Source organism: Argiope bruennichi, chromosome 9 (genome assembly GCF_947563725.1).
Source record: "Argiope bruennichi chromosome 9, qqArgBrue1.1, whole genome shotgun sequence".
Taxonomy (NCBI): Eukaryota; Metazoa; Arthropoda; class Arachnida; order Araneae; family Araneidae; genus Argiope; species Argiope bruennichi.
The window spans coordinates 27,647,433-27,935,790 of record NC_079159.1 but is presented as its reverse complement, the minus strand read 5'-3'; the positions used below and the strand labels follow the sequence as shown (position 1 = coordinate 27,935,790).

The following is a 288,358-nucleotide window of genomic DNA, read 5'->3' as shown; positions in this document are numbered from 1 at the left end:
AATAATAATAAATACATTTGATTTAAATATTTTAAACAAATTCAAATTGCTAATTCAAATAAAAAGTAAATCAATGAAATGTTTGAAGATTAAATCAAATGATTTCTTTAAAATAATAAATAACCCTACCACTTAACTATAACTCACAATTTTGATAAAAGATTAATTTCATTTCTAATAGAAGGCTGCTAAGAGCAATTATTTGTACCATATCATATTTAACTCAAATATGTCACAGTAACATATGGTTGTAACCGTTTTCAAAATAGCTTTCTGACAAGAAATAAATAAAAAGAACTCAACTTCTTAAAAAGTAGCTAAATGAAAAAAAGAAATCCAATTATATTTGTAACAGAATATAGATAATTATCTCATTTTCAATTAAAAAATAAATTAGTAAATATATCCTTTGATTCATCATTGATCAATCACTGTGAACTCTATACAAAAAACTAAATCAATCCAACTTATAAAAATATATAATAACAAATAATAATAATGTAGTAAATAATGTATAAATAATAATGTAGAATATTAAAAAAAAAGAAACTAATACACAAATTTAACCTTAAAAAAAGAGGAGAGAAAACAAATTAAAAGATAACTATAATTTCTTATGCAATGGAGACTTCATATGCAGTCTGCATGTTGATTAATCAGTGATCCAATTAATGGATTTATTTTATTGAAATTAGATAAGAGAATTTTCAGAAAAAGCACTCAATTTATTTGGCATCTTTACTTTCTTGCTATACAAGTAAAAGATAAAATACATAAAACAATTAACATTAATGTTGATTTTAAGAACTTCTGTATGTATCTGAAATTACTTTAACATTCGTTTAAATATACTTCTGTGATATATTTATAAATCTTTAATACAACCTTGTTAAATTAGATTTTAATTTTATTAAAATATTACAATAAAAAAAGAAAATTTATAGCTACATGCTATTAAATTGAATTATTTATTTTTCAGATGGTTGCTTTCAAATTTATATAAAAAGCAAAATAATAAGGAATTTTTGAATTATTAATTTTTTTATTATACGTTTATAATAATCTATGCATAGGTGTGTGTATTTTTCAAATTATAAATATATATATAAATTCCTAAACATAGTTATGGAAGGTGAAAAAATCACAAATTTAAATCCCTTTGAACATGTGCACTAATTCAAAAACTATCAAATTAATATGATATACAAAGTATTGAAAATGCTTATTTAGATAATAGCATTTAATGAATCATTCATACATCTTACAAAATAAAACTGAAAATATTTCAGAATAATTAGAGCTTACTTAAAATCCTTCATTAAACTTCTAATTGTTATTCTTTAAGCTTTTATTCAATGCATCATCTTTGATGCTCTTTGGTTTCTGAAGGCACATTATAACTTTTTCATCTTTTTGAGAATTTAAAGGATCATAATCACATATATTAACAAAATATTTGCAACAACACATCACATCACATGCTCACAAAACATTTGCAAAACAAGAATATATTAAAAAATTATCACAGTGCAACAAATGATATACTTTTATAAATAATGTATGCAGATTTCATCTGCTATAAACATAAATACATAGAATGAACTTCCTCATAATCTGGATGTGTTAGCAAGACAATGATATATTTCATGTAAAAATTCAAAATACTTAGCTCAAGTGTGCTTTTATTCCCTCTCAATTTCTCTGTTTTTCGACTAGAAATATTTACTTATTTCAATAAAAAAATAAGGAATTCTTTAAAATAAATGTCATGATAATGTTAAATACAGAATAAATAAATAGATAAATAACTGAGCCTCAGTCTTGCCACAGCCCAAAACAAAAAGAAAAGCTTACCTCACAATATGCTAAGAATTAAAGCTTAATTCTTCTGTGAGGCTTGCAAGATTGATTTACTCATAATTATGCATATTTTAATGGCACAAAACTAAGAATATGCAAAATTACATTAAATAAAATTAATTTTTTTTTAAATAACTGTAAACAGAAAAACTGGAAAATATTTGATGAAGAAATCAAATAAAGAAATTCAATGTTTGAGAAATGACTAGAGATTTGTTACTAATAATAGAAGAAAAGAATTTTCATCCATTCTTAACATTTAGACAACTGAAATTAAGTTTTTAAAGTTATTAAATTGTCTAAAATTACATTACCTATTTTCATCTTTTCCAAACTAGTATTTTCAATAGCAATTTTCTCTTCTTCTTTAGACTCAAAGTAACCATTCAGAAAACTGCGATGAAAACAAAAAACTTATTCATTCTCTCACAACAATTAGGTTTGAATAAAATGGCAACATTTTAAATACCATAAAAACTGATAATAAAGTTAAAATGCTAAGTAGTTTGCAGAATGAAAATATAAAACTTTTAAAACTCAGCAAATTAATAAAAACAGAATTGATCATTGCTATTTTTTAATATTTAATAATTAGAAACTGTTGAAAATTAGAAAAATATTTTGATAGCTTTTTTTAATATAATGACAAGCTTTAAAATACAGTAAAAACTTGTAAATTTAGTGGTCATATATTTCATCATATTATTATTTGCAATGCAGCTATTTAAAGTTCTAAAATACAAAATTCAACAATAGAATATATGCCATTTTAAAAAGCTTTTCTTTTTGATTGTGATGCAATATAGACAGTAGAAATCAGATGCTCCACTGAAATAATATCAAGACATTACAAAATTTAATCACATTCTACAATTAAATAGAAATATTATATTTAACAAGATAATCAAGTCTCATTTCTGCAGTTGAATTATTTTCTAAATATACAGAAATATTTGCAAAGTTTTTTTTATAGTCAGTAGTAAGTTAAGTGATAAAAAAAAAAAATACAAATCTTTCTCATTTTCTATATATGCGGTAAAAGTATATAGAAAATTTTGTTTTAATTTCAAAAGAACCTTAGGAAATTAAAATTTCATTAAAAGAATTTAGATTACTGGCATTTAAACTTATACTGAACAAATATTTCAAACACATCATGATTAAAACCACAACTAAATGAGTACTATGTTACATCGGTTAACTTTCCATGCATTGCCAGTTTGAGTTGTTAATACAGTTCTTTATTTCACTTCTTAACAGAACTAAAAAAGATTTATATAATGATTTCATATTAATAGGTTCTAACAAGTTAAAAGAAAAAGGAATTCATAGATCGAACAATTTTAGTGGTTATTATTTGCAAAATCAGTTGGGATTTTTAAAACAAATTTATTCCAAACACATCACATCATGGAAATTTTAAATAAATTAAAATTTCTTGGAAATTGCAAGAAAGACCATTTGTTTGTAACTCGTACTGTTTATTAATCTAAGGCAGATCTAAAGCCATCTTTCCAAGATTGTTATGCAAAATTGCAAAACAGTTTTTTCAGAAGCCTTTAATTTATTGCTTCTTGGTGGGGGGGGGTCCTTTTGTTTGAATTTCCTTTAACAAAAAAGAAATTCAAACAAAATAAACAAAAAGATAAAGAGTTTTCTTAAAAATGAAAACATTAGTTCTTTAGTAGATATGAGCTCACAAACTGCAAAAAAAGTTCAAAAATTACAAAAACACTTTCTCTTCTTCTTCAATTAGAATTTTGAAAGAAACATTTTAAAAAGAAAACCAGAAGCAAATATCTCCCAACTTTTAGAAGCAATTGATTTTTTTCATTAAAAAATTTGCAAATTTTTTATTAAAAAAAACTTTTGGCAAAAAGCATCAATTCTCAATCATACTTAATGACAGCAGCTCATCATTCTCAGTTGCTTCTTAGGAAAGTTCATGATGAGTTAAAGTTATGATTTCAGTTCAAGAAATTAAATAATTGATTTAAAAAATGATTTTTTTATAACATGAACTGGTCATAACATTTGAAATATTCAAAAAATAAAAACCTTATGCATCATTACATTCAAATATCAATACATATATTCAATAAATTAGTTTCAAGCTAAATAAAACAATTGAATCCTTATTTCCAATTCTTTCAAACATAAATTTATCCATTATCTTGCATAAAAAAATACAATATACATGAAACTGCCTGGTAAAAATAACTTTAGAAATTGTGGAACAATAACAAAATTAAATTTGCATATCATTCTGGGACTCATTTCAAGGTTAAAAATGCCATTTTCACAACTAATTATTTTAATTAAATAATAAAAATAAAGTAAATAAATAAAAGTCAATTTTCATCATTTCTGCTGTTTTTTTACTGACATCTTTTGAAATAACAACAAATTAGTAACAATTCATATACCATTTTAAAGAGTAAACAATTATTTTTCTAACAATATTGGTTTAATTCCTATACAAGCTTTCAATTAATTTTCACAAATTATTAAATGATCTGAATTAGCATATAAGATCAGTTAAGTTACTAGGTCCTATTACAACTGAAGGGGGAAATGAAAAAAAAAAAAAAAAAAAAAATGGTATCCAATATTTTATTTGAATAAGCACACAAATAAATATCAAGAGATAGAGAGAGACTGATGAAGCTGAGAGACATGAAAGTAAAACTCTCATTTAAAGAAACTTTAGTTGTTGTCACAACAATAATGATGAGGGGCTGAAGAGTATTCCTACTTATTGTTGCTTGATTGGTAACAGGTGGTTCAATGTACAGAGGGAAAAAAAGAGAGGGAGAAGTGCTTGACTGACAACTAAGGAAAGGCCAAATGAAAGAAAGATGTTACAGACATCTTATTTATTAATTTAAACTGTTAAAAGTACTTAGATTGGAGAATATTTTTATACGAACACTAGATATATCGGCTAGCGAGTAGAAAAAATAAAATATAAGTACTGTTTTAATACTGTTATGTATTATGTAATTACAAAAGCATAACTGTAAAACTGTACCTTTTTGAAGAAATCAGTCAAAAAAAAAAAAATTGTGCGGCAGGTGCGGATAATCAGGAGTCTACTGTATATATATATAAGAAAATTATCTAGCTGTAAGAAGTAATAAACAATATAGTTAAAATTACTATCAAGAAGTTAAGAAGCTTAATTTTAAAATAGAAGAATAATATAACTAAAGTTTATATAAAACAAATATATATATATATATATATATAAATTCAACAGAAAAAATTGTTGCACTTACATTATTTTCTGTGTTAACTTTGTACATTAAATTGAGAGATTTCTGTGAGATGCAGTGCTTCTTTTCATATCGACATCGACTGCTCAGCACATATATGATATCACTTGAACTACACCAGAGTCAAATAAAATATGATTATCTTTAAGCTAAAATTTAAAAAATAATAACAATTGAAATTAGATAATTACTACTAATTTCAATGTTTTCTTTCATTAAATAATTTAATACTAAAATTTAAGACGTAATCTCAAAAATTCAAGTTTTACATTAATGCAAAAAACATGAAATAGTTGATATAGTCAAATAACATTGGTTTGTGAGAAAAAATAAAAACAAAATTTTCAAAACAATAATAAAATTTCTTAAAAACATGCTGTAGTAAGATATGTATTTTATTGTTGAAATAAATAAATTGCTCAACAAACTTCAACAACTTACAACTGAAGTAAAAAAAAAAAAAAAACTGAAATAGTTTTAGCAAAAACATCACACTTAAAATTATGCTCTTTTTATTAGAATTTATTGAATAATTATTTGAAACAAAGAGTCTACTTACTATATTATTAAAAAATATATTTGAATCAGAATTTATCAGCATAAAGTTTTGAAATAATATTATTATATACCTGATTATATAAAACACACACATTGTGATAAACTTAAAATGATACAATTATTTAAATATGAAATTTTTCTAACAAACTGCAAATAGACTTTATGCAGTAAATTACTATTTCAGTATACTTAAGTTAAAAATTATTAACAAAATAATAATTTATTTTGAAATTTTTGAAAATTCTTTTTAGTCTATCATCAATATAGCTGCTCTATCTAAACTATATAAGAAGCCTATAGGTAAGAAAGGAGGAAATAAAAATAATTAAGTATTAATGACAAACCAGATGAAATTTGATTCAATCAAATTATTTCAAAAATTTCAATAAAATGCTCTAAATCAAAATGTTTTATTGAAATATTTCTTTATTCTACAAAAGAAATTGATAAAAACAATCAACAGATTCTGTATATGAAACCTCAAAATTAATACAAATAAAAACCCTGTCTTAACAAGCAATTTTTTTAATAAACAAATGATGTTATCAAATTCAGTTAATTTCTCCTAATGCTCAATTGTACCACAAGGTAATAATCTTACAGGATGGACCACATGATTTTGAACTATTTTGATGAAGACGGCATCCAAGCCAGGAGTCCTCATCTTCAAACTTCAGTAATTAACAAGTTATTTGATCCTAGTAAGCTAGATATTTGATTTTAAATCTCATATTTAAAAAAGATTAAAAAACCATACATAAAAAACACAATGGATCTTTAATTGAATCAGGTTTTAAACTTGGAACTTTTTGACTCAAAAGTTAATAATTTATATTCAATCCACTATTGATCATAGCACTAGAAACTAGGAGATTAGTTGAAAGCCTCTAAATCAAAGCAATTTCACTTAATGAAGAGAGAAATAAAGCTTTAATTATTTCAGCAGATCCAATTTTACATGATAGTTATTAGAATGTTTTAAAAAATTATTCAAAATTCATTATTAAAACTATTCATGACAAGTTATTAACAAGCAGCAAAGATGAATTTTGGCCATTATTTGTAAATATCTTTAAATCTTAAATGCTTATTTTGAATTGTTTGGCATAATTTCCTTTACAACTAAAAATATAATATATTAAAAATAATGAAATAATTTTATTACATAAACAAAATAAATTCATTAAACACACATTTGTTCTGATTACAAAAAAACCAATTAGCTATGAATGCAGATAAATCTACCAGAAGACTAAATGGCTTTAATTTTTTTTAAATACCAAATGTAAATTTATCAGAACCAATCTTCATTCATTTAGAAAGACTACTTATATAGCATGAGGTCTTGTAATTTAATTTCCACCAGGATTCATACTGCTAATGAATCTATTAAAAATACAGAATCATAAAATTGTATCTCTGATTACAATATAAATATTAATAATTTTCTAATTCCAGTCAGAATCATACATATGTAAGAATTAAAGAGAAATATAAAAGAAATGTTCCATATTAAATTTCATAAAAATATTTAAAAATTTGAAAACATATTAATGAATGAATAACTTTAAAAATATTATAATAAAATATAATTCAGTTAACAGATATATCATAACACACATTTGCTGTATCATTATAAATATATTGATTACCTTTTTGTCTTACCAAAGGTGCACATGCTTTATCAAGACTTTTTCTTTCTGCTTATAGGTCTCATACAATAACAGTGTCATTAACGGACAACTTTAAGATTATTTTCCTTCTCAAAGTTGTATCAATAATAAAAAAAATTCCAATAAAAATTCCTTTATATCAGAACATTAATTAGCCATAACAAATCAGGACTATCATATTTAGCAAGAAAGTCATGCGAAAAAAAAAATCTTTGGCAACTGTGTCATAATCTAAAATTTAACCTGTACTTAAAATTTCATTCTTAATATATAATTAATCTCTTTCTAATCACCTAGCAAATAGCTGAAATTATTCAAGAGATTTATGATGCGTAAAGTAAGTAGAAAAATACATGCTTCATACATAAGGTTAGATAACTGAAAATTATAAAATGACTGTACCTTCTAAACTCTATATTGTTTCCTTTATATTATTATTTCAAATTTAATACATACTTTCATACTCAAAAAGTAATTCTACATTCTTATAATATATATTATGTAACTTTTTATTATTATAGGTTAAATGGAATCTCAAACTTCTTCTTAAAATAGAGATTTTTTCCAAAAGATAGAAGATGCATGCTTTCCACTCTTTTCAAACCATCTTAAGATATAAGAGCCCCCCCCCCTTCTCAAACTTTGATATGTTACTATGTTACATATAAATAAGTCCATTACACACAGGCTGAAACAAAAACAAGATAAAGTTACTTTTCTTCTGAAAACTTCACTATTTCAAATAAAAAAAAAAATGATCTAACACAAGCCATCCAAAGATATTTTAATGAATTTAGGAACTTATTTTAGAAACTGCTAGTGAACAAATGACTTAAAAACTAAGAAAAATATTGTATTGCTATAGCAAACATCAGAGGCCAGATCTATTTCAAATAGCCTTTTTTAATAGGGAAAATTTAGCAACTCCACAGGTTAACAATTACATCAATGATAAATTCCAAAATTCAGTACACAAAACAACAATACAGGTAATATGCAATGTAATATTTATTTGAAAAGTGTCATCAATCTCTCGGAACTAGAAATATCCAAATTAATACATACCATGAAATCTGGTAAAATTTGGCAAGATTCCTTGTAATAATTGAGCAATCAATAACAAATTTGTTGATAATATAGCACAATACAGATTTCTTATAAAGATCAAGTTAAATTTTTAAGAACATAAAAGTTATAAGAAGCTAAGAAAAATTCAAAATGTTCATCAATTCACAGGTTAAAAAGTATAAAATTCTGGTTGATCACAAATTAGAAGTACAATATTTCAAATTTAATAAACAACAGTTTGTGCTATTTATAAAGTAAAAGAAAATAATGAAGAAAAATAAATGCTTGTCTATTTTTGAAAATCAAATAATCTTTTCATTGTGAAATGGGAATTTTACCTGTTTCTCATAATTTTTAATCTTTCTTAAGATTCGAAAAATCTCTCTGTGTCAAAGAAATTTTCATATTCCATTCAAGATAATAAATTATTTAAAACTTTCATTCTCCGCAACTTTTATTTTCGTTTTCAAGCAGCAAGATGGAGTCAAAGACAATTTCAGATAAAGTAGCGAAAAAATTAAGCCTTCAAACAACCTAGCCCTCATCTTAAAATTTAAACTATTCTTTAAATTGTTCTGCAATGAAATTCAGTTGTTAAGACATGAAATAAAATTATACCAAGTACTTTAGAAGAATGACAAAATACACAGAAACAAATATGAGTGAAAACAAAATTCGCGGGGAAATTTTCACTGCAACCGCAGGTTAAAAATCAAAACTGTGCATTACTGCAGAAAAGTGGTTGGAGCCCCATTTTGCTGTGAAACTGAAACCACATTCCTATTAAATCCCATAAAGAAATACTTTCCTTCAAATTAAATAGATAATGATCCAAATAAAAATAACTAACATTATCACAAAATATTCCACAATAAATATTAGTATACTTAGGACCTGTTGAATTATAAATTACGAGCGTTTTCAGCCACCAAAAGTGGCCACAATTTGTCTTGTTAATTTTCACATGAGAAAATTTCAATGTTTCCCTTTAAAGAGAGAGAGATATATTCTTAAAGAGAGAGATATTCTTAATCTAACTTCTAAGATTTTAATGAAATATATTTTTTTATACAGTAAGCGAGATCTTATTAATAATCTTACGCTTATTTTCGATTTTTTTTTTTTTATTTCTCAACAAACAATTGGATAAAATGTAATTAATTTTATTTTAACTGATCGTATTCGGTAACTTAAACTGAGTAACTTTGCTGAGATTTGATCGGTCAAAATCTCAGCAAAATAAAGCCAGAACCACTGCATTGATTTCGCCATGTTTTATTTTATTATAAAAATTAATGCCAACTAAATTTTTTATCAATGGTTCTCAGCTCACAACTGCAACTTATTTTGAGTAAAATCTCAAAACTTTTATTTTACTGTACATTATCTATGAAGGGAAACCTAGTCGTTTTCCAGTTATAACCACTAAATAAAATATCTAATTTACCATTAACGTAATGCTTCTAATGTATACATTTCGGTGCTTTTTATTTCATATGAAGACTCACGACTCCTAGATATGTCATGTTTAAATTTTAATTTTGAATTCTTTATAGGTGAAATACCAAGCCAACTCTCGAGAAAATGTTCCGAAATTAAATGTTTCATTTTTTTTCTGTTTGTCAAAATTTACAATTTAAAAGAGTTTATATGATGATTAAACATATCTTATGCTTTTGGAAGTTTTTAAGGGAAAGAAGAGAAAGGATATTAGCATTAGGTTCGATAGAGGACTTATCCGACTCGTTGAATGATCGCTAGTTCAAGTGTGTATCACTTTTTTTATTTTCATAAATCAAATAGTTAATTTAACAAACTTAGCTATTTTAGCAATAATTTTTTGTTTTTTATATATTACAAAATTAGCGTATTATTATACAAGAAGTTGTACGACATGTCCCGAAGATATGCTTTATGAAAGATTAAACAAAATGACTAAAAGAATGAGACATGGTACATATATCTTCATAGAAATAATTAAGTGTTTAAAGTCCTTTAGAAGCAAACGTATTACGTTTTTCATATTGAGCAGTCAAAAGAAATCTAACCTAATAGAATGTAAGCACACAAATTTAACTTTCGTGTAACTCCTTAACCTAATATAAGAATATTTTAGGATAAATTTGCTCTAAGTTTCTTAAATCAGTTAGTTTTAAGGGTAGAAATGAGTACCTTTTTTTTTTATTTAGATGCTAGTGCATAAAAAATACTTTACTAATTATGATTAATAGAACAAAAAAAACCTGCACGAAAAATTAACTTTATTATTTAAGAATTGCATTCATTGATTCAAACAGCATAAAACAGATTTCTAACTTTATTTAAAGTATTTTTTCCAACTATAAAGTATAGGCCTATCTATAATGGCTCAGAAATTAGCTAATGGTGCATGATTAGAGTGAACATATTGAATACTAAATAAGCATATTTTATGAAAATGTATAGTGAGTTTCGATGTATAAACCACTTTCTTCTAGAAAATCAAAAATAAGTAAATAAATAATTCCAGTATCTCCAGTTCATTCTGAAATTTGCTTTCAGAAATTGATTATTGAAATGGTCCTTGAATTAGGCTCTTGAAGATGCAGAATCAAAAATTCAAACTATAAATGTTATTGAAAAATATTTTTTATATATTTCGAAACCGCTAATTAAATAAAATCAGTGACTCAGGTGATCAACTGCTTGTCCGAGATCATTGATATGTTTGATTTCAGCTCAATAATTTAAATATTACTTCATGTCTATGATTCAGTCAAATTGTCAGATATTAAAGACCTGCTATTTTAATTGACATATATATTCTGCTCATTGTGAGCATACACTTTTCTCTTTCTTTGAATGATGTAAAACTCATTTTTCTGCAATAATATTTTCGGAAGTTATTACAGAGAAGTGCCGAAATTTTGTTTAATTTTTATGTGATTGAAATTCTAATTAAACTTTTAGAAAATCGATCCTATATACACACTTCAGTCTTCCAAAGTATGTATGTGCCAAGTTTGATAGCTCTAAGTCAAAGAATATCACCTGCACAGGGGATTATCAAAATGTGGAAATATCCCAAAACGATAACAAGAATCTTTATTAATAAGACGCAGGACCACCTTTGGTTTATAATACAGTTTGGATTCACCTAGGAATCGAATGTTTTCCAAGTGTTGAATAGTATTTGGAGGAGTATTGTGCCCTTCTTCATGGAGTTTTTTTCAAATTTCGGGGAGAGATGGAGGTAGAGAATATCGACTCCAGATTGAACGTTCTAAAATAGACCATAACAGTTCACTTATATTGAGGTCGGGAGGCTGTTCGGCCAAGGTAGATGTGTCATTCCATCCCCGTGTTCATCAAACCATGACTGAGAAAGACCAGCTGCATAAATAAGGAGAATTATCATCCTCGAAAATTCCATCTCCTCCATGAAACAAAGTTTGCATCATAGTCAGCTAAAATTTCTCTATACTTCTTCATAGTGATCTTTTCTTTTGGATTTATGATTAGTCAATGCACATACCATATACATATGGATGCGCATGCCATAACAAATCCACCTCCATGCGTGACAGCTAGAAGGAGACTATTACGATCATACACTAGTGCGGGTATGCTCCTGTACCCGTTCTGTTTTGGGGAGATGTGTGAACTATTTTCGATTTATTGATCAAGTTTTATGCTTATCGCTCCTCTGTCAATGACGTTTGACATTAATATCTATGAAAAAGTGGCTTGAGAATAACTGTTCTGCCGTAAATGTTCTGTGTTCATGAAGATGCCTTCTAATTGTAAGACTGACACTAGAGAATCCAGATGCTGATTGAGCCGTGAGGTCACTTTGGCTGCCACTTTTTCTTTTTAGACATTACAATCCGCTTCAACATCAGTCTGTCTCTTTCACTCAGGTTTTCTTCTCGTCCATTACTCTGATAAGACGAGCAAAACAGTGGATCCTGGATGTCATGCTGTGTGTACGCTGTCATGTCTAAATACCCTACCTCTAGAAACGCCTAAAAGCAGGAATGTTTCAGTCACAGCACCTCCATCTAATGAGGATCCTACAATTTGGCCCATTTGGAAATGTATGAGGCCTCATATTTTACTCTTTTGACAAAAATCCAAGATTTATGCCACTTTACTAAAGATCCTCCATATTGTCATGATACAGGGTATCCCACAAGTTATGAAGCGTCTAATATATATATATATATATATATATATATATATATATATATATATATATATATATATATATATATATATATATATTCATTCGGGTAGAATACGTCAAGACGAGTATTTTTATGTATAACGTATGAGGTTCCTGAATATAGCGTCATTAATAATTAAGGTGTGAAGCTTGTGATAAGAAAAGAAAAGAAAAAAAAGTGAAAATCAGTGTTTATTGATAATTTTCAATACAACAGATTTTCGAAATATCGGCTGTTCGAACAAATGACATGGTGAAGTCTGGAATCAAAGTTCGCATCTGTTTTCTGCAAAATATCTGTTCTAATTTACTTGACCTCGATTTCAGTTACTGCTCTCAAGTAGTTCAATGTCTGGGGCTGTGTGAGATACACTACGTGTTTCAAACGTCCCCATAAAAAAGTAGCACGGGTTAAGATCTTGGGAGTAAGGTGGCCACTCTATACCGTTGCATGTCTTCGTAATGTAATCATCGATCAGTCTACCGTGAAAATGCTCCGCTAAGAAATTGAAGTTTCGTTGTGTGTGGTGAGGTGCATAAATCAATAATCGCTTATCTTGTCTAGGCCATGCAAGAATTGGATGGCACCGTTATTCAACATGTCAAAATAACCTTCATTAGTAACATTTTCGATAAAGAAAATTGTCCCAATAATGCTTTCGGCAGATACCACACCGAACTGTGAGCGTAGGTGGGTACATGATGAAGATTTTCAATGGCCTAGAACCTCTAGTTCTGTTAATTAACATATTCTTGGAGGTGGAAGTGCGGCTAGTTATTGAACCAGATCCTATTAAAATAAATTTTGAAGCATTTAATCTTATTAATTATCGTGTTTGCTTTTAAAACCATCCAAATCGGGCAATGGTTGATTGATTTAAGTTTTGTAAGGGAACAGAGCCGCTCCCTCCTCATTATCCGATATACCAAGCTTTTGGACATGTCGAGTTGTCGTCCCACCTGTCGTAGCGAAGTTGATAGACATGCATACTTCTTTCACTTTTTGAACATTTGATTCCGTCTTTACACACATTACTTTTTTCCTCATTGTCCAACACAATGCCGGTCTCTATAAATCTTCCGTAAGTTTTTTTGATCGGAGTGTCATTTACGTTGTAATGATTGCCGAATTTTGTCTTGAATTTTTTTCACCACAGTCGCTGGTGATTGCAAGTCATGATAAGTCAGCACCATGAAAACAAGATGCTCAATCAAATATTTGCTCATTTTAGAACAACATTGATCATGTACAGCACACAGTAATTTTTTAGCGAGTGACAAGCAACTCATTCGCATCAAACCTGTCTTCTAGTTTTATATGTAGCAGCAGGAAATTGGTTACCACAAGTTTGCACAGTCACGTAGTAAAGTTTCTATGTTGAGCAATCGTCGTATGTATCGTAATTTGGAATGCAGACTATCGGATTTGTAATTAACGTTCTTCGTGTAATGAGACTATGATGCTATATTCGAATGAATACACAATATTTATTTTAAAAGATATTTATTTTCTTATATAAGAACCCTTTTGCTTTTTTATCTTCTTCCATCTCTCAGGAAGCCTTATTATGCCTTCTTCCCATAATTGTTGCGTTTTGGACAAGAAATAATGCTCGAGGTGTGCTTTTATTTCGCTGATGGATTTAAAGTGCGTATCGCGATGAGAATTTTTAAAGGACAAAAAGAAGTAATAATCAGATGGAGCGAGACTTGAAGAGTATGCAGGATACGGTAAAACATCCCAATCAAACTAAGAGCTTCTCTATTTCAACTAATGCAGTATGTGGTCTCGCGTTATCATGATGAAAAACAATGCCTCATCGGTTTATTAATTCTAGCCGGGTTTTTTTCTTTGCTATGGCAGCTTTCAATTGATCCAGTTGATGACAGTATTTCGTAGTATTTATTGATTTATTGTCTCATCTTGAGGAAGGATCTCGTAGAAAATTACGTCTTTCCAATCCACCCAATAGAGAAAAGAACTTTTTTGGGGTGCAGACAGTTGAAGGTCTATTGTCCTTACAAAAAATAACATTGACGGCTAATAGATAAGTCTGCATGGTTACACGTTTAAGGATAAGGTCATTCATATCGCGATGAGAAAGAAACTTTCGGGACATCCTAATATTTGCATAGCAAACAGAGAGCATTCTGATTTGATAGCCATGCATTTGAAGTGGTAAAATTAATTGATGAATAAAATTGGCACAATCGATCCATTGTTTAAATTGGGGGATGAAGCAAGGTTTATTTTGCGATATCTCTCGAAAATGAAAGATGGAGGTGACAAGCGATCGACCACTGATGACATATTTTGATATCATCATCTTACAAATGAAATAAAAAGTGGTGAAATAGTTACAAAACTGATAATCCTGTTTCTTTTTTGTTTTTTACTATAGAGAATATATAGGAGAGTAGCGATTTAAAAATTCCTCTTAAAAATGGAGATTGGAAAACAGGCGACTATTTACAACATTTAAGGGGTCTTGAATTAAGGGGTCTCCACAGGAAATAAAATTCGGCGTTTGAAAAAGCAGATGGTTGAAGTTGGAAAACTAGTTCTTCAGTTCCCTTAAAAAATTTAAATATGTTGCAATCTGTATGCCTTTACCTAGCTTCAAGTAATGTGTTGATGTTTTGTCTGCAACTGTATGTTTAATGACGTTGATTTTTTATTCAATTATTTTTTGTATTCTGTGGACGTGCTTGTTGTGTCAATAAATGTTCTCCATATTCCTGAAAGTTCCATCATATTTAATGTGAACATCTACTATACACAAATGCTACAAAATGCAATTCTGAAAGATGTTTGAAGACAAAACAATAAAGATAATGATTATAACAGTCATCTGCACTTTATTTTATTATCAATAGATGATACAAATTACATCACATAAATTATCACGATAATGATAATTTAACTACGGAAGTAATTCGGGGAACAGACGTTCCATTTTTTTTTATCAGCAGACACATACATACACACACAAAAAATAGTTCTCTGTACAATTCATACTGAAGTGTCTTTTCATAGAAAAGAGATACCTTAAGTCAACAAATTGTCTTTCATGTTTCTTTCCAACAACAAGTAAAATATTAAGCTCAATAAAGATTAATACATATTAAAAAATATTGATGTAGTCCTTTATATAATACTTCTTATGGGCCATAACTTGTCCTTTTCCAGTCACAAAAACAACAATATCGATTACGTTTTTAAGTTCACTATCTTTAATTGACAATTCAACAACATGAAGCTTTGCAGCAGGAAATGAGTCTTCTTTTGAATATGAAGTATTTTGCATTTCATCTAACTGCCGCTTCTTCATAAGGAGGAGGTGGCTCGGTGCCCTGGAAAATGCACATAAAAGGTGAAATATCTACATTCCATTTAACAATATGCTATTTCATTTAGAAATTATACAAGGGACTGTTTTATAAAGCACCTATGGGCCATTAAAAAGTCAAGAGTAGAGAAAAAATGAGTTTATTACCAAAAGCTATATATAAACATAAAACTCTGTTATGCTTATAGGCATTTGTCATATCAGCAAGATTCAGGCATTTGTCGTATCGGGGAAGCAAGTTTTTAAAGAACATTATCGTCAGTGATATGAAATGAATTTTAATAATCCCTTGAAAATACTAATTGGTCTTAAAGTTTTTGAATTTTTTTTAAAGAAAGAATGTGGAGCAGGAATGACAACACATTAATCCCTCTAAATTTCAATTTTGGCATGTCGGCCAGCCATTTTGTTGTCTAGGATTCCAGCATTTGCAATTTCTTTCAACTAGCTTGATTAGTTCATTGAACAAGATTTTCTATTGCAAAAGTCTTGCATTCATGTTCCCTTTCATAAAGTATGCGGTTTAGAGTCGTATGATTTTCTTCTTTTTATATTTGAAAGCTGGCTAAAGGGCTTAAGGAGCTCCAAAGGAACATTGAAGTCCATCTTACATCTCTGCTGCAATGTTCTATGAAAAGGAAACCTTGTCCACTGGTATGAAAAACACTTGAATTTTCACTGTGTTAAGTCTAAAAGTTATCCTGTTTGTATTTAACTTTTAGTAGTAAAATCATTTTGTTCTAGATTGTCTTTTATTATGGTCTATCGGAGCATGAAAAGAAATAAATGAAACGGTCCTCATGCAATTTATACAAATAGAAATTTTTATTACCATTTAATATAATGATAATATAAATTAAATGTTGTAAATAATGATAATTTAATTTCTAATCAGCATTTATTATTGTAATCATTATTTATAACGTAATAAATAATGATAATAGTAATTCCAATCAACATGTATTATCGCAATAATATAATAAATAATGATAACATAAACTCTAATCATCATGTATTATCACAATGTAATCAATAATGATAATGTAATTATAAGCTGGGTGCTATCTGTAAATAGCGATATCCGCATTTCTTTTAGCGTAATATTACATACTTAAATGAAATTATAAAAAATTCACTCACTCTAAAACAAAAATTAAAAATATTTTTCCAAATTTAATCTTTTTTAAAAATTGATCATTGTTCTACTTAAGTTATGGTAATATTCCACCGCTCATTCTACAAGTCTTTTTTTACTTTATCGTATGCGAAGTATAGAGAAACAATTGTAAACGGCAAAAAAATTCGAACTCGAAATTTTAACGAATCTCCACATTTCAGGCCTCCCTGAGTTAGCAAAATACGTTTTCTCACATTATGTCTGTCTATCTGTCAGTCCGTGAAGACGATAGCTCAAAAACTCTTTGAGCTAGTTGAATGAAATTTGATATCTATGAACTAAGGACCCGTTTGTAGATTTCTGTCCAATTTTGAACGAAATCCTTTCCCAGAAAGTCTGTCTGGTTGTTCGATTACAAGTGAACTCGATAGCTTCTAAAGCAAAGAGCTCGAGGTAGATAAAATTTGGTTCATGAGTGTAGCATCTAAAATATAGAACCTTATTAAATTTTGGACCATATCCGTCAAATAGTTGACCGTCTATTAATCTGAACTTCTGCATACACGTAAACGTAATAATTCATAAATGAAATAATTTAAATCCATGAAAATCAGTATGTTATCTTGAAACTATAACTGTATTTACATGTCAAATTTTGGTTCATTCGATTGGCAAAGAGGTGTTCAAAATAGATATTCTTATCTTAGATCCATAAATTCACCCATCTAGAAGTATGAGTTAGTATGACCTTGTAGCGAATAGCGATGAGCGAGGATAGAACCTGGGGTATTGTGGTTCGCAGCCAAGTAACATGACCACAATACAAAAGCAATTGCTCGGGTAGCGAAGCTGTTAACTGGCTTATAAGCTATTCACCACAGACTGTCCCTCCAGTGAGTCAGAGATGAGACGAACGATATGGCTGTTGAGTGGTGATGTATTAGCTGTTGATTCTAATGCGCCAGTACCCATTTCAGCATTTGAGTTGCGGCGAGCGTGTGTAGGTGAGTGGTTGCTGATGCTGCGTCAAGTGAGTCTGACGATTTTGGTTTGCTGTGGGTAGATGGAGCCACAACAGCTATATGGAGGTTGAAGGATCCTCGTCCGAGGTCACCAATGTGTGGAATTGATATGGGCGAGGATAGAACCTGGGACCTTGTGGTTCGCAGCCGAGTAATATGACCACAATACAAAAGCAATTGCTTGTGTAGTGTAGCAGTTAACTAGCTTATAAGCTATTCACCACAAATTTAACTGGAGAATATACGAGAAAGATTCCGGGAGATTACTCCAGCTGGCTAATATCTACAATCTCTGCACACACTTTTCTTCTCAGATTAATAATATTTTATTTAAAAGCAAAAACTTGATATCATTATTTTCTCACTCCTTCCCCCACAAGCAATATCCGGGAACAGCTATAGTGGTCAGTTTTCGACGGCCAACTTAACTATTTAAAAAATTATAGTTATGTATTTTTCCATATCAAATACATTTCCAATATGACTGAATTATGTTATCATAATGACCTAATCATTTCAAAAATTTTACAACACGAATGCATGATTATCTGTTTCAAAACGTCACTAAAAATCACTAAATGACTACCCTATTAACACAAGATATAGCCTGATATCTCTAAACTGTTATATTGATATTTTAAACTGTTATATTAATATCTCTAAAATGTAATCTTGATATCTCTAAACTGTTATATTGATATCTCTAAAATGTAATATTGATATCTCTAAACTGTTATATTGATATCTCTAAAATGTTATATATATTGTTAAAATGGCATTCTATGCTTATAAGGTACACTTAATCTATAGCATCTAGCAGATATTACGTACATCCAAGACGACAACTTCATGTTGCGGAGGCTCCTCTACCCTCACTTCTATTGTGACTGGAGAAACAGGAACTGGCTGAGGTTGCGGACATTGGACGCAACGAGTTGCTTTAACCATTCTGCGACTTCTCTCATCCACGAACATCTCGCGACGAGAAATGCGAGGGTTCCGTCCGCGGGAACCCAGGAGAGCTCTTTGAGGACCGTCCTCCAGAGGTCCTAGAGACTGCCGCTGCCATTCGTGTTGGAAAGCTGAGCTCCCGATTCTAGAGCAACGGCGATCTTCTAGCAGTAAACGCCATCTGTAACAAGAACGAGTGTGTCAAGTGACTTATTCTTTACATGCCTAATTAAAAGAATAAAAATATATATTAATTTGTTACAGAACTGTCTACTTTCAGATTTAAAAAAAAAAACTTCATAAATTTAGATTTATTTGTCAAATTTAATGCATTTGACAGTTTGAAAACTGAAATGGCTTGGAAGTATTTCAGAAAAAATTGCATAATGGCAATTATGGGTTTTGCCTAATATTGCAAAATACAGAAGCGTTAGAGCATTTGAATGTGCAAAGGATAGAAGGTTAATGCAGATTTTTCTCCTGAGTCCAAATTTATCGGGAAACCATCAAATGTAGCCAAAAGAAAGTCTACTAGAATTTTCTTTGACTCTGAGAATTTTGACTTTGACTTTGAATTGAATTGACTTTGAGAATTTTGACTTTGAATTGAATTGACTTTAAGAATTTTGACTTTGAGAATTTTGAATATTATGTTTAATTCTTAATTCCAAAAACTATTAATTTAATATATTATATTGAAAAGATATTTTGTTTAATTAACATTTATTTTAAAATAAAATAATTACTATTAAGTCTATTTTTAACAGTTTGTTGATAATGATTTATTTTGGAGAGAGCGGATAAGTATTAATTTCATTATATATTTTCTGATTTATAACTAATCGAATTGGATTTTGAAATCTAATTAAACCTAGTTTCAGGATTAATAATTAATTTTTTAGATGAATAAATAAATCATGTAAAAATTTGAACCAAATGAAATTACACAGTTACGAAACAATATCAAAATATGCATTTTGGAGGTGTAGCTGCTTTTATAAAACAATTCAGCAAATATTCTATCATATTTATTTTATGTATTTTTTATGTTTATGCAAGTAAAGTTTTCTAAATTTTATCATTAGAACGAAGTAATTAAGCTGTGGACTGGTAGGAAGTCCTTCAGTTTTGCTTGATATGCTAGATGCACTTCGATTAACATTTGTGATTTGGAAATGCATAATATGAAAGCTGGATCGCCGTTTTATAACTATGTCCAATTAATCCAAATTTAGTTTGATAATTATTCTTAATTTTTATAATATAAAGAAATAGAAGGATAACAAAGTATTAATTTCAGTTCTGAATTTTATTTATCAAATCAAGAAAAAATAAATGTAAATTTTAAGAAATATTAATTGAACTATTTGCCTTCTCAAATTGGCAACTGTTCTAACCAGTATTCTTATCTCTGTAAGCGATTTAAAACAAACACAAAGCTTCTTTTGTATCCCAACTGGCAAATGTAGTAATATCTTGGGAAAGAGAATAAATACCATACTCTAATGCAATTTTTGTTGTAGCTGACTAAAGCAAACATAGTTTCAATTCATTTCTGCACTGCTCACATTTCATCTTCACCATCTTGTTCATTTTCATTTGTTTCATTTGTTGCAAAAACCAATGTGATCTCAATGCAAATATCATATCTCTATCCACAGTGGTGGATTCAGGTATATTATATTATGAGGCTCCTTCTTTCAATAACCTGGTCAATTACTTTCAAATTTTATTATATATTTAACTCAGCTGGCAAGTCACTGATTTATTTTAGATTAATTTATTACTTAAGCTAATTATTTATTATTTAGCTAATGATTTATTTTATATTAATTAATTGTTTTTTGTGAAAATGTAAATGTTATTTATTTATTTATTATTAATTAATTATTTTATATTAAGTTATTAATTTTTGTGAAAAAGTAAATGCTATTTATTTCTTTATTTATATGATTCACTTTTGTTTGGCTTCCACATCTGTACACAAATACATTTAAATAGACTTCCGGTTTTTAAAATATTCTAATAACAAGGTAAATGTAATGAAACAAATAGAAACATGACAAAGTGTCAATTTTCTCTTAATATTGTACACTTCACATCTTTGTTTTTTCATAAAATGATTTATTTGTCACCAAAGTTAATATTTTTTAATCGGCCTGCATGCTGCTAAAGTCAGGCCAGCAATCGTAAAGTGTTGCTTAGTCAAAAATCTGCTATTGTCTATCTTCTATATTCTCGGAATTCTCAAATTCAATATTGTTACGAATCTGTGATGCGGCTTCCCAGCATAGTTGGTTCCATAAAAGGTCCCAGAGCTTGGCGACAAACTTGGCGACCATTTGGCGACGACTTTGGTGCCAAAATAGATTATACCCGAAACATCGAGAATTTTCCCGATCCGTCCATTAGGAACCGAGATATGCCTCGAACGTTCCTGATTGGTTGAGAGGCTTCTAGCCCCGCCTCCTGAGACCTATAAAAAGAAGCAGTCCTGCCGCTGCCGGAGTAGTCGTGAACCGGAGAGTAGTCGGAATCGACGATGAAGAACTGGTCTTCCAGGGACAAGCGGAGCAGCGACGGAGTCAAGCTAGTGCTGAACTAAGCTGTGCGCTACTGTCTGCAGTAGAGTCTAGTTGTATGCTGCTGTGTATGCTGCACGTCTCGGCTGAAGATAATCGTCTTCTGTATTGTATATAGCTGTCGTCTTTGTGCTGTCCTGTGTGTCTTCGTGTAAATAAACGTCGTTGTTTCATTTTCTACTGCCGCCTGCTGATTGAGTGTTCTCCACACCATATAACTCCCACTATCCAAACGAACCCGGGGAAATTCCGTAACAATATCTAAGACTTGCAGATTTTTCAAAGACCTATCGTTTCATTATCAACCTAACTACATTAGTTTAATTGTATTAACGCCCCGTTTGGAAGCCACACTAGGAGTATTTTAGGACATGACCTCGAAATTGCGAATCCTCGCTAAATGACCAGAACTATACGATGGCATTTGATAAGGGTCTGATTCGAAGGTGACACTTGAATGAATTTACTAGATGAAACTCGTTATGTTCATCTTTTTGCATGCTTAAAAAATTATGCTTCACTCAGATTATATTAATATTTTGGAGTACTTTTTTACAACTTCTCTGTTACCACAATATTATTGCACTTTGACATTGATCTGATTTTTAACCCTTTGCTTGGTATAGCATATTCAATTTCATGGCTTTTGAGCCATATAAAAAACAAAAACCAATAGGAACCAAGAATTCTCTATTTCAATTGATTTTGATCCATCAGTTAAGCTATCATTAAAATATCGTTAAAATGCTATGCATAAGCAGAATATTATTTCATTCTAGCCGAAGCTACAGGGATGTTAATGCTGAATGCCACGGGGCAACTCCACCCTATAAAACGATACAACACCACCCCAAAGGTAATAAAAAAATACCAACTGGATATCATGAGTCAACGCCTTCACTTTAAAACCCACCTGTTTCACAGAACGGATCCCATTAGAAAAACTACTTGTACTCATCCATTCATTTAAAGTTCTCAGCTCCACTGACAACTTTAAAAGTGGAAAGTTTACTATACATGGTAGGCAAATATTCATGTTTTTTCCCGGATTGTTTTGATCGAGTTACAAGGAAATAATTTCAAAAATCATTTCTTTGACCAGAGAGAGCAGGGTTTTCAAATTAATTCTATTTTTTCAGTTGCCGAAGTTCACATTCTGTAATGAAACGACCAATCATTCCCATTGCCTTATCATTTTGATATCTGTCATTTTTACAAAGTCTTGCTGGATAAATTTAGAAGTTCAAGAAATCCCGTACTCTGTAAAGCCACCTTTATTATTAAAGTCAACAAAAAGTTAATTATGATATGGAAAACATGAAGAAAAACTTCATATTTTTTTAAATTAAAAATGGCATCATCTCTGAATTGTTGAAAAATTCATCTTGTTTTAGGAGAAATATTTTTCGGCCAGTTATTGCATCTAAAACACATTTTAGCACAGTAAAAAAAAAAAGGGAATTTCTTACAGCCAGTAGAGAGCGAAGACTACAGCTGCCAAAACTGCAAAGCTGACAACCACGATGATTATGATGACCGTCTCGATAGCCACGGCTGGCATCACAGAAATTTCGGACCATCCTACGAGTCTGACGGACTGCTGTGAATGAAAAGAGAGCACGGTTTGATAAGATTTCAGTTCTTTTATCATCACTTCAAAAGCTTAATATTCATTTAAAGAAAACCGAAATCGGTTTTCATCTATTTTACATGAATTTAAAATTTTATACAGATTTACTATATAAAATGTAACATTCATGTTAACATCGAATATTATACTTTATATTTTTAATAAATTTTTCAATAACACATCAATAAAATAATTATATATAAAAATAAAACGGTTTTATTTTTATTTTGAACTCAAAGAAATAAAACTAATATTGATAAAATGAACTTACTTATATACTTACGTAAATATTTATAAAAAAAATCGCAATTCGGCAAATAATAATAAAATTATTCAGAGTATGTTAAAATTATTAGGCTATTTTTATCAAATTGAATGTTTGAAATACTAATTTATAGTATTATATTATTTATTAATGGTACAAACAGAGCTTTAAATACTTTGTTAACATTTTTGACACAATGTAATAAATTTAATAAAATAGCAACATAAAAATGGCTAATTTAAAAGAAAAGAATTTATGATTTGAAGTATAAATTACAATAATTTAAATTCAGAGAAAATGAAAACATTTTAAGTAGATGCAACCCCCTGAAATGAATGTTTGAAATCAAATTTTGGAATAAAGTTTATTTTCAGATCTAAAATTTTAGCTTTAAATCTTTTGAGATAATTTTTGAAATTTAAGATGTTTTTTTTTTTTTTTTTTTTTTTTTTTTTTGTAAGTAAACAGAGTGTCCCTAAAGTCTTGATTTTCTCCTTTTCTACACTTCAGAGTGGCGACAGCTATAGTGAAAAAAGTGCTATCTAGCTGTAGTAATGTAGTAATATGTTATACAACTAGGCCACTAACAGTGCCACATTAAAAAAAAAAAATTAGGATTTCGCATTCCGGTCTCGGAAATTGTAAGAAAAGCGTTAAAAATATTATGTTAAGAAGCTGAAAAAAGTCACCGATTTAGTACGAAACAATATTTTGCGCACATTAACAACAATAATAGAATCTATGAAACATGCATTTTTTTTTTGCTTGCTATTACCAAAATTATAACGTCGAGAGTAAACTGTATGCCTGCCAAAAATATATTACTTGAGTTATTTATATTTAAGTTAAGTGCCTTAAATTAAGTCCAACACTGACATCCACTGATACTGAATTAATACTGGTAACACTGAATATTGACACTGAAGTATAACATTCATTGATTTCGACACAATTAAACGATCATTCATATGAGCCAACACTCTTGTAGACATTAAAAGCAGGGGAAGTTTAAAAAAAAATCGCATATACTACAGATTTATCAGGAACATTTAGTTGTCCCATCAAAATTCTTTGTCTTGAACGGATTAACCATGTTTCTCTTAAAATGATATGTCAGCAAATAAAAAGAACATCCACTACTAGGTTTGGAAAATCATATCTTTAATTATCACAGGACATTTAACAATGAATTACTACCAGAATGTCACCTTCCATATCGTATAGTGTTATGAAAAAGTCGTTCGGCGAGTTCAAGTTCAGTCAGTTAGATAACGAATAAAGATATTTTATTCCACGAGAAAGCACAGTTGGGGTGTATACAAAGAACAGCATTTGTAGAAATTGGCAACACACACGCAAACAGCAAACCGTTGACAAAACAGCAATAAGAACATAATGAACAACGCATAGCATTGTCAGCTCATAGAACTCCAACAGTAGAATTGACTTTAATTTAGTCAGTCGGTTTATATAAGTTTTCTGAAGAGCTAAAGTTATATGTAATTTTCTAGAAGGATCGATTCCTAACAGATATCTTCAAAATTTTTGCATTCTCCAGAACATTTTCGTCGCCAAAAATTAGGTGTCATTGATCTATCATCCATTAAACATTCAGTAAATCTATCTTTTTTATTATGTAACTAACTAGGCAGGGAAGAAGTCTTACAGATTTATAACAATACCAATATTTCTTTTAGATTTGTATTGGGCATACTTCTAAAAGGATAAATGTGCCTAATTATAAACAAGTATCCCATTCTTCAACATCTTGTGACATAACAATTTTGGAAATCATGACCAATCAAATGAGTATTTAAGTATTACAGCCATAGCCTTAAAGTACCTGACGTCTTTTTGTGGTAAATTCGCCCCCAAGCAGCAAAGAGAAGTCGCTAAACGATTGGCCAAGCATCGCATCCATCTGATATACGCCGCCCATATTTTGCCAATGTCACCTTTGCATTGGCGCGACATCGGATTCTGACCATATTTTTTTCTGTCGCCTCTGAAGATCGCTTTTTCATCGGGGCGAACTCCTACGGCGACTTAGTGAAAAAGACCGGCTCAAAGCAATCGGCCCATGGTCGCCTCGATGTCGGGAAAGTTGCTTTTCCTAGGCGGCGCTATGCGAACATATTTTAGAAATTTCCCATGAATCACCTGGCGTGTATTGGATTTTGAAATTCAACCAGCAACGCATACTGTCATTTCAAGAAACTTGGTAAGTGTAAAGTTTTTATTATTATATATTTGTAAATAATATATTATTTATTCTAAATAGTGAATAAAAAAGGTTATTTTTGTTGAAGCCGTTCGAACTCGTTGCTTACCTGAAACATGGAGTTGCACGTGATATTATTAGCGTTAGGCGTAAGCGACCATTATCATTTCTTTTCTTGTTTGTATTCTTTTCAATTGATTTTATTTCTTATCTTTTTTTGTGTGTGTGTTCTTAAATTATTGCAGATATTTTTCCATTTCATTTACAATGCCTTTCCTTTTGTTAACAACAATTTCTAATGAAAAATGTTTTTAAAAAATATTAAATTGCGTTCTTATGTTTTGGTTTTGCAATAACATTTGTGTTATTATTTTTATTTCGACATAAGGCTAAAAAAATAGATTAGCAGAATATATTTATTGTAAATTTCAAAAAAAAAAAAAAATCTTTAAAACTTGCAATTATGTAGTTATATTTGAATACTCTTATGTGAATAGTTTATAATTATTTCACCTTTCATAAAATAGTAACATAAATTTTACACCCATTAGTTTATATTATTTTTCTCTATTGTCCTAAACATTATTATAATATTTGCCTATATAGTTCATTATCAGATTGAAAACATTATTAAGCTTATGAAGTTCTATAAGACTTTTACTCCTTAATTACATATCTCCAATTGTCAACAAATATTTTATTTGTACTTTTAAAAGAAATGAAAGCTCAATCATTATTCTAATTAAGGAATATGTTTTTTAGGTTCATCAAATCTGCAAAAAGAAGAGTGAACTTGAAGAAAAAGTATATGTATAATTCTTTATATGTATTACCAGCAAAATATGAAATCCAGTATTCTATAGAATGCCCAAGCATTGTATATAATGCCTAAAACAAGCCAGTAATGTATGAAACAATTTGTATTTCATACATTTTCTAAGCATTCTATAGAATGCCAAATGACAACCTGGCAAAGTATGAAATACATCTCTCATTTAATAAAATAAAAATTTTGTGCAACCTTTGTTTCAAAACTGAAAATGCAATTAAAGATAAAATACATTTTAAAATTGATCTATAAATATAAACAAAAAAATTTCTCACTATTTGTTTGGAAACTACTGTGCAAGTTTCTATTCCTGACTTCAAAAAAGAGCAAAATATTGGAAGTTACAATTAATGTGACGGAATATGATTTCTACCAACTTGGAACATCAGAAGGAAATTTAAAACAATTATATGTGAGACAATTATATGTCCCAATTCACTTTATATCCTAAGAACTTGTTTAGAATTGAAGTTATTCCGAATCACAAAATTTCTCTCTGGTCAGTTGCAATTACTCAGATCAGTGGAAGCAATCAAGGATTTATCAGATGTATGTGTTAAAGTGCCAAAATATGTAATGTCTTTTCGTGAAAAATGTAGTAAAACTTCAAAATGTTGTAATGTGATAGGCTTGAATGACAAGTAGGTAGATTTTAATTTCTGATTTTTTTATCTGAAAACTTATTTGCCTTAATTAGAAAGGCATAAATTTTGTTTTGTACAAATTTTATTTTTCTATATAATTTGAATAAATTTTTTTTAATGGCAACCTCATTATTTTTGCAGACTGACAATTCAAGTGATTTTAATTCTATTTAGCTTAGTTAATTTTCCTTTTCATTTACAATTTTTCTATGAAAGAAGTTTAATAAAATATTAAATAACATTTTTATATTTTGGTATTGAAATAACATTTGTGTAATTATTTTTATTTTGACATGAGGCTAAAAAAAGTTTAGCAGAATGTATTTATTTTAAACTTTCTTTAAAATTTGAGATTATGCAGGCACTTTTGAGTACTCTTATATGAATAATTTCAAATTATTTCACATTTCATAAAACAGTAACATAAATTTTACTCCCATTAGTCTGAGTTTTTTTTTTCTTTATTATCCTAAACATTATTATAAAGTTTGCTTACACAGTCCAGTATCAGAACAAAAATATTATGCTTATGAAGTTCTATAATACTTTCGCTTGTTAATTACTCATCTCCAATTGTCAACAAATGTTTTATTTGTACTTTTAAATGAAGCGGAATCTCAATTACTATTATAATTGTTTTCTAGGTTCATCAAATGTAATCAAAAAGGAAAAATGAAATGTATAAATAAATGTATAATTCTCTTTATATGTAGCTGAAGATTCAGTTATACATATATAGAATATTTATATAAATGTGTGTGGATTTTTAGAAATTTCAAACTCTTCAAGTATTACATAATAAATAAAATTTAAATAAATTTTTTATAAATGACTTTGTGTCAATATTATTTATTCTTGTAAATTATAAATCATAGTTTCAGGATTTTGCTTGGGTGTATAAGTCATTACAGAAAATTCAGTAAAAAATTTCAAGTAAATTATTATTTTACTTTGTATTTCTAAAATATTATTTAATGAAGGTCTTTGTAAATAAATTGTTTTGCATAGTTGTTTTTCTTTTCTCCTAAAAATAAAGAGGGGAAAATAATAATTAAAAAAATATTTATCTAAAGAAATTTTGTATAATTGAAAGTAGTGTTTACATTTTTAGGTATGGAGTTTTTGTGAAATATTCAGAGTTAATCATAGATCAAATTTGGTTCTTGTGCCATGAAACAAAACCAAACTAATAGATTTAAAAAAATTAGAAATTTGAAGTAAATTATTATTTTGTGCTTGTAAAATGTTATCTATTGGACATTAGCTAATACTAAAATTTATAATGAGGTATAAAATTTCTTCATGAAGTAATTTTGTAAAGTCAATAGTAAATAGAATCAGTAAAATTGAAAGAAGCATTACATTTTTGTATATGGAATTTTTATGAAACATATTTGTGAAATATTCGGGGTTTAACATAGATCAAATTTGGTTATTTTGCTAAGAATCTAAACCTCACTAAACATAAATTATGAAAATATTAGAAATTTGAAGTAACTTAATAATTTGTGCTTGTAAAATATTTTCTATTGAAGAAACATATAATAGGAATTATATAATTTAGTGTTTTAAACTATTTTTAATCAATGCATTAAATTTTGGGGTGTTAAAATAGGAATTTGTGTTTTATTCATTATTCTTTATGAATTATTTGTTGATTACTCACATTAAGCAATATAAAAGTGTGTATAGTAAAAAAAAATATTTTTTTAATAAGAATTATATATTTTTCTATTTCGAATTTAAAATAGCTTTTAAAAACAGATGATATAGGCAATATATGTAATACACCTACTTTTAAATTTCTAATATCAGTTAAAATCATTCTGATTAATTATGTAATTGAAACTATGATTATGTTAACATTTCTTCCCATGCATTAAACAATGAAAATAAACAGGAATTATCAATGAAGGAAATAAATCTTATATGTAGATAGATGTTCAGGGGATCAAATTTAAAATTATTTCAGATAATTTTAACATTTGTTTATTTTTTTAAAGAGCAGTAAAAAAATGTCATTTAAACATTTTATAGGGTAAGGTTGTGGTAAAATCTATGCTATAATAATAGTTAAAAAAAGTTGGAAGAATTATTAGAATGACATTTTCCATGAATTTTTATCAAAAGCAAGTATTTTATGGAATTTTAAATTTATCAAAATAAATAACAAACACTATTATTAATAGGTAAAAAAGAAAAGTCAACTATACAAAATTTTGAAAGTATGATAGTTTTAAATATTATGACACTAGTTTCTAGAGTTTGAGAAAATTGAATAACCATTAAACTAATATTTCAATTTGACACCAGCAAGTGTTCAGAAATAAATTGCCTATTGATTGGCATTTGGTTGCCCATTGCTAAAATACATGGGGAAATGATTGGTATTGGGTCGCCGATTGTTAAAACACATGGGGAAATGATTGGTATTGGGTCGCCGATTGTTAAAACACATGGGGAAATGATTGGTATTGGGTCGCCGATTGTTAAAACACATCGGGAAATGATTGGTATTGGGTCGCCCATTGATAAAACAGGTCGCGAAATGCTTGGTATAACGTCGCCCGTGATAATAACAAGTCGCCAAAGGATCGGCAAATTCGTCGAAAATAAGTCGGGGCGGCCATCGCGCGGCGAACCGCCGGGGGACATGACCAATGTCGGGGCGAGATCGCCTCCGATCTCGCCCCAATCTCGCTCGTTCCGTGGGGCGATGCTTGGCCAATGGTTGGCCAACGATCTTTTGCTGCTTGGGCCATGTTCTATGAACACACACACTTCTATAGCAAGAAAGACAATGGGAGAACAGTCTCTTTAGATAATCATTTAACCAAATTCTCATTAAAAATAATGTACTTCAAACAAATGTACAATTCAGTAAAAAATTGAAATAATGTACTTGTATTCGTTAGAATAAATTTAATATTTTATGAATGCAAATAATTTTGAAAGACATTTTTTTAATTATTCGTATTGATACCATTTGGAGTAAATTAAGCAATAAAATAGTGAAGCAAAATCACAAATGCAACTTTTAATTGATATTGCCTAAAAATCAGTTTCAATTTCTTGTTGAAATGGGCAAAGACATGACTTTTATTCAGCTGCTACAAGTTTATATCAATATATCATTTTGAAAATGTACTAAATCTCTCTGGATATCACGACTTGCTTACAAAGATTTAACTTCCATTTAAAATATTTATAAGTCATAAATTCAGCATCAATCATATCGTATAAAGAATTTCAGCTTGGTGGAGAAACAATGTATTACCTCTATTAAGTCAGTCATTTAATGCTGCTACGTGTTGTCTTTGTTTGAATGATTTAACACTCTACTCATTTTTTTTATGTTTCTTTATGCTTTTTGCTGTTAAATGAAAATGAAATATTCTTAATACATATTGAAATGAGTTTGTGGTACATATACAACTACATATTAAAGTGTAACACTTTTTTAGTTTCTCGTATGTAATAAAACTAGCACTAAGATAAAGTCTATTTTCAATCACAGCAAAGGAAATCAAGAATAATCCATTTTCTGTACAATAAAATACATAAATACATAATATAAAATAAGTATTCATTTGACATTATGCTTTTGTCAAGCATACATCCCTATTTGAAACAGTATGTTAAAAATCGTATATTATAGTTTAATTTCATAAACGCCATGTTTTAATGCTTCCCATGGCTATTTTTAAATGGAACTCATAATTTCAAATCGCTATTAAATGGCGATTACAATACTAGCCTCGTCATGCACTGTCTTATCTTCACACCACATTAAAAGTAATAATGCATGACACGGATGAATTTGACATGTAGTACGACACTGCATATACTTCAAAATTCATGAATAATTTGGACTCAAACCCTCCAGACTCCAACTCCGATATTTATACTCTGCCAGCGTAGCTTTACTATCTTGCAACAACTCGTACCAAACCAGTCTATTTTTTACAAATCTAAAATATTATTTTCTTGCAATTCTTGTTTATTGAAAATAGTGATTTATAAATATTCTTAATGGATATTGAAAGGATGCCTGACATTAACGATTTCTGATTTTGGCGACAACTCTAGTGGCTATTAGACGATTGGCGACAAAACCTTAACTTTTTGGAAAATACGATATCTCTATTAGGAAATGATATACTGATCAATATCGGGAGCCGATTTCATATAGTTTCCCGGTCGGGAAACTATAAAAAGTGAGCGTGCACGTGAGCAGTTAAGAAGATTTTCTCTTTAGAGTGCTGATCGCGAAGTGAACCCTCTATCTGCACTCTAAGTGTCATAGTGGTTTTCTGTTTGCATTCTAGTAAGTATCGTTCCTTAAATATATTTCGGTATTATTTTTCCGTGTTTCGAGTTTTTTAGGGGAATAGTTTTTAGTTATCCAGCGAAGTCGGACTTCTTTCAATACCGACCGGAAAATTTTCCGTAATACGATTACGTCTGTCGGTCTGTACTTTCAGAAACAAGTAATTGCAATAACTCAAAAACACCAGTGACTAAAATGTATCAAATTTGGTGTTACAAGTGCAGTTTTGTGTCAAATTTTTGTTCCAATCGGTAGAGAAAAACGTGTCTAAAACACAAATTCGATTTTTGGATACTGTTAATGCATGCCAGGGATTAATCGCCAAATACCTCGCCAAGGATGACATGATAGATTCAGTAAAAATGCTAAATCCATGTCAAAGTTTGGTATTTTGTAACTATTGAACACCAGTGCCTTTCAAGGCGTTTTCTGGGATAACCTTTCTGGAATATTTTTATTAGAGAGTATGCGAGAAAGTGTTAAGAAGACACTCCATTCAGACTTCCGTTTCAACACAATTTTCACACTTTAAGTAGCATGCAATGTTAACGCCTTCCAAATTAAAAAGTTAGCATACAGCAAGAAAAATAAATAAAGAGTAAATAAAAGAAGAATAAATAGAAGAACAAATAATACGATTCCATTCCTTTTTCCAATAATCTATTTTTGAAGTTTTAATTCTACTAGTGTTTAAAATTTTAACTTTAATCGTTTGCTTCCCAGCTTCTTTGAACCAGTTGTAATTCGAGAATGAAAAAGCCTTTATATTAGCATACAACGTAATTTAAATTACTAGTTAGTGCTTATTAATGTTTCAATTTATAACGAAACTTTTAACAATGTATAAAAAAAGTAAGCTAAAAGAGAAAAAAAAATGAAGCTAGTGCATTCATTAGAGAGGAAAAGAATTGTTTTGGCAAAAAGTGGAAATCTATTGTAAACAGTTGTTTTTCAGTTGAAGTGGTGAAAACCTGAGAAGGAAGCATGGAAGTGAAAAATATTAAAACTGTTTGAGAATTCAATTGCTTAATAATGACTGTTAGATCATATCAGGAAATGTAGCAGGAAAAAGAACGGATCACTGACTCATTTAGTGACAGGTATCCACAAAATTTCAAAGGCAGTGACATTGAAGTTCAAACTATTTCCTAGTGCGATAGAAAAGAAAATTTAAACAAAGAGTGTCAACAAATGAACTACTAGACCGAAAATTCCATAAAAATAGTTTTATAAACTATGCGAAAGACACATTTGTAGCTGCTGATCCACTCATTAAAGATTTTGAAAGGTAAAAAGTTGGAATAAATCTGAATTTTGCTTCATTAATAGACCACTATTAGCATTTTTAAAAAAGTTACCAAAACGTCTTCCTGCTCTTAGCCAAACTCTGAAATGTCTGACATGCCATGAAAACTCTGAAATGCCATTGTTTACGGAATAGCCATTATAATTGTAAATAATGATTAAATCGTTTTGTTTGTTATTAAATGACCTACAAGAATCGATTCCCTTATATTTTTGTTAAATCATATAGTTTTTTTTTTATAAATTTAATAATGATTGGTTTAAGTTATTCTTTTTGTTTGTTATTAAATGGCCTACAAGAATAGTTCTTTCATATTTGTGTTAAATCAAATTGCTTTTTTTTATAAATTTAATAATGAGTGGATCAAATTATTCTTTTTGTTCGTTATTAAATGGCCTACAAGAATAGTTTCCTTCATATTTGTATTAAATCATATAGTTTTTTTAATAAATTTAATAATGAGTGGATCAAGTTATTCTTTTTGTTCGTTATTAAATGGCCTACAAGAATAGTTTCCTTCATATTTGTGTTAAATCAAATTGCTTTTTTTTTTATAAATTTAAAAATGAGTATATCAAGTAATTCTTTTTATTCGTTATTAAATGGCCTACAAGAATAGTTCCCTTCATAATTGTGTTAAATGAAATAGTTTTTTAAAAATATAAATTTAAGAATAAATGTATCAAGTTATTCTTTTTGTTCGTTTTTTTAGTTATTAAATGGCCTACAAGAATAATTCTTTTCATATTTGTGTTAAATCAAATAGTTATTTTAATAAATTTAATAATGAGTGGATCAAATTCTTTTTGTTTGTTATTAAATGGCCTACAAGAATAGTTCCCTTTATATTTATGTTAAATCAAATAGCTTTTTTTATAAATTTAAAAATGCTTAAATTATGTTTTTTTGTATGATGTATAATCTAAAAATTATTTATTTAAAAATTGTAGCTTATATTTTTTTTACTCCATTGACGTATATTTTTATTTCTGCGTGTGGGATTCTTACTGGGGGGGGGGGGAGAGAAAGCAATGAACTTCGATACGCGACGCATCTGCCCAGTCATCGCGAGCAATGGGATTTACTATACTATAAAAACTTGAATAATTTATTGCATAATTTGTGAATGAAGTTTCCCACTTTATCTGTATACGCTACTTGAAATGGTGCATCGCGCAAAAGATCCTTGTATTTTCACCTTTAATAAATAAAAATGATAATTAGTTGATAAAGAAAAGTATAAGCTGTTATAGACTTTTTATAAGTATAAACTTTGATATGAATAATATTTGCATAAAACGACATAAAAATATAACTGAAAAATCAAATATCTAAAAGAAAAAAAATCTATTTTTTTTCATATATTTGTAAATTTATATAAAAAAATATTTGGTTTAATATAAGTATAAAGAAAGCTATTCTTGTAAAATATTTAATTTTTTATTTAGTATGTTTGCGGAGAAGCAACGTGTTTTCATTGGCTCATATGAAAGTTGTATTATGCCAAATGCTTTACGTGGATATTGAAAAACATGCCTTCGTACACAGATGTCTATGTAGATAAAATAAATAAATTAACATATATTTCTAAGATTTAATTAAAAATTTCAAAGATACTTAAATATATTATACGTATTCTGTCTACTTAAAAAATGCACTTAATTTTTTTTTCCATATATTTTCACCATTTGCCAATTAAAGACTTAATAGCAAACAAACGAAAAAAATCTGATTACTTACAGAGATAATGGCTATTCTGTAAATAATTGCATTTGAACTCTTTAATGGTGGGTGAGCTCCAAGGGAATTTTTGTAAAAAGATCCCTCTAGTAGTTGCTAGTTAATGGAAAAAAATTTAATTTTACGTTAATTATTACCAAAGTCTGATATTTTGACGTCTTTATTGACAAAAAAAGTAATACAGCTTTAAATTATTTTTTTATTCAGAGTATCAGTAAAAGTTTGTTTATTATTTTTTTTTGTGGTGAAATTATTTTATCTAAATGAAAAGACAATTTTATTATTTTATGGGCTCTTTTAAATAAATAAGGAGTTACTAACTAAAATAAACTGGAACAAAAGATTGAAAATAAAATTCTCACTGAACTTTAAGCAATATTTCAAACATTTTTTTATAAAGTTATTTTCAACACGCAACTTATTTTGTACCCACAACGTGAATGCTGATCATCGCACAGACATTAGATACATTATTTCTTATTGCTAACGCCTGATTTCAACATTTTTAATATAGTTATTTTATTTAAAAAATTGAAAACAGCGTATTTATCATGATTATTTGTAGTATAATTTTCTTAAAAAAATCATCGAGCTTTATTCTTTCTAAAACTTTCTTGCATTTTTTCTAATAAAAGTATTTTTTCCTGTTATCTCTTAACTATTTTTAATTACTAACTATTATTAACTATTTTGTCACGAACTATTTTTTGATTCATCAATTGCGATATCATTAAGTTATCTTTAAAAATGGTACGCATAAGCAGAATATTATTCCGTCCTAACCGAAATCATAGGATGTCAAAATCTTTACTAAATGAGGATGAGATGCTTCCGGCATGGTGGTTGGATCTCGCCAACCTGGAGGGTACACTAATAGGTGGGGTATCTGGCTCCTCCCATCGATGACGGGACGTACTTCCTTCGGGAAGGGTTGTACCGTGGCCGATGACGGCCCTTAGGACTCAACCACAGTTTCCGCCAATGTTGCTGTTGCGGCGGTCCGGTCATTCAGTTTTATGGTTTAAATCCGTGTGCCTTCGGGTGGGTCGGAGAGTTAGATGGTTGACTTACTAAATTTAGGGGAACAAATTGCATAGAAACAAAACTGGCATCGCTGAAAAGCTTATATAAGTGGTGTAAAGATAATTTTGTACAATAATATGCTGTGAAATTATTGAAGAAAGGTTTATTAATTTGTAACAATAATACTATTGAAATTATTTCTTAGTAACTATCTGTCTAAATAAAGAAACACCAATTTTGATAACTCGGGTTTCAGTGGTGTACCTTGTAGAATGTTTTGAAAGATTTTTTTTTTTTTCCTCACGCATAAAATAATAGCAAATTTTTTATTCATACTTTTAAACCTCTTATTGCTTGGTTGAAATTTTACAATTAATTATAAGATCGTTTATGACTTTTTAAATTTTTATTCTTCAGATTTTGTCTGATACATCCTGTTCCTATCTTTATTTGGCGCTCCGATTTGAACCTTCGGGTTTTAGAGAATCCAGGAACGAAGTTCATAAATTTTGCTCACTTTATTTACAGTCATTTGCGGTTTGAGAGAGATAATGTTAGCCTTAGGCAGAAAACCCACCCAAACAGAAGACCAGAACTACTTTGAAACATCCGGGAATAAGGGAGAAATAATGAAAAATTTCTACCCTGTAGAGATTCTGAGAAAAACTGAAAGACAAATTGAAAAAAAGGGAAAGCCAGACATTGGGTTCATTGCACACAAAAATGATGGCTCCAGATTTTCAAGGCGTTGCTACATGGTAAAGAACTGGTACCAAATATGACAGAGTTTTCGGTTTAAAAGACATACTAACATTTTATGAACTTCGCGAAACACAAGCAGTTGGTTGACGTATATCCACGCTTCAGTTCCCCAGAGCTCTAAAAACTCATTTTTGGAATAATGCCTGTCTGTCTCTCTGTCTGCCTGTATACACAATAGCTCAAAAGCACTAGAAGGATAAATTTTGGCATATAATCTTTACATTAAATGTGTTAAGTTGATCCAATTTTTAACAAAATCCATTCTTAGGAAATCTGTCTGGCCGTTTACCTCGTACTTTAAATTTTGTAAAAAGCAATATGTGCGTGTGTCATCTAAATGATGGATAATGTCTATCAGTCTATGGGAGGGGAATGGATATGGATAATGTCTATATGAGGGGAATTCAATCATCTGTAGGGCTGAATCGTTGTATCATTATAAATACAATAACTCAAAAATGCAACGATTTAAACAAATAAAATTTGATATGTGATCTTATTTCTAAAATTGTATTTTTCAGTCAAATTTTGCCACCAGTCAGTTGACAAAAAGACGTTCGAAATGTATACTCGCTTTTCTTCACTATACTTCGAAATACAAAACTCTCATGCACGATACTTTAAAAATAAAAATCTGAGCACTGTTGGGTTTATGGCTTTCGCCAAGTTCCACAATTTTATATGGGAGGGGATAACACCTTTCTTGAAAAGTATGTGAGAACTTTTCAGAGAAACCATTCCAGATTTTTTTTATTAGATTAAATTTAAATTTCTGCAGCATGGTTAAGGTTTAATCGTTACACAAAACATACGAAAGTATTTAATATGTAGCTACTGTTAGAAGTAAGAGGAAATAATTAAATGAAAAATTCATGTTATTTGGATAAATCTATGTAATTTTTTTTTGTTTCTTTATGTCATACGAGAGTATTTTTTTTCAATGTTCAATACAAATTATAGTTATTTTTTTAATTTGCTAATTTTTAGTTATTTATTTTGTTTGCTGTTTATTAATTCAAATTAAAAACCTTTAACAATATATCTCTATTTTTATGCTCTCGTGTTCGTAAAACACCGAGAAATTACTCTTTAAAAAATTCGGTTATGATGATTCTCTTCGTTTTTGATCTATTTGAGAGAGAAAAACGCATTCTGGCATGTTTGGCAGTCACTATGACATGCAGTCTTGTGACAGAAATTTTAAATTTCCGTCTGTGAACGCAAAGGCAGGAACAAGGAGAATCATCAAAGTCAAACTTTTTAAAGAGCAATATTTTTTGGGTTCTTTGAGCACGAGAGTGTAAAAAAAGAGAAATATACATTAGAAAAGGTTTTTAATTTGAATTAATAAATAACAAGCAAAACCGTACAATCTTAGAGTAGTGAAATTTGGTATGTGGTTCTAGCACTACATATGAATATTTTAGTCCCATTTTGGGGGAAATCCGTCAGAAGAAGACATCAGTCCAAGTGTATGCGAACAGAATAACTGAAAGAAACAAAAAGCTAGATAGGTGAAATAGATTTATGCTTAGAATTGCAAGTTCGCACTAAATTTTGGATTGTAATGTCAAAAGTATGACTATCTATCGATCTGTATGTTAGCGTGTAAACATAAGAAATGCAATAACTTGGATAAATGAAATCTGGCATGCGGTTTTGTGACAAATTTTTAAATGCATCGAATTTCGAATCACTTTGGTCTAAAATAATACGTCTAAAAATATCCAGTTTTTTTTGCTAAACTGTAATAAATAAAATTCACCATTTTGTGCTGTACCCATGCAATTAGGAAAGGGTGGGGGAGATTCCAATATGCGGATTTTGTCGCGACCTTCGAGGGTTTGCTCCTTATCTCCCCATCACCTCTGACATGTTCAGGAGGTGCAGGATAAAAATGGTTGTATTTTATAAGCATACAGGAGAATCAAGAGGAAGGCACTCCCTTTTGTTTTATTTGACCCTCCCCCCCCCCTTCCTTCAATAAGCAATGGTACATAAAAGTCTTCTCAGAAGCAGGTAGCTCTCATCCTTACCTTTCTAAGTAGAGTGATTCAAGTAACGCATGCCCAGTTGGGACGATAGTTTTAAAAGAACCGCCGAACATTTGTTATCTACGAATCCAAAAACAAACCACCACCGGAAAACAAAATGGATCGAAGGCCACATTCTGATGGCATCTAATTTCTCAAGACGCTCACAAGGAAGCCAAGGGTCATAAAAGTGAGCTCGGTGAATATTAAAGTCCGTTACCGGATATGAACCCCTCTTTCACTTCAAATAGATAACAGCGCGGGGCATTGTATCGGAAAGAATCGGAATTAGTGCTTACGAAACGCTGCCCACTTTTACTGAATGCGTAGGCCTTAATAGTATTCCATGTCGGGATGTACGTGTTTCAGGAGGAGGCTAAACTGGTCACAACGGGGAGACACCGACGGGGAAACAAAATACTCTAAACGCAGACAGTCACCCAAGGTTACTTCACGTGACCTATACCTGATGGAGTTATTTAGCACCAGACAGGCTTAGCTTTTTTCTTTTTTGTTTAATAGATGTCACTTTTTTTGTGAAGATCAACAATCGTGCTATTGCTGGATATTACAGACACAGTTTCAATTTTCTCTGGAAAAGAATGGGAAGAGGTGTGGTTAAAAAATCTATTCATTTCAGAGACCATAGAAAACCATTAAAAGTTTCAATTGCCAGCATCATAGTGGTTATAAGCTGGCTGTTTTTTATGAATTGCGGTATTCTAGATAAAAAAAAATTTGGTTAGAAACTTTTTACATGGTTTATAATTAAACCTAAAGCTGTCAAATTTGGCAGTCTTCTTCTCATCTAGTAGGTACTCAGTAATAGAGATTTTTAAAAATTTTAGTTAGATTCGTAATTAAAAATTTATTAAATTAATCTCTTTAAAATTCGAAAAAACTTTTCGATTATATCAATTTTATTTTCCCTCAATCTTTTTTCTAATTTTAATAAATTTAAGCACTTTTTTGTATTCGAAATATACAAAGAGAAATTATTCGTCAAAATAATTGAATTAGAAATTTTGATGAATTTCCACATTTCTAAGTGAAAAATAAAATTAAAAAAAGCTAAATATTAGGATCCAATTTTTTTTTTAAAGTGCATTCATTGATGCATTTTAAATTATTATCCTGAAAAATGTATACATTGATATAAATAAAACAAGAGAAATTTTGATTTGATTATTTAATGTTTAAAGTAAAGGGAAATTAACAAAATTTATCAGATGTTATAAAAATTGATTTGGAATTATTGGTCACTTAAGCTGAGAAATTTAGAATCGTTATTTTGTGATAAAATTGGGCCCCTTCACTGCTGAAGTCTTTACCAAAGTGTGTGTAGTATAATGAGCAAAATTGAACTAATTGTAATCTGTTCCATGATATACTGATGATTGTGGAATAAAAATTTTACGTTTAGAATTTTTTTTCCATTTTCTTTTCAATATATTTAAAGAGAAATTACTGTAATAGTTTAAAAATTTGAATTCTACATTTGTTGTTGTTACTTATGCATTTGTAAACAAGTCCTTTTACGAAGTCAGCGATTTAAGCCGAGTTTGTGCAGTAGCTTCTGAGGGTAAAGGCCCGCTAATCACTCGAATGCAAAAGTCTGACTTCTAACTAATATGAAGATGACACTCACAAAATCGCTTGCACCCCTTTTCACAAGGGGGTTCTTCCACTCACTTCACAGCTAGAATACAGGGAGAACAGCAATGTCAGAACCAGAATCGTACCTGGGACGCAAAAATAACTGGGAAACTGCGCTACCCCCCGGTAACTCACCTTTTCGATCAACACTTTTAAAAGCTCGTTGATTTTAATAAATACATATAATTTTTCTTTATTTCGCTTCGTTTTTAATTATTTAATTAAAGTTTCGAAAAGTCACTCCGACAAGTACATTTCCACTTTCTAAAGTATATATGCATGAAATTTGGTAACTGTAAGTCAAAAATGTCTGTTTTTAGATAGCTAATACACACATATTCTTCTTTATAAATAGAGATAGCGATTAGTAGAGGTTATACTGGACAGGAGAAGGCTGTACAATTTAATATAATTATATTATTTTATTTTTAGACTATATTATAGATATAGTCTATATTATAGACTATATTTATCAGAATTAATTTTTTAATTATACAAAACAGAAGACTGTATAATTATTTTTTCATATCTATGCTCATTGACTTTTAAAATATAATTATTACCGTTATCTAAAGCATTTTTCCAATTGGAAATGTATGTGTATTTCGATAGGACTTAGACTTAATTATTGTGCCATGATGAACATGGCACAATAATTAAGTTGTCTTTATGTATATAGTTGTACTTTATGTTGTCTTCTTTAGACCTTGAATTGTTCAAACGTGATTGACATCATCAATAATTACCACATTTAACTGTTTCTATGAAAGAACAACTTACTTAAAGTAACAATATTTAAGCTTTTTAATTAAGTAAAGAAATCTCACATAAAAAATGATCACCACGCTTTTTTTTTTTATCATTGTTTAAAAGAGTTCTTGCTAACTTTAAAAACTGAAGGATAAAAGCGCTACGACACTAACGTGATGGAACAATAAGAGGAAAAACCAATTTTATTGTGTCTGCACAAGTGATCTATCTGTCTGAAAATGCTACTCTAACTCACCGCCGCAGTTAATAACTACCCGCCTCTGACGAACGGCCAGCTCGTCGGGAAAAGCGTTTATGTTTAATTTCTACCAATAATAAAAAAGAATGTATGTGTCTGAGTGTATGCTAATGTTTTATAAAACAAAAAAATTGACCTAAGTTAACAAACGTGGCACAGATTCGTAATGAACATTTCGGAATTATATTTTTAAATAAATAAATTAATCAAAAATTATGCGAGTTTCTGTATTTTTTTCATGACAACTCTGCAAAATATTATTGTACGAAACTAACCTTTATGCCATCTTAAAGTTTTAAAAGCTTTGTTTCAATGATACAAATTCATTTGTCATGCAATGTTTTCCTACATTGGGATGTTTTTTTTTTGGATATAATTTTTAATGATTTTCAACAATAGCACTCACTGATGCGATTCTAATCGTTTCTATCAAATATTTAATCACATGATATTATGCCATTGTCGAAAATTATAAAAAAAAAAAGTCTGATAATTAGCTGCACACGCTGTTTAAATGAAAAATCAGAAATTGAAATTACTAATAAGGAAGTCGACACGTATTTTCAAATACCTAAACATATAAGTTTAAAGCACCCAGACATATAAGTTTAAAGTACCCAGACATATAAACAATACATAATTTCAATTACCTAGACATATAAATTTTTAAAGTCATTGTAATATCTTAGGAATCGATTCCATTAAGAAGGTTCATGTATACAGTAAATAGAACAAATGCAAAGCTACCGAGGAAACGTTTCTGTCTCTATTTGAAGTTAAAAAAAATACTTTGTTGGGAGAATCATAAATGCCAAATTAAGCATTAAAAATTTAATTAATATCAAACATAAGCAGTATTACTAGCGAACCAGCCGGTCGCCAAAGAGGGCTAATTTCGAATAAATATCTAATAATAAGCACGATTTTTGAGGATTTTCACGTTCTCTCAGGAAAGTATATGATAGGTATTTAATCAGAATTATTCAAGTCAAAAGAGATGAAATTCGTTACTAACCAAATGACCCCAATACAGTTTACAAAGAGACCCTATATCAAAACCGGGAACACATGAAAATTGAATTTTGTCTCATCCTCTTCCTCTTCAAAGCTATTTATTTGAGTTTTCATCCTATATATTATTTAAGTTTTACTGTTTCTTTTTACTGTCTTGTATATGAAATATAGAGAAAGCGTTGTAATCGTCAAAAAATTCGAACTCGGGATTTTAACAAATAAATACGTTTCAAACCTACTTGAATCCTAAAAGCAAATCTTTGAATTTACTTTAGTTATATAAACGTCACGTTTAAAGCAACACTGGGGCTATTTTGGAACGGACCTCGTAATTTTGAACCGCGGTCAGATGACGAGGACTACACCTGAGCTGGAGCCCCCTCTCCCGATCACATCACATCAACAGGAGGACGTTTGGCCATGATGGATTTATCTCACAACAGACCCCCTTACACGGCGGTCCTTCGGTGGAATGGGGTCTCGAACCTGAAGCCCTACGGCTCACAAGCCGAGACCTTATCACCAGGCCACCACGGCCCACACATTTTTGGGATTATGCCTGTCTGTTTGTCTGTGAAACGACAGTTCAGAAACGGCTTGAGCTAGACAGATGTAATTTGGTATAAGGACTTAAGACCAAATTTGTAGATTTTTACCAATTTTTGAACGAAATCCATTCAGAATAAATGTGTTTGGCTTTTCGAGTACAAGAGAACACTATAACTATAAAACGCAAACAACTAGGTAGAAAAAAATTGGTACATCTGGTCACTACTCCAAATTCGTGGATTTCTATCAAATGAATTTTCTTCCAAGAAAGTCTTCCTGTCTGGTTTTCTAAATATAAGTTAAGGTGATAACTAGAAAACAAAGAGAGCAAGATAAATGGAATTTGGTACACAGATTTAGTATTTAAATTGTAAATTCTGAATTAATTTTGAATCAAATCTATCAAAGCGTTGACCATCTGTCGACTTGTACTTCCGCATGCGTATAAACAACAATAGCTCATAAGCGCAATGATTTAAATAAATGAAATCTGGTACGTAATCTTGTGACTACAACTATAAGACTGTGTCAAATTTTGATTCAATCGATCAGAAAAAAGGAATCCAAAAAGAATATATGCACATGATAAGTTCAGTAAATTCACTAGATTCACTTCAAATATTTATATTTCAAAACTTATGATCGCCAATGCTATGCAACGTATTTGCGGTCTTACCCAAGGTCTACAATTTTATACGAGGAAAGGGTTTAAGACCTTTATTGAAGAACATGCGGGGAAGTTTCGAGAGGTCCACTCCTATTCGTTTTGAAGTAATAAGAAGCATACAGCGAAATATAGGAGGATAGGAATTATTAAAGACTTAAAATATCACATAAATAGCCGACATTGAATCACGTTGTTCATTTAAAACAAGAGTTAAAAAGAAAATTTAAGATAATACCAATCACTATCAACTTAATTATGCCAATGATTTTATTTACACATCTCTATTTATATTAGGTCTAAAAACTGAAGAGTGAACTAAAATCAACGAAAATTGCGTAAAATATTACAGAAGGTAGCTGCTAGGAATGCTTAGAACTGAGATACCGTACAGCTCTGGGCATCCTTGTTCTCTTGTTCTAAAATTATGTTCTCTTGAATTCTTAAATAATTTAAAATCCTTCAGGCTTGCCATTGCATCAGGCTTGCAATTCATTTTGAAGAAAAATGTCATTTTATTAATTGATATTGAGCGACGCTTAAACAATTATGAAAGATTAACTGTCACGCACCTGCATGAAAACACTGTTATGGCTGAATTAACTGACGTTGGAAAAAATGTTGTCATACCAAGGACCTTTATCTCTTCTGACTCATCTGCGGTTTTCCAAATGACCGAAAGACAATTCCCACTAGAAGTTATTTTTGCAGTGACTATCAATGTATCCGAAGGATAGACACATCAAAAAGCTACATTGTACAGGTTGGTTATATTTAAAGTGACCCTATTCAGACCCTTCTAGAGTCTATTGTACCATTCGGGTTTTGAAGAAACTTGGTATATGCATTTTATGGCTAATGGGAAAAATATTTCTGCAATAAAAAGTAGTTCACATTTTGACTATTTATTTAAAAAAATTCCTTATACAAATTAATTAAATCTGTAAAGAGACTTGCAACCAGAGCCCGAAAATCATTGTCATCATTAATCCTGTTCTTACAGAAGAAAGATCGAGCTTTACAGATATAAACTGTTTTATCAAAACGGCAGCAATAGTTTAGCAGCATTGCGTGAATATCGTCCTTTAAAGGAATTGTGAAAAGGACCCATGGTTTCAAGAAAATGATTATGAAATTTGAAGTGACTGGCGATTAGGGAGTGTTCTAATTGTGGGGATTCCTTGAAGACAGTGCTTCTGGAGAAAGAATTAGAACTTTACATAAGTTGAAAGCCAGCATTACCCGCCATGTTGCCGAAGTTCCTCGAGAGTTTCTGCGCATTACCATTAAACACACTATAATATCACGCTATTCTTTAGGCGTCATAATTACTCCTGGTGGTTAAAATTTGAACTATTTCTTATTGAAGAAATTTTTTCCGCATGGTTTATATAATGTATATACCAAGTTTAATTAAAATCTGATAACAAAACGGGTAATAGAGGGGGTTGAAGATTTCACTTTAACTATAACTCACCTATATTTGTAAAATGTTGAACTTCCTATATAGTCTTGCCAAAAGTCACTAAAACCAAAAATATTTCAATATGAATTGCAAAAAACAAAAACAAAAAAAAAAACATCTTGATTGTTGAAGAAGAATATTATAAACAAAATGGGGCTACAAATTTTACATGATGCTTTATTGTAGAATTAGTCAAATAAAGTCATTGTGGGTTTTTTTCATGTGTATACATTGAATATTTACTTTAAAGGACCCCAAAAAAGCGACTAAAATATTTTTTTTTGGAGAGGGAAGGTTGAATTTTGGAAAAATTTGCATACATTTAATGATGCGCTGCCTTTGATTATAGAAGAAACCAAGGAAATGTCTAATACTAAGGAAATTTCTAAACTTTTTAATTCTTGAAAGACACAAACAGCACACATGGACAAGACTTGCAGAAGCATAGAACAACCATTTATATATTAATTCATAAATTAATTCAAGCAGAATACTTATAGATAATTTGCACTATAATCGAATTATGACCATCATAAACGGCACCAACACACAAACTCTTGTTTCGCCGTGTCCAATTCACTCGATCACAGCACTCTAGTCTTTCGCTTTTTCGCCAGATGGCGCAGTCGTTGCACTAGTTTGGTTAGTTAGTTATAGTGTTAAAAAAAATCGATTATCATTTTTGAAGATATTGGTTTCTGAATTTTAGGCATCAAAATAAGCGTAATTATCACATTCTAGATCTCCTTTTTTGCATTCAATGCATTTGGAGTATTTATATTACATTTTACTGTTAAATAAGGATTCTAAATTAACCTATGGAAGCATTAAAATGATATTTTGTACCAAACTGCTAATGTTAAGCATTACAGAAATATTTCCAGAAAAAAGGACGGAATTTTAATTTTTTTTTTAAATATTATGATTTAAAAATAAACATAAATTTTATTTCCAAAATAAAAATTTTATGATTGTATTAAGAAATTCCGGAAGAAAGAATAAACAAAAATACTTATAATGAAATACTTTAAAATACTTACTAAGACAAATTTTGCTTGAAAAATACACAAAGCACGGTATAAAGCATAATAGTTACTTCCCATTTCAAGGTTACTTTCATCATGTTAATGACATCATGTAATCTAGACTTCGTGTTAGCGATTATCAAGGAAGATTTTACATTCTCAAGGTTTGAGGAAATAAAACCAGAATCAAAGGGAAGATACCAATACCTTTATTGGAAAATATTTGAGGAAATTTCTGAGAGACCACTTCCGCTGGTGAATCATATATGCCAGAATTTACAGATAATTTGCGAGATTTTTAGCATTGTCATGTCTAAAACTGATAATCATAAGAATAAAAAGTTTCGATATGTTTTTTTTTTGGAATATAAAGAAAGAAAAAAATTCCTCTCGGTAAGCTGGAAGGCAAAGGTGGATTCCTTTACATCTAAGCTACTAAGTGATAACATAAACTGTTGATGTCAGAAACACTCACAATTAAGGCTTGAAAATCATTTTTCAACCCCTAACGCCTAAGATATATTACAGTTATCGAAACACTTTCAATACAAAAGTTGTTCGTCTTAATGAGGTGCTAATTTGGCTAATTGGCTTTATTTTCCTATCTTCAGTATGAAGAAAGTAATAGCGAAATGAAAATTTCACATCCCCAACCATTTCAGCCCCCTTTGAACTAGATGAGCCATTTAAGAACTTGTCAGAGACTTTTACATTTCTAAAAACATATTCCAAGCCAGTTAAAATCCATATCTCTAGTTATCCTGTTAATTAAGATCCATTAATAAGATAACAACTTGTTATCTTATTAATGAACACACACACACACACGCGCGCGCGCACGAACTTTTGAATTAAGGGTAGTTTTAGGCTCTGGGACCATGATCGGTAAAGAATTGAAGTATTGTCGTGAAAACTATTGCAATAGGTAGTCTTCCTATAGGAATCTACCTAAAAATATGAGGGTGTGAATAATAGGTAACGATAAACAAAAAATGTTGAGTAAACATAATACATTCATCGTTGTAATAAGAGCTGTGCGCGATATAAGCTTGAAATTGATACTGTAATGAAATTATGACTATCCTCTGAGAAGGATATTATGAGCATACAGGAGCTCAGGATGATTTTACGATTTATTGCAACCCCCCCCCCCTCCAGATGCAGAAAAGAAGACATATTGAATTTGAGATTCATTCTTTTCGTAGGAATAGCTTTAAAAACATTTCTATTGGTTGAACAATATATTGTGTAAATAAAATGTAAATAGCCTGAATTAAATTATTTTAAAATACGAAAATGTGTATCCTTTGGTCCAGTACATAAGAAAAGTGAAGTATAGAGTTCTAAAATAAAGAAACGTAAAATTCACTAATTTTTCGTTTTTTTTATGCACATTCGTTGCTTTCTGTCCTTAAAAATGCCCCACCAAGATTTAGCTTTCTTAAGACAACAGGTAGTTTCTCTACAACGCTTTGAACAGATATGCTTTAGTTAATATCGTTTGCATTTCCTTTAAGCATAAAAAAATACAAAAAAAAAATATGTGTTCGTTAATTTTGAGTATCGAATAAAATATAAGCAATGTTTTTGTTTATATCAGTTTTCATTGATTATATTGAACCTATTAAATTCATTTTGATGTAATTAAGAAAGTAAAGAAATTTAAAAATAGTAGCAGTTGGGGATTTTGGAGATCAGTTTTACATTTTTTTAAAATTAAAGATTTATCTTAAATAATAAACGCTTATTATTTTAAACCCAGAAAGTTTATCAATAATAACTATAAATAAATATGTTTTAGTTAAAAATATTCAATGCTTCCTCTAAGAAAAATATAATGTCTTCATGAATTTTGAGAAATGAGAAAGAAACTATATGTTTTGTTTGAAATCATTTTCATTCTAATTAATAACTTTATTTTAATATCCTTTTTATTGTTTGTTCACATTAAATTTATTTTGATGCAATTAATAAGGCAGAAAAAGTAGATATGGTAGCATTTTGGAAACTGAAAAAAGTTCCGCGTTTTTTCAAACTAAAAATTTGCCTTAGTTAACAAATGTTGAATTATTGAGAATTCACATTTTAACCCATGCTGATTATCAGCAGAAGCAAATTTACATGGACAATAACAACAACTTAACAAGAACTATATTTTAGTTTCATTATTTTACGTAAGGTTGAAACAGGAAAATTTCCATGAGACGAAAGTAAAATAAATTATCATCTGCTGAGAAGTTCACTTAACACATTTTGATGCAAAGATTTATTACATATGGAGAATTTGGCGAGCATTTAGGTTGCTGCCGAATTGCAGTTATGATGCATTTTAGTATACAAAATTTACAAACATTTTAAGTAATATTTTCAATAAATGCTATCACTTTGATAAGTTGAAGAAGCCAAGTTTATTTTTAATCCTTTTTTACTTCGCTTAAATGTTTTTAGATACTATAGAAAAATCAGTGGGAGTTACCTTCCCAAAGCCTTCTCGCGTGCTGTCTATTAAATATTCTAGAGAATGCTTCGCATGGCAGTGGCGTACAATAATTAGGAAATATTAACCTCTGCCGCGAATTTTAAATTTTTTTTTTCTGAATTTATTGTATGCTCCATGGCGAGTTTTTTGGCTATTAATCTCTGGCATATGGTTAATATTATCCGTAAATCGAATTTATGTTTTACAGACTTTTATTCCAACGGATCAAACAAAATTGTGTCATAGAACTACAATTTAAATCACAAAAATATCGTACCAAATTTGATATGTTTAAGTTATTTTGTTATCGTGTTTAAATGTTTCTAAAAATACAGATAGACAGACGGCGAACTCCTAGTTGGATTAGACTCAAAGAAAGATATCTACACTATAGATGTTAAATATGTGTACCAAATTTTATCCATTTAGATCCCTTCGTTTTGTAGTTATCTTTTAATTGTATATTCGAACAGCGGGACAGGCAGACTTCTTCCAAACAGATTTTGCTCAAAATTTGACAGAAATCTATAAATTTAGTATAAAGACCAGAGAGCAAATTGCATCCATTCTATCTCGGAGTCTTTTTGAGTTATTTTTTGTCACAGAAAAACGGATAATTTAAAAAAAATATATATATATATATTTCGAACTTAGGGAGGTCTAAAACGTGGGGATTCGTCAAAATCTCATACTCAAATTTTTGGAACGATTACAATACTTCCTCTATACTTCGTGTACGAGAATTAAAAAAACATCAAATGCGGGATGTTTATAAAATTATTTAACAGAAAATAAATGATGTTTAGAGAGCGAGAGAAACCAAACAGAGGAAAACACGAATAAACTGTCTTTCTAATAAGAACATAAAATGAAAACGTGCAGCTGGATATTTAAGAATTCTTAATAGAAGATAAAACAGGGAAGTCTCATTAAGTCATAAAATATACATACGTATGCATTCAGAATCAGATTCCATCGGTCACGAATTCTGTGTCGCCGTGCATATTCTGCGAGGAAAATAAAGCCCCAAATTTTGTTCTTTCCCAACTTTTATTGTGTTTTGCTTCTGTTTATGCCAAGCTGTAAAGGCAAAGGCAGAAGAAAAAAAAACTTCCTATGTTTTCACAATATTCTGTTGCTTTGGCCATTACAATATAAATGCGTAGGGTACTTTTCATTGGCGATTATGAATACAATATGGAAAAGTTCCACTGGACAACAAAAGATCTAATGGGAGCCGAAGTAATAATCCAGTGAGAGTTCTGAAGGAATAATTGGACACTGAATTTCATTGCTTTAACTATAATGGCAACAGCAAGAATCAGAAGTAATGATCGTTTGGTGCGATATGCAGTTAGGAAGTCCTTGAAGCAAGGTCATAAACAAGAAGCAAGTTTTGTTCCTACTTTTTTTTTGTTAAAAGTTATATGTTATATCATTGTGCGTTGCTTCGGTAGACTGATGCAATAAACACAATTGAAAAAAAGGAATTTAAACGAATAAGTTCAAGTTCGATTTCTGACATTGTAACGGTTCTGAAGGGGTTAAAAGAAAAACTGCTTTCATGTAATGATAAGGAAAAGAAACACATGGAACAAACGAAGGAATGCCGAATTTTTTTTTCTAATGGCATACATTTCAGAATTTACACCAGAAACAATATAACTATTTTCTTTTAGAATACAAAAACTGTTACGGTCAATTAATGATGTGATAGAATTTATTGTTTACATCAAGGTATCAAATTACTACAAAGTATGCAAAAAAAAAAAAAAAGCTAGTTCTTTTTTATCAATATTACAAAGACCATTAATCATATAAATTTAACACACTGAACATGGAGAGCAAGCCTATCTTGTTTTTTAAAAAAAATACTATAAACTTACCAGACAACATTTAGGAATAATAAAACTAGCAGGTCACAAATGCTATTCAGTAGTTAAAACAGTTTTACTATTCTTATTCTTTTTATTCCAATTATCATTCCAAGACAAACCGTTACAAAAATGATTCTGTGTCAAATGACTGATTTGTTACTTAATCATTCATACCTCTCTAACACAAATTTCTACATTCAGCATTGTGTTTAAGTTTTAGCATTCATTATAATGAGTGTTTAAAAGAATACTTGTTCTTTTAGAAAGAGCCAAACGATATTGCGAAGTTTCGTTTAGAAATTCTATTATCTCATTTCTACTTATTTGTTTAAATAAAAAGTAAGATAGGAGAACCATATACTTTCAATATTCAGTGATGAAAACTAGATTGTAAATATTTATTTTATTTTAGCAACACTTAAAATATACATTCTTTTCATACTGCATTAATTTATACTTTTCATCACGACTCTATCTTCGCTTTTATTTTATAGGTCCAATTTAATTATATTATTTATAACGAATTTAGATTCCACTTTAGCTCAAAAAATTTTAATTGAAAGTTTTTTTTTTTTTTTTTTTTGTTTTTTTTTGTAATCTTTAAGAAAAATTCCTCTGAATTTCTGAGAAAGATGGGTTTTTAAAATCAGTTATCTAAACGTAAATAAAAATAATAATAAATTATAAATTATAAAAATAAAAGTTGGAAGTTGTAACTTCCAAGTTTTAGAAAATTATATTTCTAGGTTTACGTTTATTTATCTTATTTATTTTTTTAACTATAAAATAATATTTATATAAAAGCAAACTTTACTAAAATCTAGTAAGATTTGTATAAACAAATAATACTACGAAATAGAAGAAACTTGCTTTAAAAACGGGACGTTAATATAACTAATCTAATCTAATGAAAATTCTATGAATCAGAAAGCATTCTTATTGAAATTAATTTGAAATAAATCTGAATTTTATATAAAATCATTATTTAAAAAAATTAAAATATTTGCTGATCATTTTCCTTTTATTTTATTTTATTTATTTAATTTAATAAGTGCATCTGAAGTAAAAAAACATATTTCCAGGAGTCTACTTTATTTCTGCCAGTTAAAAAGTTTCTAATTCTGTAAAATAAAGAGAATATTTTTTGTCAATGTGATTTTAATATTCGAAACGTGCTGCAGTGAAAATAGATAAAATTTAATCATACATGCAAATTATGCTATGAAAAGTTAAAAATAGAATCACATTTCTACACATTGCAGAAAGTTTCTTTCCTGAAACTTTTATAAAATTTTAAATTAAGTTATTTAAATTCTGCAACTTTCATCATTTCCTTACATTTTTATAGTAGCACATAAAAAATAAATAACCATAATTTTTCTTGAAACTAGAACTGAAAGAGAATTGCAAAAGAAAAAAAAAAGAACAAAGGCCTGAAGAAATTTTATGACAAGCATGAATTCGTCCAAGGTTCGAGAAAACACGAATTCTAATTAGAAGAAGCATTCTAAAGATTGATATAATATCTTTGTATTGTGCTCAAAGCTCGTTGGTTCGCAACAAGAAGTTTATAGGTGCCCTGCTCCAAATAAGTTCACTATATTTTCTCAAAACATCTTTGATTAAGAAATAATGTAAATAAATTTCAGACTAGGCAGCTGTCTAAAGTCGCTTGATTGAAAGGGGGAGGGGCTTGTGCAGGTTGATAATAAGTGTTATTAGCCTGGTTTCCAAAGAAATAAATTTATAAGAAATACATATTTTTCAATTATAAAATAACAGACTACTTATTTGTGCGTACATTAAATTATTAAGAGCATTAATTAAAGTATAAATACCATTTTATTACAATTATAGAATATTAATTATTTATTGACTGATTAGTGATCATATTTCACCTCACAAGCTCTGTAAAACAATACTATTTAGAGTTATAATTGCTGGAAATTTATTATGTCTTACAATCTTCCATAACAGTTAGATGCTTGTATTTGTAAATAAGAAAATCCTTAACTAATAATTATGATTTCTTTATCAAGAATTTTATTAATTTATTTTTGAACCATTAATTTTAAAATAAATAAATAAAAGTATATATATTTTAAAAATTACTACGACAAAGAATAACAAAAAACAATAATTTACATGCTGATTAAATGAAGTAATTTTTTGAAACATCAAACTTGACCAGTTATTAAAAGATGGGTCTCATTATGTGCCTTGCCTAAGGCCACATTGCCTATATCAATAATTGTTTTCAACTATCATTTTTTTATCGGAAAAAAATTTTAAAAGAGAATTTTTTTAAATTCTTTTTTGTCAGTCAAGTATTTGAAATTCACTATTTAGATAAGTATCAGATAGTGAAATTTCTTTTTTTTTTTGTTAATTATTTGAAACTCTTATTTCCCAGCATGTAAAATATTGAAAATATTGCGAAACAATAATTTAAGACTCGAAAATACTACTTGCTAGATAAATGAAATTTGTATGCGTTGTTTGCAGGAAGTTATAGATTTGTATCAAAATTTGAGCGAATTCTTTCTTTGCATCTGTCAATTTGTATGCACACGGAGATGATAATTCAACGATCGGGGGTGGTATTTCGAAATTTTCGTACATATTCCATAATTCTGTCAAACTGTCACATTAAAGTAATGCTATTTTAATTGTCTTGTATGTGATCCATTCATTGAGTGAATGAAATTTTCTAATGGAGACGCCTCAAATCAAACCCTATTGAAAATATAAATGTGTCCTTCATGCATCTTTTTTTTTTTTTTTGTCTTGTAAACTTGACAGAAATTAAATGAAAGCCTTTTTTTTTTTAGCTTTCAACAATGGAACAAAATCACTAATTAAATAATTGATAAAACAATGAAAATGATTACAATTTCATGGCAATAACGTAATCTATCGTTAGAAATTAGGCAAATAAATACATAAACAAGATAAAATTAAAAAAAATAATAAAATTCGGGGGAAATTTGTTCAGCTATTAAACTGGCATTGTTAAAAAAGGAATGTTTTAAACTTTGAAATGGCGTTAAATTTATTTTTCTGGGATAATATTTTCGAAAGTTAATGAGGAAAATGTTAAGATTCAATTTAACAGTTAATCAGTTCAAGTTCTAATTAAACTTTCAAAAATAAATCGATCCGAGGGGGCACACACCAATATATATATGTACCAAATGTGGGAATTATAGGTCAAACAATCTCACCTGTAGAGCGCCAAAAGCCAGAGAGAAACACAGACACACACATACATTCATCTTTATTATTAGCAGAAAAGACAGATTCAAACCTACTTTGATCCTCGGATCGCTAAAACAGCGATAACAATATACTAACCAGAAACATGCTAGAAAATTATTTTAAAATTTGTGAGAAAAATTTAAAAGATTAATTTCTGCAATATTAAATCGAAATTACTTTATAAGAAAGATTTTGGAACGTGCTGCTGTAGAACATCTGTAGCTATTTATACATAATGGTATAAAGAAATCCTCGTGTTATATAGAAAGTGTAAATGTTTATTGCAATTTCTGTGTCGTATTATCAGATAGCTGAATTATAAGAAAACTTATTGTAATTAGAACAAAATTAAAAACATCATTTTAAGCTTTTTTAAGTTAAAGAAATCGAAAAAGGTTTTTAATAGCTCATTAAAATTCTCAAATGAATGATTGAAAATTTAATTTTCCTTGATCAGATGTTATAGCGTATGTTACTTAATATGAATGTTTATTAAGATAGAAAAAGTCTATTTCTATGAAACTGAGCTAACGCAAGCTTTATCATCAGTGAAAAAAAAGGATACATAATTCTTAATTTATTTCTAGACACGTACAAAGTTTCAAGTATTTTTATTTGCCTTTCATTATAAACATGAGTATCCATAACAAAAATATAATCGAAAATATCTCAAATGTGACATTGCATTTATTTTTAAAATAAAATTTTAAGCTTCACTTTACTTTTAATATTACTTCATATCAAACATACTTTTAAAATGAAATAATTTAAAGTTTCGGCAGATGAAAAAATGGTTTAAAACTAGACTGAAAATAGTATTTGGTTTCAATGCATTTTGAACCAAATAATTTTTTGTATCTACTTAATTGCATTTAATATCAACATTTTTAATTTATTTTGCAATCCTGAAATATTCTTAATTAAAAATATTCACAATCTTTCAATGAATTATTGCAAATATAAAATGACCAAGAAAACTTTAAAAAAAATAAATAAATGATTATTTGAAGTACCATAGATCTGATATGTTCGAAGTGCAAAATTGTATTACTATAACTATATTTTTAGCTTTGTTATTAAAAATCTTACAAACCTGTCTGTTTCGAATGAAAGAAAAAAAAAAGGGGAAAAATTCATTTGATCGTTTTGAAATTTAACCCAGTGATAATACAAACAATGAAATCTTGAATTATGAAAGAATAATATAGCGTTATGAAAAGAATAAAAATTCGAATTTGCTTTTTTATATGCCTTCTGTATACGGTAAAATATGTTTTTAATTTGCTTCTTAATTAACTTCTTCTTTACTTTTCATTTAATAGAAATTTCCTTTTTAAATTAACATATTATGCATTTCCTCAATAATTTTCAATCCAGCCAACTGTGCGAATGTAAATTCGTCATCTAACATTTAAAAAAAAAAAAAAAAAAAAAAAAAAAAAAAAAAAAAAAAACGAAAAATGAAAAATTTCAAATATTGTTTTCAGTTACTTCTGCAATTTTATTGTTTAAAACAGTTTGATTTTCGGATTTATCGAAAGAAAGCTTCTAACGAATGTTTCAAAATGATGAAAATTTAAAAAAATAGGGGAAAAAAAAGAGAGAGAGAGAGAGAGAGAAATCTTTGAAGGTTCTTATGAAGATGCTATTCCTCGCAATTTAATCGAAGAATTAAAATGAATGAAATTCAGAGTTGAGAAAAGTATTTAAATTCTACTAAAAACTAGAAACTATACAGATTCTTTTCTTTTATTAAAAATGTTTTATCCAAAAGACTGTAGAAGGAAAAGCTACTTTCGTCTACGACTTTCTACGTCTTTTCTAGACGGATATAATTTTTATAAAATATATAATACTTCTCTTATACTTTAGTTATGTAGTTAAGAATATAATTTCTGAAATGTAAATAATATTCTATCTTAATTCATATGTGTAAAGAAAAAAAAAATGTCTATTTTTGTCTGTCACTCCTAACTATATTAGAGTTACACGGTTCGCTCGAAGATACAGGATGAACTAAATGACCGGTGTTGCGATGGCAATAAGCAAGAACTATGATTCAGTCTTAATAAAAACCATTACTGACGGCTCTCTCTCTCCCGTAGGAAGTTTATCTCGACATCGGTAATTGATAATTCTATCACACGGTTACTAGGTCAACCGTTCAGAGATAGCCTGGTTGGTAGGGCGTTGGATTCGCAGCCCTTGGATTGTGAGTTCGAACCCAGCCGGCCGAAGACTCCCCGTGCATGTGGTGGCTGGTGCATGTATAAATCTATCGTGGCCACGAAGTCCTACATGTCGAGACAATACAACTGGGGGTACTGTTGAGAAGTGATCGTTCTAAGAAATACAAAAAGACGATTTTAAGCCGAGAGAGCATCTCCTAAAACAAGAGATGCTTTCTCGGCTTAAAATCGTTGACTTCGTTAGAAGGCTTGAATCAACAATTATGGACATACGAAACAACAACTATGCCACTTAGGGGAGCGAGAATCAACTACCATACAGGAAGTTTCTCTCTATGTCTGATTCTCATCTCTATGTCTGAAGTACTTACCCAGTGGGGTTTTGATTGTTATAAGAGCTATTCCTAAATAGCGAGTGTTCGGGACAGGAAATTTATGCGTGCCATCATAGAATTCATTTTTAAAGCATTCAATTAGACGGAAAAAACTAAGCTAAATTTCGGTCAACGAAACTTTTGGAACATTTTCAACGAAAAAGTCATGAAATAACGACAAAAATCATTTACACATCACTATTACGTACACTAAAAACAACAAAACAACAAAACAAAAAAAAACCGTCTTCTATAAATGTTTAAATGATTCTAATCATTAAAAGTGATAAGTTCATTAAAAATTATACTTTTTACTGTCAACTGAAAGGTGAGGATTAGAAAAAAAAGAAGGAACAACATGAGGTATTTTTCGGGATTGGGCACAGAAATACAAAAAGACGATAATTCCTTTTCTGATCAGAGCAATGAAAAGCATTATATGAAAAATGTTTTGTAGTCATCATAGCAACGATGATTCAGACGAATTGAACTAAAATACGAATTGTAGTAGAAGATCAGAAGATGAAAAGAAGAGAGAGAGGTTTAGCTGCTGGATAAAGAATCATACAACACGAGAGAGATGAACAAAAATCAACAGAAGACGGCCAGTTAAACAGTTTAATGCGTTTAAAAAGAAGACCTCGTCAGCTAGATTTTTAAAACTTATTTATATTTTATAGGAAAATATTTTTTAAATATTAAATGTGAAAGCTTTTTCACCTCAATCACTACTAGACGTATCAATTAATTTTTGTACAAAATAAAGTTGCGATAATGAAAATTTTTATTTCTCGTGATTGTTTTGTAGGTAGAACCCATTCACACCCTCATTCAGTTTTTTTCTCGACCAATGTATATTAAAATCTTTGTGGCGATATATACATTACATATATGTAAACATATTTTAGCACCTTAGTGGCGATATATACATTACATGTAAACATATTTTAGCACCTTAGTGGCGATATATACATTACATGTAAACATATTTTAGCACCTTTGTGGCGATATATACATTACATGTAAACATATTTTAGCACCTTTGTGGCGTTATATACATTACATATATGTAAACATATTTTAGCACCTTAGTGGCGATATATATATTACATATATGTAAACATATTTTAGCACCTTTGTGGCGATATATACATTACATATATGTAAACATATTTTAGCACCTTTGTGGTGATATATACATTACATATATGTAAACATATTTTAACAGTGGCAGGGCCAAATAGAAGAAACTTTTAAAATTTTAAAACTTCGATTTTTTTTTCAATAAGAGAGAACTTTTATGTACAAGAAGCGATGATAAAACTTAGATCCGCTTACATCACGACGCAAGTGCAAAAGAGACCAAAATTTTCCCTTCAGTGGTTTTGCTATGAAATTTTGATAGGGATTTCTTTGACACATGGTGATTTAGACGAAGGAATTTTAGGTATCTTTAAAAGAATGTTCTAAGAATTAAAGATTTTTATCCCTTCGCTCAGAGTGTGAGAACCTGCGGAATTCAGCAGTTTTAACAGAGCGCGTGTAGAATTAATTAAATAAAAAAAGTGGGATTTGGATCAGGAAATAAGAGAACATTTTAGAATTAAATTAATATGGGTTAAATTAAGATAAAAATTTGGAAATTAATTATAATTTAAATTAAATTAAGAGACATCATTACACACACATATCTCCAGTTAAATACTTGAATTTGCACACGTATTATTTAAAACAAGAAAAAGAATGTCGTCAAAGTTCAAATATCAATCAAATATTCAATTAATTAGAAATTAACCAAAATTTCCACAGTAATTTCAGAAGAAATTATTCTAAAGAAATATCTTTAAATTATATTAAAATTCAAAATTGTACTGTTACCAACATCAATTTCATTCATGCACAATTTTTCTTTAAATTGCCATGAATTAAAATAAATGTGTATTGAAATTAATGTTAGTTTGAATTACTCTACCTTTATTTTTTAATAATATAATTTAACCGAATTTTTCTTTCAAAGTAGTGATTTAAGAGTGCCTAAAAACAGCCATAAGAGAAAATCCTAAACTGGGTCGTGACAAGCAGTTCTATAAATCAGGAATTAAAATAATGTTTATATTTTGTCATCTGCAAGACAGTATAATAGGATTTCAACCGGATTTCATAAATGATATTTTTATTAATAAAATATTTTCTTCAAAATTGAATTAAAAAATTAATATGTTCGTATTCTGTCAATTTTGGCTTAGACATTAATATAACTAATTGCATTTTTAAGAAGTTATTTGCAGTATTAACTTTACTACAAAAAACATGACAGGATCTTCTACATTTACTGAATTTATTACAGAAAATAGAACTTCATGGATCGAGATTCACAGAACGTCATTTTATAACAATGCGAATGAATGACATCATAGTTTGACCTCTCAAGACCTTGAAAATCACGATGTCCCTGACTGTCACAAAGTTTGTTTTTTGATTCATCAAATAATTTGAACCGAACCGTTGCTGAGGCCGTGAGAGTACAAACAGCTGAACTGATATTTGTTGGTACAGGGCAACGAACGACCGAAACGTGTTTTGATTCACTTTGCCATTAGTGAGTTCCGTGAAAGAGTTGATAACTATTATTATTGGTTAACAGAAGCTAGCGTTATTAGCAGCAAGATGTTTGAAATTCTCAAACTCATTACAGTTAGTTTCCAAAAATAAAACGAGCTCATCGATTTGTTCAGTTCAGATATTATAATTATAGCATCTATCGGGAATTGAAATATTATGTGATTGGCATTCAAATGATTTAATTATAGTTGATGATCGTTTTTATGCTCCTATTTAAATAAACTTATATAATATATAATTTGAACAACTTTATATAATACTAGAATTTGACATTTGAAAATTTACTTTAATTTTCTGCTGACTTTGAATTAGAACTGAACATAGACAATAAGTTGCAAAAAAAAATATATAATTATTAAATATGAAATATTATGAATGATTAATGACTGACCGCCTCTTGCTTTATGTTTAAGAAATTAATTGCATACGTTATAAAGTAAATTTTATTATAGATTAGAATAGAATTACTTGTATAAGGTTAAAAACATAAATGATAGTCATAGAACAAATATATTTAATAACAAATTAGATAAAATTTCAGCTCTAATAAAAAAAATAAAGAAAATTAAATTATATTTCTAATGTATAAAAAATACATTACATAATTAATTTGAATAGAAGAATTGTTCTTAAACTTTGTGAGCAATAGTTGCACAGTGTGCAAAAAATTGCAGTTATAATTTTTATGGAATTTATCATAATATGTGTATGAAATTCATGCATCTTAACTTTTAAGGAAACAACTTTTAACAACGTTTTAGTTAAAAATAAAAATAAAAATTAAGGAAAATACATCGTCTTATTATAAAAAATGGATTGGGAAGATTTCAAATAATTAAAGAATGTAAATATTGTCAAATAATTAAAATTAATCCTTTAACTGCAACGATCCTGCATTTGGCGATTTTGGGAATTTTACATGCACCACTCGGCGCCAAAAATATATTTGATATGCCTCACAGTTTAGTTTCATTCTGTATATAACAGCCAATATTGTGCGTAGCAGAAAGTGTGTATTCCGTGCTTCGCTTCTTTACAATAAGCGAACAAATTTGAAATTCGTCTGTAAATTGAACGGAACAGAATTGTCATATTTGAAGCACAATATTTTTGGTTTGGTTTTTATATTATAATAAAATACCGCACATAAATATGTAATTTAGAGGTTATAGTAACGATGGTACTTGATCAGACTTTTTTTTAATATAATTTTATAACGATACCCTTTTTGCAAAATTATCAAATATTTCAAAATATAATATATATATAAATACTTAACATAACTTTTTTTTGTGTATATATATATATATATATATATATAATTTACCCGGCCAAAAATTATGTATATTAATGCATTTTTCTATTAATAATCTGAAAAGTCGTCTGTCTAGCTTCTTCAGCTCACGTGTCTTTTCAACGAAAAATGATACAGGTTTAAGTAAAACGCACTTTCCTATTCTGCTTAAGTAAACAAGGACGCTTTGGTGGTCAGTCAAAGTCAATATTTTTCTGTAGGGATACATGTTTGATTATACGAGTAAGAAAACTGAATGCGCAGTTTTATATACATTTTTTTGTTTCATAAGCTTACATCTGCGACGTTTTAATAAGCAAACGGAAAAGAAGTTTAAAGATTTTAATAAATATAAACTACTTTTAAATTTAATGCAAATACTGATAATTCGATATGCATATAATATTACATAAAGCACGACATAGATCAGAAAATGTTTTTATTCCCTTATTTAAATATTTTTTTATCAGTAAATAAGCGAAAACTTTATCATTGTATAAGAATCTGAAAAAAATTATATAACTTAAAAATAAAATTGATCTTCCCGCTTATAATCGTTAACTCCATATAGTGATGAATTTTGTTATTTTGAGTTTCTAGGCAGTGCACATCCTAAGGCACTATCTATTAATAAGATGATCACTTTAATTTCACATTTCAGCACATTTTCTACATATTAATGATTTATTTTAGGATATTTATTTATTTTATTAACTTCGTAAATATGTTCTTGTTTTCATTTATCTATTATGGCCTAAATATTACTGTTATAGATAATGTAACATATAGGAACCTGACCAATTATACTTAAGAAATTGTTAATATTATGCGATAGTCTTACCATTCTTAGAATTTGCATTATTCACAAACAAATTTATTTAACAAGAAAGTTAAAAAGCTTTTTAATCAACTTGCTTGTGATCTCTATTCAGCCGTCTAGATAGAAATCTGCCCGACTGCATTTTTCAGATATATGAGATAATGGGCTTACGAAATCATTGGAAGACAGTGAAAGAAGTTTTATGTTACTTGAATAAATATCATTTTCCTATAGAAAAATATCAAATGATATAAAGTATCTAAGAGTGTAAGTAAACAAATGAAAGATAAATAACTAAATATAAGGCAGTTATTAAATCAGATAGATGATCAAATTAATTCCATGTATTTCCTAAAAACAAATTAATTTACATTTTTATTTATAAATGCAGTTCGTATTCTTATTTTAAGACACATTTCATTCAACTTTATTAAAATAATATCATTATTATTGATATATATGAATAATAATTCAACAATGAATATAAAAATATTAATTTTTCTTATATTTATGATTTAAACTGTTAAAATAAATAAAATGATGATTTAACATTCCTTTCTGAAAGATTTAATTTTTGATATACAGAGTAAAATCAACCATAAAAGGATTATTTAAACGCCATGAATTAATGTCGTGTTTTGAAGGCACACGACGCTAATAGGGACAAATTTTGAAAATTTTGATTCGTGATTAAAACCGAAAAGAATGTCAATTTAGTTAATATCTCAGTGCAAGGTTCCCTCAAATACTGATCAATAATAAAATTCTTAAATAGAATCCGATATTCTTAATAGAATTCAAGAATCTACAATAGAATTCAAAAATCTTAATTTAATCAAAAAATAATAAGCCAGTATGCACAATGAATATGAAACGAAATAAAAAGAAAAAAAATATTTGAACCTGAAATTCTCAAGTGCAACAAATTTACTTGCGTCAAGCTATTCCACTCGTAATAATTTATAATTCTGACACTCAGCAGCGAGCTTGAATTTTAAATATATCGTAATATTGAAAACTGGAAACCGTTTTTGACAGGTATGATAATAATGGAATTACAATCTGACATTGTTCTTAAAATAAAAGTTGTAAATTGTACTAATGCTAAACTTTGAAAAAAAAGTAGTGGAAGTGACCAATTCTTCTTTAAAATACTAAAAAGTTTTTCACAAACTCCCAAATAAAGTCATTATTCTTATTCCCAAAGCAAAAAAAAAAAAAAAAAAAAAAAAAATCGAGCAAAATTGCAAACACAAGTTGCACAACACAATCTTTATTTTCACAGTCGAAGGCATAAGTAATTTACGTCTGATATAGTAATAATAATAATAAACAGAATATGTATTTTGGACATCTTTTCTTCAACCGTTCGGAACCAAAACTTTATACAGAATTGCAATTTTAGTAGAAAGATCACATACAAAATTTCTTTTAGCTAAGTCACTTCGTTTTTTAATTATCACATTTACAATGTCAAATGAGCAATGTTTGATGATGTGATAAAAGTGAAAACTGTCCGGTAAGTCTCTAATTAGTTTAGAAGAAAGTATAAAGAAGTAATTAATTAGATGTTCTTACGGCTGATCAAACAGGATTTTTTTTCGATATTCCAAGGTGTTCAATTTTCAGTGATGAAAAGAAATATTTCTTCCACATTTAATGACATTTAAAGTTTTATTTCAATTATTCGATTTTCTGAAACGATTAAATTTTACCATCATTATTTCATTCTAAATCAAATAAGAACAATATCTTTACTTATGGCTAGAATTAGTAATTCTTTTAACCAAATGTTACGATGTGAACTAGGATTCATTTTATCTTCCTTAAGTTTAAATATAGATGCATATCAAAGAAATAATAAAACAAAGGCGAGCATTAAAAAAAACTTTTGATATGCTCTTTAACTGTTCTAAAAGAATAGTAATTTTTAGTATTTAGTATTTTAGAAAGAAATTCCAACTAAGATTTTAGGAAATAATAAAATGAATCTATTTTTATTTTATTAGAAAGAAAAAGATTAACTAGAAAATTATACTTAAACATTAGAAGCAATAAATATGCCCGATAATTTTATTTGTCATTAATAAAAATACCATTAATTGTTTTTAAATAGAGCAAACGGCAAATAAAACGAATTGAAAGCTTTATAAATTCTGGTGTTAACGTAAATTAGCAATATTTCTAATAACATAGTTCTAGTATAAACTAGAATGCAAACAGAAAATTAGGTTTTATAGATACTCTTCACACATTTTAATAAGAAACGATCATTTGTAAATTTTGCATATTTAAAGGTAATCACTGAGCAACTTAAATACGAAGAAAGAAAAGCAAACTGCAGGTTAAAGCAAAAAATGAAATTGATCGGTTTAGACAGTTGTTTTATTATTGAATATCGTATAATATTTTCAATATCCGAATATATTAATTAGAGTTGCGTATAGTACGGATTTAATTGATTCGGTGTTTCTCGTTTAGATTGAGAAACCAATTTATAATTAAATTAGATATTGAGATTTTATTATAAAACGAAAACATTATGCTTGAAGAAAATTAATTAGTTTATATTTTAATACAATTTTTTAATTCGAAAATTACAATGTATTTTTGAAGGGAGTTTCGAGTCAAAAAAAAGAAAACAGTTAAACTTAGAAGAAAGCTGACTAAAAAAATTCGAAACTTAAAATTCCCAAAAGATTAAAAATGATAATATCAAAATTGAGAAAAATAAATGTAAGAAAATAAGATTGTTCTTTTTGTTTCGGCATCCGAATCATAAATTTTTGCAAATTCTTGAATAGTTTTTTTTTGTAAGCATAACAGAACGACAATTCTAGATGATTATATATAATCCTAACCATAATTTTTGATATCATGGCAACAAAAAAAAGTAAACATTTTTCATCCTATGAATAAATAGTTTTTGCAGAGAAAAGCTAAAATTAATTGGGTTCTATAATTCATATGAGAATGAAAACGATTTTTATCACTTTTGAAGCAAAGACCTTTATTCGGATTAATTAAAAATTTTTTTTGACGATATGATTATTCAATATATTCAGCAAAAAACTAAACACAAAAGATATCAGAAAATTACCGGTTGTGAGATAATTATTAACTTTCTATTCTTGAATAATAAAAATTATAATAATAAATTCTACAAGTTTTGTTCGTATTAAAAATGAGTTAAAAGAAAAAGAATAAGTTTTGAAATTCATCTGAAACGGAAGAATTAAATACATTTAAAACTTACCCCTCAGAACTGCAGCAATGGGGACGCTTCCTTAGAAATGCTCAACAAATTAATAAACACATACTTCGAGCTCCGTTGTCTCTTGGTGAAAAACCTGAAACCACAGCTGCGCCTTCAATGCTAATATGCTCCAGGCAAAAACGGAGAACCGAACAAAAAAATGTTAAGCTCGAACTAATGACTCATGCGCACTGACTTACCTACCAAAGTAAGTTTTTATGCCGCGAAACTTCAGAGCATCTCACATAGCAGAAGTACCATCAAAATCACAGTACTGAATGAACGGACAGGCAAGGTTGTTGAATCGTGTTTTCTCAGTAATTAGGGAGTTACAAACTATGATGGCAGATAACGCGATTCTCTGATAGCACGAAAGAAAAACGTGATGCATTTGACTTGGAAAATTAAATTCGAAGCGCTTGAGTACACTGAAATGGAAAATTTCCACCAGGTGGCGCAATGTCCATGAACTTTCTCTGCAACAGGTAATTTCAACGGCGGCAGAGAAGCGTCTGTTGTCTTTTTTTTCACCTGCTTTCGTGTTTTCTATAGAAAGAGGAAGAAACAAAACACGTTCCTATAAATCGCTGTTTTTATAGACAAGACTATTCAACTGCAAAAAGCCTCTTGCTATTCCCATCTCATTTCTATAATTCATGATTTTAATGATGTTACACCATTCGTAAAGATTTCAAAGTCAAATCGTTTGTTATAATCAGACGATTTAACTTCTTAGAACATTTCGCTTTCATTTAGATTATTTAAACGAATGCTGTTTATATATTTAGTTAAGGAAAATGATTCTGTTTCAGTAATTTTTTAAACAGATTTTTATAGCATATGTAATTTTTTTTTTTTTTTTTTTTTTTTTGCTTTAGTATAAGAAAAATAATTTCCATTGCAAATTCGATAAAATTATTATTTCACTTTCAATGAATTTTAGTCGGAAGTATAAAATTTCCGTCATTTCTGGTCACTTAGATATATTTTTAATGCTACCAAATATAACTTTAAGTGAATTTTTTTTCAAAGAATATTTCAAAGAATTTTTCTATTTAAAATATCAAATATTTAAATGTCAAAATATTTCATTCCCATGTCAGAAATACAGAAGCTATTCTGTATTTAATTTTCCATTTCTTCTACTTTTATCCAATTGATTTTTTAGTTAATAAAGAATCTTAATTTTAGCAATTAGTAAACATTTTATATAACCGAAAAATATTCATAATAATTTTATAGAAAATTTTTCAGTTCCAAAATAAATATACTTTGCGATGCTTATGTATATATATGCAAAATGACTTTTGCTTAATAAATATCTAATTAAATTAGTAATTTTTATATTTGCCAATATACAACTTTGCAAAATCTTTAAATATTATACAACATGATTCATTCACCTTCGAAAACATTTACTGAATTGAAATGAAAGCACTCATTGAAAGTACAATCTAATAATATAATCTAACTCATTAGAATTATATTACGATACCATTTAATCATTAGAGAGAAAAAAAGAAAATTTGTGGGTTTTATGCATTCCAAATCATGTGGTCGAACTTTACAAACTGTATGCAAAAAATCTTTCTCATTTTAGTAATTCCTTTTATATTTGCTGAGGTCATTTTAAGTTTCCAATTTGTTACTTGTTTAAAAATAAGAAATCATTTCTGTTTCAAACTGATTTAAAAATAAGGTGCACATTTCTGTGGATAATTCTCCATTCTCTCAGCGGGAATATAATATGCTGCATTATAAAGGATGTCAGTAATGTTTAACAGCGTTTGCATGGCGCAACGTGAAGTGAGGAAGTCTATTCATGTAAAGTCGTTACAGTAGAACAGTGGTTACACCCATCGCTTGTTTGATTCATCATTATTGTTATGAAGATTAAAAAAAAAAAATGTTTCGCCTTGCTGTATTTCTGTTCATTGATGCATCTACGCTCGAAGACCAATGAGAAATTTTGTAAGAAGAGGTACCAGCGCCTGACTGATGATTTTAAAGGAATTGAAAGTCTGTGAGATTTTCATTAAGGCGTCTGGATTTTCAATGATTGTGAGAATAAAAAAATATGGAATGTTTCTTTCCTTGATTTTTTCACATAAGAGGAATATCTCTTAGTTACGAAAAATAAAGCCTTATTGGTGTTGGAAAAGAAACTTTTCTAAATAACTGAATTGATATTAATATGATAATATTTACAGACCAGATGTTATCATTAAATCAGGTGATACGATTGTACGATGGAAAAAAGGGGAGGACAGCAGGAGTGGTTTCCCCACAACTTTCTCGCATACTCTCTATTAAAATCGTCATGTTAGAGAACTCCTTGGAAATGGTGTACAATAGTTACAAAATATTATTTTTGGCGTAAATTTAGCATTTCTACTGAATCTATCGCGTCATCCTTGGCGAGTTAATTGGCGATTAATCCCTAGCATGCAACGATAGTATTCAAAAATAGAATTTGGATTTTTTTTGGCGTAAATTTAGCATTTCTACTGAATCTATCGCGTCATCCTTGGCGAGTTAATTGGCGATTAATCCTAGCATGCAACAATAGTATCCAAAAATCGAATTTGGATTTTTTTTTGGCGTAAATTTAGCATTTCTACTGAATCTATCGCGTCATCCTTGGCGAGTTAATTGGCGATTAATCCCTAGCATGCAACGATAGTATCCAAAAATCGAATTTGGATTTTTTTGTCTTGAATTTAGCATTTTTACTGAATCTATCGTGGTATCATTGGCGAGTTTCTTAGCGATTAATCTCTGGAATGAGTTAACATTAGCCAAAAACTGAATTTCTGTTTTAGGCACGTTTTTCTCAACCGACAGAAGCGAAAATTTGACATGAAACTGCATTTGTAGTCACAAAATACATACCAAATTTGATATATTTTAACCATTGTATTTTAGAATTACTGAGTTTACATGTTTCTGAAAGCACAGACAGACAGATAGTCAATCCGTAATTGGATTTGGCTCAAAGTTTGATAGGTACTTACACTATAGACGATAAATCCGTGTACTTAGTCGTACTCTAGCTCTCTTCGTTTTGTAATTATCATGTTAATCTATATTCGTTGAAAATAGAAACTTCTTCTGAATAGATTTCGCTCAAAATGTGATAGAAATCTGCAAATTTGGTGTAAAGACCATATACCAAATTTCAACCGTCAAGCTCAAAGCGTTTTTGAATTATCTTTGTCACAGACAGACATTTTCTAAAAATGTATTTTTCCAACGCAGGGAGGTCTAAAACGTGGAGATTCGTCTAAATCTCGAGTTCGAATTTTTTGACTATTACTATACTTTTTCTATACTACGTATACGAGAAAGTAAAAAAAAAAAAAAATTTTTTTTTAATGTTTGAAATTATTTATAGGAACATACCAATGGGCGTAGAATTACCAAATTTGACACGTAACATTTTTCTCGATAGTAGGATAATTTCTAGTTTTTTCCTCGATAAAATATTTTATAGTAATTCCATAAGGTTTCCAAAATTTTTATCTGAACTTTGATTAAGAATTAATCGAAAATTTAAAGTTTTCCCTTATAACTTCGAAGCATATTATTGCATAAAATCTCTTATAGAATATTTAAAATTGAAAATATTTGTTTCTCAGTCATCCATTTTTTTTTCTGTACAATTTTTTCTCTAATTTTAATAAATTTCTAAAAAATATTTTTTTTCCGGGTTTACACCCGGTTACACGGCCAATAGACAGCGCATGCATTGAAAGGCTGAAAAAGGCTGATCGGTCCATGGCAAGTAATTGCCCCGATGGACTGTATTGCATTTTTTTTTTCTTACTGCGCATGTTTTTATAGAATTTGGAGGGTTTTTTGGCATGAAAAAATTGATCACTTATCATAGATTAATTCCCATGTTCATTCTGATGTGAGATTGTATTTCTTTTTTCATTCTATTTGCCATTTTTTTATATAATTTTCCTAATTTAGGTATGTTGGCCTTTTTTTATTTTACTATGTTTATCTGAGTAAATATCCATCAGAATAACTTTCTAAGTTTCATGTTTATAATTTCAATGATTTATGTTGCACGCACTGCTCTCCCAATCAGGTCAAAGTTTATATGTAAAGGGAGATTTCATTGAAGAAAAAATCATTTTTAAATTATAGTACCTAATTCTAAAGAATAAAAGTTTTAAAAAACATTTTATTTCATCAAAAATTTTAAGTACTAGAACTATCATTTATTTTTCTTGGTATAGAAATAAAAATTTAGCAAGATTGGTCCGACAAATAGTAATTTTCAAATGGCTGGGGTCATTTAAAAATACAGTACACTCACGATTATCCGCGGAAATGGGTGGCGCGGCCACCGCGGATAACAAAAATCGCGGATAATCCGAAAAAAGCTAAAAACGGGTATAGCAAAAGAGAAAACAGTCATTCCAACTTTGAAAAATCGTTTTATGTACAATAAATCGTAAAATAAACAGCAGGAAATGTTTAACTAACGATTAATATTTTAGTATATCACTGAAAACTAACCTAAAATGCATTTTGTTAATGAAAACAGAAAAGTGCTTTGTACTTACGAGAGGCGTCAAGGATACACAGAAAAATGAATACATATGTACTGTTTTAATACTGTAATGTATTATGTAATTACAAAAGCATAACTGTAAAACTGCACCTTTTTGAAGAAATCAGTCATTTGTGTTTGCTTCTTGCTATGGAAGCATTTTCTCTTTGCTTGGAAACAAGAAAAGAAAAAAAAAAAAAAAAAAGAAACTTAGTGCGGCAGGCGCGTATAATCCGCTCCGCGTATAACTCGCTCGCGGTTAATCGGGAGTCTACTGTACATCTTAAAAGAAATTATAATCATTGACTGCATTTTGTTTTCCATTGATTGGACTAAATTATGAATTCTTTAACAACACATACAAGATTAAACATACACTTACAAGGCAAAACTTAAATAAATTTTTCAACATCTCAAACATTAAAATTTTTTGAACGAGTATGGCACAGTACATATTTCATGCTGACCCTTTCGGATAACTATTCCAATATTTCAATAAACGGCAATGTACAATTTTATAGAAGGAGCAGAAAAAAAAAAAAAAAAAGCCTCACGAGCATATTTTTAAATATGTGTTTGCACTCCTGGATCTATTTCACTCTGAATTAATTGCCCAAATTCTTCTCTTTTCTTGGTTTTCTTTCTTGATACACCTGATAAACAAACCTTTACGTCTATGCTTTCAAATTATGGTATTCAACGTATTAGTAAACAAAACGAATAAAATGTTGCCTTTGCACATCTCGAGAAAATTAAGCATTTTTTAAGGACCTTTTTTCAAAATTCAGCACTTTTAAGGTGCTTAAAAATGGTTTTCAGTTTTAAGATACACTCCCAGAATGCGTAGTGAGAAACTGCTGCAAAAATTATGTACTTTTAAGCACTTTTTTGTATAAGTATGGATACGTAAACTATGTATTTTCTAACATAGTATTATTTTTCCGTTTTACAATAATGCATATTTTTTATTGAAAAAAGAATTCTTAAAAATTTATTTTAAATGCTTATTTTTTAAATGTTAATATTTATTTCTGTATTTGCACATCTTTTATTGTAAAATTATACGTTTTTGGATTTAACAAAAACATAGAAATGATCATAAAAATGAAAAAAAAAGCTACTAAATTTAAAAAAAATTGAATCAACTTTAATAAGATTAACGATAAAGATCTGTGAGCGTTTTCAACATTTCTTAAAAATTAAAATAAAATATCAGATAGATACAACATTTCTGAAAATGTCGATAGTGATGTTGAAACTCAACATGACAACAAAACAATTTTGTATTTGATTTTTATATAATCAACAACAATTAAAATCCAACATGGCTGGGATGGAGAGAGTAAATTTCTTCCTACACTGATTCATTCTATTAAATAATTTTATTTCAATCTTATAAAGCTAAGAACTAAAGCATTCCTATAGCTATCATCATTCGACCGGCAATACTGCTATGAAATTAATGATAGTACAATCCCATGTTCTAAATAAGTTTTTAAAATCATTTTTAATAGAAAATAATATCAACGTTCACAAATGATCAGACTAAAAAGAAATTGTCTTATCGCCTCTTATTTCTAAAAGCTTAGTAAAAGTCTTTTTTGAGCGTTTAACTTTCTTAAAATTTAATGAAAACCTGCTTTTTAACCTATCATCAAAAATTCTTACAAAAAATAATACAGAAGAAACTTTATACATATTTTGCAAAGAAATGAAAATGTTTTAACAAGTCTTATAACGGAAACAAATTCATAAAGTTAAAAAAAATCAGTTTAGTAGTTAGAAGCAAAACGGAAATAAATCAGCCAGAGTGTCTCCCAAAATTTTCTCGCATATAGCCAGGAAATGCTTTATGTGGCATTGGAGTACGATTAGAGATTGCAATACCGGACCAAAATTACAATACCGGTATTCGGTATTTTTTGGATCTTAATACCGGGATACCGGTTTTAATACCGGTATTAGAAATTTTAGGAAAAAAAAAGAAAACACAGGTGTTTTTTTGTTTTATTTGCCAGTTTTATTAGAGTATAAATATCACAAAAAATGTATAACTTATAAATTATACCAGTATATAAAGAATCGCAAAAAAAGTAATTAAGTCTTATTTATTTAAATCGCAAAAAAAGTGTAAATATCACTATTCAGTCTGCGGTACTATTACAAATTTTTGAAATGTGATCTTAAAAAACATAATGCATCAATTGTACTGTGATTAAGCATGAAAAGTAATCTTGTGCAAAAATGACCAGCTGTCGAAAACGCTCTTTCGGCATCTACGCTAGTCGGTGGTACTGTTAGCAATGTGCGATATATTATTTTCCAAGTATTTACCTCTAAATCCTCATCTCCAAACAAATCGATTTCTTGTCGGGTGGTTTTTGGATATAGCTGATTGTATTATGGTTTATTGAAATTTTTTTATTTATCGCTAATTCTTATTTTTGTTCAAGAGACAATTCCTTTTCACTATCGACATTAGTGTCATCATAATCTTAGATAACTGAACCGAATTCTTCCGAATATAGATAGGTTTGTGGGTAAAAAATTTTAAGAAAATTTACAGTACATTTAGTCAGATTTGAATTGGCTATTTTCTTTTCCGCTTTTTCATTTTCATTTTTAAAATCATTATAATTATCTAAATACCATAAGACATTTTCTATTTCGGTATGCCTTTCTTCTGTGCGATTTTTCAATGTAATATATGATTCTTCAGATAGTAATGTGTGTTGTTCTTTCAGTGACTGCAACATGAAATTGATTATTGCATTAGCTGTTAATAAATTAGAATCTCTCCGACATAATGCCTCAATAGTAAGTTTTATTGGGAGTAGAGTTGATGCAGTTCTGATTAAGTCGAATTCACTATCTGAAAAATTAATTTACAGGTTTAAATCGATTAATGGTTGGATTGGATTTCTGTTTCAAAAATCGTTCCATCATTAGGAATAAACTGTTCCAACGTGTTTTAGAATCTAATATTAACATATATTCTGTTTTATTTTCAGTTAGTATATGTTTTAGTAATATGTCATTTTTTTATAGGGGAACGTTTAAATATATTAACAATTTTTCGAACTTTATAAATTATAGGAAGCAATTTTTGATGGGTTAATATTTCATCCTCATTGCCAATGTCTTCTTCGTCAATTACATTGTCATGATCTTCATTGTCAATATCCCTCACACTCTTACTCTCTTCAAAGTTGGAATCTGAAGTTTCTGTATCCACAATATTTGGATTCTTCTGTTCTTTATTTTTTTGGTATAATAAATCTATTACTCTTAATTGAATTCCATGAGCATAGCACAATTGCTGATTTGCACCAATCAACTTTCCAACTTTTTTCATAACTGTTGCTCCATCAGTCATTATGGATACGTCTTCTTTCAGGGATAATCCATGTTTCGCTAAATTAGACTTAAGCAATTAATTAAGCCATTCATTAGCTAATTAATTTCGCAAGTTAGGGAGACATAAAAACAAAAACGTATACTATTTTGCTATGTTGGCGATCCCTGAACATATAGAGGAGGCAATTTTAAAAATTTCTAGTAAATACCGAAAAACCGGTATTTAAACTTGTGAATACCGGTATTACAAAATTGTACAAATGGCTCAAAATACCGGTATTCGGTATTGCAATCCCTAGTAGTAATATTTTCAATCGGATTATATAATTTTGTTAGAATTTCTATTTCTATTCAATTTTTCCAGAATTTCTTCTTCTTCTTCTTTTTTGACTAGTTGTTTTATTATCAAAACAAATAACGCTTGATATGGTTCAAAATGTTTCAAGGGACATTGTCACACAAAATATATTTCTGCCAGCTTCTTTATCCTATAACTTTTTTGTTCATTCTCCATATGATTTATAAACACCAGCTAACAATAATAATCCAATATATGCTTGAAAAGTTTCTTTCAATACTTTTTTCCATAAACCCTTTCTCCTTCATTCTTAGTTATATTTATGATTTCGTTTTCAATTGTAGAACTGAATACTAACTCAAATGTACTTTTTACGTCTGATATCCTTACCGTTGCATATCTTGTGACCATTGGAGTAGTTTTTATAATATTAGCAGCGGTTGATTGAGAAGAATGTGGCAGCGGATCCAACTTTCACGATTGTTGGACTGAATACTTTCTTTGTAGTTCATTTGTTGAATATCGGTATCAAAATCGTTGCCAGAACTTTCACTCTCAATTTCATCACTTGTATGATTTTCATACTCCGATACTTCTTCGCTGTCAGAAGCTTCTATTAGTTTAGCTATATCAGTGTGACTCAAATTTCTGCGATTCGCCATTTTCTCTCTCACATTCGCAGGCACAACTCTTTTACAGTGTATCAGAAAGTGAAATACAGCAGAAAAGAGAAACATTGCAATAAGAGCAAAGAGATTGGCCCCCTGCCAATCGTATCAACCTTCTGACCTTGTACGCGCTTTCGTCATATGACCAAACACATAAGTCAATGACAAAGATTTCGAAAACGAATAAATTACAGAAATTAATGTTATTCTTTTCTTTTGAATTACTCCAAGCAAAACTGAACATGTATGAGTAAAAATAAATGATTTTTTTGCATTGGGTCATATTGACCTAAGCGATACATTAGGTATAAGTTGAAAAATATTCCTATGAAATAAAAATAAACCTAAATTCCTCTAGGAGTACATATTTATATTATTTACCAAAGATGTCAAGAAGTTTCATTAAAATATCTCTGTATTTAGATTTTTAAGAAGGTATAAATTTTATTTCAGGTCATATAGACCCGAACAGAACAGCAGGGTTAAAATCACAAAATCAAATAGGATTTCTTGAACAATTTTCTAATATTTTAAATCACTTGGATAATTTTTGAGAATTGAAGGAAGAAAATAGCAGTAGCATTTCTTTCCTCACTTTAAAAGCATAAAACCACAGTGTCTGGGATATTCATATACCTATTGCTAGGTCACTGCCAATAATTAATATTTCTAACATTTTGCTTCAATCATGAACTTATTTTTATGCATGGACGATTTTTAGTAGAATAGGAATTTGAACCTGCAATAGAATAATATAGATTTATTCCATCATTAGAATAATATAGATTGCAGCAGAAGAAGAATTGGCATTCTCGATTTGAAATTATGATATCACATTTTTTTACAAAAATAATGCTAATGCTTTTTATCATTAATAAAGAAAATGAGACAGCAAACCACTTATGACAATAACACAAACAAGAAATAAGTAAAAAAGTATAAAAATTTTTATTGTCCATGAGAATTTATTTACAGCAATAAAATTGGAACAAACCACATATACAGATTACACCTTTCCATCTAAAACCACAAGTGATATTCCTATATTAAATGTACACATAAATAATGTGCAAATAACAATTCATTCTTTCCAGATTTTTTAATTGAAAGAAATAAACATGATTTGTTCAATGTAGGGCAATAAAATAACCTCAATTTCCTTTAATATAGAAAATTTAATTAAAAAAAATTATTACTATATAGAGGTATTAGATTTAAAAATATCTGCTATTCAGAAAAAAAAAATCAATTCATAAAAAAGGTATATTTTCTAAAAATGCTAATATAAAATAAACAGTTTAGTAATGAATATAATTTGACATGTATTTGAAAATGGTTTACATACATACTAAAAGTATTTATAGTATATTTAAGTAAGTATTTTGAAAAAGTATTTATCTTGATTAAATAAAAGATTTATATATCGTTAAAAAATAAAATACAAATTCAGCATTTTATTTGTCGAACACTTTAAGATCGGATTTGATAAATAGTTGCAAAAACAAGAGCAATCTTCAAATTTAGTGCAATAAATAAAACTTCAGATACAGATAACAATAAAAATATAAGAACATTTATACTTTGAACAAAACAAATAAAATAATTATCAAATCTTGAATTTTTCAAGATATCTAAATATTTTTTTAATATTTAATAGATAATTTTTCTCTCATATTTGAATTAAATTATTGCTAACTTTCTTTTTATTACAATACTATAATTTTACAAAGCTACATTGATGCAAATAAGGAAAATATATGCCATCTACCGAGCACAATACACAACAGAATAATGCACTATTTCAAATAGTCTTCAATGAAAAAGCACATGACGATTCATTTTCTGGTAAAATTTACTTATAAAATTGCCTCCTCAATATTACTGATCTTATTTATACCCAATATTAATGATTTCAATGATGAAGATGAAAAATATAGACGTGTTTACTTGAATGTTACACTTCTTCTTGTTTTATTTCTTTATCCTGATCTTTTTCACCATCAAAAAATTCATTTGGAGGCTCCACTCTACAAAAAGAAATGAAATAAATCTATCATAAATTTTATGATAACTTATAACAGAGAAGAAATATGCTTACTATTTTTTTAAGACAAGTGCAACCATATCAAACATTGTATTCATTGGAATATAATCGACACAAAGTACTAAATGTAAAATTTTAAATAAACAAATTTTTATTTTATATTGGAGGATAAACAAATTTCCTTTGTCAAGTAACTATATTTTAAATTGTTTAACTCCTTAGGGGCTCAATTTCTGTAAATGAATAATCCTGTGGCATTGATCTTGTATCTCTCTTCTGACTTACCTTCCTTCGTCTCCTCTAACACTTTCAACGCAGCCGACTCCACTAAAAGACAAATAACAATTCTTCTGGGTGTTGACATTTTTTATACAAAAATAAATGAATAAAAAATAAAGGTATTATTCAGATATGTATATCTAAACTGGCATAAGAGACAAATTTTAGCCCATAGAAACCTGCAATTGGAATATCTGAAAAACGAGATATCTCATCGGGAGCATTGAAAGTGTTAATGGCAAGCAAAAAGAAGTTCTAGTAGCTCTATTTACTTTCTACATATCAATGACAGTTAAACTAAAGAGCCACAAGAGGCAATCTTTCGAAAGATGGTATATATGGTGATCTCAAAATGTTACTTTGACAGTTAACCATCCAAGTATTTATTCTGTCACGGATCATGGTAGGGTAATATTTTCTTTGTTTAGCATTAAGGGTGATCCATGTCACCCTGCTTGATGTCAAATTTATAACTTTCACAAGCAATTAAATGAGTGAAGAAACTGGAAAGGCCCAAAGTAAGTGTCTGCATTCCCAAGTTATTTTCTTGTATATGAAGTATACAAGGAGAAAACATTAGAATCATCAAAAATTCTAATTTGAGATTTTAATAAATCTTCATATTTCAGATCTCCTAGAGTTAAAAAAATACATTTTTGGATGGTTTGCGAACATGATAACACAAAAATTCTGCGACACAGATAGATGAAATTTGGTATATTGTCCTAATGACAAATTTGCATTTTCACATCAAATTCTGAGTGAAATCCATTCACAGGAAATCTGTCTGCTTGAATGTGGGTGAATACGACAAAAACAAAGAGCTAGCGAGATAAAATTTAGTACACAGATTTAAAATATAAACTGCAGCTTTGTAATAGATTTTGAATTAAATTGGTTAATAGATGTAAGGGTTGTTGGTCCATACTTAAAAAGCATGTGATGACAGTAAGTCAAAAATGTAAGTAATTAGATGCAAGGAAATAAATATATTATTTTAACATCTAAAGTATATTAGCATATTGTAAACTTAATCTGCTAAAAAGTTGATTACCTGTTGGTTTGTTACTTTTACAAGCTTACAAATGTGATATTCAAAACAACTAAAATAAAATTAATTTAGTATGTGATCTTGTCACTAAAATAATAGTTTTGTATCAAATCTGGGTTTTAACTGCATCCTCCTCTTCGCTACAAAAAAAAAAAAAAAAAAAAAAAAATCTAAAATGCATATTTGGGTTTTTATACTATGAAACAAAAAACTCATGAGCACTGTAAATAAAAATACGAGTATTTGTAGCATTCACGCTCTCATCCAAGGTCCAGATTTAATGCAGGTGATGTGAGAGAGAAGAACATCTTTATTAGGGAAATGCACAAGAGATCTGAGGAGCCCACTCATCAGATTTGATCATGGGGTCATAAAAGGCTAAATCACTTAAAAAAAAAAAAAAAAAAGCTTTTCCCATACACCATCAATTGTGATAACCATTATTCATATTACTTCTATAGCTCACATAAAGAGATAAAAACACACACACACGCACGCACGCACACACACACATGCACGCACACACTTGAAATTTTCAACAGCAGACAAGTGAGTTTTTAAAATTTTGACATATAATTAGAATTTAGAAATTTTCAGAATTTCTTTCTAAAGAAATGGGAGTTAGATGAACTTTGGAATCAAAGATGAAGAATTTAAAAAGTTGTTTAGATCACTTGAAAGATTAATTTGGAGGAAGGGAAATGAAATGTATATTGACATATTTCAAAAAAGTTTTAAAACTGCAAAAGAAAAACGTGAAATGTAATACAAGAGTGGTTGTATTTTAATATAACCTCTCTTACCATTTAATTCAGTTTAATTAAACCCATCAAATATCAATTGTTAATTATTATTTATCAATACCAATTTTCTACAGTTTTACTAAACAAGAAATTACTTTGCATCGATTTCTTGTTGTGACATTTTGACATCAGGATCTGTTTCATTCTCTTCTTCCATTTTAGCACGAAGCAGATCTTCTGGGACATCTTGCATTTGTACACTTGGAGCATGAACGAGGCATTTGAGATTCTCTGTCACGTGCTTTACAATAGTCTCTAAATACTATTCAAGAGCGTAAGGGAAGTGGAGGGGGAAAAAATCAAATTAGTTATAGAATACATTGATATATAATTTGATACTGAAAGCTTTTCTGTAGAGATAAAAATATTCTTAGCAGTTTTCACTCCTCTTATAAAAAAGTATGAAAGAAAAGACATAAATATTCTTAATAACATTTGAAATAATTTTTATTTAAAATAAATAAATAAGTGATTTTAAATAAGCTGAAATCTTTACTTATAATAAATATAATATGTATATGTATGCTGACACTATATAGGCCACACTGTTTGATCTAGACCTAACAGTAGACGTATATATACTTGGGTAAGAAGGGGAGGGGGGATGGATGTGCACCTCAGTTTTTTTTCCGTAAAAAAGTTCTGAAAATATTACAGTGCAAAAATGATTTTTAGATTTCTTTCAAAATTTGAAAAATTATTTTTTTAATGATAACAATGTTTTTACAATATAAATATTTTCCCAATATTTAATTAAGTTTTGAAAAAAAAGTATATTTTCCAATAAGAATCATAAAAATTTTGAATGGCTATTAAATATAGAAATAATAAATAATAATACAAAAAAAAAAAAAATCTGCAAGCGTCAAAAATCTGATAGAAACAAAAGTACTGATAAAAGTCACTATTAATGTTGCAGATTCTTTTGGTTTGTTTTACAATCAGAATTATTACCATTATTAATACAAAAATATTGGAATGTGCAAAATAGTAAAATTAAATTTCTGGCCTTAACACAAATCATTATGGAACAGGCAGATTTCAGGGAAGCAAGTAACACATTTACTTAATTTTGAAAAGAACCAGTAAAAGATTTAAAATTTATATTTAAATTATACTATTAAAAAAGAGAAAAATGCAAAATTTACAATATTTTAGGTTAGAAATGGGGTTACTTTCTTAAAAGGTTAGAAATAGAGTATCTATTTTTTAAAACAATTTTTAGGGGGTATGAAAGAAAATTAAGGCTTAACAAAATGAACAGAATAGTGTAAGGCTTCTGAAATAGGATGAATAATGTCTATCAAAATTTGAAGTTTAAAAATATTTTGCAGAAGTTATTAAGAGCAAATTACATAAAATATCCAATTGAAAATCGAGAGAAAAATTCCATCTAAAGATGAGTTAAAATTGAAGGAAATGTTAAGAAAATTTTTTAGACAGATATCAGTATTATTTTTTCAAATATTCATTTGAATTAAAAAAAAAAAAAGAGTTGCAGAAAAATGACTATTAAGTACTTTACAATCTGTCCGAATTCACAGACAAAAAACTAACAAACTTATTTAAGAAATGCTGTTTCACAATTTCAAGTATAATAACTGTCAGAAAAAAGTGATAAAAATAAATTTAATGAAAAAAAAAATCTTTGAGGCAACTGGTATCAAAAAACTAAAATGAACAGACATAGTACTGTTCTCAAGCATAACGATTATTAGAGTAGGTATTCATACTTAGTAACTGAGACAAAATGTTAATAATTTAACTTTCAGCTTTTTAAAAAATAATATTGTATTGACATTTGAAATCACAGAGCAACATATTTAGGAAAAGATTATTTTTTTTTCAGTCTAGGAATTTAAAAAAAATTGATTGCAAATTTTGCTTATTTTTCAAGGACATAATAAAATTTAAGGAGTTTTCAAGGACTGCAGAAATTCCGCATATAACGTAGTAAAATTAATAAAAGCTTATTACCTGTTTGGAATTGGCATTATCCTGTTTGGTATTGATATTTGGGTGAAGAGTGAAATCAGGAGCAAAGTATTCAAAATATTCTGCAAGCGGCAAAAAAAGATTCATCAAAATTTATACAAAACCTTCATAAACCAAAATACATTTCATATATCACATTTTCACAGGAAAATTTGAGTTATCATCAAAGTGCATTAATCATAAAATGAAATTATATTTGATAGATGAAAGAACACACACACATTCATATATATATACATTCATACTGAATATTAGAATCTCCAAAAAAAATATAATTCAATGTAAATTAGTTTTATGCAAAGTGAGAAGTTATTTTAGGAAAAATATGCAAAATTATGTTTAAGTTGTTTACTTACATTTTTAAAAAATATAACAAAATATATATGGATTTAACATTTGTTAATTCTAAATAAGAATTTTATTAATAATTTCTATTTATTAAATTTAGCCATAAAATAGCTGGAAAATTTAAAGAATTTGCATGTGAAATATAATGCAATAGAAAAATTGACAGAATAAGTTATATATGTATTAAACATTTTTTTTTGACTGATAAGGAAAATAACTTAACTCTATTCACCATAAAAGTAAAATGTTTTAGTAACTTTTATGGTTAAATGTAAGAAATTCTAATAAAAAATAAATTCATAAGCAAGAAAGAAATTTCAGACTATACATTTTAATAATGTCCAGATTTAACATGGTATAAACAAATAATAATAAAAATAAACATTAGTAAGCATTCTGCAATATACAGCAGTATACTTTCAGAATTCAAGAATATTAATTGTTTAAAAATAAAATTTTAAAGAAGTTACTTCTGAAATCAAAATTAACGAATGCAACAAATTACTCATAAAATGTTCATTTAGCCAAGTAAAATGACTTGGAACAACTTGTGATATTAAGAGATAATTTTTCAATTTGCAGAAAAAATGAAACTTTATAAAACACAATTGCACTGAAAATCTTCAAAATTTTAACTTCATATATTTTTACAGACAAAAGAAAATATCTTTTTTTATTATAAAGATTTGCAAATATAACATAAAATTAAACCACAAGAAATATCTTACCATTATAAGGAATTTCACTACTAATATTTTCATCTACTAAAAGTGATGTTTCATAGGTCCAACATCTAGAAACATTTCTTACAGTATAACCTCCTCCTCCCAGAACAAGCAATGGAACATTGAGTTCTTTCACAAATTTTACACATTCACTGTAACAAAAAGATAATGTAAGTTAGTTAATATATATATATATATATATATATATATATACACACACACACACAATACATATATAGACAAACTGTTTCTTACCACATTAATTTTAAAACACTTAATTTCTTAATTGTGAGAATTTAAGACACCTATCGGGATGTAATAATGATAGGTTTAACTGCCTTAAAACGCAGCCTTAACAATTCTTTAATGTTGATTTCATTGTCACTGCCAAAAACAGTAAATCTCCTTCTTGAGCAGTAAAAACAGCAAACACTCAGGATCTTCAGTTTGCTTCATAATCTTAGTGGCAAACTTATGCCTCTCATCTTTTCAATGGTTATGGTTCAGATTGCCAAAAAAATTTTGAAAATAACCTTCAAATTTCCTTTTAATCAAACAAGTTACCCATAATTGGAGTTATGACTATTTTCAAACAAATGCAAATTTTTCAAAGAATCTATTATGCAAACTCTTACCATACTTTCAAATTAGCTAAGCACTAAAAATAATATCCTAATAGCTTGGACTTCCTCTTCATTGCAATTAATTTCGTAGTAGCATGAACTTTTAATTTTCCCAAGGAATCAAAATGCTGTGATCTGTAAATCTTTTCTAAAATTTTACAAGATCAAAACTCTTTCTTGCGCTTGCTTTTCTATCCTTTCTGCTTACCTACTTGGCAACCACACATTCTAATTTATACAAACAGTTTTGAAATTCAGATAATATAAAACTGTCAAAGAATATAATAAATTTGATTAAGGCACATAAATGAAAGGGCAAAACTCATTTCAGAAGAATTAGAGAAATCTTATAGAATTAAAGAGCAATGCCAAACTAAATTACAAATTTCTTATACTGGTAAATGAAAGGTTATTTTACATAAAACATCATTGAAAGTTACTTTACAAAATAATTAGCCTAATTTCTTTCTTTCTTTCTTTTTTTTTTTTTTTTTTCAAATTTACAAAACATAAAAATTATAAATGAATTTCAGAAATATTTAAAATTACATTTCTAAAAATTTAAACAATCATTAATTTAAGGATTACTAAAAAAATGCAAGATATGATAATTAAAAAAGAATTATCACTTACCCATGTCCTTTTGTACTCAAGGCGAAACATCCTAGTCTATCACCAGCTAAAGAATCAGCACCACACTAATTAATGAAAAAAAAAAGTTATTTATATATTTTTCCAATTTTATAAAATAAAGTAATTTTTAGAAGAGGGCTTTCAATTATGAGAAGGAGAGAAAAAATACAATAGATTTTAACAACTTTCCTGCAACAACCTCCGAAAAATAACTGAAAAATTTAGGAAATTAACAGAAGAGAAACAAGCACGAGAGATGAAGCATTTAAATGTTGTACATTTTGCAAATACTTCGAACTGCCCTCAGAATAATTTTATATTTAAAAGGCTGTGCCATGAATGTGATAAATATAGGAAGCTATGAATTACTTCTCTATGCAAAGAAAATTTTCAAAATTAATTAAACCAAGAAAATAGTTCAGCTAACAAGGAATATTTTAAAATCAACAACATATTTATGACAACATATTTTACTCACTTTCTCACATAAACAAACAAAGTTGAAATCTGCATAATCTTTATATATTTTGAAATTCTACATAGATGAAACTGCATTTTGACTATGCAAATCCAATCAGAATCAAACATATATAAAACATTAGAAAATTCGTTTATCAGCATATGTTGAAACCAGTTTGGATTATTAAAAGAATTTAGGTTTATAGTAGATATACTAAGAAAAAAAATTCCTAAATTTCTACAAAAAAATTCAATTTTTGAAGATTTTAATTTTGATTCTTCAATGTATGAATAATAACATAAGTGAAATTAAGATATAAATATGAAGAATCTTGTCATAACAGGAAATTTCATTACTTAACAACACAACAATAATTCTTCACAAATAATGGCTTATTCAAGTTTTCATAAGGGTTGTTCCAACTCAACACCATCTCAGATTTTCATAAAATTTGGCACATATTTAAATAAACTTGGAAAAATATCAAATTCCCCCCCAGATATATCAACTTGTTTCTCAATTATAGCTATATAAAATTTCAGAAATTTGCCCCAATACAATGGATGGAATTTTATGAGCTCTGCTAATTGAACTACAGAATAGGGAGAGATGTCTTTTACAGCATTTTTCATATGACAGACAATATAATAAACAAAAAATTCCATCAAAATCTAAATAAAATTTTTTATTAATTTTTCTCCTTTCAAAATAAAACCATTTTAAAATTTTCATGCTTATTTCACAAATAGTTATTATTGTTGCAAATCTCTTGTTAAACTTAAATTTTGAGATGATGGGTTATTTGTAAATAAAATAATTAATTAAAACTGATGAGGCCTTTTTATTGATGCCTTGTAATTAGCTGAATAAGACAAGTATAATTTTTACATCTCTATGAAAATAAATACTGATTACAGTAAACTAAAGACTGATTACAGTAATGAACCTAATTTTTTTATTTATTTATTTAATAGTAAGATATGTTTACCATCTAATGTTTGAAAAGGTCATGTTTACTTGGCATATATCATAATATGTATAACGCACATATAAGTGTAAGTTAACTTCTTCTGTTAGTAGTAACAGGATTCATTTTTGTCAGGGTGTCTATTACTGACACTAATAAACCCCTAATTCATTTCTTGGATTATTAGAATTATATACATGGCCCAGATCAGTGAAGATAAATAATTTTTGGTTCATCAAATTCTTCATTAGTCTATGAAACATATTCTGAACTAACAGTTTCCTTCCTAGATAGTTTGGCATAATCTGATATGCTTTATATTTTATATATGTTTTATATGTTATTTTAATGTTTAATGTTTTTTATTCCCAACACTAAAAAATATTCATCAATAATTTTGATAAAGTTTCAGGAAAAACAATGTATGGTTGTATCAATGCTTGTCATAATGCTTGACCATAATGCCTTTTCAAGAACAATTCTGATTCAGCATATTATTCTTGAACTGAGTAAGTGAAGTCTATTTCAATCATATTTTCAATTGCTCTTTTAAAAAGTTGTTTTAGGGTTTGAATTTGATTTTCATATGGTCCCCTATCCGGCTGAACAGCCGTTATTCATATGCATGATCAAAAAATATCACTCTCCTTTCATTTTAAAATCCTTTTCAAGAAAGTAGAGAATTTTATTTTTATTTTTTATTAGTGCAGCCGATTCATAAAAAGATTCCATTTGGAAATTTTTTATATTTGGATGTAGAAAATATTGTTTTACCAGTACCATATATACACTTTTCATATACCACTTTATTTTGTGATAACATTTTTAAATGTTAAGTTTAAGCAATATTACTTTATTAAAAGTTAAAAAGTCTTTTAACTTAACTCTTAAGTTAAAAGTTTTTAAACTATAAGCCAATATGTATTATCAGCAGATTACAAGGCTACATGGTATATTATGTTACTCAATACTGTATTCTTTCCTCAGATTGACATTCATATTCATTATTATTATTAGTTTTTTTTAATTTCATTTATTTGAAAGTGAATTAATATAAAATAAGTCCCAGTTTTAAAATACTTTAACAATTAATTCATTGTTACCATCCAAAATTTATATTTTGCCAGATGATTTAAAACATTATAAACTACTTTGTAATAAATTTTAAACTATGTCCTTATATTTAACTCATCCTATTGATATGATTTCTTTTTTTTATAAATATATTCCTCATAGGTGAAACAAAATGATAGAATATGACATTGTTATTGATTTAATCTTCAACTTTTTAACTGAACACCAAACACTTATATTTTAATTATAAAGATATAAAATAATTTTAAAAAATGCATGAACACTTTAAATTGAATTTGCTATATTACAAGGAATACAATCAAACTTAAAATGTAACAATAAAAATCTTTGAAAATATTAAAAGATAAAACTCCATAAATAGCCTCTTAATAAATAATACTGTCAAAAAATCTATTTAAGCTACACTAAAAAAAACAATAGTGAAATATAAAATTTCATGATTTTTTTTTGCTAAAAATTATTGAATATAATAGATCCCTGATTTAAAATAAATTTAAATTATTTTTAGTAATTTTATTTACATTTTCAAGTCAAATAGTAAATTTCAATTAAAATAGCACGAAGATAACACAACAAAAAATCTTAACACTAAGAATTTTAAATACAGAGAACATTAATTACTTTTTTATTACTTCCGCAAATTAAATTGAATATAATACAGTTTATCTATTTCTTCTATAAGGAACCATCATTTTTGACAAACTTAGTTTCTTGGGAATACTGGTACAGTTATGTAATGAACTTAACAATTAGTCTATTGATTTAAAATACTAAAGTTTATATAACCAAAATTTAAAAATATGCAATTACTTGTAAAACAATACAGGTTGGTTGATAAAATTCCATCACTGATTGAATAACTGGTTTGAAGGTTTGGAAATAACCTATATAAAAAAACAGCCAAATGTTAATTTTCCTATGATAAAATCACTATACTGGATAAAAATAAAAATATAAAAAGTATATAGTTTTTTTTAAAATCAACAAGGGATTTCAGATTCAGTTTGAATTGAAAACAAATTTAAAAAAAATCATACACACAAATGAATTTTTACTTACATAATATTGTCTCCAATTTTTAAAGCAATAACTAATATAGTTTTAAATCTCCGATTCCACAGATTCTTCATGTAATACTGGAACAGTCAAGTTGTTTTTTCAAAGATAAGAAGTCGTGAACCCTCTTCAAAAATTGCAACAATAGCTTGTATTCTTAGAAAATAAGCACACATCCGATTTGCAATGGATGAGTCATTAGTGGAAAAATGTCCGAGAAGTTATTTGCAATTTAAAGAACATTGGCAGACATATAGCTCCAGTATTACAGAAATGTACGATTTCTAATGCTGAACAAGACTGTCACAAATCATTAGTGAAACTCTTGTTCAGCATTTAACACAAATTGTAAGCCAAAAATATGAATATACCCTCTAGCTACTGTCAATGTTTTTACAGTCATTACATCTAGTGCTTTTTTGGATTTTAGGTCAATAATTTATCTGATACAAATTATATGCATGTATCAGTTTAATGGGATATGCAAAAGATGAATCTGCTTAGATGAAGATTATATGGCAGATTCATTACAAGAAAATGGGTTTCATTTCAATATTTAACAAATATACTTTGAATCTCCTTATAAAATACAAGAAAACTTTTCTTGTTTTCCAAAGCCAGTTGGAAAAGTCACTTGAACAAACAAGGCATGCATTTCAACTATTCAGTCAATCATAATTTTAATAAAAAGATCAGAAAATTACACCAGAGTACTTGGGCACTTACCATTCTTGACCTGAACAAGCATCTGGAGCTTTACAGTATTAAAAGATTTAAAGTAAACTACAAAAGCTATCAATTTTAATTCAGATAATTTTCCATTACTGAAAGATAACAATATTAAAGTGTTTTATGCAAATAATAGAGCTTGATTATTTTCATTAATCTAATTTCTTAATCATTTATTAGCTGTTCAATTTATAAAACAAACATATGCAAATATATACTGTAAATACTAAACAATAATGGCATTTTAAATAAGTTTAAGGAACTTGCTGAATATAATATTGAACTAGATAAAAAAAAAATAATAAATGAAGTAAGATTAAATTTAAAAATATATACATTTATTATCTTGTTACCTTAATTTTTATTATTAATGACATCACTTCACTTTAACATTCCTTTAAGAGACATTAAAAAAATATATATATATGGCCTCAATAGATAACTTATTCATTCATATATTTTTTAAATAATTAATAAGACAGAATTTAAATGGATCTTAATGGAAGAAAAATATATTCATATTGAAACTTTCAATGACAGCTTTAGAAAAGTAACAACAGAGAATTACCTTGAAATTATTAACAGAGTTTCAAACAATTAATATTCACAAAAAATCTTGAATAGCATAAATTAACAAAATCACTTATTTATGATTTCAACTGATGATTTATTACTAACCTCATGTAATAAATATAAATGTTTTACATAGTTCTGAAGATTTGTAAAAACCACTGTTTGAACTCATTTTATTCTTGATGATTATTTACAAGAAAATTTAAGAAATGTTTGTTATATTCCTCATAACCTAAAAGATAAATATTTAGTTATGCCAGTGGGAAGGGGATGGGGAAGACCACACCTTAGAATATTATCATATAGCACCAATTATAACTTAAGATGACTTTATAGCTAGGGAATTATTTTGAATATACTTAAAAACTTAACTAGAAGACCTTCCACAATAAGAATAATAATATCCCCTGAAGAAAGAACCCATAATAAAAGCTTCTTATAAAAGTTATAGTACCTAACCTTCTTTTGGCTGAGTTTTTTCAACTCAATTTATTTGTGAAAGAAATTGAACAGTTATTCAGAATCAGTGTTTAAAGATATCAAATGAATTTTCTATTTTAGTGCCTTTTAATAAGTAAGGGAAAGGAGAAAAGACTTACTATTGTCATCAATACCCTCTTTCAAAGGAACATTCACGGAATAATATCTTCCACTTTCTGCGCCGATTTCATACATATCACCTAAAAAAATCCATAAAAGATTAATTGCTGAATCAAAAAAAAAAAAAAAAAAAAAAAAAAAAAAAATCAATATAATAAAGAATTCAATGGATATCATAATTTCCTTATATAAATTTTAAATAATAAAACAAATTAAGCGAAGAACAAGTCAATAATAGAAAGAACAAAACAAACAAATTTTATTTAAAAGCATATAATAACAGACATATTTTTTTTTTCATTTAAAATATTTTATAGCTGGAATTTTTCAAAAGTATAAAAGATATAATATTGATAATTTTCTTGCATCAAGGAATGACGTAAATGCTTTTGAACACTATAAAATTTTGATGGTTGCAATGTAAATTATTGCTTATTTAAATTATTTATATTGCATTATAATAAAGATGAAAAATATAAAATTATTCACTTCACTGTAGATGTATTTGGGTATATTTGAAGATAAAAAAAATATAAAAACAATCAGATATTTTATGATAATCAATAAAATATTAAGAAAGAGGCGTTCGGAATTAATATGCCAAAGAGAATGTTTAGAATAATTATCAATCTTATTTATTGTAAACATTTTTTTTTTCTGCAGCATAGAAATCATAACATATTTTAGCAAATATATCAAATAATTGTTTAACAAATACTAAGAACATCTATGACATTGCTGACAATTTTAGACTGAAGGAAAATATCAAAGATAATAATGTATGTCACAATTATGAGATGAAAAACAAACCTGTGCCAGGAAAGAAGTAATTGCCATATTTGTGGAATGAAACTGTCATGACACGATCAGTAAGATAAAATGCTTCTTGAACTCCATCACCATGATGAATGTCAATATCTATATACAACACACGTGGGTGAAATCTGGGAAAAAATAATGAAAAGATTAAAACACTTATTTAAAGAAGTTGCTAAATATGAAAAGTTAACTATATGTAATATAAACTAATAACTTGTAATATAACACTCTACAAGTGTCAATTATTGCAAATTTAAAAAGCAATAAATATTCAGAATTTATTTCTAAATGTTATTATACTCTGATAAATCATTTAGTCTTCCTGAAATTTGTCTTACCACAATTTACTCACCATTATCATATAATATTTTTCTAAAAAAGAAACAAGCATACTAAGTGAACTCAATAAAATCATTATCACTATCACTCATAAGCTCATTTTTCAAGCTCATTCATTCTTGCAAAATTTTGTAAATGTTTCATTATGTATATTACATCAATGAACACAGCAATGCTTTTATTGATTTATTTTCATATTTAATTTAAATAATAAATAAAAAAAATAATAGCAAATTTTGAATTAATATCTCTAGAAACTTAAATTTTTTACATCAAAAATAATTAAATTATAAAATACTGGTATAAAAGACTTAATTATGCTTTTCATAAAACAGTTTTATTTATGATCATTTCTTTCTTCGGAAGAAACCTTACAATTTATATTAATCCCATCTCTTAAAATTAAGAATACTAAATTGTCTGTCTCAGCAGAGCCGATTGAAAATAAATTGTAATTAGAGCAGTTAAAATGCTTAAGTAAAATTCTTCATCAGAATCATGATCAATCACAGTTGTAATCTGAATAGGTAGCAGGAAGGGGGAAACTATGTGAAAGTCTTTTGAATTAGTAGAATTTTAAAAAGAAATTTGCCGAAACAGTGTTTTGCATTCAGCATGCATTAGAGTCATTTTGGGAAAATAAGAGTCTGCAAATTTAAAAATCAAAGTGAAGTCTCAGTTTGAATGATTAGGAGGAAAAAAAAATCAATTTTAGAATGCTGATATTATTAAATTCATGTTATATATATATATATATATATATATATATATATATTTTAAAAAAGAAAAACAGTGAGGATTGACATATGGAAAGATTAAAGGAATGTTTAGTTTATGTCAATATTTTATGTTCTCAGTACAATCCAGGCCACTTCAAGAGGTGAGAAAACATAGATGATAATTAAATAATTTGGCATCTAGCTAACACTGTGTTTAAATAAAAGTGTTTGAAATTATAAGAATAAAATTGAGTTTACATGAAATATTTAAAAGGTGAATTTAACAAAAGAATTAATCACAAGTATAAATTTCAAGCATTCTTAACTGCTATTTAATTTTGATGATAATTTTATTCTGCAAGTAAGAATTAAACAATCTGTTATTCAAGATATTATCAATTATTCTTGAATATACTATTATGTGTTATATTATTCTGCATATAATGTTGTTTTTAAAAAGCAAATAAACATCTTAATTTTATTACAAAATTGCAATGTTTCACAAATACTCTATGAGTAAATGATCATTTCCATTAAAAATATTTTTTGCTATATTTAATGGTGTATTTTTTTCACTTTCCAAAAGGCTTGTACAATGTTAAAATACAACAAATAATTTTTAAAAAATTAAAGAGAAATCCTTATTCTAGATTCAGTGTCATTAAATATCACAACTGCCCAGTTACGACTTTTTCTATACCACAAAATTTAACTTCAGCCTATGAAATAAGCATTTGATCTAAAGAAGATATCAAAGTATTTAATGCATATTTTCTATAAATGAACACACCTTCATAAAAATAACACTACAAAAATTAATGAAAATACAATTAATGGTCCCATCCTAAACTTGAATTTAAAAACAAAAAAACATTGATACTATTTGAAATAATAGTAAAATGTCATTACAATTAAAATGAGTAAAATATTTTGTAAAATAAATAATAAACTTTTGTATTATAAACTACACATTAAAAGTGCAATTTGATCGAGTTTAATTATTTAATTGATCTACGAAAAAATAGAAGAATAAAGTAGTCAAATTACTTTAAAAGCTCCAGTATAGCAATAACAATGTCATTCACATAACAGAAGCCAGATGCCTGCAAAAAATTTAAATATCAGTTACATATTCAATTAAAAAAATAGATCTTAAACTCTTCTTATAAAATTAAAAAGGAATTTTGAATATAAAAATGCTCAGTATTTAATATTAATTTAAAACAAATCAGATGGTTCAGTAAACAAAGCATCATTTTTAAACCAATACTATAGAATACTAGACTTATTGATTAGCAGATATATCGATCACACCACTTGAGATTAAAATATTTTTATATTTACCTTATTTTTAATATTACTCTCTCTTTTTACTAGTTTGAGATTCACTTTACAGGATAAAAATTATTTCATCATACAGGATAAAAATTAAAAATTAGAAAAGGCTTGACTAATATTGTCAATTTTTTTTTTTTTAAATTATGCCACATGTTTTAATAACATTAGGGACATTCAAGAATACAATTAAGAGATTTATTGTTAGGTTACTATCATAACATGCCTTAAATTCCTATCTTAATTTGAAATTTAAAAATAAAATATTAAAGAAATCACAAATAATGCATAAGAGATTCAACTAAATACTATTACTTAATGAAACAGATGCAGCTATATTAATATTTATTTTCACATAACAAATGTGAATTTTTAAAGGATCAAATATGTGAGCTTCTAATCACAGAGATAAAATTCTACTACTCTTCATGGTTGGCTTTAAAATATTAAACAATGCAGATATTTTTAAACAAGAATTTTTAAAACTTTTAAGTTATAATATATTTGTATAATAAATAAAATCTTACTTCAAACTTTTTAGCATGATGCAGACCACCAGACCAATTAATAGCAATATCACAACACTGAAATTATAAAATATATAAATTCATTCATAAAAAATGTTAACAATCTTTTAAATCAAAAACAATGATACTGTTTTATAAATTAAACAGAAATATTTAGGTTATTTGTAAAAAATATTACTTGGTTATTTAAGCGGGTAGCTCCTTCTAATGATGCACCAGTATACATAGAACAAAAATCAAACAATCCATCAAATACTGGGCTGAAAAGTAAAGAAAATCTAAAGTAAAAAATAACTTTAACAAACGTAAACAATTTTGAGATGTTACGAGCAATTTAAAAAAAGAAAAATTAGTATAATCACTTTAAGTTAAAAAATTGCTATTCCAATATATATATATATATATATAAAAACTCAATTTATAAGAAATATTTATTATAATTTTTGCATAAATGTAAGAGAATTTATTAGAAAAGCCTTAATGAGTACTTAATTCAGAAAAGAAATATCTTACACTTTTGAAAATAATAATAATAATAAAAATTTACATACCAATCATCTCCTACATTGAAGTGGCTTAAACTTTTATTAAAGGATTGAATATTATGTGGTGTAACTCGTTGTAAGAAATCTATGTACTCATCAGAATGGAAACGACTCATATCATGAGCACATGCACGATACGGACGATAGACCTGTAAATTAATAATCATATTAATATACAGATATAAAATTAAATACAAATAGACAGCAACAAATAGAAATCCTAAGTAACAAATAATCTAAATCAAATATGCTTTATGAATAATCAAAATTCATTCATTCTATTCAGAAAATTAATATATATACAATACTACATATTATTAAGTTTTCACAACAGATTAGGATTTTTAAAAAACTCACATAAATTTATATTTGTACTTACTAATTTTTTAATATTTTAAAATTATAATAAATTTTAATGATTTATAAGTTTTATAATAAATCAATAATGTTAAATAATTAATCTTCAATAAAAATACTTTCAATCCTTTAAATATATCATCTGTTAAAAAAACAAATAGCTAAATTTATGTAATATCTCTAAATCACTAATTAATTGCTCCTTTAAAAGTATAAAGCAAGACCATTTTAAAATAAATTACTTTATTTGGTAAAATTTGATTTTAACAGTGACCAAAAAAGGCAAGAAGAAATGTTGCCAAATTATAAAAATATATTCAAATGCGTAAATATAAACATCAAATCAGTCTGATGATTAAACTTGTCAAATTTGTGATTTTTTTTCTTCACACTTTTTATTGCCTTTATAAGAAATAAGTACCTTTTATTTTATAATTTCTAAATTTTGCTAAGAAATTTTTAAATTAGATAATAAACAAACTGGTGGACAAAAATAAAATAGGTATTTGCATATTAATCCCATGTCATTTGCAAACTTTTGGCATAATTGTATGCCTATGAAAAACATTATGCTTCATTCTAGGTCATTGGCATCTACTTAATACCCAAGTACTCTAATACCTCTAATTCATGACATACTACTATTGAGTAAATTGCACGTTGATTTTCCAAAAAATTAAGTGAAAATAAAGGTGACAAATTTTAGAAATCTTTTAACAGCTTACATTTTGAAATTTTATGTTAAAATTAATACCAAAAATATATATATTTAATTTAACATGCTGATTATACCAAGCCTATTTTGAAGAAATTATTATAAATTACCTAGCAGTTTTAAATGAATCTACTAAAGGAAATTCTTTTTTATAAGAAATATATTTCCAAAATTTTGACAGGTTTAAAGGAGGGAGATAAGAAGAGACTTTAATAATGTAATATAAAATTACTAAGAATATGACCCAATATAACATGAACATAAGAGCAGGGAAATTTTCAACTTAACGACATAAAAGGAATATATAAAACTTCAACAATCATTTGAAACTTTTCATTCAAATTTGCAAATTGTATCAAATTTGATTACAGGATTTAGAAGCCAGTCTTGCAAAGTTACCAGATTGCTTTGCAGAAAAATTTACAAGATTACATAGTATATAAAGTCAGGCAGAAATCTAAAAAACACCCTTGAAAGACTCAAATAATGAGAGAGAGAAAAGAGACAACACTGGTTAACAATGATTAGTTGCATAACAAAGAAAATATTCAAAATATCATTGCCATTCAAATAAAAGTTACTGTTCAAATATTCTGATTTTTGAGATTCTCAGCACCATCTCTAATTAAAGCTTTACAGACCAATAAAATTTGTTAACTTCACTGAATTTTCTTTACTTAATAACAGAGATGTTTGAATTTCACTATGTCCAACAAATAGTTAAATTTTAAAATAAAATCCTTTTTTGTGGATTTACTATCAATGCGGGTGAGTCACTTTAAGCAAGAGTTAATCATTATCTTCAACTGCCAAAGATATACACAATTATTCTTCAATTAAAAAAAAAGAAAAGAAAAGAAAACACACCATCAATTAGTACGCTATATGTGCAAAACATAAAAAGCCAAAGAAGATAATAAATATTTATTCAGAATATAAGCATTATAAAAAACCCCAATTAGAATAAGACATTTGACAAACAAAAGAGCAACTGATGATAAAGGATTTATAGTGTTTCATTTGAATCCCAGAATGTTTTTTAGTATTCATCTACTAATGTATCAAAAATGTATTAATACAGGAAGTTATCCCACTATAATTTAAAAACATACAAAACAACTGTCTCCAAATAATGCACACAGTAATATACTGTATGAATAATTGTTAAGGTTGGTAATTTAGAATTCAGGACATATATGTACATTTTCTTTCCAATTACACAATTCTGATTAATATTAAAGAGTTGTCACTTTTCTTGGATACATGTGATGGCTAGAATAACCAAAATACAGCAGTTTTATTGAAGTTATTTGGTTCAAACGCTTCATGAAACCACTGAGAAACATTTTTGGAATGTGAGAATTCAACAATGGAGTCTGTTACTATGCACAGTATTTCTGAGTTAGAATATATATATATATATATTGCAGTCTATACTATGCTTGATAGAATAGGGCAAATATCTTCAAAGTAGTTTGCTCAATGAGGAAGGAAAATAATTATTTTTCATCTTTTCTACAGAAATTTTAATTCAATGATTCCCTTTATCTCTCAGATACTTATGTAGAAAAAGGGGGGGGAAAAAACTTAACACTATGCCATCTGCATGTCTAATCAAGAATACTACAGAAAAAAAATTATGATACAAATCAACAATTTAATCATAAATAAAACAGTAGGAGTTTAAAAGTTAGTAAAATAATTTTTATAATTATTCAAAAATTTATATTGACTATAACTTAAAATTATAATTTTGGTTAATGATGTAGGTGTATGTCAGGGAATAAAGTATATTAATTATACTACATCCAACAAAAAGTATAGCTAGAACAATGTAAATATTATAAAATAATTAAAATATTTTACATCCGAGATACAGACGTTGTCAATATTCTGATGGAAACTGAATATCATATTAGAAAAGGACAGAGAAAAGGACTAAATGAAGAGAATGTTTAAGAAAGATTTCTGAAAAAGTTCTACTCTTGTTCACTATATCACTCTTTTGAAGAATAAAATTATCAGGCCTAACAGTTGGCTCCAATAGCATTGCCTTTAATAATCTCCAAAATACTTCCTTATATTTCTGTCATAAAATCAATATAAACCCTGCTGAGTACTAGAATGTAACTGGATAATAGTTTGTTAATTAATGGCTTTTATTTTGTTATTGGCAAATAGTAGCACATGTTTACATATCAATGGTAGCAATTTTATCAAAAAAAAAAAAAAAAATCTAAAATTTGAAAGAATTCAAAAATATATTCATTATTAATTCATAGCTAATGTTAGTTAAGGTCTTAAATATGCTATGCATTACAAACTAAAAATAATAAAAACTTATAAAAGCATTTAAAAAAAGAATGTTATGAATCTATTTATTATCAATTTGAAATTTTAAAAGCATAGCTCTTCAAAAATATTTATTGCTTTCTTCAGTTTTAATTTTTTGGCATCCATTTTTGCCATTTTATATCTCTTAATAGATACTTCAATGAAAAATACAAAATATTTGTGAATACATATACTTTAAAAATCAACAATAATGTACAGTCTTGATTATATTATGATAATTAATAGAAGAAATAGGAGGAGTATACTTACTTGCATTTTCTTATATAATTCATAATGAAGCACTAAACTATGAGTTACTGATAATCGATGAGGTTTCATTGGATGCCCAACACCTACAGGAGGAAATAATAATTGATAAAATATACCCAAAAAATTAATCAAAATATTTCAATAAGGTTAAAAAGTAATAACCTTCTTAATAAAAAATTCTTTAGTTTGAATGAAATTAAATGGATTCTGAATTATTCACACATTTCCTCAATTAAAGTCAAAGTCTATTTATATGTAATGCTTATTCGGTATAAAAACAGATGATATGAAGATAATGATTAAAAAAAAAAAAAAAACTGAATCATTGTCATATGACCTAAATGAGAAATAATAGCAAATAAATGAGTTAAAGTGAAGGAAACATTACAACCAGATAATTACACTTTTGCACAATACACAATGTAATGGGGAAAAACTGGCATAATTATTTTATCATTATTCAATTCAACAGAACATTTATTATGATTTAGGATATACAAAATGAAAGTGGTACTAAATTTAATTCTAATACACACAAAATAAATAAAATTAATAAGTATAAACAATCCAGTTAAACCTATAAGCTAAAAAATGTATCAAAGGCCCAGTTATCCAGATCACTTTGAGAGCAGAGAGGAAGAGGAAAAATGAGCAACAACATCAGAACAGCTAATTTGAATTGATGTATTTAAAAGTAGCAACATTATATATATATATATATATATATATATATATAATATATATATATATATATATATATATATATATATATATATATATATATATATATATATATATATATATATATATATATTATTTCTGAAGTCATCAAATTAATACATTACAAGCAAAATTTACTCAACCTCTGCCAAGAAATATATATATTTTAAATCAATTATCCAGATTCAGCCTGATACCAATCAATCCAAACAGCTGGAGTTTTATTAGATATTTTAAGTAAATTTGAAATTACAAAAGGAATTATTTCATTTTTCATTAGAGAAGGGCGAAAGAATAACACAGGATAAATCAACAAAATTAAAAATAACTGATAATTAAACATATTTTAACATGTTCGATATAGTAACTCATGCCTATCATTTGGATTATCTATCTCATTAGATGACTCTTTTTTTTTGCTATTTCTTAACCGTGATAGAGAAGGGGTGGTCTATTAAAAAGTACAAATAAATTACAAGTACATACAACATCCAACACGATGAAAAAGTTTATGAGTGTATATTATGGCATGGAGTAGGAGTTCTAGATGGCTTTAAAATAACTTTATTGCAGAATTGAAGCAGTTTACAACTTCAAAACTGATAAATTTGTATAATAGGAATTCTAAAACCACCCCAAAATAATGGCTAACCTAAGAAGCATGAAATGCTCCCAATCTCCATTTATCCCCAAATATTGAGATGAGGAGATTCTGAAGAAAATATTAAATTGAAATCACTATTTAATAATGCAATATTGATATTTTTAGTTTTAAAATTCAGAGCGATTTGAGATGCTGATGGATCAAGTAACTGAATTTTACTAGCCTTAAAAGAAAAAAAAAGGGGGGGGGGAGAGGGAATAGTTTTAAGTTAATATTGAAAATTATGATTATTATTTTTTTTTTTTTTCACATCTATGTTTAAATGGTAGACAGCTGGGAGATACAACTTAATTCAAACAGTTTTATTTTACTAGGCCAATAAAAAAAATAATAATAAGTTAGCATTTTACAATGTGCTTGATATTTTTAGACATTATAAACAGCTCACACAAATATAGGCAAGTTACAAATTGTACAATTATTTCTTCAAACAGCCAAACTTCACACAAGACTATTACATTGAGCTGTGTTTCATGCTTGTTTATTCACAGGTTTGCACAATATAAGAGCATTGTTTTAGCACTTTAGTTAATTTTTTTGTTAGTTACCAGTAAAGGAAAATCTAACAGACTTTCTATATAACAATTATAAAATGATAATTATAATTGAGATTATAGAAAATGTCATTCCACTGATAATCATATATCAATTTTTGATGGTTAGATAAGCTAATAATAATAAAAAAATCTCATTGAATAGTCAACTAGAAGAAACTATTTTATACATTAATTATTCCACATAAAAAGCAATTACAATGAAAACTAATATAAAAAGGAGCTAAACAACTACATATTTTCAAATTAACTTAAAAATATATAGTTCATTACTATAAACTTAAAAACATCATGCTAATTAGTAAGGAAAAAATTATTTTCCAGTAAGTATGGTATATTGCAAAATGACATCATTCTTTTCAATGAAATGTGATTTTCTAAGAAAATGATACATGTATTTTAATCGTTCAATCTTGGAACATTACATGCATTGATCTATGATTGAATCATTACATGTATTCAATCCTTCATATGAAACTTGTCTAATTAATATTAGGATTTCATAAATTCAAGAATACAAAAAAAAAAAAAAAAAGCAAAGGATTATGCATAATTTTTTCATCCATGAGATTTTGTAATGCAATAATATATTTTTCTGTTTGTTATTATCTAATGATTCACTGCTGTGTCTATTCATTATATTTCTACATGAGAAGCACAAATGCATTATGACAACTGCACCATGATTCACCAATTAATATAATATCTATCATATAAAAAAATTAATGCAATATCGCAATTTTTACGTGTTTAACAATAAAATCCAAACAATAAGCTCATTCAAACTGTACAAAATATATTTATTACAATTAGTTTTTAAACAAATCTTTTAATAAAATATTTTTATTTAGTCAATTTTACATCAGGTAGGCGAAATTTATTAAATTACTTGCATAACAAAACATTTTACAAAAGAGAAAATTTAACGTCAGAAATAAAAACAATCATGAGTGAAAATCTATTTGTTCCGAAGAAGATATTTTAAAAATGTCATTATATTTCTAAATAATTTAAAATCTGAGCTATGTTGTTTAAAGATACGAATTAATTCTTTTAAAAATGTCATTGAAAATTAGACTTACCATAATGAAAATTACCAACATCTGGATCCCAAAAGTACACAACTCTTTTCTTCGAAGCCATTATATTCGAATGGATGAATACACACAAATTCTCTCAAAAAATTCAATAAATAGTTCTATTCTTAGTTATTTTCATTTTTATACAGAAATAAATTAAGAGACGTATTTGCAACGAATTATTCTTTATAATCACTACTTTCACAACATCTAAAAGTATTAAGTGAAAAAAAATTATTATCAAAAAATTAGTTCAACCAAAATAAATATTTTAAATATATGTATATAATCTGAGAACTTGAACTTTTACGTCAATTTCATTGTCGCTTCGTTATTTTGTTCCTAATGGAAGCAGAATCATTGAAAAGAAATTTTGTTTTCAATTATCAACTCTTCACTTCAGTTACATCCAATGAAATAGCAACTTGCAAAAGTTTTGAAAATATTCCTCCCCCCCCCCCCCCTGCTGATTACGTAAGAAGCAAAGAAGCTTGCCTTTATCTATAATTTATTTTATTAAAGTTGTTCGGAAACTCAGTAAGTAAGTTAAAATTCTTATTCACATCAGTTTCAGATTTGAGAATTTTGTAGTTTAAATCAAATTAATTTCGCAAGAAACGACAAAATTTATACAAATATAAGCATAGAGATGCATAATGCACGGTTTTTTGAATAACAAATAATTTTGCTAGTGTTATTTTTAAATATTTGTTCCAAATGTCTGTTATTTTAATCATATTATTAATTAAAATTTATTAATTAGTAACAAATATAAAATTTATTATTTGTAATTAATACTTAATTTATTAATTCAAGTAACGTGTGATTGAATTAATTTAGCTATTTCAGCTTACTTTTTAAATTTAATTTTTTTCATAACTATTTATTTATTGGAGTAAACCATTCTCTGAAAAAGTTGAATTAAAAATATATGTCATTTATTTAAAATGTTTACTTTAATTCTATATTCTACCAATAGATGGCACCTGCAGTGAACAGAATATATGCAATCAGAAAGTTAAGTCACAAGCAATTTAAAATGATCTTCATGAGATAGTGCATTGTCAAATGGGAATATTGGAAGTCAAGATCGCATCTTTAAGCGGAATGGTGACTTCACACTTTCTAGTGAAATCACTGCTCCTATAAATTTCAGTGATATACAATTCAATGATACGATAATTCCAAAAATAACCGGTCCATTAACATTTCAACCCATTCACAAATTTCTCCTTTTCCCTTTATTCGTGTTAAGGGGATGGGATCCTTAGAACACAAGAGAAGAATGTTTTGTGTTTCTGGGATTTCCGTTCCTCTCCCTCGAGGGTCGGGGATCAGCCGATACCTCTTCTTTTCTTTCAGAAATGTTGGCTCAGGCCGCCGGATGTTTTGATAGCGTAATGTCAATGCGGGAGATGTTCATTTGCGGTTTTAGATTGAAGGGAATGAGCGACTCTTTTTATTCCTTTTCCACTTACAACATATTTGCCTATTGCCAACTTTAAAATTCTACATTAATATTGTACATAAAATTGAAATCGACTGACTCCTTCGATGTCTTTTTGGTACATTCACCTAAGAATGATCTATCGTGTATAAATTTTTAAGCATTAGGAATAAAATATTTTTTTTCAATACATGTTTCAGTATTTCAAGGTAAAAATATCAATACTGAGGAAATTTGAAATTGAATTTTTAGCCGCAGTTTTTGATAATTTTATCTCATTTCTGCTGTTTTGGATAACGAAGCATTGTTAGTGTTTATCATGAGATTTCATGGTACTTTAACCTGAGAATGATTAATTTTACATTAAGAAAGTAAAAAGAAAATTTCTGTTTTTTTTTAAAAATTGATTATTTTCCACGTATTAAACAACAAATAGGTCTTATATTCTTTTTTTGTCAAATATATTTTGAAAAAAATGTTATCGTGTAAATATTTCTCATACAAAATACATACTTTTAGGAATGCGATTATCACAGATCTTTGTAAACGAAACCATTCAATTTCTTCTATACATTGAGAAAGAATCATTAGATGAATGGATTATTCTAAACATAACTAATTTTATATTCCATTTATAGGATTTTATTAATCTTTAAAAAGTATTTTGAAAAAATGTAAATTTCCAAGACCTGTAATAGAAATATCACCAGTAAGATCGTATCAAGGATTTGAATCACACCCCTCTTTGAAAAGTATTGATCACAGGTATTTGTGACTTTATGATATTGGTTACTTAATAACCTCTCGTAAAATATTCGTCATCGCTATATAAGCATACCAAATTTGCTTTTGGATCTACATGTGTCTAAACATTGAATTAAAAGGTTTAATACTATATTATTTAGGAAAGTTCATGGAACTTGAAATACTTTTGTCCCGATTATCAAAACTTGAGGATGATTTGAAAATCTATCCAATAAGTTTTTGATACTGTAGTTTCAATACTTTGAATATTTTCACGATACATTGCTAGATTTCTTTGATACAATAATAAATTCTTCTGTTCCGAATGCCAGATTCAAAAGTACCACTGATAAAACATACGTAAGAAGGCCTTAGGGTTCAATCTGTTAGAGTAATCTTACATCCCGACAGTTTTAGAAAACGTGAGATATTTTACAATGTTATTACGACATTCTTGTGATATTGTTCAAGGCTTCCAATATTAAACAATAAAATATTCTACAATATCTTTGTGATGCTTGGTTTATTGTGGTATGCAAATCTGGAAAGCGATCGGCGATAGGATATTCTAATATAAATGCACAAAGATGCGAATATTTTTTATTAATATCTCACTAACATTGCTCAATATTTGAGCATAGTTGAGAGCTTTAAAACCACAAGCTAATCTAAATATACTATAAAAAATTATATATATAAAAAAAACTTCTGCATTTTAAATAAGTGCCTAACAAATTTGTACTTGCATTTACGGAATACTAATTGTGCATTTCTTTAACCATTTCAAACAATGTATGGCTAAATTAAGAATTCTACCTTCTATTTTTATATGCCTTTATAAAATACTTCAGTTTAATTTATTTTATTTCTCTATTAGCACAAAATGCCCAACAATATCCTTATTGTATCTGCACGATATTATGCGACATTCAAAACATCGAAAAACATATTAGAAATACTGAGCAATATTTTATGTTAATAGAATATTTGTAAATAATTTTTAAAACGATGGAGTTTTATGAACGATTTTTTTACTCGTTTCCTGATGTGCTTGAATTTTCAGATTTTCTACACTTATTTATTTAAGTTGACAACACACTATTTTAATAATTTGAGGACTTTATTATCCTCATTTTCAGTAAACTGATTAATTCACTTAAATTTTGATTTTACATTTGAGATAGGACTTGATAGTGAATTTCAAAAAATTGAATAGAAAGGACCATAATATTTACAAAAATGAGTTGTAAAATAAAAACTAAAATTTATAAATATGTGCTCTTGAAAACTGTTTTTTGATGATATCAATTAATTGATGTCTTTGCAAATACAATAATTGCAGATTTTACATTTCAATTTATTTTTTAAAAAGAAATGTTTAAAAGATACAAATATTTTATGCGGCTTTATGATGGAAACATCACATGATGAATTATGTTTAATTCAAGTATGATTTTAACTTAAGGAAAATACCATTTATTTACAAAATAAATTTTCGTTTTTATGAATGTCTCTTCTCAATTAACAACTTTGCCTTCTTTTTATTAATTCACTCTTTTTTTTTTATTAAAGGAATTTCAAAATTCATAACTTCAGTTTTTTGAATATCATTTCCATTTGATAAAATTATTTCCATGATTGTATGATTTACTGGTTAAAATTTTTTATTAGCAAAATAAATACTTTATTTAAAATGTTATTTAATTAAGGGTAATTAAATGTTTTAATTAGATAGGGATTTGTTAAGATTTCTCTTATATAGGAATTTAGTTCCTGGGAATACAAACTATATGTCTTAATATTATTTATATATTCATCACATTTTATAATGTGCAGTAGAATATAGCGATTTACTTCAATTTACTTTTAAAAAGTAGGGTGGGACTGACCTATATGAAATTTTCCCGCATACACCGTTATAGAAGTATTATTCCTCTCATCTCACATAAAAACTGTGGACCTTGGGAGAGGCAGATCATGCTAAGGGTACTCAGATTTTTATTTTCAGAGTCCCACAAATGGGAGTTTTGTGCTTCACTAAAATTGTGAAGAAAATTAAATATGCATTTTTGGAAGTCCTTTTTGCCAAACGATTAAAACCAAAATTTGACTCTGAAGTAAAAATTTTAGCAACAAGATCATATGCCAAATTTTTATTTCTTTTGGTTGTTGCATTTCCGAATTATAGTGTTTACATACATGCGAATGTAAATGTGATAGATTGGTATATATAATCAACTCTTAGACGGATTTATTTCAAAATTTGTTCTTGATCTATATTTTAGGCGTTGAAAATTTGTACCAAATTTTATCCATCTGGAAATAATTAAAAATTAAAATAAAAATTGAAATCAAAAACATTTTTAAAAATTATAATTAAAAATTTGCAGTTATCATGCTTATTTGCGTTTGGACAATCAGTCAGATAAATTTCCAAAAAAAAAAAAAAAAAAATGGATTTTATTCAAAATTTGAAACAATATTCCAAATTTAATGTTAAAGCTGAATACCAAATTTCATATTCCAATCATAAAGCGTTTTTGTGTTCACAGACGCGCAGACATAATCCAAAAAATGTGTTTTTCGAACTCAAGGATGCTTGAAATGTGAAAATTCGCCAAAATCTCGAAGTCGAATTTTTTGACAATTATAGTATTTTTACTTTTTATATTTTTATAAAAAAGGGAATAAAACACAATATTAGAGAAAACAAAACACTTTATAAAGGGAAAAATAAGCCTTTTATATTTTGCATAAGATAAAATAAAACTCAATATTAAATATAATAATTAATGATGCATTTCACTTATTGTACTTCTTAAAGTAAAAAATTTAAAATCGATTACAAGTATATTTTCTCCAATTAATAAACTTTATCAATTCTGGTATTGAAAATTCGACACGCAGATAATTAAAAAAAAAAAAAGATTTTTGTTACTTGTTACCGAATTTTATTAAAATTGGAAATGTTTTAGAGAATTTTTTTTTTTCAAAATAAATCGAGAATTTTTGGAATTCCTAAAGATAACTATTGAAATAAACACAGTAGATTGATTTGACAAACAGACGCTTCTGTCCAAAATCGGAGAAAATTTCTTTCATAATTTTTTTTTAGTGGCTGTCAAAGTAAAAAAAATATATATACAATTTCAATTTCTTTTGTATTTATCTAAAAATAAAATAAGTGAATAGACATGTGAGACTTGCTGTTATGTAATTCATTATACGAGAGTTTATAGGCGGAATGGATTGGTTATGTTTTAAAAACATAAATTCATTAGTTCTTCATATGCATCTAAATAGTATTATTTATGTCGAACAATTATGCACAAGAATTAATTAAAAAAAATCTAATGATAATTTTTAATGTGACAGCATTGTAACAGCAATAAATTCCTTTTCTATGATTTGAAAGCTTTAATTCATTAAGACCTTTTTCCAGAACAAATTATAGATTTTTTTATGTGTAATATAATAAGAGGTTCCATTACATTTTTATTTGAACATATTAATGCTATATAAGAAGAAGATTGAGTTTGGTTACATTAAAGTCCTGTTTTAAAGCAATACAAAAGTTATTTTGGCGAGGAACTTATAATTTTAGCGTAGCTGATGATGATGATGACGCCTGACCGGGTACCCTGTTCTTCCAGCTTCCTCATAAGCGCAAGGGCATATGATTTCGACGGATTTAGAGGAAATCAAATCCATTTACACAAGTATTTGCCGATAATCGGATTTTGAAACAAGGAAACCTTCATCCATGAAGCCGAGGTCTTATCACCAGGCCATGGCAATCTAGAAATGGAAGACTAAATTTTTATATTATTCTGACTATTCATTCATTTTATTTACATTCTAGATTTCTTAATTATCTCATTTACCCGAATGAAGAGTTTTTGAATTTTGGTATTAAAATATATAAACGCATATGGCCATGAAAATTTAAATAGGCAACACACAGAAACTTTAAAATGACCACACCACCATTAATTAACATCATATATGATTTTAAGCATTTTCATACTTAGGAAAGATTTCCATATAATTTTACAATTTTATTTTAAATCGAATTTGACGTGCGTTCCACGTCCATTAAGTTTTAATTCATACATATTATGTTGGTTTCTATTATGATACGATATGCATTATGTTTCAATCCCTGCATATCACTAGTTTAAACTAAATTAGAATTGTTATCGGCTGTCAATTAGACACAACATCTGTGGTCTTAATTTTGAGTATATTAATTTTATGCCGTCTGCATGTCTAATTGGGAATCTTTTGTTTGTCATCGGTTGGACTGGTTCAGATCATTTTAGTTGTCGTTGGATCGGATATTTTTAGCTGGACACGGTATCGTCGGACAATAGAGTATTAACATCTTTAATGGCTAAGCACTCTATCTTTAACCCCTTGCCTGCTTCGGGCGTATATATACGTCTCCTTAAGCCAATGTGTTAACTGCCCTTGGTGTATATATACGTCTCTCAACTATATACGTGGCACTGTGAACCGAATCTCTCAAGTTATCTTAGGCAGGTAAGGGGTTAATGTAAATCCCAAAGAAAAAAAATCTAGTGGAGCAATATCAGTGAGCATGAACGTCATTGAGTATGGCGTATATTGATAACAATCTAATTGAAAATCACTGTTTTTACATCAGTTGCTCCATTGGATGATCTAAAAAAATAAAAATATGATTACTCCGTAATAAAAATTTTACTGTATGATATAGACTAGTTGTTTAGTAATATTTTTTTTGTAATCTCGGAAAGACTTTGTGACACCTGTATAATTAATATAACAAAATACATACAGTAGCTTACTGTTTACATTGACCCACGGCCAAGGATGTCTGCTTGCAATGAATGACTTGATTTCTCTTTAAACCACTTGTGCTGGAAAGACGTGTCAAATATGTCGAAACGCTTTTGCTATAAAATCGCCAACTCTGTGTTATACATGTTGGTAGCAGTTATCACAGCAGTAACGAGCGGGAGGTGATCTGCCCAAAAGTTCTTTGCGTACTCTTGCCAGAGTATACTTGTGTATACTTGCTTGTCATGTCAGAAAACACCCTTCATGGCACTGACGCCTAATAGTTGCGAAATATTAGTTTTTGGTGTGAATTTAGCATTCTTAATGAATCTATCATATTATTCTTGGCGAGTTATTTGGCTATTAATTCTTGGTATTCGGTTTATGGTATACGAAAATCGAATTTGTATTTTAGACAAGTTTTTCTCAACTGATTGAAATAAAAATTTGACACGGAATTGCGCTTGTAGTCACAAAATCACATAACAAATTTGATATATTTAAGTCTTTGCGTTTTTGAATTATCACGTTTATTAGTTTCTCAAAGTACAGACCGACAGACCGTCAACCTATGATAAGATTTGGTCCAAAATTTGAGCGGTGTCTACACTACAGATGTTAAATCAGTATAATAAATTTTATCTATATTGCTCTCGATATTTTTAATTATCATGTTAACTTATATTCGAACATTCGAACACATTGACTTCCTCTGAACAGATTTCATCTATCTAGCTCTTTATGTTTTGTAATTATGGTGTTAACTTATATTCGAACATTAGAACAGATGGACTTCCTCTGACCAGATTTTATTTAAAATTTGATAGAAATCTTCAAATTTAGTGTAAAGACCGTATATTAAATTTCAGCCATCAAGCTCAAAGCGTTTTTAAGTTAACTTTACCGTAGACGGATGTCATTTTCTAAAAATGTATTTCTCAAACTCATGAAAGTCTAAAACTCGGAGATTCTTTAAATCCTTGAGTTTGAATTTTTTTTGACAAGTTCAAATTTCTCTATACCACTGATGATACTGATGTCTTGTTCGCGTTACCATGGAAAGTGGGTGCAGTAGCTTCTGAGGGTAAAGACCCCTGAGCATCCTAGGGCAGTTGTCTGACTTCTAGCTCATGAAACTCTCACACATTCACCTGCACAACCCCTTTTTATTGGGGGGCACATTCACACACCTCACAGATAGAACACAGATGAAGAACAACCATGGCCGAACCGGGATTAGAACAAATGACGCCCAGATCACGAGGAAGACGCGCTATCCCTATGCCAGGACGCCGGCTCTCTATATTACTTATAATAGAAAGTAAAAATGACGTTCACGAGTTGCCGACTGAGATTGTTTGGCAGAACACAGCTTACAAGAGCGCAGAATTAGATCGAAAATTAATTCACTGAGAAGATATAAATCTTTTTTGTGATTTATATAAGGTATCAGATACTTTGTATGGCCTGCTAGTTAACAGTGGACTGTTCTGGTACTGGTATCTGAGAATCATTTGCCAGTGGAAGTGGTTAATACTAACCTTTCGCCATGTAGGAAAGCTGGATTTCTGGATTGTCCAAGTGCCGGATTATAGAAAAATAGCTGTATTTCGCAAATCATGAAAGAATGAATGACGCCCCATCTTTAACAAAAGTATTTTATTCAAAAAAGACTAAAATGTACAACCCACGCAACTTTCGAAGGCATGCGAAGAAACATCCTCCTCCAGCTGCATCTTTATGTGAACAAATTAGCAAATATAGTAATCAAGAGTCAACATTGAAATATAACTTCGTAATAATCACGGTAAATGAACAAACAGATCTAAAAACTATAGTTGTATATCTACTCTCTCATGAAAGGCTTTGAAGCTGTGTGACGCTCAGGTGCTTAACGGAATCTTTTACTGGAGTGAATTTGTATGTACAAAGTATTATTACTCTCAAAAATTTATTCGTTTCTTCTTTTTTTTTTTTACCACGTGCACAATTTGAGAACTACATCACATTTCTAGGCAAAGCCCTCGCATCGTAAAAGTAATTTCAAAAACAATGGCACCGTTCTTAAAATAGTATTTACATGATATCACCTCCATCTGTACAAAATAGGTTTTTGATAACTCTAAGCTGCACAGAAAATGGAACGACAAATCGATTCTGTGTTTTGGGTCTTCTAATATAGCAGTGCCACAGAGACGATGAAAATGAAAATTTTAATTCATTTAGAAAAATAAAATAATTAGAAGAAGTCAGATGCCCTTTAAATGCTTTAGGTGAAGTGACCAAATTAGCCTTAACAAGCCCCGATTCCGCTTCTTTCCTGAATTCGTATTAACCCTTTCTAGGGCCGTGGGAAATATGCTTCCCACCAAATTTATCAATCTTTGTATGAATTTATGTAGGTTGGCATCAGTTCCGACAATTTTTTTAGAAAGACAGAAACTTAGAGGCTTCAGTTCTTTATCTTACACAAAATGATGTGTCTTGATTTGTTACTTAATTATTAATGAACCTAATTAATTAATGAATCAAATTAAATTTATCTAATAAGCTAAATGAATCCCTTTTCTTATTCTAATTTCAAGCCTAAAAATATTTTAACATAATATGACTAGAAAAAAAGGCCCTTTAAAGGGTTAAATACCACGGATTTTTCATATATATATATAATTTTTCTTTCTTGAATTCTCAGTGATATCGCATCAAAAGGCCGCCAGGGGCATGTTGCTATTTTCTCGCTCTTTTATCGTGTTTTATTCTAAAAAGAGGAAAGAAAGCACTAACATTTTGCCATTATAACACCCTTTGTTACTTGCGCCTGGAGCATCTATACCTCACTTTTCCCTCTCACGCTACTAATCTGAAATTTTTTTCTTTGGGAACTTAACTAAGAATCCAGTTACTCCAATATGCTAATAGGGATGATATGACTTTAAAGTAGATGACTAAGTTGAAAAGATGTTTTTTTTCCCTTCACACTTTTAATTTCTGAATGTTTTTTTTAATTTATTTTTTTACGTAATCATTTGAAATTTGTTTGCATGATAATTCTAACGGATATTTATATTTTAATATACGGAATTTCTCCGGAATTTAATATTTTAATCCTACATTTAAGTTTTTAAATGTTATTTTCTGAAATTCTCAAGTTTTGTGAAATTTTCTTACGAGAAACCTCATAAATCAAAAACTGAATTGCATTTATTGTTCAAATTAAGTATAGTAATTTCACAATTTGGTCTGTAGTTCTTGAAATATATAATAAGAAATCTGTTCGTTAAAAAAAGTTTTTACAGCTGCTTTAATCATATTATAAAAAGAAAAAGAAATTAGTTATTTAATTCCGCTATTCGGAGACCGAATAAAAATACAGTTACAGTTAATTTTCTTAATTCAGGAAAGAGGTAATATAATTTTTTATCTACAAGATTTTATTAAAATTATTTGATAAACTTCTAAGTTAGAAGGTTTTTGTTTTATTCTTTTTAAAGAATGTACAATTCACTTTTGATTTTTAACTGATGCAGATATATAATTATTCCATTAGTATTTATTTAATGAGTGAAAAAAAATTTGAAAATACAGGTATAAAAAGTTAATATAAAAAAGAAAAAAAAATGCAAAAATATATGTATTCTATAACATTCTACGAATGAACCGCCGCCCCCCCTTCTGAATATTAATATAACTTTAATAAAAAATAATATTATTTTTATTTCTATATATTCCCCTTCTTTTCTTTATATAAATTAAATAACTATTTATAGTTTTTGCTGAATTTCAACTTTATTTATTTGTTATTATTATTTTGAAATTTCAATCATTCTATTTCACGCTTCTGTTTCCTGGAATGTTCAGGACAGAGCATTCCAGAAAACACCCTGGTCACTTCACTTTAAAGAAAGACAAAAATGAAATAAAACAAAAATATCTTATCGTCGAAACGCCCTTCATTATTGGCACCTGGGCTATCAATAATTCCTCTTTTAACTACGGCACTGACATGTGATGTTCACAAAATATACAAAACAGGACAGTTACAATACAGTTTTCGAAGTACAAAGCAGAATATGAAAAAAAAAAAGGTTCAATAATCATTTGCATATTTAATTATAAAATTATCCAAAAGAGGTATTAATTCACATATGGGATTCTTATATGAATTCTTATAAAATCAAACATGCAATAAACATTATTATTATTAATTAACAAGTTTTGTGTAATGCAGTAACGTACAGCATAAACAATTATAGTTATATATTTAGCAAAATCTGTTTTGCACTCATTGTATGATATTACATAAATATTTTAGTCATTTTTAAGAGGTGAAATGTTGTCTCAGTGACATGCAATTCTACAAAAGGAAAACAAGTAATATGTATATAAAGTTTATTATAACACTATATAAGATAAAAAAGAGCACCATAAACAAAAACATCTAAGAAGTATTAAAAAGATACAACTCAGTTACCGGAACATAGTATCCCCAACCATAATTCAGCTAATTTCAGAAATATGTGCTTTAATTTCCTTCGATAATTGTGGACTGTCAGCATTTTAGAGTATTTGTTAATGATAGATACAGGCACCTTTAAAATAAAAATACATATGAAATGAAATTAAAATTATATATATATTTTTATTATTGTGAGCAATTTATGATTTTCCTGTAAACTACAACTATACTGAAGAGAAGAGAAGATGAAAATAGACTAAGGTTGGAATCTACTTTAAAGTACCATTTGAGTTTGTCGCCAATATGAGGACCCAAACTAATATGTCCAGTTTGTTCACTTTGCTTTTCTCCTTGATTTTTTGAATTTGGCGACTTGGCATTGTTGGTAATGTGAAAGGGTACTTTAAAGTAGACTTCAGTTTAGATTAGCTTACAGTAGTTTTTAAAAATTTCTGATTGCAAACTAAGTTATATTGAAGGACATTGATATTAAGTGTAATCTTATTCAGAGTAGTTCATATTCTAGAAATTGAAACATTGGTAATCATTCTATTGGTTATTAGCAATCAACAGAAACTCGCACATGCGCAATGCTAGCTGGTTTTCTGAGTGTAGGCCATTAAATTTTTGATGTGCGTTCTGGAAAAAGCTCTTAAATTAACTGACATTAGCGCAGTAAGAATTCACCTGAATAAGTTCTACTTTCAGTGGTGGTTTGATTACACGGTACAGTAATATTGTATGTGAGGTATTAAATGAATCTTCGCATAGATTTCAATGAATCTTTAAAGTTTTTAAATATAGAATTGTTCTATATTTCTTTCCTGTTGTAGATGATGTTGCAAAATATCTATACAATGATATGCGCTAATAGCAATTTTGCTGATTGATTAGAAATTATCAAAAAAATGCACAACGATATAGTCAAAAAATAATTTTAGTTGATTGGTAAAAATAATTAAAAAAAATGTAACAATTTGTATTTTTACAAAATTCATACAACGATATGGTTAAAAAGTAATTTTAGTTGACTAATGAAAAATAATTTTTAAAAATGCAAAATTTTGTATTTTTAAATTAATTTATTCTTGCACATGAATATTTGAAAGAATTTTCAAAATGATTGTAAAGAATATACAATTCTTTACAATAACAATGTATAAATGCCTAATTTACATCTTTTTTACCGTAAGGCATTTGAATACTTGCTACATCCCTTTGCTTGAAGCCTGTTGAGAGTTAAAAATAAATAAATAAATGAAGAATAAAATTCCTAATTGGAACACGTTGTTAGATAATTTAAACTTTATTAGAGATAAATGTGGAACTAGACCTCACTTTTAATATGCATATACGACCAGTCAGTCAAATTGCAGTTATATGCTCCATTCTGGCCGACGATCACCAGGAGGATCAAGAACTGTTGCCAAAGCAAAATTGAAAATAGTATTTTGAGCACGATATCCAACTTTTAATGGGGTAAGTTTTCAAATTCTCCAAAAGTAACATTAGAAAGTTTTTTTTTCTTGAAACGTATTTATAGTATGATTTTTAGTAAGCGAATGTGTTTAAAAATATCCTGTGCAAGTATAAATTATGGCCACATGTGGCCATATTTGGCACTTTGCAAAATCTCCCTATCAATTAGAACTTTTTTGGATATATTGCTTGTTATATATTTTAATTACCGAAATGAGCATGTATGAATCTTCATAAGTTTTAAAATGGTTCATTTATGTTCTATGAAGCTGGCATAAGCTTTAAAGCATCAACCATATGTTTATAAGTAAATTTTTTGCAGCAATAGCTTTAGCTTCATATACGCTAATGCATTTTCAGATAGCATTAAGATTCTCCAGGGCTCAAGATTACCCTTAAGGAGTTAAGAAAATTTTCTATTTGAGGTGAGAGTTGGACCAAAATTTGCGCATTAGTTACTACAATTGAATTCGTTCAACAAATGTACATCTCATTGCCCACTAAAATGAGTTTATGTTTCAAACCATTATATATAGATATATATAATACTGCGTGCTAATCAAGATGCAAATACTACATTGCAGCTGAACACAATTCATTTTCCGTGAGTTGTGCGAAGAAAATAGAAATGCACCATTGCACGTATTTACAATTTCTATGCACAAAAGAAACAATAGCAGGCACTCTTACGCCGCAGCATCAATGCCTTTAATAGTACGGCCACAAAATCAGCAATCTTCGCAGAAGCGGGCATTGTACAACTATTCAAATGGACATTCAAAGCAAATATGTCAGCAATCAGAAAATGTTTGAGAAAGAAATTGAGCCTGGAATCATGTTCTCATTCGTCTTTTACGAGACGTTATTTGGAGAAACATTTTTCTCAGTGCTGCAACAGCAAGAATCTTGCTATTAGCAATCCATGCGGTAAATCAGAACTGCAATCTTTAGAGTCAATTCAGTACTAAGGAGTCAGTTTATGACCACATGACATACTTCCGATTTGATACTAGATTTTAGAAATTCTGGCATCTTTCAAGAGAAGAAAAATATATGCTGTCACTGCACGGTACAATTATCACAATGTTCAGTTTGTCATGTGGCAATCATGTTTCGTGAGTTGTCTCCACTGCCATAGCATTGTTGCACTAGATAGCAAACGATAACTCTGATTAACTTTCGTGAATATTAGGTTTCTCACGTTATTGTGATATGCCCATCTTATGGATAGCTTCAAATGAGATTCTGAAAGTGTGGCCATACTATACGTGTAATATAAGGCAGAAATCAAACAATGAAATAAAGAAAATAGGAGTTATGTGTAAATGTATTGCTTTGGCAATATCAACTGCCTTTCATCTTCGTAAATAATCGTTGATATCATGTTGAAAAACAATATTAGACATATTTACAAGTCTATTTCTTATTTACCTATTATGTACGAGCTGTCACTGTAGACTAACCATTAGGCGTAACACAGAGTATTTGTATAACATACGAACATGCTTATATATAGTATTTATTAACATTTGCAAAACATTTTAATATAGGCATTATAGTAAATTATCATTCTTAATCGACTTCCCTGTATACCAACTCAACAAGTCTCGATATGTGAAGCAAGTTTATACACTTGGTCAGTGATAATCAACAGAAGTGAGAAATTGAAATTTCTCATCTATATGGGACGAATGCTATCGTGAGTGTACACGTTTTTTCTCCTGCTATGCTAAAACAATCGATTATTTTGTACACAATGGAAACGGGAATCAAGTTTTATATCTCCCAATTTTGGGAGATTGCTATTTGAATTTTTATCGCATGGCAAAAACAAAGTCTAAGATTTTGATATACATTTGATTCTAAAAGGTATTTATATTGATGGTAGATTTTCCTTAGAATGGTGGTTGGTTTTCCATTTCACGGAGATAGAAGGAAAGGCAGCAGAAATCTGCCTTATAGATCTGTTTTTCCCTAAAGAAAGATATATACTTTGAGATTTTGGTATGACTGTTTAATTTGATTCAAAAATAGAGTCAATTCATATTTCCGTGATGCCGAGTTATATTTTGGAATCTACAAGACATTTTGTAGAAGGAAAAATAAATAATTTTTTTTTAGAATAGAGTAAGACAGCATGGAATTAAATTTTATACATAGTTATGATGATCATATGATGGTAATATCACATGAAATGGCTACATTCTAGGTAAGCCTTCAGAAGACCTTGTAATAGAAGATAAATCTGGGAAATTGAAATAATAAAATCTGAATTGATTATGCATTAATATTTGGCGAGAATAAGCATTCTATTCTGAATTAAAGCTATTTTATCATTTGATAACAGCCAATACATATTGCTGGGTCATAAAATCTATTTTTTTAAATCACATATTTTGATGTTTTAAACTTTAAGTGACAGTAATAAACCAAATTATAATTTAAAGTTTTGCGCTGATTACTAAGAAGCATAGCTCACTACTAGCTCTATTTCTTGATTGAAATCTATTTTAATGTGCCTTCTGCATTAAGCATCAATATGGTAATTCAAACAAACAGGCGGAGCAGTTCTTCTAGCAACTCTGTCAATGATTTGTTTTCTAACATTTTGCCTTGTTGATTTATACACTTGCAATTCTGGTGAATTGGCACTATTGGCATCCTTGGCGATATGAATGGGTCCATCAAGTGGAGTTCAGCCCATTTATATCACGCTTTTCTTCAGGAAATATTGCTCTTGCAAATGCAAGAGATTTGCATACGTTACCCTGTTTGGATCAAACGTAAAAGAGAACATTATTTATGACTTGAGTACTGAGTTAGTTTTTGATAAGGAGGAAAAATAATTTATACCAGACCAGATTGGAAAAACTACCAATAAGACCAACCATAATTTACATTAGAATTTGGAATGATTTACAAAATCTAATACTTTTTTCTGCCATGTCTATAAATATGTTGAAAAGCTGTAATGATGCCTTTTAATTGTTCTGTTTATGCAATTTAGGTAGTTATAAATCTTTTAATAAGATAATTATAATGCGTATAGACCCAACCAGATGATTTTAAAAATTTGAATAAAGAAGAAGATGATGCAGAGATCTGAATAAAGCAAGTTCATATTGAATCAAATCTACTTATATAATTACATATCACTCCGAAATTATTTAAAAATTTATAAAAATGTAAATTTTTATTGCTGTACGATTTTATGGTAAAGTACAGGGTATCCTAGAAATGTATACACAACTGATAATAAATTACGCAATAAATGGTCAACATATATCAAAGTTTCATCATTATACTATTGAATACTACTGTAGAATTTCGGAAGAGCTCGAAGTGTTATCTAGCCGTTGATGATAACATAAACGGATAAAATTACATACATTTCTAAATATAACAATTGGTATGTTAGTATATTCTTCTGCAATGTATCATTAAATTTTCTTTGTTGCTAAAATTGAATTTTAAGCTGTGGTTTTGATGTATACTTAAATACAAAATACATTGGAGTAAGACTTCGATAATATAGAGGAAAATCTTTATTCAATCTTCGCCCTAATACAGTAGAAATTTAAATAGGCAATCGATTAATTCATGATATTAATTATTTATCAATGTGTTAAATAATTTAAGATGTAAATTAGTTAATACAATAGTTTGGAGAACAATTAATGTTTTAATTAGTTTGAGTTATGAAGCTTTGATATACAATTTTTCAAATTTTGTATACATTTTATTAGGAACACCCCATAATTAGGTGCAATTACTTCAGCAAGAAGGAAAGAGTGAAATGATTTTGTAAAGGCATAAACATTAATTAAACATTCACGTATTCTTGGAAAGTTCAGGAAAAATTTACTTGTACCATTTGTTTTATTTATGAATTTGTTCGTGCTTCTTACGTGAGTAAAGAATGAGATCTCCCGTATGTACGTAAACTGTTCCACGCTTCCTAGTAAATGGCTAAGCTCCTACACCATTAGCAGAATGCAGTAAAAATTCGCTTTTACTACTTCAGAAAGGGTGATGAATATATGAATTCAGAAATTGAAAATAAAATTCTATGATCTAAAATGAATGCTTTCAAACTCTGAATCGGAAATATTTATATAAAATCACATTTTGTTGTGAAAAACTATCAGCCATTTTGTTCTTTTGGCGTTCGATTACTTTAAATCCTTCCTCTTAATGTCAGCCTTTGCATCGACAAGGCTTCACTTTTTTTTAAATACAAAACAGTTACTTAAGTTCCAGAGTAATTTCGAGGCCTTCGTCATAAAAAGAAGAATCTGCATGTTGGTAAAACAATTCTAAGCCGCCATTGGTCTTAGTTATAGATGTTAAACCGCAAAAGCAAAAATCCTCCAGAGCCCAACTATCTTTACGTCTTTCTTGGAAAACATCCAAATGCGATGCAAAATAATAATTACTACATCGATATTTCAAAATATCAATCAATCTTCAACGGAAAAATCATCTTCCAAGCAAATATACCAAACTCTTACTTTCATAACAGCAGTTATAGCATACGGTTACAATATTCAAAATATCTTTCGACATGTGGTTGTTAAACAGAAAATGTCTACCTGCAAAGGCAATGGTTACTATCTTTGGAAATAAAATATTTCGAATACCATGCTACTAGCAGAAAAAATATATAATTCCATGCATCTAATATCAAATTATAATAATGTAATGATAATGAGTAATCTCCTTATGTTTGATCTTTTCTTTTGACTTTATAGTCATGTACAACTAAATATATCTTATATTAACAGACACACAGTGGAAAATACAAATCATAATTATTAGACTTCCACATTATCTTAAATATTTTAAAGTTTATCTGAATTTAAAAAAAATGACAGACCAAACTATTTTCAAAACTAATCTTTGAGAAATATGTGAAAGGAATGGTATGAAATTATTTAATCGAGAATTGATACAATGGTAAAACAGCCAAAAATCTTAATGGAATTATGTATAAAACCTGTATGATTTGATTTTTTAAATGTAACTCAGAATTGATGTAGAGTTTGGTTTGGGAAATAGAATATATAATGTTAAAAATAAGAATTGATTTTTTAAATTGATGTTTAGTTAACTGACATTCCGAAGGATAAGGGGATATTCTTCAAGTTTTTTCAAAAAATAATTCGATCTGCCATTTTTTTTTTGTCATCGAAGGATAAATCCCACCCGTTCATTCACATGAGCGAGCATTTGCCCTTCAATTTTTCCTTCCTTAGTTGGGACCTCTTTTTGCTCGTGTCCATGTTGAGGCTGACATTCCGTCTCTTCTCCATGTTGAGCAGTTCCTGAAAGAGCTCTTTCACATTTAAGTTGGTCTTCGCCGATGTCTCCATGAATCCGCAGTTCCACTTCTTCGCCTGGTCTTGGCCGATGGAGGTTTGCAACTCCCTCGCTTCCGTCTCGTCGCACTTGTTGCCGACGAGCATGATGGGGATGCCTTCCATGTCGCCTCCCTTCACCTCTTTGATGACCTCGAAAATAGGACGAAGTTCTTCCAAGGATTGGGACGAGGTGACAGAGTAGACGAGGATGAAGGCGTGGCCTTTGGAGATATTCAGCCGCTGCATTGCAGGGAACTGATGACTACCCGTTGTGTCGGTGATCTGCAAGGTGCAGATGTTCTTGTTGCAGCTGATCACCTGGAGAGAGTAAAAAAAAAAAAAAGAATTTTAAGGAATAGAAATTTATCTATGCACAATAAACAAAATATAAAAAAACATCATCTATTAAACATCATATTTTGTTAAATAACGACAGTGGTTTTCCCCAAACCTTCTCACATATTTTGTAATAAATATGTTATCTCCCACTCCCCACCTTGAATTTTAAGTATGGCAGAGAACAGCTAACATGACATTGTCGTACAATTTACGAATACCAACCTTCGACTTGAATTCAGAAGCTTTACATTTTTGCTGCATCTATTGTGTCATCCTTGACATTAATCTTTGGCATGCAATTAATGCCCTTAATAATAATTACCTTCTCATATACTTTGTAATAAATATGTTATCTCCCACTCCCCACCGTGAATTCTAAGTATGGCAGAGAACGGCTAACATGACATTGTCATACGATTTACGAATATCAACCTTCGACTTGAATTCAGAAGCTTTACATTTTTTCTGCATCTATTGTGCCATCCTTGGCGTCTTATTTGGCGATTAATGTTTGGCATGCACTTAATAATATCCGAAAATCGCACTTGTGCTTTTGACGCGTTTTACTTAACTGATTGAAACAAATCTGAATCGAAACAACAAATCAAAAAATCACACAACAGAGTCAGTGCAATCCCAAAATTACACACCAAATTTAATTTCATTACGCTTTTGGTTAATGCGTTCACCTGCTTCTAAAGTTACAGACCAACATATGTTCAATCCTTTGTTGGATTTGGTTCAAAACTCTATCTGTGTCCTATGTTAAATCTGTGTACTCAATTTTATTCATCTAACTCTTTTTTTTTTGTTAACTTATATTCTTCTTCTGGCGAATTTCTATGCGTCTTGATTTTGTCGTGCTTGACAAGAAACCAAACCTTGTTCTTACCTCATGTTTACTATTTCAAGGTAATAAACTGCCAACAGTTTACACTGAAAAAAACACTGGAGTAAATTCTCTTCAAATTTTTTTGATGAAATTACAGCATATAATTTCCATTTCTAACCAGAACAAATTTTTTTTATTTATTATTTACTAGTCATCTTTGGCGACCAGCTGATTCGCCGGGATTAATGTTCGTTAAAATTTTCAATTAAACATTTTATGTAATTTGGTTTCTTAATAGCTTCTCCAGCGAAATATTTTTTAGCTTCGAATTTTGATATATAATTGATTATAACTTATTCTATTACAGAAACCTTACACCTTCTGTTTAATGTATAATGTATCTCTCTAATTTTCAGTTCTGCTTCTATAAAGTTTAATCTTTCAAATGAAACAAAATCTTTCTTTGCTAAAACCAAATATGTTTTTTTTTTAAATATTAGAACAGAAAATTGAATCGTTCAGTATTGAAGTCTTGTGTGCACTGCAGAATATTTTCTTTATAATTTATGAAATATTTTAAAGCATTATTCAATAAAAATTTCTGTTTCATCACAAAATTCTGTTTATAGTTTTACTTTCAAAAAAGATTTGAGTGACGTAAATAATATTTTATTTTGATTCAATCAATAAATGTACTTCTAAAAATATTATGGTCTGAGTTTTATGTAGTCCTTTGGTCCTATGGAGCTATATTCAATGAATATTCTTGACATTCAAACTTTTAAATATTGTTATAATCTAAGACCAAATATGGGTAAGCTATGAAATTTTGAATATCACTATTTTAGGACAATCAATAATTTCATAATTTTAGGCCAATTTGACCTTGGGAAATCTCTGGGCGTTGACTGGCGTATCTTTTTTGAGCCGGTTAATGAAATGGTCTAAAAATGCAAGTTTCTATACGATAGTAATATTCCTGTTTTCATTAACTCACACATTTTTAATAGCATTATACTGAACTTTTCGTTTATTTCAAATGTTAGTGTCACAAAAACTTTTTCCCAGCTACAACTCATAGGGCCGAGGGTCTGTATAAAAATATAAAATTCATAATTTATCAGAGCATTGACTCATATTGCATGAAATAGTATTACCCCTAGGCGTCCTGGCCTACGAGTAGCGCGTCTTCGTGATCTGGGCGTCCCGGATTCGAGTCCTGATTCGGGCATGGTTGTTCTTTACCTTGTGTTTTATCTATGAGGTTGTGAAAGAGTCCCCCCCCCCTCTCCCCTTAAAAAGGAGTTGTGTAAACGAGTGTGTGAGTGTCATTTTCATATGAACTAGAAGTCAGACTTCTGACCTCGGGTGCTCAGGGGCCTTTAACCTCAGAGCTACTGCACAAACTCGGCTTAAATCGCTGACGTAGTCAGTGGGCTTGTCTCTGGTAACTTCCATAAGTAACAAAAACTTCAATTAGACCACTTTCCATTTTAGATGTATATGCCTATTATTGTTTCATATTTATTTCCTTTCATGCAGATACATCTTGAAAATTATTCTTTACTGGGTTTAACTTGTAGTAGAAGTCAGTTTAATAATGCAATTTGAGTTTTGTCAACATGATGGCAATGAGCTAATAAATAATTTTCCCATGAATACGTACGTGCTCGTGGAAGTTAAAATTTGATTTTTATTTTGAACTGAAATAGTAACTAAAAATATTGTTTAAAATTCATTAAAAATAAAAGCTTAATCTAAAAGTTAAAACATTAGTATTATTAAAAAGATAACTTTTTAACTTTAAGATGATGTAAAAATCATTTTTATGCTGAATTTTTTTGGAAATTTTCTTGGAATAATGCCACAATTTCATTTGTTTAAAATTAATTTTTAAAACAATCTCACCGAAGTGCACCTTTTCACTCTCCGAAGTATGTATGTGCCAAGTGTGGCAGCTCTAGATCAAATAGTCCAAGCTAGTGTACAGTGAAAATGCACGCACACACACACACTTTCAATACAATTCATTCGGGTCTCTGTAATTATCATAAGAGCGAAAAGACTGATAAAGAACTTATTTTGTGAGCTTGTCAAAAATCATTTAACAAAATTATCTTTGTTGTATCCAAAGTAGACTCGAATACTGTATTATCGCTCTCGAACTCTTTTATCGTGCAGAAAGAAATTCTTAAAAATGTCAAAAATTTTACGGCTTTTACTAATATGCCGTATACAAGAAACTGAAATATCGTATAGGATTTTATCACGAAGACACACACACACACATAGTAACTGAAATAATTTAAATATTACAAATAACTTAACGATGCTCATCATATATGGAGAATCATTGAATATCAAATTTATCATAAGAATATTTCAAAAGATGTTTGGAAAATATATTTTGTAAAATCAGTTCGAAAGTTTTGTACTCAACTTACATAAAAATTTTTCTCCATTCTAATTTTAATATTTCAAATATTTCAAAAAAATTCTGATGGTGTGGAACTTTTAATATATTAGAAAAGTGCAAATCAAAAATTATTTATATTTATATTATGCTTAAAAAAGGAGTACTTTTCCTTAATCCATCGAAAAGTTACCTATACATATAAATAATAATGAAAAGTTATATTACTTTTTTCCCCTTAAGATTCATATGGAAAAATGAATATTGAAATAAATTCTTTCTTAATACGTATAAAATCATTCAAAAATCTTGGCAATTGTTATATATATAATAATAAGTAGAATCACTTCATACATTTTGTTAAATTTATTTATCAATATTTATAATTACTAATGCTTAATAATGTATCTAGCACCTTGTGTGCATAGCTTGAAACAAAACAAAAAAATCCAAAAACATAAACACTTAAAGATTTGATTCAAAGATCAATTAAAATTAACTCATTTTTTTTAATCTGTCAATGACATCTAAAATCGCATTTTGTTATAATTTTAGTAAACATTATTTACGCGACAGTATTAAAAAAAGATACATTACTTCCGATACATTACTTATTCGAAAGTTTTAAGTGTCGTAAATAATTTAAATTCATCTTTGCTTTTGACGCGAAAGTATTTATGATTTCATTGAAGTCAGTATACTCAATAGAACTAGATCATATTCTGTAAATAACCATAAAATTAATTAGATTTAAGTATAAAAAATAAAACAAAACTATGCAGAAATTACATTTTGGAATACAAGGAGCTTTGATATATAGAAACATAGGAGAAAGAATATCGGAAATTTATCATCTGCAGCTAAAACTGATCCAAATTATAATGCCCATTGTATTTTGAAGGGATTTAAGTAGAAAAGTTACATACAGACATTAGAAGATACTCTCAATGGAGATTTCTATACAGGAGAGTTAATTCTCTGAATGATATTGTCAAAATGTGAAGAGGACCAAGAATTTCAAACAAAATTAATTTGAATTAAAGAGGCTATTATTATTATAATTAAACCACCTGAAGGTAGCTATGTGATCAAATTGGACTTAATAATTACAGTTAAGTAACGTCTTTTCGGCTTAAAAGAAAATTGATAAAGGGTGGAAAAGAGAAAAGGAAGTTAACACGTTACATATATTGACAAAGTCCGTATTAAATGGCTTAGTGACCAGGAAAGCATTTAAAATCCTTCTTAATAAATGACGGTATTATGTTTTCTCTTTTGGATAATATTCATAATACTCGCCATGGATTTGAATTTGGCATTAGGCTGGTAAGTTTCTTACGGATTATTCAAAAACAACTAATTATGGTGAAAAATATAATTCTTTTACAACGGAGCAGATAGTAACGTATTAGTATGGATCCTCATTATCATTAGGATAAAGAGAATATAAATTGAATTTTTGTAGAGGAACCACAAAGGAACCTAAACCAGTAATGAAATTATTAAATTTTTAGTTGAAAGAAGCTCAATTAATATTGCCATAGGGGGTATAAATAGATAAGTAAGTTCGATCGATACCCTTCGCACAATGGTGGAAGTTGACAGCAAAGGTTATCTTTTTTGTGGGGTTTTCTTATGAATAAAGTTATGATATAAATTCTGCAACTGTGGATGGTTTGAAATTAGCCATCGAAAGGGAATTCGCTAATAATCCCGAATAAAATGTTTTTAAATGTGAATGATTCTATAGCCTGACTATGTCAGAGGTATATGGTTCCGTGAAAAATCGAAATTATGGAATATTTAATATCTCCTACGGATGTCAACACATACCAAAAAGATCGGTGAATTACTAATTATTTGACTATATTCATAAGTAACCGAACTATTGTTAATATTGCCGCATTGATTGGAGCTGCCGACTCTCCATGGCCGAATGGTCATAACACTGATCTCATAATCAAGAGATTGTAAGTTCGAATCCCACTAGAGACAATGCGATTCACAGTCTGTGTAAATATTTAATTCCTTGATTTTATGTTTTCCTTTATTTTATGTTCCAGAAGATACTGGACCTTTCTTTCGTTTACCAGACAAGTGTTCTGGACTTTTCTTACTGTCTCCAGAAAAGTATTCTGGAACTTTCCCTGCTAATATAAAAGCAGAAGATTTTTCAGTCACTGTGTTCTCAGTTCTGAGTTGAGTTAATAAATTGGCTTAGCTCTACTTCTTGTGTGTGTCATTGCGTTCCACACTAAAGTATCTACGTGACAATATATCCATAGTTACCTCTTTCTTTGGTACATTTGCTCCGAAGTAACATGTTTTCATTGGTTAGTCTGGGAGATATCTCTCAAAATGATTTACATGGATATTGTAAGAATGCCTTCATTCACTGATTTTTGGTTAAATTAATTAAAACATTTGTCTAAAAATTAATTAGGGAAATTAATAAATATTATAAATAACTAAAAACTCTTTACTACAACTTTTCACCATTTGCAATTTAGAGAGTAAAGACAAATTTTGGAGCAAAAAAAGATGCATCCAGAGAAGTGAACATTCCAGTTTAAGTTGTAATAAATAATAAATAAAACTGAATAATACTAATCACATAATTTTTTTCATAATTAATTATTGCTATTATTTTCTTTTCTCATTTAAAATACACAGTTAATAGTATTTTTATTTTCTCATATACGTAGTATAGGGAAAATATAGCAATTGTCAAAATTTCGAACTCGAGATTTTGAAGTTTTAGGCCTGAAGTTGGGAAAAAAACATTTTTGGAAATCGTCAGCCTGTTTATCTATGACGTCTGCCTATCTTAAAAACGCTATAATCTGGATGGATGAAATTTGGTATACAGTTTTTATATCCAATTTGTAGATTTCTATCAAGTTTTGAACAAAATACGTACAGAGGAATTCTGTCTGTCAGACTGTTTGAATATATGTTAACACAATAACTCTAAAACAAAGTGAGTTATACAGATAAAATTTGGTACATAGATTTATCATCTATCACATTTTGAGCCAAATTCAACAATGGGTTGATCGTCTGTCGATCTTTACTTTCAGAAATATATAAATTCAATAATTCAAAGACACAATGACTTAAATATATAAAATTTGATATGTGTTTTTGTGGCCACAAGTGTAACACTGTGTAAAATTTTTGTTTCAACCGGTAAGAAAATTTTTGACTAAAGCAAAAAATTGATTTTCGAATAATATTAACTGTATGCCAGGGATTAATTGAAGAAAAATTCTTCAAGGATCACACGATAGATTCAGTGAAGATGCTGAAGTTCGCCAAAAATTAGTATTTCATAATTATTGCATGTCAATGCCATGCAGAGCGTGCATGCTCTGGGATAACACCTTTCTTAGAGAGTATGCGAGAAAGTTTTAAGGAAACTACTCCAACTGTTTTTTTTTAATTCGTTACATGTCTTATTACTTAAGCCGTTTCCGATTTTATGACAATGTTTTAATGGTAAAATATGATTTTAAAAATTGTATTCAGTCTTAATATAAAAAAAAACACATTTTTACTCTACGTTCAATATTAATGTATGTTGAATATTGACATTTGTCGGAATTATTAAGGAATATTGATAATTATCAAATATTTCTGTCACTACCCAGGCGATTATGAGAATGCTGATATTCAATAGAAAATATCGATATTTACAGCTATCGATGTTTCGCGATTAAATATTGATCGAAATATCGAAATATGATCAAACTGAAAATATGAATTAAGTACGAAAAAAAAAAAGAAACATGAATGTAGTTTGTTATGTGATTGAACTAAAGCAAATAGTTTGGTATTTAATAAACACCTCATAAAAAATAAAACATTTTTTTTGCCGCATTAGTAAAACTATTTTAAGAATCTCAAAAAATCGTTTTACTTTAAAAATGTTTTGAAAAAATTCGCCAAAGACTAAGCATAAATATACAGCTTAAAGTAAAGACTGAAATTCAAAGTTTAAAAGGAGAGAGCTTGTGTTTAAATATTTAATTTATTCAATGCAAAGTGGAAGATGAAAGAAAAGAAAAAAAATAATATAGTTCTAAAAACGTCTTACCCTCTTTTTTTAAAAACAAAGAAATACACCGTTCCCAGCAAAACCTCTGCTGTTATTTATTCATGAAATTTTTAACAAGCGTGCTTTCAGATTTTTTTCTTGCATAATTTATGAAGTTTGGATTAAAGAAGAAAACCGACTTCAAGTAAATATATCTATTCGCATAAATTGGAATTCCAATGGAAAAAAGAACTATAATCTTGATTTTGCTAACTTTCTGTAATTTGACGATTCTTGCTAAACTTTAAATTCTATTGCAATCTTTAAGCATTTGCGGAAAAAATATCCCCAATTCATGTATATGCTATATATTTTCCAACCTCGAATTTATTTAAAGGCATTAAATTGAAGGATGTTGATAAAGTATTCATATCTTATATGCATAACAAAGTTTAGTTAGTTGAATCTATTTGGAAGTTACAGTAAAATCTTTTAAGAATATCTTAATTGTTTTTTCTGTTTAATTTTTTTACTGAAGAATCTGGTAGAATATTTCTTATAAATGTTTTCAAGAATCTAAATGTATCTATATGATTCCACTTGGTTGTCGTATGCAAGAATTTTAGTTTGGAACCTACAATTTAAGCAAGTAAAAGCCTCCTTTGGCAAACAACTATTTGGCCATTACAATAGTCAGGTCAATGAAATTTGATGAATGATATCTTATTACAGCAAAAACACTATTTAAAATTGTGCTTGCCCCAAATGCATAAAGTATACTGATTGGTTGATTATGCTCACAAAGTGATGAAGTTAATTGGCTAATAAAATATGCGAAATCGGCCCTGTTATTCAGACTGGGGAATCTACCAAAGCTTTATCTCTTGAAGTGGAAGACGTTGGAAAGGGATTGGCAACCATCTATGATATATTTAAGAGTCATAAACTTTTATATGAAATAAAAATTGATGAAATCATTATAGTGGTTAAACTAAGAAAAAGATGTAATCTTCCCCCCTCCCTTCAAAGATAAAGTAAACTGAAGTAATCGTTTTGAGACTTCTTTTAGAAATTGGAACTGATAGGGTGGGGGGTGGGGCAGATCATTGACTATGTATGATTACGAATTTGCTCTTGAAATAGCAATCACTGAAATTTGATAGTGGTTGGGGCTGGGAGCTTTTTCTTATTATTTTATATGGATAGATGATTTATTATAATTTCATTTAAATTTTTCAATGTTTTCTGTAGTCGGACAGACTGCAGAACTTTTCTTCATTTTTTTTCCAAAATAAATACAAATGTGGATTAGTTTCGCTTGAAAATCGTCCAGGAAGTAATGTATGTCCATATGTTGGAAGTATGTCAGATTTGTTTCTTAAATGGCGTCTAATTTCTCTAAAATCTCCTTTTCTAATAAAAAATGTGAAATTTTTCTTTGCCACGTCTCAACTGGATATGTTAGACCAGGGTTTTCCAAACTTTTAAACATTATGATCCACTTTCTAGAAACCTCATTGAATTTATTTTTCATAGAAAAATAGTGTACATTCTTTTCGAATGAAATTTTATTGGTCAGAAAAGAAATTTTTGTAAGGGAAAAAAAGGATTGTTCCCTCATCAAATAGAGTAAAAGTTTATACTAATGAAAACGATCGCGCATCGAAATTAATACACCGCAATAGCCTGGTTGGAACATCTCTGCTTCAGAAACGGAGGGATGTATGTTTGGGATCTGATTCCACCGAAGAACCGCAGTGTAAGAGAGTCTGGTGTACTTTAAAGTTGTCCGAACTAAATATCCTCTCTCTGGTGGGGTCCACCACTGGGTTGAGACCACGGTTTGAAAAATCCTCTACTACAGAAAGTAACATTAGAGTTACAACATTACAGTTTTTAAGGTACCCCACACTGAAAATCTAATCCTTTATTCTCGCATACAGATTTAAAGTTCAAAGTAAAAAAAAAAAAAAAAAAAATCGTTTGAGCTCCAAAACTTTTTTTTGCCAGTTGTTAAAAAAATTGAAAATTTTGAGACCCTGCTCTTTATTGGCCAGACTGGAGAATCGGGTACATAGTGGGCATTCGCGCCAAGTTGTAACTTTTTGGTGTCGATAAGTTGCTCAAATGACAACCTTCTTTGTCATTTTCTAACCTTAAAAGCGCAAAAATTGATGCCTCAAAAGCAATAAATTGCCAATTTTCTGCCCATGCATTTTGTGGCTTCAAAACCCTCAAACCAAAACAACATCATGTTCTTACATGATAATAAATAACCCTCGACTTGCAACATAACTTCTTTTTGTTCTAGAAGAATCTTCTGAATTACTTTTATTAATGAATGTGAATGAAAGTTTTCAAGATTCAGTCATGTATTCTAAAGCTCTTCCACCAAAGTATTCATTCTTGGCTTGGATGAAGTTTATTAAGCATACAATCTCATTAGCTTCAAACAAGTAATTGATTAATTAAATTTAACATAATTTTTTTTTTATTTCGTGAAGTTGACGTCAATTAATTTGACAAAGTTTCTTGCAACTTTTCGCCATGGAAACGCTTAAGTGAGCACTGAAAAATTTTGCCGATGGTGACAAGAAAAATGAAAGAAAGAAGAAAGTTGTTGAGAAGATTTCTTACAAAGCGTACTTTCTTATCAAAGATTATCTAATTAAGCTAACGCAAAAGATTTACGGAACTCTTAATGAATTTTATTATCATTATCGTTAATATTAATCATGCATTTAAATCGACAGCTGCTGGCTACTCTGTTTAATTTAAACACACAAGAATTTGTTCTTGTTACGTCTAGGTGGACTTTTTATTATATCAGAAACGTTTAAAAAATAAGTAAATATTTCATAAAAAATTAAGATAAAAAATCCCCTAGTTTTTTGCCTTTGGTTTGAGGAATTTAAAAGTTGTCAGAAACAATTCTGTTTCTTTTTACAGCTTTCCAGATGAAAATATCGTCTGAAACAATCGTTTTTCTTTTATAATCTTTCAAGATAAAAATGTTAGCAGAAATATACATCTTTTTTTTATTTATTTATTTCAAGAGCGATTTATTATCTGAAACAATTAAATATTCTTTCGTCAGATTCAAATATTATTTGAAACAATTTTGGGTTTATTTTAATTGTTATCTTATAGTTGAAAGTAAAATAAAGAAATGGTTTAGAATTCTAAATATAAAGTATGTATAATTGCCGAGCGCCATCTGGAATAATGTGCAGATTTAAAAAAAAATGTTCCCTTCGATTTGAAACCCCACGTTTTGTTTTGATGTCTGCATTTCAGACGTTTTTTAATTATATATGTAAATGAAGCTTCGCATGATTGAAAATTAGTAATGGGGTCCTAAATTTCACATTTTGTTTACATTTTTTTTATACCGGATTGCAGCAAAGAGCAATCAGATGAAGTCTGTAATTCTTATTATGCTGATTTAATATATTCTTTCTTTACCTTACAGTTAGAAGTTATTTCTGTTGTTTCTTTTCAGAAACTTTTTTTTATTTGTATTTGGCAATGCATTTTTTTTAGATTGATAGAACTCCTGGCTTATATTGTTTACTTTTAATCTTAATATGTATTTTCAACCAAAATGCGGTATAAATTATAATTTCTTTTATTTCTTAAGCACTTTGTCAATGTGCATGAGATTTTCTACCACAATTTTCTTTAGATAATCTGCGACAATTCGCTCTTAGATATAGTTAACAGGATACAGCTTGTTATGATGGAGCATATAGATGGTGCATCTTAAATTGTATTATAATAATAATTAATATCAAGCACGAATTTTTTTTAAAAAAATGATTACTACTGATTTTGATACTTACTATAAACAGTCAATGAAAAAAATGTTCTTCTTGCGTTTAGTTAGACTTTTTATTGAAAATAAAATGTCTCAAAAATCAAAAATATTTCTTACAATTGAGATATTGATATCTTTTCCAACTATTCTGATAGAATGGAATTTTGTCCGTTATGCTTTTTAAACTTTGATATTCAAAAGTTGTCTAATGCTTGATACTTCATCTTTCAAGACTAAGATATTACATGAAGCAATCATGTTTCTTCTAGCAACTTTCAAGACTGAGATATAATATGAAACATTAATCTTTTTTCGCCTTCTTTTTGTTAACTTTCAATACTGATATATTGTCTAAAACAGTTAATTACCATTTGTCAATTTACAAAATTCAAATGCTGTTTGAATCTATTCTGCAGGGGGGGGGGGTACTTATAATTAACTAACTTTTAACAAAAAGAAATAGCAGTTAAATAAGGGATTATCGAAGGTTAAATGATCGTTATTAATAAATAGAAGCTCAAGAAAACAGAAGACTTGGAAAAATAATAGATTTTTATTTTCGCTTTCAATAGCAGTTTCGTTTAATGTATAATGTTTTTATTAGTACCATCTATAAGATTTATTTTACTGTTCATTATTATAGTAATAAAAGAATTCAAATTCTAAATATTTTGCGCAGAAGAATTAATAAAAAACAACAACATGCATTTGCAAAGTAGGAGAAATTCTGTATGCTTATTTTTCTGTATTTTGAAAATCAGTAGGACTTTATTCTCTTATCTAAAGATTGTTCAGTTTTAACTAAGAATTTTCACACCAATTTTTACATGTTTATAAAGTTATATAGAACGCTTATTTTTACCAGTGAGTTCATAATGCATATTCCTTCATGTACTATCAAAATGCTCAAATTTTAATTCCTCAACGCTTTTAATTATTTCATCAAAATTCCTTTGATTCCATTATCTACATTATTTAGAAAAATTCCATGTGTTTATCTTTCTACATTTGAAAAATCAATACTATTTTATTCTCTTATCTTAACATTATTAAGTTTTAACTGAGAATTTTTACACCGACATTTACACGTTTATAAAGTTATATTTAACGTTTATTTCTACCAGTGTGCTCATAATTCAACTTCCTTCATGTACTATCAGAATACTCAAATTTTAATTCCCATCGCTTTTATTTAATTCGTCGAAATTACTTTGATTCCATTATCTACATTATTCAGAAATGTTTATCTTTCTGCATTTTAAAAATAAGCAGGATTTTATTCTCTTATCTAAACATTATTCAATTTTAAATGCAACTTTTTCCTCTGATTTTTAAAGCTATGCTTTTATCTTGTGACTATTTTTTAAAACTTTAATTTGGAGTATTATAGTTAGCACTACAGCTCTTAAGCCGAAAAAAAAAAGAATGAGTCGATTAGAATGAATTCAAGAGGTAAGACTATCAATCTTTTCCTGGAGCTGCTTTCGCTGTTTCTAAGTATTCACTCCCTACAGTATTTTAATTTTCTCCCTTAAACTATGTAGATAAGAATTTGACAAATGGAGGATTACGTTATCAAATGGAGGAATTAAATAAAACTGCACCATTTCCAAATGGGAAATCCCGTCCCAATTACACTGTTGCCTTGAATGACTCTCTGTGAAATCTGTTGCAGTCAATCATGGGTAAAGGTCAGAGTTTAGAAACCAAATCCCTTCAATCATTGTGTCACCAACGATTGCCCTATTCACTGTGGTGTTTCGAATTTATTACGGAAAACAGTTTCTGGCGATGGCATGTATAAATCATTGTTGCTCTTGGCAAACTCTTCGCATTTGTCTCTTAAGAGGTTATCTGCATATTGTTCGGCAGTGGGTGCACAGTGAGCGATAATTAAGGTTTAGTGGGATAAATTCAGGTCAAATAGGGGATTTAGATATTGAGGCAAGTGAAAATAGTTAAATAAATATTCCATGCGTATTGTTGCTGTCAGAAATATTTGGGTGAGATTATGCAGCATATTAATTAAAACGGATTACGATTTTTGAGCTTATACTTTTGATTTCCAATGAAAGCATATTAAACAATGGAAACGAATCATTTAAGAGTAGCTACGCTCAGGGAACAGTAGAATATTATTCTATTTAGATAAAATGTAAATTTTAAATCAGCGGGGGTTGTCCCACAAAACTTTCTGGCACATTTACTTATAAAGTATTATCTCTACCCTCTGCAGCATTAAGTTTTTGTGAACATTGAACAAGACCATGAAAATGAAGAATGCTCAGATTTTTATGTTCAATCCAAAGCATGAGCATTTAATGTTTCAAAGAGAGGAAAATCTAGTAAATATTTTGGACGGGTTTTTTTTTGTCAGCCGTTTGAAACTAAAATTTGATACAGACTAGGGATTGCAATATCGGACCAAAAGTTCAATACCGGTATTCGGTATTTTTTAGATCTTAATACCGGGATACCGGTTTTAATACCGGTATTAGAAATTTTAGGAAAAGAAAGAAAACACGGGTGTTTCTTTGTTTTATTTACCAGTTTTATTAGAGAATGTAAATATCACAAAATAATTTTTAACATATAAATTATAACAGTTTATAAAGAATCATCCATGAAACCAAAAATCTCTAAAAAGTCCAAAAACAATAGCGAATCCCTTAAAATCTCAAAAATCGTAAAATTTAAACATTTAAGAATATGATTGGGGGTGGCTTGATCTGCCTTGCACCAAGGACATTCAGCAAAGATCTTCCGTCCGTGTTGGAAGGTGAGGGATTTGGTGTGTCCACTTAAAAAATGAGAGAGAGCCGTTTGCTGTTTTCTAAAGATATTCAGAAGGTGACACCAATCGGGACTCTTACCAAAGTACCAAGGGTGAGCAGGTGGGACTCTCCAAAGTGCACTCGACTCCATCTTTTTGATAGAGGAGATTTCAGAATAAGTTAGTGTTGCATCACCATGAAATATGTCAGCTGAGGCAGTCTTAGCTATATTATCAGCTATCTCATTACAATTTAAACCAACATGTGAGGGGACCCACTGAAAGTGTATAGAGTATTCAGCGGAGAGCCTTTCAATAATAATGTTTAGATAAACAAAAAAGTGTTAACATCATTTTTCAGTCTGTGGTACTATTACAAATTTTTGAAATGTGATCTTAAAAACATAATGCATCAATTGTACTGTTATTAAGCCTGAAAAGTAATTTTGGGCAAAAATTATCCGCTGTCGAAAACGCTCTTTCGGCATCTACGATAGTTGGTGGTACTGTTAGCGGTGCGCGATATACTTTTTTCAAATATTTACTTCTAAATACATCATCTTCAAATAAATCGATTACTCGTTGGATGGTTTTGGATATAGCTGATTTCTGTATTGTATTTTGGTTTGTTGAATTTTTTTATCGCTAATTTTAATTTTTGTTCAAGGGCCAATTCCTTTCACATTAGTGCCATCATAATCCCCGATAACTGTACCGAATTCTTCTGAATGTGGATAGGTTTTGTGGGTTAAAAATTTTTAAGAAAATTTACTTTAAACTTGATCAGATTTGAATTGGTTAGTCTCTTTTCTTTTCTTTTTTAAAATCATTATAATTATATAAATACAGTAAGACATTTTCTATTTCGGTATGCCTTTTTTCTGTGCAATTTTTCAATGTAATATATAATTCTTCAGATAGTGATGTGTGCTGTTCTTTCAGTGACTGCAACTTGAAATTTATTGTTGCATTAGCTGTTAATAAATTAGAATCTCTCCGACATAATGCCTCAACAGCCAGTTTTAATATTAAGTTATAACAACATGTTCTGGATATTAAGTCGAATTCGCTATCTGAAAAATTAATTTCTGGTTTATGTCGATTATTGCTTTTTGGATTGGATGTCTCAGTTTCAAAAATCGTTCCATCATTAGGAGTAAACTGCTCCAAAGTGTTTTGAATCTCCTCCTAAACATCTTTCCTCTCACTCCTATTTTGTCAAAGTAAACCCATACTAACGCATGCGCAAAAGGTGGGGGATTCTACAATCCATTGTCATACAATATTTTATCACTTCTCTTGATTGTACGATGCAACTTTGTATCCCAGTCTAATTAATTTTTCGCCCGTTAGGGAGACATAAAAACAAAAACGTATACTATTTTGCTATGTTGGCAATCCCTGAACAATTTTAAAAAATTACAATTTAAAAAATTCCTAGTAAATACCGAAAACTCGGTATTTAAACTTGTGAGTACCGGTATTACGAAATTGTAGAAATGGCTCAAAATACCGGTATCCCGGTATTGCAATCCCTAGTCACAGAGCTAATATTTTAATAAGGACAGATATACCAAATTTCCGTTATTTAGTTCGTTGTGTTTTTGACTTATCGCGTTCGAATCAATTGATGGATATCTGAGAATGAACTTTAGATGTTAGCTGTATGCCAACTTTTATTTATCTGCTCTTTAATGCTTTATAGTTATCCCGTACATTTGCACTTTGACAGCCAAACAGATAGACAGATGAACAGACTTACTCTAAAGGGATTTCTTTCAAAACTTGATTGAAATCAACAAATCTGGCTTAATGACATATTTAGTTTAATCTCTTTATAGCATTTGAAACAGAGATAATACTAAAAATGAGTTTTCTGAATCAGTGAAGTGTGAAACGTAAAGATTCTTTAAAATCTAAAATTTAATTTTTTTTTTGGCAATTACAATACTTTTTCTTTGAATACTTTGCACACCAAAGAGTAAAAAAAAGAAGTAGATTAAAACTTTTGTTCGAAAAAGTGTAGCTTAAAGTTTTAAATTTGTTTCGTCTGTCGTGTCATCTGGCTTGATTGTACCAGTCATTGCATTCAATGCGTGACTATTTTTACATTACGGAATTTATAAGAAGAATGTCAACTTAAATGCGTTACCTTGTTAATAAGACTATTCATTTTATTCTCTACGTTTGTTTAATACTATTTTCGCCTACTATATTAAATTTTTATTAAATCCTAAAATTATATCAATATAATATAAAATACTAGATACATCAATTTAATTTGAACTAGAGATATGAAAGCAGGTCTCGGAAATAAATATATTTAAAATCTAAATTTGCTTAATTTTTGAATTAAAGGTTTCAGGTAATTGACAATATAGCAAATTACTTAGTATTTCAACGGTGAACGAATGACCAAAATATATTCATCAGCCATTGTATGATTAACTTTGAAAAATGTATTGAAATTGCATATAAAGAAAATTGGATATAAAATAATTTAAGGTTTTGTAAAAAGGGTTTTTTTGAGATAATATGTTGCAAAGTTATAGTTTGAAATTCACTTAAATTTTATTTACATAAAAAAAAGGAAACAAATTTCGTTTAACTAGCCTATAGTGAACTACGCTTACTACTCAGGGAATGACTATGCGTTTGGCAAATTTGACTTTTCTAAGCCCGAATGTCTGTCTCTAGAGTTCTTGAATGATTTTTGCATCACACGTTATGCAATTAATAGAACAAAATACTGTCCTAAAAATTTCATGTTACAATGATTGTATGGGCATAATATTAACTTCTTATGCACAGCATAAGAAGCACAGAATAGAAATGTGTCAGCGCTGCTGCAAATGGATACTGGATATTGATGGGTTAATGAGTGTACAATTAAAAAAGGAAAAATAATTCATAGTGTCATCTATTATCTTTATTAATAAAATGTATTTTTTTCTAATAAATCATCAAAGATTATTGCCTGGCCAAAGAAAACTTCATAACCTTATGAATATTGAAAGGCTGCACTCCTCTATTTGATGAAACCACGGCAAGTGCTTGGGACGCCTGGATATCATGAAGAAATTTCCCACCTCCTTTCGTTAAATGTTGAGTGATTAAATATCCATGAAGCATGGTTTATTAGTTAGAAATGCTCCTCCAGGTAAATTTGGAGAAAGGGGAAATTTTTTATGAATAACTCCAGCAAACCAACGGGCGCCTAAAGCGACTAGTACATTACTAAGCTAGATTTTTTAAACACTGTAAATTGAGACAATACTGATTATTTGACGAAAGTTTTCGCTTCTTTCTACTGAGGTTTTGAAGAATTATATTCATTCTTTGTCCTTTACTATCTTCTTTATAATTTTATATTTTCATACCTTTATGATGTTAATCAATAGAAGGAATTAAAAAAAAAGAAATATCAAGTCATAATTTTCGAACTCTTTGCGATTCAAAATAACTCCTATTGAATTTCTTTGACATCCTCAATAACAATCGAAAACAAGCTCACTTTTCATATAGACCTCATTAAAAAAATTTCTTTTTTGTAAAAGAATACTTAATAGCAAATGTTTTTTCTCAGCAAAAGTAACTTTTTGCCCTAGAAAATAACTTTAGAATGAACTTTAATTTCCGTCTTTAACCTTTTAAAGGGCCATTTTTTTTCTAGTCATATTATGTTAAAATATTTTTTGGCTTGAAATTAGAATAATAAAAGGGATTCATTTAGCTTATTAGATAAATTTAATTTGATTCATTAATTAATTTGGTTAATTAATAATTAAGTAACAAACCAAGACACATCATTTTGTATGAGAGAAAGAACTGAAGCCTCTTAGTTTCTATTTTGCTAAAAAAATTTGTCAGAACTTATGCCAAACTACATAGTTTCATACAAAGATTGATAAATTTGGTGGGAAGCATACTTCCCACGGCCCTAGAAAGGGTTAAAACGTAGTGAGTCGAGGAGGAAGTAGATCGCTGCAGATCACATTTCTAAACAGTGAGTCTTTAAAGAGTGGATGGTTAAAACTTTTGGAGACGTGTGATTATAGAGATAGTGTATTGTCATCAATAATACATAAATATAGAAAATTCTAACATCAACAAATAGATGAAAAATCGATAAGAACATTCTGTCTTTGCAAACATGAAATAAGTGAAATAAAATAAAAGATCATCACCCAAAGCATGTAAAATAAGTACATAGGTATTAAAATAAATAAAGAAATTTAGAGATTATTATATACTTTAAATATTTTGTTTGGAATCAAGTGATTGTATACAAATGCGCTTTTAATACAAAAATTAGAATTCAGTTTTAAAATGTAACAAAGACAGGGGATGAATCTATACTTTAAAAAATTAGTTACTTTTTCATGAAAAATTTTAAAAACAGAAATTAAAATCTCTGCAACTGAAATTCCAATTATAACGTTCAAATCGCAATTTTAATACTTTTTCAATTATTTTAGGTGATTATTTAAACATTTTTCTTCAATTTATAGTGAGATCCATCAAAATAGCTTTATTGAATGATTTTTAATTACTTATTTTTCAGATAAATTCAAAGATTTCTTTTCTCTGATCCATTCAGTGAAGATTTAAATCTTTTCCCCGATAAAGCTTTGTTTCTTCATTGAATTGGCATGTTGACAAATTAAGAAATTATGAAAATTTATACAGAAAAAAAAAGCTTATGTGAACGCAAAATCTTACTGAATTTATTAATCGCGATTTTGCGATAGCTCCTAATTTTGAATTGTATATACGTTTGAATTCTCGAAAAATCTGGATAGAGGATTTTTTTTACTTGGAAAATTTAAGAACAATGAATTTAATTAATACAGTTTCACTTATAAATTAAATTTAAAATTAGAATGTATTAATATGTTATTTGTTAAATTTAATTCCAACTAAAGGTCTGTGCAAAGGGGGTTATTTAAATGTAACAAAATTACAACGTAATATTACAAAATAAAAAACAAACATTGGTTTTACAAATGGCGAGATATTTAACGCGAGATATAACAGGCATATCTTTCATGAAAAAGACGTTAGAAATTAATAACGTATCTAGTGGTTATAAGTAATATGAAACAATGAATCTCTGAATCAGTAAAAAATCTGTTGGAAATTCAGATGACATTTTTTTTTCATTTAGAAAATGTAGAGTTTTAAATTTCTCTGGAAAATGGAGAGTGGCAGATGACAGCTAGTGATATCTCTGGAAATCATGGGCTTTCAAATTAGATAAAATTTTTTAAAAGTGATTTAGTGGTTGGGATTGGCGAATTCTGTCTTGAATTTCATTAAAAATATATATAAAAATCCTTTTTCATTTTTTTTTGATAGCTTTATTTTAAAATCTACTGGTTTTTGATTTTGATAACATTTATCATGTGCGGATATTGTTAATTTTAAATAAAACAATTTAATAATAGTACAGTTTTGCTGTTAATAATTAACAGTATAATTAATAAAGAAAAAATAATTATAATCATTTGTAATCTTTTCTCAAAAGATACTCCGATATTCATCTAACATGAAAACATTAAATTAATTTATTCGCTATCCAAAAATTATTGAAGAATCATTCAAATTCTTAATCAAAAGAAAAGCATATTAGATCATGCTTATTATATAATGACCTAAGAAAATTTGTTAAAAAACAATATGCCGGGACATTTCGCATTTTAAAAATATTAAAATATATTTCAAATTTCCAGCCAAAAGTCAAAATTACTGGTTGAATGATACGATATGCCCATTTCATACTTTTTTGTGATAATTTTAGAATTTGCAAACGAAATGCTAATTCCAAATAAATGTAATTTATATTTTGTTCTTAATTCTATTTCAAACTATTTTAAATTCTGTTTTAAGCTTTTTTACTTAAGTTATTGTAAACATAATAATAAATTGCTATTTTGTATTAAAATCATTAGTTTTCAATTAATATTATATATATTCTAAATCTTGTTCAAAGTTATTTCAAATCTTGTCTTGTTCTGAATTCTAGTCTTTATAATGATTAAGCTAAAAAATAACATATAGTGGCTCAAAAAATTCAGAGTACACCTTACTTTTACTTGATAAATCCGACTTTCAATATAAATAACACATTACCGGTAAGTGCAAACATGTTTTTATTTTTACACATAACAAATGGTTTAATTTAGAGTAAAAATAAAGAAAACTGAACGAAAAACTTCTAAACTGAAAAGTTTCAGAAGCATTTTAAATAAACATACGCAGAATTTTGCCTCAAAAAATTGAGAATGCACCAATGAAATTTTTGCAACATCACGCATAGAAACAAAGTGTCACTATTAATTTCCATGTCTTTTGGCTCTTATAATGGCCTCTAAACGACATGGTACCGATTCGGTTACCAATTTTTGGAGGCATATGAAGATATTTTACCCCATTCTTCTTCCAACATATGTTTTAAATGGGTTTTATTTCTAATTTTACGTTTTTCGAACCACTTTTTCGAGTATGTCCCACTAATATTCAATGGCAGTGATGTCGGGGTACAGTGGGGGTGGGTGTAACTGCTGTTTACAATGAAAATACATCATATTTTGACGTTACGTGCATTCTGTTTGGGGTAGTTGTCCTACTGAAAAACGAAATTTCCATCTAAATCCAAATTTTTAGCACTTTCCTTTAGACTGCTCCAAGTAAACCAAATCGTTTATAATGTCATCTATAAAAATTAAATTTCCTACCCCGGATGAAGCCATGCAACCTCAAATCATGACGGAGGTAATGTTTTAATTACAGGAGGTAAATTTTTTGGATCCAAAGCAGTATTAGGCTTTCTGCGTCTGGTGCGACAGCTGTCACTGCCAAAAATGTTGAGTTTTCTTTCATTACTAAATATAGCTTTCTTCCAAAGGTTATTGGTCTTCAATTGATGAGTTTTTGTAAACTGCAAATGCTTTTTCTGAATTTGCAAGCTGATGAACGGTTTCTCTTTAATATTGCGACTTTTATATTCAGCTTGTCTAATGGCATTTCGCACAATTTTCAGCAATTACACTTCTGTCTATGATTTGAGAAATTTCTGAAACAAGTTGGATGAACCATATGGTCGCAACAATCTAAAGGAAAGTGCTAAAAATTTGTGTTTAGATGGAAATTTCATTTTCCAGCAGGACAACGTCCCCAAACAGAATGCACGTAACGTCAAAATATGGTGTCTTTTTCATTGTAAACAGCAGCTACCCCTCCCCCCACTTTACCCCGACATCAATACCATTGAATATTAGTGAGACATACTCGAAAAAGTGGTTCAAAAACGTAAAATTAGAAATAAAACCCATTTAAAACAAGTGGTGCAAGAAGAATGGAGTAAAATATCTTCGTATATCTACAAAAATTTGTCTAATCGGTACCATGACGTTTAGAGGCCATTATAAGAGACAAAAGACATGCAAATTAATAGTGATGCTTTGTTTTTATGAGTTATATTGCAAAAATTTCATTGGTGTATTCTCAATTTTTTTAGGCAAAATTCTCCGTATGTTTATTTAAAATGCTTCTGAAACTTTTTAGTTCAGAAGTTTTTCGTTGATTTTTCTTTATTTTTACTCTAAATTAAACCATTTGTTATGTGTAAAAATAAAAACATGTTTGCACTTCCCGGTAATGTGTTATTTATATTGAAAGTTGGATTTATTAAGTAAAAGTAAGGTGTACTCTCAATTTTTTGAACCACTGTATATTTTTTATCTCCTACTAATTCAATTTGGTCGAACTACTCGAAATTGTTCATGCTTATTATTTGAGGTAGTAGAATAAATGCTGTCACTGTTTAAAAATTCATTAATTTCATTAAATTTTTAAGTTCATTAAATATTTCATAAATTCGTAATTAATTTAAATATTGCCATTTTTACGCAATATCTTTAGAGCATTTTTTCCACAAAAAAACTTTTATATTTCCTCAAAAATATAATTTTTATCTTTTGAATAAAATTAATTACATTTCTCTACATTTTTCCCTTAAGCGTTTTATTCATTTATCATAATTTAATAACTGAATTGATGCAGACGATTTTGAAATGAAGAAATTTACAAAAACTCCGTTGCTAAGCAATGGTGAATGCTTTGAAATATTTGGCTTTTATTTATTATATTTCGGTTTTATTTCTTTTTATAAAAGTCTTTCCCGACTTTTTCTGGTAAATTTTTGGCAATGTATTTTTGGTTTTAAAAGAATTCTAATGTATATTTAATTAAATTAAATATATAGTTTCATAAAAAATACCTCCTGTCATATTTACTAGCTTCTTTTACGATTTATTAAATAAATATATAATATTATAATTAATACGAATATAGAACTTTGAGTGACGCAAAATTTAGAATAGCTAATTAATGATTCTTAAAAGAAAACATAAGTCTATAATAAAAGAATTCTGGAAGAACACTAAATGGAAAATTTAAAAGCAGACGATTAACAACTTCAGTCAAATTTGAGTGGCGATTCAAATGTGAATGGAATGATTAAGATGAATATCTATTCATTTGGTTTGTTTAATGTTTTAACTACCTATTTAACTGCCTCAACGTGTTCATTAAACTTTTTTAAAATTTTAGCATTTGTTAATGAATTGATGAAATATAAAAGTGTAACGAATATATATAACGATGATTAATAACTTACATAGAAAATGAGCTCTCTGAAATTTTTAAAAATCAACTGTCTCAATCTGTATTTTAATTTTAATTAAAACCATTTTAGATTATAAAATAATTTTATCTATTCTAATATTTTATATAAAAGTAGCTTTTATATTAAAAATATTAAAGTGCTTTATTAGTTTTTAAAAAGTTCTAAAGTTTATTTAATTAGATTAAAAATATAGTTCCATAAAAAAAACCTCTTTTCATCTTTACTTGCTTTTAAATTAAAACGATGTAATAAATAATTTTGTAATTGATGAGAATATAGAACTTTAAGTGATCTAAAATTTGGAATAGTTATTTAATGATTTTTAAAAGAAAAGATAAGAATAAAACAGCAGAACTCTGAAAGAATATTAAATGGAAAATTTAAAAGCACACCTAATCAATAGTTTCAAAGCATTCATTAAAACCAATGAAAATTAATAAATTATGGCGAAAATTAGCTCACGGCAATCTTTAAAAATCAACCGGTAGAATCGATAGCTTCATTTTGATTAAAAAACTTTTTAAATTATAAAATAATTTTGTGTATTATAATATTTTATATAAAAGTAGTTATGGCATTAAAAATATTAAAGTACTTTAACCTGATAATCTTTATAGCTGACCAGCAATGGGTATACCAACTAGTATTGATAATTAAAAAACAAATTTGCTTACCTGCCGATATGTGTCTTCAATGGTGGGAATGTACGATTCCCTAAAGGTCCCCTTGACGAATCGTAAGACGAGAGAACTTTTTCCAACTCCGCCGGCCCCGAACACCACTACGCGGTAGTCGTTGCTTTGCTCGGGCATTGAGACGCGGCCTGGAAGGGCAAAATATATTTGCATTTCATGAAGACAAGTCTTCCAAAAAAGCGCAAAAGAAATACACAGTTGAAAATACAATAAAAAATGCTGCTGGAGTATTAATCAAAAGTGACTGCCGTTGAAAAACACAAAAACTGTTGAATAAAATATTTAAAACAAAACATTGAAGCAGCGGAAAAATTATCGTTTGCTTTTATGTGAAGCTTTGAAGCAGCTGCGAAACAATTAAGCAGACGAAAAAAAATGAGGAAGTTCAAAGCTGTTGTTAAAGTATTTAATAAAAAGTAATAATTAAAAAATATTTTTTTGAAATTCATATAAATTTAAAGATGATGTAAGAATTCAAATTTTATAAAATATTTGATAACTTCATTAGAATTTGTTAGAAAGAGAAACCCAGATTTTATTGCCAGATCTCTTTATTAAAAATTGGCCAAAATAAATTGGTCTACCAATCTTATTCTGTCTGCTTCTATAAAGACTTTTTAAAGAAGGTGCTAAATTAAAATTGAATTCTTATAAAATCTGAAAATCGCAGAAATTTGTTTACATGTTTAGAAGCATTTAGTGATTAGAAACTTTTAAAGAAAATATACAAGATGTTAAAAATTTTCTGATGAATTATATATTTTTTTTATTTATACAAAATATTAGAATTCTTGAAAGTATTTTTCTGTAGATATTTCAGAAATGCTCATCTGTACAATAGATTTTTCTAATGAAGTTACAACACTTGTTTTTTTTGTTTGTTCTTAATGGTATTTTGAATTGTAAATATTTATTGAACTCTGAGTTGAACTTTATTTTATAAATAGATCTTTTCTGTATATAAATAAATAGATTTGTCAGTACATTTATTATTTACGAAACTTGTAATTCCAGTCTAAATTTTTGTTTGCTTTTTTCATTAATTTAATTTTGTTCGCTGGTATTCATTTTAAACAAAATTACTCTATTTCTGATAAATTTTGGCAATTTTTGGCTACAACTAATTTTGGCAATCGGAAGTTCTAAGCAATTTTTATCGTATTTTACCAATCTCATTGGGCATCATTATATAAGTGCTGCACATAATTTTTTTTGTATCTTATATATTTGCTTATTATAATATAGCATTCATGCCTTTAAACTCTATTTGTTGAGCAATTTCTACTTCTTATCAATTTAAATAGCTGCTTTTTTTCGAATGCTGATATATTTTCTTAATGTGGGTAATGCAGATATAAATTAGACACAATTATTTCATATAAATAATAATAAATATTATGTGATATAAATAATTTAAAGTTTAATAATCTTCAAAAATATATACATGTCATTATTTCTTAAATAAGCAAATTCCAATTTCTAAGATTTTGCATAGTGAAGAAATATTGAAAAAGATTGATAAGTTGATATGCACGCAAGCAGAAAGATGAACGTTTGATTCATTTCACTAAGAGAAGAAATCAATCATTTCTAGAGCCCAAAATATCTTTTTTATGGTTTTAGAAATACTTGGTAATAAAGATTCGTAGTAGGAAATCGTATCTAACTTTCTTTTTTCAATGAGTTTTAAATAATGTGGTCTGAGAAAGTATTAAATTGTCATTTTCATTGTTTGATTAATTTATTTGTAATAAAGTTTTTTTTCTCTTACCCCTTAAATCTCATATATCATTTAATCGTGAATTTGATTTTGTGTTCTTCAGATTTCTGTATTCTTTAAAAAATGGTAAAAAAAAGAAAAAGATTTTTTTTTTATCTCATAAAAAATAAAGATGCAATTTGCTGCAAAAGAGGAATAACCTTATAAATGGTTTATACCATTCTGAATTATAAAATATAATGAAACCCCCATATATCAAGCTTCTACAGATCGAAAATAACTATATATCGAACATTTTTTAGGATAAAAATAGATATTTAGATATAAAAATAGTTCTTTGTATGGAATAAAACTTCTGTGCATCGAACAAAAGTTTTCGCACAACAATTATGTATTGCAATTAAAAAAGCGTCCATAAATTTCAATATGCTTTCATTTTTAATTAAATAAGAAAAATATTTCAAGAATTTTTGCTTAAAATAATTCTCAGAAGACTGGATATTGTTTATGAAAAATAAAAAACGCTTGTCGATGAGTTATATGTTAATTTTAGCGTCTGTTCTATGAATATGTTTCCTAACCTAGGGCAAGATTTGTATACTCGTTTTAGTTTGAAAGTATTTATAGCAAATATTGTTATTCTTATCGGAAATCTTTAAGGGTAGAAAAGAAATTAATTTAAAAAAGACGTAGAAGATAAGATGCCATTGAATAATAATATAATGATATAATTTTGAAAAATTATTGTTATTTGAGCATTTTTTAAAATAAATTACTTTTACTCTTTAGATCTTTTAAATAGCCTTTTATCCTAAAATGTTACTATGCGAATTGTTTTAATAAGAAAATAATGGAATTAATAATCTGGTGAAATCTAAAAGTCTTTCATTACATTGCCAAGAAAACTTTTTAATATTTAGCATTTAATTTGAAATCATTTCTTAAATTGATCTTGTGTGTAATATTTCTGAAAAAAAAAGTTTAAAAGTTTTTTTTTTATATTTGAATTTTAAAATTTAGAGATGCAATTTCATCTTTTTTATATTATATTTAAAAAAAATTTTTGGAGATGAAAATTTATAAATAGATACTTAAAATTATCTATTATTGACTGTTTTAATTTTATAATAAAAACATCTATTATATATATAAAAAAATAGGTTCAAGCTGCATAAGTATAATGACAATTTTATGACATTTGCTTACCTTCATAAATAAATGACACTGTTACACAAAAGCACATAAAAATAAGCAATAACAAATGATAAAATTCACACAAAACATCTTTATGGACGATTTTATATTTGAACATTTATAGGAATTAAAGCACAAAGTTATATCACGAAGATGCATTAACACACAGTATCTGTAAGAGAATTTGAGGAAAAGAAAGCACGCCTTCATTCAACACACATTCATGCACTCTCAAAAGCATTCCCAATTTTTGCAAAAGCATTAGTAGTGCCACTCACGAAACAAAACCAGGATGTGCTGTGATATAAATATATATATACATGCAGACATTTATTTCTTAAGATTTTAGGATATAAGGGTTGAGAGATAGGAGGACAGAAAGAGAGACAGTGCCCAAGCAGGAAGAGACGATTTCAGAAGGAAGCAGGTGCTGTATGGGAGTAAAATGGTTACCAGCTAGTGTCGTTGTGAGTACGCTCATCCTTTTTCCTGCGTATAGCTGTTTAGAAAACACATTTATTAATGTTTTTTACAGTGTGTTTGGATGTGTTTTACATATGGGATCCCAGGAGTCCAGGATTGGCCACTGCGCATCCAAGGTGTCTTCTAACCTGAAGGAGAAATACATCGGTAGAACTAATACTTGAACACTCACCATTGGTAATAAAACTTTCCCTTTTTTATGAGATCTGCAATATTATTGCACATTATGAGGTTTTTTTTTGGTTTCAAAAATTCTCTATTACTATTTTTCTTATTTTCAATACAAACATAGTTAGATTCTGTAGATTTGAAAAGTTAGATTCTTTTTTAAATATATAATTTGCATTCTTTATAAATGATAATTAAAAATCTCTATTATTTCCTGTTATTATCAAAACTATTATTTTCAAAACTCTATACTATCCATAGTATTATTTAAGAACCTATAATTACTCTATTATTCTTTAAGATTTTTTAATCTCATGATTTCCAAAGCAAATATTGTTAGAATCTGTAGGCTTGTAACATAGAAATTCTTTCATAAACTTACAAATAGATCCTTTATATTCGTAGAAGAACATCTATTTTTCCAATTATTATGAAAGCTCCATAAATGTTATCAGTTATCTTGTCATTATGCATATTTCCGTAATAATTTTTAAATTTTGTATGTTTTTAAAAATAGAAAATTTTTAAAATATATAAATGGTAATTTATAATTTATATTTTTTTATAATTTTTATATATTTATATTTTTAAAATATATAAATGGTAATTTTTATTTAAGTTTCTAAAGGGAAAGAACTCTATTATTTTTATTATAATTAAAAATCGTTATTTTGATATCTCTATATTACTTGATATTATCTTTCGTATTATCTTCGATAATATATATCTTTCGTAGAAGAACATCTATTATTTCAAATTATTATAAAAGCTCTATAAATGTTATCAGTTATATTGGAATTATGTATATTTACGTAATAATTTAAAAATTTTGCATGTTTTTAAAAATAGAAAATTTTTAAAATGCATAAATGGAAATTTTATTTAAGTTTCTAAACGTAATAACTCTATTATTTTCTATTAGAATTAAAAATCCGTTATTTTTATATCTCTATATTACTTGATATTATCCTCTATTTTGTAAAAATAATGACCTGATAATAATAATTATTAAAATTCCTTTTTTTAAAAATAATTGAGCAAATTCTATAATTTTCTTATTTTTAACATGAATAATGCTGGATCCTGCAGATTTATAAATTAAACATTCTTTTTTAAATATATAGGAAATTCTTTAATTAAATTCCTATTGGGAAAAAAATTCCATAATTTCTTATTATTTTTAAAGTTTTAAATCACTCTTGTTATAATCTATAATCATGTGAAAATAACTATCTTGCAATACCAATAATTATTAATATTATTAATCTAAATAGCTGATAATCTCAATTAAAATAGAGATTATATTTCCAACACAAATATTGTTGGATTTTGTAAGTTTGTAAAATTGAAATCCTCTGATTAAATTTATAAATTGTGTTCTTAATATAAATCTTTAGATAAGCAAGGAGATATACAGTTCAAAATTGATATGATTCTTAGAATTGCTTTCCCAAATTTACCAGAAAACAATTTTGAATCCTGAATTCTAATTTATCAATAAAATAGATTTCTTTATTTAAATTTTTGAGGAATCTAGGAGTTATGCGATTTTCAAAACTTTATTTTAAAAATGCTTTTCAGAATAAATTATTTTTAATTTTAAATAATAAATTTAGTTCAATACTTTTTATTAGTTTATTTGCAAGTACTAAATTTTAAAAGAGTATTCAGTTAATACATAACGAATACAGCATATAAAAAATATAGAGTACGGAAAAACAGCATGTATCTTTGGTTTGACACACACAAAAAAATCAAATAAGTTTGTTGGTTTTGGTTTTTTCAATATGATCAAATAAGCAAACGATTATTACTTCGCTTTCTTCTTTTGACTATTTAATATTGTCATGCGCGCAGTATGTAAAAGTATTAATAATACTTTTTAAAAACACTTTTCATAAAGATAAAGAAAGCCACATCAAATAAATTTTCAGTAATATTTCAATATAATATTGCGCCGTAGACGAAAATAGTAAATTTATTAAATAATTCGAATAGCTTAAAATGCATCGATCATAACAGTATCAATTTTATAGTTTGAACTAAATCATTTGTTATCAGAAAATATTCTATATTTTAGATATTAATATAAATAAGTATCAGAACAGCGAGGATTTACAAAACCAATTAAAATTTATGGTCTTGGAAAAACCAAAAAATTGAAGTAGTTTAATACTGACTTTTTGTTTTTAATTAATTGTTAATTAAAAACAAAAAAGTGAAAAAATATTATCTTATCGAAGTAAGATTTCCCCTGAGCTTTTTATGATTAAAAATCGGTCCCAGATAATGCGAAAACAAGATAACGAAACAAAATGGCTACGGACGAACTCTTTTTCTTCATATCCTATTCGATCTGTGAGGATATATTAACCTTATTTATAAATTTAATTAAATTTAATTTCAGTAAATTAGCAATATATATGTAAACATATGTATATAATTTCATATGTTTACATGTGAAATATATGCATATGTTATATATTATATTTTCATATAATTAACAACGTATATGTTATACAACATGTATAAAATTACTCTTACGTTACATAACTAAATGCAAATGGTGAAAATAGAATGTTTATATATATTTGGCATTGAGATTTGAAAAGGTATTCATAAAAAAATTTTATACTTTTCACAACAGCTTATTAATAGTTTTTAGTATTAAATTAGTAATTATAATTACAAATAATTCATTTAATTGAAATAGAAAATATTAAAAGTAAATAATCAAAATGCAGACAAGACTCCTTCATTTTATAGAAATATTTTTAAATGTACTTAAGCAATTAAAGGGCAAGCTAATTAATCCCACAGTCAAAATATTACAACATTAAAAATATTTATAGTTAAAATGTGTTCTGCTTCAATAACAAATAATAACAAACCGAAATAATGCTTTCTCTAAACTTGCTAACTGCTTTCGTTTTCACTATCCCCAAATGGTGGCCACCCCAAAACTTTCTCACATATTCTTTAATAAAGGTGTATCTCAGAAAACACCTTGCTGCAATAGTTACAAAATATTAACATTTGCCGTGAATTTAAAATTTTTACTGAATTAATCATGTCATCCTTGGCGAGAATTTTGGTGATTAATCCCTGCCATGCGTCCAACAGATCTGAAAATTTTGTTTCAGACACATTCTTTGCAAGACGTTTACCGGTCGTGGTGGCTTGGCGGTAAGGTCTCAGCTTCGGAACCAGAGGGTCTCAGGGTCGAGATCCGATTCCACGGAAGAACTATCGCTGGTGCACGTTAAACCATCTGGTGCACGTTAAACCATCCGGGTCAAATGTCCTCCCGCTGGTGTGGTGTGGAGAGGGGAGTGCCAGCTCAAGTGTCGTCCTGACCAAGGTTCAAAATTACGTGATCAGTCCCAAAATAACCCTAGTGTTGCTTTAAAAACGTGATGTTAATATAACTAAGTTAAACTAAACTTCCCAGTCGATTGGAACAAAAATTGATTTAAAACTATATTTGTAGTTATAAAATCCCATGTTAAATGTGGTTTAAGTCGTTACGTTTTTGAATTATCGTATTTATATGTTTCTGAAAATACAGGCCAATAGACGGTCAACCCCTCATTAGATTTGGCTCGAAATTTTATAGGGCTGACGTTATAGATATTAAATATATGTACCGAATTTTGTCTATCTAGCGTTTCCCATTTTGTAGTTATTGTATTAATTTATTCGAACAGCCGAATAGACAGACTTTCTCAGAACGAATCATTCTCAAAATTTGATAGAAATCTACAAATTTGATATAAAGACCGTATACCAAATTTCCGTCTGTCTCAGATCATTTTTGATTTAATCATCAGTTTCCTAAAATGTGTGCTGCGAACTTAGGAAGATATAAAACATGGAGAATCGTCAAAATATCGAATTCGAAGATAAGTTTTTGACGATTACAATTTCTCTGTACTGTACATACGAGAAATGTAAATGTAAATGAGCTCTAATGCAAATAATTCCTGCAACCAGTTATAACATTGCCTTCTTCTAATTATGATTAGTTATCTGAGTTATAATAATTATAATATATTAGCTTAAGTTTATAATAATATATTAGCTTAAGTTTTTTAAACCAGAGGATGAGTTTCTGAACGCTTTATGCTAAATTTAAATAAAGTTGATCATTTAATTTCAAAAAAGTTGGAAAAATCAGACATCAATAATTTAATTTTAACATAATATATTATTTTCTGAATAAAAAAGAAGATATAAACAAAATATAGTTTTAAAGTGCCTATACATCATTAATACTTCTATCTAAAACTGAAATAAACCAGCATTCCTTGTGACCGGACCCATTTGGCATGGCTTCCCAAACAATTTCTTTCACAAGATTTCCATTGAATATTTCGTTGAATATCATTTCGAAATTATAATAGATTGTACACATCTCATGAATATCATAAGACTGCGTTGAAACACCGGATTTCAATATGCAGAGAATAATAATAACAAAGCCGAAAAGACTCGAGATATTCCAGCGCGAATGCAAATTATGCGAAATGACTTTTCTGGTAAATATCACAAAAGCTTCTTTTATGACTTAGGCTTCCGCTGGCTTTTGAAAGCGACGTAGTCTTGTTGCCAAACTGTTAATAGAAATATTTGATGCATTTAAATTAAGAAGTTTGGCCCTTTTCCTTTATAAGAAGGAAGTGGCGAAAGTATGGCTTAGGACGCCTTCGGAATTATACCAGTAATTATGTGTTTGAGCGCGAAATGGTAAAGCATGTATCTAATATGATGAAATAATTTACGCTTGTATCCATCGAACCGGAAGTCTGATGTGGTCTCATGAGACTAATGCAAATAAGCTCGCGTGCACGAATTAAATTTTGTTTTATTGTTATATCTTATATTAAAAAGAAGATGGAGTGGGTTAATGATGTGACCGGAAGATATTGATTTCCTTCAAGTATTTTGATATCCATTAACTGATTTTCTCTCCTGTGGGATAACAGCATTTGTAGCTATATCCCTCACTGTTTATATTCAAGTTCAAGATATTGATCTGTAAAATGGTTTAATGTAAATATTCTTTTAATGAACAACTATGCGCTATAATAAATAATTAAAATTAATTAACAAAAACTGAAAAGAGCATTGAACCTCTAACTCGAAGTATTGTTATTATCATGTGAAAACATGATGTTGTTTTGGTTTGAGGTTTTTGAAGCCTCAAAAGGCGCAGGCAACAAATTGGCGATTTATCGCTTTTGAGGCATACATTTTTTCGCTTTTAGGGTTATTTGAAACTATCGCTTTTAGGATCACATTTAGCGATTTATAGCCAACTAAAGTTACAACTTGATTTCCAAATTATTCATTCTCTGAATTCTTACGAATTGTCTTAATTCATTTAAGTCATTAACCAGTTTCAACCGGTTTGAAATAATCACATTTAGAAATACGATGTTTTTTTTTTCATCTCAAAATCGGTCGAGTTCCAAAACTTTTTTTTGCCAGCTAGTGAAATTGGAAAGATTAAAAATGAAAGTTTTAAAAATTATATATAGATACATACATACATACATACATATATATATATATATATATATATATATATATATATATATATATATATATATATATATATATATATATATATATATATATATATATATATATATATATATATATATATATATATATATATATATATAAGAGAGAGAGAGAGAGAAGTCTCGTGATTGTTTCAAACCGGTTTAAACTAGTTAATGAATTAAATTAATTAAGACAAATAATGGCTTAAAAATAATATTGTTCTCACATGGTAACTTGAAATTTGCGTTTTTTTCTTAATTTCGAAATAGATTTCATTTTATTTTAGGGTTGTTTCACCTGTCGTAGTTTTATTTTTAAAGCTTACTCTAAATTATGTCGTAATAATAACATATACACAAAATATGCTTTTAAATTAATCGCAAATGTGCTTGCGTATAAATACTATTACCAAAAGAATGATTAGTAATGTTGTGATATATATTTAAATTATTTTGGAAAATTTATTAAATAAAAAAAATTGTGCGGAAATGAAATTGATATCATTGAGAAATTTATTCCTTAAAATTTTAAAGAGGTATAAAACTTGTGCAAATGTCGCCAATTGTGAAAGCGAATTTGGCGGGATTCTACATTATTTGGTGATTTTCCGCTTGCACCCGGGGAACGGAAAAGAATCTTGTGAAACAACATACTCTGAATTATATCGTGGGAAAATGTTAAGATTTTTAATACTTTTAATTAAAGATTTAATCAAAATTTAGGAAAATGGCGAGGACCTATTTCTCATAAAGTAATTTTATGGCAAATTTGGTAGCTTTAAATGTACGGTTGGTCTTAGAGAGAATTTTGAACGAAACATTTTACCATTCCTATTTAAGGAATTGTTAATTGTGTGGATAATTTTTTTTTACTTTCTCGTATGGTAATCGACAAAAAATTCGATCTCGAGATTGTAAGAAATCTCCACTTTTTAGACCTCTAGGAGTTCGAAAAACCCATTTTTAGAAAATGTCTGTTCGTCTGTATGTATGACAAAGATAACTAAAACGTCAAACTTTTAGTTAGCCTTTTGAAATTTGGTATATGAGTTTTACACCAAATTTGCAGATTTCTATCAAATTTTGAGTAAAATCTTTTCAGAAGAAGTTCATCCGTTGGATGTTCTAATATATGTCAACACGATAATTAAAAAAACGAAGTTACTTAGATAAAACCCAGTACATAGATTTAACATATATAATGTGGACACTTGTCAAACCTTGCTCAAAGTCCAATTGCGTATTGATTTTCTGGCTGTTTGTATTTTCAGAAACATTTAAACACGATAATTCAAAAACGCAATGACTTAAATATATCAAATTTGGTACGAGATTTTGTGACTACAAGCGCAGTTTTGTGTCAAATTTTGGTTTTCCATTCGGATTCAGAAAAACGTGTCTAAAACACAAATGTGATTTTTGGGCACTATTAACGCATGCCAGGGATTAGTCGCCAAATAACTAGCCAAAAATGTCACGATAGATTCAGTAGAAATGCTAAATTCCCGCCTGAAGTTAATAATTCCTAACTATTGTGCTCCAATTCCATGTAAGGCTTTTTCTGCTATGACAAGTTTATTAAAGTGTATGCTAGAAAGTTTAGCGGTGACCTTTCTAGCTGGTTTAAATTTTGTATTTTCGTATGGCTACGAGACAATACATAAATTTAGATGTTTTGAGAGCTATTTCAGTTAAACAGCCAATAAATTATTTAGATTTTTATTCTTATACTCTGGCTTTCCCTATATTGAATTGAAAAATCTTGAAAAATTGTTTAATATAATCTTTATAATGTAATTGGTTTTTAAAGACTGACAAATAAATAAAAATTTCAAAGAAAATCCTACTTTTTTCCGCATTAAAAAAAGGCTACTTTTTATTATTTTTTTAAAAAACTTTTATTAAATATATACACACATAGTGTTTACACATGTGATGATAACAAATAGACAGACAGACATCCCTTTAAAAGGTTTAGTCTAAAATCAGATATCTGTCACTATAGTTATAAAAGTGTACACAAAGCTTCATTCATGTTGCCGGTTGCAATTTTTAGTCATCATGTGTGCATACATATGGATAGAGGAAAAGACAGTATTATAGTCGAAAAATTTTGTTCAAAATTTGGGAGAAAGCTTAAATTTTTGTCCGAAGATGACCAAATTTCATTTGTCTAATTTGCTGTTTGTGAATTGTCATATTCATAGACGAGTTGGCAGACAAATAGACAATTTCCAAAAGACTTTTGTTATTCGGAACTCTAAAACTTGAAAATTTCTTAAACATTTAAAGTCGAATCTTCATGGTTGTAATAATTTCTCAGTAAATTTCTCGTGTAAAAGAATGTTAGTTTATTATATTTTGCAGTATAGTTTATTATATTTTGCTGTTTTCATCATTTTATAATGCATTCCTTTCACGAACGCATCAATCAAACAATATATAAAAGGCCAAAAAGAATTTATAATTCATAAACAACTAAACAAAGCGTTTAAATATTTCCAACCATAAAAACGTTTAAAAGAAAACGACATTAAAGAATATGCTGGAGCTGCAAAGTCGTAAATTCGTTGAAAGAACATTTCCCAGACAATGAGAGTTCCTATAAAAACACAGCCCCCCTCAAGAAAAATTCCAGGAAAGAATTCGACATGAAGGAAGTAAAACACTTTCTGAAAAAAAGATTTAACCATTTGCTTTTTAGGTTAACGGAAATGGATAAAGAATCGATGAAGAAAAGATCATTCCCCCCAGGAAGGGTGGACACCACATTTTGCCCAATCACAGACAGTCGTTGTCACTTCCTGAAGAAAGCAGACTGCATGAAATATTAAGTTTGGTTAAAAGTTTCATTTGTTGAAATTCAACTAAAAATAATTGGCCATGTCATTAAAAAATATGCCATTGGTTTGTTTTTATCACCTGAAGTTGAAATTGTTTTGGTATTCTTTTCATTTTTTATTTAGAAATAGAACATTTCAATAGAACATAATTTTTAGGCCGTTTCTTTCTTTTGCAGAATATTTAAAGTAACAACTCCATAGAGAAACCAGTGGAATTGTCTCCCCAAAACTTTCCCGCATACTCTTTAATAAACTTGTCATGCCAGAGATAGCCTTGCATGGTATTGGCGTACAATAATTACGAAATGTTAACTTTTGGCGCGAATTTATCATTTTTACTGAATCTATCGTGACATTCTTGGCGACTTTTTGGGCAGTTAATCTCTGGCATGCCGTTAATAGTACCCGAAAATCGAATTTGTCTTTTAGACACTTTTTTCTCAACCGATTGGAACAAAGATTTGACATAAAACTGCATTGTTGTCTCAAAATCTCATATCAAATTTCACATATTGCGTTTTACATATTTAATATATTTAAGTCATTGCTTTTTTGAATTATCGTGTTTAAATGTTTCTGAAAGTACAGACGGATAGACAATCACCACATTGTTGATTTTGGCTCAAACTTTGACAGGTATATGCACTATAGATGTTAAATCCTTGTATCGAATTTTATCTATCTAGCTCTCTTCATTTTGTAATTATCGTGTTAACCCTTTCTGGGGCCTTGGGAAGTATGCTTCCCACCAAATTTATCAATCTTTGTATGAAATTATGTAGGTTGGCATAAGTTCTGACCAATTTTTACAGTAAGTCAGAAGCTTAGATGCTTCGGTTCTTTATCTCAGACAAAATGATGCCTCTTGATTTGTTACTTAATTATTAATTAACTAAATTAATTAATTTATCAAATTAAATTTATCTAATAAGCTAAATGAATCCCTTTTCTCTTATTCTAATTTCAAGCCTAAAAATATTTTAACTTAATATGTCTAAAAAAATGGCCCTTTAAAGGGTTAACTTAAAATTCGAACAGCCAGATAGATGGATTTTTTCTGTACAGAGTTTACTAAAAATTAGATAGATATTTGCATATTTGGTGTGAAGACTTTTATATCAAATTTCAAATGTCTAATTTAAGATGTCTTTGAGCTATTTTTGTCACAGACAGACAGTTATTTTCCAGAAATGTGTTTAAGTTTAAAAAAAAGGGAGGACACGTGGGAATCAGTTCGAAATTTTTGATGATTACTATACTTTACACTATGTATACAAGGAAGTAAAAAGATTAGTTATGAATTAAAAATAAAAACTGCCATTAAAAAGTTACATAAATTTGACTTACATTGCACTAATAAAAGTGGATGAGTAATGCTTTTATTAAAGTTATTTTTATATAAAAATTTTAACATTAAAAGGAAAATACATCTTTAAATACAACTTTAGACCTAGAATTTTAGCAATAAAGATTTTAAAAAAATTAATTATCTCTTCATTTTATAATTATCGTGTTAACTTACATTGAAACAGTCGGACAGACCGACTTTTTCTGTACAGATTTTACTCTAAATTTGATAGAAATCTGCAAATTTGGTGTAAAGACCGTATACCAAATTTCAAGTCTAGCTCAAAGGGTTGTTGACTTATCTTTGTCTCAAGACGGAAAGACAGACGGACATGTAAAAAAAATTTGTTTTTCGAACCCAGGGAGGTCTAAAACGTCGAGATTCCTCAAATTATGGAATTGGAATTTTTTTGACGGTTACTATACCTTTCTATATTACGTGTAAGAGAAAATAAAAGCAATCGATACATGAAAGACAAAACCTACAGAATCGATGCCTTATGCAAGAAAAGAATGGAGGAAATATAAAAATTTCCTAGCCATGAAAACCCATAAAGAAAACGATAATAAACAATATTCTGGGGTTACGAATCATAAACTGGTTGAGCGAAAGTTTCCCCGATGAATAATTCGGAAGATCCTATAAAAACAAAGAATCCAAGAAAAACTCTCGGAGAGAAGAATTCTTGGGAAGAAGAAAGTAAAGTTCTCCCCCAAGAGAGACCCAACTGTTTTGCTTCCTAGATGACGGAAGTGGCAGAGGAATCGATGAAGAAATGATCATCCCCCAGGAAAGGGTAGACTACAGATTTTGTCCGGGCACAGGCAATGGTTGTCTCTCTTCTAGAAGTGTTGACTTTCGTGCACAGAATATTAAGTTTCGTTTGAACTTTTTCATCGAAATCAGCAGAGAGTTAACTGAAAACAATTCAGAGCAAATAAAGGTTTTGTGTGGTTTTTGGTTTTGGAAAATTAAATGTGGCCCGCGGTTTGATCTTTTCTGGAAAAAGGAATAGTTCGGGTCTTATTTTCTTTATTTATTTGGAGCTGGAAGTTTTGAATATAATTTATTATTTCGTTTGGTTGGCATTTTTTGTGAAAAGTTTCATCAGAAGGTAAATTAAAGATTTTGTGTGCTTTTGGTTTCTATTAAATTAAAGGTGTCTGGAGGTATATTGTTTCCTGAAGATAAGAGTTTCTTAAAGGGTTTTCCAATTATATGCAACGAAATGGAATTTATGGTATGGAATATTAAATTTAGAACTTTTTATAGAAATATATCAGTTTTCAAATGAAAAGAGAGCAAACAAAGGCTTTAACGGTAATTTTTTTTAGTAAATTAAGTATATTCTGGGATTTATTATCTTATTGAGGCAGTTTATTAAACAACGTAAAATTTACACGAGAAGAGATAGCGTCTTTACATAAATATCTCTTTAAAGTATTTTCTTAATAAGAAATTTCCATCCATATTTTCACATGCTATGATAAGAAGTTAAAAATTTTACGTGTTTTTCAGTTTTTGATTGAATTAAATATATTAATGTAATTGATTTCTTTTAAAATAAAACGAATCTGGAAGTCATAGTATTTTATTGGTACAATAGAAACGTAGAATAGGATTTATTACATTTATTATTATCCTTTTTATGAATTTCTTTGAAATCTTTCTTATTTTAAACCTTTTTTTTGTCGGGGAAACGTAAAGTCGAGCAAAGTAATTCTACATGAATTTTTGGATTTTATTATAATCAATTAATATAATATATGCAAAATTATTGTCAACTGCGATAACTTTGCATACACATATAAAAACTGAAATTATTTTAATCTTTTCGCAATCATTGTTTCTAAAAACTGTTCTAAGTGATCTGAAATCGAAGGCTTGGTTTGCATTAGTATAATAATGATTATATCAAGTGGCCACCTTAGATGTCTTTTCTTTTCTCAGGGTGAAAAAGTTTACCCTCTTTGCCCGAAATGCTGCCAACATCAGGCCTCTGCTGAACATATTCTAGACTGTTTAGGACTTCATTGTGGAGAAATTTATTCTTTTCCGTTTCTCGTTTTTGACTTTCTTCTTGTCAACGGATTGCCAAAAATAATTTTGGGTTTCGTAATAATCAATTAATATAATATTTGCAAAGTTATTGTATACTTCAATAACTTTGCATATATATATATATATATATATATATATATAAACCTAAATCGTCTTAAAATTATTCGATTTTTTTCGCAGGTATTGAATCTAAAAACTAATTAAACGTGACCCAAATTCAAAGGCTCGGTTTGCATTAGAGGATATCTGATAAATAATAATTTCTATGAATATATAATAAAATCAATCAAGAAAAATAAATTGTCAGAGATGAAACGACAAAAATGAATGAAAATCAGAAAAATAACTATAAGTAAGAAATTTTTTTGAATATATAGCAAAATTTGTAAATTTTGAAATATAAATCAGTTTTCCTTATTTATTATATTCTAGATTTATTAAGTTGAAATGAATAAAGTTCCAATTTTCATTAAGCATTGGAGATATAAAAGATTTAGATACTGTTTTTTTCCGAATATGCATTTATTTATTTCCATTATTAATAAAAAGATATATACATATGTGTATCTGTCTTTCTGTTGAAGTTTTACAAGGCAGACTAAAGCTATTAAGTTTGGGATAACAGTCTCTTCGATTTGGGAATATGCATCTTAGAAATGTTTAAATGTTAATAACTAAAAATCAATCAAAATTTTTTCTTTTTTAAAATGCAAAATTACGCAAACACGTATCATGCAAAAATTAAAAATTTATCCTTTTAGCGATATAGTTTTGATATTATTTAATTTTTAACCTAAGTTTGAAGATTTCAATGAAAGAAAGAACTTGCAAACAATATTTATGTTATTGTGACAAAATTAACAAGAGTTTAATAATAATGAAGGAATTTTTAATGGTTTTATTTTTAACAAATGTTTTACAATGTAATCTGATTCAAAAATATTTTTCTTAGTTGAGAATAATGGAATTTATGAAAATTAATATTGAGCGCAAGTTTAAAATTAGAATGACAAAATTGCATAATAAAAAAGTGCTTGGCATTCTTCTTGGAATAAGTAATTTTTCTTCATAAAATTTTTATAAAAAACTATCGGATAAGAGCCAAAGCTATTTGACTAGGAGTGTCCGAAATAATATACATGACCTTTTAAGGAATTATAAAAAGGCCCTAAAATTATTTTCTATGATAAATGAATTCATATGTATTCTAATATACACACGCAAAAAAAAATGGCTTGAATCCAATTAAATAAACTGAGATTCTGAATCAAAGGATTAATGCACACGTGGCTTGTTTTTTGGACAATATTTTCTTATGAGACAACTTTTAGAAATCTTTTGTTGTTACATTGAAAAGAAAAAGTAATGAAAGAAAATACAGAAGATCCTAAAGCCTGGCTAGATTATAATAACTAGCAAGACAATAAATATGATCTGTTTATAGATGAATAACTATTAGACAAACGAAATACAACAACTAAAAATTCAAAGGGAAAAAAAGAAAGAAAAATTGAATCTCTAGTTCCAAACATCGACTTTTTTGATTGCATCAATTGTAAAATTTCATATTAAAATTACTTTGATATTAAATTTTATAAATTAGCTCAGAAAGTTTAACAGTTTGATGTTAACTATTCCGTGTATTAACTTAACTGTCTTATACTTTCTTTTTATTTGATTTTATCTTGAAATAAATTCCTCAAGGAACTTATAACAGCAAAAGAGTGATTGATATTAAAATTATTTTAATAAATTTCTAGAGATACATGTGAATTAGTTTTGAATGGACATTGTAATTTTGAACCATGTTTACAAATGACAAAATTGATAAGTATTGATACAATGTTTAATTGCTATATAAAGCGTGCAAAATTTGGACAGATAAGGACTTATTTTATTCTGATAAAAAAATCTTTACATTTTAATATATTTTAATTTAATATTAATAAAATTAAATAATTGTAAAGTTTTATATTAAAATAAACGCATATAATAATAAAGAAGATGTAAAGCTAATCTCTCTTGACACAATCATGTTTTCAAGTTGATATTAATTTCTAATTTATACCATTTTCTTCTTTTACATGGTTATAAAATTAGGTTCATATCATTTTAAAATTATACTGGCAAATTAAATTTTTTCTAAATGATTTTTTTAGATATGCAACTGGAAAACTACTATCTGGATTTTTTTTAGATAAAATCGATTGAATATAATCTTAATGTTGCCACACAGTTTAGAGAGCGACAAGAGCGCTAGAGCAAACAATGAAGAGTTTAGGTAAGAGAATTAGGGCAACACTGAATTGAACGCATATGCAGTCATTATTTGCTATCCGGATTTACTGAGTCTGATGACAGTATACGTATGTATGATTTACTGAGTATGGTGACAGTATACGTACGTATGATTTACTGAGTATGGTGACAGTATACGTATGTATGATCTACTGAGTATGGGGACAGTATACGTATGTATGATTTACTGAGTATGGTGACAGTATACGTATGTATGATTTACTGAGTATGGTGACAGTATACGTATATATGATTTACTGAGTATGGTGACAGTATACGTATGTATGATTTACTGAGTATGGTGACAGTATACGTATATATGATTTACTGAGTATGGTGACAGTATACGTATGTATGATTTACTGAGTATGGTGACAGTATATGTATGTATGATTTACTGAGTATGGTGACAGTATACGTATGTATGATTTACTGAGTATGGTGACAGTATACGTATGTATGATTTACTGAGTATGGTGACAGTATACGTATGTATGATTTACTGAGTATGGTGACACTTATGTCAACGCCAACCGTGGTGAAATAATGAAAGTTACAATTGAGACATTCTCTCCACTTACTTCAATATTATATTCTAATTCCAGAATACCATAATTGGACATATATGAGGTTCGAATACACAACGAATCTTCTATAGAGCCAGATCTTGAAGCTCTAAACTTCAATTTCAAAAGATGAAATTTAACAAAATATACTATATTACCTTCAGCTTTCAAAATTAAAAATGAAGAGGCAGCATTAATGAATGAGAAAATATTAAGATTTTATATTTTCCAAACTATTGACCATAATCTATTCAGTGATAAATGATAGTAAAGAAGCAAATTACAATTTATTTTTCACTTAAAAATATGCTCGATGTGTGAACCTTTCGTAACAGGATAAACAACGAATCTTAAATAAACTCGTTGCTCGAATTTTGAAATTTTATATTATCTATGATTATTAATGTAACTTAATGCGCTTTTTAAGGTCATTGACTGCCTTCGACAATGTGTCATTATCAGCAAAGTCTTTAGTTTATGTCCGGATAAAGAAATCCCATTAAGTAAGATCCTGTGATGTTGGTGGCCATGTAACGAGGGATAATTCAATGTTACCAGCACGTTCGATAAAGTAGTGAGGAAACTTCTCATTGAGGCAGGTTATGAACTTAGAAAAACAATGAATCCGGCAAAGTGGTGAGGGTCCCTTTTTAATGAAAAAATAAAATTCATAATATCTTTACGAAGACGTGGAATTAACCGTATTTACAATATGTCCAGATAATTGGCATAGGTTAAACCATATGAAAAACAAAATTTTGGATTTTCCCCTTGTTTTTATATATTACTATTTATATTATTATAGTAATATATAAGTAGTAACTTAGGAAAAATAAATTTTTAAAATCTGGTCACTCATTTATATTGTAAGTGAAATATTTTAGACAGAATTAAAAAAACACACCTTTTTAGATTGTTAAAAGCTTTTTTATTTAATATCTAACGCAAAGGCTCCCAAACTTTTAAGCACCGCATTTCACTTTTAGCAAATCGAACCCGTAAGGACCTACTTCATCCTTTGTGAAATGAGTTCTTGTTTTTGAGATAAAGAATACACATTCTTACTGAAGATCTTTTTGTGTTTAATAAATACATATTTAAAAAAACACAAATAATTTCACATTTATTATGAAATATAATAGTGATATAGAAGTGATAATATAAAAATATAGAAATGATAACGAATTCCTTCGAAATTAAAGTATGTAAACTGATTTAGTATATATAAGAAGAAATAATTTCTGATTTGTTGGGAGATGTCTCAACTAACACGAGTCGCTTATTTGCGCATTGTGCTTTCATCATGTCGTGCCACATTGCTTGATAAAGATTTTAAACCACACTTTTCAAATTGTGGGAAAATGCATATGCATTCAAGATCTTGTTACGATCTACCTAAAATTGATTCGCGACTCACAATTAGGGAATTACTGATAAATCTTGTTACAATATATTGCCGCCGTAAATCTGGACAAGTCAAAAATTGAGGTAACAAATTATTTCAATATTTACTGAGAACAAGCGTGGCAGATTTATGATTTTCCAAAACATGCGAAGATATTATTTACAGCTCCGATTTACATAGCCGGTTGAATTTATGTTGACAGAAAGTATCAATTTATCATATTGGTTGAAAATAATTTATCATATACGTTTATTTTAAAATATAATAAAAGAAAATTTTTTCCCGCAATTCATTAAAATTTCCCCATATATAAGTAAAAGGTGTTTCAGTACAATTAAAGTTAAATCTCGCAAACTTTTAAACAATTTATTCTCCCAAGTGTAAGCGGCATTCCTTTACAGAAAAGCTTTTAAGCTGTTCCGATACTTATAAATCTCAGGACAATCAATTCGTTGAGACGAGGTGAAGTTTACAGGCAGACAGGAACTGTTTCGAGATTTATTAAATGATCGCAGTTTATTGAGTTCTCGCTATGATAAAGTGGCCTGCCCTAAAAGGCCAACTGATAGAAAACTCGATAGATAGATTCGGACAGATCTGTAAGAGGATAGAGAATTTTTGTGATATAAACTTTGAGTTTTTTTTTAATTTGTTTTATAAGGATACTTTGTCTTGAAAAAGACTAGACTTGAATTATTGAAGCAGCGAAAGAGTATAAAAGTAAAGGATTTGGAATGTATCCTTTTTTTCCCCCATGGACGAGCAGATAAATCTTTCGCTTTTAAAGAAGGATGCGTTTCTCGAAAACTATCATCATTATGAAGTTTCTTTTCTTGATTGAAAGTTAGTAGAATAGAATTTATTTATCGTACACATTTGTTCCATTTCTAAAAGTAATAAATCTTGGAATCATTATGAAAGATTTATGATTTATAAATTAAGAGAAAATGCCAGTTATAAAAATTTGTTCCAAATCAGGATTTTACCCCCAAAAATCACAGATTAACCTGCGGACGAAGGTCTGGGGCTTGAATTTACCATCAGTTCAGTTTGATAGAGCTTCATTTAACCCCTTAAATGCTTTGTTCTAATACTTTCTCATACGAAGTATACAGCAGATTGTAATCATAAAAGGAAAAAAAAAAGTCGAATTCGAAACTTTGACGAATTTTCACGCATTAGACCCTCTCTCAAGATGAGAAACTCATTTTTATTATTATGTCTATCCCTCTATCTGTGCAAAGATAATTCAAAAACTCTTCGAATAAGATTGATGAAATTTGATATTTGGTCTTTATATTAAATTTGTAGATTTCTAAAAACTTTTGAGTGAAATACTTTCAGATGAAACTTTGTTTCTGGATATCCGAATATAATTTAACACGATAATTACAAAACGAAGGTGGCTAAATGTGTGAAATTTGGTACATAAATTTAACACCTGTATAGATTCCGATCAAATTTGGAACCATATCCGTGGAAGAGTTGATCATCTGTCAGCCTTTTCTTTCACTAGCATGTAAGCGCGATATTTCAAAAATGCAGTGACATATGCAGATTTTGCTGTGTTATTTTGTGTATGTATTCGTAGTTTTGTGTCAAATGATAGTTTCAATAAATTGAATAAAACACGTCTAAGATACAAATCATATTTTCTCGTATTTATTGCTAAATGAAGATATTTATCGTCAAGGATTGCATCAAATTATGCCCATAAGCATTTTGGGCTACGCAATATAGCTAAAAAATGATTACGCTTTTTGGACACCTTTTTATAGATCAATTGAAGCCATAACTGGGCACAAAGTTAAAATATTAATAACAAGATTTTCAAATTTCAGTTACCTAAGTCACCGGTATTGAATTATGGCGCTTCAATGCATGCAGATGTACAGACCAATAAATGGACTTCTCCCGTATGGATTTAGTTCAATGTTTGATAAAAATTTAAACTTTACATGCCACAACTGTGCATAAAACTGCATTGATTTGACTCGTTCCGTCCTGAAGATATTGCATTTAATTGTACTCGGGTAATTAGGCAGACAAACCTCGAATAGATGGGATTTCGTTTCAAATTTAATAAAAATCTATAATTTGCTGTTAAAATTACATACCAAATTTCATACGTCTAGATCAGAGCGTTTTTGAGTTAATATCTTCACAGATAAACAAATATAATTCCAGGAACGTGTTTTTCGATCTCAAAAGAGATCTGAAACGTGGAGTAGGAATAATTTTTATATTTGCAACGATTTCTCTTTTTACATCTCTCATACGAAACGATAACCAGCAGTAGTGGTCTTTTCAAAATTTTCTCACATACTCTCTAATAAACCTGTTATTCCAAACCTGAATTCCTTGCATGGCCTTGATGTTCAATAGTTATGAAATTTTAACGTTTAGTTTGAATTTTAGCCTTTTTACTGAATCTATCGTGTCATCCTTGGCGAGTTTTTTTTTTATTATTAATTTCTCGCATGCGGTTATTAGTACCGAAAATAAGATTTGTACTTCAGATGCATTTTTCCCAACCAATTGAAACAAAAATTTACTTATAGTCACAAAATTATATACCAAATTTGATATATTTAAGTCACTGTTCTTTTGAGCTGTTGCATTTACATTTTTCTGAAAGTACAGACTGTCAATCCTTCGTTGGATTTGTCTCAAAAATCGAAAGGTATCTACACTATAGATATTGTTACGGAATTTCCGGGGTTCGTTTGGATAGCGGGAGCTATATGGTGTGAAGAACGCTCAATCACCAGGCAGCAGTAGAAAATAAAACAACGACGTTTATTTACACGAAGACACACAGGACAGCACAAAGACTACAACTATATACAGCACAACAGACGATTATCTTCAGCCGAGACGGGCAGCATACAACAGCATACACAGCAGCAGCATACAACAAGTCTCTACTATAGACAGTAGAACACAGCTTAGTTCAGCACTAGCTTCACTCCGTCGCTGCCCCGCTTATCTCTGGAAGACCAGTTCTTTACTGTCGTTTCCGACTACTCTGCCCTAGCAGCTGCGGCCGCTTCCGTTTATCGGTCTCCGGAGGCGGGGCTAGACGCCTCTCAACCAATCAGGAACGTTCGAGGCGTATCTCGGTACCTACTGGACGGCTCGGGAAAATTCTCGATGTTTCGGGTATAATCCATTTTGGCACCAAAGTCGCCAAATTCGTCGCCAAGTTTGTCGCCAAGCTCCGGGACCCTCCGACGCGACACCGGACTCCGTCCAATACCGATGACTGTAAAACATTCTTTCCGATGGTGGAACCAACTATGCTGGGAAGCAGCATTACAGATTCGTAACAATATTGAATAGGTGCAATGAGTTTTATCCATCAAACGCTCTTTGTTTTGTATTTTTAATGTTAAATGATATTCGAACAGCCGGACAGACGGATTCCCTCCGAACAGATTTTGCTCAAAATTTGATAGAAATATATAAATTTGGTATAAAGATCGAATAAATTTCATCCATCTTGCTCAAAACGTTTTTGAATTACCTTCGTCACAGACATATAGACAGACGTTTATCAAAAATGTATTTTTTGAACTCAAGGCTATCTAAAACTTGGATATTCGTCAGAGTCTCAAGTTCGATTTTGTTATTTACAGTAATTTCCCTTTTTTCTTCTTGCATACGACAGGATAAAGAAATTAAGCAACCATTCTTAAAATTTGGCTATATTTCAAGCTGAGCAAAGTGCACAGCAAATTGCTGCAACTGTTTTCAAGTCGCATGACAACAGTATAGTCGGATGAAGTGAGTTCAATGACTTTTCAGACGAGACATGGCGGATTTCCAAACTTCCTCGGACATCTATTGCATTCTCAAGACATATTTCTTTAGTGGACTCTGTGATGTCACTCAAAAGGACAGAAGACGAAGGGATGTTATACTTCTCAAAAGCCGAAACACCAAGACAGTTGAGAGTATTAGTGAAAAATGTATGTAATTACTTATACGTAGTGATGCATTGGTTATAGTATAGGAATAAATAAAGAACATTTGCCATGATAGGTGGTTTTTTTAAACGATATAAAATGTGACCAGTACGATACAATTTTTTGCTATTCTCTTTGATTTGATTTGAAAGATGCAGCGTTTTGCTTTTCAGATATGTGTAGGGCTTAATTTAAATTCCTAGCCAGAAAGAAACGAATATCCAAATCGAGCATTCTTAAGAACATTTGACTTTACTTAAAATTTCTTACTGAAATTCTTGGTTTGATTGGAACGGGTATATGAAATATGAAATTCCAAAAATGCTTTTCCAGACTACGTTCTATCTAAAATGTGAAAAATCATCAAAATGTAATGAACAGTTTTTAAGAAAAAGTTAAAAAGCAGCTTTTTTAGTGATTATTGTCATTTAAAATGAAGGAGATCGCATATGTTAATTATATATAGCATACGACGCTTTGTATTTTAAATGAAAATATGTTATTTATCTGTTGGATCGGTTTTTGGAACTTGATGGAAAAATGACAAATCTAGCTAAACCGTATATATATAGTAAAAAGAAACTCATTCAATGACAATCATTACTGAAAGGTAAAAAAAAGTCATATTTCATATGTTAATTAATTACAACATACAAGCGATTGCAATTTGAGTTACGACAAGGTATTCATCTGCAACTTACATTTTGAAGTACAAAGTATAAGTGTCAAGTCTAGATAAACTGCTTTAAACACTTGGTTAAAAGTAAAATATCATTTAAATCTCATTATCTAAAGTGAAGTTATGACATCACAAAAACACTGAAAAGAAAAGCGCATATACTCATGGACAGATAAAAACAAAAGGTAATTCAATTAGAATTAAAGAAAAAAAAAGGATAATTCAATTGTTGTTTGTCATCGAACACAACACACTTATACTTCTTCCTTCTCTAAAACATCTTACTTATGTCCCAACGCAAGGTATAACAGGGATTTAGAAAATCTCGAAACAAACACCTGAGTAATGCGAGCAAAATCAGATTTGTAAACAGAACTACTTAAACCTGAAACAACATGATTGAAACGGGAAATATTTTTTGTATAATCACTCAGTGAGGACTAAAATTTTCTGCGCATTTAAAAAAATATTTCCATGGTTCTTTTTCTATTATTTATATTTATACTGAGCTTTTAACTTTATCATTTTAATAAATTCCAAACATAATTCATACAAAGATTCATTTAATAGCACTCATGTATAACTATTAACTGTTTTTAAACAATTTCTTTTAAAGTGTGGGGCCATGGAAACATGCTTTTCCCATCGGCACCACATCTCTGAGAGAATTGTTTACAATTCGTCCCTTCCCATCAGAGATGATTTTGTTCTTCGTAAATATGCGCATTTGATGAAATTTATGTTTAAGAGATTTGTTTTTGTTTAGTTACTACTAATTAGAGGGACGCCACAGCTTTAATTTAACTCTATCATTACTGAAAGGCCTCAAATGTCCACTCAATTCAACTATAAGGGCGGCAAAGACACCTGGATATCACTGCAAAATTTCACTCTCTTTCATTAAATAGGATTGATCGAGTACCCGTGGTACTTTGTTCGTTAAATAGGCTCACTTGGATAGGTTTCGGGTAGGAAGAGGTTTTATGACAATTCTCATTGATGTCCAAGTATTAATTTGCTTAATAGCCATCACCATATCACGGTATTCTTTCATATATTAACATCTTACGGATATACGTACTATCATCGTGGTTTTAGTCTGGCGCAGTATAGTCAGATATGGCTCGTGCGCCAATAAACGCCAAATTCCACTCCACTCCATTCCACTCCTCGTGGTTTTATATGGGATAAAAATTCTTATTATTGAAGGGCGAACTCGGGATTTCAATAATGTGAGGTATCTGAATTCGAATAATCTTTGGAATGACAGAATTATACCAGCGGAAGTATACTTCCCCCTCTTTCTTGTTTATAAAAGCAAAGGATGTGTTTTGTGTCAACTTCGTAGTATGGGAAAAGGAATTATATATATTATATGATCTTTTTATTAATTAATTAGATCCAAAATTTCACAAAAAGAGCAACCATTTTTGTATACGTTCTGTTATGTGTTTTATCGTCTTTAATAGTACATTGGGATAACAGGCATTTTTAAAATTGCATTTTGTACAAAATTCAGCAGAAAAGTGCAATTTTCGTGTAAAGGCAACCTACAGAATTTCATCTGTGAAAATTATAATATATTGTACCTAAAACCATTTTACCTAATCATCTGTATTGCATTTACCGACTGATATATATAATTGTAATTTTTTTTCTTTCTTTCAGATTCATGAATGTTTGAAATATGACCTATAGAAATTTTTAAGTCGAATTTTTTGAATAAAATATTTTTTTCTTATACCCCTTACATTTCAAATTTTTTTTTTATCTTGAGTAAAAATTAAATTATGTACCTAAAATCTTAATCATCACAAAAAGATAATTAATTTGGATATCATGTAATTTTTCTAATTTGAAAACAAAAACACATTTATCTTGTCCAAATATCATTCAGTTTTAAATAAGAAGCATGAAATGATCTTATTTTTTTGCATTAAGATTCATATTCGTTAAAAACTTTACTTGCAGTTTTAAAATAATAGGCTTTTTTTCATCACTTTCAAAAATTTTGTGAAATCTATTTTTTGAAATCCGATGCCAAAACAAAGATACTACAACTGGAAAAAAATGCGAAGCACGGAATTTATATTCCATATTATTTTTGTCACGAGAGACGAGATTTTAATTTTAATATTGATTATTGTTGCACCAAACGATATGTTTTTGTGCTTTAATTTATTATTGTTACATTTATTCTATTCGTTTGTTTTTAATATTTTATTTAGTAGAAACCGTTGGCATTGGTTTTGTTTGTTATTTCTGAAACGTTATATTGGTTTTCGTGCTTTAGCTTATTATTTTTACATTTATTGACTTTTTTGTCTTTAATATTTTATTTTGCGAACAGTGTATGCATTGATTTTACTTGCAACAAAGATTGTTAAATAAATATTTTGAATGAATTAAAAAATGAACGAAATTTGAATATTCGGCTCGAAAAATCGTATCATAATAATATTTTAGGGTTATTCGTCAGTCTAATTTCTTTTATCTGGTTTGATTGTACTAGCAGTTGCATTCTGATTGTACTGATTTTTAAATCAAGCAATTTTGAGAAAGAATATCAATCTTAAAAAACTATCATTTTAATTAAACAAATTTGAAAATCTTGATTAAGATTCAAAGAAAGAAAATGTTTTAAAATTATAATTCTAACAATAGCAAATATGCACACACACACAAAAAAAGATTTGATAAAGTAACAAATATAACTTGAATTTAATTTCACTGCAACAAAGAAAAACTCAGTTATAAATTAGCATTAATTGTGTTTTGAAAATTCTTTTAAAGTTACATGAAAATCCATTAACCAGTTTACTGTTATTGACGAATACACTCGTCATGGACGAGTTTATTCGGGTCATAATTCGTGTCCATGTGTCAATGTCAATTATTATATTTATAATTAATTATTTATTATATTTATATAATATATATATATATGTTTATGACAATTTAACTACTCATTTTCCGAAGAGGTCAAAAGAGTTAACTGCTACGTTTACATGGAAATCAAAATAGAATTACAGAAAAGTTATCTTTCAGATTTTCAAATAGTGAAAAATATATTTTTGTTCTATAACATGCTTTGAAATTATTCAATAAAATATTTAACTTTTATTAATTTTCAGTTCATTAAAATTTTGAAAGCCCCTCTTTTTTTAGTGAAGTTTATTACCCAAAATGTTGAAGGTCAGTTTTATTAATTTTGATTATAGTAGTCTATCTTTAGAACATTTTGATTGACCGCATCATATAATTTACATAAAGCATGATTGCCAATATATATATATATATATATAACACGATGCAAAAAAAAAAAAAAAAAAAAAAATTCTAAACTCTTGTGTTTTTGTTATATTTTCTATATTGCGTCTCTATATATTGAAGGCTTTATTCACAGGAAAACTCAAAAAAAGATCTGCGGTTCAATAACAGCAACATAAATTATTTCCGGATATATAAAAAAAAGGCAAACGATTTGGTAAGTCATTCACGTTTTCCCCCTTGACAAACTCGCACCTAAATTAATCAGGAACTACGGCTCAATCAGTTCCTATTCTTTTCCCTCATCTTACAACAACAATATGGTGTGAAAAACAAAAATAAAACATTTCTGAACCGATGATAGGCGCATGGAAATCTCAACATCTCCTCCTCTGTAGATGTAGAGAACTCTCCGTTACGGTTAAAGCGAAGAAGGAATCGATAGTCGCATCCACTGCGCATGCCCAGTGGCGAGGGAGATCACTGAGGGAAGAGAAACCTTGGGGGCTTTGTTCACGCCAACCTAATGGTTTTGAAGGAGATTTGTACTAAACTCGAAGAAATTGACAAAATTTTTATCCTGAGGTGTATTTTGAAATTTAAATAATTCTCCTTCTTTTCGTCAAGGGGGGGGGGGTTGTGTCTGATATATGTATATTTCTTAAGTGACTTATTTTTAGAAACTTTAACAAGTCATTTAATTGCTATATTAAAACATATTTACATACACTAAGGACAGAAAGATTTTAGAAGTTTGCAATGCCAAGGAATGTTAATGCTTCAATCAAGTGCAGATATTTACGTAATTGTTAGCCAAACAATAAATTGCTCCAACAATGTGAAATAATTTTTATATTATTATTTCTTTCTTCCCTTGTTATTTGCAAAATTTCATAATTCTATGAATTCTTAACCCTCTGACAGCTTAATATTTTAAAATCACTATTTAGATGCGACGTTTGCAATGAAGTTCAAATATTTTTCACACAAAGTGAAATGATACTATATGTAACACGATAATAATATGATATAATAAAAAAAATGTTATCTTAAATATAAATACACTAAACTACACTCAGTTCTATTACAACGCGGGATGCAATAGAATTGATTGCCAACACGCGAAAATCGCGGGATATGCAGCTGGAAAGGTTGTTTAGATTAACTTTGAAAACAATATAAAATTGGAGTTTAAAATAAAGATATTTAATTTTTGTGTTTAAGTTAATTAAGAAGCGAAAACATTAGTATATTCAGTCAGAAATTGGAACTTCTTCTCCTTAACCTTGACATTAAAAAATTTTTTTTTTCATTATTCATTTGAAATAATAGGCTCTTGTATCTCCGCCCCCCCCCACACAAATCTCTTGCCTACTTTTGTAATTCGGATAACATCATTTTTGATTTTATCTTAATAAGGAAGATATCAGAACATGAATTATAAACATGACTTCCTCCCGTTAACAAATATATTCTAAAATTTGAGAATTATCTATAATTTTAATGTAAAAACCACACATCAAACCCCACCCCTCTAACGTATTCCTTGTTCAGAAATTTATAAAAATACGCATATTAATAAACAATCAATATAGTGATGGATTAAGCCAAAATTTATACTCTTCTGTAATTCTAATAATAAAAGTGTAAAGCAAATGTTACTCTCTTGTTAAGTTTTTGAGTTGTACTGGCAAACAGATATAACGTCCTTTCATTTCATTGTATTTACAATCATCACGTTGCATGCTTGTGAGGTATTGATAGAGACACAGAAATTTAAATTAAAGAATTAAACAAGAAATTTAAACTAAAAAAGATAATAAAATAATGAATAATAAAATTTTAAAAACACAATTTCAATCCCCCCCTTTAAAAGATGAAGTTTTGTAATAAAAGATTCTATGCATATTTTTATCTTATGGACAATTTTCTCTAAGATGCAACAAGACATTAACAACTACCTCCGGAAAGACACACCGCAGAATATTGGAATTAATATAACGAAGATATCATATTTCCGAATGAAACAGTTTTGAATAAAGGTCAACAAAATGTCTGAATTGCAGTATAATAAAGGAAAATCTTTTAAAAGTATAGAATTCAGCAAAATTTTCCCCCCTGAATTAAAGAGAAAAAGCAATAAAAAAATTAGAAAAAAAATTTCAACGAACGTAACATCACAGTCTAATGGCGCTTGATTTTTATTATGATTTCATCCTACTTTTGGTAACAGATTTCCAATTAGACAGGCTAGGTAGCTGCCTATTGTACCTGGGCTGACATGTCGCTGTAGCAACTAGGTCGATTAAAAATATAATTAGCGGAGTGGCTGACTAAATTTCGGAAATATACGAATTCTACGAATTATAAATTATAATGATGTTATTTAGATGCAATTAGGTAAATTCCTATTTTCTTCACTACGTTGACAATAATTAATTTATGAATTTTATATACTCCGAGAGTCTGCTTTAAATAACTCTACGAACAAGCGCAAATGCCTCTCAGTTAAGAGTAGTAATAAATAAGCAAATGAATAAAAATATATTTTTTCATCAATTTATTAAAATAAAAGAATTAATCTAAAATAAATCATTAATATATTTTCACATTAAAAAGGTTTTGAAGTATGAAACTAAATTAGCCAATTTATTAAAAGAAGGGTCTTACAGCATTAATTTATTAAAAGAAGGATCTAAAAAATTATTAAATCCATCATTGTATTATGTTTTGATGTCAAACTTTTGTTTCAGTTTCTTGTATACGAATTAGAGACAGTGAAAAAACTTCATTTATCTAAAAAAAAAGTGAACTGAAGATTTTCACGTTGATGAAATTTGGCATGTTGTCTTTAAGCCTTAAATTATAGATATTATTAACCATTAATTTCAAGCAGCTACTTAATGTATCAAAACTGTAACTTGGCAGAATGCGTGAATACTTCTATTTGGTGAGTTCTTTATGTGCGCATGTCTGATGAAGTGCGTACCATTCTGAAGCAAGAGCATAGGTTTGAAACATATATCAAATTATAGCTATTTCATCGTTGTAATCGAAGTTCAGAAATGGCGCAAAGGATTAACGACAAATTTTGTTTCAAATAGGATAAAACAGTCACAAAATCCTATTAAATGAAACAAACGTAAAGTTAAGAAAGTTTTATTTTCACATTCTTTTGAATGGTTTAAATGTTTTCGGGAGAGGGGAAAGAATTTTGATTTTAAAGGTTCAAAGTGTCTGTTCTTTTAATTGCTTTCTTTGATGGCGAAGAGCTGATAGATCAATTTTTTAGTACGTTTATTCAATAAATTGTCAAAATTATCACAGGAAATGCAATCATTCATACATGTCATGCAAAAGTTTTTGCCCACCATCGACAAAGAATTCTCAGTACAGTTTTCGTTTTTGAATGAACAAATCATTGCGTGTGAAGAAGTTTTCAATCAGGCATGCGGTAATTGAAATGAGCTATCTTACTTTTTCTCCAGATTTAACACCTGCAGGCTTTTTCTTTTTAAAAACTGAAAAATTTTTCTGAAGGAAATAGGGGGTATCAAAGACGTTAGGAAATACCGAGATATAAAAAATGAAGAGCATTCAAATATAAGACTTAAAGCTTACTCTCCGAATTACCGTTGATATTAAGAAAATTTCCGAAATTTATATAGCCAGGTGTAAAAACGTATTACTATAGGAGAAAGTAACACCCAAGCATTATAAATTGATAAGCAATTCATATGATATTTCCTGGAATTATTAAACCAACTCTGAAAATTAATGACTGCACGCTTCTTATTAAATTTCCGTTGAAATCTGTCTATAGTAAGATTGTATTTATATCTCATCTTGTGGATGCAAATAAAGTAACTCATAAAATAAAATATAAATGCCTGTTATTCCGTAGATTTTTGTATCGACGATTAAAGATTTTTGAAATAAAATCATTAACAGAGAGAACAATAGTTTCATAGACACACATTTTAAATGTCTCACAAATAAGAACATCATGAAATGTATGAGATCAGTGACAAAGAGAACAGTAGTCTCATACACCAACATTTTAAAGGTCTCACAGATAAAAACATCAATATATTATGAGATCAGTAAAAAGCGAAAAGTAGTTGCTTTATAGACCAACATTTTATGGGTCTCACAAATAAAACATTAAGATATGTAAATCAGTAACAAAGTGAATAGTAGTCACATAGACCTACATATTAAGGGTCTTTTAAATAAAAACGTCAAGAAGTATTTGAAATTAGTAAGAAAGTGAATATTAGTCTCATAGACCAACGTTTTTAGGGTTCCACAAATAAAAACGTCAAAATATGTATGAGATCAGTAATAAAGAACACAAAAGTCTTATAGACAAACGTTTTAAGGGTCTCAAAAATAAAAACATCATGTATAAGATGAGTAACAAAGAGAACAATTATCTCATAGACCAATATGTTTTAGATACTTACAAATAAAAAAAATGTGTATGAGATCAGTAACAAAGAGAACAACAGTCTCGCAGACCAACCTGTTTTAGGGCCTCACAAATAAAAATGTCAAGATATGTATAAGATCGGGAATAAAGAGAACAAACGTTTTAAGGATTTCAGCAATAAAAACGTCAAGTTATGTAAATAGGTGTTATCCGTCCAGCTCTTATTCTATTCAAATGTTTAATTTTAAAATGCAATATTAATAACATAACATCATTGCATTAATAATTTAATGCAATAAATTTAATCCTTTTTTAAAAGAACTATATGATGCCACACATTCACAAATTGATTATTTCATGTTCTCAGAAATTAACCAATAAACTAAAATTTATTTTGAAGAAAATCCTTTGTAATTTTTCTGACAAATTTATGTCTCTTTAGGTTTTTTTTCCAGACCAGAGTGGATAACTGGACAAATCATATTACATTCTCAATGATCCTTCGATACGGTGTCCCTAGGCACAACTAATTCACTTTCTCTTTGCTAAGTGGATACAAACTCCCCCCTCCCCCGCCCCTCACTCCGAAAAAAAAAAGAAAACTCTTTCAACATACATGAGAAGAAACTGAAGTCAATAAAAAAAAAAGGAAATATGAAGCAGAAAGCTTTTATCCGTTGAAAAGATAGAAAAGAAAAAATAAAGGGAAAGCTAGGAGAGCAAAGAGAGTAGATGTATTGGGCTTTCAAGAAGAACGAAAAAAAAATTATCTTAGGTTCTAAGTCTCTGTGACTTTCTTCATAAGAAAGCGATTTTCCAGACGAAATAAGGTCATAGATACCATAAATATACCTTTATTTTTATACAGACACTATAAAAATGCGTATTAAATATAGAAAGTTTGGAAAATCTACTTAAAATTTAATTTCAAAGGAGATTTCTTGATTTGATTATAGTTTTTAAGAAGTTGTGAAAGTTATGAAAAAGATATGAGTTAGTCCATTCGAAGTTCATAAGATTTCGAATGGACTTACTTTTAAATTAAGACACATTGACCTAGATAATCCATGGTCTTTAAAATATCAAAAAGCTAGCTGATAGGCTAAGAGTTTCTATAAGTAGAAATATTTCTTACTTAAAAATATATAAAAGAATATTTGTTTTCAAATATTTATCGAAACTTGTCTTGTACTTAAATATTTATGAGTAAAATTATGACATATCGTACACATATTCCAAAAACAATAGCAACAGTTATCGCTTATAAACTAATTGACAATTATCTATATCTATATCTATACTTATAATAAAGCTCAATGTGTGTGTGTGTGTGTGTGTGTGTGTGTTGGCGCTCTACAGGCCAGACCGTTTGACCTACAGCTACCAAATTTGGTACATGTATACCTTGGAGGTTGGGAATGTGCACCTGGGGTTCCTTTTTTTGAATTTTTAATTAGAATTTTAATTATTAATTAAAAACTACCTTTCCCGCCAAAAAAATCTTCCATTTTCCCCACCGCAAACTTTTCCGCCAAAAAAATCTTCCATTTCCTCCACCGCCAAATGACTAAGGCTTCCGTCTTTTTTTCTCCCAACAGTAATGAGGCTAGGGTTAATATTTTTCGGCGGATTATTTCAAACGATTCTGTTTATTTTCTTAATGTTTGATGCATTTAAAATTAAACATTTTTAATTAATCCATGTTTCAGATTCATTCTGAAGTACTTTTGAATTAAAATAACACAGAATAAAGGAAATTAAAAATGTCTAATCTGCATAGCATTACCCCAACTGGCGTAGAAAAATTCACGCATTTGCGTTAACGTAACTGGCGAAGAAAATTCACGCATGCGCACTGTGTTCTGATTGTTGCCATGACAACCGTTATGAACGGACGATTTAAATTATTTTTAGGTTAGTTGCATGCTTTTGTAAGTAAATTCTATTTATGTTAGTTATATATTTTTTGTATATGCTTATAGTTTTAAGTACATCGTTTTTTAAGTAGTTTTTTTAAACCTGTTTTCGACCGATTATTTTAAACGATTCATTTTATTTTCTTAGTGTTTGATGCATTTAAAATGAAACATTGTTAATGAATCGATCTGTTCATGATGAATCTGAGAAAATTTTGTTGACAAATTCTTGAGATATTACATAAATTAAGAAAGATATTCTTGAGTGCTCATAAAGTTTAAACGCTCAGTGACTCTATTATCAGTAATCATATTATTAAAAAAATGCTTTGTTTCAGTAAAAAATATTATTATATTAATTGCAGATTAATCATTTACACTTTAATTTAAAGCATACATTCTACGAGGGGTAACAGAAAATTAGAGAGATAGATATTACGTTATGACTAAAGGCCTTTATAATATTATGAGTAAATTATATGACTATCAAAATTTGAAGTTTTAAAATATTTTGCTGAAGAATCTATTAAAGTTGGAATTGCATAAAATATTTAATTATTAAAATTTTAACGAACATTAAGATTGGCGAACCGGCTGGTCGCCAAAGGCGGCTAGTGTTCCATAAACGTCATTTGCGAGAAAGTAAAAGTATGTTTTGAATTTGAAATGCCGTTTTCTTGCATCGTTAGTCTTATAAGATGGAAAATAGATTTACAGGTTTTTCTTAATGAGTGGATGTGAGATCAGTGATTTCCGAACTTGCTGAAAATCTTAGCTGCCTTCTGTCGACAAAAATGGTTCTGGAAAATTTGAGAAATTTATTTCGATCAGGAATAGAGATTTGGGTATTCTTCCGTAAATTTTTCCATACTCTATCAAAACCTATATAAATTCGAGATGTGAAGAGAAACAATTGATTCTCTTATTGCAATATTGATCATGAAATGAGCTCTGAATGTACTCTGTAGTTTTCTAATTAATGATTTTTTGTGTGTTGTTTCCTAAATTTTTACAAGCACTTTCTTTTGTATGCATCTCAGTTGCATTTTCTGTTTCGTGCTTTCTTATGGAATAAAATGTTCATTATCCAAGATTCTATTATCCCACTATCCATATTCCATTATCCAAGATTTTGGAACTCTTATATAGTACTCTCTCTCACACACAAGACGATTACCTAGACATTATTCTTTGGAATTCGGAAACGAAAATATGAAACATAATTCTAAATAATGAATTTGTCAACACAGACTGTTATTGTTTCAGAAATGCATTTTGTCACAATAAAAATTTTAATCAAAGAATCAAATTATCAACCTTCAATTAAATCTCTAATGAAAGATAGAAATGGATATGCTTTTTCGAACAAATTGAATGTTTGTGGTGGTATGTAGATTATTATGATCCATGCAGGAAGCAACAGGACGAATGTTTTTAGGAACATTTCTTTTAATAATCACATTCACACACTAAACAAGCACGAACACAAAGACAAGATATTCACGCGCGCGGCTTCACAGTTCAGCGTCACATCTCATTCTAATTACAATTGCAATGCGCTGTGGGATCGCATATGGGATGGCCTAATCAGGCATCGCCATCTAGTATCCAAAACAGAAGATAAGAGTAATGCAACTGCTACATGTTTAAGTATATTATTTTTTCACAGTAATAAGCTAACTATATTAAACTATATAACTATATTTAGAAAGACTTTAACTTTAATTTAAACAAAACGTTATCTTTTCCTCAATTAATGAATGGAACTGTGTATTATTTTATTGAAATAATATATTCCTCAAAAGCAGTAGAATAAAAAAAAAAACTATTGGCACTAATGAATAAAGATTAGTAAAGGTAAATTGTCAAATAAATTTTGCAATTATATAAACAAAAAATTCTCTGATTTTATATTATTAAGATAAAAAGTACATATGAAAATGTTCGAATTAATGCAGAAAAAAAATAAAGCTAGTGAAAAAAAAAACTTTTCATCCTTTCCAGGAGATTAAAAAAAAATGAAGGAGAGCGAAGCACTGGACTCCCCCTTCCATAAGAAGAAGGAAAAGTTTCGTAATTTTGTTAGATGGGATAAAAGTACATCAACCGGAAAGTTCCGAGTTTTTGAAAGTTTCATTTAGTCTAATTTCAGAAGAGTTTCTTTTTCTTTGCAACGATTTCCATTAAAAGTTTTTTTGAAAAATAAAAAAAAGAACATTGGTAAATTTCAGAGCAATCTTATTTTTGGAACTTCTCTAACATTTTAGGTATATTCTAAACTTTAATATTTCTTCAAATAGTTAAAAAAAGAACGAATGCTGTCAGTGTAATATGCGATAGCCTGGTTGAATATAGATAATAAAGATATTCTACTCGCAAAGTGATAATAATTAATCTATGTAAGATTTCTAGGATTTGTTATTTTGATATATCAATCTCTGATTTTAAAGTTATAATTCGAATTATTTTAGAATTTTGAATTATGATCTGATGAGGAAGATGTTATTCAACAGGCCAAGATCTTAAAAACAAATTTAAGTTAGGGTCATTTTTTTCCATTAGATCAAACACGCGAGTTTACTCACCTTATAGATCTTAACACAGAATTAAATTAGTGCCATTTTTTGCATTAGACTAATTGCGTGAGATTATTAACATGATAAATGTTTCAAGATAATTACAGACAGAATTAAATAAGGTATTTTTTTTGCATTAGATCAATTGTACATGATGTGATATATTTGATAGATGTTTCAAGATCTTAAAGGCAGAATTAAATTAGAGCCATTTTTCAGATTAGATCAATTGTCCGTGAGACTATTCACATGATAGATGTTTCAAGATCTTAAAGACTATTAAATTAGGGCTATTTTTTGCACTAGATCGATTACCTGTGAGATTACTCACATGACAGATGTTTCAAGATCTTAAAGACAATTAAACTAGGGCCATTTTTTGCATTAGATCAATTACGCGAGATCACTCATATGATAGATGTTTTGAGATCTTAAAGATAGAATTAAATTAGGATAACTTTGTTGCATTAGATCAATTGTCCTTGAGATTATTTACATGATAGATATTTTAAAGACAGAATGAAATTAGGGTTATCTTTTTGGATTAGATATTATATTAAAACAACAAACGATTTAAGTTGTATTTAAAGTAAATGAAATAAAGGTATAAAAAATGAAAATGATTGCTTTTATACATATTTAATATGTTTTAATAATAAGAAATAAGAAAAAAAGTAGTTTTTTTTCATACGAAACTTTGTAAGGCATTTTTGTCAAAGCATTTAACAGACTAGCGCGTGCTGAATTTTGACATTTTCTGGTGTAAGTGAAAAATAATGATATTTAGGAAATGTTTCGGACATATGCCAAGCAACTGTGAGATTGTTAATATTCAACGGCATAGGTTTTTCTTAGTAACATATGTGTATCTGCTCATAGGCTTTTCCTAATAAATCAGGTTTCCACAAATATTTTATAGCTTAATTTAGGATTTCGGTGGTCTAAGTATAATCCGGTTCCTAACTATATCCGGTTTCGAGATTAGATAGTTCCAAGTTCAACGCCTGATAAAAAAAAATGTCGTTATGTGGTGGCATATATTAAATACTGTATAAACACCACGTAACTGTTGTGGATTCGAAGCTCTGGGAGGGGATGCCAGCTGAGTTGTTGTTCATGTCTTCTAACAATGGTGAAGATGAAAGGGAAAGTTTCAAAATAGTCGTTGTTTCACTTGAATGTGAACTGTTAATACATTGATATTGTTTAATTATTGAAGATGATCTAAAGTATTACTAGCTAAGGCAAGTAATAATAAAATTATTTTCTTTACATTTGTTTAGTATATTGCATTTTTATATTACTCTCGTAATGTTCTTTTATAAATAAAGCAAAATAAACAATGCTTAAACGCATTGCAAATATTTTTAATCCTTATTTCATGTAATGAATATAAACATTCATTAAAATGAAATATAATGTTTAATAACATTGAATAAATAAAAAGTGTTTCATGATTTCTTTATTACATGAAGCGTAATGAAAAAATAATTATCAACAAAATAATTATCAACGAACAATCAAAATTAGAACGGACAGTCAAATCTCATTCAACAAAAGGTTTCTGTTTAATAATGTGTAAGATCTGTGAAGTCTTTAGAATCCATTATCAGTTGTCTAACAACATATAATTCCGACATTTCGCCAATAGAATGCTTTCATATAATAAGAAACTAATCCATTATTTTAAAATAAGGAGAAAAACCAATCATATCTATGAAATTTGTTAATGCAAAAATTACTTATATAGTTCATATCCAATGTCATGTTCTTTATAAAAATTTTTCATTCTATTTCTTAGATTTACCTAGAATTGCTTTTTTGTAGTATTCGCGATACAAAGATATAGATATTACGATAATATATGATAATAATAAGAATATTGTATTTTATGCATGATTTAAGATTATCTTATATCATGTATAAGACATATACACGATGTGAGGTAACATGCACTATCTTTAATAAATGAAACACCACTAGAAAATTAGGCAAACTTATTTTTACATGAAAATAAAAATTGAAACATCCGCTCTGAAATATGAAAACCTTCAACTTATTTATGTAAAAAGCAAGAAAAAATCCCATCTGGCCTCATGTTCTTTATGTCCACTTACCAGAATCTATTCCTCTGACATTTCCCCTTTTATTCCGAGTGAAACATTTTCTTCGAAACAATAAGGAAAACCGTCTAACAGAGTGGAAAACGACAAAGGGCCTTAGCACAAAACGAATTTAAGAGCCCGTAGCACCTGAAAGGCCATAGAGGGGGAAGCAAAAACTATTCGAGATTACGAAGACCCTAGCAAAGAACTTGAAAGCACGCTGGGGAAATTGCACAGTCTTTTATCCCGAAGGGTCAAGCAAAGGAGACGGGCCTGCAACAAAAAGACCACTTAAAGGATATGGGACCTCTTCGCATCCAAGTTACTGGAAACTATAATGGCCAGTAATCCCGTATTTTACTCAAAGACGTCTATTACATTCGGAGATGTTTTATTACATCTCTCTCCCTCTCTCTCCTTTTTTGGAACAATAGAAACGTCTTAGGAGAACCCAGTATTCAGTATGGGTTTTCTTGGATGAGTTGTTTGAGTTCTTTTGTAGGAAGACGATTGCACTAGAACGCTTTAATGCTTTTGTTTTTTGTTTAAGTGATATAAAATTAATGGGCTTATTTCACTTTGGAATGAGTCTTCATTTTTTTATATATTTATTTTAATAAAGCTAACTTTCTGGTGTAGTTGCAATGCGAAATAAAATATATAATCTAAAGTACACGTACATTTGAATTTCTATATCAAAATGGATGCATCTTTGAACACATCGAATTATTCATAAAACAATTAATCTCACTTAGCAAAAATATGCATCTTTCGATTATTCCGAAGATTTTCTGGGTGTGTGGTGGCTGGCGCACGGATAGATCTGTCGTGTCTACAAAGTCCCCCAAGTCGAGACAATACCACTGGGGGTACTGGATCAGAGGTGATTGTCCTCTGATTCAGGTCTAAATTACAATCTGTGGAAGAATGAATGAAATGCATGAATGAAATCCGAGCCGTAAAATGGTTGTGACGCATGAAGTAGCTAAGACGTACTCTTGGACTTAGATGGTGCTACTGAAAAAACAAGAGACGCTCTTTCGGCTGAAAATCTCTGATTTTGTCAGCGGGATTGTCTATGACAAGTGCTATTAGAAACAAAAATAATAAAAACACAGCTGGGATGCACACAAACTACAGCTTTAGAAATCAACAATACATTACATACGGTTAATAATTAATTAAACAGCAATAATAGTAGCATTAGGCGGTATCACCACATAATGTGATGATTATCTCCACAGGACAATAATTCTTCGTGTCAACGTCACTGTTTATATAGTTTGATAAGTCGAGATATTGTTAGATAAGCTTAAACTTCACATAGAATTCTGCAGGATCACTAAACTTCTGTTCCTAATAGAGATAAGGCCATAAATCTTGCATTTTCCAGAACTTACATTTTTATCGTCGAAAGGCCGTATAATTGTCTAATTTGTTACCATGGTCTAGAGATTGCAGATAAACAGTTTCTAACAATATCATTGATAAAACCAATTAGTTTTATTTTTAAAGAAATAATTTCTTTTTTTAATTCCAGATTTTGTCTTCTCATCCTTTTAAATAATAATTGAAAATATGTAATTAATTATTTTATTTAATAATTAAGAAATATAAGCGTAAGTATGAACATAGTTAAGTATATATGTAAAACTGAAAAATTAACAAGCTTGCTTCAAATATGGCCAAGTTTTTTTATACATTTTTTATTTATATTCATTGAAAGGTTTGGCTCTATTTTACGAAAATAATTTAAACACTCGCAACAACATGAAACTGTAGAATTTAGAAAAATCTAAGTATTAAATTGAATATTCACCTGGTTCCGAATGAATCAATCGATAGTTTTCATGAACATATTCGATTGCTAACAGTCATTCGTCTACATTTTTGGCCCATGCAATTCTTCAGTGAAAGCTTCATTACTTGAGAATTTTTTTTTTTTTTTTGTTCCAAAAAGGAAGTCTCAAAGATGAATCATCATTAAGTGACAAACTTCATCCTTAGTAAGGCATGATGATGGAGAGCATTTTTCAAGATTCATGGGGAAAATAAATCATTTAAAAAAAAACTGTTGCTTATATTACATGAAAGCTGATTTTTGTTCCGGTTTTCAAATATAGGATTTCGTTTTTTGATTCTTTAACTACAAATAAAAATTCGTCTATAATACTAAACACAAGGAAATTTTAAAAAAATGAATTGAAAATATATAAAACTTTTTAAGTGTATAAAATTACTAAGGGATATCATTACATTTATAGACGATAGATTTAATAAAATAATAATTAGCAATCGTCTGTTGGCGGTCATTCTGAATAGGAATGGAAGGTATACTTGCTAGACGAATAGGCTTATTAAGGACAGCCAGAGCAAGGGTTAGAGACTGATAAAATAAAGAAATTTCACCTATTATTTCTAAATAATTTCAAAAACTAACGAAATATGATAAAATGTTTTTAAATAATTCTAAAATAACATACTACTTAAATTTTATAAAATGTATAAAAATAAAGAATAGAACGAATAACGAAAGTAGTATCGAATGTCTACTTCAAAACATCATGATAATATTTTAGGATTAAATCGTCTAAATTAATAATATTTTAAAAAATACATCTAAATATGTTATAATATGTTTTTGAAATATGTCTAAATTATAACTATAAATATATAAGAAAATGCTCTTAATATCATTGCAATGCTCATATTAATAAATGTACTTATTAAAAAAATGAGATGTTTTGTTGCAAAATTTATTTAAAATAAGTTTAAAAAATTATCAAAATTGGAAAAAAACAGCATGGAAATAAAAGATTATATCACTGTGAAGCTAATGTTTTTGAATTTAATGCAGGAGTGAAAATGATATTTGTGCAACATAACATTCCTAAATTATTGAGGAAAAATATTATAATTTCTTATTTATTTAAAAATTAACAAACAATCATCTTTATTGAATATTTATAATCTAAAATGTAATTACCTATCAAATTAAGGGTTTCTAAGTGCAATAATCTATTCCATAGAGAATTATACATGATTTTTATAACATAATTTATCAGTTTCTTATAATTTAAAGATAGCACCTGTAGCATTATCCAGCTTGCCAGCCTGTAAACATTATAAATTTAAAATTTTATCCTTTTTTTATTTCTTAGAAACATTAATTTATAAAATTGTTGATAATACTTCGCTACATTGTGTTCTCTTTTATTTTTGATCAATGCTTCAAATTTAACTAATTTTTTTCTCCAATTTTGTTTTAACCTAATACAGAAGTTGAATAATTTATTTTAACTTCAGATAATATCAAAATAATTTATTTTTCACTTCAGATCTTCAATGCCGTTTTCTTTATTTCATGATTTCCATCCAAAAGAAAAATAAATTACAAAAGAATAGACCAAACTACTTTCTTATTCTTAAAACATGTTAAAGTTAATTACAACAGAAACGAAGACGAAGTTACTTTTCTTTTTTGTTAAAGTGCAGCTTTGTTCAGTTTTATGTTCGTGTTAAGCAAAAGACTATAACTCGTAACAATTGAAAATTTTTAAATATATTTTTAATACCCTATTAAATCCAAAATTTGTAATTATCATATCGTGTCCATCAAGGTTTAGATGTATTTCATTCATACTTGAAGAAAGTAAAATTCATACATGCAAAAATGGCAAGATTATCTAGAAACAACAAAAACAAAATAATTCATTTGAAATGTTGGCTTTTACAGCTTTCCGAATTCCGCATCGATCAATCGATTTTTTTTCAGCAACAGATACAATCGCCAACAGTCATTCCACCCATGCTACTGGCCCACGCAACTCATCAGTGAACGCTTCATTACCTGAGAGATTACCTTCTGTTATCAGAGGTGTGGTCGCTATGATGGGTTGCCATTAAGTGACAAACTTCATAGTCAATTAGGCGTGATAATGGAGTATTTTATTTTCGGTAGCAGAGAAAAATCTACCGTTCCTTTTTACAGTAATTGTCAGTGTTGGTTGTTGGACTATAAAATTATTAGTTGTTTTATCTTACAATCCCACCATTAGTTATCTTTTGTATCGAGAAAAAAAATCCCATTGGTACTGTAAACTAATATTTTATTCTATGTAATGCATTTTAATTCTATTATTTGCCATTAAGTGATAAACTTCATAGTCAATTAGGCGTGATAATGGAATATTTTATTCTCGGTAGCAGAGAAAAATCTACTGTTCCTTTTTACAGTAACGGACAATGTTGGTTGTTGGACTATAAAATTATTAGTTGTTCTATCTTACAATCACACCATTAGTTATCTTTTGTATTGAGAAAAAAAAATCCCATTGGTATTGTAAACTAATGTTTTATTCCATGTAATGCATTTTAATTTTATTATTTGCCATTAAGTGATAAACTTCATAGTCAATTAGGCGTGATAATGGAATATTTTATTCTCGGTAGCCGAGAAAAATCTACCGTTCCTTTTTACAGTAACGGACAGTGTTGGCTGTTGGACTATAAAATTATTAGTTGTTCTATCTTACAATCACGCCATTAGTTATCTTTTGTATTGAGAAAAAATATCCCATTGGTATTGTAAACTAATGTTTTATTCTATGCAATGCATTTTAATTTTATTATTTGCCATTAAGTGATAAACTTTATCTTCAGTTAGGCGTCATAATGGAATATTTTATTCTTGAGAATCGAGAAACATCTACCGTTCCTTTCTTGGAGTAATGGGCAATGTTGGTTGTTGGACTATAAAATTATTAGTTGTCGTAATCTTACAATCAAACTATTAGTTATCTTTTGCATTGCGAAAAAAATCATTGGTGTTGGAAACTAATGTTCTTTTTATTCTTTGTAATGTATTCCAATTTTATTATTCGCCAATTCTTGTGTAAAGGTGTAAAAAAAAATTTAATTTAATTTTCAATACATGTGTTACTTGAATTAATAAAATTTAAAAAAATATGAAGTGCAAAATGAGGAAAATAGCATTTTTCAACGAATTAGAGTTGACACATTTTTACCCTTAACTATCCTATTTTTTTGTTGTTCGACTTATTGACCCATCTAGAGACCTCTTCAGTTATGATGATGTGAAGCTTCCGGTACGGTGATTTATTTCACCACTTGGGTGTGTTTATAGAAATGGTGTGGAATCAGCTACCCCTCACAGGTGACGGAATGTACTTCCTACAGATGGGATTATACCGTGCCCGGAGATGACCCTTAAGATTTAGTCTAAGTTTCTGCCAATGCTATCACCACCGTCCGGTCATTCGGATTTATCCATGTGTCTCAAGGCAGGTCGGAGCAGTTAACTTGTGATTGTGAATACATTTACACGTAAATGGAAATCAACTTAAGTGGTCTCCTATAAACTTTCTCACGTAATAAATGTATTTGCGCGTTGCTGTTTACCATTGACTAAAAATAGTTACAGAAGCTATTAGAGTGGGATCTATGAACATAAATCATTGGAACATGGTTACAACAGCAGAGTATAATACGTACTTTGGAGGGCTTTTTTCAATCGATTAAAAACAAAATTGTAGTCTCAAAATCTAATACCAATTTTCATATATTTAAATTATTGCATTTGGATTTGCAGTTATTTACATGTTTGTGAAATACAGACCTATCTTTTTAACACTTTAAAGGGCCATTTTTTTCTAGCCATATTATGTTAAAATATTTTTAGGCTTGAAATTAGAATAAGAAAAGGGATTCATTTAACTTATTAGATAAATTTAATTTAATTAATTAATTAATATTTAAGTGACAAACCAAGACACATCATTTTGTGTGAGATAAAGAGTTGAAGCATCTAAGTTTCTGTCTGTCTAAAAAATTGTCAGAACTTATGCCAACCTACATAATTTCATACAAAGATTGATAAATTTGGTGGGAAGCATACTTCCCACGGCCTTAGAAATTGTTAAAATGAGGAAATTTGAGCTTATGATCTGGATTGTATGCACGTATGCATAAATCAATCACGAGCCAATCTTAAAAACTGTAACTAAAAATACGAACCAGAAGAGGAAATGGTTTATATTTAGAAAAATTCCGTGATGTTCATTTATAAATAATAATAAATATGAAACAGTAATTTTTATCTGGAAGGATGCGAAGGTGCACACATCAAAGTTTAATACTAAAAATTATTAATGCTGTGTCACTTAATTTAAAGTTTAATTTTTTCAAAGTTGGTAAAAAAGGATATTTGTAAGCAGCATTTCGATTTAAATACTTCATAAATTAAATAATGATAAAAAATGTTATTTACTATACTAATATTAAATAAAATTTAACATTAAGAAACGCGAAATTAATTTAGAACTTTTTAAAATGAATTTTCTATTATTTTTTGTCTTATTTCAATCGTTAATATCAATTTAAAATTGTTGATATTTTGTTGCTTTAAAGTAATTATTATTGTTTCATATTGTGACGTAATAGAAATTAACACTTTTTTTTGAAAAAAAAAATGCGTTGACAAAAGTATCAATTTGAAGTGAAAGAAAGTACTTTCCTGAAATAAGAAAAAAAGCATAAGTTGTATTTATTTTTTTGAAAAGTTCAAAATTTCTTATAATTAAAATAATGATAAGCAAATCAAATTACTTTTCGTGTATAAATAATGCCCGTAACAGAATGACGAATCTTTCTATAAAATATTTAATTCGTTTGCTAAATTTACTTCTTTAAATTAACAAAAATATGAAAGATTTGAATTTTAAAGTAATAGATTTCACAATTAAGAAATAATAACATTCTTTCATTAGAGACAAAATAAATTTACAATTTCATGAGATTCTTATGAAATTTCAAAACGTTTATGATTTTCTAATTTATACAATACAATTGTTTTAAACCGATATATTGAAAATTAAGAATGCAGCTACGTTCTTTGAACGGATAAAACACGAATATTCTTATATTTCTGTTTAGCAATATTATATGAAATCACTGAGATAATATGCTATCAAAATAAATTTAACAGTGAAATAAAAAATTTTAAGTAACAACCCATAATAGCAAAGCATATCCCACAATATTCGAGCACACAAATGAAATTACAGTTATAAATAAAATATAATTTAAAGACACATAAAATTGTTAATTTCATTTTAAGAAAGGCGTTAAATTAATTTTTATCATTACGGGAAAATAAATTGAATGAAAAATGACAACTACTTATTATTTACCTTTTTTTGAGCCGAGGAAATTTTTAAACAAAGAACCGTTCTTCATCCCAAAGAAAAAAATCGTTTGAATCAGTTAAGATTAATCTGGAGATTTTTCTAGCATTTATTTGTTTATAAAATATTCTTTTCAAAATCGTTTGCTTTGTTTGCGTTTTTTTTTTACTTTTCCTACCATTCTTTATATTGGAAGCAAAAGACAGAGAAATAGCAGAAAAGCAATGAAAGAAGACTTCTATAAAAATGAAAGGTTTTTTTCCGAAGGTAAAATGTTTTAGAATTCTTGAATTTGTGTTCCCGTGGAATTGGGTTATTCGTTCTGAAAGAAGAAATTCTTTTTTTTTCATTTTCAGTTAAGTTTGGCATGGAGCCTATCTTTTCTCTGTCTCTTAAGAAAGTTCTTTTTTTCTTTATTTTCTTACAATTCTCTCTAAAGAAAAAGAATTATTGAATTTATGATAAATGAAGTTAGGTGAAAAGTATTAAAGTTTAAAATACTGTTAGTTCTTAAATGAAAATACTTTTCTTCAGACGAATCTTCCATTTTATTTATTTAATAGGAATTTTTTTTAAATCAACCAATACCTGCTCACGGATGATCTTATTGGATTTCAATAAAATATGCATTTATAAGGAAATGAAATTACGGAATATTTGAAAAATTAAAATTATAGCCGGAATAAATTATTTATTTCCTTTAAAATTTGAGTTTATAGCCATAACCAGTTAATCAAAATTCTTTCTTATTATTTGGAAAAATATATTGATAATATTAGTTTTTTTTTCGTAGCTCAATATTGCTATAATTTAAGTAACAAAAAATTTAGTTTGCACCGATTTAATTAAATAATTTAGCTAAAATATTATTAAAAAAATGTAATATTTAAAATGCATATTTGCAGCCTGGAGGTGGAAAAAAATTGATATGGATATTGTTGATTGATTAAACCTGAAATAATTAAATCGTTATAAAGATAATTTTTTGAACTTTAACTTGATGCAAATATCCTTTTTGTGTGATAATATTTGTGAAAGTAATTGCAAAAAAAGACCGAAATTTAGCTTAATTTTTAATTAATTAAAATTCTAATAAAAAATTTAAAAAAATCACTCCGAGGTGCACATTTCCGACTCCCTAGGTATACATACAAATAAGAAAAAAAGTAGTGGGTTTATAATGTGTTAGTATAAGAGAGGTAATAAGGTTTTATTTATTTTTATAATTTGTAATACAGTTTATTCGTGTTCGTAAAGCTTAAGCACAACATTGAGATTATCAAGAATAGGCTTAACTTATGGCGTGTGGCTATTAACGTAGAGAAAACGCAAGCCATGTTCTTCCGAAAAGGCCCTTCTAACAAACCAATCAAGAAACTAACGTTTTTCGATTATATTTTCTTGGAAAAAAGAAATACATGTCCTTGGAGTTTTGCTTGACAACGAGTTCATCTTCACTAAACATGTCAGTTATAAATTTTGGAACAAAGTCTATTTAATAATTTTCCCTTTTTGGCAAGCAATTTCCAGTCTCACTAAGAAACAAAATTTTGCTATACTAGAAAGTACTTCGTTCCATTTTGGCACACGCAGCCCAAATCTGAGGGCGTTTTGGGTATATGTATAGATACTTCTTTATGCCTTTGTAGATACTGTATCCAAGAATAAAGGCAAAGGTTAAAAAACGACTTCTAAAGTTGCGTGTTTCCTGTGTTCAAATAAATTCGAATGACTCAATTCATTTTTGGAAACGAAACATAGTTTAATTAACATAACAAAAGGTATTTTTTTTATAAACGTAACAAAAGTTGAAGGAACAGATTGAATTCTATCAACATAAGACAAGAAATGAATCCTGTTGAGTTAGCAACCGATCAGAGTGACAGAAACTTTAATATTTCTCAAAGATGTGAAGCGCTAATATAAAATCATGGTGCACTTACGAAGCACTATTGCCACAGCTTGCAAGAAAATTGCACATAAAGACAATTCAAATTTTTTGTATAGTTGAGTATTTGCTCTGATACTTAACAAATATCACAGATAATGATTTGAAAAGTGATAAAATGGAAGATCGTATTCAAAGATGTTTTCGGAACTTGATCCAAATCCAAAGTTGTTATAACCCAATTATCACATGTTAATTAGTATAATAAACTTCAAAATGATAATTCTAACCTATACAATATTCTGTTACTAATTCTAAACTGTACAATATTGTGTTAATAATCATAATCTGTACAATATTCTGCTAATAATTCTAAACTGTACAATATTCTGTTAAGGATTCTAATTTGTACAAAATTCTGTTAACAATTCTAAACTGTACAATATTGTGTTAATAATTCTAATCTGTTCATTATTCTGTTAATAATTCCAAACTGTACAATATTCTGTTAATGGCTCTAATTTGTACAATATTCTACTAATAATTCTAAATTGTATTATATTCTGCTAATAATTCTAATTTGTACAATATTCTGTTAATAATTCTAAACTGTACAATATTCTGTTAATAATTCTAATTTGTAAATATTCTGTTAATAATTCTAAACTGTACAATATTCTGTTAATGATTCAAATTTGTACAATATTTTGTTAATAATTCCAAACTGTACAATATTCTGTTAATAATTCCAAACTGTACAATATTCTGTTAATGGCTCTAATTTGTACAATATTCTATTAATAATTCTAAATTGCATAATATTCTGCTAATAATTCTAATCTGTACAATATTCTATTAATAGTTCTAAATTGCATAATATTCTGCTAATAATTCTAATCTGTACAATATTCTATTAATAATTCTAATCTGTACAATATTCTATTAATAATTCTAATCTGCTCAAAATCTAGAAAAATTGCACATTTAGAGGTGATTCGTACATTCGGGCTACATAACTACAGTACTCTCGAAAATATTTTAAAATTTTGCTTTGTTTTTAAACATGTTTGTTTATCGTTTCATATAGAGAGTTCGACTTCCCGGAACCAACCTCAGATGATAAAAGTCTCTTAGAACGTGCCATTAAATTGCAAACCTGATTCCTCCCATTGAATTTAGAGGCTTCTTGACTGCTTTGATCGAAGGCCAGACATAGTGTATTGCCAATTATGTGAGGTTACTTTTATTCTTTTTACAACACAAAACTAGCCGTTGACATCTGTTCTTTCTTTTCGCTTTTATTTTATTTTGGTATCACTCCCACACTATCCCAGTAGACTCATCTAATTTAATACACACCCGCTTTCTTTTACTGATATCATGAAAGAAAAGAAAGCAAAGATGAATCAAACTAAGCAAAAAGTCGATGATTTTTCTATTATAAAATTATTATCATACAATTTTGTGATTGTTTAGAGGTAAATCTGATTTTTTAACATTGTATTCCTTTGTGAAAATAATTTTTGCAGAACTGCTCGTTTCTGAACTAACGAAACACAACTAAATCCACATCCGTAAATGAATACTAAATGATTATCTCAATTTGATTACTTTGAAAAGCCGGTTTTAGACAAAAATATCGAAAACGTTTAATTCAAACCATTAATTTTGTAACAATTTTTGTTATAAAACTAAATTTTGATTTTACATTACATTCATTAAGTTGTATTCATTTTTATATTTGCATAATATGCATTTAAATGCTATTTTATATCTCCGCTTACCGAAAGTTTAAATTTTGGTGAAATCTTTTGATGAAAAATTTCATAAATATTTCAAATTTCATAATTTAATGATTTCTCAATTTAATTTAACGACTTCCCAATATGTTCTGCCGAATTACAGAACAAACAATCTACTATTTATTTAAACAGATTTTACAATTGCTTTAATGCTTCATATTGCAAAAAAATAAATGATTTTATAAGTCAATTGAATCCAATATTTAAAGATTTAGTAGAAATACATCTTATTTCGTAGTTCAGAAATTAAACAATATGTTTCAACCAAATTAGAAATAAATATTAAGTTTAAATGAAAAAAAAAAAAAAAAGGAACCAAAAAGAAAGCAATGATGAATTCGGCCTCAAGACATTCTCATGGGTCACCCTCACGCAGGGATTCAAACCAGGAATTTTTTCTGTGCAGGGTCAGAATTTCGTACAAAATATTGACTCCTCGTGACCCTAAAATCCCAAGAAATTGAGGTTTTGGAGATAAGAATTAGTATCACAAAATCAAAGACAATAAATTTCATGATAACAAGCAAAATATTGTTTCAAAATTTTTTAATCTGAGCAAGACCACAGCAAAATTGAATAAAACAAAACTATAAAAAGACCATTTAATCATAAAACCAAAAACATAATTAGAATATTTAAGTAAAGTACATACCGGTTGAAAGTAAAACTTCAATAAACTTTGTGAAGAAAATAAATTTATCTGTGTAGACTCACAACGTTAAACTAAATTTAATTTCCCCGCATTTAAAGCTGCATACGCCTACCACACTTGGTCAAAGTGCCACGTCATCATAAGAAATAATTGAAATTTCTTACGAGAAGGATTACTTTCTTTCTAAAACAATCGATATACAAACTTTTTTTTTGGCTTTTAATCGATCAAATCTTTTTTAGAGGTGTTTTTTAAAATTTATTTTATATAAAAATTCAAAAATGTAAATATTTTAAAACTTTTTTTATAAGATTGATCTCGAATGTAATCACATGCTTTGAAATAGTTTCAACTTAAATATTTTGTTTAAAGTCTTTCATCGGAAGCGAAAATATACTAAATCTTTTCTAACTCGCTCCCAAACTTTATTCTAAGCTTCCTCTGAACTTGAGAGATTCAAAACACTCTCAAGTTAAAATTCCGAAACCCTTCATAAGCGCCCGTTTTGCACTCGGATGAAGGAAAAGTGGATCCGTACTCCCATTGGCATTCAAGTGAATTTCAAAGCACGATAGAATGCGTGATGTACATTTAGTGCAGGATTCAACATGTATCGTGTGGAAAATACAAGATGATAACATCACAATGCAAAACCATGTTGAGTAATTTTACGTTGGATACCGCTCTTAGTTTGTTGTGTGTCTATAACCTGAAGAATCTATTTAATTATCGACATTTTCGTAAATTAGTTACTGTACTGACCTGCAGATATAACGGAGCTATGGTTTAAGATTTGAATATATCTTGCACAATGGAGGGGAATTAATTAGAAATTCAATCTATAGAACTCGGATAAAAATTCGTAATATTACTTTATAGAAAGGCAATATGATCCACTAAAGTAATATTAACATCTAAAATTCAAAATAATCAATAGTTTCTAGATTCAATATGGTGAATTCAAATATCAATTCCTAAAACTATTTTGAAGAAAAGTGACATTACTCATTAGAATAGTAAATAATTTCGAAATACCAAAATAATAATTAAAGACTCAATATGGTTAATTTAAACAATAATTCATAAGGCAATATGAATCATTAAAGCTATATTAATCATTAGAATAGTCAATAATTCCTAAAACTCAAAATAGCAAATAGTTTCTAGACTTAATATGGTGAATTCAAATAACAATTCATAAGTCTGCTTTGAAGAAAGGTAATATGATTTAATGGAATAGTTAATAATTCCTAAAACTCAAAATAATTAAAAGTTTCTAGACTCAGTATGGTTAATTCAAATAAAATTCATAAGACAATTTTGAAGAAAGGTAATATGACTCATTAGAATAGTTAATAATTATTAAAACTCAAAATAATAAATAGTCTTAGACTCAGTATAGTGAATTCAAATAACAATTCATAAGATAACTTTGAAGAAAGGTAATATGACTCATTAGAATAGTTAATAATTATTAAAACTCAAAATAATAAATAGTTCGTAGACTCAATACGGTGAATTCCAACAACAATTCGTAAGACTATTTAGAAGAAAAGCAAGATGACCCATTAGAATAGAATGCAATTTCTAATAACCAAAATAATAATTAAAAAAAAATGGTTCCTAGACTCAATCTAGTGAATTCACACAACAATTCGTAAGACTACTCTGAAGGAAGGTAATATAATCATTAAAATAGTTAATAATTCCTAAAAGTCAGAATTAAATAGTTTCTAGACTCAATATGGTGAATTCAAATAAAAAAAATCATAAGCTTGCTTTGAAGAAAGTTAATATGACTCATTAGAGTAGCAATTAATTTCTAATAACCAAAATTATAAATAATTTCTATACTCAATGCAGTGAATTCAAATAACAATTCATAAGACTACTTTAAAAAAAGGTAATATGACCTATTAAGATCATTTATAATTCCTGATAATTTCAGGTAGAAATAATTGTACGCAGTTTTAATTCAAAATTTTAATTTATAATACTTTCACAATGAATCAATAGACGATTAGCCACAGTCCGTTTTGACCAAATATATAATTAGTATTTGAACATTTTGTAAATATATTTTTAACAAATTGTTAAGGGGCTATAAGATCTTTAACAGCTGAAATAAACCTCGTAAGTTGGTCAAATGCGACTCTCTCTAACGTAAGAAAAATTCTTAAACTTGATAGAATTTTTACCCCATTTTTATAAGATATTTTACATTATAATTATAAATTTTTAAGTCTGTGAAATAATTTTTATTAATTAAAACATATGTAAAAACACACCTTCCGTATAAATTGGTGAAGACATAATTTGCTTGCGCGGACAGTTTTTCAAAAAATAAGCAACCTATATTAACAAATGTTGCACCAATTTACTCCCAAAGAAACTTGACATAACTTGATAATCATGCGAAGTTATAAATATTTTAATAGATTTACTGGAGTTATTTTACTTTTCATGCTGTTAAAACTTGATAAAGATTTTTTTAAGTACATTTTTAACATATTAGCAAGCAATGGAAAAAAGTATACATAATAATGCGTTGATTTTGCATGATTTTGGTCATTATGCTTATATAGGTCTACTTGGAAAATTTCATATTGATATGATGAACCATTTCCACTTAATCCCACGCGGAAGCTATAAAAATGTAGTTTTGAGAAAAAATGAATTTAAAGTAAACATTTCTGAGTGAAAAGACATAAATGACCTTAAAGTGTTTTGACTATATCTTTTAAACAAATGTATGTGCAGTCATGTGCAATACCAAAAAATGTTCAGAAAGATTTCAGCAATCAATTAAAATCATAAATTCTTTTTTGAAGTATTAAAGGTTTAAAGATTCGATAGTCCTTGAATGTAGGTTATTCTCCCACATACCTATGCAATACATATTAAGCATTAATATTTCAAGCGGAATCGCTAATATACTTGCATTTAGACGTCCACTGCGATCAATAAGCCTAGCTTTAAAGGTCATTTACAAAGTTTCCATCATAGGGCCATGTGCCTGCTTCTTTTTATATGACGTTATAACTATTCCTCTAAATGTGCTAACTATGACTATTATTTCCTAAAGGAAAAAAAAATATGATTGCTTATTTGGTATCTCTCATTGTACTAAACAGTACTAATCATCTGATTAATCTGTACTAGTCATCTGATTAATCTGTACTAATCATCTTATTTCTCTACTAATCATCTTTACTAATTATATGAATGTGCTAACTATTACGATTGTTTCTCTTAAAGGAAAGAGAGATGATGATTGTTTATTTAGTATTTCTCATTGTACTAATCATCTGATTAATCTAATCAAAACTAATCATCTGAATGTACTATCTATGACGATTGTTTACTAAAAGAAAAAGACATGATATTTACTTATTTAGTATTTCTCATTTCATCTATTAGGAACTTTCATCTACTGGAAGGACTTAAGCATTAATTATACAGTAAATATCTGAATTTCAATACATAAAATAGGAAAGACAAATTTTTACTTGATATGATAGTGGGCTATTTAATATAATTTGTAAAATATACTATTCAAACCATTATCAATATTAGTTAATTTTAATAAGCATTATTTCATTATGTATAATGGTTTAACCCATTATAAATAATCTAGCAGAAACTGTCTGGTTTCATCTTTACTCGATTTATCATTTCTAGACATATTTATTACTATAAATGATTATTATGCGTAGGAAACACACGAATAATTTAATGTTTTATAAAAAAAAATGCTTTAAAAACAATAAAATGAGCAAGTAGAAATGAAGACAGGCGATGCTTAAGAAATATGCAATTTCTTAAATGATATTGGCATAATTTAAAAATTAAATAAGGACATTTTTTTTTGCTTGGAATTCTTTATACTGAAACATGATTACAATAAAATTTCAATCTTGTGAAAAAAGTATCTATTTTTAATTTCTCATATACGACGCATTCAAAGAGAAAGTACTATAGTCGCCAAAATTTCGAATATCCATGTTTCAGACTTCTTTAAGTTCAAAAAACATATTTTTGGAATTAAATGTGTTTGCCAGTGAACAAATAACAAGAAAAAAAAAAGCTTTTAGCTTGTTGGAAAAAATTTCACATATGAATCTTTTCGCAAAATTTGTAAATTTCTACGAATTTTTGAACAAAATACATTCAGAAGCATTCTATCCGTTTGAATTTTAGAGTACAAATGAAAATGATAAATGAAAGAAAGAAGATGAAAAAGCAAAAGTACTGAAATTTGGCATCAGTGTTAGCATCTAAAGTGCAGATTTATCAAAATGTGAGCCAATTTCGTCAAACGGTTGACCATTGCTGGTCTATAATTTCGCATAATGCAAACATGGGACCTCGAGAAAATGCAAGGATTTAAATAAATGAAATTTGGTATGATATCGTCTTGATATGACAGATCTTGGTTTCAATGAGACGGAAAAAAGGCGTTTAAAATACAAATTCACTTTTATTTACCATAATACGAAGCACAAAACTCTCATGTGTAGAGTAAAAGTTGCAGCGTTCATGGCCAGCCAAAGTTCGTTGTATGCTGTTGAATAACATTTTTTAAAAGAGTATGCGAGAAACTATCTGAGAGACCATTAACTCTTTTTTATTTTACTCCCTAAGAAATAATTGTTTTACGTAGTATTTCTAGCTCCATTTAAGTACAGCCCATCAGTGAAGAATTAAAGGCAGAATGTTGCGCCTTCAGTAGGTAAAAACAAAACTGGTGCACCTAAATACGAATACATATGTAAACGCAATACAGAGATTTTCGGAAGAAACTGGGCCGTGTTTTTCTTTTGATTCTATGAAAACAAGGAAACCACTCTGATCATAGAGAACAAATGTTTCCGTCGTAGAATGCATTGTTCACCAATCACCAATTTTTGCTTAATGTAAGTTAACAGACCAAAAAAAAAAAAAAAAAAGCACGGAATTTTCAACTTTCTTTATCATATTCATATTTTTCAATTGTATGTCATAAGACACTTGATCACTGTGAATTAAGAAAAAAAAAAACCCACTCACGCGGATGTCTAAAAATCATATAAAAAGATAGAATATAATTATGCGTGGTATTTCTTTTACGTAGGAGGTACATATATATGATACTTGTGCTGTACTAATGTTTATAATTGTAACATCATCTTTCAGCCAGGATGATTAATTTTATTATGCTAAATTTTACGTTACATTTCATTTACAAAAATGCAAATGAACTTCAAAGATTCATGAAGTTCATTTGCATTTTCATACCTTTAAGAAAATAGAAAGATAGAAGCAATTTATTCATTATAGATATATTTTTCCTGTATCAGTTAGAAAGTACGTAAACAAAGTATTGGAAAATAAGCGTTTCAAAATTTCTCATTAAATCATTTAGAATTCTAAATGAGATATTTCGTCGTCTTGGCTCGTTGCCAAATTCAGGTGATAAATATTTAATGCCATGAAAAGTAGTTTACAGGCTTACATATTACACTCAGCTCGTGAGCATCATTTTACTCATTCTGGAGATAAATGAGCCTACCGTGTGCCGCGCAGACAACACATTTATCAAGTTGGTGCATATGCAAGCTTATTAAGAAAAGAGATGCTCTTGTCTTTGAGATTCTGAGTCAAATTTTTTTTAAAAAAATGTAACGCCTCTTATTTAACATGTATTGATGCTGGAATTATACAGGTGTCGCTTTACCTTCTAAATTATGGGAGGCGTGATTTATTGGAGCTGATGTGTCTATTATTAGTAAATTATGAATTTCATCTGAAATATTAAAATAGTGTTCGGAAAAACGTTAAATATGAACACATAACACAAGAAATGCCAATTGTGCGCAATGACTAACTTCAAACCATATTAATTGCAAAATTTGACTTCTGTCGCATTTCATATCCCCCCGAATCAAAAAATGCATTTTTACTTTCTCGTATAACCCCCCGGGGCATTTTCTGGCATAACAAGTTTGTTAGAGAATATGCGGGACCGCTGGTTGGAATAATATCTGTCTGTGAATAAGTATTTAAAAACGAACTAGACGAATGGAATTAGATATATATTCCTTACACTAAATTTGCAGATTTCTATCTATATTTCAACCAAAACCCATTTGCAGAAAGTCTATTCATTTGGCAGTACGAATGCAAATGAACATGTTTATTACAAAACATGAAAATCTATATAAATAAAATTCATAATTCAGTTTTAATATCCGAAGTGTTGACTATTGTCAAATTTTAAATCAAATCCAACGAATTTTAAACCAAAGCAACCAAAACTTTCAAGAAATCGGGCGAAATATGTATAAGGACAAGATAATAATTTTAAATGTTTTTATTCTTTAAGCAATCAGCTTAAGTGATCTCCCACAAACTCTTTCGTAAACGCTCCAATAAGCGTTCATGCCGGAGAACGACTTGCATGGAATTGGCGTACAATAGTTACGAAATATTAACTTACTTTTGGCGTGAATATAGAATTTTTACTAAATTTATCGTACTATCCTTGGCGAGTTATGTGGCGATTAATTCCTGGCATGCTTTAATAGCATCTGAAAATCGAATTTCTGCTTTAGACATGTTTTTCTCACTTGATCTGAACAAAGATTTGACTCACAACTTTTCTTGCAGTAACAAAATATCATACTTAACTTGATATTGCGTTTTTGAATTATCGCGTTAACATGTTTCTGAAAGTATGGACAGACAGACAGTCAATCAGTTGTTGGTTTGGTCTCAAACTTTAAGTGTTTACATTATTGATATTAAATCTGTACACCGAATCTTACCTATCTAGATCTCTTTATGTTGTAGTTATCATTCTAACTTATTCAAACAGAAGGTCAGACGGACTTCCCCTGAATAGTGTTTATTCAAAATTTGATAGAAATCTGCAAATATTATTTAAAGATTGTATACGAAATGTCAGCCATCTAGCTCAAAGCGTTTTTAATTTATCTTTGTCACAGACAGAAGGACGGACATTTTCCAAAAATGTATTTTTCGAACTCAGGGAACTGTTAAATTATATTGGAACAGCCAGGCAGAAGGAGTTCCTCAGGGCTAATTTTGTTCAAAATTTTATAGAAATCTGCACATTTGATGTAAAGATTGCATACCGAATTTCGTTTCTTTAGCTCAAATCGTTTTTGAGTTATCTTTGTAACAGACGACATTTTCCAAAAACATTTCCAAACATTTTCCAAAAACGTATTATTTGGCGATTACTATACTTTTTTTTATACTACATATATGATAAAGTAAAAATGCCTCACAATTGGTACATAATCGGATTAAGAAATTATCAAAACATTCTGAAATACTTATTGTTTATTCTGAGTTTTATTTAGTTAATTCATACAGAAAATGTAAACAAATTCCGTAATAAAATCGCATGAAAGGCAAAATGGCAAATTCTTTTCTAAATTAAATCATTTCAAGACTAAACAAGAAAAAAGACTTAAGAAAATAAATACTAAAATTTATTTTCTCCCTCGTTATCTGGTAACTAAAGACTCCTATTTTTGTCCTCATTTCTACATAACTACAGTGAAATATTCTGGTAGCCTGCGATGTTTTCTAACGGTTGCTACGTTACTCGTTAACAACACAGCATTAATAGTCACGCTTGTTCCATGGAATAGAAAATAACTCGATGGTTTATTCCATGATTTACGGGGTCTTTTATGATTGTTTGCAATGGATTATTTCCCAAGTTTTGAATGTTTATGTTTATTTCTGTACACACGGATATTTTTGTTGTAGATATCTCTATCTATTTTGTTTTTGTTGTCGAGTATTATTTCAGTTTCTTTTACATAGTGCCCAATCAGCAATAACAATTTGCTGTCATTTGAAGTTTACTTTTTATTATGGTTCATTCCATGATTTATGGTGCCTTTGCCGATTATTTGAAGTATATTATTTCTAAAGATGAATTATGAATTTATACAATAATCTTTATTAGGGGTCATTTTAATATTTTTCTTTTGTTTTCTTTGCTAAATATTACCTCAATTTCTTTTATACCTTAACTAGGGAGCAGTGACACTTTACTTTCATTTGAAGCTTAACATTATCGATGGTTAACTGCATGATTTATGAAGTTGTTAGCAATTGATAGTTACTCAAGATGAATTATGACTCTGTTATATTTAATGGTCGACATTTAGATTTTTTTTCTTTTGTTCTTGTCGATGAATAATATGCCAATTTCATTGATATTTACATTTCAAGTCGTGAATATTGACCATTTATCGCATTTGAAATTGAGCATTATTGATGATTTATTCCATGATTTATGGTACCTTTTACAGCTGTTTGAAGTAGCTGATTCTTCGAGATAAATTATAACTCCATACAAAATTATTTATTGATGGGTATTTCGACCTTATCATTTTGTTTTCATTGTTTAGTTTCATATGAATTTCATTTATATCTGAAATAGTTAGTATTGAAAATTTACCATAATTTTTCTTTTTCCATTTATTAATAATATAGAGGAAAATATCAATAAAAATGAAAAGGAATGCTTAATAAATTTGAAATTCATGTATATTTTAACATTTTTATGATAATTTGTAAAATTTATGCTATTTTCGATTTTTTACAGCGTTTTGCCTATAACGTGTCAAAAAAAAAATCCCTCTAAAAAGAAAAATCTGTCATTCAAACGAATTGAAAGACTGTAAATTACAAAATTCTTGGAATTATTGTTAAATTATTCTTAAATTTCATTTCTCAAACTATTTTAACAATTTTCTTAAAAAAACTGATCAGGGGATATATCGGAAAATGCATTTGAAAAATGAATAAACTACAGTATTTTAATCATGATTGAAAACATACTTTTATTTACCATTTTTATATATTTTTATAACTTTTCGAAGAATTTGGACAGAAAATGGAAAAGATATTATTGATAAATGAATTTTAGGATTTTGCAGATTTCAGTATTCTTATGATTACAGAAGGCATACTTTTATTATATGATAATATATTGAAAAACATCAATCAAAACTGGAAAAATATTTACCAGAAAATTTATAAAATGAAGAAGCTTAAACTGTTTTTTTTTTGCTGATATTTCTATTTTCTTTTTCATGCGTTTATCTTTTTTTCACATAATGTATCTCAACTTTTACTTTAAGTTTTAATGTTCTTGTAAGAGTCTGGTTGAAAAATTTACAGAGATATGGTGACATGTTTTGGTAACATAATAAATCATTCATGATTGAAATGGAAAAAAAATAGACAGGGTATTTAAGTGAAAAAGTAATTAAATCGTAGACTTGATATAGGGCGTACTTCCCGGTCACATTTATAATTCTATTAATAATCCCTTTTATTATTAAATTTCTGTTTTTCAACTACTAACTACTGAATGATGTTAAAAAACATTTTTTCTATAATTTAATGGACTATAGCAGCCAAATTTTAAATAGGATATTTTAATATTCACCAATTAAATTAGTGCACCAATTTTAGCTTAAAATATGACATTAATAATAGATAATTATTAATGTTGCCATGGAACAAATAATAACTTTACACCAAACAGACAAATAATAAAACGTATTTCAGATTTTTATAAATGGAGACCTTACAAATGTTCACAAATTTCTGCAACAAAAAATGCGTAACATTATTTTGAAAAACAAACAAACAAACTTCTCGTATATTTTAAATCATTTAAAAATATTGACATATTTTTAATTGAAGAGTAACGTTACAAATAAAAATCTTTTTTAATAACAAGCCTATAATATTTAGCAGTTATTAACACGGAGCTGAAAAAGATTAATGTTTAATTAAAGGTTTTCGACTAAATAAAGAAATATATTTTGGAAAAATTATTTAACTTCTTAGTCGTTAAAGGAAAATATATTTTAATGATCAGCTTAATTTTTAATTTAGGTTTTTTCCAATGTGCTATGTTTCCAGTTATCATGAAAATTACTTTGTTATTTAAACAAAATTAAAAATGGACAGAAAGAAACAATTTATTTTATTTCAAAAATATAACTGGAAGATAAATTTTTTCTTGAATTTTTCAAACGCGAAAATAAACTAATATTTCCAAATTGAAACACCTACTTTGAGAATACTTATCACCGGGGAATTTCAACAAAACCCGGAAGTAATTTTAAGTTGAGTGAAAACCCAATCTTCTGTTCATTTAAAAGGCTCCCAGAGAGCTTTTCTTGGGATTTTTCATTAATAATATCTCTTGATACAGACGCAGACGCCTATGATCATTTTATTTCGTTACGAAAAATGTAGAAAATTGAAAGGAATAAAATGCTATATTTGCATAATAATAACTGCCGCTGTCAAATAAATTTTCTACCTTATGAAAATCTTTATAATTTGGAAAGCAGCAATCAGTTTTTTAAAAAATTTAGTTTTTTTCCCTCAGAGTGAATATCATTAGAGTTTAAGCTAACGTGCATATTTATATTTTGGTTTCGAAAAATGTTTATTTCTTAACGAAGTTTAGATGTGAAACGTAATATAAGTCTTTCATTTTTTCTGCTTTTACTTCTGATGCTGAGTTTGAAATGTATATATTTTTTTTTTAGTTTTTTAAAAAATCATGCATTTTAATAAAATGATAAATTTTATTTCATTCAAAGGACTTTATTATTATTTACTGAATTTTATTTGTTCATATTAGATTATTCTCGGTTAAATAGTCTGTTATTTGTGTTATTAAATTATTCTAATATACGTATTATAGTATTTATTTTTTCAGATGAAATTACTTACAATTAGTTACTTATTACTTTTATTTTCATGCGCTGCTTAAATTTGCTTTCCAGCAATTTAATAAGACCAAATTTTTAAATCATTTAGAATTGACAATCTTAAAATAGTTTCTATCAAAAGTTTAGTTATTAAAAACTAAATATCCTTTGATCATGTACAGATATCAATATGTAACTCTATAAATTCATAAATTCACTCTTCTAAAAATTAGAATAAGTATAATATGATGAAAAGCAAATATCTTCTTTAAAATTAAAAAAATAAATTTTGATGCTATAATAGACAGTGAATTTAATTTAAAAGATAATTGTATAAAAAAGCAGCATGTGTAATTGCAACTATGCATAGTTTTAAGTTTTTCTCTAAAAATTATAACTGCTTTTTCACATTATCAATGTTTTCCATCACAAGAAATAGACAAAAGGAGAATTTAATTTCATCTTTCATAAGATTGATCTAAAATTTTTCCGACTAATGCAAACAACAATCAACTGAAAAAAAAAATGCTTTTGAAAATGTGACACAAAAATCCTTTGGATAACATCGTACAAAGAAAAAACAAAACTAAAAAAATTAATGATGCTAATTTATCTGCCGGATATTTTTTTCTCATATTTTAATAGATTAGTTGGTTCAGTTGTGTTTTCTAGTTCAAGAACCATACTTGACGATTAACAGATTAAAATAATTATTTTTAAACATAAATTGAAACAATATTATAATTTGCTGTAGGGAAATTCAAATCATTTTCATTATTAATACAATTAATTAATTTGACATTTCTCTTTTGTCAAAGCTAAAGCATGAATATTGTTATATTTTTATATTCTTTGAGAAATCGTAAAGAGTTTAATTTACTTTTTTCATTTTATTGAATTTTTTGTAAATGAAAGGCTCTAAAATATTAAATATAATAGGATACATATTCAGTAACCTAAATGATTGTGGCAGCAATTTTTTTAATTATTTTCATTAGCATGTTCTAATTTAGCTATCATGCTGTTGCACGTATCACGTGTGGATAGATTTTAAAGTCGGAATCAATTGCATGTTTAGCATGAGGAATATGAAAAAGTTGACAACGTGCAATTAGATACTTGATGACACGAGTAGCTATTTCTTGCAACATGTGTACATTAGACATGTTCATGTACAAAATGATCAGAAAAAATTCGAGGCTGCTAATAACGTCTTAAATATAAATTCTGTCATATTAATCTTAAATATAAAATTTAAATTCTTAAAAATAAATATCTATCACTGTACTGAAATTAAAAGTATTAGCTATCTTTATTGAAATTTTATATTACTTTATTGAGTGAATTACGATTTTAAAACCGTGCGTAAGATATATAACTGAAATGCAGCTCATTCACAGCGAATGGTGGAAACGCTAATCGGTGACAAGTAATTAATAAAAAAAAGATTTAACCATCAAAGATATTTGCAAACTTTGAAACATGAAGCATTTAAATTGATTTGTGTGATGTCTTGTGAAGAATAAATATGCGTGAAATATCTGCTATTCAAATAGTTACCTAGTTAATAACTGCGACAATTTATATTTACCGTATAAAATATCATGGAATACATTATTTGCTTAGCAACTGCCTTGAAAATATTATATCTTTGATTTTCAAACGATCAAAAATAGAAGTTTTGCCAAATTTTCCAAGCATCTTCATAAAAGAATTCCTACGATCAATTCCAGTTGTTTTGATTAAATTTTGGGTACAGATACCTCAGGCACGTATAGCTGTTGCCACTGCCAGTTAACTCAAAAGTAATTTTGAAGTTTTGATCAAATATTGCAATCCAAAATAAATTTTCTAAATTTCAGTGGAAAAAATTGTTGCTTCAGGCTTAGTGGAATATTTAGATCGGCGAAAATAACTGAAAAAATATCACCGTTACATGTTTGTTTGAGCATGAAGTATAATCGATTTTTATCCGTAATATAATTTTTAAAAATTGAATTTTTTATATGTTTCATCTAGAATTTGTATTAGATTTTAAATATTTATTGAGATTGAGTTTTGGTTATATTACTAGTAGTTATGAATGGATAGAACATGAGAATTTTTTGAATATTACGCCTGCAATATTAGATTAATAAATATTTTAAGTACATTTTGAAATTATAACATTTTAAAGGTTTTTTTAATTGAAAGATAAGTTTTAAAAAGAGGTTCATGAAATTTTATATATTATTTAGTTCAAACAATATAAATATGTTTGTAAATGATAATACAGATAATATATAAGTAGTAACAAATATAAATGTATGATATGATTGTTCTGGTATCTAATTATATTATTAATATACTTATGCAAAACTTATAATTTATATGAGTAATTCGTTATTCTTTGTCTTGGGTGACCTTACCAGGAGCAAGCTCCCGACGTACTTCACCCATTCCGCCCAGGGACACCCTCCCGCCACGATGAGGCAATCTGCAGGACTTGGGAGGGATAAACATTTCTTAGATTCATAAACATTTTTTACTTAATTTACAAGGAACTATATTATTTAGAGAATCATTTTCTTTTTTCTACAGAAATAACTTTTATTAGCCCCATGACTGAATAATTACTTGAACATTTATTTTGATTAACACAAAAAAATTCTAAATAAAATAAAAAGAAGAACAAATAAGCTTAATAAATAAAATTTTTATTTTAAATATTTTTTCTAATAAGGTTTTTTTTAGAATTGGTCAGATAATCGATGTGAAAAATGAATTAAGGGACATTATTTCTACAAAAGTAAAGAATTCAAGAATTCAAAAATTCATTTGCTGTTTTTTTATAGAAAAAAAATCTTTTATTTCATTATCTTTCTGTCAGAATAATGACCTGAAATTTTATTTTGATTAATACAAAAATTAAGTATGAATCCTGTTTCACGTTTACGTTTACTTTTTCTTCTAGAAACATTAGTTCTTATAATTAATTTCGAAATTCGTCAGCTAATCGACTTCGAAAAGGAATTAAGATGATAACATTGCTACAAAAGTAAAGGAAAAAGGAAAGCTATCTTTACATTAAATAAAGATAGCTTTCAAAAATAAAACAAATTGAAACAAACGCAGAGCAAATCATTCTCTGAACATAGAACTAATTACATTCGATGGAAATGTGGTTCATACATTTTGCCGAATTCTGTAACTCATTCACTTAAAATGAGAGAAAATTGAATCAATAATTTATTTTATTTATTAGTGGAACTCTTATTTCGTATTCTATCTAATTATACAAGTGCTCGCAACAGACGATTTAATAGAAAAATTGAATAAAGCAAAGAAAACATTTTCGCAAAAAGGAAAATTACTTTTATCGTTTGCTCTATGAAATTAATGCAGATGAATTTTGAAAAAAATGTTGTACATATTCTTTCATGGCAATTTCATCAAATAATGGATATGGAGGATTTAATAAAGTTATATTAGACATACATTTTCGATAATATTAGACAAGATAGGCTAAGTAATTAAATAAAATAATCAAATGGAATGTTTTATTACATTATTGAAATGAGACGTGGGCGTCTCATTAATGTTTAGAGAAGATGTCTGTTTCAAAATGCTTATCATAAATTTAATATTTATATCTAATTTAAAACTGAATCTTGAATAAAAACAATTTATACTGTATACTAGACTATTTGGGAAAATGACATTTCACATTCAAGTTAATATTTTATGCATAATATCAAGTTTTAAATTATTCTTTAAAATATTTTATACAAGATCATTTAATATTAATAAAATTCAAATTTTGTATCAAAATATATGAAAAACTACAAACATATTATATAGGATACGTACATAGGAATAATATATGTTTAAAAATTTAGAAATTAATATTATTCTGTTGTTTTTTTTATATTATATGAGGAATCCAAATTTATGTGTGGAATTGTTAAGAAATTTTTGAATTAAAAATTTATTATATTTTATTCATGATTAAAAATATCCAGTTTAATTAAATTATTTATTCAAATTCTTTAAAATTTTATGTAGCAAATATCATTTCCAAATAAGCAAAGTAGGGGCAAATTTTTTTTTGGAGCAAATATAAGGAAAAAAAAATCATTAATAATAGTAATATAACAGTTTTATTACGGTCCAACATTTTTCTTAAAGTTTGTCATCGATGAAAAGATGCAATGCTCATAATTGTAGACAGTGAATAAAAATTTTGTTTTTAAAGAAAGAGCACCAAGTCAGAGAAGAACTCAAACGTTTTGTAATTTCCTAGACATTAATCCTTTTATTTTATAGAGAAGCTTAGAAAATATTATGGATAATTATCCCACTAGTTAGTGATTTAAAAGTAAAGATAGTAGATACTGCGTCCACTGTTATAGAAAAGATGTTGGACAATCTGCAGAAAGTTAGAAAATTAGCTACAAAATTTCAAGTTACATAAGTTACATAAGGAGGTAAATAATCTTAATATAAATTCGAAAATGGAATATATAAAAAAACTAAATAAATGAAACAATTTTTGAACAATTACATTTTGCAATCATGGATACTTTAATTCCAGAAGTAATGAATATATAGCATTTCTGCACATATTAATGTAAATAATCAAACCATTTCACAAGTTTTAGAAAATGTTTAAATACTTGACAATATATTTCTAACCGAAATATATATATATATATATATATATATATATATATATATACAAAAGTATTAGAATCAAGTTAATAGGAAAAACAAAATACTATGAAGTTCCTTTTTGGTTTTAGTTTAAATAGATAATAAATTTTAGTTGCGATTTCGAAACTGTTTTGTTTCGTTTTCATTTTAGTTTCGTTTTCAAACTTTTTCTTACTTTAGATTGGTTACTTATATATATATATATATATATATATATATATATATATATATATATATATATATATATAACCAATCTAAAGTAAGAAAAAGTTTGAAAACGAAACTAAAATGAAAACGAAACAAAACAGTTTCGAAATCGCAACTAAAATTTATTACCTATTTAAACTAAAACCAAAAAAGAACTTCATAGTATTTAGAGAGCGCCATTGCAGCTACTTCTAAAACACAGATGAATTGATACAAAAGTATTAGAATCAAGTTAATAGGAAAAACAAAAAATCAAATAAAAATTAAACCAAAAAAAATTATTAAAAAAATATAAAAAAAAGAATCCTGAAAGGCCTGAAGACTTTTTCAAGGGTCACCCTCAGGCAGGGATTCAAAGAAAGGGATTTTTTCTGTGAGGACATACAGACATTGTCTAATTCGGGTCACGAGGAATCATTATTAGACAATGTCTGTATGTCTTCTTTTGGAATTTGGATTGGTATGGATTCTTTTTTTTATATTTTTTTAATAATTTTTTTTGGTTTAATTTTTATTTGATTTTTTGTTTTTCCTATTAACTTGATTCTAATACTTTTGTATATATATATATATATATATATATATATATATAAATGATATTTTATCGATCTTTATCTTGGCGAAAACTTTACAGCAAAAATGAATGTTCTGAAAAATTCCAAAAATTTCGATCTACCTTCATTAAGAACAGAGACCTGGCAGTTCTTCTGGAGAAATTCATATCACGGCAAGCTCTTTCGAGAATTTTTAAATACCAGCGACTTTTCCATGTCGAATTTGTAAGCTGGGGAAGCTGAGAGTTTTTGCCTTTGCCGTTGCTTTTATTTAACTGCATTAATGTCTTCTTATGTTGATAAATTATCTTTGCAAATGCAGTCTTTGTGTTAATCTGGGTTGTGCTTTTGGTACCTTGATTCGTGTTTTTTTTTTAGAATTAAGAGCAATCTTTTATTATCCAGCCTGTTGTGTTCATTCACCGCTCTCATTGGTCCAATTTTAAAAATATACTTTTAATAGGAGCTTTGTTTTCAAACTTGAAATAGATGAAAAACTTAGCTCATTTATTTGAATGGCATGAATGCAAGCTCATACATTTTCGTAATTAAGTATTTTTAGAGGATGATAAGATAAAAGAAGAGAAAGAAAGGAAAAATCAGATTTTGTAAATATCAAATTTAAATTGTCTATCAAAATTAAATACTATCTTGATTAATTATTTTTGAATAAGAAGTTTCTAGAAATTAATAAAAGCATAAATAGGCTAGTATAAATAAATAAGAATTCAAAATTCAACATTTAGAATCGACATTATTTAAGTACAGACGATTCTTTTTGCAGTTGTATTTTACAATCAATTTCATTTGCCATTTAACTCAAAGCTTTAATTTCTACGACTTTTCTGAACTCAGGAATATTAAAAAAATATTTAATGATTTCTTTGAAATAATCAATCGTGGCATAAAGACATTTTATAAGTATAAATAATTTCTTCTAATTTTATTTCGTTAAATTAATGTTTGGACTGCGGTTTTATTAAATTTAATAAAATTAATCGAGGGAAATTAATGAATTAAGATTTTACTAGAATTTAAAATAACGTATTATATGAAGTCCTTAAATTATTAATGAATGAATAATTGGCAAAAAAGATTAATTAGCAATTTATCCTTAAATAAATATTCGCTTATAAATTCTATGAACGAATGAATTAATTTGAAATTAAATTCATTCACAGACCTTTTTTGAAAGAACATTGAAGAAGAGCATTTTTATAATGAAAATGTGATGAAAAATTAAAATTATGAGCATAACTTTCTTCTTTTTAATTTTCCTTATTTGTTAAAAATACTTTTTTAAAATTGTAGTCAATTTTTGGAAGATGTAGTATTAAATAGTCTAGAAAAAGAATTATATTACATGGAAAAGTTCTAATTTGAATGAAAACTACATTAATGATTTTTAATCTCGTGTAAATGAAAAACTGAAAATGTGTAGACAAAGAACTTTTATTTTTTATTTGCTAGAAAAAAACAATTAAATTTAATATTTTATTAAACTAGCATCTAATATCAATTTTTTCAAAATAAATTTTTTAAAAAAGATTTAATTTAAGAAATTTTTAAAATAATTATAATAATTGCCAAAAAAAATAATAAAGCTTACCTAATGAATATATTAGTCAAATATATATATATATATATATAAATCTGCTCAAACTCCAAACAAAACATTTGCTTTTTAAAATTTACTTTCGCCTTTATTTGCTTTTCATTTGCCTGAATGAAAACTTTTCTTTTTATCTATATAAAAAGTATGAATTACTCTGCACGACGTAAAGAGTGTAAGAAGATATTTTGCATTGTAAAAATGAAAAAGAACAAGTCTTCATTCTTCTAAATAATAGAGCTTCTTTCGTAGTAAAAACGAGTGAAAAAAAATAAATACTTGGAGCTCGACAAAAAGCACTTATCCTTTTTCGGATGGAAATTCAAATATGCGAGTTATATTCTAAATTTTAAGAATGCTTTTTTTTTTCTTTGCAAGTCATGCATAACCTAAAATATTTTCACATCATATAAAATGGCGTATTAAGAATGTAGAAGAATATATTAGTTTCAAAAGTCTTGAATAATGCATCTTTCCTTTATGAAAGGATGTTTTGCTGTAAGGAAATTGCTTTTTTTTTACCGTAATGAAAAACGGTACATGGATATTTACGTGTTTTACTTATTTCGTATGCAAAAAAAAAAAAAAAAGACACAGATTGAATTTTCTTTGTCTGTGATTAGGAGTTTATAAGCGATGGACAAATGATATTCATTTGAAGATCATTTTTTTTACTATGGTAGAATTCTAAAGTTAAAAAAAAGAAATTGTAAAACATTGAAAAATTAGACAATAAGTTTAAAACATGCTGCTATGAATGGATGTGTTATTAGTTAAATTACGTATTAGGGCTGTTTTGAGTGAAGCTTACGAGACATGGTTAGACGCCGAGGATATGTATGAGCCAGCAGCACATCTCTTTGTTTTTCAAGCGTACTCATGTTTGTATTTGACTGACCATTGCATAACCTAATGTTAAATGTTAACTGCAGTAATTTTCAAAGATTCAGCATTTATGTCAACGATTCTCTCGTTAACTCTATTTCCAAACCATCTTGGCCTGTAGGATGAATGGATGATCATAAAACCAGTCATGAATATAGTGTTTACCCAAGAATTCTAAGACCCTCCGCTCATTTGCGCATGTGTTAGGATGGGTTTAATTCGTCAAAACAGGAATGAGAGGAAAGATGAAAGGAAATGTTTATATTCAAAAATGAAATAAAAAAATTACTCTCGAAATTAAAATAAATAAATTTTAAATTAAAATAAAATAATACTATCAGAAACGACATGAGACTCACATGCACGTAAAAAAAAAAAAAAAAAATTGAACGAAAAAAAATGTCAAAAAATGACGAAGAATTCAGTAAACGCCCTCGACCTTCCAGGTCTCCCCGCTTCTTGAGATGGAATCGTCGTAAATTAGCAGTCTCAGGATACTGAAACGAACTGTATCTGATTCATGGACAGTAGTCTGCAAGAAAATTTTATGTACTTGATTTTTAGTTATCTTTACAATTATTAAGAGTTTTCGGTTTATGTTCGCAACTGGTTTCCTTTGGCGACCAGGTGATTAGTCTAAAATATTGACTTAATTTTTAATTAAATTGCATTAATTTTATTAATTTAATTAATTGTATTAAATATTGTATCAATTTAATTAATTCAATTAATTGTATTAAATATTGTATTAATTTTATTAATTTAATTAATTGTATTAAATATTGTATTAATTTTATTAATTTAATTAATTGTATTAAATATTGCATTAATTTTTAATTAATTTTTTTATTCATAACGTTATATTTCTAATTCCTACAACAAAGTATTTTTAAACATTAAATTATGATAGATATTCGAGCCCTGATATTTAATAGCCTTACATTTGTTCCTTTTATATGTGTACGAAATATTTTAATAAAGCTTTGCTCGATGATATCATAGTGTCATTAAAACTGTAACTGTCACTATAATTTATCTTCTTATTTCAACTGTTTTTCAAAGTACTGAACTTTTATTTTTATATATTCCATGTCAACTATGGTAATAATATGTTATATATGTTTTTAATAAAATGTTATACATCTTTCTAATTAATTAATTCAAACATTAGCTTTCATAATTGGAAGAAAGTCACGTGATTGAATATTTGGTAAAAGAATTAAATCAGTTTAATTCTTTCATATCATTAATTCATATCATTTGAAGTTTTTGTTGAAATATTGAAATATATTATTAAAAATTATGCAGAAAATATTATTAAATAAACTATGAAAGAAATATGAAAATCCAGAAAAAAAAAATGGAAACAAAAAAATAAAAATGGTATTATTCAAATGATATTTTTAAATTCCAATATGGCGCATAACCGTTTTTTGCATTGGACGATCGTTGAAAAATTACAAATTGGCCCTTATTTTTTAATTAATTAAATTTTTTATTCAACCATAAAAGCCTTCCTAGATGTACATTACCAACTTTTAAAGTTAATTTGTGATAAATTAGGCTTTTTAAGTTAAGAAATATGTTCTGTATAAATGCAATTGACACAAAAGCATCCATCTTTTTAATGAGCAGATCTAATTTTTTATTCTAAAAAACGGTAAAATATTTAACATTTTGTTATAAAGTTAGTATAATCGCTTTATTATCCTTTTCAAAGAATTTATTTATAATACTAAATTGCCAATTTTTTCAAACATGATTGCTATTTTATAATGGGTCCGACAAAATACTCATTTTCTCAAATTCAGAAAAATGCTGCAAATTGTATTCATTCCGATTTTTCACCTATATCAATGTATTTATTACGTGAAAGAAGTTGTTATTTTTACAACACAATGATAACTTTCCAATTAAGAAATTTATACATTATTTATATTGTCAAATAAATAATTTTTTTTTAAAAATAATCAAATAACCATGAAGTAAAAAATGCAGGAAAATACTATTTTTTTATATTTAATAGTATTTTCTCTATTACAAAGAATTTGAAATCAAAATGGAACCTTTTACAAATATTATCAAAATTTTTAGTATTTTTTGAACGGTTCTTTTTAAATAGAATAAAAAAAGTGCAATTGAAGATTGGTATAGACTTTAATTAGTGAGAAGTTCGATTCCTTCTTTAAAATAGAAATATCTTAACCATTAGAAAATTTTATGAGCATTTCAGCTTCTCATCGATTGTTTATCGTAAAATTCTTCATTTTTGAAGTACTACAAGTTCACAAAGTGCAAAAATAAAATGCATTGGACGTTTAGAGGGAAAAAAATGTAAATATGCAAATCCCCTCCCTCTATCTTTTAAAAAGAAAGATAATGCCTTTAATAATATCCTGATTTCATTCTAGTATCGATGACTTTTCAAACTAAATAGCTTATTCATTTGGGTTTTTATTTTTTCCTGCAGACGATTTCTTTCTAACAGGCAACTCAGCAAACGATAGCGTATCGCAATCGTCAGAGGAAATACGTAAAGTATACGAAAGCGGAAATTGGGCATCTAAGTAGCTTGATTAGATTTGTTTAAAAGCAAATATGCAGAGAGAAAGATGGAATAAGGGAGAATTTCTGAACGGAAAATTACAAATAATAAAAATACACGAAAGATAAAACCACCTAAATATACTAGAGATAAATAATCTGATCTATTTAAGTTGAATGTATAAAGATGTTATGAATATAATGTGCCTTACACGTAATTTTGAAAGCGTTTTTAAAAATTTTCAAGTATATAACTACAGTTATAAACAATTTAAATTAGATTTTAAAATTGCAATCATAATTGAAAATGAAATAAACACTGATGCATATTTTATTTTAATGCAATTATTTTTCAGAAACACTGAGATTTTGATAGGCAAAACAGTCATAATATAAAGTAATCTGATTCTTATTACTAAAATTTGCATTTTTATAAAAAATACTCATCTCTGATTGAACATTCTGAAAGGCTTTAATATGGGAAATACAATCTAATTATAAAATAATAAACTCTTTGATTTTAATTCATGAACTAATTTTCTAATGCACATTTTTAATAAAAATCAGTTTCCAAATTTGCTAAAATTCTATTAAATTTTTGTAATACAGTTTACATCAAAAACTGAAAACATACAAATTATTGATTGCAAAGTATGATATTAATTATTAAAATATGTAAATTGTGAAAATGAAAAGAGTTGAAATATTGAATTAGTTGGAAAACAGGATTAAAATGCATTAAATCAATTATTAATTGTTTCTCTTTTTATTTGATAAATCTTAGAATATATTAACTGATAATATTGAAGAAGGCATGTATTCGAAATTTTGGAACTATTTAAAATAATTTGAAAGTCATGTTACTGCTCATTAAACATCTTGTTAATTATTAAAGTTAATGAAATATTTTGGATTTTTGAAAAAAAATTATCAAACATTTTTTGCATCATATCTTTAATTTCTGAATAATTTTCTTAGTAAAACCATTCATACTTTTTTTCTGAATTCATTCTTTGAGAAGATACAATGGTTTTCATATTTTCATAATTTAAGATTTTAATATTATTTTATATTTCCAAGCATTACTTTCCCAAATTCCATATCTTGGTAAAATCTTATTACAAAGAAGCTCTCATAAATTAAAATCTAATGCATATATTCTTGCACAGATTTAATATAATAATTTCTTAATATTCTGCGTAATTTCAGAACAACAGAATAAGCTAACTATTTATTTAGAAACATTTTATAATTTTTTCCATACTTCAGAATGTGAAGAAATTAAAAATTTCTATCTTATATAAATTGAATCAAATATATCTAAAGATAGTATTGAAATACTATTTATTTCTTAGTTCAGAAACAAGGCAAATAATTTATATATTTACCGGAAGGATTTTTAGCAAAATCATTAAATAATATTTTTCTTTACACCTCTATTTAACCAAAATAAACACTTTTCTTTTTCAATTTTCAAAAAGCTTTTGGATTTTATCAGATATATTTTTTGTTTCTTAAATACAGTATTCAATCGATTATAGCAAAAATTCAAAACTAAATTTTGCAACTTTCTTCGAAAAATTCACCATAAGTTTAAAAAAAACTTAAATAATAGGATTTAGTTTTCAGCACTTTCTTGATATCACATCTTAAAAAAATGAAAAGCCATTTGCTGCTTCCAAATGAAAATTTATGTCACCTTTAAAAAATTTTATGACTGTTTAAGCTGCAGTCACTGATTTTTATATTTCTGTTAAAATTTTTCTTGTCCTGAAGAATGCCGATTTCTAATCTCCAAATAGTGAAAAGTAAAATAAGGAATTTCAGAAAGAAATAATTACATAAGTTTCTTTACCTTTTTGAAAGTTTAAGAATGACTTTAATGCCCTTTCGTTTCCACTTCAGTGTCGATGCCTTTCCAAGTGGAATAAGTTAACATAATTCCTTTCACGAATAATTCTTTTCGAAGTGGCAAATCATCTGCAAACGATAATGTTTCGTTTCAAGAACTTTGTTGTCTAGAAATGCTAAACATACAAATGCGGAAATGTGGCAACAATCCAAATACTTTGGCTAGATTTGTCTAAAAGGAAAATAAATCGAGGAAAAGCAGATTTAAGAATGGAAAATTTTGAATTCTCAAACTGAATGAACAAACAAAATATCGTTTGGAGATATTGCAATGAAATAATCCAAGCTATTTAAAAATAATTTTTAATGACTGTAACAGATGCTATTTTCAAAGCATTAAAATAGTTTTTGAACAATTGAATAGTATTCAACAGCAGTGCAGTAACAATTTTAAATTCCTTTTGATTATTCTTTTAAGTTGCGTAAAAATTTATTTATCCGAATCTGTATCAACCGAAGTCTTTTATATCAGAGTTAGTATCAGTAACATAAATTTGAACTATGTTCTTTATTTTTATATTCATATATAAGAAGTATTAAAAAATTATGATGATCGTTTAAAAACTCGAGATTTTAATTAATCTTCAGTGTTTTGCGCCCCCCTTTTCGAGTCAGAAAAGCACATTTATGGAATATTGTTTCTTTGTATCTCTGTCTATTTATCTGTTAACCCTTTAAAGGGCCATTTTTTTCTAATCATATTATGTTTAAATATTTTTAGGTTTGGAATTAGAATAAGAAAATGGATATTTATTAGATAAATTAGCTTATTAGATAAATTTAATTATTAATTGATTAATTTGGTTAATTAATAATTAAGTACAAATCAAGACACATCACTTTTTGTGTGAGAAAAAAAGAATTGAAGCATCTAAGTTTCTGTCTTTCTAAAAAAAATTGAACTGATGCCAACCTATATAATTTCATACAAAGATTGATAAATTTGGTGGGAAGCATACTTCCCACGGCCTTAGAAAGGGTTAATGTGCTATGAGCTGAAATTTGGTAAGTGTTTTTTTGTATTAAATTTGTTAACTTTATGAAATTTTACAAGTAATATCCATATGTAAGAAACTTATCTGCCCATCTCAATGCAAGTGAACGCTATGTAATTACAAAATTTAAAGAACTAGCTGAATATAATTTAATCCACAGATTTAGTTTCTAAACTGAAGATCCATATAAATTTGCAAAGTAATCTATCGAAGTATGACTGTCTATTATTGAATACTTTCGCATTCATATGAAAGGATTTATGCAAAAACTCAAAGTTTTAGACAAATGAAAGCTGGCATTTGATCATGCTTCTTAAGCTTAGTTTCTGTAACAAATTTTGGTTCAATCGGATGGATAAAAGGCATCTAAAATGCATATTCTGTTTTCTTTATTGTACTACGAAAATCAAAACTCCAATGAGCGAATAAATAAAAATCTGAGTAGTCATGTTTTCATTGTCTATAGTTTTATATAAAGGAGGAGGAGTAATAGCTTTATTAACTAATATTCCGGAAAGTTTTCGGGAGATTACTCTCTTTGAGTATTTAATAAAGTCAACGATTCTCTGAAACAATAATTGCCTAAACTAATATTGGATCTGATTTTAATTTTTTTAAAATAAAGTCCACCTATATCTATACCAAACCGGAAAGGGGCCCCATGACCTCTAGAAACGGAGGTGTGGTGTGGGGTTAATTGTTAAGTGATATGCAAGTCTTGTGAAAGATTTTTATCTGGAGGCAATATTTTATAATTTAAGAAACTATTTAGTGAAATGTAAGAATAAAAACATGCCTGTATTTTCAAACACTTTAATTGAAATGCGATGAAACGCATTGCATTTCCGAGGGAATTGTGGGTTTTTTTATGTGGAAGAAAATTTTGATTTCTTTAGCTAACACCCCGAGAGAATCATTGTAAAAATATTATGGAACCAGTGAAATCGACAACATTCCTAAATTATCCAATAAAAAGTTTGGCAACCTGTCAAAGAGTATTTTAAGTAAGAGTACCTATTTTTTTTTTATAAATTTAAAGACAAATTACTGAACACCTAATAGAAAGAAAAGAACTCACTAGTTAGAATTTAATTTCAATTAAGGCAGATTTCGAGTATCCGGTAGAGATAAGGCTCCAAACAGTTCGGATAATTGGAGTTCGCTTGTAGTTTTTAGTTTCGTTCACATTCCATTTAGAGGCAACATAAGCTCAACTGTGAGATAATTCGAGCAACTTTCAACCCCTGATGAGGAAATTTTCAATAAATAATAAACTCTGATGCGGAAAAATTATTTCTTCTCTCCATATTTTATCATCGGAGCAGTTGAAATATGTTTGGCATGCGAAGTCAAATTCAATGTGTATCAAAGTCACTTACCACACGAAACATACGTGAATTAATTTTCAAATCACCAACACGTCGGTCTTGAATCCAAACTTACCATTATAATAGTGCGGGCTTTAAATATTAACCTCTTAATCGTCGTGTCGAATAATCGTACAGAATAGAATTCTCGCAAGTCAAAATTATATGCTGAAATTCAACCATGCAAATTCGCTCTAATTCGATGCAAAAATTACACATAATCCGCGAATATCACAAGTATTTTATGGACTCCTAACTGCATCAATACGACAAAATATTTTGAGACTAGAAAGTGACACTTTATTAATTTAGGAATAAAATCAACAGGGCAAAGAAGTAGGGAAATTCTTAGTAAATAGTTTAATTAAAACATAGTTACTGAAATCTACAAGAAATATTAGTTAAAAAAACAGTAATGAAATAAACAAATGAATATATCTTATTTTAATTCCTAATTCAAAGAAAATATTTCAGGTTTATTTTATTTATAATTACAACAAGATTCTGAAAATTGAAACATGAGACTAACTAAAAACATTTTTAAAGAGACTTTTAGGAAGTTTTTTAGTTTGTGTATGAAAATTAAGTAATAATGTAGCAATAACATTGATTGTAAACTTCCGAACAAAAAATTTGAATAAATATCTTTATATTAGAGAAGGAAAACAAGATCTTAAAAAGTTGTACGGAGTGCTCCAAAATACATGGTTTTTAAGCTTAATTATGAATGGTTTTTAAGCTTAAGATAATGCCACTATATATTCTATTTATTTAAAAAAACCATTCTCAGTAAAACTAGAGAAATATAGAAAAACTTATATGAGATATATAAAATAATTTATAGATAGATAAATATAGAATAACTTATATAAATTCTATGAGATAAAAAAATCTAGAATAACTTACCTGGTAGACTTTAGAAATTACATTACAAGATTCTATATTATCAATTTTTTAAAAACAATTTTTGAAGAGTTATTCTATATAGGGCTTAAGTAAAAACAAAAGATAATGAAGACAAGATTTAACATTAAAAATTTTCTTCAATTTTGAAAACTTCTACTTTATATTTCTTATAACATCTTAAAAAGTGAAAAGTCAAAGTAAAACGTCTTTTATAATGAATACGCCTTTTCACAGTCAATAAAGTTTTTTATTAATATTTAAACTGGAGTCATCAACTTTTCTGTCTCTGGACCAAATCTTTTGTTCAAAGACCTTGCTGATTTGCAGTCCGACAGATAGTGAAAATGAAAAGAAAGAATTCCAGATAAAAGGAGAGAAAAACGCAATTACGCAAGTTCCCCCCACCCTTTTTCAAAAAGGGCAAATAGCTTTAATGACATCCTGTTTTCATTCCCACGTCGACGTCTTTTCAAATTAAATAAGTTATTCACTTCACTTTTCATTTTATTTTCCGCAGACGATAGCTTTGAAAAATGCAACTCAGCAGAAAACGATAATGCATTTTTTTAATAAAGAAAAATAAGCAAGATACAATCCTGTCCGGAAATACGTAATGTGCAAATGCGGAAATGTGGCAACTATCCAAAGAGTTTGATTAGATTTGTCTGAAAGGAAATATACTGAGAAAAAACAGAAACAATGGTGATTTTAGGGATGCAAAACTTTAAATGCTTCGAATAAACAGAAAAAAGAACAGAATATTTGAAGATTTTTGAAAAGGAGTAATACAAATTATTCTTCAAAATGTCCTCTGAGAAAAAATTTATATAACATTTGAACAATGTTCAAGTAAGTTGAATGAATATTTAATATGTTTTTTAAAAGAAAATTCATCATTTTAGTTTATTTGCTTGGTTTTTATGAATAGTAAGGGAATGAAATGTCAATGAAAATAAATATATGAAGAAGAATAGTTTTCTGACTTTTAAAATGGAAGAAACATTTGAAAATTTTACGAGTACATAATTTATGCCATATTATTATTTGCAAAACCATTTTAAACAAAAATACATACGGCTGATTGAAAAAAAATTGAAAAGTGACATATTTAGGGCTCCTTATCAAAAATCATAAGATGTGTCAATCAATAAAATGAAGTTATCATATTTTACATTATCTTACAAAAAAAAGAGCATATTGCATGAATCAAATAAAATCTTTTATCAAAAAGTTAAATTGTTAATTTGTAAATAATTTGCAAAAATCTTATAAATATATTCGAACTGTTAGGAAGCAAAAAAAAAAAATGCTACTTTAGTTATTTCGAAATTAAATTTTAGCCATAATTTATAAACAAGTTTTAAACACGAAATGTAACAATATTTTAAATATTGCTAATTTAATTAAGAAAGGTTTTAACCGCTGTTATTTCAAATAAAAACAGAAGAAACGTCTACTTCATATAATTCTTATTTTTTAAATTAATTATTTTTATTTTCGTTATTTTTCAAATCGTTATTTAATAAAAACGTAAGCTATCTGAGGCTTTAACATTTCATAACAGAACAAAAAAATTGAATTCCTCACAATTAATAACGAATGAGGCTGGAATTTTCCTGGATCATATTTTCATTAGAAACATGAAATATATCTGCCATGTTTGTTATCGGTTCAGAAAATTTCATTTTTTTCCCTTATATAAAATTTAGAAAACTATGATAGTTGTTGTACTTTGTTAGGCAACGAAATCTTTCTACAGCATTGGTTACTAAAGAATAATTATCCCGCAAAATAAGAATTTATTTGAAAAGTTCAGGATTTCCAAATATAAATGTTAATTTAAAATAAAATATCAGATATCAAAAGATTTTGATAGCTAGATGGTTTTAAAATAAAGTTATTATTAATTGAGGAAATATTTTGGAAATTTATAAAATATATATATTATAACATATTCTTATTTCTTGAATATTCATTTTAATCCAAAATTTATTTATTTATTTTCGTTACAATTTCGATACAATTAATAATAAAAAAGGCATAAAAGATTAAGGAAATCATACATATTCAAATCTAGCGAATAACTTTATTACTAGAAATTGCACTAAGTTAAAAATTATCATGACTTATTATTAAGAATCTTTGTAAATATGTATTTAAAAGATCATTCTGTGTTTCACAATACTCAAATTTTCATCTTAATAAAAAGGGCTTTTATTTAATTTTTAAATTTCAAAAAATAATTTTATGTGCTTTTCATTTTTTATTTAAAAAATTGTTTGACTAAATTCTGAATTAAGGAGTATTTTGGTTCAATTTTGTTTATCATATATTTAGACCGATATTCAATTTGTAAGATTTTCAAACTTTTCGATACTTATTTTGACATCAATATATAAATGCTTTAAGAATTAAAAACGCTTTAAATATCATGCAATCTTTATGATATATTCAAGAATATTTAAAAAATATAATGCTTTATGCATTTATGAATAAGTTTGAAATATAGATACATTTTTTAATAATAAGCGAGTTTGTGTAACTTCAGATAGCATAAAAATTGCTAACACTATTCTTCAACATTGTCATATTATGAAATATTGCAAACTGAGCTGAAAGTTGCAAAACCTTATGTAGCTAGCTCGATAAATTTTCGCTCTATATAATCATAAACTTATTAAGTATATAATTAGAAAAAATGGGAAATAAAAAAACATTCTCTCTTCATTTAATATCACAAAACAAAACTAAATATGTGAAATCTTTGATTTCACTAAAGATAATTTGAATTACAACGAATCAATCAACCTTATTTAAAGACATTTCTTCAAAGTCTATATTTAAACTTAGAAATTATGAGTCATATTACAATACACAAATTTTAAAGCAAAAAACATTTCAATGTAAAATTACAATAGAAATAATCGTTAAATTGAAAAATGCCGTAAATTTTATTTTATCGACAAAAATATTTCTCTTTGAAAAAAAGCATTTTTTTGATTATAATGTATGATTTTCATTTGAATTTTTGATGTTTTAAAGTAGTAAAAGCCGTAAAAAGTAGTAGAACCATAAGGATCAAGAATGGATAGTGTTTATTACATATTTCATTGAAATGGATAATGAAATTTATAACATCAGTATTATAAAATTGATTTGGAAATGATTTCAAGTTTCTTATTAAAACATTGGATTCAATCTAATTATGAAATCATTAATAATCTTAAAAAGAAATAAACTCAGATATTTCTCAGATAATATTTCAGCAAAATACTTAAAAGAGTACAAAATATTTTAATGAAAAAAATATTATAATGTGAGATTTATATCTAATATGTAAGACTAATATCTATATCTATATATCTATATCTAATATATATAATACGAGACTCTAATATCTAATATTAGAGTCACATATCCATTAAAAGAGGATTAAAACAAAAACAAAAAATAAAATATTTAAAAACTGGAGGAGCTTAAAAATAAAAATTGGATTTAAATACTATAAAAGAATATCCCTTATAATCTTTAGTCTTTTACAGAATTGATTCAAACAGTTAAGAATAAAAGATGTTTAGAAAAATATTTATGCTATTTCTTTAGTTCGAAATAGTTTAATAGATATGCAAATAAAGTAGAAACTCTTGCCCACAAGCATGTACAAAGAATAGTTAAAAAATCTTCAAAACAAAATTTATTTTAGTAAACTTAAATAACTATACAATAAATATTATTTCATGTCACATTTGTTATTAATTATGTAGCAATTTAAATGCAATTAAGATGCAACATTGATTATAATGATCAATGATGATCAGCATGCATCATAGTAAACAGCAAAAATTAATTTTTAGAATTATTTCTGAGATATTTAACAGAAAAGTGAAAATCAACCAAAACGAGAACTGCAATAATAAGTATGAAGTAGTCTTTTAAATTATTTTTAAATATAATGGCGTATTCTAGTTTATTAGCAGTGATTTCAATATGGTACCTCATTTCAATATGTCGTCTTTTAGACAAGTTGATAAAAGGACAACATTCAAAATAGAAAATTAAATCAATTAATTTTAAATAATAAAAAATAATTATTATTTTTTGTAGCACTATTTATCATTGTTTATGTATTATCGTCTGAAATGTAAATAACACTGAATATTTAATATTTTGCGGTTACATTTAAATTTCCAATGGAAAACGATAATTTGTTTAGATGCGATATGAATTGTGAGATAATATAGATTGCGTTTTTTTTTTGCAATCTATTGCAAGACATTTGTTGCAAAATATTGAACTAACGAAGAAATTATGATAACAGCCATATAAGATGCCCTTTAAACTTTAATCATAGAATTTGATTGTAGGAAATAATAAATAATAGATTAAAATACTTAAATTCTATTATTTTAATTCTAACATCTATTTGCAATATGCATTATTTGCATAAGGTTAAAAAAATAATTCTTTTAGAAGAGAAACTGATAACTTAGCTAAATACTTATTTTCTAAAAGTCATTATAAAACATGTTTAAGCAAATATTTTATGGTAATTTCAAAAATCATTATCAAAATATTTCTTCAATATCTGGAATTTTTAAAGGAAAAAATGAAAATTTTGAAGAGAAATTTCAGAAATGTCTCTCAAATAATTTATCATTACAAATATAAAGTTATTGCAAAAATTTATGAACCGTACATTTAGAAAAATAGAAAATCTTATTTCATTTAAAGTCATGAATAAAATAAAATGAAATGAAATATGGACTATCTTTTAGTTGATACAAAGTGATATAATTATTAGAACAAAAAAATATCCAATCATTTTAATGAGGCACGAAGAAATTATTCAAAGAAATTTTCTTCCCCACATACTTACTATTAAACATAAAAAGAATTAGAAAACTGTAATAATAGCTGTATAAAATGTCTTTTAAACATTTTAAAATTCATTTCGCTTCGGAATTAACAAGTAATAGAGATTTAAGTAATTCAGTTCATTTCAATAATATTTATTATTTTATCTCTTTAAATGCCGAAAAAATTATTAGATTTGAAAATGCGAACGAGTTTAAATAAATATTTTCTAGAATTCAAAATTTGTTTAAGTTCATAATGTTTTCTATAAAAAATATTTTTTAAAGAAATTAGTGGTTTTTATAAAAATATATTATATAATTCTATCTACTTTATAAAGAAATACTAATATGCAATAAAAAAATCTTAGTTAACAAAATTTACATATTCATAGAAGAATTGAAATATTGAAATATAAGATTCTTTTTCTATATTCAAAAGAATTTTAATAATAGTAGTATATTTGGAATAGGATCACATTAGCTCTCAAGAAATAAATTAATAAATAACCAATGTAGAAATTTTGGAGAATCTTTGATGTCACGAAATTTATTTGTGTTTTATTCTTTTCTAAGCTATATAAAATGAATATAGTCATAATATCATAAAAAGTTTGAGAACGAGGAAATTTTTTTAAAGAAATATATTTAAAACCTTTCCTTGGTTTTGATATGAAAACTATATTATTTTAACATCGTAAAATATTTCATATAAGTTTTCAAATTTGATTTAGTTGATTTATTAATATAATTGATTTTATAATTACATTGCTATTTTCATAATAATATTTTATAAATTTTAACTCAAATACCTCTGTAGAAATATTGCTATTTTATTGCATCTTTTTTATCTAGAAAAACTTTGAATTGCATTAATACTTCAATTTTTTCTATTCCTATATTATTTATTTTCTAGTAATGTGAATATTAATCATAAACAGCTACTATAAATTATGTTCGTATTTATTTACTTAAAATGCAGATAATAACTGTTATTTCAAAACATTTTTATAAAAAATATTTTTTAATGCAAATCAATTTATAAAATTCAATGTACGAAAAACATTGACGTAAATGATATAAGCTATTATCATTATAACATGAAGTCATTCATGTGAAAAATCAAAAGATGTAAAGCTTCTTAAAGACTTCATATATATATATATATATATATATTGTTTATTATAATTACAAATGGCTTTATGGCAGTCTAAGACCTTTCATTTTCGTCCTATGTTAAATCAAAGAAATCGACAGAAAACACGATATTATAAAGATGACCACTTACCTTATGAGATATTATTGCTAAACGAATATAAATAGGCTTTAAAATAAAATATTATTATAATATATAAACTCTGCAATATTGTTCTATGTACAAAGCACCGAAAAAGGAAAAATTTTACAGCTCTCTAAATAGCAACCTTATCTCTTTTTTAAAATGAAATCAGCTGGACAAGAACGCCAAGATTTTCAATCAAGCTGTTTGAGGAAGATTTGTGAGTAGGCGTTGAATGCCATACGCTCACCATATCTGAAAACGACAATTCTGCTCTGCTCACGTCAGATCACGCTGCTTCACGTCCTGCGAATGTGAATGAACGGTCAGAAATTGCACGCTCTTTAGTCTATAGCGTTGCTATCACTATAGTTGCGCAGAGGGTCTCACTGAATCCAGTTTTCCTGAAAAAGGAATTCAAGTCCCAATATTTGGCGAGAAATCGCTCATTGGCGACGAAATGCTACTCAGTTGCGCAATGTCAATGTTGATTTTGTAATACTACGTACGCATTTCCGATGCCACCCTAAAAGAAGGAATGTTTTGATTAGGTGAATTCATACGGAAATGGTCCGAAGAACGCACGCCCACAGATCACAGTGACGTTTGTTGGAAATTGGACTGAAAGTCCTGTTTGGACTTTGGGTCTAATTATAGATAACAATTTCCTGTTAGAAGATTAGATTATTATACCCTAAGGCATTTTACTTGTAAAAGTAAGCGGACCACATTGCTTTTAATCAACATATTATAATTGTAAGTGATAGAAAATATTGTATTGTATTGACATCGAGTAATTATTTTCAAATAAATATCTGAAAAATATTTTTACAATATTAATAGGAGAATAGTAACCTATTTATAATTTGAAATTTACTTATAGCGCCTATTATTATATTTTATAATAATATATGCATAAACTTGTTCTTTAATAACTGCCCTTGAACAAGATATATCACGCTAAGATCACATCAAGTTATATCATATTAAAATTAATTTTCAATACAGCAAAGATAACATTTTTTTTGTTTTAAAATTTTAAATAAGCTATGTCTTAAATGTTATAAGATACTACATTATTAATTTAGAGTATAAGTCCTCACGTTATAATTGCTCAATTCCCCTTCATTATTATCGGAAATATAAAATGATATTATTAGAAGAAATTATGCACTATAACCTTAATTCAAAATATATCATAATCTTATGAAGAAGAATAGGTTCAATCAAATAATACATAAAATCAACATAGTCATTAAAAACAACAAGATAGTTATTATAAAATGGATAACTCTGAATCGAACTGATGAAACAAGATTTCAAACCTATAAAAAAGTATCAATTTTGCGGACGATTCATTTCTTCACGTTATTATCTTTCCTGCTTGGATACTTAGAGTGCTGGATAAACTGTTTTACAGATTCGTCTATAAGTAAAATTTTACACGATTTGCAAATTGATAATTAAAATAAATGCCAGGAAATGAAGAGTATATATATATATATATATATATATATATATATATATATATATATATATATATATATATATATATATATATATATATATATATAACAAAATTCATCTTTCCGAGAAACTTTTATAAAATAATTTTTGAGAAACTTTTACAAACAGAACTATGAGAACTTGTAACAAATTATTGTTTTGGAATATTACCTCAAAACCGTGAATATATTTTGATGTGTGTTCCTCAATTTCAATTTTACACTTTTCTAGTATTTCATTCAAAACCGTGAATATATTTTGATGTATTTTCTTGAATTTTAATTTTACAATTTTCTAGTACTTTATTATTACATAATAAATATACTTACTAAGTAAAGTATCATTATAAATAATTCTAAGCAATTACAAATAAGAAATTCAATAATTTCCATTGCAAAGCCAGAGTCTTAAAACGAAAAATGTTTTAGAGTATTTTGTACAATAAAATTTATTTTGTTAAATATTTACATTTCAAAGTTTCTTTGAAATTATAAGTCCTCCCTTTGTGCGAGAGATTTTTGAAAATTCTTTGAATGGATAGGGAAGCTTGTATTGACGTTTTACATTTTTATCTATTATAATTTCATACTATAGGAATATACATTTCTTTCAATGAAATAAGGGTGTATTTTATGCTGAGAATATCTGAATTCCTTTTTCTTTATTTCGTCTTCGGCTTATTGTTTGAACTTCAGGCCAACAAATAGGTTGCAATAAATAATTCTTTCGATTAAAATATAATCAAAAGAAATTCAAATGGTTTCTGCTATATTTATAATTTTTGTTTTACAGATAGGCAGAAATTGGATATTTTTACACTATTGAAACAGATCCAATATTAATAATTTCAGTTTATATAATTACACTGATATAATTGTAAACAACTCGGAATAATACTAACTATTCTTTTCCATTTTATCATACTTTGCTTCAATTATAAATCTATCCCTTCTGAAGTAATTCAAGTCACGAAATTAACATTGAATTCGAATTTCTATGCAATTCAAAACGATTCATTGATATATACGTGTAATGGGGAAAGAAGTATCGGAAATGCAGAAAGATTTTAGAATGATATTTGATTGTAGAAAATTTCTCTTATTTAAAATTCGTTTAGTAGGATAATATACATTTTAATTGAAATGATGAATTTGGATGATAAATGATACTAACCAACCCAGAGCAGATACTTAAAAAAGGCAGTTTGTTGATTCTATTGGTGAGTTGTCAAAAGCAATAAAGAATTAAAAACAAAGGAAACTGGCAAAACAGTCTAGAATTTCATGCAATTGAAAGAACTGAAATTTTCTCCAAACATTTTCTCACTCGGGATTAAATCAAATTCAGACAGTTAAAGCTGCGAAAATGAATTTTAACAGACATGCAAAAATAACGTTAAAGAAAAAATAACGATATATCGTTATTATTGTCTAAATAATCTAAAACTCATACCTTACGACACTCAAAAATCGATTTTATAATACAATATTCTTAGCATCTAAGCAGTTCACTTTATAAAACCATTTGAATTTTATTTCTATGTTCATTATTTGGGAAATTACCTTCATTTTTATAATTGAAAATGTACTGCAATACTATTTACTGCTAAATAGCGATTTTATATTTATTTTCTTAAATTTAAGATTTTGATGAAATTTTCTTATAAAAGAATTTTGTAAAAAGATATAATGCATATATTTTTTTCAAATTTGGTAAAATTCCTCAATTATTGAACCACAGAATTAGCAAACCACTCATGTTAAAAGATTTTACAGTTGTTTTATTTTTTCATAATGGGAAAAATGGAATTTTTCGTGTTATTTTTCAGTTGAATCTCAATATTTAAAGACTGATCGGAAATACAGTATAGGTCAGAAAATGGGAAGTACATATAATTCTTAAACTATTTGAAAAGTTTTAAAAATTCATATTTTAAATTTCTAAAAAAAAAGAAATTTGATACTTTATTTTGTCTAAAAAATACTGTTAATGGTTTTTTGCTTGATGCCATTTTTGAACTAAAAAAATTATATATTATTTTTAATTTTCAAAATATTTTTGGTTTTTAATTGTTAGATTATTTTTTTATTTCAAAGATGTTTGTTTTTCAATATATTTCATGTAGAAATTCAAGAAAATGAGCATTTATAACATTTTTCACGTCGAACGTGTTTACGTATTTTAAGAAGAGGTTCGAAAAATGCAGTTAGGATACAAAATTGAAATGAAATGTTCATTTTATGAAGTATAATATGAAGCCAGCTGAACGAAATATAGTAAATGCAATAATATATAAAGAAATATGAAACGAAATTCATGCAATAAATTAGAGCTAAAAATAAATGTAAAACTTATCTAACATCACCAGAATAAGATTAATGAATTAATAGGTCAGACAAATGCAGTATCGATATCGGAATTAGTTTTCCACATTCATTTCTTTCCCGCCAAGCAGTTGAGATAAACTAAGAATCAAAAAACACAAAAATTGGTTCTGGACATTTGCCCAGTCAGAAAATATTTCATTGGCAAATTTCTTCTCCGATATTGGAAAGATTTATTCATTTCTTAAATTTTATCGATATTTTTTATGTAATATAGACCAAAGGAATTCTTTAAAAGCTTTCTAGCATTATGGTTTTGGTTATAATTACGTTTTTGTGTTTATATTTGTGATTAATGGTTGTTATTCGCATTCTGTTTTAATTTAGATATTTTTCATCATGTGAGAACATGCTGTTGTTTTGGTTAGGAGGTATTGAAGAAATCGTATAGGCAATGAATAAAGCCTAAATGGCAATTTTCATCATCATCTTTTAATCGCATATATTTTTTACCTGCTTTTACTAGTGTTGCATTATTATTATGTATGCTTCTTTGAAAGCAGATGCGTTTTTAAAAGGTTGATCTGCTTTTACCAGTATTGCTTTATTATTACGTATGCTTATTTGACAACAGATACGTTTCTAAAAAGTTGACGTAGAACTATGACATCATAGCTGTTATTTTCATGGAATGTAATTTTTTTCCGAGGAAATGAAATAATTTAATTTTTATAACATGTTAAAAAACATCACTCGTGTTTAATAACAGTTTTGATAAAAGTATTTTCTCTTTCCCCCAACGGGGAAATATCACTTCATTCATTCTTAAGTGGGAAACATTGAAGGATTTGACCCCTGTTCTAAGATTAATCTATTATGAAACTGTTTTATGATCTCAGAAATTAGAAAATAGCAGTTTGTATTCACAAAAATATTGTTTTCATAAAAATTCTGTATAAATTAATATGTTTAAAAATGCATTGCTAAATAGTTTATCATTTGGAAATCGCATTGTGACGGAAATGCTAGTTATTCAGCTTCCAAATGTGGCATTCCTTTTTGTGAGAATATGATGTTGTTTTGAAGCTCGAAATAGCGTAGGCAATAAACAAAGTATAAATAGAAATTTTCATTTTCAATTTTTTTCTTGGTTGTAAAAAAAATTTGGAGCTCTCGTAAACTAGTTTAAACTGGTTAATGACTTAAATTAATTAAGACAAATAATGACTTAAAAATAATAATATTCTCACATTATAATTTGAAATTTGCGATCATAGATTTAATTTTTTTCCCAATTATCTTTTATTAATAATACATTTTATTTTCTCAATAATTATAATTTTTTTCTTTAAATATATAAAATAATGTCCACAATATTTAAAATAATATATCATCTCTTTTTTATCTAACATTCTATTTCCAATGTATATCAGCATGAGTGACCTTTCCAAAACGTTCTCGCACACTCTCTAATAGATTTGTCCTGCCAGAAAACGCCTTGAATGGTGATGACATACAATAACTACTAAATATTTTTTGCATGAATTTAGCATTTTTATTGAACCTATCGTGTCATACTTGGCGAGTTTTTTGGCGGTTAATCCCAAGTCTCTAATTAATAGCATTCGAAATTCGAATTTGTGCTTTAGATACGTTTTTGTCAACCTATTGGGACAAAGATTTGACACAAAACTATGCTTCTAGTTCGAAAATTCTGCATCAGATTTGATATATATAAGTTATTTCGGTTTTGAATTATCGCGTTCAGATGTTTCTGAAAATACAGACCGACAGACAATCAAACTATTGCAAGATTTGGCTCAAAATTTGCCAGTGTCTAGATTACAGATATTTAATCTGTGTACCGAATCTTATTTATCTAGCTGTTTTCATTTTGAAATTATCGTATTAACTTATTTTCGAGCAGCCGGACAGACTAACTTCCTTTGATCAGACTTTTCTCAAAATTTGACAGACATCTGCAAATTTGGTGTAAAGACCTACATCAAATTTCAGTCGTCTAGCTTAAAGCATTTTTAGTTAGCTTTGCCACAGACAGACACACGGACATTTACCAAAAATGTGTTTTTCTATCTCACGGAGCTCTAAAACTTGGAGATTCATCCAAATCTCGTCCGAATTTTTTGACTTTCACTATACTTTTTCTATATTATGTATTCGAGAAAGCAAAAAAAAAAGCATCGTATTTATTTAGGTTCCAGTAGTGCAAACGTTTTCTAATGTTTTAATTTCATAAACCTCATATTTATATTCTTTTCCCATACAACCATTGTAATCAAAACAATAATGCAATGAGTCATAAAAATAATTTCGTTTTATCTGCCTTTGATAGACAGTATACTAAGCTAATCTGTATTTTTCTTGTGATACTTAACTCCTGATATAGCTTTTTATTTTGAGAATATGCTGTCGTAATGATTTAATTAAAAAATCATATCGTACTTCAAACGGTTTAGAATAATTGTAGCATTTTAGAATGATTTTGTTTCATCTTAGGAATCAGAGAATTGGTAATATGACCCTCATCTGATGCTCGTCACAATAGTTAAGGAGTAAAAAAAAAGAATTGTTTTCGTACTTATTCAATCATTTAGTGATCATAATGATTAGTATGACGTACACGATTTAATTTAAACATCTCAACTTAACAATTTCTTGGAGAAACGCAAACGATAATTTAATTTTTTTTTTATCTAAACTTTTTTTTTTTTTTTTTTTTTGTAAATATTAGTTTCATTCAAATTTTTTTGAGTGTTATTTTGTCACACAAGTGAATTTGTCTGGTTCCATGTCAATCTTACAAATTAAAACAATCTAATGTTCCAGCATTTTGGCAATTCTCTAATTGCATCAACATTTAGTATCGATAAAATATAATAAATAAAACTTTATTATATTTTATCGATTCTAAATGTTGATGCCAGAATTACAGCTACAATGAAGCAGACTTACTTCTATTTTCAGATCAAAAGAATTTTCAAATAGAATATTTTCATGTGTTTTAAAACAGTAAATATAGTATTGAGTTCATATTATCACAATCAAAAACGAATATAAATTTTAAAATGCTTTGTTTTAAAAGCAATTGTAATATTTTTCTGTTGCAAGCATCAAAATTCTAATACCGTTTTTTGAAAGGGAGAAAATATCTTTCAAATTTAAAGTAATATTTGAAGATGCAGAAAATTGAACTTTTAAAAAATAATTTTTCTAAATGCTGTTGAACAGTGAATAAATTTTCTATGTTTCTTACGAATGTATTATAAAATAAGTGCAACAAAACTTTAAAAATAATCCTGAATGGGAGTAAAATATTGGAGCTTTTAGTGCATGAAAAGAAATTTGGAAATCAAATTCAATTTAGATTTACAGCATCCAACAAATATTTTACTTGTCGTCAAAATATAATTCGGTCGCAACCGAATTGTATGAGCGGCTAGGAATTTTAAGTTAATTAAATTTACGGCATTGGCATTATATATTCACATAAGGCATGTTATTTAAATGTTTCAAATAGTTATTATTGTTTAACTAGAATATACAAAGAAAAATTTGCACAGAGATTTTTCAAGCGCTTTGAAATCTCATTCAAAATCTCGCCGTTCATAGAGCAAGGATTATCATGTCAAAAATGAAATATAATTGAATTTCACTGAACTGCCATCGCCATCGTATCACCAACTATGTGAAGTCGCCAATGATCTCTTTATAATATTCACTTTTTGAAGTTTGTTGACAATATAAAAGGGTATCATTTAAAATTTTTTAAGCTATTCAAATTATTGATATCGACATTTTGCAATGAATACGATGATATACCGATTTTAACTGAAGATTTTAGCTAGAGGATTTCATTGATATTTAGTCAACACATTTATATGGGTTGAAATAAAACCAGAAAAACCTCTAACAGCCATTTCAAGTACAACAAGTAATTCTTTCGTAGTGTTTGAATAATTTTGATTGTGAATATAACAAAATAATAAAACTTCCTTCATGACTATATAATGCTTAATCTTAAATCAGAGATAATATGATGTAAAAAATTAACCCAATGATATGTCAGTTTTTTCTGTCATACATGCACTTCTGGAAAGTACTAAGATGCACAGAAAACTTCAACAGTTTACAGTTAATCATGTGTTTCCAATCATTTCAATAGCCACCGTTCGTACACACAAAACTAAATCTTGTTACTAAAATCATGAGGCATTTATAAAATAAAGTACAGAAATTATAAATTAATAGAAGTAATTCTCACTTTCTCGCATTTTATATAATGAATATGTTACCCATCTTAGCTTTGAAACTTGATCAAGACTGTGAATGTCAAGATTACTCAAATTTTTATTTACAATATTGAACATCTTTCTTTCTGGACACCAAAATGTATTATGTATTAGTGCTTTTCATGAATGGAATAGAAATTGAAAAAAGTTCCTCTCGGCAAGCCGGAAAGCAAAAGTAGATTCTTTTGCACCTGAGTTACTATTTGCCAACATAAATTGTTGATGTAAGAAACAGTCAAATTTAGGGCGTGAAAATTTGACGAAATTTGTGAATGCACGCCTGAGAGACCAAAAGCATATACTCTATTCACTGTATATATTTCATTTAAAAATTGTCATTTATCTACGTTTTTGATTCAAAGACTAGAGAATAAATTTCTACTTTATAGCATGTTTCCTATTTCCTTTTCACCCTATAAATTCTAAGACCTTGCAGTTATCGAAACATTTTATATTGATTGTTGAAGAACTGAAGAAGTTTTTCCAAAATCTTGTAATGAGAACCATTGCAATACATAGTCTTTCTATAGGAATTTAAGTAAAAAAAAGCAACATTGCCTTTGCAACTATAATACAATTTTCATGTCGGAAGTTGAGGCATTTTGTAAAGCAATTAATTTAGTTAAAAAAGTAATTTAAAAAATTGAAACTATTTAAATTTAAGGATCAATATTTCAGGACTTAAATACTGTTAATGAGAAGAGAATCACAGCTAACAAATTTAAAAAGAACTGTTCTAAAGAAAGAGAGGATAATTTGTAACAATAATGGATTCGAATCTACCAAAGACACTATAAAAATGACACAGCTAATAAATTCGTCAAATTTACATTTATATCAGATTAAATAAATATTCCTTACATTAGACCTTTTGTACATATTAGAAATGATATAGAAATAGAATGATAAAAGAATGGCAACACCATTGTAATAATTTTCAAAAAGAATTAAAAACGAAAGATTATGTTGAAAAAATTGAACTCATGGAATAAAAGAAGACATTTTTCCGAACTAATATTTTACTGTATAAGGGATTTTTAGATTTTTTTAAAGCGAGACGGTTCATCAAAGGCCGAAATACAAGCACAGAACGATAGTGGAAACAGTTAATCGCCTTATTAAAAAATATGAAATTTGAGCAAATCAAAATAAATAAATGGCGATTAACTGGGAAGCCTAACTAATTAATGTTTTTCTGAAGCAATGCGGTTGTTATGTTTTCAGTTAAAGAACTCATTGGAACTTGATTGGTAGTTTTTTCATCAATTCAATATGAAAAAATACCAACTATCTTACATACATGTACTGAAATTTTTACTTTTAAATTACTGCTAATTTAGTTGCCTATCTGCTGGTAAATGTAAGAATAGATCAAAATAGATCTACCTGAGGGAATTATTCTAAAATATCATGATACTGCCTTAAACTGAAAATCTGATTGAGAATTAAAATTGGTCTAGTAGATCACCCATGTGATAATGTTGTGAACCTGGATGAGGCTATTTCATGATAGTCCGTATTGACATCCACATGGCTTCGGTTTGGATGCAATAACATTCTGCGTATCATTCTACAATTTGTATTCAATTATGTAAATTTAGTTGGTGAGTCTTTTGGAGCATTTTTTTATAAGTGAATGCACACCTAAGAGAGACCAAAAAGAGAGACTAAAAGTGAGACCAAAATCAGATACTCTATTCCATGTATATATTTCATCCCCAAACTGTCATTTATCTAGCTATGGATAAAACTACTCCATGACAGCTTGTATTGATATTCGCATGGCTTCAGCTTAGATGGATTAAGATTCTGCATATCATTCCACAATTTGAATTAAATCTTGTATATTTGGGTAATGAGCATTTTCAGGCATTTTGTTCATATGTGAATGCACGCCCAAGAGAGACCAAAAGTAGATACGCTATTCCATGTATATATTTCATCCAAAAACTGTCATTTATCTAGCTATGGATAAGGTTACTCCATGACAGCTTGTATTGATATCCGCATGGCTTTAGCTAAGATGGATTAAGATTATGCATGTCATTCTACAATTTGCATTAAATCTTATATATTTGTCCAATGAGCATTTTCAGGCATTTTGTTCTTATGTGAATGCACGCCTAAGGGAGGTGAAAAAGAAAGACCTAAAGCATATACTCCATTCCATGCATATATTTCATTTAAAAATTGTCATTATCTATGTTTTGGGTTCAAAGACTAGAGAATAAATTTCTACTTTATAGAATGTTTCCAATTTGAATTATTGAGCCCATGGACAGACAGAGAGAAAATCAAGACACATAATTCCAAAAATAATGCTGCCGAAATCATAAAGGTTTGAACTCTGGAGATAGCTGCAATCTTCATACGAAAATAAGAATCAACTATACATTAAATTTAAGAATGTAAAATCGCGTAAAAATTCTGTATTTTCTCTTCTGTATTTTCCACCACAAACTTTCATTTTGATAGATCCATTTTTTTTTTCAAATTATAAGGTGAAACTGAAAATGGAGGGATAAAATGCAAGTACTCATGGACATACAGCCAGAAAAACAAGACGCATAATTCCAAAAGTGATATTCCACATTAAATAAGGTTTGAATCGTGAAGATATCTTGTACAATGTCTTGGGAAATAAGAATCAACGCATTAACTTTAAGAATATAAAATCTAGTAAAAAAACTCTCATGTTATATTTTCCACCACAGATAAATTCGATTTTTCATCACAAACTTTCATTTTGAATGAACCAATTCTTTTCCAATTATAAGAGAAACTGAAGAAAGAGATGTATAAAAAGCATTGTTTCTTTTGCTCTATAGTAATATCCCATTTTTTTATCATCTGCAATATATGCAACAGATAAATCAGTAAAGCACATATTGATATACACCAATAATAAACTTTCTTTGGTGTTTTACGATTTATCAATAATAATTAAAGAAAATTTACTTGATAAAATCAAGTTTAAAAAAATGATAAATAAGTTCAGTTAGTTGCATAATATACACTTTTCATGCATGTATTAAAAAATGGATATAAAAAAAAGTTAATAAGTGAGAAAAATGCTCTTATTTCATTCCGAGGCAATCAATGAAAGAATAAAACCGTAAAATTCGCGCTCGTAAGTCTACACCCCAAAAACACCTAATTCAATCTCTGACCAGAGGTTTCACTCAACGCCTTTGGCGATCGTTTCGTTTGGCAACACTAACTGAATTATTCCACCGGCGCCAAGACCCACGCGTCAATGACGTCAGTGTTGTCATGGCAACATCGATAATCCATTCGTTCATTGAAGCCCGCGAGCCAATGAGTGGCGCTACGTGTTGTGATGAAGTGATGATAATCGTGATAAAACTTAAAATGACAAATTATTCTTCGCTTCGCCATATTTTTACACACTTCACAGCAAACGCATAAACTGTGTAAAAAAAAAATCAAAAGTCTGTCATTTGCCTGCATAATTTTTAAATAATCACTCAAAAATTGAGCTTTGTTTTCATCCAAACTGTCACTTTGAAGTTTTATGTTATTTTATTATGGTCGTCATATTTTCATCTCAGAACCATAAGAACTATGTTTGTACATGCTTCTTTTTTTAATAAATATATGATATATTTTTAGAATATAGATTTAACTTGAAGTTTATAAAATATGCAATTTTTTTTTCAAAATTATAATTTGCTGAAAATTCTTTGATTAATTTTCTCGAATACGAAACCATTCTAAAGAGAGTATTGAAAATATAAAAAAAAGATTCGACAAGTAGATTTTGATGAATTCACATTTTATTTCTCATTTATAAAAATGGCTTCAATTCAAAAAATGATATATTTTTTTAGAGTTACGCCTATTTATTTGTAAGAAAGATAAACCGGAATCCGAACAAGCTTATTTGAATTAGATTTTTAATTCATTATTTTTAAATGCTCAAATTATTATATTTTTTAATGAATGCATAATATATATGAAATTGAGTTCGTGAAAAAGGAGAAAAGACCTTTAATCTGAAATCGCGTTTTTATTCTTATGGAAAAAATTCAATCTTTGGAATACGCTTTATATGTTCTAAGTTAGAATTACGATAGGCCCCTGGAGAAGTCCGAATTGCAAGTAAAGGTGGGCGTGTGAAAGTATTTCAAACTTATATAGTTTTAGAAGTAAATTTGTTGATATCGCATTTTTGATTACAGCTTGAGGTGAATGGGAAGTCAGGGCATGTACAACTTAGAAGTAAAAGAGAAACCTGCATTCGAGTCATTAGAAAATAACTTTTAGGACGGGGAAAAATTAAAATTATTACAGATATTTACTTTCGAATTTGTATTGTACAGTAGTTTTAGAAAATCAAAAAATTGCAAAAAAAAAAAAAAAAAAAAAGATTTTGATAAAAGTAACTTTCTTTTAAAAAAATACTTCAACAAAATTATAGATATAATTCAAATTACGAGATAACTTCGTCTATCTTTATGTTTAAGCAAGATAATTATGGAATACAAATAACAAGATGAATGATATTTAGTGCATGGGTTTATTCCAGAATTATAGATTTTCATCTAATTTTGGACCAAATGCAGCATTTAATTTTCAATCTATTCATGTTTATATGAATTATATTTGAGCTAAGATCATAAAATATAAGGCTTTGTAATTTCGATTAAGTTTTTTCTTCGATGTGCGGTAAGATTCACGCAGTGCTTGAACTCCATGGTTCTTAAATTATTTTCATTATTTACGAGAAGTGGTATTACAATTCAAGTACATAGCAAATATGGAAGTTATTTTAAGTACATAAATGAACATCAATTTAAAAATTTATCAAAAAACTACCGCTTTTACTTAATAAGATTTATCAACAATTTCGCTTTGATAGTTAATATTGATGCGATATGATAGCAAGCTGTTAAGAGATTAGTTGTAGAACAATCTTATGGATTAAGATATTATTTTCATGATTCATAGTTTATTCTTATACTCCATAAAATATATTATGTGCAATTAATTTTAAGAAAAGCTTTTTTTTCTAAAGAGTTATTGTAAGAAACAGAAATCTGGATACCCTATAACCGCTTTATAAGAAATATCACTAATCTAAGTCTTCGTTGCATTTCTCCAGCTTATTTATTTCCTCCCGCTGATGTGGTGTGGTATGGAGAGGGGGTTACCAGCTCAGGTGTCGACCTCGTCATCTGACCATGGTTCAAAATTACGAAGTCCGTCCCAAAATAGTCCTAGTGTTGCTTTAAAAAAACGGAACGTTAATATAACTGAACTAAACCAGCTCGTATATTTGGTGTGTACAGCTTGTTGATAAAAATGTTTTTCTATTATGGTTTGGTTTGGTTTGGTTATATTAACGTCCTGTTTGAAGCAACACTAGGGCTATTTTGAGACGGACCTCGTAATTTTGAACCGCGGTCAGATGACGAGGACAACACCTGAGCTGGCACCCCCTCTCCACACCACACCACACCAGTGGGAGGACGTTTGGTCATGGCGGATTTAACGTGCAACAGGCCCCCTTACACAACGGTTCTTTGGTGGAATCGGGTCATAAACCTGAAACCCTCTGGTTCCGAAGCCGAGACCTTACCACCAGGTCACCGCGGCCCTTTTCTATTATGGTACAGTCACCTTAAGGCACTCGTATGACCAATAGTACATAATTTTATTTTTAATCATTCAATTTTTAAAATATTAAAAATGGATACAAAATAAGACCTCTTTGAACATTTTGTCTTTTCTTCTTTATTGTTTAAATACATATATAAAATTCTCGTTTCTAACGCCAATTAGTCTTCCTCTATACTCTTCCTTAAATTGAGTCGCATAAGTGCTGCAATACAAACTATATGCTAGTTACGATTCTATAGCTTATATAATTAATGACTAACCTTATTTGACAATCAGCTGATCACAGAGAATATTAGTTTATCTTCAATTTATCTTCAATTAACTCTCCTATTAACAATCACGATTTTTTCAAGAAAATACTGTCAAGAAGTACATTGTGACAAACATTAAAGCTGTATTAGTTTAATAATGGTACACCTGTTCTAAATATTGCGTAAATAAGCTAATAGAGACAAATTCCATGACATCAATGCGTTATTAAAAATGAAATTTTCTGGTTCATCTGTTCTTTGACTTTACGTGATACTGCAACGTGGCTTTCTTATTCGCCATATAAACTACACAGATATTAAATAGAAACTTTCTTCTTTAGATTTCATCAATGGAAGAAATCACGTGATTAAATATTTGATGAAACAATGAAAACAATTTGAATTTCATTGCAACCGATCAATCTCTTGTTAAAAATAGATAAAAAATATTTTTTAAAAAATGTCAAAAATGAAGGAAAAATTGCACATCAACTAAAGGGAGAATGAATCAAGAAGACAATAAAACAATTTTTGAATTCTAAAAGGGTGCAAAAATTAATTTTCTGTAATATTATTTTGAGAATTATAATGAAAAATATTAAAATTTTGATTAAATTTTAAGATTTCCAGCTGCTTATTCTCATCCCCCCCAAAGTAACCCTGCAAATTTGACAAAGCTGATATGAGCAGTCCTTAATTACAGCACTAAAACACACACGGGTGCATACACACACACATTCTGTTTTGTTATTAGAAAGGATAATTGCATCAAGAGTAAGTCAGCCATCTAACTCTCCGACCCGCCAAGAAGGCACACGGATTTAAACCATAAAAACCGAATGACCGGACCGCCGCAACAGCAACATTGGCGGGAACTGTGGTTGAGTTCTAAGGGCCGTCACCGGCCACGGTACAACCTTCCCCGAAGGAAGTACGTCCCGTCATCGATGGGAGGAGTCAGATCCCCCACCTATTAGTGTACCCTCCAGGGTGGCGAGATCCAACCATTATGCCGGAAGCATCTCATCTTCATTTCGAGGCCCCCCCCGGAGGGTTGCATCAAAAGTAAGGAAGATGATCCATGATCAAAATTGAAAGTTCCTCTAGGAAAATTATTGTCACTAAATAATTGTAAATAAACACCACATAAAAAGCAAAAGTTTTGAAAATATTGAAAACTCTATATTTTATTTCCTAAAATGTTTATTGCGACTTCATTTAAAATATAAAAGATTAAAATGGGATAAGATATAACTTTCCTATTTTGAAAATTGAATTGATATCTCATTTCAAGATAGAGGAGTTTAGATTTTTAATGGGATATTTTATAGACGAATTCGAAATGGATAACTTATTCAATTTATGATTAAAAAGAAAGACATGTATATATATTTTTAAACAAAGAAATAAAACTTTGATACTTTCAAAGCACCATAGTTTTTCGAAAACTAACTTTACATTTTTGCTATTAATATCTATAATAATGAAGATTATGTGTATGTATGTTGATGGTTTATAAGCCAGAACATTTGACCTAGAACTATCAAACTTGTCAATACATATTTAGGAGGAGGGAAGGAATGTTCATGCCAGAACGATTTTATTTTAAAATATTAATTAATTAAAAATGAAGTGAAATTTTGGCAGTTCTTCGAGATAACATCCGAAGGTATTATAGCAGAAAAATCGTTTTCTTAATATTCTAAAATTAAAAATATTTTTTTAATCAATTTTAAAAAAAATACTTTGAATATGTTTTAAAACAATTTATTTCATTACTGAAGTGGAAATCAACTCGTTTTCATAATTGCTATTAATATTGAATTCTGGTTTTCTGTTCATTGTTGATTATCAACATATAAAGAATTGGCTTTTTTTCGATGGCAAGTGGGTTTCATTATAGGGCAAGCTTGACAGTATAAGGCTGTAACTATCGAATATTTTTTATTCATTATTCTTAATTTTTGAATATTGTGTTTTTACATAAACTTTTGAATTTGCTTCTACTTCATGTTTTGAGAAATTAGATTCATTTTTATAATTCTATAATTTGCAATTTAATGCTGTTTTACATCTTTAAAAAAATATTTCTCAAATTATAAATTTTTGTAAAATTTTCTTACCAAAAATTATATAAAATAAAATCTAATGCCTATTTTCTGTTAAAATTTAGTTTAATAATTTTTAATGTGTTCTTCAGTTCCTAGACTAAAGCTATGTTCGGCAATTATTTCATTTCTAAAGAATTTTTCAATTTAATGGTTTATAATGTGAAAAAATTTAGCATTTCTTGGCATTTTTCAGTTAAACATGATCTGGACAGAAATATTTAAAAATTGCTTAAAAATACAGCTTATTCCTTATGTAGAAAAGGGTGATGCATTTGTTAAGTTTTCTACAAACTTTTAAACAAATCACTTGAAGATAAATTCCTAAACTAGAATATTTTTGCTACAACGATCTTTCCAATCTTTGGAACACTTTTAGATTTTACTCTTACTTTTCCTTAAGAGATGTTTCTAATCTATTTTATTCAAAAAAAATGCAAAAATACTAGCATTTTATAGCATTTATTAGAGAAATATATCTTTTTTAAAGAAGTATATCGCATTTACTTACCTTTATTGTAAATCCTTTCAAGAAATGGACAATAATTTATGAAGGAAGATCCATAGGGAATTCCGGATTTGACAATGATTTAATACACTTCAAAACATCATCTAAAGATTTTTGGAATAGATAAAAACAGTAACTCAAGATAAGAGAATAAAGTGTTGACATATTTTGATTCCAAAATGGGGTCAAGCTGAAAGTAGGTCAGTCTTGTTTCGTTTCTGTTTTCCTTTTTCTTCCACTCTTTTCTGCTTTAAAAAGATTTATTACAACCACAGAGACATTTCTGCATTGAAGATAAGAATAATTCTGCATTCTGTGGTAAAAAAAAAGTGTAGAATTCTTTTCTATTTTTCGAAACAAGAAAAAATGACTCGGAGGATAGTTTCTTGAGAATTTTTAAAGCAAACCATGTAATGCATATTTAATTTGATGATATGTTGAAATCAGTCTTCAAAAGGGATGATAACTTCCATCGGAATTTGAAAATGATAATAAAATAATCGTTATATTTAGCATGCATGTCACTTCATATAACAAAACATTCCAATGCATATGAAGTTTTTATTTAAATAAAACTGAAGATATAAATATATAAAATAAATATATATACGTTGCATAATCGGTTATTATTAACACGAACCGGTCATTATTAATAATGACCAGTTAGCATTAATAATAAACTATTAATCACAATGACAGTAACATATACAGGTGGTTATCAAAATAATGGAAATACCTGTAAATAAAAGTGACATTTTTGAATGCGCTTCGTAAGCATTAAAATATAATAACAACCACTAGTTTGTTCAATAAATAGCAATATATATATTCTGATAGTATGTGTGAACTTTATTGAAGTTCTATAATTCTTGGATTTTTGTCAAAAGCGTAAAATGTCGGACCTCTCCGATATTCAAAGAGGCCAAATTGTAAGAGCCCGTATAGCTGCAGCAAGTTTGACCGAAACATCCTAAATTTAAGCTTTTCTAGAGGTACGGTGTCTAAAGTCATGACATGACAGCGCGGCAAGACAAGTTCGGCAAAGCAAAATAGTGGGCTGAAAAAGAAGCTCAGCGAAATAGACCGACGGGTATTGAAGAGAATTGTAATGTCTAAAAAGCGAACAACTGCAGCAAAAGTGACTGCAGAGCTCAATATCCTTCTGGATTTTTCAGTGTCAATGATTACAGTTAGAAGGCACCTTTATAAACAAAGCTTTTATGGCAAAGCAGCAATTCCCAAGCCACTTGTCACATATGTTAATGGTAAACGTCGTCAACAATGGTGTCAAACTGACAAAACCTGGTCGATTGATAGCTGGAAAAAAGTAATGTAGCCTGACGAATCGTGTTTCACACTTTTCCCTACAACAGGACGGGTGCACATTTGGAGGACACCTGCGCAAAGCGTATGATCGTGATTGTTTCCTTCCAACTGTCAAGCATGGAGGTAGATCTTTCATGATATGAGAAGCCGTGCCGTGTTTTTCTGCTGGACCAATTGTAACCCTGAATGGAAGGATCACTGGGAAGAAGTATAGAGAAATTTTAGCTGACCAGATCCATCCTACGATGCAAACTTTGTTTCCTGAAAGAGATGGAATTCTTCTGGATGATAATGCATTTATCCATACAGCGAGACTTGTCCACTCATAGTTTGATGAACACGAGGATGAAGTTAAACATCTTCTGTGACTCACACAGTCCCAGCCTCAATATAATTGAACCGTTACGTTCTATTTTAGAGCGTTCAATACGGAATTGATATCCTCCACCAGCATCTCTCCCAAAACTTTCACAATATCTCCAGGAAGAATTGAACAATATTCCTCTAAACGCTATTCATCACCTGTATGAATCGATTCCTGGGCGAATCCAAGTTGTATTACATGCCAAAGGCGGTCCTACACCATACTAATAAAGTATTCTTTATAAATCTGAGGTGTTTCTATTATTTTGATAAACCACCTGAATATTGATTTTGACACTGGATGAGAATTCTTCTTCATATAAGAAGAGAGATTCAAAAATCCATCAAAAGATTCAGATTCATTATGCATTAAAGTTAATGCATTCACGAAATAATTGATTCCAAAATTCATACAATTCATAATAATGTATTAAAAATTAGAAATTAAAAGACGGGATTGATCTTCTCGAAACTTTCCCGCATACTGTCTAATAAATGTGCTTTTGTATAATTAACCGTATGTTATTGGCCAATATTAGTTATGAAAGGGCCTACTAGAGTGGAATTTTTGGTGATTAATCATTGGGATGCAATTAATAAACTGCTGTAAATTGTTAATCTGAAAATGTATCTCCATCTTATCAATACATGTCTTACCCTCCTCCCTTGCCTTGTATAATATTTATATATATATACATGCCTTGTATAATATTGGAGACAATTTCTTATGTATTGTAGCAAGTGGTAAATAATAGTAATTGGAGTAAATCTAGCATTTTTACTGAATCTATTTGGAGAATATGTATTTAATCGGATTTTTTTTCAGGACGGTGGAAGTCAAAATTCGACAAGGAACTACAGTTGTAGTTACAAGATCTCATAAAGAATAATTTTGATTTAAAAATTGGTTTTTGGATTATTGAATTTATATGCATCTAAAACTACAGATCGATAAACAGTCACCTTTTTGACAGATTTTATTAGAACATTTCATAAGAATCTACATTTTACACATCTGTGAATCCATTTTTATCTAAATCTTTACGTTTTGTTAATGAGTTTACTTTTACTCGAACAGCCAGACAGACTTCCTCAGAATGGATATCATTTAAAATTTGCTGGAAGTCTACAAATATCAATTAAAACCACATACCAAATATCATCTGTCTAGTTCAAAGCGTTCTGTGCGTATAGTGTTCCCATAGAGATAGAGCAACCGATAGACATTATTAAAAAAATAGTTTTTTTTTTTTAATTTAGAGAAGTTTGAAACTTGGGAATTAGTCTAAATTTTTGAGTTCGAATTTTTGACGATTTCCATACTTTTTATATACTTCGTATACGTTAAGTTAAAAATGGAAATGAATTAAAATTTCTTTTTTTGTATGCTAATAAAAAGTACTTTTATTAACTTTTATTCATCCTAATGTTTATAGTATTTTTCGAATTAACATCTCTCTTTCTTTTTTGCGTTCCTCAATATAATGGGTTTATCACGTGTGCACGATCATGAGCCAAGCCTAATTAATGTTCTGAATTCATTACAGTCTTGCAGGAAGACAGATTATATGAAGTTACAGCAGATCGTTCAAGAAGTAGTAATGAGTTGATGGGTACCTTATGTTTATTATGTAACAATGACGCAATTTGAAATGACTTTGTGAATGAAATTATATCTACTAATTATAGAAGCCAACATGTACTATGTCTGCCTTTCTGTTTGCGCTCTTATGGTAACAGCCTTTATATTTGTTATATACTTTGTAGAATAGAAATTTGTGCTTCACTGTAATATATTGTTACGAAATTTCCGGGTTCGTTTGGACAATGGAAGTTATATGGAGTGGAGAACGCTCAATCAGCAGGCGACAGTAGAAAAAAACAACGACGTTTATTTACACGAAGACACACAGGACAGCACAAAGACGACAACTATATACAGCATAGAGAAGACGATTATCTTCAGCCGAGACGTGTACACAACAAGACTCTACTGCAGACAATAGCGCACAGCTTAATTCAGCACTAGCTTAACTCCGTCGCTGCTCTGCTAATCTCTGGAAGACTCGTTCTTGACCGTCGATGCCGACTACTCCTACGGCAGCTGCGGGCTGCCTCCTTTTATAAGTCTCAGGAGCCGGGGCTAGAAGCCTCTCAACCAATCAGGAACGTTCGAGGCGTATCTCGGTTCCTAATGGACGGATCGGGAAAATTCTCGATGTTTCGGGTATAATCTATTTTGGCGCCAAGGTTGCCAAATTCGTTGCGAAGTCGCCAAATGGTCACCAAGTTTGTCGCCAAGCTCTGGGACCTCCGACGCGACACCCGAACTCCGTCCAATACCGATGACTGTAAAACAGTCTTTCTGATGCTAGAACCAACTATGCTGGGAAGCAGCATCACAGATTCGTAACAATATTTCTAAATTTTCATAAAAATTTGAATTGTATTTTTAATTAAATAATAGCATCTGTGGCGATAAGTTTTGAAAACGTCATCTTACAAAATAATTTTTTTACACCGTATTAAAATTTAAAAAAATTTTATAAACTTCAAACCTTTTATCAGAAACCTCGTAGCATGAAAATCTTTTAGGCTTAATTCCTTTGTCTTGTTTTTACATCAGTTTATTGCATCAGTCTTTGCATTCAGTGTTTAACGTCTCAAGCAATTAACACTCTTGACATCTTAAAAATGAAAAAAAAAATCAATTGTACAAACGATATTTTCAACTTTAATGCAACGATACTTTCCATATTTATTACGAAGGTCAAACCTAATTCATTATATATCATCATTATATGTTTTCATTGCTTGCTTTTCTTTTGTTAAATAAAGATAATTATATCTCAAATAAGTTAGTTAGTCGTGAATTTTGTTCTATACTTATACTACTATATGACTGCGATTATTTCATTAACTTGTGGGTGTTGGATATTTCTTTTTATGTGTGGAATATTAACTACGATATTTATTATTTCCAGATAATATTTGTCATAAACTTTTGTACATATATGAATTATTATTTGGTGGTTAAAATTTCTAAAGCTTATCTTGTGAGTGCATGGTGAATTTAGCATAACGAACAATAAATTGTAAAAACGAAATATTATTCCACTAAAAACACGAAACGCCAGCAACAAAAACAAAGCCAGGATATATATAAGGAAAAGTACTTAAGAAATTAGTAACAGACATATAGGTAACAAATCGCTAATTAAATACATGCACAATCAACAGTCCTCGACAACACTAGCTAACAAAGGATTATAATTCCAAAAAGAAAATTATTTTTCATATGAGCGGTTTTTCTTTTATAATCTCCCAATAAACCTAAACGTCACATTAATTTTTCTAAAGCGATCTCCAAATCTCTGTTATTAATAGACATAAAATCATAATTCATGAATTTTTCTGAAAAATAATGTTTGTCACTAAATACTTCGTTTGGTCAGTTTATCATGCATTTAGAAGTCATTAAGAATATTTTTACATATTTCTTGTATAAATATTCTTAATATATCTTAACCTCCTTAGACGACAAATATCAACTTCTAACATCTTTTATATCTTAATTAAATAATTAAATTACTAGCTATTATTTTCACTTGATTCTCGATAATGATATTATTAAAATGTTAATTGGAATTCCACTTTTTTTAAATGGCATAATTTTATTTATATAGTTTTTTTTTCATTATATTGATGTTCTTCCTTTGCTGTCAAAAATCCCAATTTATTCATTTCAATAATAATAATAATAATTCTTACCAAATATGAGTGCTTTGATCTATTTATTATTGAAGTTATTATTTGTATTTAATTGTTGTTTTAACTCAAAAAATAAGCGATTTTTTTAACCAAAACTTATCGTTTGCCATATAAAAGAAACCAATTTAGAGAATCTTCTGAGCTATAATGCTGTTTACTACTACTACAAAAAAAATTATTCTTTTGTGCTGGTTTATTGAAGGTGAGTGACTACGTTTGTGAAAAATGCCCTTGAATATATTATAAAATACTTATATATTTGAATTTTCGAATAAAATAGTTTGAGAAAACATTTATGAACAAAAATATATTGAAATGCAAAAAGTGTTTGAAAAATTAAAAGAAATATTATTTTTGTCTAAAAATAGAGAAAAGTAAAACTTTTATTATTTAAAGATTTATTAAATACCTTATTCAAAATTTTAGCAAATAGAATTAAACTTTTCAAATCAAGAACGTAGAATCAAAATTCAAACAGCTTTATAAAGAAAAAAGGATAGTGAATGAAAAATATTCAATATTTTCGCTAAATGGTAGAATTATTACTTTGATTATGTCGAATCGAATTCAACATAATCTGTTTAATATTCATTTTTTTCTAAATGTCTTTGAAAAAAGAAAATAGTTTTAAATGTAAAATAATTGCATTAACATTTTAACTCTAGTGACTGTTTTGCCTTTGAATTTTGTTTTGATTATTGGATTACTTTTAAATTTTAAATTTTATTAATAAGATGTTCTTTTGTATTATACAGAGTATAGAAATAAATTCCAACTAAATATATTTCTTAAATTTAATTCATTGTATTCTGAAAGTAAATATATCTATTGATTTCAATTTGAGTAGCATCTTATGATTAATTTAAGTATGTAGTGTTTTGTAACCATCTGAATAACATAATTACTGCTGTAACCATTAGTATCAAGCTTGGATTGCAATACAGGGTTCATAAAACTTCGAAAGAAATTTTCTTCTGTGTGTTCTAATCTAAAACTATTTTCTTTTCAAACAAAAGATAAATGAAACGAATCCATTATTTCCAAAACATAAAATAGATTTGCACTTTAAAGTAATCTTAAACATTTATAAACTGAATTTAAATAGCCTTGACAGACACAGAGAGACAGGATAAAAAGATTAATCTTGTATTATAAGAAACCTTAAATTCACTCATTTTGTTTTATGCATTATAACCCGGAAGAATCTTTTAAAGAAAAGTGAAAAAAAATTCATTTATGAAGAGAGATGCCCCAAAAAAAGAATTTATTTTAAGTATTATTAGAATAAATAATTATAATATTCAGAATGATTTATAGTTGTTGGTATAAATTCGTCTCCTAATCAATCAATGTCTCATATGATTTTTATAACGTAAAACAAATTGAATATATCCTTCAAAAACTTTTATGAATGTTCAGATAACTTATCATCTAACTAAAAAGAAATTTCTTTGGAACGGAAAAACTGACATTTATTTTTTGAAATGCGAAGAAAATAGCATTCAGAATAAAGAGAAAATGATAGTAAAAAAATCGTTACTTTTATTTTTACTTCCAAAATTTTAAATTAAAAAAATGAGAGAATAAAATTATAAACTGCGCTAAACCCCTTAAATTCTTTAAAAAAAAGAGACATTTATTTTATTAATAAAATTTGCAATCTCATATAATTATTCAATGCACTCATTTTAAATATAATATTTATTAACAACATAATTTTATAAATATTTGTTGCTATAAATATAATTATTTAAGGTAGAAAGTTCACTGTAAATGTTTAAAAATATATTTAATGAATACTTAAAATTAATAAAACTGATACTTAATACTTAAAATTATTTATTGCTTATTCATTATATAAGCTTTTTTAAAAAACGAATTTAAATTTATTTATTTATTATTATGCTTTTAATTTTTCCATTTATAAAAATAAAATAAATGTAGTCCGTTTTTATAAATTATGAACTATACTTTTTCATTTATATATACATAGTTTATATGCTAATTTGTCGAATTTTCAATTCATGAGATAATTTCATCTGTAGCTGCCAATAATTCCAATCAATCAACTAATCTTTCAAGTAGAATGTCATCTATTAAATTATCCTAGTTTACAACAGCTCTTCTTTGGTAATTTCATACTTACAATCAAGTTTTGAATCTATCTATGGTCATTTTATACTTTTGAGAATTTATGATACTTTTTCCTGTATGTAGTATGTATTTCTTGCATAGTAAGAAGATATATTTGTAGATATTCGTAATGGATGACAAATGGGTACTTGGTCAACAATTCCCGAGCTTTTGAGACAAACGTAGAGAAGAATTCGACAACTTTGGTGACAATTAAGTAGATTCTGAAAAATAATTTCGCCCTCATCTATATTAGGAACCGAGATCTGAAGAATCTTCTGGGAAATTCAATGTCCAAAACCTATATAAAAGCAAAAACTGATTTAGCCAATTGCCTCTTTGGAATGTTATCATTATGCGAACTAATTTCAGGAGCATTATTGTGCTATTAATGTTAATTTGTAGTGATTTGGTGTTTACTTGTGTGTTTTTATATTCTTTGTGTAAGTGTCGATTGAGTTTTATTAACTGAACTTCAATGTTTTCTAAAAGAATAAAGCATCGTTTTCCATTATTCAACGTGTTACACTCGAGCGTGATATTAGAATTCGTCCGAAAAGGAATCGTGGTCTACCTGACAGAAGAGCTTTGTCAAAGGGTAGGATTGTAAAAATGATTCTTTCAAAGTTTCATTATATCTTTATTTATATTCTAGTTGAATAGACCGTTATGTGAATGGGCCAACATTTGTGGGCGTCAATAATTTTAATATATCCAATAATATAAAAAATGATTAATGGCATTTTGAAAGGGCAAATTACAAACATTTGTTATCATTGTTAAATTTTATAACTAAACTGCTGACTATAACTACTGTAAACTGACCTCTAACTACCAAAAATCTAAAAATAAAATTTAAAATTTTTATTAAAATCTTTAAACGGAAGCTATTTAATATGCAAGTCAAATTTTCATACTTTGGTTATTAATATTGGTAGAATGACACAACATGAAACAGTTGTATCAAAAATGGAAAATATTTAATGTTTCATAACAATGAAAAGTGCTGTTGCAAATAAAATCAAAATGATTCTTAACAATTTATTAAATTTTTTTGCAATTTTATTAATTGAACTAAAATTACCAAAAAAGGCAATTTTTATTTAAAATGTTAACTTGTTTAAATCATATTTGTGCTGCAATATTTTCCGAAGTTATCAAGGAAAATCCTCAATATTCGCTTAATTTTTAATTAATAAAAATTAAAGAAATCCAAGATCCCATTATCACCCACCAAGGTACATTTGCTTTCGAATTTTGTTGTTATAGGTTCAACAGCCTGTTCTGTAAAAGATTCAACACTCACACACACATTCTGCTTTATTATTATAATAACTGTTCATTTCAAAGTCAGAAACGATATCATTAAAAAGCCATCTACTGGGATAACTTTTGCTAATATTTTAATCTTAATTGCAGAACAAATCCCCCTCTAACTTTCTATAACTACTCAGATAATATATATAAGAAAATATATAGCACAATATATACATATATTCTAACAAAAGCCAAATTTTATACGATGATTTTGTGGTGAAACTCTTTCAAGATTAATGTACAAATGTTTCATTTCTGTGGCCATTAACCTGCATTACTTTAAATGAATGCACGATGAAGGCTGTCACGCGAGGGAGGTAAAGTTTCACGAGAGAGAACTCAGTTATAATTAATTAAGAAGTATTACTTGAATTCTAGTGAGGGAATTTTAAGATTTCACTGCCTTTATGGTGGTTATTATTAAGTTAACTTGGAAACTTTCAAGCTCTGGTGTCAAGTCAGCCAAAATAATTTAAGTAGTTGTAAAATAATGTGTATTTTGAAAATAATAATTGTTTTATTCTTAATGAGATATTCATAGATTTAATTAGCAATGAAATAAAAGGATTTAAAATTGTCATTATTAATTAAATGAATATTTTTGAATAAAAAAATAGAATTTTAAATAGTTTTATTTTCTAATATATAAAATACACGTTTCAATGCGGATTTTCAAAGACTAGGCACTGAAAGAGGGGCTGTACTATTAAGGATAGAATAAAAGATTTTATTTTCCTAATTGTCAAATAAATAAGTTTGTAAAAAGTACAATGATAAAATATCAGGATATACCGAGTGATTATAAAAACTTATCTCGATACCATAATTATCATACCGTTTACAGAAATGAAATAAGATTTTAGTTCAAGGTATTTTTAGGTATGAGTTCAAGAATCATATGGAAAACAACAGTTAAATTCGAAGAGTAAGCAGTTACAGTGACAAAATTTCAAAATTTTAAAATGGCAACATCAATTTTTTTAAAAATTGGAATATGTTTTCTATAGCAAAAATCAATAATCAGTGTTGGGACGGTACCTGTAGGACGAAAATCACCAGCATTAGACAGATTAAGAAGAAAAGAGAAAATAACTGAGGTATGATTACACGAGACGTGAAGTTCAACAGATTCCTTTCGGTATGTTACGTGCTTTGGTTCTAGGCACCATCTGCCGCATGAAAAGTTTTATCGTGGTTGAAATATATCAAATAGAAAATTCGTGAAACACAATTAAATGTTTTGTTTTCTACTGCTTCTCTGCTGTTCTTGAACGTGGATGCACGGCAGTGTGAAGACATAACTGATAAATAAAAACAAATACTTAGTCACAAAGTTAATAAAATAAAAATATATATTAACCTTTAATAAAAAATTAATATGTTGAAAATGTGCTGTGCTATGAAGTGAAATGGACCATCGGATTAAAAGAAGGCTTTATATTGTGTACAGCCTAAGTCAGGCAAAAGACAGGTCTCATATTGTGCACTGCCTAGGACCAGCAAGTACCTAAATCCACTCCTGATGTCCTTGATTGAAAAATAGGATTTTACACACTCTTTGTTAACACACACACAGAGACACACACACACACACACACACACACAAAAAAAAAAAACATGCTTGTTTTGGCGTCTCAGTGTTATGAATCTATAATATTGCTTCCTTACATATCCCTTGACAAAATAAAGAAGACAGTTTTACAAATATTTTTATTGGATGCAGAATAAATGCTATAATAACGACATGGATTACAAATTTGGAGATAAAATGAAAGATGTATAAAATACATGAATTATGACTATAACTCAGTTAAGAACCGTCAGTCGACATCCTTCTAGAAAATTCTATAACCTCTGAATAAACTTCAAAATTTATTTTATTTATTTCCTTTATAAAACAAACAACAACTTTATTTTTGAAAAACTTTATTTTATTTATTTCCTAAATAAGCCTACTTTATTTAAAATGCGTAAAGTCGGTAGATAAAAGACAGTAGAAAGATTAAATAAATAAATATGTACACACAATAAGGAAGGAATAAAAATATGGAAGAAAAATTAAAGGAAGAACATAATATGAATAATAATAAATCGTGCAAAGTATTTGCACCTTGTTTCTATATTTTGTCAAAGAAGGTGCTGAGAGGAATTTGAAGAATGAAATTTCATGGAATGGGCAGTTTAGAATCGAAGTCATAATCTAACAATCTAAAGATATTTGTTAAGACTGTTACCAATTATATTTGGCTGAGAAAGAAGCTAGAGTGAATTTACATAACTTTAATTAGTGTTATGGAATATACCAGATACTGACTTGACAGAGAGAGTAATATTATAATCAGAAACAAGTAATAAATATAAATTTTCTTTCTCCAGATTTGAATGTTGGGAATTTTAATTTGAAATCAGGTTCTTTGCTTTAGTGCTATAGGAACTTGAGAGATCCTTAACAATATGTGAAATATTAACATAATATAAAATAAAACAGGATATAGAACACATATGTTACGGTAAAAGCGATTCATTAATTATTATGTGTAATTACCGGTGATTATTCGTAATCACCACTTAACGTATTGGTGATTATGAATAATCACCGGTAATCATACATAATTATCAGTTTATTATATTTACCGTAACATATACGAATAGAATATGGAAACAAGATATAGCACACACATACACATATATATAGGATATATATCAAAGACAAGATTAACAAATAAAATGAAATCTACGATCTCAAATTTCAAGTTATCATGTGAGAACATTATTATTTTTAAGTCATTATTTGTCTTAATTAAAGTCATTGGCCAGTTTAAACTGGTTTGAAACAATCACGAGACTTCTCTATCGGTCTCTATTCCCCCCATTCTCTCTCTCTCTCTCTCTCTCTATATATATATATATATATATATATATATATATATATATATATAATTTTTTTAAGCTTTCATTTTCAATTGTTCTACTGGCAAACAAAGTTTTGGAGCTCGACCGATTTTGAGATGAAATAACAGCTATGATGTCATAGTTCTACGTCAAACTTTTAAAAACGCATCTGCTGTCAAAGAAGCATACGTAATAATAAAGCAATACTGGTAAAAGCAGCTCAACCTTTTAAAAACGCATCTGCTTTTTAAGAAGCATACATAATTATAATGCAATACTGGTAAAAGCAGGTAAAAAAAATATATGCGATTAAAAGATGATGATGAAAATTGCCATTTGTGATTTATTCATTGCCTACGCGATTTAGAGCTTCAAAACCCTCCTAACCAAAGCAACATCATGTTCTCACGTGATAATAATAACACATAGACACAATTCTTTCTTTAAAGGTCTGGAGTTGCATTCTAAATGCTACTGTGCTTTTACTGTTGTTTAATATTTGCAGTGAGAAATAGTGTTCTGCTGATTTCTTCAAATGTTGCCTTTGTGTGCACTTAGACTGAGTTCTTTTCATGTATTTGGCGGATTTTCTTTTTCTTTTTTGTGGGATAAAGAGTCTGTACCTGCTCTTATTGTAGAGTCACCAGACGATTGTTGTAATACAGCCTAAACACACACAAAAAAGGTGACATTTTTGACTTTCTGTTACAATAATATAACATTCGCTAATAATGCATGTCATATTTTATAAATAGCCAAGGCACAAAATCATTTTAAATATCTTTTATTCATTAGTCATCTATTTCGAACAATATTTTGCATTTCCAATAAAAATATTTTTAAAAATTGTGAATAACCACCAATTTTTAAATTTTTTTTATATGTGTGATGATAGAATTATTGATAAAAAGAATTAAATGGTTATAAATTCTATAAATAATAAAAAACGATTGTGTGCGCATGCAAGCTAATGCTCCAGAGATTAGACCTTCTGATTAGAAGTATAAAACCTGGTGCAAAAACTATTTAAATGGGGCAATAAACGCTTCGAAACAGCTTTTCAAATTTTTAATTAGAACTTTAATTCATATGAAATTGAGCACAAATTTTTGTATTTTTGGCGATACCTAAAAAGATAATACAGCACGAAATAATTTTTACATCAAAGGAAATATTGGAAACATTATCTTAATTATACCAATTTAATTGTCGCCAAACTTATTCCCTAATTTTAACTATCTTTAAAAATATATTTTATATAACTATTATTGATATTAACTATTAACTATTATTGCTCTGAAGTTTAAATGATTTTCATTGTTTCTAATAATATTTATTCTCTTGTTTATTATCCAATATTGATAGCTAAGTTATGATTTTTCTGTTCAATTTTTTTTGATATTCTTCGACCTAGTTACACCATGAATTACATTTTACTTATTTTATTTTATCAAGTATTTTGTAGAATTTATTAGCAAAACTCTTTCAGTTATAACTAATGTAAGAGATTTGATGATAAGTTATATATGTTCTTCTTCTCTATCTTTAATAGCATGTTTAACTATGTAATTATCAGTTAGATATCTTCTTATAGTAAAATTAAAATACATCGCATCAGTTTAAGATTCAAAAAAAAAAAGAATTAGAAACTGGAGCTACAAAATAACGACTTATAATCAAATGTTAATTGAAGAGAACAGATGTATTTAATCAAGAAAGTAATGTAATTGGATTCGTGTGCATAACAAATGCAACGCTGTAAAAATAACGCACTCTTTATACCGCACTTACTAGATTTCGGACAGATAAAAATACAAACTCTCTTTGAACTGATTTCGTTCAAAATTTGATAGATTTCGTTCAAGACTTGATGCTGATATACGCTTTAGATTGTAATCCTGTGTACGAAATTCTATATATCTTGCTTTTCACGTTTTGAAGTTATTGCACTCGCTTGCTTAGTCATTAGGACAGACAGACAGACAGACAGACTCACTACGTATAAAATTCATACAAAATTTGAACGAAATTTACTTGACCTCATACCTGATTTCATCCATCTAGCTCGACGAATTTTTGAGTCTCCTTATTTGCAGATTTGTTCGGACATCAGGAGTTCTGAAACGTGGAGATTCATCAGAATATCGATATTGAATATTTTGATTAATATAGTAACTTTTCTTCGTATAGTTCGTATGAAAGAAAATTAAAAAAAAAAAATCGTTTTTATTTGGCATTCTTATTTGTGCTCAAACATGGACGCCAAATGATCTTGGCATTATCTCAAAACACTGAACGCATGCGCAGCAATGATGACGACTACCTAGCGGTTCATTGAAGGTTTTACTTTTGTCGCCATTAGCCAAGTAAACATGTTGACAGCGTTTTCGTCGAAATACTCGAGAGTATAAGACTCTTCGATGCATTCTCCATGCATTTGCTCTGGGGTCTGTAGCCACAGAAAACAGCAGATGGGAATTACAATTGCGGGGTGAGGGTGTCTGCAAATTTGATTTTGACTCGAGAGGCGGGGTTTCGATTAACTATTATAATAATATTTCATGCAATTGGCTGAGAAGTTAAACCATTTATAAAATTCTGTTGATGTAATTTAAATGTTTTGGGTTGTAAAAAAATTTTTCTGTGTTATTTCAAAAGTGATTTTTATCTGAGAAATACTTTAGTAAGATTTTTATGAAATTTATTGATTATTGTATTAATTAACATTATTTTATTATATTCAAGACAATTATTAATAATGAGGCTGGTTTTTTTATTACTCTTTCAAGATAAATACTAGCATCTTGACTTTTGAACTTCGAATATTTATATTTTATAATTTAGAATATAATCTTTACAATGCATCCTGGCCCAGATAATGCATAGTTTGTGTACAAATTCTTGAAATATAATAAATTGTCAATAATCCTACAAAATTATAATCCTAGATAACATACAAAAAGAGTGATATATTAATGAAAGTAATGGATTATTGGAGGTTTATTGAAAGTGCATTCTATATACAAGTTACAAACATTACAAACCTATTTGAATGTGCAAAATAATAAAAAATATACAAAATAGCAGAAAAAAAAGATATTTATTAATAGTAAAGACGAATGTTTGTATTTGTGTTGGTTCTCCATAAGTTTGATCGTTTGACTTAAATGTTTTGCAACCATAACTTTTGACATTATCACAGGACAAAAATGATATTGCGTCATTCGCACTGAAGTTCAAATCCTTTTAATTGTTCCAACAACTATATGATCGCGTGATTTTTTTTCCATTGTTAAATGTTAAAGAAGAAGGATTTTATTTAATATCGCTGTAGTATTAATATATGATACTTCTGAGATTTTAATTTTACTTAGAATTACTATAATTAGATTTAATCAAAACTTGAGCAAAATTTCGATGTTTTGCAACCATAACTTTTGAAATTATCACAGGACAAAAATGATTTTCCGTCATTCGCACTGAAGTTCAAATCATTTTAATTGTTCCATCAACTATATGATCGCTTGATTTTTTTTCCATTGTTAAAAGTTAAAGAAGAAGGATTTTATTAATATCTCTGTAGTTTACTAGACGGATTAGAAAGTTAAGTTATAGGATACCAAGAAATTTTCAAGATAGACATACCACACATTCATGTTTTTTCGTACACTATGATGTTATGGGACTTATCTCCACTAAGAAGGTCCATTTACACAATAAACAGAATATAAGTAAGGCAATTAAAATAAAACAAGCATTTTGCCAGAAATTTGAAGTAATCATAGGCATTAAGTTATATTGAAATAATTTGTCTGAAATCAAATATAACCAAAATACCCGGAAAACCATCTGGTCGCCTTTGGCGATTAATCTGTATTAGTAATAAAGATGAGTGTGTGTGTGTGTTATATTGGCGCTCTGTATCTCATACCGTTTAACACATTGCCAATGCCATTCCACCGCAATCGCCGAACGCAGTCGGATAAATCTGTATCATCGGAACATCGGGAGAGCAATGTCGGGAACTATGGTTGAATCTTAACCCCCCCCCCCTCCCCTTCACTGGTGTGGCACAATATAACTTAGTTATATCCTGTCATTGATACTGAGTAGCATTCCGTACCGTTTCTATAATCGGTTTCCATGTCGGAAGTTTTGCAACTCCATTTTTTGTGACATCTTGGAGTAATAATTATAAATATATTGTTCAAAAATCAGAGGAATGTCTAGTCCATTGATGAAAATGGTGTTAGGTTCTAAATTAGTATGACCTATATATCTGTAAATTTGAAATATAAATAAATTTTATTTGAAATTATTAAATGCAGCTATAAAAATATAGCATCTATATATATTGGAAGTTACAGAAAATATTTAACTGAAGTTTTTAGTGATCGTTATTCTTGAAGAATCAACTAGTCACTAGTTACCTAGTACCAGTTAGTACCTAGTTAAGAAAAAATAAATATTTAGTAAAAAGTATTTGATTAGAAAATTTTAAATTCAACAAATAAGAAAATAACATTCCTTTTGTGTATGGATTTTAACTTTAATTTTCTTCTAAAGTTCTTAAACGTTCTTCTTATAAAGTTCTTCTAAATTCTATTCTTCTGCAATATTAGATGCATAAATTGTTACAAATGAGAGGAAGAATAAAGCAAAAAATATATTTAATTATTATTAATTAAATATGTTAAATTAAAATATATTAAAAATTCATTTTAAAAGAGACTTTTTAATTAAAATTAAATAAAAGTAATTGTGCAGTTCTAATTTCTTTGATAAGTTTTATCTAAATCAAATCAGAAATTTTATTTGTTATTTAATTGATTAATATTTTATTCTTTAAGGAATAAATAAATTAAAATTTATTTCATGTCAAAATTTATCACTAATCAAAGTAGTATAATCTAAAATTTATTTTTTGGGTCAATAAAGGTGTGAAATATGAGAATTTGTCAGAAACTCAAATTTATGCTTTTTTACAATTATAAATATTCTTTGTGTTGTTCATATACAAAAAGAAAAACACACACACACACACAATGAAAAAAAACCCGTTACTTTTAATAATATCTTGCTGCAAATCAGTCAGATTATTATGACAATCCCTTTGCATACAAAGCGTATTTCTTATGAGGCAATTATACTCTTTGATTTTGCTTTCCAGCATGCAGAATCTCCAAGCGATAGAAACACTTTTACAGTAAAGAAGAAACGGCTAGAAGTAGGGTGGAACGAAAAAATCAATTTATGATTTTTAATTTGTAATAGCGCGGAAACGTTGCCTTTTGGTATAGATAAAATAAATTCTAAGTATGAAAAATATTGGAGAAAGTCTTGAGGTGCCGCAAGGATGTTTAGGTTTCATAAAATTGAAATTTTAGCTACATTTTAGTTTTTTTTACGAAATAATCAACTTTTGATTTTTAATTTGTTATAGTGCGGAAACGTTGCCTTTTGGTATAGATAAGAGATAATAGGTGTGTTTCAAGAATGTTAAAGTTTCATAAAAACACACTTTTTGCAACTTTTCAAGATTTTTGCGTGCCTTGATTACGAAATAAAAAGCTTTCATTAGGCACTGTCATATGAATAAAAGTATAAAAAGAGTTTTACTATTGCACTGGCATGGCCCCTAGCTGTCGCCGGAGCGGTTGTTATTGAAGTAAGGCATAGATTTGTCTGCGTCCGGTGACAAGGACAGAGCTGGTTTCAAATCAGTAGCTTTGCCAAGTTCAGTTGAGTTGGCGTCTTTCCTCCGTCTACTGTGTAACTGATTTGTTAGTTTGTGCTTGTGTGCTTTACTGTGAGTAAAAATGTTTCAGTTTAAATTAGTGAAGACAAGGCAAATATCGGAGTATTGTATTTTTGGGAAATTTAGTGATTTGTTTGAAGATGAACACACTACTGACGAATCTAGTCCTATTGTTATAGTAGATATAACCTCAAAATTGCTACAGAGAAGGACCCTTCTGTAAGCGACTTTCTGTATGTGACACTTTAGTTCCCATAATAGAACAAATATGATCAAGAGCTTCTATTCCTTGCTTCCAGCAAAATAATTTCACAAATGATAAAAGTTTATCATGCTAAGTACAGGAATTTATTTAAGTCTAAAAGCAGAAAATGTTCATATTAATTTAATTCCAACCTTACAGAATTTAGAGAAGAAACTATTTTTTTTTATTGGTGACTTGTAAAAAAAAGTACCAGTTATGGAATAACAGATTCTAAACGATCAATGCTCTAACAGGAAAATGGTTATAGATAATATTGATATTGCTACTACAAGCGCTTTTAGGAAGGAAGGATCAAGAAAGAGTAAAGAACTGCAGAGAATAGTTAAGTTTAATCAAGAACGGGCAAAAAATACTAGTGCATCAGAAACGATTACTTTCGACAATGACAACGCTGAAGAACAACAGTGTTCTTTACAAAAAGAGGCAAGCCAACCTCATCCATCAAATAGGCATAAAACTACCAAATACCTATGTGGTTTAATATTAAGTTTAAACTTTATACAGAAGGCATCGGAAGTTGAACCAAATAGTATAGGGGACTAGGTTATCGCCTCTTCCTGGCTTCCTTCTCACATGCAAGCAGTGGAAAAAGCTATGGGATTGGTGGCCGAATCGGCTCAAAATGTCTGTGGTTCAATCGCAAGGGAAGGATACATAAGAGCAAGAATTGACTCACGTATGAATATGCCAAAATTTAATCTAAAAAAACTGTTTAATGTAACAATGAAGTAGAAACAAACATTTTGCAGCTGTAACATTTGTAATCATTAAGGATACAGAAGTAAAAAACGCAAAATTCTATATAAAAATATTTTTTATTATTATTATACATTGTATTTAATAATTTTTTCCAATTGTAATGCTTATATTGTATTTAAAATCATCTTTTGTAATTTTATATGAACGAAAAATTTATAAAAATATTTTATCAAAGTTTATAATTTTTCAATTTTTTTACAAACTTTAAGTTCTTTTCGGCACTTCGAAATATTGTTGAATTGCAATCAGAAGTTTTTTAAAATTCTTTTTGAACCTAAAAGTTAACTTTTCACCACTATTGCAAAACTAAAATCTAAAAATTTTTTTTAAAGGCCCTTTCTAATAATATCCATTTTTTCAATTTTGTTTACAAATTTTAAGCTTTTTGCGGCACCTTAAGATAATGTAATATTTCAACCAATTTTTTAATATTGTTTTGAACCTAAAAGACAGCTTTTCCACACTATTACCAAACTAAAATCCAAAAAAAAAAGTATTTAATGCCATTTCGTTTTTCGATTGAATTTAAAAGGAAAGAAACAAAAAGACAGCATTTTAATTTAGAAATGATAACGTAATGTTGTAATTATTCTTTATTAATGTCAAGTTATAAATGTTTTAATTACAAAAATTAATTACGATGATTGATTTTTAATTAAAATTTATATTGTGTCCATTCATTTATTTTTTTTGGCTTCTTTAAAGTATTAAATCTGTTATTTTATCAGTTTGGTATCTTTTCGAAGAAATAACAAATAAAAAAAGGAAAATGCTAATTTCATTCATGATTTGTGGTTTAATTATTTTAAAGAGTAACATAATTCGAACATTTAAAATGCCTTATGAAATGTTTAAAGCTAATTAAACATTCTAATTTTGTGAATTTACCTAGATCAAATAACGGAACTAAAACGCAAAGAAAATGTTTAAGCTATAAGAAAAAAAATTGCTACAATATCCTATTTTGCATGAAAAATAAATTAATAAAATCTTAAACAGTGAACTGAGCAAAAAAAGAAAGGTCGAATCTTAATAAAATATTCAAAATTTGAAAAGCAACAATCCTTGCTTATCCATACAAAATATCATCTGCTTTGGTGACGAATATATAACTTCCGATTTATATAGGGACACTTTGAATTTATAATTTATAGTGCACTAAAAGCGTTCATGAAAATATTACCTGATTAACACAATCGATAGATATAATTAACGAATCAAATCTTAATAATGAAAATCTGTTTATCTAAAATAAAACCTGGCAATAAAATTAAATTTTATTAATTAATTTTAAAAAATTTCAAGTACTGAACATCATTTTTTATTCTAAAAATTATAATTTATAAATTAATATTTCTATTATATCAGTTTCAGAGTTAGTTATCGTTCCTCTTAAAGTTTATATTTATGTTAAAAGAATTACCAAGAAAATGGTAATCCAAAGACTAAGCAAAAACTGTTACTGAAACGTATTTATACTGAACAAAGAAGTTCTTTTTTTATAATTATAAAAGGTTATTTAAAATAGTTGAATCGATATAAAATGTTTTTAACTTTCTTGTAAACAATGGTAGAGAAAATAACGCAATTCAAAGTTTCTTTTCTGCACTCAGTAATTTCTCTATGAAAATTACATTGGTGGTACACGCAATATCCGAGAGGGAATCCATTTTATTACCATTCTCATTACGAACTTTAGTTAATTCTGTAAGCAAAGATGATGTTAAGACAATATATGTGACATATATTGATGAAGCAGTAGCACAAAAAGATATATTGAAAACTTATCGGGGATAGCAATCATATTTAGTTCACAATGTATGACAAGAAATGGATTATTATGAGTGGCGAAATAAGGACTACAAAGGCCAGGGAAAGATTATGGTTTTTTCCTCTCTAGTCGTCATTAGAGGAAATAGTACATTTAAGCATTTTACAGCTTTAGGCCTCTCTTTTAATAACTGATCAATTTAGTTTCACAATTGAATCCATTTTTAACTTAACAAGCATTTTTTTATTTATTTCAGGTAATATATTTTAATTTTTGTGGCAATATATAAGATTTATTCATTTATTTAAAAAATATCGATAAAAAATAAAAAATAAAAATTCTTAAAAATAACCCACGATTATTAATTAATGATTTCCAACCTTAAAAATATAAATATTTAATTATTAAGGAATATTAAAAGGAAACAATGAATTTCAAACAAATATAACATAAAAATTTCTTTCACAGTGCTTATTGAGTGGAATATAATGAAAAGAATTAATAACTGTAATTAATTTTCCAATACATCTTTAAATGTTATTTACATATACTTTATTTAATAAATAATTAATTGTAAACACACTCTGTAATCCTAATATTTTATAATGCATTTAATTTAAATTATTTACTAATTTTATTATGCGACTATTAAGATAATAACATTTTTAACTAACCTGCCTGCATCTCTTCTCATGAGTCCAGAAGCCTTAATCTGTCTAACCTTCTAAATGGAAATCTGCCATAAACCAAATATATAATGAGTAAAAAATGTCCCTTTTGGCATGGACGACTTTAACTCTATCATGATAAATCATTTTATAAACTTACAAAAAGCATTCTAATGCTTCGTTTCCATGATTCTTCCTAAAGCTGGTGCCTTGGACATTTACTCAATACTTGCCCTACCAGTTGCCGTGCCACACTGACCACCAAATGGATGCTACACATCAAGTCTACCCAAAGAAAGTAACATGGAGCAATCATTACATATTGAAATAAAACTTCCTTTAAAAATTTCTTTCGTAGCTTATAAAAGAGTTATAGCAGTTATATAAACCATGCAATTGTTTTAAATAAATTTGCATTTTCATTTCTATTCAAAGGAAGATGTCTCCCCAGGATTTTCTCGTGTATTCTCTATTATAGATATTATTAAAGAGTATGCTTCTCCTTTACCAGAGATAAAAATTCAGAACTTTGTTTAAGGCCAAGGATACTTAGATTCTTATTTTCAAAGGCCCTGACATGAATATCTCGTTCATCAATAGTGTAGTAAACAGTACAATACTATAGCAAACCTAATGTACATTTCCTACATGTTCTTCAATAGTATAGTCAAATAAACTGTATGTACATTTTCAAGCATATGTGCTGATCAATTGAAATCAAAATTTGATCTTTAAAAATCTTTATTTAAACAGTTGAATTTTCTTGAGTCATCGAGTTTATATGCTTGAAAATTTACAGAAAGATAGAGGTCAAGTGTTGGTAGATTGTTTTAAAATTTGATATGTATTTATATTTTGGATACCATGTATTAAATTTTATTTATCCAGCCCTATACATTTTATAGTTATAGTATTTATTCGCAATCTTTCAGAAAATAGATAAATATCCTGTGGTGTATTTTATTCATAATATGACTGAAATCCTAGATTGAAAAATTTGGTGTACAGCTTGCATATTAAACCTCATCTTTCTATCCCAAAGTTTTTTGAGCAATTGTATTCACACAGATGCAACTTTTGGACTGAAACGTAAAGATTCGTCAAAATCTCGAAGTTGAAGTATTTTAAAGATTATAATACTTATTTTTTTGTACACTTCGTATACTTGAAAGTTAAAGAAAGCAGGCTTCGTATCCAGAATTTGGATCATCCAAATGATGTGGCGCCATCTATATAACTAATAATGATTCTTACAGTTATGATAAAACTTGTAGTAAAATCTGGTAACTTAATAAAAAATAAAACCCAAGCACAATTTTTAAAAAAAAGTAATACTGTTTTTATTGCAGTGTTATCATATATTTTATTTAAAAGTGTTTATTTAGTATCTCTATAGAATATAAAGATGTATCCGAATATTAATTCCTAATCATTCTATGAATCTGAATTCCTTTTATTCCAAGAATATAAAATAGGATATTACAGTTTATTTTTACACAAACCAATTAATAAGTATTTCACTTCTTAATGAAGGGCTAATGTTTTTAAAATATTCACGGATTAATGTTACAAAATAAAAATTCTCTCCTTTTGTTCCAATAATAAAGCAAAATTAAGACTTTCTCACTTGTTTTTACTTTATTTTTATTGTATTTAATAAGTATTTTAATTTAATTGTATCTAATTTCTATTTTAATTATTGAACAATGCGTAGATTTTTTCAAGATATACTATATTATGAAAGAAATTTATTTATGCATTGTGAAAGTGCCTTTTTAAATAGAAAAAGTCGATCATTTTAATGATTAAGCATTTGAATACGTAAATTTTGTAGCATTTCACTAAAATTAACTTCAAATATCTTTATTTTTAATATAAAAATATTAGTAATTTACGTAGAAATGCATGTCTAGGAACAGAATAAGCACCGAGAATGGAAACCGGCCTTAATGAATTGAAAATTCACCGGTAATTTTTTTTTTTTGTGAAAATTAAAATTGCCATTTATCTATTTTCTTGAGAAAAGAAATTACTTATATTTTAAAAGTGCACATATTTTCTGGAATTTTTAAATTCTTCAATGTTTTATAATTCCCACACTTAATAAAAGAATAAGCATATGAAAAGGAAAATAAAAAAATGAAATATACATGACATAGGATTAAAAAATATTTAAATTTTAGTCTGAAATTCGAATCATTAATTTTGAGGGATTAAAAGAAATTTGTTTAAACTTACAACACCTTTTACCTGAAAAATTACTTTTTCATTCTTTTAAGACTATCTATACACTGCTACATTCAAAAATTAGAAAATTTAATTTCAAATAAAATATTTGCTCAACTATTCATATGTCCAGTTTGTTATTTCTTATAATAAAATATTATTTTATTAATTAACAGAACATCTTTTGATTTTTTTTATTTTGATTTAAATTAATGTATCGATTTAAAAAAGCTAAGTATTATAAAAATAATATTTCATGAAAATTAGATTCTTCTTTTAAACTTTTGATTGTGTTTAATTATGCTTTTTTTAAAAGGTTTTTTTTTTTTTTTCTTTCTTTCTTTCTTTTTTTTTTTTTTTTTTTTTTTTGCTTTAGAAAAATCATAGCATCAAAATTAAGCATTCTCTGAAAAGAAAGCTGTTATCGATTCCTTAAAAATTGATGTCATCTCCATTTCCACATAGATGTTTACATACATTTCCAACCTTATTATACTGTGTACTCGCATTTCATAGTGTCCTATATAAAGTGTGCAGATAATATAATAATTTAGTTCATTCATAGAATCAATTTCGGTATATGCTATTTTCAATGGTTTAAATTATACATTTCAAAATACAGAAGGCACTATCATTTGATCATTGACTCAAAGATGGCGACACTGAGAATCTCCTTTCATTTTTATGGACACAAAACTGTGTAATGAAATTATAAAATGCGATAACATTCAACTCTCAAATATCCGGATAGTTAATATTAAAATATAGTTAAAAATAACAGATATCACTGATAAAAAAATCGTTTTCACACACAAAAAAAGGCACATTTTTTTTGTAAAAATAAATCAATTAATTTGTAAATACAGAAATCTACTGTTTATTAAATCATATCGTAGATAGAGACCGAATATTGTAGATAAAAATCATTTTAAGCGCTCTAATTCCCATGTTTAAATCCATTTTTTAGGTTTTTTTTAAATTTACATTCTGGATTAGTCGTAGGTACTGCGTCATTCATTTCTTTTGTTATTCATTCTTATCCTCTTATCTATATTTGATAAAGGTCGTGAACAGATGTTTATCTCAACTGCTCAGATTTTTGTTATCCAAGTTGCGCATGACTGTTTTGTGTTTTATAGTATGGAGAAAAAAAAACCGAGAATGCATTTTGGACTCATTTTTTTGAACTACAAACTTTGGCAAATGTACTGCAATTTTAATAACAAAATCACATGCTAACTTTTATTTACATTTATTGATAAGTTTTTTTATTTTATCGTGCTTACTTGGATGGTAAAGTACAGTCCAACAGTTGATCAACTCCGAAAAAGGGATTTTTTCAAAATCTGTTACACATTTACACTTCACATATTAAAACTTTTCACAACGTTTTTGTTTACCGTATACGAAGTATAGACTTATAGCGGATTGGGTATGAGCGAGGATAGAACCTGGGACCTTGTGGTTCACAGCCCAGTAACATGGTCACAATACAATTGCTCGGGCAGCGTACTTGTTAACTGGCTTATAAGCTTTCCACTACAGACTCTCCCTTCAGTGAGTCGGAGGTGAGAGAACGATATAGCTGTTGAGTGGTGACGTATTAGCTGTTGAGTCTGTTGCGCCTGTACCCATTTGAGTAGCGCCAAGCGTTATGGAGAGCGTGTGTGGGTCATTGGTTACTGCGTCAAGTGAATCTGATACATTGGAATTGTCACAAAAATTCGAACTCGAAATTTTGACGAATCTCCACTTTTTAGACCTCCTTGAGTTTGTAAAACAAATCTTTGGAAAATGCCTGTCCCTCCCTCTGTGACAAAGAAAACTTATAATTTCTTTGATCTAGACACGGATGAAACTTGATATATGGTCTTTATATTAAATTTGTAAATTTCTATCAATTTTTGAGCAAACAAAGATAAAGTCTGTCTGCCGGACTATTTGAATATAATTTGACACGATAATTACAAAACGAAGAGAGCTAGATAGAGAAAATTCGATAAAAAGAATTTTCTATAATCTGGACATCTTTCGAATTTTGTGTCAAATCCAACAAAAAATTGACCGTCTGTCGGTTTGTACATTTAGAAACATGTAAACACGATAATTCAAAGTCGCAATGATTTAAATATTTCGAATTTAATATGTAATTTTGTAACTACAAGTGTAATTTTGAATCAAATTTTTATTTCAATTAGTTGGTAAAAACGTGTCTAAAACAAAGATTCAATTTACTGATACTATTAACCGCACGCCAAAAATATTAAATTCACGTCAAAGGTTAATGCTTCGTAAATATTGTATACCAAAGCTATTCAAGGTGTTCTCTATGACAACATCTATATTAGAGAGCATGCGAGAAAGTTTTGCGGAGACCACTACTGCTGGTTATATATTTAGATTTATAAGTTTAGAAGTTGTCATACTCCTTTGAACTCCGACTGCTAGACAAATAAATTTGTAAATGTATTTCTTTCAAAATTCGACAAAAGTTTATGAATTTAGTGTCAATGAACTGTAGAATTTCTTCCGTCTAGCCCAAAGCGATTGTGAGCTACTACATTCTCAGACAAATAGATATTTATACTATTTTTTTCGAGTTCAGAAATTGAAACGAGAAGATTTGTCAAATTCTTGATTTCGAATTTTTAACAATTACAGTATTTTCTTTTGGTATTTTATATACAAGTTGAAGTAATAAAAAAAAATGAATCTGTCAGAAATTCGCAATTTTGTTTGAAATTGGTAACAAATCTATTACAAATCAAACCATTATTTGGTATAAAATTGTATCAAATGAGTTTGTTTAACCCTCTGACTGCGTAATTTTTTAAAATCGTGTTTTAGATAAGATATTTGCAAATAAGATAAAATATTTTACAAACAGTGTGGACCAAAGCTATGTATTAAAAGATAATATAATAAAAATCTATAATTGTAATAATAAACACACTAAACTGCGAAAAACGGGGGATGAAATAGAAAATGGACTGATTGCCAATTCGCGGAAATCGCGAGATAAGCCGCTTTAGGGTTAAAGAAACATATAAAAGACGTAGAAACATATAAAATATATGAAATGCACTTTTTCTTGTAATGCTTATTGAGTATATATGTTACGGCCAAAGCCCGAAATCGGCCAGTTCGCGAATTGGCCGGCCAATTCGCGAACTGGCCAACATTGCTCTAAACTTACCGGCCAATGTCCGATCTCTTTTGGATTTCGGGCTTTGGCCGGCCAATTCGCGAAGGGGCTTGGGACGATCGGCCAAAGTAGGAAGAAAGGAATCAAGAGCAGATTGTTTTACACACTGTTAAAAATCAAATATTTAAAAATGAGTACTTCTGTGTACTGGTTTTTTTAAGTACAATTGTTTCAGAAACGAGTTCAAATATAAGTGACACCTCTGAGTTAAAAATTAGATTGTAATATATAAAAATAGGACCTCGTGTTATTCTGTTCTCATATTAAAACCATAATAGAAATTATTCAGTGAACGTATATACTGTAACAACATGATATCTTGAAGATTATATTTGCGCCCTTCAAAATGAACGAATTATATCTTGAGCAAAGGCGTTGTGTATCGTGTATGAATACAAAGGCAAATTGAGTACTCAGTTTTCAATTACCTTTAAAGGTGATCCTTAGTCTTTTTCTGCTCTATGGACCTAATGTTAAAGATCCTAGATCACATTATTAAATCGCTTCAAAAATATGAAATTTTTTGCAAAGACAAATAGCAAATATAAGGGCTAATTAAAACAAATATGAAGGAAATATAGTTTTGTTATTTATATCATTTAAAGACATTTCTTTGTTGGCGCCATCTGTCGAATTTCCCTTTTAACATGACCTTATTTATATTTTATACATAAATGTCATTATATTTATTTACCACTAGCAGCCTTTGGCAACCAGCCGGTTCGCCAGTATTAATGATTGCTAAAATTTTCAATTTATGTAACTGTTCTTTTAGTAGTTTTTTCTGCAAAATATTTTTGAGCTTCATATTTTGGTAGTTATATGATTCAGTCATACTTTTATGTAGGTCTTAAACAGTTCTTTTCTTTGTACTACTTTCTCAAAGTTCTGTTAGTATCCATAAAATTTCTACTTAAAATTAAAATGGAAATGTTAAACTGCAATCAATATAAAAGCTTTTTATATTGAAGCTAACCATGTCTTTTTTTTAAATATGAAAATTGAAATCAGAGTCATTTGGCAGTGAAATTATATGTGCAATGCAGAATAATTAATATAATATCTTAAAGAATTATTCAACAAAAATTTCTCTGATTCATCGTAAAATTAATTTTTTATTTTCAAAAGATTTAAATGATGCAAATAAAAATATTTTATTTTATTTCAGTCAATAAATAAACTTATGAAAAAATTACGAATTTTAAATTTTACACAGTCCTTTGTCCCAAGGAAATTAAAAATTTTAAAAACTCGCTCCACGGTGCACATTTCCGACCTCCAAGGTATATATATGCCAAATTTGATAACTGTATGTCAAACGGTTTGGACTGTAGAGCGCCAATACACACACACACACACACATTGAACTTTATTTATAAGTATAGATTATCACAGCGGGCTTTGGCCAAGGATTCCCGGCCACTTCGCGAAATGGCCAGCCAAAGTAGAAAATATAATATTAATTGCAAGTATTTCGGACTTTGGCCAAACCGCTTGGCCAGTTCGCGAATTGGCCGTAACATATATATTTGATGATTTTTCTATGAGTAAATAAATATATTTTGCTTCAAATTTTTAATTTCAAACAAATGGTTTGCTCGAATAACAGAGTTATTTTTAATAAAATAAGTTGAATGCAAATAAAAATTAAATTTTAATCAAGGTTAGAATTTCCTGAAGAATGGTGGTTTTAAAATTACATAAAAAGAAAATATTATTATTTTCAAATATAAATATATGACAAAGTACCTAAATTTAAAATGGAAACTTGTAGTGAATGCCTATCATAAATCATACCTACTGTAAATCATATATATCTATCATAAATCATATAAATCATACCAGATATCTGTAACCTACAGCTCCGTCGAGGCTGTGTGTGATGTAATTGCCGCACCGCTCATCATCCGGGTATGCTTCTAAAAAAAGCTATTTTTTCTCCTTCTCTTCGGAACGCTCTCGCGCGCACTGCCTCGGCGAAGCTCGTAGTAAAATCAAATGTTTAATTTCTTTAGTTAAATTGTAAGTAAAATTATCTTTCTAAAACTTTCCAATAATTGGAGTTGCAACAAATGCACACAAACCCTAATTACGACAAACTAAATCAGTTAAATCTATTAAATTTAAAAGTGCTTACTTTTAATTATAATTTAAAGAGCAAAAACATTAAAGCTGAATTTTAGATTTTAGGTAATAATCAGTTTTGGAAGATATAACACCTTTTAAAGTTAATATCTATAAACAGACAGAGTTTAAAAAGAGCCCATAGGAAAGAGTTAGGTTTCTGAGTCTTTGAGATATAAAAGCTGGTAAAACAATACTATAAATTTGTAACTAATACAGTAAAACTGATAAGAATCCAATACTAAATGTAAGCAATATAATCCATACATAATTCTCTTCGATTTGGAATCACGTAATTTGTCATATTTTGGAAATATACATGAAAAACACCCTTAAGATGATAAAACATTTTTTCTTTGTGATTCAATTCCTCGCGATTTAGTTAGTATGTAAAACATTTACGTTTTGATTACCCTGAATTTACAAAACTAGTGCTTTTTACTTTCTCTTATATGAAGTACAGAAAAATTATTTTAATCTTCAAAAAATTCGAATTTGAGATTTCGACGAATCCCGCCTTTAAGACCGTCCTAAGACCAAAAATCAAATTTTTGATTTTATGTTTGTCTGTCTGTCTATGAACACGATAAATCAAAAATGTTTTGAGTTAAAATTTGGTAAACGATTCTACTGGCAAATTTGTAGATTTTTATCAAATTTTGAATGAAATCTATTCCCAAGAAGTCAGTCCTTCTGCCTGTTCAAGTACAAGTGAATTCAATAACTGCAAAGCACAAAAGCTAGATAAATAAAATTTAGTATACAGATTTAGCATTTGAAATATCAAAGTTTGAATCAAATTCATCAAATAGTTGACAGTCTGGTGGTATGTACTTTCTCAAATACATAAACGCAATAACTTAAATGATTTATATTGTTGTGTTCGTGCATCAACAAAAATAAAATGCAGACAAACGTACTATAAAACTAAATATTACATATAGATAATATTATCAAATTTACATCAACTTATTTTCATTCAACATTCTAGCATCGTTTTTAAACAACAAGTTCCAAAAGTATCACTGTTGCTAATCTGAATTTTACAACTATTTACAAAATAAAATTTATAATTATTAAAATAATCGTTAGCTACTTTTAAATAAAATATTTACGATTTATGCCGCAACATATACTCCCCTACCAGTAACGAACGTTACGTTAGAAAGTAGGAAGTAAATATTTTAGTAGTAGCATAAAGGAGGAAAAAAAGTCAACATTTAAATTTTGAATCTCAATGGCGTCTTAATGATTCTACCAGTTCGAGATTGTCTTAAGGCTGGTTTAAGATCAGGTTGAGATACAGTTTCCTTGGTTTGAATCTTAGCTGGTTGGGACGCAGGTGTAATCTTCACACAAGTTGGAGTTGCAAGCTGCTCTTCAGGATTTTCTTGTGGTAGTAGATACGCTGGCTTTAATCTGTCTATAGTTACATTCACTTCTTTATTCTTTATCCTCAGAGTAAAATATTTTGGTGTACGGCTGATAACAAAATATGGACCTTCATAAGGGGGTTCGAGTGGCTTTCGTACTCTATCAATGCGAAGGAAAACGTGAGAAGTTGATTCTAAATCTTTGTGCACAAATATTTTTGGATGACTTTTTTGTTGAGTTTCTTTTGGTCTCATCAATTCCATAACATTTTGTAAATCATTTACAAATGTTCCTGGTGACATATGTGGTATATTTGCATCAAAGAATTCTCCAGGAAGTTTGATATTCTCTCCATACACCATTTCTGCTGTTGTATAATTAGTATCGTCGTGGATCGCAGTTCGTAAACCCAAAAGTACTGTTGGTAACGTTTCACTCCAAGATACATTATTGTGGGCTTTTAAAGCAGCCTTTATCGATCTATGTAGTCTTTCTACCTTTCCGTTACACTGCGGGTGATAGGCTGTAGTATGTGAAAGCTTAATGCCGCAGATTCTTGACAGATTTTGAAATATCTCGGATGAAAATTGGGTTCCACGATCAGTAATAAGCTTCCAAGGTACCCCAAATCTTGCTATCCAGTTGTTATAAAAAGCTTTTGATATTATTTCCGCAGAGATGTTTTCCAGCGGAATAGCTTCCATCCAATTCGTGTATCTATCTATACATGTTAGACAGTAGGTTTTACCATTTGAAGGTGGTAGTGGACCTACAATATCGATATGTATTTCTCGAAATCTTCCTGATGGTTTTTGAAATTCACCCAATACTGATTTTGTATGGCGGGTTATTTTAGACTTTTGGCATGGAATACACGACTTCGCCCACTGCTGGACATCTTTCTTAATATTTGGCCATATAAATTTTGAAGAAATTAATTTTACTGTGGATTTAATTCCCGGATGGGACAATCCGTGAAATTGATGAAATATCTTCATGCGAAAATGTTTTGGTATATAAGGTCTAATATGCTGTGTTGAAGTATCACACCATAAATATTTTCCAGATGGAAGGGGATATTTTTTAAATGACAAACTCGTAGATTTTTGACAGGTTCGAAATTCATCATCTTGTACTTGTTCCTTGGCAATTAGTTCATAATCTATTAAGGCAATTTCCTCAATTCTTGATAAAGTATCCGCTACCACGTTACTTTCTCCTGTAATGTATTTAATTTCTGTTGTGAATTCTGAAATATATTGAAGTTGTCTAATTTGGCGTGGAGATGCTTTATCGGATTTTTGCAAAAATGCGTAGATTAATGGTTTGTGGTCAGTATACAATGTGAATTTTCTTCCTTCTAGAATATGTTTGAAATATTTAATGGATAAATAAATTCCGAGAAGTTCCCGATCGTATGCACTGTAATTTTGTTGTGCGTGGTTAAGCTTCTTGGAAAAAAATCCAATTGGTTTCCATCTACCATTTTCAAGTTGTTGTAGAACTGCACCCACTGCTGTATTTGAAGCATCTGTGCACAATGAAAGAGGTAATTCAGGATTTGGGTGAGATAGCACAGCAACATTTGCCAAATCTTTTTTACATTTTTCAAACTGCTCAATGGCTTCCTTGTTCCAAGTTATTTTCCGATTATCTTTTTTCTTTGCTCCTTTTAAGTATTCGTGTAAAATGGCTTGAGTACTAGCGGCGTTCTTCAAAAAACGACGGTAGAAATTAACCATTCCAAGGAAAGCCCGTAGTTGATGAATAGTTTCTGGCAGTTTAATATTGAAAATTGCTTTAACTTTTTCAGGAAGAGGTTTTGATCCTTCACTTGTAATTAAAAATCCTAAAAATTCCAGTTCTTTAACTCCAAAAATAGATTTAGAAATATTAAGTCTCAATCCATATTTTTGCAATCTATCAAAAACTAATTTTAAGTGTTTTACGTGTTCTTCTTCTGTAGTCGACGCAATTAAAACATCGTCTAAATATGGGAAAACAAAATTTAGTCCTCTAAATACCTCATTGATAAATCTTTGAAAGGTGGGAGGAGCATTACGCAAACCAAAACTCATTACATTAAATTCATACAAGCCGAAGGGTGTTATAATAGCAGTTTTTTTCTTATCAGCTTCATTAATCGGAATTTGGAAATATGCTTTATGCAAATCAATTTTAGAAAATATTCGAGTATTCTTTAAAATGTGGTTGAAATCTTCTAATCGAGGTATAGGGTAACGATCTGGTATGGTTTGAGCGTTCAAACGTCGATAATCCCCACATGATCGGAAGGAACCATCTTTCTTAGGCACCATGTGAAGAGGGCTGGACCATTGTGATTTAGATGGTCGAATAATATCATTTTCTAACATGTATTGAAATTCCTGTTTTGCTATATGTAATCGCTTGGAATCCAGTTGTCTAGCTTTGGAATAAGTAGGTTGTCCTTTTGTTGTGATAAAATACTCAACATCATGTTCAAATTTAGATACTGTTAAATTAGGTTTAGTTAAATTTGGATATTGTTGTAACAAATTAGCATATTTAGAAGTTTTATCCAAAGTACTAATAACATCATCAACATATATTGTTGTTACGTGGTGTCGAACGGACAGATTAGTTATTCCATCAATAAGTTGTTTGTTATGAATATCTATTAAAAGCTTAAATTTATTCAAAAAGTCAGCTCCTATTATTGCTTTATCAACTTTAGCTAATATAAAAGGAAATTTAAATTCTCTTCTAAGTCCTAAATTTAAGTTCAAAATTTTAATTCCATAAGTAGGAATTTCTGTTCCATTCGCCGCATATAGTTTAAAATCATCTGTTGTTTTAATTCGATGAGTTGCAGGAATAAGACTAACATCAGCTCCTGAATCCACTAAGAACCGCAGTCTGTGTTTTTGTCCTTTACAAATAAACGAAACTTGCGGCTTTCATTAATATCAGCAACAGCGGTAGCCGCTAATCCTGTTGCATCTTGGAGTTTCCCGCCTTTTCGATCCAAGCACATGGCGAGTAACATTTATCAGGTCGGCAACGATCGCCAAATTTAAAATGATAAAAACAATATTTACCTTTCTGGTTAAATCGCTTAGTTGAACGACTGCGGCTTCGAGATATATTCCGGCGATGATTTATAAATTTGGATCTAGAACGGTCATTTATTTGCAGTGAATCAATTTTTTGTTCTAAAGCAGCTATTCTTGCAAATAAAGCATCAGTATAGTTAACATTTGGCGAAACAGCACAAACTTCCTTTTCCGATTTCATCTCATGAATTTTATCAGCCATCGTAGCCAGTTTGTCTAAACCTTCTTCACTTACAAGAAGAATATTTCGAATAAAATCAGGCATTTTATCCAGCCATAAAGATTTCAACACTTTTTCTGAAAAATCGTCCGCTCCTAAATTTTTCATCTTCTGCAAAAGCTGACTTGGCTTCTTATCGCCAAGGTCTATTCCAGTAACTATGCGCTGAATTCTCTTGTTTTCACTTTCTTTGAACATATTTAGAAGTCTTTTTTTCGCCAGGGCATATTTATTAGGCTTAGTGTCCTTAATAATATCCCATATATGCTCAACATATTTCGGTTCAAGCTGGGAAACCAAATAGTTGAATTTAGTTTCTTCAGTAGAAATTTTATTTATTTCAAACTGAGCTTCAACTTGATAAAACCAAATGTCTGGTTTTTCACACCAAAATGGTGGAATTTTTATGCTTACTTTATTTGCTTCGGCATCCATAACAGTAGTTGTTTCAGTCGTAGAATGTTCGCTATCCGTTGTCATCGTAAAACCAGGGTCACCAATTGTTGTGTTCGTGCATCAACAAAAATAAAATGCAGACAAACGTACTATAAAACTAAATATTACATATAGATAATATTATCAAATTTATATCAACTTATTTTCATTCAACATTCTAGCATCGTTTTTAAACAACAAGTTCCAAAAGTATCACTGTTGCCAATCTGAATTTTACAACTATTTACAAAATAAAATTTATAATTATTAAAATAATCGTTAGCTACTTTTAAATAAAATATTTACGATTTATGCCGCAACAATATCAATAAAATTTATTTTGGCTACAATTGTAGTTTTGTGTGAAAGTTCAATGCCAATCGGCCTGGCAAAAAAGGCATCGAAAATACATATTCTCGCGATGAATTCAATAAAAGTGCTAGAATAGTGTTAAAGACAAATATTTTGTAACTATCTTTCACTGATGCCATGCAGAGATGACGATGGATGGCTTTACAATTCACAGCCTTTCCGACTGTCCATAATTTTTTGCAGAAGAAGGGAGCTAAGACATTTATTAGAAAGTATGCGAGAAAGTTTGAGGGAGAACAGTCCTGTTGGTTCGATTTATATTCATTGTACAGTGAAGTTGTATTTTCCTTTGTTGTAAGCCGAGTATGTAGTTTAGACTCCCATTGGTTCCAATAATTGAATCCCATACTTGATACAGATTTATAATTTTAATGTGACAAATCTTCGGACTGGATCCATTAATCAAACTTATTGCATTATTCATATCTATGTTATTGTATTGTTCATGTTACCGAAAAAAGATCAATCAGGTGAAAACTTTGAGCCAATATTTGATATTTATTATATAACTTTGATGACAAATTCGTAACGTGAATTTCATCTGTAAAGCTTCTGTCATTTTCGAGGCACTGTGTTCACGTCAAATGTATCATTTTAAAGTATCTTATTTTCGTTTTCTTTTACAAAAAAAAAAGTAAGTTTAAGTTTAGTAAGTTTAAGTAAAGTTTAAGCAATCATTAAGAATTCACTGTTATATTTTTACGAATCTGTAATTTTACTTCCCAGCATGGTTAGCTCCATCGTAGGAAAGACCGTTTTACGATCAGGTTCTGATGGATGCTGATCGAATGTCAGATCAATGGTTTTCGGTTTGGTAACTATTTGACGACAAATTTGGTGACTTTGGCAACAAAATGGATGATACTAGGATCTTCTGGAATTGTGACAACATGACCTATAGGAGGTGAGTTATGCTTGATTTTTAGAGAATCTACTCTTCCCTACTCCGGAAATTATAATTTTAAGTCTATTATAACTATGGAAACTATAATGATAAGTCTATAATAACTGCCCAAGCCGAAGTCAGTCATTTATTGAGTAAACGACAAATTAGTTGCGTTAACACATTGAAGCGCAACCGTTGAGAGGAGCTTGAGCGATTTGTGGATTGAGAACTGAGCCCTGCTCCGAGTCTTGCAGACAAGTTCTGAAGCAGCATTGTGAGTGGAGTAACTAATCATGTAGTAGTAAGTCGTCAGCTGAGTACAGCTAAAGCAAGGAGACAATGGAGCATATAAGGCCTTTGAAGAGACTAATGAATAGCTACGTAGATTCAGCCCTCCTACTGGCAGCTTTGTGTGCTGTGGTTGTTGTTTGCTACCGATTACTATTTGTGGGCTGCTATTTGTTCTAATTGTGCTGCTGTGTATTGCTTGTGTGCGTCTCGATTGTGTGGTTTGTCATCTTGTATTCGTCTCTTCGAGTTAACAAACATCGTTATTTGTTATTCAAGCCTGTTGACTGTACCACTATACACACACTATAGAGAAACCGTTCGAGTTTAGCGGAATTTAATTTCTGTTCCATAACAATATCTATAGCCGGTGAGCAAGCAACATGCGTAGCAGAAAAGCAAATAGTAAGAAATAGAAGTTCGTAAACGCATTCAGAGCAAATAACTTCAAAAGAGGATTACCGAAAATTTTGCTGAGCATGCATTTTTTATAAGGTGCATATAACTTCTGAGGCTAAGAAGAAATAAAATTGCATAAACTAAAAATTGAAAGTGAGGTTTGAATTTAAGTAATTAGAAAACAATTAGTTTTAAGAATGCCGATAAAGTGAAACTGTTAACTGCATTTTTTTTTCTAGAAAAGAAACAAGCGATGATGTTTTTTAAACAGCATTTATTCTTTTATGATTAGATTCATCGTTTATTGTTTCATGAGTCCAATTTCTAGCCATTCTTAAGATTTCTTTATTAGAACCATGATTATGTAGTGCCGCATATCGAATAGGATAACGCACAACAGTTAATGAAGTTTACAAACTTATAAAGTTTTAGAAGAGAATTTAGCTCAGATGGCATTTTGGTTTCCACGCGTGTAAATTCAGAGTGAGAAATTAAAAGCTCGTGGAACTCAGATATGAAATCTTCGTTCGAGTGCTTAGAAAATAATTATTCTTAGAACATGTAAAATTCAGGAAATCATTCATCATTCAACATCATTATTCATCATCATTCATCATTCAACATCATTATTCATCATCATTCATCATTCATGCCCATCATCATCATCATCATTCATGCCCATCATCATCATTCATCACTCATGCCTATCATCATTCATCATTCATGCCCATCATCATTCATCATTCATGCCCATCATCATTCATCATTCATGCCCATCATCATTCATCATCATCATTTATCATTCATGCCTATCATCATTCGTCATTCATGCCCATCATCATTCATCATTCATGCCCATCATAATCATCATTCATGTCCATCATCATTCATGCCCATCATAATCATCATTCATGCCCATCATCATTCATCATTCATGCCTATCATCATTCATCATTCATGCCCATCATCATTCATCATCATAATTCATCACTATCATTCATCATTCATGCCCATCATCATTCATCATCATAATTCATCACTATCATTCATCATTCATGCCCATCATCATTCATCTTCATCATCATTTATTTAAATTTTTAGATAATTTCAATGTCTTCATACTACAAAAATTGTGCGTGAAGAAAGCGAATGTATACGATAGCAGCATTATCTCTAGAATAATGAGAAGATTAAAATGACCTTGTACAGGAAGTAATGCATATCGAATCTTGTATAACTAAAATAAATGTTAAAATTAAAATAAAATATTATATTCTATTAAAGTTAAATATTATTGTAGCTGGCGAAGCAAATGCCATTCAAGGTGGATATTCATATGTGCATTTAATATAAAATATCATAATAAACCATCGTGAATGGCATCCCAAAACTTTCTCGTAAACTTTCTAATAAAAATGTTATTCCAGAGACTGCCTTTCATAGCGTTGGCATACAATAGTTACGAAATATCAACCTTTGACGTGAATTTAGCATTTTTATTGAATCTATCGAGTCATCCTTGGCGAGTATTTTGGCGATTAATCCTTGACATACAGTTACGGTCTCCGAAAATTGAATCTATGTTTTACATGTTTTTTTCCCAATCGACGTAAACAAAAATATCACACAAAGCTTCTCGTGCAGTCACAAAATCACATGCAAAATTTGATATATTTAAGCTACTGCGTGTTTGAGCTGTAGCTTTTTCCTGGTTCTAAAAATACAGACCGACAGACAGTCAATCCCTTGTTGGATTTGACTCAAAATCTTGTAGGTGTATAGATTGTAAATGCTGATTCTGTGTATCGTATTTTATCTATCTAGGTCTCTTCGTTTTCTAGTTATCGTGTTTATTTATGTTCGATCTGCCGGACAGACAAACTACCTTTGAGCAGAATTTGCTCAAACTTTGACAGAAATCTACAAATTTGGTATAAAGACAGTACACCAAATTTCATTTGTGTAGCTCAAAGCGTTTTTGAGTTACCTTTGTCCCAGATAGACAGATATTGTCCAAAAATGTGTTTTTTGATTTCAGGGTGTCTAGTAGATTCGCTAAAATCACGAACTCGAATTTTTTGACAATTACTATACTTTCTCTATACTATCTATGCGAGAAAGTAAAAAAAGTTCAATAAGAAAAACTGAGTCCTTTCATAATGTATCTACTTTATTCTTTCAAACGCAAATAAATACCCAAGCTTTAATTTAAATGAAACCCATAAAAAGAAGTATCAAATCTCAAAAGAAAATGGCGATACATTTAAAGCTGCTGACTTATGGAAGGAACGAAAAAAAATTCAAATGACAGCTATTTTCCCTAACGGGTTTTTAACTTTTCACGGTCATTATCAAAATGAGAGGCATTAGTTTCCTCGAGTCGTTAGAAGTTCAGAGGAGAATTTGGTGAAAGGGAATACAATTAGGCAAATGGAGCATTATAATGAATTCAATTAAAGATAAACTCTTAGGCGAAATGAATTATAGAGATACCTTTTCATTTATTATTAAGATGATATTTTTCAAAACTATAGAGGAAAGAAATATTGTGCGATTTAGTAAGCAACGTTTAGGTTAAATTTTATGAAATTATTTAAAATAAAAGAAAACAATACATGGAGAAAATCAAATTTTTTAAATTTCCAAATGGTGTGAAAATAGTTTTTGAATTATAAATAGGTTATGATTTTATTGATTGATTTTCAATTAAAAATCAATTTCAATTAAATTTTTCTTTAATGAACCTGTACCGATTTTAATGAACACTTACTACCTAAGAAGTAACCAAATTAGCGAAATATAAAGTTTAAATTATAAAAAAAATGAAGGGAAATCAAGATTTTATATAAAAGCCTGAAGATTTTATCAAGGGTCAGCTTCAAACAGAGATTCAAAGCAAGGATTTTTTTCTGTGATAGATCTGACTTTTATCCAAATTTTGACCCCTCGTGACCAGAAAATCCTAAGCAATTTCGGGCTTTTTTCTTGAAGAATCAATATACAGAGACATCTAAGACATTAAAGCCAAATAACTATCAAAATACACAACACCAAACAAAAAATTATTTCAAAATTCCAATAAAGTAAAACCGCAGCAAAATTGAATCAAATCAAACCACACACACACAAATTGTCAATTAATGAGCCAAAAATCATCATCTATACTTATAATAAAGCTCAATGTGTGTGTGTGTGTGTGTGTGTGTGTGTGTGTGTGTGTGTTGGCGCTCTACAGGCCAGACCATTTGACCTACAGCTACCAAATTTGGTACGTGTATACCTTGGAGGTCGGGAATGTGCACCTGTGGTTCCTTTTTTCGAATTTTTAATTAGAATTTTAATTATTAATTAAAAACTAACTTTCCCGCCAAAAAAACCTTCCATTTTCCCCACCGCCAACTTTTCCGTCAAAAAAATCTTCTATTTTCTCCACCGCCAAATGAGTAAGGCTTCAGTTAATTTTTCTCCCAACAGTAATGAGGCTAGGGTTAATATTTTTCGGCGGATTATTTCAAACGATTCTGTTTATTTTCTTAATGTTTGATGCATTTAAAATTAAACATTGTTAATTAATCCATGTTTCAGATTCATTCTGAAGTACTTTTGAATTAAAATAACACAGAATAAAGGAAATTAAAAATTTCTAATCTGCATAGCGTTACCCCAACTGGCGTAGAAAAATTCACGCATTTGCGTTACCGTAAAAGGCGAAGAAAACTCATGCATGCGCATTATGTTCTGATTGTTGGCATGGCAACCATTATCAACAGACGATTTAAATTACTTTTAGGTTAGTTGTATGCTTTTGTAAGTAAATTATATTTATGTTAGTTATATATTTTTTGTATATGCTTATAGTTTTAAGTACATCGTTTTTTAAGTAGTTTTTTTAAACCTGTTTTCGACCGATTATTTTAAACGATTCATTTTATTTTCTTAAAGTTTGAAGCATTTAAAATGAAACATTGTTAATGAATCGATCTGTTCATGATGAATCTGAGAAAATTTTGTTGACAAATTCTTGAGATATTACATAACTTAAGAAATATATTCTTTAGTGCCCATAAAGTTTAAACGCTCAGTGACTCTATTATCAGTAATCATATTATTAAAAAAATGCTTTGTTTCAGTAAAAAATATTATTATATTAATTGCAGATTAATCATTTACACTTTAATTTAATGTAAAGCATAAATTCTACGGGAGCTAACAGAAAATGAGAGAGATACAGATTACGTTATGACTGAAGGTCTTTAAAATATTATGAGTGAATTGAAATTTGAAATTTTGAAATATTTTAATGAAGAAGCTATTAAAGTAGGAATTACATAAAATATTTAACTATTAAAATTTTAACGAGCATTAAGATTGGAGAACCGGCTGGTCGCCAATGGTGGCTACTAAATAATAAAATTAAACATAAACCAAGAAAAAACATACCAGTGACTGGATTTAGAATACACAGAATTTTGCATTTTTTTTTAACAATTTAATGTTTTACTTCTTTGGTTAACTTTGTTGATATTTTATATGTAGCAGCATTGGTGCTCTCTGAAAACTATATTCCTTCCTTTTAAAAGATTTTGATTCTGAAAAGATTTACTATATAGTCTGATTTCGTAAATATGGTTTTGTTTTTTGCTTGATGTTTCTAACCTAAGAAGTAATTAGGTGCAAACTTTGGTTGCTCTTAGTCCAAAGATCTGCTTTTCAATTATTTTTTCATCATGCATTTTACACGACACAATTTATTGATATTATGTTGTTTAAAATTTTTGACAACATTTTATTCTTAAAAGTTACACTACAATATACTTTGAAAGTAATTCAATAATTGACAACTCAGTTAACTAAATTCTTCAACAAGCATATTGCTAACCAGTGGGAATTCAAAAAATAACACAACTTTATTGAAGAATATTTGCATTTAATATTTTCATCTAAGCTACATATTGTATCTAAGTCCAGCAGATAGATTGATTATTTGTATGAAGAAATATATATGAATATAAAAACTCAATATTATATCAAAGTTGTTGATTGATCACAAGTTTTGAATCCAATGAAATTTTAATCTATGCTTGATTTTCTTTGTTTTATAATGAAACTAAACATAAAAATTATTATTTTTTGTTACGTTGTTTCGAGTTTATAAAATTCAGGATGATAATTAGGCAAATATTGCTAATTTGAGGCACTTGAACATTTTTAAATGTTATTTATACGATTGTGAATTATTTTTTTATTAAGTAAACAAGTAGTAGAATTATTTTGTTGTTTTACCGTATTCGGAAGAATACATTTCATTTTTTAAGAAATATACTTTTAAGTAAAAATACCACAAAAAATCGCTTTATCAGTTCAATAGAAAACTATTTTTCGTAATTAGACTAACCATTTCTTTAATAGTAATTAAAGGATATCTTTTTTTAGGGTTGAAATTCACACCAACGTGCGATACATGAGCCCAAGCATCACATTTTAAGCTATATATCAACACTTCTTCTTTCTTTGTTCCCTCACAAGTAATGTAAGATAAAATATTTTTAATTTTGGCTCTTTTTTAGTTTTTTTTATGTTTTTGGCATCTTCTTAGTATTTATTTTTTTGCTTAAGCTTTTTTGCACGTGTATATAGCTTATGAAGAATACCAATAAATTACAGTGCTTCCTAGACCATTTTCACTCAGTTTAAAATAATAGACACATCGATTTAATTATTCCAATATACACAGATGTGGTCCATTTGAAGAACTTTGACTACAAAAAGTCTCATAATATTAAATAAAAATTATTTTAATAATAATATATTCAATAGAATCTACGCAAGTCTTCTATCTGAGGATATGTTAATATACGGGGTGATTATAATTGAAGTTACGATTTTAAAAATCGATAATATTAAAACTACTGGTCAGAATGACTTAATATTTTAGAAGAACAGTCGTGAGGCAATGGAATTTTGTCCGGCTATAGAAAACAATTGTTCTAAAATGTTCCGATAGATGGCACTCTTAGGGGAAAGGGAATTTCGTTAAATACGGAAATATTTTTAGCCAAAAGGAAACAATAGAGTTCAGGGTTTTACTCAAAATTTATTAGTGATAAGACAAGAATAAAGCAGTGATAATAAAAAAAGAGCTTAAAGGAACAAAACCTTACTGATGTGTGGTTAAGGTATAAGTCATTCTATATGCCCTTCGCCTTGTTCCGCTACTAACTGGAAGCGCAAAACGGCATATTCCACAACAGATCGTAGGGTGTCTGTACTGATACAATGGATGTGGTGTGCGATGCCTTCAAGTCTTCTAGATTCTCAATCTGCCCGCTGTACCCCAAAGCCAGAAATCACGCAGATTTAAGTCGGGGGAACGTGGAAGCCACATTGGTGGAAAATGGCGGCTTATGATCCTATTATCTCCGAAAGGAGCCCTCAGCAGCTGCTTTACAGGAGTAGCAATCTGCGGAGGAGAGCCATCTTGCATGAATATTGTGCGATCCGCACACTGACGCTTCTGAAGTGTCGGAAGGACATGGTGTTGCAATAGTGCTTCATACCGCTTGCCAGTAACGGTGCGGGTAACGGAACCCGCAGGCGTGATCTCCTCGAAGAAAAACGGACCGACGATAAGCGCTACCGTTATTCCATACCACACAGTGGAGTTTTCAGACTGAAGAGGTAATACCTGAAGCTGGGACGGATTCTCGGTCGCCCATATCCTGCAATTTTGTATATTTACAGAACCGCGAAAACGGAAGTGGGTTTCGCCAGACCATAGAATGTCCTATCCATCCTTTGTCCACTTCCAACCGGGCAAGAAATCTTAGTGCAAAAGATTCATGTGCTTCCAGGTCAGCAGGTAGCAACTGTTTCATGTAAGTTTTCTTCTACGGATAACAGCGCAAGAAGTTCCATAAGAATTTACACACCACGCTGATTGGCATATCCAGAATTCAACCAACTCCCTGCGCAGTATTGATTCCAGCATCACTGTTAGTCTGTTCTTGTAATGCTGTAGCCACATCTTTCACTGCCTCAGCCAAACTTGGTTTCCTTCCTCGACCCCTTTCGCGTCAAATGGACCGGTTTCTTCGAATTTAGCAATCACATTTTTCCGAAAATTTGTGGGTATTGCACCGTATTTTATGGATTTTAAGGTCCGAAACTTCCTGATAGCTGTAAGTCCACAGTCATCGTTCCTATAAAAAAGTTTCAAGAACAGAGCGCGATCTTTCAGAGTCATGATGAAGCATTCAGGTAAAGAGCTGATGCTGTACTTTTTTATGACAGTGCGCATTTCACGTATAAGTAATTGGCATATCTCCAGAAATTTGAGCCCTGACAGTGCCATCTATCGGTACATTTTGGAATATATATATTTTTTTTTACTTCGCCAAACAAAATTCCATTGTCTCACGATTGTTTTCCTAAAATATCAAGTTCTGACCAGTTGTTTTTAAATTATCGATTTTTGAAATCGTAACTTTAATTATAATTACCCTTGGTCTATAGGACTTCTAGTAACTTATCTATTTTTCGTTTCAGTGTCCCGAACTACCACTTTTCAACGATTCTACCTCGCTAAGTGGTAAGACGCGGAAGAATGAGAGCATTTCCAGAATTCTTCGTCATTCTTTGGCCTGGATATCCGTCCCATTAAATGCTTTTTCGATCAATTTTTTAGCCACTTGCATATGATTGTCGTTTCTAATCATGCTATTATATTTACCTCGAAATCGAGTATTGATTGTCTTTTATGCCACTTCAAGTGGCAAAAAACTGTCAGGCGTAGCAAAAAAAAGTTTTTTTTTTTTTTATCATATCATGTGACCGAGATTATCTACATTGTTAATTTTAAAATGTTATAAAAATTCAATAACAAATAAAAGAGGCTTCTTACATAAAAAATTATTATTATTTTGTAAAAAAGTGAATTATCATAAAAATTTAGTATTATTTTATAGAAAAGTGAATTATCATAAAAATTTACTATTATTTTGTAAAAAAGTAATTATCTTTAAAAATTACTATTATTTTTTTAAAAAGTGAATTATTATAAAAATGTATTATTATTTTGTAAAAAGTGAATTATCATAAAAATTTACTATTATTTTATAAAAAAAAATTATCATAAAAATGTACTATTATTTTATAAAAAAGTGAATTATTATAAAAATCTATTTTTATTTTCTAAAAAAAGTGAATTATCATAAAAATTTACTATTATTTTGTAAAAAAGTGAATTATTATTAAAAATTACTATTATTTTTGTAAAAAAGTGAATTATTATAAAAATTTATTATCATTTTGTAAAATAGTGAATTATCATAAAAATTTACTATTATTTTATAAAAAAAAGTGCATTATCATAAAAATGTACTATTATTTTATAAAAAAGTGAATTATTATAAAAATCTATTTTTATTTTCTAAAAAAAGTGAATTATCATAAAAATTTACTATTATTTTATAAAAAAAGTGAATTATCATAAAAATGTACTATTATTTTATAAAAAAATGAGTTATCATAAAAATTTACTATTATTTTATAAAAAAAGTGAAATATCATAAAAATGTACTATTATTTTATAAAAAAAATGAGTTATCATAAAAATTTACTATTATTTTGTAAAAAAGGGAATTATCATAAAAATTTATTATTATTTTATAAAAAAGTGAATTATCATAAACATGTGCTATTATTTTGTAAAAAAGTGAATTATCGTAGTGAAAGTGAATTTTTAAATTTTAATAGCAGAAACTTTCATTTATTCATCATAATTTAATTTTTAGCCCCCTTACAGTAAAAAAAATTGTTATAAAGTATTTTATTGTGAATTAAAATCTTTTCCCGACAATATTTCGAGTTATCCTCAATTTTTTCGCTTTTACAGCAGACGAAATAATCCGAGTTCATTTTATTATTAAATGCTAATATCTCCTCTTCTCATGTATCCTCTTAGCCCTATATTGATTAAATAAACTGATCCTGACGCATGAGCAAAAGCATGGAGGGTTTTCGAATCCACGAATAAATAGTAATTGATGTTATTTTAGTGTACACAATTATTCTTTAACTGTAGTCATGTAGTATTTTCTGCAAAAAAAAAGGGGGGGGGATTTTATAAGTCACAATTACAACATCGCAATTTTTTCCCAAATATTTAATAGAACTGAATTATAAGTCCAATCTACACAAAGGCCCAATTTTGGCAATTTTCTACAGATTGAATGCATTGCTTTATAAAAATGGTAAATTAGATTTCATCTATTTGTAAGGAATAAAAAATGTTAAAATATAAATCGTATTATTTATATTTTGACATATATTTTCTTAAAAGAATATTTGAATATTGAAACTTAAATACTTGAAATGTGTATCGGCGAAATAAATTTATAAAACGAAAGTCCATGCATTTACCTTTCCAAGGAATTATAGATCTTCTTCCATTTCTGAGCAAACTGACTTAAAAATAAAATTCTTGGAGTGGCTAATCGATAATACATAAAAGGATGCAATCTATAATAGAGAAAGTGGATTTTCAAGTGGCGTAAGCCATTTCTTTCCGGTATCGTCTTTTATAAACGGCAATCGAGGTGGCGGTGGCCTGGTGGTAAGGTCTTGACTTTGAAAGTGGAGGGTTTCAGGTTCGAGACAATATTCCACCGAAGAACCGTCGTGTAAGCGGATCTGGTGCAGGTTAAACGTCTGGCCAAACGTCCTCCTTCTGGTGTGGTGTAGAGTGAGAGGGGTGCCAGCTCAGGTGTCGTCCTCGTCATCTGACCGCGGTTCAAAATTACGAGGTCTGTCCCAAAATAGCCCTAGTGTAAATAGCCCTTTAAAACAGGACGTTAATATAACTAAACTATAGATGACAATCCGCTATTTAACTACATCGAATTGAAACCAATTTCATCGACAATTTAGATATAGCAAAACATTCTTCTAAACTTGAATGAAATTAGGTGGGTTCGAAAGTCACTTTATTGATTAGTAGGTTAAAATTTTAAGCTGAATTTCGTTCCTGACAAATTATTTTTAAAAGAGGTCAAAGTGTGCGTTAATATAAATTGCTATTACTTAATTAAGGTTATGAATACGTTTGGGAAGAATTTTGGAAAAAAAATTCGAAGGTATTTACATTTCTCAATATTTGCATACAAAAGATTGAAAAAACAACTTTGAAACCAAAATATATAAGTTAAGTGGCAAATGTTTTTCAAAAATTAGAAAAAGAGCTGTTTTATGGTTCAAAAGATATATAAAGCAAAAGTCTTCTAGTTTAGAAGTTTATCGAACGATTTGCTTAAAATTTTGCAGATAGCTTAAGAAATATACTATTTAACCCCTGAAAGAAAGAATAAATTGTAGTTTTATCCATTCTTTAAATATTAGGATTCGACTGATAAATAACATGAAATTTTCACTTTTTTTTCACAATACGATTTTTTAGTTCATGGACTAAAGAACATATTAAGAATTTATTATACCAGATTTGAACAAAAAAAAAAACTGTGGATTCTATTTTAATTTGTAAAGTTTTTCCTGTAAAAAATTTTACCAAAAATTAAGCATTAAACATTGTAATTATTATTCTTTTTTAAACATTAGGTTTCGACTTAAATAACAGGACATTTTCAATTTTTCACTTTATAAAAAACTCAAATAACTATAAAATCTTTTTAAATGAATAATTTACTTATTTTCTAGTTCAGGGAGTGGAGAATTTATTAAGAAATTGTTATTCTAAAAATTAGAACAAAAAATTATGCATTAGATTTTAATGTATGGGGCTTTCAGTATGAAAATTCTATCAAAAATTAGAATTTGAGAAAATAGCATCTAAAGATGTAAAATAGCATAAAAATGAATGCAGATACAAATATAAAAATCAGTGTAACTTTCCAAAGAATAGATTTAAAAACAAAATTCTAACTTCTTTATAAGGAATCTGTTCAAACATTAAGAATATTAAATTAAAAATATAATCATAATTTCCCAAAAAAATTACTTTTTATTGTAGTCGTCTATCTTAATAGAATTTTTAGCGCTAAGCATTTAAAATTGGTTATTATTGTGTGGGAATATTATTGAATGTTGTATCTGAGTATGCACATGACATTTGGCGTGAATCATATTATTATTAGAGAAAATGTATGAATGGAAAGATACAGAAAGTTTGCCCTAATAATAAAGAATCGTAAACCTTTAGAACTTAATGATTTCTTAGTTACTTATTACTAATTACTCGTACTCTAAACTTATTTTTAAATTTTAACATCCGATTTAAAACTTAATATCAAATGTTTATAATCAGTACATTATATTTTTGGCAACAACGTAGACAAATCTGAATCTTGCGCAAATGAATTAAAATTAACCCCAAAACAGTCAGTTACTAATACAAATTCACATTTTAAGAAAATACAAGTTGACAGAATAAACGAGTTTTATATTAATACAAAATATTACTTTTTCGTAAATTACAAACAAACATAGAGGGAAGGACATACCCAAACGTCTGTCTAATAAGCATATTGTTACGAGTCTCTCATGTTACTTCGTGGCACAGTTAATTCCATTGTAGGAAAGACAGCTCTGTTGGATGCTGAACGGATGCCGGACCAATGATTCCGAGACTTGGCGACCATTTGGAGATTTGGCGATAAAATGGATGATACTAGAATCTTCAGGAATTTTGGCTATAAGAGCAATAGGAGGCGAATTATGCTTGATTGTTCGATAACCTTCTTTGCTCTGTTTCAGAAGCTATACAAGGCCGGCCGTCCAAGCTGAAGGGAGTCGTATATTTAGTCAGCGATGACGATCAGCTAAGCTCGAGAGTTCAGTGGCTTTTAAGCGATTGGTGGATTGAGAATTGAGCCGTGCGCCGAGTTTTGGAGACAGTATTGAAGCAACATCGAGTCTTCTGTGGAGTAGCCAATCGTATAGCAAAGTGAGTCGGCAGTTGAGTACAACTAAAGTGAGGAGACAGTGGAGAATAGCAGACGTTTGGAGAGACCTTATGAATAGCTACATGGATTCTCGCTTCCTGCTGAGTTCTGTTTGGCCGCTTTGCATGCTGTTGGGTTGTATACTACCGATTAGTGCTTGTAAACTCCTATTTGTTCTAAGTGCTGCTGTGAATTGCTTGTATATGTCTCGCTTGTGTTTTGTTACTCGTGTCTTTGTCTTAATACACTTCGTTATTTGTTATTGAAGTCTGCTGACTGTCTCACCATACAGCCACTACAGGTCAATGCATTGACTTTAAGTACTTAGTGGAGGAAGTTCCGTAACAATATTATCTTTCTTCCACCGTACAAAATTGTGAACTTCGAGAAAGACTATAAGTACTTGAGATTCTTAATTTGAAGGTCTCGTCCATGTGAATTTTACGCATAGTAATATAAAGAAGAAACCGGAATGTGTATTTTGGAGGATATTCTTTTTGACCGAGTGGAATTAAAACCTGCCAATGAGTTATACCCTTAATAACAATATCATACGCTAAATATCACCTATTTAACTTATTTTGTATTTGAATTATTGTGATTATATGCATGCAGAAGTACAGATCGATGGAAGGTCAACCTTTTGACAAGATCATTTCAGAATTTCAAAAGTACCTATATTTTAAAAGCTAAAACGTTGTACCGAATGGTCTGAGACACGGAGGCTGATAAAAAAAACTAGATTTCGATGTTTTTTGTTTTTTTTCGCCCATTAAAATATTTTCCCTAACTTTTTTTTTTTTTTCATAATTCGTATTCGGAATGACGATAAAAATCAATGGGAGTTGTCGCCTCAAAATTTTCTCACATACACTCTAATAAAGGTGTTAACCCAGATAATGCCTTGCATAGCACTGGCGTACAATAGTTACGAAATATTAACCTTTTGCTTGAATTTAACATTTTTACTGATTTTGCTGAATCTATCGTTCATCCTTGGCGATTAATCCTTGGCATGCTGCATAGTATTTCTGTTTTAGACTTATTTTTTCCAACCGAACTGAAATAAAAATTTAGCACAAAACTACACTTGTAGACACACAACTCACATACTAAATTTCAATTTATTTAAGTCATTGCGTCTTTGACTCAGAGTCTTTACATATTCCTAAAAGTGAAGACCAACACAATCAACCATTTATTGGATTTGTCCCAAAACTTAATTTGTGTCTACACAACACATATTAAGTCTGTCTACCGAATTATATCTATCTAGCTCTCCTGATTTTGTAGTTATCGTATTAAAATATATTCGAATAGCTGGACCAACAGACTTCCTTTGAGCAAATTTTGCTAGAAATTTACAAATTTGGTATAAAGACGGTATACCTAATTCTATCTGTTTAGATCAAAGCGTTTTTGAGTTATCTTTGTCTCAAACAGACAGACATTTTCCAGAAATGTGTTTTTCGAACTCAAAGAAATCTGAAAGGCGGAGATTTGTCAAATCTCAATTTTGAATTTTTGAATATTCACTATACTTTCTCTATGCTACGTGCAAGAGAAAGAAGGAAACTGATTATTCAGGATATACATTTCTAGATGTTTCAATCAATTTTTTTGCTTCACTAAAGGAAACAAATAAGAGAGTGA

The 288,358-nt window shown here is 28.4% G+C and overlaps 3 protein-coding genes across 9 annotated transcripts; all 3 read right to left on the bottom strand.

The window, feature by feature from the left end:
• Nucleotides 1-15,477: 15,477 nt before the first annotated feature.
• Nucleotides 15,478-64,428, bottom strand: LOC129984536 (uncharacterized). Of its 4 annotated transcripts, none has more exons than XM_056094440.1 (4): nucleotides 64,199-64,428; nucleotides 23,130-23,260; nucleotides 18,959-19,259; nucleotides 15,478-15,992 (listed from the first exon to the last, which is right to left on the bottom strand). In XM_056094440.1, the coding sequence occupies exons 2-4, from the start codon at nucleotides 23,219-23,221 to the stop codon at nucleotides 15,948-15,950; spliced, it is 438 nt and encodes a 145-aa protein (XP_055950415.1). In that variant the 5' UTR covers nucleotides 23,222-23,260; nucleotides 64,199-64,428; the 3' UTR covers nucleotides 15,478-15,947. The 4 variants fall into 4 exon arrangements, with proteins under 4 accessions (XP_055950415.1, XP_055950413.1, XP_055950414.1 ...); XM_056094438.1 differs by having other exon boundaries at nucleotides 63,995-64,427; XM_056094439.1 differs by having other exon boundaries at nucleotides 64,195-64,427.
• Nucleotides 64,429-73,810: 9,382 nt separating this feature from the next.
• LOC129984052 (histone deacetylase 3-like) lies at nucleotides 73,811-98,223 on the bottom strand. The gene is made up of 14 exons (XM_056093815.1): nucleotides 97,843-98,223; nucleotides 94,823-94,905; nucleotides 91,153-91,295; nucleotides 90,780-90,861; nucleotides 90,602-90,658; nucleotides 89,787-89,842; nucleotides 87,673-87,806; nucleotides 86,862-86,942; nucleotides 84,715-84,788; nucleotides 81,383-81,447; nucleotides 80,130-80,278; nucleotides 79,036-79,115; nucleotides 77,154-77,320; nucleotides 73,811-74,908 (listed from the first exon to the last, which is right to left on the bottom strand). The coding sequence occupies exons 1-14, from the start codon at nucleotides 97,901-97,903 to the stop codon at nucleotides 74,836-74,838; spliced, it is 1,305 nt and encodes a 434-aa protein (XP_055949790.1). The 5' UTR covers nucleotides 97,904-98,223; the 3' UTR covers nucleotides 73,811-74,835.
• Nucleotides 98,224-106,495: 8,272 nt separating this feature from the next.
• Nucleotides 106,496-239,171, bottom strand: LOC129983804 (GTP-binding protein Di-Ras2-like). 4 transcript variants are annotated; one of them, XM_056093444.1, is made up of 4 exons: nucleotides 239,108-239,171; nucleotides 143,108-143,265; nucleotides 139,720-139,868; nucleotides 106,496-116,464 (listed from the first exon to the last, which is right to left on the bottom strand). In XM_056093444.1, the coding sequence occupies exons 2-4, from the start codon at nucleotides 143,133-143,135 to the stop codon at nucleotides 116,000-116,002; spliced, it is 642 nt and encodes a 213-aa protein (XP_055949419.1). In that variant the 5' UTR covers nucleotides 143,136-143,265; nucleotides 239,108-239,171; the 3' UTR covers nucleotides 106,496-115,999. The 4 variants fall into 4 exon arrangements, with proteins under 4 accessions (XP_055949419.1, XP_055949418.1, XP_055949416.1 ...); XM_056093443.1 differs by lacking the exon at nucleotides 239,108-239,171 and adding an exon at nucleotides 222,705-222,820; XM_056093441.1 differs by lacking the exon at nucleotides 239,108-239,171 and adding an exon at nucleotides 222,464-222,808.
• Between the last annotated feature and the right edge of the window lie 49,187 nt (nucleotides 239,172-288,358).

What these genes read in the sequence shown, in the direction of transcription:
- LOC129984536 (XM_056094440.1), bottom strand. Translation starts at nt 23,221, where the DNA reads ATGCCAGCCGTGGCTATCGAGACGGTCATCATAATCATCGTGGTTGTC. An exon ending in GTCTTCGCTCTCTACTGGCT is followed by an intron (nt 19,260 to 23,129) that starts GTAAGAAATTCC and finishes TTCTTGTTACAG; the next exon opens with ATGGCGTTTACTGCTAGAAG. An exon ending in ATGAAGTTGTCGTCTTGGAT is followed by an intron (nt 15,993 to 18,958) that starts GTACGTAATATC and finishes TGCATTTTCCAG; the next exon opens with GGCACCGAGCCACCTCCTCC.
- LOC129984052 (XM_056093815.1), bottom strand. Translation starts at nt 97,903, where the DNA reads ATGGCTTCGAAGAAAAGAGTTGTGTACTTTTGGGATCCAGATGTTGGT. An exon ending in TAGTGAAATTCCTTATAATG is followed by an intron (nt 79,116 to 80,129) that starts GTAAGATATTTC and finishes TGCCGCTTGCAG; the next exon opens with AATATTTTGAATACTTTGCT. An exon ending in CAACAAGAAATCGATGCAAA is followed by an intron (nt 74,909 to 77,153) that starts GTAATTTCTTGT and finishes TTCTTTTTGTAG; the next exon opens with AGTGGAGCCTCCAAATGAAT.
- LOC129983804 (XM_056093444.1), bottom strand. Translation starts at nt 143,135, where the DNA reads ATGAGCGTACTCACAACGACACTAGCTG. An exon ending in ACTCACAACGACACTAGCTG is followed by an intron (nt 139,869 to 143,107) that starts GTAACCATTTTA and finishes TTGCCCTTCCAG; the next exon opens with GCCGCGTCTCAATGCCCGAG. An exon ending in TTGAAGACACATATCGGCAG is followed by an intron (nt 116,465 to 139,719) that starts GTAAGCAAATTT and finishes TACTCTCTCCAG; the next exon opens with GTGATCAGCTGCAACAAGAA.